Source organism: Erpetoichthys calabaricus, chromosome 3 (assembly GCF_900747795.2).
Source record: "Erpetoichthys calabaricus chromosome 3, fErpCal1.3, whole genome shotgun sequence".
In the NCBI taxonomy this organism is placed as follows: Eukaryota; Metazoa; Chordata; class Cladistia; order Polypteriformes; family Polypteridae; genus Erpetoichthys; species Erpetoichthys calabaricus.
The window spans coordinates 313251356-313539713 of NC_041396.2; the positions used below are offsets into that span (position 1 = coordinate 313251356).

The following is a 288358-nucleotide window of genomic DNA, read 5'->3' on the forward strand; positions in this document are numbered from 1 at the left end:
CAGCATCTGGCAAGAAGCACTATGGGCCACAATGAATTGTGAATATCATCAGGACTCTAAAATTAGGCCACAATTGCAGTGAAGATAAATGGGAGGCTAACTAAATATAAATATAAATGTGAAGTAATAATATTACGCTTTATATTTAGCAATCTCAAAGTGCTACAGAGTAAAAATACAATAATAAAACAGAAGAATCTATAAAATACTTTAATAAAATGTCTTTCTAAAAAGATGAGTTTTTAGGTTTCGTTAAAAAGCATCAGTCGACTGGGGGGCTCTCAGGTGTTCCACAGCCTCTGCGCCACAGATGAAAAAGTCCTGTCACCCATGCTGCTGAGCTTAGTTCTGGGGACTTGGGGAGTGTTAGTGTGTACAGAGCGGTGGGTGCATGAGGAGGTATGAGGGGTGAGGAGTTCCTGTAAGTAAAGGGGGGTATGACCATAAAAGCACTGATGGGTGAGGAGAACGACCTTGTACTCTATTCTGCGCTGGACAGGGAGCCAGTGAAGGGTTTTCAGGATGGGGGTGATGTGATCATGCTTTCGCACCCTCATCAGGATCCTGGCAGCGCTGTTCTGAATATACTGAATTGTCTGGATACTCTTGACAGGAATCCCAATGAGGAGCACATTACAGTAATCCAGCCTGGAGGAGACAAAGGCATGGACGAGCTTCTCTGCATCTGCCAGGGTGAGAGTTGGGCAGAGTTTGGCGATGTTCTTGAGGTGGTAGAAAGATGACTTACAGAGGTGTTTGATGTGGGTGTCAAAGGTGAGTTGAGAGTCCATTTTAACACTCAAATTGGTGACAGATCTGGAAAGGGGGATGTTTTGGCCAGAGAAAGTGATACTGGTGATGGTAGAAGAGCGGAGATGGTGTGGTGTGCCAACTAAGATGGCTTCTGTTTTGGATCTATTCAGCTGAAGGAAGTTGAGCCTCATCCATGCCTCTATCTCCTCCAGGCAGGTAGTCAGTGTGGATATTGGCAGAGGAGCAATAGAGGAGGTGGGGGTAGTCCTGAGGTAAAGCTGAGTGTCATCGGCATTCCAAGCAGGAGCATGTAAATGGTGAAAAGGATTGGGCCTAGCACAGAGCCCTGTGGGACTCCACAGGTGACATTGTGGGTGTGAGATTTTGCGCTGCCCAGGGTGACATGCTCAGTTCTGCCAATCAGGTATAATGTGAACCAGTTGTGAACATTTCCTGAGAGTCCAATGGTGTATTGCAGGCGGTGAAGGAGGATGTTGTGGTCTATTGTGTCAAAAGCAGCTGTCAGATCAAGGAGGATGAGTAGAGAAGGGGAACCAGTATCTGCTGTTATCAGAAGGTCATTGGTGACTCTGACCAAGGCTGTTTCGGTGCTATGGCCAGGGCGAAAACCAGACTGAAACTTTTCAAACAGCTTATTCAGTTGAGGTGATCATGAAGTTGTGCTGCAACTGTTTTTTCCAGAACTTTAGAAAGAAATGGAAGATTGGAGATGGGCCTATAATTAGGGAGAACTTCAGGATCCAGGGTGGGTTTTTTCAGTAGAGGTCTGATGACAGCAGTTTTTAGTGCAGAAGGAATATGGCCAGCCAGGAGGGAATGGTTTATGATCCTGGTGATAAGTGGCGAGACGGCAGAGATGTTGGCCCTCAGCAGGGCTGAGGGGAAAGGGTCCGGGGAACTGGTAGACAGTTTTATTTTCCTGATGACTTCCTCCACCTTTTCTCGTGTGGCAACAGAGAAGGAGCAAAGGGTCTGGACAGTCTCAGACAGTGGGTCGACAGTTGGGGGGGGTGGGCAGGATATCCATGGTAGAGAGGTGTAAGCAGATGTTATCAACTTTTTGTTTGAAAAAATTGATGTGCATGTTGCACATCTCATCAGTGGCCTCGGAGTGGAAAGGTGAAGGAGGTTTGAGAAGGTGATTTATAATTGAAAAAAGTTTTTTGGGGTTCCTTGAGCTGTTTCTGACGATGGTGGAATAGAACCTGGACCGTGCAACCTTCAGAGCTTTGACATACGCCCTCTTGTGTTCCCTGTAAGCCTGTTTGTAGACAGTCAGCCCAGAGGCCTTGAGCCACCGCACAATGACACACCCAGCCGCCTTAATTTTTCGCAGCTCACAGGTGTACCAAGGTGCTGAGCACGAGAATGAGATGGACCTGGATGTTAAAGGGGCGTGGAAGTCCAGGAGACTGCTCAGGGACTGGTTGTAGAAATCCACAAGGTCAGCAACAGAGAGAGAGCTGGTAGGCTCAAAGGAGAGAAGTTTAAGTTCCAGGGCCAAGGCATCCATATTGATGTTCTTCAGATTTCTGAAATGGATATGTCGTTTTGGTTTGGTACGGGGGAGAAAAAGGGCAGCTCCATTGAGACTACTTTGTGGTCTGAAATACCAAGATCATATACCTGTGGGTTACTGATTGGGGCAGAGTTTGAAATGACCAAGTCAAGTGTGCGACCCCTAGAATGTGTGGGGACATCAACATGTTGTTGTAGGTTGAGAGAATCTAGCAGCTCAAGGAAATCAACAGTGAGATAACCTGTGGGATTGTCAACATGAATATTTATATCTCCTAGGATTATGATGTTGGCAAAGGTAGCACAGAGTGTTGTGAGAAGATCAGTCATTTCTGGGATGAAAGCAGAGTTGGGTTTCGGAGGTCGATAGATAAGGAGAACAGTCATGGGAAAAGGGGGCTTACATTTAAATGCAAGGCACTCGCAGGAAGATGTTGCAGGTATCGAGATAGGGAACAACCCCAGGTCCTGACGGTGGATGATAGCTAGGCCACCACCACTCCCAGTGCTGCGAGCTGCCTCCAAGTAACAGTAGCCAGGTGGACAGGCTTCATTTAGGGCAGAGTAAACCTCTGACTGGTGCCAGGTTTCTGTCAGACACATGAAGTCAAGTCCTTTCTCCCTGATATGTTCTTCAATCAGTATGGATTTATTGAAGATGGATTGAGAGTTGAACAGTTCAAATTTGACCAATGACTGTGAAGTAAATCTCTGTACAGGTCGCAAAACATTAAAATCCACTCCATGCAGCTTAGAATCCACTCCACAAAATAAATCCAGCCGGTGATGTGAGGATTTTGTGGTGTTTCTCTCAATGGTTCAGGTGTTTCCCATGCTGGAGTGCAGAGATCTCGCGATACTTCCAGTGTTGGTAGTAGTTGAAGCAACGGTGCTCTGATGACGTATCAGACGTGCGACAGGTGACCAGAAAGATGGAATGTTGGTAGCAGAGCACTTTGGCTGGTTATGGAAGATGAACTTTCGACCGGAGCCTCTATGAGTGTAACGAGGACGGAGAAGGAGTCCAAGTTCTTTAATGATGGGGATGTTAATTTCAGGAGTGGTTGCGGGATTAAGTTGGCGAAGTTGTGAGCTGGAATAGCTGAACGCCATTCTGACTGAAGAGGAAGGGAGGAATGCTGTCCAGACAGCGCCATAAAATCCAAAGCAGACGGTAAAACAGTATATCCGGGCAACAGGTGAGAAGACAGCAAAAAACTTGATAAAATCCGTAAAATCCACAGCAGACGGTAAAACAGTACAAGAAAGCTTTCAGGAAATGTGCGAAACTTTCTAACTAAAACTAAACATAAAGTAGTAAATTAGAAATATTAGTAATATATAAGTAATATTAGTAATATTAGACTCAGAGGGAGAAGCGGCGAACATTCAACGCCAGCGTCCTCTCCCACCTCATGCATGTTGAAGGAGTAACACATTAAAAATAGCTTGTCTTAATGCTAGAAGTATCAAAAATAAGGCAAGTGAGCTGGAGTTGTATTTAGCAGAGTATAATTATGATATTATAGCAATAATGGAAACCTGGCTAAATAACAAAGATGGAGATGAGGGTAACAAAGAGGGATACACATTTATTAGGAAGGAGATGGGGTTGCTGTTTATGTAAAACAATTTAAATGCAAGTCCTCTTCAGTTGGACAATGAGCCCATCTTAGTGAGGACATCTGGACTCATCTGGATCATTAATCACCGAGCCAACTGTACTTGAACTGGCTGCAAGCAAGCACACAGAAGTTAGCGCTGATGCTTGCAGGCTAGTTTAGAGCAGTGGCTGAATCCCAAGGACAGTGATGCTGCAGTGGTCATGAGCTGGTTGATAAACGAATATACGGCGTGCTGGAAAATTGCTGTGGGAAGCGACTATAGCTGGCTGCGGTGTTCAATAAATGTATGTTGCCGGATATACTTGGCTCTGGCATGCTGGCAAATTGCACTGGAAACCAACTTTAGCCAGTTCTGGTGGTTTAAGGGTTAAAATGCCATAATAAGCTACAGAACAAAAAGGTGAAACGTTTCAAATAAGCAGACATCACAATGTTCCTCCGGATGCTCCTGTCGGTGAATATAATGCAGTGGTCACTTGATGGGTGGGCAGGGGACAGAAACGAAGAAGCTCAAAGGAGTCCTTTCCTCACATGTGGTGGATTATTAACCCCTGAGACAGCCATCTTCTGAGCTTCACTACTCTGAAGTCAGTTTTTGTTTTGGATTTTTCACTCATTTTGATTTGTTGCTGTTCTCTAAATTTCGTACATATGGCCCTCTGCCTGCGTTTTGAAAGTCTTTTTGGTATTTGTACTTGTAACAAAAATGTCTTCCATAAATCCCATTGCTGTGTTTAGGTGAGCTCGTTCAGATTTCTATTCTCCTTGAGCTTTACATAATTTGTGACATCTCACACCAATATGAGCTGACTGCTCAGTTTATTTGTCAGTTGAGCTCTGGGAGGCTGCGTTGCAGGCTTTGTCTTTACTTATTAAAAAGACTTTATTTCTGTTTCTGTTGTTGCGATACAGATGTCAAACAGTAATAAAGGTCTCTTGTGGGTGATATGCCATTGAGTGTGTCTGTTTGTTTAAGAGATCAATCTGGATATAACACCTACAATGAAATGACCCTGCATTGGAAGATCCTTAGGTCATCAAAATGATATCAGAGCTCCCAAGATGGAAGATGGCAGCAGGAAAACACAACAGCCTACTGTATGTTGGCCAAACTTCATGGATCATGTAGCTCTTATGGGATAATCCAATAAGCAGAGTAGTCAGGGGGCAGGAAAAAGACCCTGACACATTTCTGGACATCTGACTAACCCAGATGTGTTTTCTGATTACAAATCCATGGCGCCACGTGGTCTTCATGGTCCACCTTTGAATAATGGAGTCTTGGTGAGGGAAGGTAGGAATGGCAGCCTTTAAAGATATTTGTAGCTGGAGGCACATTTATTGGCAGACAGGGGTCTTGATCTGTACCAAGGGGAGTACTGGGGGCCAGTTCAAATAAACTGTAAGGTAGTGAGAAGTGGGTTATAAAATAAATCAGCCACTGACAAAGGATCTTTTATGTTTGTTTAAACCCAATGAAGCATAAACTGAGCCTTATATTTAATGTTACTCATCGTATAAACATTCTTTGGAGGGAATTTGATTTATTTTGTTAATAAAGCTCATTTATAAGGAAGCTGATAAGTTCTGGAGGTAATTCAGGATACAGATTTAGTCCAGAAGAGGCCCTATAAGGTCACAATTGCTATTATCACGCATGCTCATCAGAGGCTCACCCTCCAAGTTCTTCCCGGGTATGTGATACCACCCCGGGACAGGAGGGGGCACTGTGGCTAACTGTCTTGTCCTTTTCTTCCACCAAAGTACAGAGAAACGCCCAGTGAGGGCAACTGACTCTGCCCCTTTTGGTCCCTGGGCTCTAAGATCTTGACATCCAGAAGGAAGTGTCACGTCTATCCAGAGCAACAAGAGCTAAGGAGCTCCGTGACCTTCAGATGGCAGACAAGAAAGCTGATTAATGCCAGTCACTTTATTACTGTGGAAATAGTTTTGTTTCCTTTTGCCATCGAGAGTTTGTTTCTGTTTGGACTTAGAAGTTAACAGGGATGACCGGGTTAGCACCCCAGAAATTCATCTTCATTTGAGCCTGTTATTCCTTCAGAAGACCCCACTATGTGCACTGAATTACAGCTTCATGATTAGCTGTTTTGAGGTAATGAGCAAGTCCTCCTAATAAAGGGGCCAATGACTGCGTATATAAGAAATACACAAAGCATTCACATTTCATATCAGTACAGAGGATACTTACAGTAAACAGAAATGGTTATGAGGCTGGACAGTAGGAGAACAAAGAAGATCACCAGCATCTTCACAGGGTTGACTCTACTTTCTGCTTTAACATGAGGCACTGGAGCTGCAAGAAAAGCAAGGTGGAGTGAGATCAGAGACTGAACAGCACATGAACTACCTGATGACGGACCAAATGGGCATTGGCCAGTCTTCTAGGCTTTATTTGCCCACCAGGTAGCAGATTTAGGGGTTGTCCAGCTGTGCCTTCTCACACTTACAGTGCAAACTAAGAGACTGAACTCCAACAGAATCTACATGTAGTTCATCTTTCCTGAGGCCGCTCTGCAAACATCTTGAGTCACAAGGCATGAAATGGACTCAAAGAAGAACAAAGAGCTGTAATTGAAGGAATGAGCGCTGAGATACACAGAATAACTTGACTGTGTGCAGGTCCTGATTTTGTGACAGGAAGTGACTTTAAACCAATCATGAGGTGTTAGAATTCCTTTTTAAAAACGAGCTGCACCCTCGTATTCTGTCAGAGAGAGGAGCACACACTCACTGATCTCTAAGGAGTGTTCTGAGGGGACCCAGGACCCCCACACTCCAAAATGACTGAAAATCTCTACAATAGGGAACTGACAGCCACTTTCTCTTTGTGGATCTGAAACCACAGCACCTGCCCCTCAGAAGAGGTCACCCACCAGAAACTAAGGATCTTCAGGCCTGGCCAGGACTTGGATGGGAGACCATTTGGGAAGAACTTGGGTTACTAATGGAAAAGGCATTGGTGAAGGCAGCAGGGGGCACTTACCCAGTGGTCTGTGTGTGGAACCCAATGCCCTAGTGCAGTGACCGGGACACTGTGCAGTAAAAATGGTGCAAACTTCAGATGAGACGTAAAACTGAGGTCTAACTCTCTGTGGTCCTCAAAGACCCTGGGCATCCATCATGAAGAGTGGGGTCTATCCCGGTGTCCAGGTCAAACTGTGACCCATGGCCTAGTCACTCTGACCCCCTAATCATCCCCTGTCTCTGATTGGCTCACTGTCTCTCACCCCTTCACCACCTAACAGCTAATGTGTGGTAAGCGTAGTGACACAATAATGGGGGCCATTGAATCATCCAGGTGGATGCTGCATATTAGTGGGGGTGTAAGTGGCTCTCCATTCACTATGTAAAGTGCTTTGAGTAGTGAGAAAAGCACAATATGAATGTAAAGGATGAATTATTACTATTATCATTATTATTAATGTCACTGCCAAGCCAAACTGTGGGCCAGTGGGCTAAAAAGGTTAAGAAGTAGCCATTACTTCAAGAAGGGAATGTCAGCAGCTAACCTCTTGTGCCACAGACCAGTAACGCTCTTCTCCATGAAGCTGCACACGACACAACAAAGGGCTCTAACAGCACAAGAAGATGAGAAAGCAGCACCACAGAACACCACAAATGAAGGACCCTGCTAGTAAAAAGAAAGAGTGGACGCCAACGCAAGAGAATCCGCCACATGAACACGGGGGTTACAACAAAGCAACAACTCCACACAACATCAGACCATCATCCATAAAGACTTGCATTGTGAAACTATTTCTGTGTGCAAGATAAATTAAAACTCAAAGAGCAGTAAACAGCCAGCCTTGTCTGTCTCTATAATGCTCGTCTGTCTAGTCTTGGCAGGGTCCTGTCGTACAGATCACCATACTGTATATACGCAGTTATCATATTTCTATAACTCCTTGTGTTTATCAATACTTTGTCTTATTCTGTTTCTTTAATGAGGTGGCCTTCATTTAAACTGATGTGACAGTCAGAGACCTACGACAGAGGAAGGTAAGGTAAATAAAGAAGGAGCCTTCACAAATGATTTGATCAACAGCCGAGTTAAATCTCTCCTCCTTCCCACATTATTCTGATTGTCCCTGGGTGGTCAGTTAAAGTTCATTTTCCTTTCCTGCACTGGTGCCCCACCATCAACGGGGCCATTAACTGGTCTCCCCTTCACTCCCACTTGCTGTTGTCACATCGACATTCCTGTTCCGTGTCCTCATTACGTGTTTTCTTGTCTGTCACCACGTCCAGATCTCAGCACAGGCTCGCCTGATTATTATTTTCACAACATCAGGTGTTGTCAGCTTACTTGTCATGTGTTTGTATTTCGTTACGACTGAACTTACCTGTCACTTAAACTTATTACTACTTTGACAAAAGTGGCAACGGTATACAAACTGGTGAGAAAATGAAACCTGCTAATGTGTTTTTATTTTATTTAAACTAATCTTTAGGATTTTTAAAAATTTTCCCCTAATAGCTGAAGATGCCTGATAGTGTGAAGCTGGCAGAATAACATTTTGAAATATGTTTCCCTTCACGTCCCTTTCTCTCTGTGTTTTACGATCAGACATGGCATACTGTGCTCTGATGGCTCTCACGTATAATTCTAAGCGCTGACAATGCATACTTTGCCCCTCTTCTTGTGTCGCTCAGAGTCACAGATGCCGTTTTTATGCCTTTGCTGCTGTTTAAGCGCACAGCTAAAGACAGGAATTCAATCTAAATGGAGTCCAAGTCAAGTGCATGGCGGTCTCCCCAGCCTGGCCTGCTCACTTTCTGTGTGAGGTCTCCACATTGTCACCGTCTCTTTGACGCCTCAGAGACACACGGGCCCTGAGATGTAAGAGCCACTGTGGCTGTGTGAGGGGAGGCTGTTTATGAGAAGGCTGGCAATGGCCTTTAGTGCCGTGCTTCTGAAGAACCACACAATATGTGGCACCTCTGTAAATGCCTGATGTCACTCAAACTGTTTCTTCTCTGCCATGTTAAATTAGCACTCTGAGCAGACGACCAAAACTTGGCTTTCTCAGATTTAGTCACCAGTGTGTGACACGAACAGGGAGAGCTGTGACGAGTTCACTCTTAGCTTTTAAAAGTGTTTCCCTAAATTACAAACAAGAGCATAAGTGTGCCTTACAGCAAGAAAGAGTGAGCAACTGTTCAATACATGAAGGTTCAAAAATAAAAATCCTCATATCACAGAGAGAGGGGACCAATAAACTGGATCTCACTGAAATGGCTCATCGTCGAGAACATGAAGCAGACAATTCATTTCATTAAAGTCAGCCATCCATTCTACTATCCTTACATTTCAAAACACCACAATATATAAAAGTCCTACTTTGCCTGCCTTGACAGAATAATAATTGTATTTAATTTAAGTTATAAAGTAGGTGTACAGCGCCTACCTGTGTGGCCATCTGCTCCACTGCATGTGCTGATTCTTCATGGTACAGAAGTCGTCAGCGAGTTTCACTGATACTCCGGAACTTGTCAGCCATCTTTATGAACGCGTGTAGAGGGATTGAAAGAGAAAGAAGTTCCAGTTATTTCTAATCCATGATTCAGTTGTTCTTCTGATATCTTCTGACCTTCAGGCAGGTCAGCTAAGCCTGAGATCACCAAATACAAACAAGTAGGAGCTCAACAGTTATATTGTTAAAAGCCTTGTGCCTCTCCTAGAGAAGGTGGTGGGGGGGGGATGTTTGATTTTGTGTTTTAGCCAATCAGTGAAGTGTTACCAAGGTGCCAGATAGATGACCAGGCTGCCGATTCCTACCACACTCCTCTCTGCAGACTAACTGTCCAGTGTCAACATCTCTCACCACTTGGAAATGTTTCCCTGCTACTCTGAAATTTCCTCATACAGCTGTGTCTCTCTTGGAGTCCTGTCAAAACACTTTATCTAATATAATTAAATTGTTAATAAAGTAGTGCATCATCTATCCATGATCCTATCCATCCTTACTGTCCATCTACTACTGTGTGTATAGATGAATCCTGACTGAAAGTCTGGGAGTGAGCTTGAAGACTGCAGTCACCAGCGGTCACCATCCAGTCTGACTGAGCGTGGACAGTAAAACGAATATCTACACAGTCCAGATGGGCACAGTGGGTACACAACAGACTCAGGGCTGGCATCAAAAAGAAAAGGGGGTTTGGAAAAGTCCTGACACACTGGGGGGCACATGGTCCTTTAACCAGCTCAGGGATTCTGGGGTTTTTTTTTATGTAGTTTTTTCTGAACTGTTGCTATTTTATTTGTCACTTGGCTGTTATAAATTACATTGAGTTGTACCGCTCTTTAAACTGGTACGATTATAATATGTGCTGCCCTCCTAGAGTGGCAGCAAAGGAAAAAGAAACTAAATAATCCAGGGCGCAAGTGACCAACACTACTTTCCGACTACACCAAGAATAGAGAAACACCAGTGAAAGTAGGGTTAAGTAAAAAATGATAATTGAAAGACAATACACTCACTCAATGTAACACAAAAACCCTATATACATAATATGACGTGACAGCGCTTCCCACCCAACACAAATCATGGTACAAAACACAACACATAAGCTACTAATAAAGAAATTTGAGCAAGAGAAAAAAAAAGGATTTATAGTCCTTTAACTCTTATCTGTACAGAATTGTCGAGCTCAGTCTGCGGAAGGGAATGAGGCGCTGACCATACCTCCTATTCCAGGAAACATACAGATTAACAGTCCCTTGTGCTGGCCCGTCAGGTCCTCTCCCAAATAACTTTCACCAGAAAGTAAAAATAATTTGTCTGGAAATGGACCCGGGTTCACCTGACGTTTTCCATGCGGTGTCAATCCTTTCCCTCTTGCCTTTCCCTGTGATGGCGTTCACTTCTCTCTTTGGCTCTGCGCTTCTCCTCTCCTTTTTCCCGCCCCCCATTTACATACTGTTGGCTCCTCCCCTTACAGTCTGTTGGCCCGCCAAGCCAGGTGCTCCCCTCCCCCTGTACAATTGGTCGCCCTTACAAATTAAGCCATTCGACTAATAACAGGAATGGGAAAAGGTAGAAACTCACAGTGACGCACACATATTCCAGACGACCGTTACAGAGTAAATACTGCAGAAATATGTGTGTGTGTGTGTGTGTGTCATCATTTCATGCTGCAAAGCAACAAAATGTGAATATTTTGAATGGGGGGTCTTTATAAAACATACTGTATGTATAAACTGGGAGAGAACAGGAGAATAATGAAGGAGATGCAAGTGAAGGAGACAGTGTAGAGTATGTATGTACAGACACACACACACTGACACACACACAGGTGTCCTTTAGTTTAACTCTGAATCGACCAAAAGCTTCACCAGCAGGGAGTCTTTGCTGAGATGCGTCACTGCAGGTGGTCCCCTTGACATGGCAGCACAGGCCAGTTGTGTTCTCAGCAGAGCCGCGCTGTCATTTATTTTTGGAGTTTACTACAAAGCACAATGAAGTGGCACCTACAATTACGACTTTGTGAATCTAAGACTGTACTAGGACGGGCTGGGAGTTTCTACATTTGATTATATTTTTTAAAGTTGGTGTAAAAAGTACAACACTGCTGAGCCTTCTTAGTGAATGAAGTTGTGTGAAAATCCCAACTGAGAGTGGTTGTGAGTGCGAGTGAGGCAGGCAGGGAGAATTGTTGATCTCAGGCAGATTACTGGAACTGAGCACGGCCTCTCAATCCCCACTGACAAGTACTGACGACACCCCCAGTAAGTCAACAGCATCACTCCAACTGACTCACAACTATAGAAGATGGAAACAAACTGTCTGAACTGAATGAAGGTAATGATTACCACACTCGGAGTATATATAAATAATATAAAGAGTGAAATAGAGAAAGATAAGTGATATAAAGAAGATATGCATGAGAGACATGACAAGCTGCTTCAGGATATTAAAGACCAGGAGGTACAATTTATGTAATAACTCTGGTGGAACCTTCAAAGAAATTCTATCAAGAATGATGAAAAATACAATAAAATATGAGTAAGAGTGAGAATAAAATGAGTGTACTTAGTGCTTAGCTTAAAGAGGTTAAGCAAACGTTTATAGCTCGTATTGAAGATGTTGAACAATTGACATCAAAAAAGCAACTGCTGTAGAATGTGAATGCAAAACACTAACCTGAAGGTAGAAATAGAAGGAACAACATCAGAATCAAAGGTCTTCTTGAAAACTGTGAAAGTCCAAACTCAGTGAAATTCATAGCTGAACTATTCTCTAAAATAACTGGAGAGGACTTGAAATCAGACACTGAGATCTCAGCAGCTTCCAGATACGTGGCTTGAATTCTTCAAAGCTGAGAAGCCTGATTGTCCATTTTGACAAAGTATGGGTTAAAGAAAATTTGATATTGATTCTTAGACACAAACTGGAAGTTGCTGTATATCTGAAAATAACCGCATTCGTATTTTTCCAGATTTCTCCCCTTCGACATCTGCTAAAGAGCTGCATTCTACAGCATTCAACAGCACCAACGCAAAGCTGAAATCAGATATACAGCCTCTTGTTTCCTGCTAAATCGAAAGTGACTTTTGATGACCAATTCTACATTTTCAATTCTCCTAAAGAAGGCAGACAAAGAGCTACAAAGACTGATCCCAACATCATTTAAAACAAGATCATGTCCTGGTAACACAAAGAAGAATCTGCTTGTAACTTGTCTGTTTGTAATGCAGCATTTGTCCTAACTATACACTCTATTTCCCTTTAGGACACTTTTTGTTTTTAATCACAATATTTGAGCTTCTTCTATTACTATATGTATATTTAGGTAACCACTAAGTAACTAGTTGTTTACAATGTTATTTTTTTTGTCTTCTCTCCTAATGTGACTACTTAACATTATACCTGAGGTTTATTTCAACAGCACTGTATTATCATAAGAGATCTCAATTTTAATCTAAAACTTGACCCGTGCTGGGGATTTACTTTGTTCTGGATGTGCTCAGTCACTCAGCATGTCAGGACTTTGAGAAGTGTGGTCTCGCCTCACTTGGGGAGGTGAAGAGGGGGGATGGCTCAGGGGGGTATGAGAAAAGGGGGAGATACAGATTAAGTTACTTCTCATTTATTCTTTTACCCCAACAACTATCAGTGCCAACATAATAACAGGCGACAGTAATGAAATCAAGGTAAAGCTTGTAGTATGAAACAACGTACTACTTTACTGAAGTTTACAAAATGTCCTCAAATGTTCAGAAGCAGTGTCTCTATGAACAAACAGTGAACTTTGTGAGATGGAATGTCAAAGGTCTCAGTCACAATCTAAAGAGAAAAAAAAGTATTTCCTCACCTAACAGATGTCAATGCCAACATGGTATTTTTACAGGAGACTCACTAATAATTGAGGACCAGTTTCAGCTGCAAAGAAATTAGATTGGGCAAAGGCAATACATAGAAAACTAGAGAGGTGGGAAACTTAATACACAAAACAATCCCATTTGCAATATTAGATGTAATGTCTGATCCTGATGGCCGATATATCAAGGTGATGGGTGATTTATTTCAAACTAACGTAATTTTGATGAATATCTATGTACCTAATGTGGATGATAAGAGATTTCATCCAAAATGTTTTTGCATTTATTCCTAATGTGAACACTCATAAAATTATAATGGCTGGAGACTTTAATTGTGTTTTAAATCCAAACATGGATAGGTCTTCATCTACAGTGGCGATAACATCTAACACTGCAAAAATAATCACCCAGTTTGTAATGGATCATAACAGAACTTTAGAGATTTTAATGACCAAACTCCACAGCATGTTCCTTCAGTACATCACAGTTACTCAAAAACTGATTATTTCTTTATAGATGTAGGTAATAATTTTGCCCACGTATCAAATAAGGCAGCTCTTTTTATTCAGAATCACGGACATACTTCCGGTGCGTCCTGATTGTGCCTTGGCAGCACTTCTGGGTAAGGGAGAAAGACCTACACATGAAAGGCTGAGCAATTCCTGCAGCACCCCCTGGCAGCACCCCCCTGGCACTCAACACGGCTGAGCCAACAAATACCAATTCTTATATAGCCCTGTGGAAATCCCGAGGTGCTGTTGCAACCCAGGGGGGGCTGCCAAGAACAGTTTGGGGGAGATAATGCCCATCAAAAGCCATTTCCCCCCCTGCCCTTCCCTTAAGGGAGGTGTCCCTGGCTGTGTAGATGCACCGACGTCCCTCACATCTCATTATCTTGGATGCAGTAAAAGCATTTGACATCTTTGAATGAGACGACCTGTTCATCACATTGGACAAATCTGGGCTTGGCCCAAATATAAGTGCATGGATCAAACGACATTCTATTACTCCAGAAGACTCTGTTTGTATTACATTATTTCAAACTCCTTCAAGGGCGGAACAGTGGCAGTGCTGCTGCCTCGCAGTTACGAGACCTGGGTTCGCTTCCCGAGTCCTCCCTGCGTTGAGTTGCATGTTCTCTCCCCGTGTCTGCTTGGGTTTCCTCCGGGCGCTCTGCTTTCCCTCCCACAGTCCAAAGACATGCAGGTTAGGTGGATTGGCGATTCTAAAATTGGACCTAGTGTGTGCTGGGTGTGTTTGTGTGTGTCCTGCAGGGGTTGGCACCCTACCTGGGATTGTTCCTGCCTTGTGCCCTGTGTTGGCTGGGATTGGCTCCACAGACCCCCGTACCCTGTGTTCAGATTCAGCGGGTTGGAACATGGATGATGGATGGATCTCCTCAAACCGAATGCCATCTATCATCACCATTATGCTTTACAATCACCATGGAGCCATTGGCTGTTCACATTCAAAATGTATCAGAGATAAAGGGGATTATCAGAAAGGCCTTGAACAGAAAATAGCAGCATATATAGATGATATGGTACTGTATATATCTGACCAACAGCATTCTGGGCCAGCAGTCCTAGCAGCATTTTTGCATTGTTTCACAAGATATCCGACTCAGATTAATTTGAATAAAGTGTTGCTTTTTCCAGTGAGCTCTCTAGAACCCAATACTAGACTGGGCACCTTCTCATTTATTTTAGCAGATCAGTTTAAATATCTAGGAGTAAACATCACAAGTAAATATAAAGATCTCATTCATAAAATTCTGCTTTATCAAACTATAAGGATCTAACATGGACACCAATTGATGAATATACACAACCGGTCTGCAATAGAAATAAACTCTTGTTGTACTTCTTTATATGCCCTGCTATGTTGCCCCAGTAAATACAAATTATCATCATTATACTAATAATTCAAATGCTCAGAAAATGGAGCCAATGTAGAAAGCACTCTAAGACAGAGAAGCTCTAATCTGTTGCACTTTTCCATGATAGTCCTCTTTACTTCCCACTGAAACCTCCACAGTACTTGATGTTTGGAATTTAAACATTTGGAGGACTGTATATAGATAATATCTTTGCATCTTATTAACAATCATATTTCAAATTTAACTTCCCAGCCACACACTACTTTCTTATCAGAATCTTTGCCATAATGAACCTGCCTCCAGTTGTCTTCACCTCACACCCATTTCTACTCCAGAGTCAATACTGATCAGTCTAAAGAGTCCAACAACATCTCAATAATATATAAAAGCATCTTGAAGTCTCTTCCTCTCAAAGATCCTATGGTATGTTTGGTAAAGGATCATTCACTTACCATCTCTGAAATCAGAATCCACTCCAACTCCAAATGCACAAAGCACTCAATCATTCAACTTCAAATCTCTTATTGAGCTCATTAATCTCCTTTAAAATTGTCCAAAATGTATCCAGGCCATGACTCAACCTGTGTAGATTACAATTGAGCTCCAGTGTCACTGGGCCACATGATCCATCATTCTGGACCAAAACATCTGACTGGCTATCAGACATCCTTGGTGTCACAGTCACTTTTAACCCATTAACAGCTGTATGTGGTGGGCTCACAGAGGGGCTTCAAGTGGAGAAGATTTCCTCATGTTGTATTCTGTCCTCCCTTTCACTTGGGTGGGAGTTTAATTTTGATTTGGTAACTTTGAGATGATTGTATGAAATGTTGTTTTCTTCAAATACTATCAATAAAATTAAATAAGGAAAACAACAAGAGAACAGAGAGAGAAGAAAATAACAACCCACAAGTGAGATGAATGAAAGTGGGCCAGCACTTGTGTGAGACAGTGACACACACGGTCACACCAATGGGAGGACATGAAGTGTCAGAGATACTTGTCAGGACCACCAAATCAATAAGAACACAAACTCACCTGTAAAAACTTCTCACCACTCAAAGGTTCAGATGACTGCAGGAGGAGATGGAGCTTCAAGGTACCTGCACATGAAAAGAACAGGAATGGGGACTGTGAAGATGGCATTTGGTGACATCAGTTCCATTCACTGTGCACGTCATTACTAGAACAGTAGGTTCAAATGTAACACAAAATGACAAGCCGCTAAAACACTAAAACACTGAACCCACTAAAGTACCAGTCAGTGCCCAGCATACCAACTAGTGTGTAACCCACTGGGCTCACTGGTGTTTACAGACTTTCTGAAGACTTAGCAGCTCTCACTTTATGTCTTGGCTGTTCCTCTTCACCACAGATGGTCTTCAGGTCCTTGTAGTCAGGGAGGTCAGGTGAGGAGTTCAGTGAGTGTATTTAAAGGCTTAAGCCATCATGTGCCTGGGGGGCTACAATATTTCTATCTATGAATTTGTTTCCAAGCAGAACCTTTCACAGAGTTTGATTCTCCAGTTCTACATTAAGAGAAGAGCTGCAGGGTTACAGTGGTCAATGCTGGGGGTCTTTACACGGGGGATGTCTTATAAGATGCCATCAGCTGTTTGGTGAGGTGGCATGTTGGTCACTTTACATGTGGGTACATCAGGGGTGTCCAGCTCTGGTCTTGGAGGGCTACCCTGTTTGCAGGATTTCATTCTAATCACCAAAGTCTGCTGCTCATTGACTTCCTTTCACTTTATTTTAGTCACCTTGTTTTTTAAGAGTTGGTCCTCTGAATTGCTTATTTTTGCACAAACATCACCTGAACAGAAATGAAATGTGAAGTTAGAGAGCCAACAGATGACCAGCTAAGTGGGGGCCTCAAACTCCAACCAGTTTCTTATTTAGCAGTTGATTCTTATTGTTAATTAAATTCTTTAATTCCATGGCTTGTTGGTGGTCTCAGGCTGCCACAGAAGATGATTTCCAAACTGTTGATTTTCATTTTTCTATGACCACCATCAAAATGTTTTGTGGACCTGAGCAGATCAACATTACTGTGCCTTTTAACTTTCATTAAGTTCAGATATTGTATGGTGGGCACAGGTTAGCTGGTCTTCTGTTGTATCTCACTATTGTTTGGCTGCTAAATAAGGAAAAAAGAAACAACTGAGGGGTCCACATCTGAAAAAGGAAGTCATTTTAAAAGAATGCAAAATTAACGTGATGCTTGGAATGAAAACCTGCAGGACCCCCAGGAACAGAGTTTGACCCCCCGATATATGATGGAGATAGAAAAGCTGCTGAAAGTGCCAGTGCAGATAAAGAGCCGCCATGTGCCGTACCATGTACTGAGTTATGCAGTAGAACAACAATATGATCATCAAGACCAAGTCCACCTCTGAATAGTTGAGAGTAAAACACAAAATGAAGGTTGTGACCCCCATTGAGATGTTGTGGTGGGACACTGAATGGACATTTCATAGTCAAAGCCCCTCGAGTTTGGCTGAATTATAATAATTCTTTACAGCAGAGGGGGCCACAATTTCTCCACAGGGATGCCAGAGACTGACCTCCTGCTACTGGACCTGTTTGATTACAGTTGGTGCTGCTGAAGGTGGCACAGCCAAGTGTTTAATTTAGGGGCAATTAATTTTTCACACATTTTATGGAAGTGTAGTTTAAAATGGAGTGTTGTGTTCACTCAGGTTGTCTTTGTATTCTACTAAATTTATTTAGAGATCAGAAACAATGAAATGTTATAAAGAAGCAAAAATGGATAAAATCAGGAGGGGCAAATATTTTTTCACAGCTCTGTTCACTCACACATTTGAGAAGGTCAATGACATGAAACACTGAAAATGTGTGGACAAAAAAATGAAACCTAAATGTGCACAAAACTCCAACTCCATCAAAGTGACCCACTGATGAAGGGTCAGATGGGGCTGACTCTGATATTTGGGGGTTTCTTATTCATTAAATGGTGTCAGAAGATAAAGCTTCGTGTGATTTCCGTTATCTCAAACAGAAGCTTTCTAATTGTCGACTTTGTCATTTGACTTTATTTGGACTCCAGCTTGTAGTCTCAATGTGAAGAAGCTTTGTGTTGGATATCGACATGAAGAAAGTGCTGAACACAAGCTGAAAAATGAAGCAACACATTCTGAAGTATATAGCGCCTTTCATACACCAGTCCAGAATATATTTACATGCATCAGTGTACCATTAATCATATTTATATGTTCATTTATACTATTTAAAGCTGGATCACTGAGATCCTTAAGTGTGTTTGTGCCTGTTTATTTTACATTTGTTTCTAGTCATGTGATGTTGTTTTCATTTGGTTTATGGAGTCCCATTACTTATATATATTTATATTATAATTTTCCCTTCCACACCTTAATCAATAATTAATTAATTTAAATAACAGGATACTAAAGAATGCAGCAGCATCAGATAAACTCAAGAAATCCTGTCACTTGCAAGAATGGTGATAATTCATGACATCATTTAAATGTTGTTTATTATTAATCTTTATATATTCAATGGATAGATTAGTTTATAATTTTATAATAACCATGTAAGATTTATTAAAGAAGCCTTCAGTGACATTACATATCCTAAAATACATTTCTCCAGCCTTTCTCTGAGGTTGTGTTTCTCATCAAATCGGAGTTTCTTGAACTCTCAATACTCAGCATTCCACTAACCTTCATCGTCACGCTGGTAAGGAGAGGGTTAACAGGTGACAGTTGCCTTGGTTACCAAGCATGACTTGCCATAATCCTCTAAAAAATGACTAAAATCCAACAATCATAAACTAAAGGCAGGACCCAACCCTGGCATGACTTCAAATGACTCACTAAAACCAAAAACTCCGTCATTATGGCAGCCATCTGACTGAGAGGTGAGTCCTCGTCTTCAGACATTCACAGTCAATTCATTCAGAAGATGGACCACTTGAGTAACCAATGGAGGGGCACAACATATCCAGTGAGAGGCCAGCACTCTAGGCACATCTGTCACTCTGTGCTCCTACACATAGATAGAGAGAGAGAGAGAGAGAGAGAGAGAGAGAGAGAGAGAGAGAGAGAGAGAGAGAGAGAGAGAGAGAGAGAGAGAGAGAGAGAGAGAGAGAGAGAGAGAGAGAGAGAGAGAGAGAGAGACTTTATTAATCCCAAGGGGAAATTCACAGTTCACATAGTCATAATTCAAGAGCTCTTGATATTTAGTCTATATAGTGCCTTTCATTAGTGCTACTCCAGCAGGACCACCTGCCTGTTCTACTTAACAGGTGACATCCAGTGACACTCAGGGGCCACAGCAGTCATTGAGGTGACTGGGGAGACTGGTATTTGTACATCCGAGGTGTCACCGCTCATCACAAAGAGGACCTGCGCTTGAGAGGACATCAAGTGACCATTGGAAGGTACTGGTCAGTTGTCACCTACCTTTAGGTGGCAGATTGTTACACTGGAGTTAGAAATAAAGAAAGGCCCACAGCCTGGATAGAGCATTCAGTGAAGGAGGTGATGAACCAGGGCAGGAGGGTCATTGTGTGTGAAATGCCATAAAATGACAGAGAGCCAGCAGGCCAGCCCAGATACATGCCTACTGTGGGACTTCAGGGGGCGCTGATGACATGCAACATATTGGGAAATAAGACACTGCAAACCCCACTACTTGTCATTGTTCCCAAAGGACGCACTCGTCGCCCTCTCCTTTCCTGCCCGGTCCTTTATATTTAACTCCAATCTTCATCAAGCCTTGAGTCCACTCCACTTCCCAGTAACAGTGAGCTCCAGTCAGAGCCTCTCTGCGCAGAACTTGTGGCCAGCAGTCAGATCTGTCAGGATGATCATGATATTTGGTCACTGTCCTCTTATGTGTCACCTTCTCGTTCCCTTCAGACAGACAGAGCTCTCTGTGTGCCGTGTTGATGTCCAATGTGAGTGGACAGAAGTCTGAAAGGAGATAAAACAAAATGAATGAGGAAATCTGGGAGTATGTAATGGGACTGGAGTTGGGGCACAACACATAATTAACAACAGGAGACTTCTTCCTCATTCGGTTATTCACGTGAGGAGTTGCCACAGCGGATCATCTTCTTCCATTTCTTCTTGTCCTCATCATCTTGCTCTGTCACACCCATCACCTACATTTCCTCTCTCACCACATCCATTAACCTTGTCTTAGGCATTCCACTTTTCCTCTTGCCTGGCAGCTCCATCCTTAGGATCCTCTTCCCAGTATTCTCAGTATCTCTCCTCTGCACATGTCCAAACCAATGCAATCTCGCCTCTTTGACTTTGTCTCCCAACCGTCCAACCTGAGCTGACCCTCTAATGTCCACATTTGTAATCCTGTCCATCTTCCTCACACCCAATGCAAATCTTAGCATCTTTAACTCTGCCACCTCCAGCTCCTTCTCCTGCTTTCTGGTCAGTGCCATCGTCAACAACCCATATAACATAGCTGGTCTCACTACAGTCCTGTAGACCTTCCTTTTCAATCTTGCTGATACCCGTCTGTCACAAATCACTCCTGACACTCTTTTTCACTTCTCTTCCACAATCCCCATTACTCTGTACTATTGAACTCAAGTATTTAAACTCATCCACCTTCACCAACTCTACTCCCGTCATCCTCATCATTTCACTGACCTCCCTCTCATTCACACACATGTATTCTGTGTTGGTGACCCTACTGACCTTCATTCCTCTCCTCTCTAGAGCATATCTCCACCTCTCCAGGGTCTCCTCAACCTGCTCCCTACTATCGCTACAGATCACAATGTCATCAGCAAACATCATAGTCCACGGGGACTCCTGTCTAATCTCGTCTGTCAACTTGTCCATCACCATTGCAAATAAGAAAGAGCTCAGAGCCGATCCCTGATGTAATCCCACCTCCACGTTGAATGCATCCGTCACTCCGATCACAGACCTCACCACTGTCACATTTCCCTCGTTCATATCCTGTACAACTCTTACGTACTTCTCTGGTACTCACGACTTCCTCATACAATACCACAGCTCCTCTCGAGGCACCCTGTCATATGCTTTCTCCAGGTCCACAAAGTCGCAATGCAAATCCATCTGGCCTTCTCTAAACTTCTCCATCAACATCCTCAGAGCAAACATCTCATCTGTGGTGCTCTTTCTTGGCATGAAACCATCCTGCTGCTCACTAATCATCACCTCACTTCTTAACCGAGATTCCACTACTCTTTCCCGTAACTTCATGCTGTGGCTCATCACTTTTATCCCCCTGTAGTTACTACAGTCCAGCACATCCCCCTTATTCTTAAATATCGGCACCAGTACACCTCTTCTCCAATCCTCAGGTATCCTCTCACTTTCAAGATTCCATTAACCTGGTTAAAAACTCCACTGCCATCTCTCCTAGACACCTTCATGCTTCCACAAGTATGTCATCTGGACCAACGGCCTTTCCATTCTTCATGCTCTTCATAGCTGTCCTTACTTCCTCTTTGCTAATCCGATGCTCTTTCTGATTCGCTATCTCCATGTTGTCCATCCTTCTTTCTCTCATTCCCTTCATTCATCAGCCACTCAAAGTACTCTTTCCATCTTCTCAACACACTCCTCGCTTGTGAGTACATTTCAATCTTTATCCTTTATCACCCTAACCTGCTGCACATCTTTCCCAACTCAGTCTCTCTGTCTGCCCACTGGTCCTTTTCTCCCTCCTTAGTATCCAACCTCTCATACAACTCATCATATGCATTTTCTTTAGCCTTTAGCACCTCTCTCTTCACCTTGCGCCTTATCTCCTTGTACTCTTCTCTACTTTCTGCATCTCTCTGACTATCCCACCTCTTCTTTGTCATCCTCTTCCTCTGTATACTCTCCTGTATTTCCTCATTCCACCATCAGGTTTCCTTTTTCCTCCTTCCTCTGTCCAGATGTCACGCCAAGAACCCTTCTTGCTGTCACCCTTACTACATCTGCTGTAGTTGACCAGCTGTCTGGTAACTCTTCACTACCACCCTGTGCCTGTCTCACCTTCTCCCTAAACTCAACTTTGCAGTCTTCCTTTTTTAACTTCCACAATTTGATCCTTGGCTCTGTCCTCATTATCTTCCTCTTTTTGATCTCCGTCATCCTACAGACCACCATACTATGCTGCTTAACTACACTTTCCTCTGCCACCACTTTTCAGTCTTCAATCTCCTTCAGATTGACTCTTCTACATAGGATGTAGTCCACCTGTGTGCATCTTCCTCCACTCTTTACGTAACCCTATGTTCCTCCCTATTCTTAAAATACATATTCACCAAAGCCATGTCTATCCTTTTTTGTGAAATCCACTATCTTCTGACCTTCTTCATTCCTCTCCTTGACACCATACCTACCCATCACCTCCTCGTCTCCACTGTTCCCTTCCCCAACATGTGCACTGAAATCCGCTCCAATCACCACTTTCTGTTCCTTGGGTTCACTGTTCAAGAGAGGTGAAAATGAGAGTGCAGGCAGGGTAGAATGGGTGGAGAAGAGTGACAGCAGTGATTTCTGACAGATGGGTATCAGCAAGAGTGAAAGGGAAGGTCTACAGGATGGTAGTGAGACCAGCTATGTTATATGGGTTGGAGATGGTGGCACTGACCAGAATGCAGGAGACAGAGCTGGAGGTGGCAGAGTTAAAGATGTAAAGATTTGCACTGGGTGTGATGAGGATGGACAGGATTAAAAATGAGTACATTAGAGGGTCAGCTCAGGTTGGACAGTTGGAAGACAAAGTCAGAGAGGCGAGATTGCATTGGTTTGGACATGTGCAGAGGAGAGATGCTGAGTATATTGGGAGAAGAATGTTAAAGATAGAGCTGCCAGGCAAGAGGAAAAGAGGAAGGCCTAAGAGAAGGTTTATGGATGTGGTGATAGAGGACATGCAGGAGATGGGTGTAACAGAACAAGATGCAGAGGACAGGAAGATATGGAAGAAAATGATCTGCTATGGCAAACACTAACGGAAGCAGCCGATAGAAAAAGTAGAAGAAGTCTCCTGATTGGTTCTTAATTAATTATCTGTGTTGTCCCCTGACTCCAGTCCCATTACATATTCCCAAATTTCCTCATTCATTTTGTTTTCTCTCCTTTATGACTTCTGTCCACTCACACTGGACATCAACATGACACACAGAGAGCTCTGTCTGTCTGAAGGGAATGAGAAGGTGACACATAAGATGATGGTGATCAAATATCCTGATCATCCTGACAGATCTGACTGCTGGCCTCAAGTTCCTTGCCGAGAGCTCACTGTTACTGGGAAGTGGAGTGGACTCAAGGCTTGATGAAGACTGGAGTCGCATATAAAGGACCAGGCAGGAATGGAGAGGGCGATGAGTGCGGCCTTGGAAACAATAACAAGTGCTGGGGTTTGCAGTGTTTTAATTCCCAATATGTTGCGTGTCACAATGACAAGGAGACTGTCATCATGTCCCCTGCAGTCCAACAATAGGCATGTATCTGGGCTGGCCTGCTGGCTCTCTGTCATTTTATGGCATTTTACACACAATGACCCTCCTGCCCTGGTTCATCACTTCTTTCACTGACCCCCTCTATCCACGCTGTGGGCCTTTCTTTATTTCTAACTCCAGTGTAACAATCTGCCACCTAAAGGTTGGTGACAACTGACCAGTACCTTCCAATGGTCACTTGATGTCCTCTCAAGCGCAGGTCCTCTTTGTGTTTGTAGTTTGGGGCTAAAATGACCCTGCAGGCAAGTGTGACTGTCAGAGTCTCCATTATTATTGGGTTTGAGTAGCCAATCGGGTGTGTGTGTGTCATAGTGATGAGCGGTGGCACCTCAGATGTACAAATACCAGTCTCCCCAATCACCTCAATGACTGCTGTGGCCCAGTGTCACTGGATGTCACCTATCAAGTAGAACAGGCAGGTGGTCCTTCTGGACTAGCACTAATGAAAGACACTATATAGACTAAATATCAATAGCTCTTGAATAATGACTATGTGTAGCAGCACAGAGTGACAGATGTGACTATAATGCTGGCCTCTCACTGGACATGTTGTGCCCCTCCATTGGTTGCTCAAGTGGTCCATCTTCTGAATGAATTGACTGTGAATGTCTGAAGACGAGGACTCACCTCTCAGTCAGATGGCGGCCATAATGACGGAGTTTTTGGTTTTAGTGAGTCATTTGATGTCATGCCAGGGTTGGGTCCTGCCTTTAGTTTATTATTGTTGGATTTTAGTCACTTCAGGTTTTTCATTTTTTAGAGGATTATGGCAAGTCATGCTTGGTAACCAAGGCAACTGTCACCTGTTAACCCTCTCCTTACCAGCGTGATGATGAAGGTTAGTGGAATGCTGAGTATTGAGAGTTCATGAAACTCTGATTTGATGAGAAACACAACCTCAGAGCAGGTGGGGAGAAATGTATTTTTAGGATATGTAATGTCACTGAAGGCTTCTTTAATAAATCTTACATGGTTATTATAAAATTATAAACTAATCTATACATTGAATACACAAAGATTAATAATAAACAACATTTAAATGATGTCATGAATTATCACCATTCTTGTTAGTGACAGGATTTCTTGAGCTTATCTGATGCTGCTTCATTCTTTAGTATCCTGTTATTTAAATTAATCTTAAATGTTCAGTACAAAATAGTAAAACATTAAAAGCTATAGACAAATATAGAATATAGAAAACAAGAGTTAATAATATGTCACATTTAAGTTTTCATGACATTCATCCCCATTGATCTTTTTTAAGCGAGAGGCAAAAGGAAAACTTATTGTAATAAAAAATAAAAGCTATAAAAGTTGTGTTCCATAATGTTAAAGTTGTCTGTTACGAAAAGTCAGTGAACCTCAAACACTAACGTAGAACAGAGATGTTCATAGTCAAGTGATACTGCACTTCAGTAAGTCCATTAAAATCCATATTACTAACCGAGAATGCTAAACCGGATGGACGCAGGGACATCCGGCCATGGGCCGTAGCCGCAAAAAGACGTACTGCGCAGGCGCACCAAGAAATGAGGGGCCGCGAGAGGCGGATGAGGGGCCGTGAGAGGCGGACAAGACCACAGAAAAAAGGAGTGAGCACAGAAAAAAGGAGTCAAAGAAATGAGGCGCCGCGAGCACAGAAAAAAGGAAAAGGCACAGAAGATGCTCGCGCACAACAGCAAGGCTCCCCCAGCCCCCCCCCCCTACAGGCACCGGATGGGACACACACCAAGAGGGGGATTTAACAAGCCCCTGGAACACAAAAAAAAAGAACACAAAACCACCCCACACACCCTACAAGCAACGGACGGGACACACATAAAGAGGGGCATTCAACAAGCCCCTGGAACACAAAAAGAAAGAAGACGCTCACGCAACAACAACCCCCCCCCCCCCCCCCCCCACATCAATAAGAAGTGACACCCAAAGCCACATATCTAAAGGAAACGTCCATATTAAACATACGTCATCTCAACACCTTCACACTAGGCAGCATAGGTGGATCTCCTTACAATAAAGCACTATTAACCGTTCAACTGCAGAAAAGGCTCCATATTAACAGTGAGTGCGATCCTCCTTATTACTTATCCATATTTCGCATGCTGAGGAACAAACAAGTCATGAATACACAGTCACGGGTACAAAACGATTCGGATCGGATAACGGGACCAAACACACGAACACGAATAAAACAACAAAATAGACGGCGGCGCATACAACGCGCTTCGGAAACTCCGGGAGAAAAAATGTCTCGGATCAAAAAACGCTAAGGTCAAGTAACCCCGTTACAGAGACGTGCCCAAATAGACAGACACAATGAACGTAGACGCATACAGCGCGCGTCTCAAAGTGCTGCATCGAAACAGGCACGATTTCAAACCGAAAGAGCTCGCGTCTCAGACATACAAAAAAGGGAGCCAAGAGACAGAATAAATGAACGCAGACGTGTACAACGCGCATATGAACTTCCAGAAAACAAGCAAGCAAGACTCCAAAAGCAGAAAGCTCAACTGACCGACATACAAAAACGGACAAGGCTCGATACAAACAATGCACGACGTAGACTGAAACGGAATTTTCGCAAAGCGGAGGCGAATCAATTAAAACTCAAAAATAGCGCGTCACAAATAATGGACATGCAACAACGCGGCACTCAAACGCCACAAGCAAAACATGCCCGTCGCGGACATCAACGCCAGACACCTGCTAAACGCTTACGCCAGTTGGCTGACAACGCCTTCAATAATGAGTCCACTATTGAGGAAAATGCATTGGGATTAATGAATGTCATTTGCAATCATTGTCATTCACTTAACTTCCCAGAAGAAACAACTGGCAATACAAATAATGAATTTACACGTTGTTGTCAAAAGGGGCAGATTAGACTGCCTCCTTTACATTCATATCCTGAATATCTACAGAAGCTTCTAACTAACGATGTGCCTGAAAGTACAAACTTTATGAACTGCATTAGATCCTACAATAGTTCATTTGCTTTTGCATCTACCGGAGTACATATCAGGCCACCAAAAGGCAATGGCCCATACTGCTTTCACATATGTGGTTAACACAACGCACTATATTATGTCCAAAAAATATTAATGTTAATCACATTAATAACCAGGTCATTTCATTACTTCCTGGAGAGACACGGCTCTTTCTAAGCTCTGACAAAGTTGACTCTGATAACGACAATGAACATCTGAATTTCCCCTTAGAATATTTGAACACTATTAACCCGGATGGATGACCACAACACAACCTTACCCTTAAAAACGGAACAATAATCATGCTATTAGGAAACCTTAACACTAAACAGGGTTTATGCAATGGCACACGGTTAGTCGTCAACACCATAACACACAATGTTATTCAAGCAACAGTTCTTACAGGATCACATGCTAACAATACTGTTCTGATTCCTAGAATTGACCTTACGAGTTCTGACCTAGAATTACCTTTTACATTGAAATGCCGACAGTTCCCCATTAAACCTGCATTTGCCATGACCATCAACAAATCACAAGGACAAACCATGGACAAGGTTGGCATCTACCTCTCTGAACCCGTTTTTGGTCATGGACAACTTTATGTTGCCTTCTCACGTGTTCAACGTTCATCTGACGTTAAAGTTAAAGTTATAAATGATCCATGCCAAGGAAGACTCATTCAAGGACAAGACACCATCTTTACTACTAATGTTGTATACAGAGAAATATTCCAATAAAACATTACTCTATGCCAAACACTCTATTTTTTATTTCTATAGGCATCATCCAAACCTGCACACTATTCTATATCTAATTCATACATCTCACTCTTTGTCATGCCCCAACGCCAGGGGTTGGCGAGCGAAGCGAGCAGGGGGTGGAGCCACCTAGTTATAAACAGAATCGGTGACACAGGGCGGCCATGGTGGAGTCCCACACCCACCAGGAATGAGTCTGACTTGCTGCTGCCAATGTGAGCCAAGCTCTCACTAAGGTGGCACAGGGACTGAATAGACCACAACAGCAGGCACAGTACCTCCTACTCCTGAAGCACCCCCTGAAATACCCCCTTATAGGACACAGTCATGTGCCTTTTCCAAGTCCACAAATCACATGCAGACTGGCTGGGCCTACTCCCATGGACCTCCTTGTGAAGATAAAATGCTGGCCCAGCGTTCCATGACCAGCAGGAAATCAGCATTGTTCACCTGAATCTGAGGCTCGGCCAACAGTCAAACCCTCCTTTCTAGAACCCTGGCATAAAGTCCTGTGTGTCACTTCTGTGAAAGGACATTTTCACTAATTCAGGGTGACAATTTGTGCAAATCAAAATAATTACAAAACAAACACATCCATAAGCTGTTTGTGAAGAACGAGTACGAAAACGGGAATGTAAGAGGATCTAAATACCAACTAAAACTGACAGTATGGTAGGGCCAGTGAGGGGCCAAGGGGCTTTAGGACAGCAGTCTTTAAGGAATATCGATTAAGGTGTGGAAGGGAAAATTATAATATAAATATATATAAGTAATGGGACTCCATAAACCAAATGAAAATGACATCACATGACTAGAAATAAATATAAAATAAACAGGCACAAACACACTTAAGGATCTCAGTGATCCAGCTTTAAATAGTATAAATGAACATAAAATATGATTAATGGTACACTGATGCATGTAAATGTATTCTGGACTGGTGTATGAAAGGCGCTATATACTTCAGAATGCGTTCCTTCATTTTTCAGTTCGTGTTCAGCACTTTCTTCATGTCGATATCCAACACAAAGCTTCTTCATATTGAGACTACAAGCTGGAGTGCAAATAAAGTCAAATGACAACGTCGACAATTAGAAAGCTTCTGTTTGAGATAACGGAAATCACACAAAGCTTTATCTTCTACCACCATTTAATGATGGCGCAGGTGGCGCAGTGGTAGTGCTGCTGCTTTGCAGTAAGGAGACTGTGGAAGATTGTGGGTTCGCTTCCCGGTTCCTCCCTGTGTGGATAGCGCTTTGAGTACTGAGAAAAGCGCTATATAAATTGAATGAATGAATGAATGAATGAATTAATGAATAAGAAACCCCCAAATATCAGAGTCAGCCCCTTCTGACCCTTCATCAGTGGGTCACTTTGATGGAATTGGGGTTTTGTGCACATTTAGGTTCAATTTGTTGTCCACACATTTTCAGTGTTTCATGTCATTGACCTTCTCAAATGTGTGAGTGAACAGAGCTGTGAAAAAGTATTTGCCCCTCCTGATTTTCTCTATTTTTGCTTCTTTATAACATTTCATTGTTTCTGATGTCCAAACAAATTTATTAGAATACAAAGACAACCTGAGTGAACACAACACTCTATTTTTAAATGTTTTTTTGATTTATTGAATGTAAAAACTACACTAATTATAAAAACCTGGACAGAAATAAATGAACATACACAGGCTTGGTCCGCAATAGAAGTAAAATCCTGTAGTACTTCTTTATATTCCCTGCTCTGCGCTCCAATAAATGCAAGTCATCACAAATATACTAATAACCCAATTGTGCTTTACTCACTTAGAACATGGAACCAATTTAGAAAGCAATTTAAGATGGAAAATCTTCTATCTGTGGCACCCCTGCAAGAGAACCACCTCTTTCAACCCTCGCAAACATATCCAGTTTTATATTGTCATGTTTTTCCCTTGACATTCAATTTTTTCTAGCAGCCTTCATTATTCCATGGGTGTAGAGACAAAGGTTCAGAACTCTGTGACAGTTTAATATTAGCACAGGTTACGTTTACTGCCAGTTGCAACCTTAGACATAAATATTGCAATTCACTTTTTCATTAAATTATCTCCTGCTTAATCTGGCGGGCAGCACAGTGGTGTGCAGATAGCCTGCTGCATCTCAATAAGGAGATCAGTGTGTTTTTATTGTCACTAATCTCCTAATCATAAAGCTGTTTATTCTAACTTTATTAACAGGACTCCATCACTCACTTGGCCCGCTATCTGACTGTTTCTGCACTCCATCTCTGAATTTAGAATCAGTCAGTCATGAAACAGACAGGTCAGTTTTAGTAAAATTGGGACCATTTGGACCACACTGATGTGTTTCATCTGTACAAGACTTCTTTGGATTTTGCTTACTATTTATTTTTATTTTCTAAAGCATTTTATTTTGCAATGAATAGGTTTGGCTTTGAGTGACATTCATAGATAGATAGATAGATAGATAGATAGATAGATAGATAGATAGATAGATAGATAGATAGATAGATAGATAGATAGATAGATACTTTATTAATCCCAATGGGAAATCAATACTGAGCTTGCCAGAAGCACTTCTTTTTTTTTTTTAATTTTATCTATTAATTTTATTGTAATCATTCCATACAAATAGATCAATTAATGCAAAAACGAATTGAAGACAAATCAAACCCCACCCTTGGAGAGCATGGCCAAAGGAGAATTGCTAAGGGCTTTTTAATAGCGCAAAAATAAACAAAAAGAAAAAGAAAATATATATATATATTGTGGTGCCCGGATGGGGGTGGTACCCAGCCGGGATGCCCAGGAGGACTGGAGGAGAGCTTGTGGCTCCTCCAGACCACGAGGGGGCGACCACCCTGGTTGCTTTGGGGGCCACGGGTACAGAGCTTGGAAGCTCTACCCTGTAGGGGCCAGTGGTCACCGCCAGGGGGCGCCCCAATGCTGCCGTCCCAGATGGGACGATCCGCCTGTTTCAAGGTGGGGAATGCCTGAAACAAATAATTTTGTGGACGGCCCGACATAGCAGGTGCGCCCACATACGTGCTGCGGGAGCGGCGTGCCTACAACCCCTCCGCGAGAGAGACTCGCCCCACAGACCGCTAACGGGCTGCAGTCACAAGGTTCTCTCCTGGTGCGGAGGAAGATCGACGGGCCTTACCTGAGTGCAGCGGGCTTCAGGGAGTGTGCTGCCGCTGAAGGCGCCCAGGACGGCGCGATGTCAAAGGAGGCCATGCCAAGGCAGCTGCTTCAGACAGTCGGGACCCAACAGGTGAGCTCCCTGCTCGCCGGCAGCCAGCCCTGCGGGGCTGTGCTTGTTTTGTGTGATGCAGGCAGGGGCTGTCCAGGTCTACGTCGGTGGCAGACTCGCGCTGCTTTGCGGGGTTTTCTGGAAGCGGCAGCAGCAGTAGAGGCTGCAGAGAGGGAGACGCTGCAACGCAGAGGGTCGGCTCGTCACCGCATCAGGAGGAGAAAAGCCAAAATGGCCGTGGACCAGAAGTCCCTCCCCGTGACAGGAATGGGATTGGACGGTGTGTCTTGTGTGCCTGCCAATGACTGTATAGAGGCGGGACCAAGGAATGTCCGTCTCGGGCCAGGGAGAGACCCAATTGGGCCGGAGGAGAAGCCCCACAGGAAGCAGTTGGTGAATGTGACTGACAGCCATGTAAGTCAATCACCGACTGACTTTCTGTGCTTGTCAGTGGCGCTGCGTGAGCTGGAGCAGTTGCTTCAGTCCGTAGCATCGTTTCCACAGGTGCTGCGTGCCCTTCAGGCAGATGTCCTGAAGCTGGAGAGGAAGGCGGTCGCGTCAGTAAAGCTGCTGTAAGAGTGGACAGAACGGCGCAATGGCAATGTTGGATTCTTCAGCCAGAGAGGCACGGCGGGGATGGTGAGTAGAGCCAACCCCGTACAGCATACGGGAGATCCCACCGAAGGGGCCCGGGACATTCGTGAACAGAACCGAGTAGGTGGGTCTCTGACAGTGGATGCGGCAGTGAGTGCCCGGGGTCATAGCGCCCGATGCCCCGAGCCCGCAGCAATCTCCCGTTGTTCTGCATAGATGCAGACGGGGTTGGATCTGTGCATTTCCTATGCGCAGACCCAGACCGTCAGGGCTTCCAAGAATGACAGGAGGAATCGAGGGGAGAATGCTGGTTCCTCCGATAGGAAGGGGCATGCTGCTGGGTGTACACGTCTGGAGAATGGCTGTCCTCTGCGGAGGCAGAGGGAAGCCCTAAAGCCAGTGGAGGAGACGACAGTGCGAGCGGTTTCAATTAGATGGGCATGGAACTCGCGGAGGGGGTGCCGAACAGGCAAGTCGCGGGGTGCCGGTAGGAGGGGAGGGGAGCGCTTCTGCCCCTCTTTCTGTTTTGGTTGCAGGAATGAACCCCGGACGCACAGTAGGCCCTGCTTCGTTGGGGAGCTTCCCTCCTGGGACAGGCCGCTTCACTGGAGGATTCTTCGCTGGCGATGGGGCGGCCCCACAACTGGCGGAGGCTACGAAGGCGCGAGCGGCACAGAACAAAGGGGTGCAAAGGCCTCGGAGGGGGTGCCGAAGAAGTGAGTTCCAGGATGCCGGATCAGACCCTGGACCAGTAGTAGGACCCACTTCGGGGTTGAGCCGCCCTCACGGGATGTGGGGCACCGTGGTGTCCGGATGGGGGTGGTACCCAGCTGGGACGCCCAGGAGGACCGGAGGAGGGCTTGCGCCAAGGCTGTCTGAAAGGCACTTAAAAATTTTGGTCCAGAATGATGTTAATTTGGTGCAGGCCCAAAACATGTGACCCAGTGAGGCAGGAGCTTGGTTGCAGCGTTTGCAGGTTGGATCTTGCCCTGGAAACATTTTTGACAGTTTTAAGCGAGACAGATGAGCTCGATATATAATTTTTAGTTGAAAAATTCTCTGCTTTGCACATATGGAGCTCGAGTGAATTCTCTGCAATGCTACCTTACACTCCTTTACTGATATATTGATTAAGAGATCTTCTTCCCAATGTCCTCTTGGATCCTTGAAAGGAAGGGACTCTAATAAAATTTTATATAATGTGGAAATGGTGTCTAATTTTTCGAAATTGAGCAGTATTTTTTCCAGCATGATGGAGGGTACGAGATGAGGAAAATCGGGCAATTTCTGTTTAACAAAGTTTCTAATTTGAAGATAGTGAAAGAAATGTGTAGCTGGGAGGTTGAATTTGGAATGTAATTGTTCAAAAGATGCAAAGATATTGTCTATATAAAGATCTCTGAGCAATTTAATCCCAAATCTTATCCAGGTATTAAAAACTGGATATGTTTGCGAGGGTTGAAAGAGGTGGTTCTCTTGCAGTGGTGCCACAGATAAAAGATTTTCCATCTTAAAATGCTTTCTAAGTTGGTTCCATATTCTGAGTGAGTGAAGCACAATTGGGTTATTAGTATATTTGCGATAACTTGCATTTATTGGAATGCAGAGCATGGAGTATAAAGTAGTACTACAGGATTTTACTTCTATTGCGGACCAAGCCTGAGTATGTTCATTTATCCAATAATAAAAGTGAAAATTAGGTAGAGCCATGCCACCTTCTGCCTGAGGTCTTTGTAGGGTCGCTCTTCGGATACGTGAGTGTTTTGAGTTCCAAATGAATGAGGTTATTGTTGAACCTAACTGCTTAAAAAATGATTTATTGATATATATTGGAATGTTTTGAAATAAAAAAAGAAGTTTAGGAAGGATATTCATCTTAACAATGTTAATTCTTCCGGCTAGAGTGAGATGAAGGGTTGACCATCTATGCAAGTCTTGCTTAATTTTTCCATACAGACGGCAAAATTTTGCTGATAAAGACCTTTATGTTTACTTGTGATATTTACCCCTAGGTATTTAAACTGATCTGCTATGGTAAAAGGTAGGGTGTCCAATCGAATATTATATTCTTGTGAATTCACTGGAAAGAGTATATTTTTATTCAGATTGATTCTGAGACCAGATATCTTTTGAAATTCTGTGAGTGCTGTTAAAACTGCAGGCACAGTATTTTCTGGGTCTGATATATATAGCATTACAAACAGCAGTGGTGACAAGGGGCATCCTTGTCTGGTTCCACGTTCTAGCTTAAAGTAGTCTGAACAAATGTTATTAATACAAACTGAAGCTTCTGGATTTGTATACAGTAGTTTGATCCATGCACAAATATTCGGGCCAAACCCAAATTTCTCCAATGCAGTGAAAAGGAAGTTCCATTCAATCATATCAAATGCCTTTTCTTTATCTAGTGATAATAATATCTCTGGGGTGTTTGACTTTGCTGGTGAATATATTACATTAAACAGGAGTCGGAGATTGGAAGATAATTGTCTGCCTTTAATAAATCCAGTTTGATCCTGTGATATTACAGAGGGCAGCACTTTCTCCATCCTTCTAGCTAGATTTTTTGAGAGTATCTTAACATCATTATTCAGGAGTGAAATTGGTCTGTATGATGCACATTGTAACAAGTCTTTATTTTGTTTAGGAAAGACGGTGATTAATTCTTGACGAAAAGTTTGAGGCAGAATTTGATTGTCTCTAGCTTCTGTAAATGTTGCCAATAAGAGGGGAGCTAGCCGAGTGGAGAATTTCTTATAAAATTCTACAGGGTAGCCATCAGGGCCTGCTGATTTCCCGCTTTGAAGTGACTTTATAGTGTCTAGTAATTCTGTTAGCGTCAGAGGTTTATCCAGTTCCTCAGCACTTAAAGCATCTATTTGTGGTGTCTGTAATGTATCCAGAAATGCATTAGATTGTGTGTTGTCTTCTTTGAACTCAGTAGAATATAAGTATTTATAATAATCTCTAAATGTGTGCATTATATTTTTATGGTCAATGATTTCTACTCCATTCATGTTGGTGATTACTTGGATTGCATTGCGAACTTCTTGCTTGTGGATTTGCTGAGCTAACAGCTTATTGGCTTTCTCTCCGTGTTCATAGTAATGATGTCTTGACTTATAAAATAGTTGTTCAGTTTCTTTAGTTGTCAAGATGTTGAGTTCTGTATGCAGAGCCTGCCTTTTCCAATGAAGAGCCTCACTTGGACGCCTGGCTTGTTCTTCGTCTATTCTAGTAATTTCACTTCTTAGCTCTGACGCTTTCTTGGTTTCTAATTTATTTCTGTGGGAAAAATATGAAATAATCTGTCCTCTTAAGAAGGCCTTTAGAGTTTCCCAGAGTGTTCCTGCAGAAACCTCTGAGGGTGTGTTTGTGTCTATGAAAAAGCTGATTTGTTTGGATATAAATTCTGTGCAGTTCTCGTTTGCTAATAGAAGAGGGTTAAGACGCCATCTGCGAGATGAGTGTGAGGGGCTTAATGATTTTAGCTCCAAGACTAGAGGTGCATGGTCGGAGATAACAATTGTGTCGTATTTGCACGATTTAATCGTAGGCAAGAAATTATCTATAAAAAAAATAATCAATTCTTGAGTAGCTATGATGTACTGGTGAGTAGAACGAATATGTTCTTGAGTTTGGGTTAAGAAACCTCCAGGTGTCTAATAAGTTGTGGTCAGTTACAAACTGTGTAATTGTCTTTGCAGTGTTAGATATCGTCCCCCCTGTGACAGGAGTCCTATATAAGAGTGGATTTAAAACACAAAGTCCCCAGCCATTATAATTTTATTAGTGTTCACATTGGGAATGGATGCAAACAGATTTTGCATGAATTCCTTATCATCGACATTGGGTGCATAAACATTTATCAAAATCGTTTTACTGTTAAATAAGTTGCCCATGATCATCACATATCTCCCTTTAGGGTCCGATACTACATCTGATGCTACAAATGGAAGTGTTCTGTGTATGAGAATTCCCACCCCTCTAGTTTTCTTTATAAAGCTAGAATGGAACATTTGGCCAGTCCAGTCTTTTTGTAGTCTGAACTGATCCTTGCTTAGTAAGTGGGTCTCCTGTAAAAATACTATTTTAGCATTTAAGCCTGTTAGGTGAGAGCATACTTTCTTTCTCTTTAATTCGTGATTCAGGCCTTTAACATTCCAGCTGACAAAGTTAACTGTCCCATCATGAAGACATTGATTCTGAATTTTTAATGTCATTTTATAGTCTTAACTGGTAATGAGGCAGTTTTAATCTTAATTTCAAATTTCCCTATGAGTTATTGCCATCCATATTACTAAACGAGAATGGTAAACCGGATATGGACGCAGGGTCGTGCCCGTGGACGCAAAAGACATAGTGCGCAAGCGCCACACAAAGCCCCCCCCCCCATAGTGAAACGGCAGAGACTACGCACGTGCGCAGGCGCCACACAAAGCCCCCCACCGCAACAGAGTAAAACTGGAGAAACTACGAACCGTCAGAGTAGGAAACAAAGTAAAACCTCATAAAGAGGATAAAGAACAGGGACAAACACATGAAGAGCAGGTTACAGAACAAAGCCCCCCTCCCCAGAGTACAACGACAGAGACTACGAACCGTCTGACATGCCGCAAGCAGGATAAAGCGAGGTCAGAAATAAAACAGAGTAGGAAACTAAAGGGATTAAAGAAACAAAGCACCCCCCCCCCCCCCCCAGAGTGAAACGGGAGAGACTACGCACGTGCGCAGACACTACACAAAGCCATCCCCGCACCAGAGCAAAATGGGAGAGACTACGAACCGTCAGAGTAGGAAACAAAGTAAAACGTCATAAAGAGGTTAACCCTTTAACCGCCAACTCCCTAAATATTCCCCAAGCCAGGCGAAATCTGAACAATTTTTGTTTTTTTACTTTTTTACATTTTTTTTACATTTTTTACATTTATTCAAGCAGTATTGACCACTAAATGTTGTGCAAGTTGCCAGTGTATACACAAAATCTATAAATGTAACCTGAATTCTCAGCTAAGCAAAACATCTTGATACCAATCCGTGCCCTTTTCAATGGTAGATACTGTCGAAACTGTAAGCGGCCCTTCCACGACAATAAACTTTCATCAACTGCAACTGACGGTCCTGGCATGTAGGGCAACTGAAATGCTTCAAATAAATGATCAATCAAAGGACGTAGCTTGAACAAGTGGTCGCGGTTTGGATCTTTCTTATCTGGCTCGTTTCTGTTGTCATTCAAATGAAAGAATTTCAGCAGCAAAGAGAATCGGTTACGTGTCATGACAGCTGCAAAAATAGGTGTTGCATACATAGGATCTGTAGACCAGTACATCTCAATATCTGGTTTTCTGATTATTCCCATCAACATCAAAATCCCAATGAATTTTTTCATTTCGTTTTCATCAGTGTCAAACCAAGCACGAACACGGGAATGTGGAGGTAAATTGGGATTTTTCTCAATAAACTGTGCTGCATACAGATTTGTCTGATGAACAAAATGTCTAATCAAATCAGGTGACACAAACAGCTCATAAAACTGCTCAGCAGTGTAATTGTTTACATCAACAATAAAGCCACACGTTCCCTCAAACGAATGCAGAAAAGGTAGTTCACCTCGGGCAGCAGCCCAGCTGAGATGCTGGGGATACACCCACTCAGCGCCGTCATCCGATGCGTCTTCATTCACAATATCATGCAGCGCACGTTGCTGCTCATCACTGTCACTAAAATCTTCTTCAGAACTGCTACAATCATGATCAGAACTGTCCAAAATCGCCTGCAAAGCCTCACTTGAAGTCAGTTTACGTTTCGCCATATTCACAGCTGTTACATGCGAATCACGTCACATGACCGGCCAAAACAACCACAGACTTGTCGAAATACAACGTAGTAATAATACCCACGCCAAACCGTCAGTTATACTACTTGCCAGGCATTCATATAACCACAGGCAAATGTGCCGGATAATTCCGGCAGTATGGCGCTAGCATTAAAACAGCGGTGCCGGATATATCCGGCAGAGGGCGGTGAAGGGGTTAAAGAACAGAGACAAACACATAGAGAGCAGGTTACAAAACAAAGCCCCCCTCCCCACAGTAAAACGAGAGAGACTACGAACGGTCTGACATACCGCAAGCAGGATAAAGCGAGGTCAGAAATAAAACACAGAGTGGGAAACAAAGTACATGGAGAGCACATGGAGAGCGGGTTACAGATGATGAAACCTGGAATGCAACAGCTACAAAAAAACCTAGGCACTAAACACATGCACACCGAGATACAGAATATAAAGGCAGAACCAACGACAGTTAAACGTCCACACCACACAGTGGATACGGACCCTGAAGGTTCAGGCGCCTACATCGGGCGTCACAAAGCCCAGTAAAGTACAAAAGGTAAATGCACCTACACAGCATGGTAAGAACCGACATAATACGGAATGCGCAGGCGTGGCCGCCATATTGTGAGTGGCACTAATGCGTACATCTAATGAACGTGGACTCCTACAACGCGCGTCTCAAACTGCATAAGCAAAGCAGGCACGGGTTCAACACGACACAACTCGAGTGACCGAGATACAAACACGCGCCTGCCTGGATATAATTAATGAACGCAATTGCCTACAACGTGGTCTGAAATGACGCAAACCAGGCAGAGACTCCTCCAAAAAGAAACAGCTCGACTAAACGATATACGAAGTGAAACAGGAAACACTACAGAGTCCACAGTGCTCCACAATGCACCGCATAATAGTTCGGAAAGAGCTTCGTATTAACAGTGGAGAGACCCACAGTGACACGGGCGAACGCTCCGTATTAAACATACGTCATCCTCACACATCCAATCTATACGGCATAGGTGAATCACATTACAGTTATGCATTATTAACAGTACGATAAACATCACAGTATCTCAAACAAATGAAAATTATTACTCGAAAAAGGGAAAATATAATCAGGTACGTACAGGGCTCCGTGTTAACAGTGGAGAACCCCAGAGTGACACGGGCGAGCTCTCCGTATTAAATGTGCGTCATTCTCACACGTGGCTACCCAGCAGGCACGGGTTCAAAACGCCGGGGGTAGGAGAGCGAAGCGAACAGGGGGCGGAGCCCCCTTGTATAGCCTACTGTTACGTTGATATTTATAGTTATAAGGATTAGAAAAATAGATTTGAGATAGCCTGCTCTCCTTCTCTCCCCTTTTATCCCCCCACCCTCCTATTTTGCCTCCCCGCATGAGGCTAAATCCCACTTTGCAATGTCCCAGTCCTCTGACATACTAAGAGACAGAGCACGTCCAAAACAAAACAAGCCCCTCCCCCCCAGCGGCATTTGAGAATTAAAACGAAGTAGAGATATCTATTGCAGCTAAAGTCTAAATACTATCTGCCAAAAATATAATCCTTAACAGTCTTTAAGCTTAAAATATAATCTTCAGCAATTTTAAGATATTAAGATAATAAAATAATGTACCCTGGGAATGATTTTAACAAGTAGTCTAGGATATACTTAGTAGATCCTAATGCAATAGTAGCAATAGCATTTAACCAAGGGTATGATGTTAAACAGTCTACTTTAGAGTAGTAAAAAAAAAAAACCTACTTTAATTACTTCCACACTTCCACACACTCACGACTATAGCTGCAATTAAAACATAAAAATATAGTGTCCAAGTAAAGAAAAGAAAGTATAATTATAATACCTATCTCTTTAAAAGTGGATCAGACAGCAGATGATAAGTCCATCCCATGTCATAACAGAATACGGCTCATTATTGACTTTCAAAAGAGTGTCGGGAACAGCTTCTTTAATTCCTTTTCAGCTTCCTCCTTGCTTGAAAATACATAATATTTGTCTTGAACTTCCACTTTCAGTTTGGCGGGATACAAGAGGCTGTACTTGATATTGGCTTCCCGTAGCAGCTTTTTAATGTCGAAGTAGGCTGCGCGTTTTGCAGCTGTTAATGGTGAGAAGTCGGGGAAAATACGAAAGATTATTTTCAAATATAATCTCTTGCTTGTGTCTGAAAAGTGCCATCACATCAAGCTTACATCGTAATCGCTCAAAGCGAACAATAAAAGACCTAGGTTTAAATGTGTTTGATCTGAGTATGCGATAAGCTGCTGCTATCTCAGTATCTAATTTAAAGTCATCTCCAATTGTTTTAGAGAGTAATTCTACTGCAAATTTCACTGGGTTTGAGCTTTCTCGTTTCTCAGGTATACCCTCAATTCTTATAATATTCTTTCTGCACCCATCTTCCAGGGCCGCAAGTCTGTCTCCAAGTTTTTTGCATTCGGAATTCGCAGCTGTAGCTTTTTCATCGCCATTAGATGCCAATTCTTCCGCTGTTTCAATTCGAGCCGTGAATGCCTGCTTAACGTCCTCCAGCTGATCTGTAACATCATTCAACTGATCGGCAAGTTTTTTCAGTTTGGATCTATTTTCTTCAATGTGTTCCTCTAATTTCTCCACTAAGCCTTTAAAGGTCACGTCAAAACCTTTAAATAGACGCATTTCCCGGTCTTTGTTATCCTTCTTAAGCTCCTTCTTAAGCTCACTTATGGCCATAGCCGTGGCAGTGGCCAGTGTAGCGATCATCTCTTTCATCATCTCTTTCAGTTCAGACAGTTCGCTTCGGCTTTCGTGCTCCGCGAGTGGAATTGCAGCTCCTGTTATAGCAGATGCTGTGGGCTCGTGATGAGTAGATGAGAGCACGTACTGCAGGGCCTTTTCTAGTCTTGAATGATCCTCAGAAATCGGCGATCCATCGTGACCTGTATCACTTGCACCCTCGCTCCCATTTTCACTCTTGACTGGAGACGACGCAGTGGAGTGGGGTCCTAGGAAATCTGCGCATTCGTCTGCCTGTTCCAGGTCAGTATCCGAGAGGCCATACCTCGTACTCGGGCCAGATGTCTGTCCAGACTTTGATGCAGCTTTAAGTTTCTTTTCCGGTTCTTTCTGACTTCTCTTTTTGTTACTCATGTTTATGTATTGTAGCGAAAGTTCCTTGGGTCGGGTAAATACAGGATACCTCTAAATAATAAGAAATACGTGGGAAAAAAAAGCCACTGCTAACGTAGCTACGCTTCAGACGTCCATCTCCTGTAACAGTGTAAAATGCCAGAAGCACTTCTTATGTTTATATTTACTAGGGTGCTCTGCCCCCTGCTCGCTCTGCTCACCCAGCTCCAGGTTTGGTTTACCAGATATACAATTTAAAGAGATTGTTATTTTCATGGGAATTGTTACATATGCATTATTTTCACTTTAACTTTAAAACTTTAGTAAAAACAATATTTGGAATGAACTTTTCTTCAACATCGCATTGAATTTTGATTCTGTGTTTGGACTTACATCGTGACAATGCAACATATAACTGCCCGTGAGTGAATATCGTTTCTTTCTGTCTAATAAATAAAATGACTTTTTCGAATGTTTGTCCATGCTTTTTCTTCTTCGCTTTGTCGTTGACGTGTTATCTAGAACGTATGCAATTATTGTCGTGATAAAATTTATAAGAGCTGAGAGTGCAGGAAGTGTGTTGCAGGAAGTGTGTCTGCCAAACGCATTCACACAACTGAGGTTAGATGACCGTGGCCTTGTTTGAAAATATTTGTAATTATGGCGTGACTTCAAAATATTTCATGTTAAAAGTCTCCATCTCACGGGACTTCATACCGGCGCCAACATTTTTGGAATCTTTTAATTCTTGCTGGCAACACGAATTAGACGATCTACAAGTCTCTGACTTAAAGTTTAAATCCGAACAATATATTCAGTCTCATTTCGCTGTTCCGTTATTTCACCAAGTAATAATTTCCGTTTGTTTGCACTAATGCGATCTTTACTATCCTTTTTTTGAGACTTTTTATTTTTCTTACTACCATTATCTCTAACCTGCTTTGTATGTGAACCGCACCACCGTTATTTAAAGTTTAAATCCAAACAATACATTCAATCTCTTGTCGCCATTCTTGAGTGACACTTTCAAATCTTCATACTTCCATTATCTCTAACCTGCTCTGCATGTTTACCGCGCCAACATTTTTGAATTCTTAACGATGTTCTACTTTTTTATCTCCTCTTTGTCCTTTATTTCCGACCCCAGGAGTGGCTTAATCTCTTTCTCACGGGATGTATAAGTGTCTCTCTGAGAAAATCACGTCTCGTCTCCTTCCAAGATTTTTTTTTATAATAGAGAGATTTGTTTAGCAGACACTTTTATTCACAGCAACTTACAAAAGAGGTTAACATAATTAAATCTGTGGTCAATATTCACAAACTGGGCACCTCTGTACACCCTGCAGTTTTGTAAGAGCCTTTAGCATCTGCCCATGAGGATGTTATTGATCTCCTTCACCGCACCACCAGTTTCGAAGTACTAGGTCCAACGATACGCCTCAGGGTGCTGGAACCAGGATCCATCAATCCACAGCCCCTGACATTTTACAAAGTTAGGAAACAAGGAGCGACTTTCACCATGGTCACCACACCCATGGGGACCAAGACAATCCTTGTGGCCAGCCCTATCAATGCCAGCGATCACATTAAAGTCACCCATGGCCACCCATCATCGACAGAGTGAAGTTGTGAGTAGAATGTCTCCCTCACCACAGTCAAAGTATACACTGAGACAACCGAGAAGACACACATAGAGTGCCTTAATCTGAGTCTCATAATACGCTTGAAAGGAGTAACACTTTGGACACTATCAGAAGGAGCTGATCTGCCACAGCAATGGCTACTCCCTGAGTGTAACAGCAATCAAAGTGACCAGACCAATAAGTTCTTGAGGACCTGATCATCTACCTGGACAGCCCTCCTGCTGCTGACTTTCTTGCTGTTCTTTCCTATTTCAGTAACGCTCAGCTCCACACCCCACCTACTCACAAGGCAGGCGAGCTGCTGGACCTCATTCTCTCACTAAACTGCACTCCCACAAATACAACTGTCACTCCTCTACACATATCTGATCACTTTTTTGTTCATTTCCCTCTGCTGCTTCCCTCTGCTAACTTGTCTTCTCCCCCCGCTGTATCCTCTGCTCTTCCTCCACCTGACCACTTCTCCTCTCTCAACACCAGCACGGCCACAGAAGCCCTATGCTCGACTCTGTCCTCCTGTCGTGACAATACTCATTATCTTTCTTCGAGGCCTGAACGTAAAAGACCCTTTCTGAAGAATTCCGCAATCAACAGATGTGGCTCAGGACAACCAAAATGAAATGGAGAATTCAAAGGCTCGGGCACACCTGACTAAGTACCAGTCTTTTCTTGCATCATAATCATGACATCTGAAAGCCTTGTAGAAAATCATGAAAAAATGACACTGGTGCAAAACATGGAAAGGAGTGTGTTGGTAGAGAGCGCTTGCCTACAAACACTTTCTCCAAACTCCTTTTCTGTTGATGCCTTTGCCACCTTTTCTCATGATAGGGTGGCTCCACTCTCTGCCACTGATGTTTCCGATATCCTCTCCAGTCACCCCCACTACCTGTCACATCTCCTTCACACCATCTCTTCCTCATTCATTTCTGCAGTTACACACATCATTAACACCTCACTCAGCTCAGGCACATTTCCTACGTACCATCTTCAAATATGATCTGATAACCCCACTTCTTAATCTATCCCACATTAACAATTACAGACCTGTCTCTCTCCTTTCTTTCCAAAACACCTGAACGTACTGTTTCTAACCAGGTCATTTACTACCTTGTACAAAATGCATTGCTTGCTACCAACCAGTCCGGCTTCAAGAAGAACCGCTTGGATAGGAGAGGTGAGGAGAGTTGTCAAGGGCACATCAAACATGCACAGGGGCTGCCTCAAGGATTGCTGCTGGGTCCTTTCCTCACTGGGCTCCATCATCCAATCCTGTGGTTTCTCTTATCAGTGCTATGCTGTACAGCTGTACCTCTCATTCCTCCTGAGGACAACATGGTATCAGTAAGTGTCTCTGGCAAAAACCGAGCTCCTTGTGATCCCAGCCAGCCAATCTGTTCAACTTCCCATCTCTGCACACTATAGTTCACTGTCACTGACACCTGCCAGGTCAGTACACAAACTTGGGGTGGTGATTGATAAGCAGTTATTATCTGACCATATTTTTACTGTTTCTTGTTTATGTAGGTTCACACTGTACAACATCCACCAGATCAGACCTTATCTAACAGAGCAGGCAGCACAATGTTTGGTCCAAGTTCTGGTCTTGTCACGTATGGACTACTCCAAGTCACTTCTGGCAGGAGTACCCACATGTGCTATGAAGCCACTGCTGATGGTCAAGAATGCAGCAGCCAATCTTGTATTTATCCAGCCGAGCCGGGCACATGTTACTCCTCTCTTCAAGTTGTTCTTGGGCACCAGCAGTGCAGAGCTTGCACAAGAATTGCAGCAGGCAGGTGTGAGTGAGGTGAAGACTTTTGGAGGATGGCCTGGTGTCAAGAAGGTCAGCAAAGAAGCCAAGAAAAACATCAGGGACAGACTGATATTCTGGACTGCAGGGGACTGCTGGGGGAAAGTTATTTTCTCTAACGAATCCCCTTTCCAATTGTTTGGGGCATCCGGAAAAAAAGAAAAGGTGAGCGCTACCATCAGTCCTGTGTTATGCCAACTGTAAAGCCTTCTGAGACCATTCATGGGTGGGGTTGCTTCTCACTCCCAGTTTGGCCTAAGAAAACAGCCATGAATAAAGAATGGGATCAAAACATCCTCTGAGAGCAACTTCTCCCAACCATCCAACAACAGTTTGGTGACCAACATGATGGAGCACCGGGCCATAAAGTAAAAGTGAAAACTAAGTGGCTCGGGAAAAAAAACATGGGAATTTGGGGTCCATGGCCAGGAAACTGCCCAGACCTTTAATCTCATTGATAACTTATGGTCAATCCTCAAGAGCTGGGTGGGGGGTTGATGGGGGCTTATATTCCACAAATTGCCACAAATTCTGATTATGCAAGAATGGGCTGCCATCAGTCAGGATTGGGTCCAGAAGTTGATTGACAGCATACCAGGGTGAATTGCAGAGGTCTTGAAAAAGAAAGAAGGACCAACACTGCAGATATGGACTCTACATAAACTTCATGTCATTGTCAATAAAAGCCTTTGAAACTTCTGAACTGCTTGTAATTCTACTTCAGTACACCAGAGAAACATCTGACAAAAAGACCTAAAAACACTGAAGCAGCAGACTTTGTGAAATTAGGGTTAGGGTTACCAGAAGGCACATGAGAAACTCGGACATCACCTGGAAGAAGGTTCTATGGCTTGATGAGGTAACAACTGAGCTTTTTGGCCATCAGACTAAACGCCAGGTTTTTTATAAGCCAAGCACTGAAGCACACCATCGCCACCATGAAGCATGAGGGTGGGAGCATCAGGCTCTGGAGATGTTTCTCTGCAGCAGACTGTGGAAGGTTTATGATGACAGATGGGAAAATAAATACAGCAAAATACAGAGAAATCCAGCAGGAAAACCTAATGCAACATGCAAGGAACCTGTGACACAACAGAAGATTTGTTATTCCAGAAAGACAACTACTGGGAGCAATGAGCCAAAACTACACAGCAATGGCTTCAGAACAGCAATGTTCATACCCAGGGGTGGCCACGTCAGAGTCCAGATCTCAAGTCACTTGACTGTTCACTCCCAATCTCCATGACACCTGATAAAGCCTGAGCAGCTTAGTGATAAAGAATGGAGGGGAAATGTGCAAAAGTGATAGACACAGAGAGACCTGTGCACACAGACTCGAGGGTGTCATGGTGGCCAAGGGAGCATCCACTAAATACTGACCTAAAGGGCATGAGAACTGATGTCACCACTGATTCTGTGTTTTATAAAAGATATTGAAGTCTCCGAACAAACACCTGAAACACCACATCACTTCATCCAAGAGAGGGAGGACAGAATGGAACATTTGGTGGTGCAGGAGACAACGTGAAATGAAGAGGGAAGGTGGCTTGGATCATCAAACTAACGCTGAGTGGACAGAAAGTTCACAAATATAAAAATGACAGAGAGGAAAAGTTAATGCAGCAATTCAAATATGTAAAGTGTGACATACTGTATCTCCTAGCACAGAGAAGTTCATTCTCTCAAAGTCGGAATAAAAATAAGGGCTCTGGTAAAGGAAGACAAACAGACTTTATTAAGCAATTCAGATTTATTCTTAACGAGATTGGAGATTCTCACATTCTAGTAATATCTGTGTATAGACCTCCTAAATTTAACGCGTCTTTCTTTGAGGAATTCTCTGACCTGTAAAGACAGTTAAAAACATTGTTATACCATGAAAGACCCAAAGAGTTTCTGATTTAAAGAGAACATGCCGTAGAGCTGAGCGTAAATGGAGGAACACTAAACTAACTATCCACTATGAAATATCAAAAGTTAAAATAACAGAATACAATAACACAGTCCGTCTTGAGAGGCGCTGCTATTTCTCTAAGATTATAAATAACAATGCTAGTAATCCCAGAGTCTTATTCTCGACGATTGATCGTCTGCTAAACCAGGTAACTCAAAGGAATGCCTCCTAAGTACTTCCAGTAAAACCTGTGAGGCTATCGCTGTATTTTTCAATCAAAAAATTAATGATATTAGAAATAACATAGTATATCTTCCCAACACTAAGGATCCTCCTAAACCCCAGTACTTCGTTATAAACAAATTAAACTCTCACTAGGATAAATTTACCTGATTTACATAAAATAATTTCTCAAATGAAGCCCTCCACCTGCGTCCTTGACCCAATACCAACAAGTTTTTTTCAAAGAAGTATCGGGCGTGCTTAGTGATAATGTTCTTGACATAGTAAATTCGTCATTAGATACGGGGGTCTTCCCAGACTGTCTTAAGACTGCTGTAGTTAAACCCCTATTTAAGAAAAATAATCTCGACCCCTCTGCTCTTGAAAATTTTAGACCCATCTCTAACCTGCCTTTCTTAAATAAAATTCTAGAGACGGCAGTCATTATGCAGTTAATGACCACCTCAATAAACCTGCTATTCTTGATAAATTTCAGTCAGGTTTTAGAACAAATCACAGCACAGAAACTGCACTCGTTAAAGTAGTAAATGACTTGCAGGTAAATGCAGACAGAGGCCATTTATCTGTTCTCATCCTCATAGGCCTGAGTGCCGCATTTGACACCATTGATCATAATATTCTTAGAAATCGCCTTAGTCAATGGGTGGGCCTCTCTGGCAGTGTCTTAAATTGGTTTGAATCCTACCTGGCAGGGAAAAAATTCTTTGTTAGTTGTGGTAATTACAACTCAAAGACACATGATATCCTATATGGTGTTCCACAAGGCTCTATCCTGGGTCCGCTGCTCTTCTCAATCTATGCTTCCGTTAGGTCAGATTATCTCAGGGCACATCGTGAGTTACCACAGCTATGCTGATGACACACAGCTGTATTTATCAATAGCACCTGATGACCCCGATTCTCTTGGTTCACTAACACAATGTCTGACTTGTATTTCTGAATGGATGAATAGTAACTTTGTCAAGCTAAATAAAGAGAAAACTGAAATCTTAGTGATTGTCAATAATGGATACAATGAGGCTATTAGAAATAAACTGGATGCATTAGGATTAAAAGTCAAAACGGAGGTAAAAAGCTTAGGGGTTACTGTTGACTGTAATCTGAATTTTAAATCGCATATTAATCAGATCACTAGGACAGCATTTTTTCACTTAAGAAACATAGCAAAAGTTAGACCTCTTATATCATTGAAAGATGCTGAGAAATTAGTTCACGCGTTTGTTTTCAGTCGACTAGATTACTGTAACGCAGTCCTCTCAGGAATACCCAAAAAAGACATAAATCGTTTGCAACGAGTGCAGAATGCAGCTGCTAGAATCCTAACCAGGAAAAGAAAATCCGAGCACATTTCTCCAGTTTTGATGTCACTACACTGGTTACCTGTGTTATTCAGGATTGACTTTAAAATTCTGCTTATGGTTTATAAAGCCTTAAATAATCTCGCCCCATCTTATATATCGGAATGTCTGACATCTTATATTCCAAATCGTAACCTCAGATCCTCAAATGAGTGTCTGCTTAGAATTCCAAGAGCAAAACTTAAAAGAAGTGATGAATAGCCTGCCAATAGGAATGTGCCAGGCTAATACAGTGGAGCACTTCAAAAAACTGCTGAAAACACATTATTTTAATATGGCCTTCTCATAACTTCACTGTAATTTAATCCTGATACTCTGTATATCCAATTCATTATAATAATTATTCATGGTGGCTCTAAAATCTGTACTAACCCCTACTCTTTTCTGTTTCCTTTTCCGGTGTCCTTTCAGTGGACCATCTGCTCAAAGCACCGTGATGTTCCAACAGTGATGGATTAAAAGCCAGAAGTCTGCATGACCATCATTATCAAGTCCTTCTGTGAGAACCCTAAATACAAAGAGGACTATTTCATTTATGTTAGGTAGAATGCCCAGAGGGGACTGGGTGGTCTCATGGCCTGGAACCCCTGCAGATTTTATTTTTTACTAAAGCCGTGTGGAGTTTTTTTTTTTGTTCTTTCTGTCCCCCCTGGCCATCGGACCTTACTCTCTTTCTATGTTAACTAATGTTGTCTTATTTTAATTTCTTATTTTGTCTTTTATTTTTATTTTCCTCATTATGTAAAGCACTTTGAGCTACTTTTTTGTATGAAAATGTGCTATATAAATAAATGTTGTTGTTGTTGTTAACAAACAATCATAGAGCACAGCATCTCAAGTTAAGAGTACAATGGAAATCAACACAAGAAAACTTGGCAGTGCAAGATCATTTGTGAGACGGACGCCTAGAACAACAAGAACAATATTTATTTATATGACACATTCTCATACAAGTGATGTAGTTTTACAGGATGAAAAAAGAGATAAAATATAAAATATAAGAATAAAATTAGGTAATACTAATTAACATAGAATAAAAGTAAGGTCCGATGGCCAGGGAGGACAGAAAAAAGCAAAAAAAAGGGATTTCAGGCCACAAGACCACCCAGCCCCCTCTAGGCATTCTACCTCACATAAATGATGTCAATCAGTCCTCGTGGTTTTTAGGTTTCATGTGGAAGAACTTGATGACAATGGTCATGTGGACCTCTGGCTTTCAACCCATCAATGGAGGGACATCACGGTGCTTTGATCAGGTGGTGGTGGCGCAGATCGCCACCACAGAAAACCGGGAACAGAACAGCAGAGAAAATAGGGGTTAGTATGGGTTTCAGAGCCACGAAATAAAAAAATAATTAATTGCATATACAGAATATCAGGGTTAAACTAAAATGAAACTACGAGAAAGTCAAGTTAAAATAAGGAGTGTTTAGCAGTTTTATAAAGTGCTCTGCCGTATCAGCCTGGCAAATTTCTATCATTCAGCTATTCCAGATTTGAGCTGCATAACAGCAGAAGGCCACCTCACCACTTCTTTTAAGTTTAGCTCTTGGAATTCTAAGCAGACCCTCATTTGAAGATCTAAGGTTACAATTTGGAGTGTAAGGCGGCATTATTCCCATGATCCGCTGGGCAACCAATGTCTTTGGGTTCCGGGGGGAGTATGGTTGCAAAGCTGAAACTTAAAGGAATTGACGGAAGGGCACCACCAGGTGTGGAGCCTTTGGCTTAATTAGACTCAACACGGGAAACCTCACCCGGCCCCGGACAAACAGAACAATGAAAAGTCAATGTGACTCACAAGTGCATGTGAACTGTACACAGATGAAACCAATTCAGGTGAGGAGTTGGGGTTGGGCACATGAGCAGGCAGTGCGTACTGTACGATGACTAAAAGATGACTGTTCACCCATCAATACATCGTCCTCACTGGGCGTCCTTCCCCTCACACCCCGTTCCGCCCTCCGCGTGTGACTGCCATCCAGCCCCATCCCTCGCTCTGGGTGGTGGTCCTCTAGTTTTCAGTCATGGACAATTGCATGTTGCTCTCTCCAGAGTTCCCTTACAGTCGTATCCTCAAACCCACCCCATAAGAAGAAGCATGTTTGTCATGGATGTGAATCGCTGTATGCAGAGTGTAACACAGTTTGTTTGTCGTGGATGTGAATCGCTGTATGCGGCGTGTAAAACAGTTTGCGAGGGGTATCCCATGGTCTTACAGTTGGTGGGCGAGTCTCTGTTAGTTGCTCTTCTGAGTGGGCACATGACCAGGCAGTGTGTCTGCTTCGAGAGTGAGGGTGAACACGACAGAACCATCTAAGAAGAATCATATTTGTCGCGGATGTGAATCGCTGTATGCAGCGTGTAAAACAATTTGTTTGTCACGGATATGAATCGCTGTATACAGTGTGTAAACTGCTGTATTGTATGTTGCTCTCTCCAGAGTTCCATCTTTTCATTCACCTACAGTCGTATCCTCAAAACCAACCCCATTTGGACAACTGTGTTTTTCAGGAAGAGTTCACCCATCAATACATAATTATGCGGCGTATGCTATGCCACGGGTTGGCTAGTTGTTTTATAAAATCAGAACTGTGCGTTTTCATCTCGTATTTAAATGAAGCTTTATCATTTCATCAGTTATCTATAAGCACCTTGTGCAGTTCAGGGTCCGGGGGTCTATTCAGTCAGACCAACACTGAGATTACAATAAGATGGCAGCTTTCATTTCCTCCCAGTCCTGTATGTTGAGTATGTCGTCACTCACTACCTCTGTCACCTACATGACAAAGTGAGGTGACCGTCTGGACTCGGCTCAGACCAGCAGCTCTATGATTTTACAACATTAGAACGTTCTAGACGAGAACAGGCCATTCAGCCCAACAAAGCTTGCCAGTCCAGTCCAATTATTTCATTCAAAAAAACATCAAGTCGAGTTTTGAAAGTCCCTAAAGTGTTACTGTCCACCACACTACTTGGTGTCTTATTCCAAGAGTCTACCACCCTTTGTGTAAAGAAAAACTTCCTACTGTTTGTGACAATTTTACCCTTAACAAGTTTCCAACTGTATCCCTTTAGAAAAACTCATTTTAAAATACCAGTCTCAATTCACTGGACTAATTCCCTTCGTAATTTTAAACACTTCACTCAGGTCTCCTCTTAATCCTTTCCTGCTTAAACTGTAAAGGCTCAGCTCTTTTAATCTTTCCTCATAACTCATCGCCTGTAGCCCCCCATAATCACTCTAGTTGCTCTTCTCTGGACCTTTTCTAGTGCTGTTATATCCTTTTTGTACTGATGAAGTGATCCTTATGATTCCTTAAGATAGCGGCTCTGGCAGGTGGCTGGAACTCTTGATAGCAGTTTAAATACAAACTAGAAATGGAGCGGACTCACAGATCCGATGATAAGAAATTTCACAGTTGTTACTCAACACCTTGTTCAGCCCCAGCTGCATCCCCAAACTCTCTTCTTTGTCGTCATCACTGGCTCTGAAACACAAGAGGAGCTGTGAGAGTTTCTCCTGACCTGACTGACCTCATATCCTCACACACATCACCTGAGTTCAGACATTAAACAGATGAAAGGCCACCAGGCTGTGCAGCACAGAGGATTGTAAGTCAGCAGTGTGGCTAATAAACTGAAATTCAATCCTCACTGGACACGGGCAGGCTGGGCCTGACTTAGCCATGGTGGGTGAATTAAACTAAATTGTAAAGGACACTCATAATAGAAACCATACTGGACGATGACCCCCACATCCACCCCATCCTGAGTCAGGGTTGTCATTTTCGAAGATTGTATCTCCGCTGACAAACTCTTCATTCGTGTATTCTGATGCAAATGAAACAACTGAATTTTTAAATATATATATATAAGGTACTGTATATTAGCACAAGGTCTCTGAACATTAGCAGACACACTTTTGATGGTTTCTTAGATATTGCACTACATAAAATTATTAATGTTGGGTTCAAAAACCACTTAATCTTTGTAAAATGAATGAATACGTCAAAGCCTTCATTGTGATTTGTGTAACTTGACCGTTTTTCTGTGTTGATTGACGTGACTTTGAGGCTGACGTCTAGAAATGCTGCCATTGCTTCCTGCTTTCTGCCTGAATACACTTCTTCTAATCTGCAGTAGCCGTCCTCAGACACACGACTCACTAGTTCACTTTATCAGGCCTCTGATGACTCTGAAGACTTGGCCTTTTCTATTCTACTAAAGCCTCATGGCCTCGTTAGCCTTTATTACAGAGTGGTAACTGCTCTTCTCTGTGTGGCCATCAGTGCTGCGGTGTCTCTTGTGACCCTTAACCAAGCTGATGACCTCATTTAAGAGCTCATTAGACAGTACTGCTCAATATCTGAACTAAACTAATACATACAAATACCATTTAACAATTTAACATTTACTGACAATTCAGTTTATAAATGAAGACATTTGAACTCATCACCTAAAAGATCCATTGGTCCCTCCATTGTCTAAACCAGGGGTAGGCAACGTCGGTCCTGGAGTGCCACAGTATGTGCAGGTTTTTGTTCCAACCCAGTTCCTTAACGAGAACTCAATTATTGCTGATGAAGCACATATTGCTTAAGTGACATTTTGATGCTTCATTTTAGTGGTCTCGCTTGTTAAGGTTCTCCAACCTTAATTGCTTATTTCAATCTTAAACTGCTGCATTCAGTGTTTTAATTGCTCCTTATTAGCAATAAGATGTAAAACAGGGGTAGGCAACGTCGGTCCTGGTGAGCCGCAGTGGCTACAGGTTTTCATTCCAACCCAATTGCTTAATTAGAAACCAATCATTGCCAATCTCAGACCTTATTTAATTTTATGGCTTGTTAGTCTGTGCAATGTAAGGCTTTTATATCGTAGATTTTTTTCCTTTCCAAGGATATCATCCAAATGATTTGAAGCCTAAAACAGATCATTTTCAGTCTGTCACATTTTTCTATTAAGTGTTTTATTAAATCAAACCGTGCATGATGAACACACACAGATGTAATTGGAAAAAAGCTAGCTGGAGAACTGCTGGCTGCTTTGTCTTTTACATCTTATTGCTAATAAGGAGCAATTCAAACACTGAATGCAGCAGTTTAAGATTGAAATAAGCAATTAAGGTTGGAGAACCTTAACAAGCGAGACCACTAAAATGAAGCATTAAAATGTCACTTAAGCAATATGTGCTTCATCAGCAATAATTGAGTTCTCATTAAGGAATTGGGTTGGAACAAAAACCTGCACATACTGTGGCACTCCAGGACCGACGTTGCCTACCCCTGGTCTAAACCCACTTCATCTTGAACAGGCGCCCAAGGCAGGAACAATCCCTGAACAGGGAGCCAGTCCATCGCAGGCAGAGAGACACACACTGCAGGGCCAATTTAGCATCACCAATCCACTGAATGTGTGTGTTTGTGGAGCACCAGGAGGAAACCCAAATTGAGAGAACGTGTGAACTCAGAGCAGGGAGGACTGGGGAACTGTTATCTTCTTAGCAGTGCTACCAGTGTGCCACCCAGGAAAGTACCAAAAATGCGTAACTATATCTATGAGGAAAATGAGGGTGAAGCCTTCCCTTAATAGCAGATTAAACACCATCACTACACGTGACAGACACAAGCTGATGACAGCCCAAGGTTATTATAGTTAACGGAAACTAAATTCAAAACTGAAACTATTATTAAAAAAAAACATTTTTGTAAAATGAAATAAAATTATTAACAAAACTAAAATGAAAAACTAAAACTAAACAAAACTATTAAAGTAGCTGGAAAGAAAAACTGAAATAAAATAATAATTTACTAAAAGCCGTCTGGAGTTTTTTTTTGTTTTTTCGGTTCTCCCTGGCCACCGGACCTTACTTATATTCCATGTTAATTAGTGTTCTCTTATTTTAATTCTTATTTTGTCTTTTTTTCTCTTTCTTCATCATGTAAGGCAGGGGTGTCAAACTCCAGGCCTGGTGGGCCACAGTGGCTGCAGGTTTTTCATTCTCACCCTTTTCCTAATCAGTGACCAGTTTTCACTGCTAATTAACTCTTTTTCCCTTCATTTTAATAGCCCTGTTTTTAAGGAGTCAGTCCTCTGAATTGATTCTTTTCTTCATTAAATGGCAGCCAAATAGAAATGAGACGTGAAACGAGCCAACAGATGACCAGCTTAATTGGAACTTCAAACTCCAACCAATTTCACTCCAACCAGTTACTTAATGAGAAGCCCATTCTTGCTGTTAATTAAACTCGTTCTTTAATTCCATGGCCTGTTGCTGCTCTCATTCTGCCACAGCAGACATTTCCAAAACTGTTTATTTTCTGTTATTTCTGAACACCAACGAAATGTTTTAGTGACCTGATCAGATCAACCTTACTGAGACCTCCACCTTTCTTTAGTTTCAGATATAGTGCAATGAGCACAGGTAAGCTGGCCATGTGGTGACTTGTTTTGGGTCTCATTATTGTTTGGCTGCTAATTAAGGATAAAGAAACAAATAAGGGGCCTAAGTCGAGTGAATTAAAACAAAAGAAGTTAATTAGCAGCAAAAACTGGTCACTAATGAAGAAGATGGTTAGAATGAAAACCTGCGGCCACTGTGGCCCTCCAGGACCGGAGTTTGACACCACTGATGTAAAGCACTTTGAGCTACATTATGTGTATGAAAATATCCTATATAAATAAATGTTGTTGTTGTCTTTAACCCTTGTAACGTTTATCTCTAAAACAGAAAGTCTTCCACCACAAGCCACAGCAGATATTCATCCAGTGATCGACGGCTGGTGACGGAGGGCGGGTGTTCACACTGCATTTGTGGTGACAGAGCGAGCTGAACACAGGCGCATAAAGCTTCTGAAATAGAAAGCGAGTAACTGTGCTGCATTTCTTTGCGCTTGTTGTATATCAAGAAGTAATTCAAACGCCTGAAATCGGAATGTGAAGATCAACAAAACCTTCACCGTATGGACAGAAAAATCACGAGTGAGTAACGTTTCACTTTATTTCTCAGGTGACTGCATTTTGTTGACAGTAATTCACCTGCCACTTTGCAGAAGGAGAAATCATTTTTACTTTCTCGTATACGAAGTATGGAGGAAGTATAATAATCAGGAAAAAATTTAACCTTGAGATTTTGATGCATCTTGATGTTTTAGACCTCTAATGACTCCGAAAATACCGTTTTTTTGGAATTATGTGTGTGTGTGTAAACATAATAACTGAAAAACGCAACAGAGACAGAGGGAGACAGAGGGAAGACAGAGGGATGACATTCAGCATGGGGTTGTTACGCCAAAATTGTAGATCTGCATTAACTTTTGGGAAAAATCCATCAACCAGAAGTGGAACTTTACCTAAATACATTCTCAATTTTGTTTGTTTTTTAATTCATCAGCTGCAGACTCCGATTTATTCAAGTTTACTTTTATAATAATTGTTCAATATATTATTCGTTTAGATTTGATTTGTTGTTCATGGTTCTTTAATGTACATAATATAGAAATATAATCTTTGTCTTGCATTTTACTCCTCAGATATCCATCCTTCTGCGGCGGGCTGGTACCCTGCCTGGGGTTTGTTTCCTGCCTTGTGCCCTGTGTTGGCTGGGATTGGCTCCAGCAGACCCTTGTGACCCTGTAGTTATGATATAGCGGGTTGGATAATGGATGGATGGAAATCCATCCCCATATCTGAGTATACGAGAAAGTCTAGGGGAGATCATTCCCAAATTTTCAAAATACAATGGCACTGATAGAGAAACGGACGGTCATCATACAAGAGCAGCATATTGTTGCTGACCAATCACTTTTACTTTAAAAATGTCATTTAACAACCAAGAGATACAAACTTTGTAAAATTCCTGAGTTGGTAACGTCTCTACTGAACTACAGATACGTGGGAAGCAAAGAGAATCTGCCAAGTGATGAAAAGCTAAACATACTAAGATGTTTTTGTGTTTATTCTAAATTTAGTAATTAACCTTTTTAGTTCATATTTACAACTCAAAATACCTGATATTGTGAAAATAATCCAGTAGCAGAATTATATTTTAAAAAATGTGTACCCCTTTTTTCAATGTTTCTCTCTCTCTCAAAATAGATCAGCCATATCACACATATCACATACCAAGGATTTTCCCTGCCTTGCATCCAAACCTGCTGGGGTAGGTAGGCTCCAGGTTTCCTGCCATCCTGCTTTGGATAAACAGGTTTATATAATTTATATATTGTTCCTAATCTCAGACGCTGTCTCTGTCGTTTTATGCCTGTCCGTACTCCTATTACCTGCTCTTGCTCTGCTCATTAGGGGTTTACTCTCCTTATGATGGGCTGTTCAAGTCTCACTCCTAACCCCTAACCTTCACACTACATGCTTGTTTTTCTTTGTTTCCCTCAATACAGCTAGGTGGGGTCTGCACACTCATTCAAGTCTAAGACCCCATTTCTTCCTAAGCCCCCATGAGTTTCATGATCACAGTAGAATCTGTTTTCTGATATTTTATATCTTTTCAGGCCTGCAGGTGGCAAAATACTGTCTGTAAATTGTATGTTCCTGAGATCGAATCAGAGATCAATATGGCTGATAGAAAATAACAAAGCCAAATATGGGAGACTTTTGAATGTAATACTGAAGGAATTCATTATAAGCACATTATCATGGAGCAGGATATGTTGTGTGTTGTAGACATTTTGAGTAAAAAACCCTAAAACCTTAAAATTCACTTAAATTTCATTACAAATTGGCCCATTCTGGGCAATAAAAGGAAAAGAAAAAAATGCCAACAATCAGTGCAGATTTGTTCAGCAGAAATGACATATAAAATATTTAAAAAATTATAATATTGTGAAAAATTGTTCATATTCAGTGTCTGGTTTTGATTATGCTTGTTTTTATCAGACAAAAACAAAACCAGATATTAAACCATGTAGCGTTGTAAGCGTCCACTAACATGTTAAGTGTACAGTTCTGTTTGATTATGACACAAAGCTAAAATCTGTAGGAGCTCCATACCATAATTACTAAAACAAACTGAAACTAACAGATACATAAATAAAATAGAAATGTCTTTGTGATAGAAAAATTTTATTAAAACTAAAAATACACATTGAAGGAAAACTAAAACTTTCCAAGTAAGGTCAGAAAAAATGTAGAAATAAAAATGAATATAAAAAGGCAAAACTATAATAACCTTGTGACAGCCCACTTGTGTCTATTATCATTCATCTGCAGGCAGGAATAGAGTTGTATGGATGAGTGGACTCTTTATGACCAACAACATCCCATAATCTGCCTATTATATGTCAGCTATCACACCTGCAGTAATCCACTTTGTGTCCATTCACACTCCTACCTCAGCCGCTTCGGCTCATCACTGTCCCTGTGGCACCCTGTGGCCTCGTGGCACCTCAGCCGGGTGTTTAAGTTCAGAAATGACATTCTCACTTACAGTATTTACTTGAAGTTTGGTTTACTGCACTGCAAAGCGTTTGTCATTTGTAACATATTTCATTATTGTCTTCAGAGCTCTGAGAAACGACATTCATGACTACATGTGTAAGGTCAGCAGTACTGGCAGGATTAGAGAAAGGAGTCGCTAAATGTGAAGTCAGCAGTCACCGGCCATATTTATGAGATATTTATGTAAAAAAACCCTTCAGGCTTCTGCCAGTCTAACTCATTCAGTCAAAGTGAGACGACTCGGATTGAAAAGAGTTTTCTTACCTTTTGGATTTTACAGGTCCTGTGTCTATCACGGTAGTTGTGTTTTCTTTACTGACGTCATATCGCTCAATCCAATATCGCACGTTAACTCCAATGATAAGAGCTTTAGAAGAAAACATGAAATGAAGAAGCTGATGTAAAGTTGAACTTGCATGTGTCTTTATTGTATTGAATTGTCTTCTCTTAGTCAGAATCAATCAAACACATTTTCCCTCCTTTTTTTCTTTAATATATACTGGCCTGAGTCTCCACTTATAAATGAAACAAACAGACAAAACTCTCAGTGTGTCACCTGCTTTTATAATAATAGAGCTATTGTGTCACTTCTTGTGTCATTTGAGCAGATGACAGTGATGTCCAACACTAATAATGTGTCAGTGTGCTAACAGAGATATTGGATACTAAATACGACATCCCTGGGGGAAATCTCATAAAAACCCCAGCGCTCCAATGGATATCAACCAATGATAGAATTTGTAGACAATTGTACTGATTTGGGTCTTAACAGGGGCCTATCACCTCAGAAGGGCAGTTCAGTGGCATTCTGTGTTTTATTTGGAGCGATGCAATGGTCACCTGGTGATTTTCATGAAATATTAATGAGCAAATCTTAAATTGCTTTATATACTAATTGACTAACTCATCACCAGTGACCCTTTTGTCCATTACGTATCTCACAAATATCCAACCAAAAACCAGAAATGCATGTAAACGTAATGTAGAAATGGCAACTCTAAGAGCTCCTGTAGCCAGCAAAGAAGAAACAGCAATCTAGGATTCACAGCACGTCTGATGACGTCAGTTATAGCAAATGAAGAAAGACGGAAAGAGTCCTCTGAGAGAATCTTTACTTTAACACACAGTCAGCACTAAACAAAGGGTCATTGAATGGCAGTCACATTGGCATAAAAAGGCAGTCACCCTGAGCCTTTGAAATGTCTTGACAGACTCTCCAGATCCATTGGACGAATGTGCTAAAGAAAGACATTCCTGCTTTAATAACACACTGAGCTGACTCCACTTCAGGTTAGGTCAGCGTTTCTCAACCTTTAAGTATTTGCGACCCGAGTTTTCATAACAGTTTTAATTGCGCCCCCCGAACGTTTTTTTGAAAGGAGCCCACTAATACCTATTTTTAATTAATGATATATCACAGATGCATATTTTATTATACCTACTTAACTTTTATCGACATTTATCTAACTCTATATTTTTCTAGTATCAGAATATAGTTTAAGTTAATTTATTTTGGTTTCATTAGATGTATTTTTCATATTTTTGATTCTTGTTTTCTTTTTTTCACATCTTCGCGCCCCCCCAGGGGGACCCCCCCCCCCACCCCCACGCCCACAGATTGAGAACCACTGGGTTAGGTCTTCTGGGATTGTTCTTGTGGTGCACTTTCAAAGCTTTTCTTGTTTTAAATTCTTTCTCCTGAAAGTTTCACTTACGGTATACAGTTTATCAAGACAGTCATTTTAAATCCACCTTCGTAAATGACATAGCTGCTCCTCTAAGCCCTCTATATTCACTAGTCGCCCACCCCTTGTCTTGCACCAATCATGGCTCTCCTTCCAGCTCAGTTGACTACTTGAAATGAAGTAACACTTGGAATCGAAGAGGACCAGGTCCAGTTTACATACAGAGCAAGAGTTTTCTGTGGAAAATGAAACAAAAGAGCAAATGAGGGATTAGATGAGCAAGGAGCCCCCAGTCTGCTAACCCTGCAGCAGAGCACTCACAGTGAGACATGTTTGTAACATCACAGTAGTATTCCTTCAGATTACTGAACACTTTGGTTAGTTCATCAAGTTTCTCCTTCAGAGTTGTGTACTGAGACAGCAGGGTTTCTCGTCTTTTTTGAAGATCACTGAAGTTTCTTTTCCTTTTAGACTTTCCGTTATCGAGTGTTTTCTGCAGATCATTGTTGTTTCTTTCGCATTGGGACTGTGGGGTAGCTTGAGCCTCCAAAAGTTCAATGTTACTGGTCAAGATGGAATTTGCATTTCTTAACCTCTCCAAGTCTTCCTCTATGTGATTTAATGTTATGGAATCTGAGGAAAACAAATCATACCATACAATCAGTAATACAAAATAAAACATCTTTTAAGTTTGAGTTGAGAATTTTATCAGTTTTGCAGTGAAAAAGAATCACCTGCCATGTTTTCTGTTCCTTTTACTCCATCAGAATTTGTAATAACAGATGAAGATTGTGCCTTACTAGTTTTTAATTAACGTAAAAGCGGTATGAACAAGCTGAGATAGCCATTGTTCTTTTTTTGTTACTTGTGTCAAGGCTCAACACCCGGGACTCTCACCTGACCTCAAACAGTCCACACGACCCCCTAGTAGTTCATAACCCAGAATGGCGCATTGGCAAGTGAAAGACAACTGGTTTGGAAAGTCGTCCCTGGGGGTCCTTCCAGTAGGTAAGCCTATCGTTTTCATTTTTTTTTATTTCAAGTAAACAGGCTGCCCCAGTTGACACACCAACACTTAGGTTGAGTCCTGTCCTTCCGTACTCTGACGACAAGTGACATAGTCAGAAGGATTTTGTGTCTTATGATGACAGGAATTGGCTAACTTGGCAGATTCTGTCAAACAAATGGCAGACCAGTTAAACCATTTACAAATTCACCACAGGCAGACCTGGCAGATGCTGAAGCATGACTTGAGGCGGCAGTAGCCCATCACCTTGGATGAAGACAGGGACCCGCCCAACCAAAGTCACAATGTGTTCGCGGGATGACGTTGAGTTGTACCTGCTGATTTCTGAGTGCACTGCTGCCTGACATCGCTGCCCCCAACAGGAATGGGCACATATACTCAATCCCTTCCTATCAGGGGAAGCGCAACAGGCATATTATGATTTGGAGGAAAATAATGGGTACGTGAGAGCAAAAAGTTATTAAATGCTACAATATTAGCCATTGGCTTCACAGCGATAGGCTCTGGAGAGCGGTCTTATCACAGGATCAGAGCTCCATAAGGCGACGCCACATCTAGGGAGTGCCTCGATTTTACAGTTCAATGACTCAAACAGGCATGGCCAGTTACCCTCAATGGGCATCCTCTCTGAGCTCTGGGTGATAAGAGAGATAAAAGTGGTAGCAATGACGCCCCTGATGTCCCAGAATGGTAACGCTTACTTCAGATGAGCCCAGTGATTGATGAATGCAATGCAGTAAGAAATAAATAAGTCATTAAATAGTCCATAAAAAGGCAGATCAGTTTAAATACCGAGGGGTATACATCACAAGTAAACATAAAGCTCTTTATCAACAAAATTTCGCCATCTGTATGGATACAATTAAGCAAGACTTGCATAGATGGTCAACCCCTCATCTCACTCTAGCTGGAAGAATTAACATTGTTAAGATGAATATCCTTCCTAAGCTTCTCTTTTTATCTCAAAACATTCCAATATTCATCAGTAAATCATTTTTTAAGAAATTGGATTCAACCATATCCTCATTTATTTGGAATTCAAAACATTCACGTATCCAAAGAGCGACCCTACAAAGACCTCAGGCAGAAGGTGGCATGGCTCTACCTAACTTTCAGTTTTATTACTGGGCAGCAAACATACAAGCCATAAAAACCTGGACACAAATAGATGAACACACACAGGCTTGGTCAGCAATAGAAATAAAATCCTGCAGTACTTCTTTATATTCCTTGCTTTTCACATCAATAAATACAAGTTATCACCAATATGCTAATAACCCAATTGTGTTTCACTCACTCAGAATATGGAACCAATGTAGGAAGCATTTTAAGATAAAGAAGACTTATCTGTGGCTCCTCTGCATGAGAACCACCTTTTACAGCTCTCGCAAACATATGCAGTTTTTAATGAAAACAATTAGGTTTAAATCACTTAGAGATCTGCACATAGACAACGTCTTCACATCCTATGAACAATTACACTCCAAATTTAACTTTCCAGCAACACATTTCTTTCACTCTTTTCAAATTAGAAACTTTGTTAAACAGAACCTGCCCGATTTTCCTCACCTCCCACCTACCTCTATGCCGGAAAAAATATCAATCAGTCATGAGGACTCAGACAGAATTTCTGTAATATATAAAACAATTTTACAGTCCCTCCCTTTCAAAGATCCAAAAGGACAGTGGGATAAGGATCTCTCATTCAACATCTCAGAAAAGGAGTGGAAGGAAGTAATGCAGAGAATTCACTCAAGCTCCATATGTGCAAAGCATACAATTATTCAACTCAAAATTATATATCGAGCACATCTGTCTCGCTTAAAATTGTCCAAAATGTTCCCAGGGCAAGATCCAACCTGCGAATGCTGCAACCAAGCTCCAGCCTCACTGGGCCACATGTTTTGGGCCTGCACCAAATTAACATCATTCTGGACCAAAATCTTTAAGTGCCTATCAGACAGCCTTGGTGTCACAATCCCTCCTAATCCACTAACAGCTGTGTGTGGTGGGCTACCAGAGGGGCTTAAAGTGGAGAAGGACAAACAAACTGTGATGGCCTTCACTACACTATTGGCACGTAGACTTATCTTGCTAAACTGGAAGAATCCTAACTCTCCTCTTTTAAGTCAGTGGGTCACTGATGTTTTATATTATTTGAAATTGGAAAAAATCAAATTCACACTTAGAGGATCTGTGCAGAACTCTTTCAAGACCTGGCAGGATCTAATCAGTAATATGTTAGAATAAGCTCTTAAAGCACTGAGGAAGCAGATTCTCTTACAATCTCTTTTTCTTCTCCATTTATCGTTATTTACTGATTAATTAATCTATTTACTTATTTTTACTTGCTTTAAGTTTTACTCTGCTGGCCATGCTCTCTTTTGCAGGGTTGGGGGTTGATTTGTTTTCAATCTTATTTTTGTAAAAATTGATCTATTTGTTTGGAAAATTGTGTGATTACAAAAAAATCAATACAATTATAAAAATAAATACAGAGAAAAGCCAAGCAAAATGACACCTTTTATTGGCTAACTAGAAAGATTACAATATGCTTAAGTTTCATTTTATCCCGACATGAAACTTAAGCATATTGTAATCTTTCTAGTTAGCCAATAAAAGGTGTCATTTTGCTTGGCTTTTCTCTACATTCATAATGGCTAACACGGTACAGCACCCTAGTACTAAAAATAAATACATAAATAAATAGTCCATAACAAGGCAGTCCCATTGTGGAGATTAAAAACAATCAACACACACGTTAAAGTCCCTTTTAGAAATGATTCAAGGCATCAGGTTAGTCTCCTCGACAAGATAAGCACACCTCTCTCAGCCTCCAACAACTGACTCTTGTCCCACCTGCCTTCTCCAGCTTCGAGCGAGACACACCTAGCCGGCCCCCTGTCATCACATATGCTGTATTGTGCTACCTGGACCTCTGGAGGGACAATCCAAGTCCCCGCTCTTACACTAAAGTTAAGCAGTGAGACCCCTCAGAGTGCCAGTGCCTTGGCTCCATTGCAGTGGTCTGACCACCCTCCCTCCCCACCTCCTCTGTATGTTCTTGCACTGCCGATCCTGTCTTGAAGTTCACTCTCCTTATCCTCCAACCTACCCCAGTACTACTCAGCCTTTTCTTTTAAATGTCGGTGGGCACAGTGCGTAATTAAGTGCCCCAGAGTGCCAACAAGGCAAACAGGCAGACCAGGCGTGTCTGCACATGAATGCAGGATTCAGTGACCACCTCATTAACAGACACTCCACCACACTATGACACACCAAGCTAACCAGACTGTTTTTGTTTGTTTATTACTTTGCACCACCATGGTCCTCACCTCGTGACAATCTGGGTTACTTTTATCTTCAGGTTGTCACTCCGATGCTGAGAGTTGCTAAGACATTGTTAGTGCACACCACTAGCTGATTACATAAGTGCATCCAGCAGCTCTTACTCACTGGAGAGAAGCCGTAAGTGTTGAATGAGCTCAGGGCACGCCAAGGCTACAGGGCCGATGTAATATCCATCCATTATCCTACCCCCTATATCCTAACTACAGGGTCACGGGGGTCTGCTGGAGCCAATCCCAGCCAACACAGGGCACAAGGCAGGAAACAAACCCTGGGCAGGGTGCCAGCACACCGCAGGGCAAGCACACACACGCACCTACACACAGAGCTCACACTAGGGACAATTTAGAATCACCAATGCACCTAACCTGCATGTCTTTGGACTGTGGGAGGAAACCCACGCAGACATGGAGAGAACATTCCAGCTCCACACGGGGAGGACCCGGGATGCGAACCTGGGTCTCCTAACTGTAAGGCAGCAGCGCTACACTGCACCAGCGTGCTGCCCCGCCGATATAATATGAAGGGGGAAATGAAGAAGAACGACTGAATCCTTATGTTCCTTTAATTATTATGGAGATAATAAGGAGTCAGAGTGAGTAGAGAAGATGCCGTATGATGAGTTTTACTAAGTTTAATTAAGTTACTGAGCGAAGTCTCCATTATGAGAAGTATGAGGTCCTTCTAGTTTTGTGGGTGAAGAAGATAAGAGGAGACAGCTCAGGGTCCCTCAGGGGTCTGTCCTTGGAGCATCATTACTTTTTCTGATTGATTCTGGTATAAAAATGGAGGGACAGCAGACACTGAGGAGGCAGTAAAAATAAAAAGACCTGGACAACCATCAGAACTGGGCGAACACTTGGAATACGCAGTTTAATGTAGAAAAGTGCAAAGTGCGGCACGTGGGCCAAAGGAACAGCAGGTATGAACACAAGATGGGAGACAGTGAGCTACAGGAAGAGACCTCTGAATAGGATTTAGGGGTTCATGCTGACACAACATTTTCAGCGACTAACCAATGTGCAGCAGCAATTATAACAACAAATAACCGTTAAAGTCAATGGACAATATGCTAAACTTTATAATACACTAATAAGACCTCATCTGGAGTACTGTGTGCAGTTCTGGTCAGAACAAGAAAGACATAGCAGCACTTGAAGCTGTGCAGAGGAGAGCAGCCAGGTGCATCATGGGACTGAAGGACATGTCAGACTGTGACAGACTCAGAGAATTAAACCTGTTTAGTATGGACATCACGTGGGGACCTCATCTGGGTATGTAAAATCGTCAAAGGCATTAATAAAGTAGAGACAGCAGAATTCTTTCAGCTTAAGGGTGAATCACGAACTCGAGGACATCGGGGGAAATTAAGAGGAAGTGCCATTAAAAATGAAGCCAGAAAGTCCTTCATTACACAAAGAGTTGTGGGACTCGGAAACAAACTACTGAGACATGAAATTGGAGCAGAAACCTCAACAACTTTTTAATAAAAATCAGGAGGAGATGTTGGGACAGCTTAGTTATTAGCTAAACACACGGGCCTGATGGACTGAAGGGTCTCCTCTCGTTTGTCAGTTTTCGTTAGTTTCTTTTCATTGCTTTCATTTTTGACATTAGTGACGCCTATTGAGATGACAGTCGAGTATTTTTTGTAACGTTTATTTTTGTTGTTGGTTCTTTAAAACAGTAAACGATAATTTAGTGCACATTACATGATAAATACATAAAACGAGACAACAAATGCACTCGTCTCCTAAACTCCAACGGTCTTTAAAAGTAAAACATAACTTAGGCTGGAGGAGGCTGTGATGAGGACACTGGATGACAGCAGTTTAAAGAGAGGGAATGGAGTCAGGAGATGACACAGACAGATAACTGGGAGACAAATATTTAATGAAGCAAAAAAGGGGGCGGGTCGTTAATTGTTATTATTTTTTTATATATATATATTTTTGAGCTTGTATAAAATGATAATTTCCCCTTGTAAAACAAATAAAGTATCATCTAATCAATTCTAACAGAACGCTCATGTTAACTAATATTCAATATACTGTGATTACTGATACAATGTGATGACGCCACACTGTAACGCAGCACCACAGCATAGCGTCACAGAAGTAAACCCAGTAGATCTCATATAAGAGTACTTTCAGATATTAAACTGGGATTATCTCACAGACATAATACAGGCATTGTAACAGCTAGCTAAGTGCCCTGAAGATGGGAGGAGCTGGATGTTTGATTGACAAGTGACCTGTCACACAGAGATGCACTTTCAGGAGGGTCTGCAATTCATCCATCAAGCCTAAGAAGATTCAAGAAGGCAGAGGACCAAATAAACTTCAGTCTCATGAAGAAGGTGAGGATGTTTTGTGGTTGATCACTGAGAGAGAACATGTCGGTAGGAATGTCAGAGGGAAACGTTTTTTGTACATTGGGAGGTTTCTTTTTTCTCTTAGGCAAAGAAACTTGTAAATATTATATTTAAAATTCAGCAGTTGAAGGGTCAATAGGCACCCATTGTTGGGACTGGGGTGATAAATTGAAAGGCAAATTTCCTGAATAATCCTGTTACTGATTATTGTGACATCTGTCTGCAGGCCATAGATAATTGCTGTCTTACTTAAACAAACAAACAATTCAAAATTATTATAACAGGACTGCCTCCTTCCTTGTAAAATGTTTGTATTTAACTGACTTGAAAATGAACACGTCTGGGGACATTGGGTTCTAATCAGCATATGTGAACTCCTGGATAGTTGGCAACAATACTTTTTGTTTAACCGGTGTTTAAATTATTTGTTCAGTTCAGGAAATGGATATGTGCCATTGTTTAATCCATCATCATGGTGATCTAGACAGGGACTGAAGGAGATTTATACTTCTGGCCAGTAGAAGGCATGGGGTGAGGGACACCCCACTGAGAACGCTGCCAGGACCACTCGCATAGACCACAGGGGCCTGCAGGTAGATGAGCGTACCTGGGTGGCAAGACACGAGGCACACGGATGGCAACACCTTCCTCGAGGCAGGAAGAGACTGTTCTACCAGAGAGACACCAGTTGTGGGTCCAGCGAGAGACAGAAGACTCATGAAAGGACCGAGTGAAGCTGGTGGACGTGAAGTGATGTGTGCCGAAGTCAACACAGGAAGACCAGAGTGGAACAAAAGAGAACATTCACTCCATGAAGAAGAGATGCTGACAGATATCTGACAATTTGGCAAAACTTCTGTTAGGAAACAAGCATGCAGTGAACAGAGTGCATCTGTGGACAGTTGGACAATTCACTGTTGTGGTAACGCAGCACGCAAACTGGACTCTGCACCACTAAAGGTTGTCACCTCCTCCACTTTTAGAGTGTGGACTGTGTGTATTTCATTGAACTGTTTGTCGTTGGGACTTGGTGATAGTCATACAATATGCTAAATGAACGGGGGATTGCCTACACCATAATAGGAAGGGAATATCTTGTTTTAGGTTGTCAGTGTTATGGGATCCGTGTAATGTTTCCTGTTGTCTGGCAGTTTGCCGCTGCTCTTCAGAAAGTGTGTGTGTGTAATTTGTTTTTCATTCACTGTCTTGGTGCGAGACTTGCCGCCGCTGCTCTACAGATAATGTTGCTCTGTGGTTTGTCATGCGTTGTCTTTGTTGTTCTGAGGTATCCTGCCTGTGCTGATTGGTCTGGCGTGATGTCGATGCTTCTGCTTCTGTGCGTTGGTGTGAGTATGTAGGCCAGTGAGAGCATTTCTGTTGGTTGCCGCTACACTGTATGTGCCTTTTCATTTTATCGAGAGGGTTACATTGAAGTGAAGGAAAAAGGAGTGTAAAATGGGGGTGTCCTAATGCAGTTTAAGTGATTAACAAAGTATGCACCGAATAAACAGTCAAATACCACAGTCGATAATCAGTCACATTGAAGAACTGAAGACATGAAGATAAGCCTAAGACCAAAACTCTGCCAGGAACATGGATTCCTCGCTATTGTTGTGGGGGGATAGAGCAGTTGTGGCAACCGTTGTTTACATCGAGTACAGACGGACACAAGCGAAGTAATATAAGGATTTAACATGAGAGTGGTTTTAAATATTAGCTGGTCAAACGCACATCCTATATAACTAGTTTATGAAGGTTTATGCTGTGATTAAAATGTAGAAGTGATAAAATATCTTTTGCCATTAAAGTCATCCCCTGGTTATTTTATGATATTAGGTGTCATGCATGCGTGTCAGAGGATCACCTTGCAGGTTTATCAGAGGTAAGCGATACGACTGCAGGGTGAGAGGGGGCGCAGTCGCTAACATTATTGTCTGTTTGGTCACTCACTGCAGGAAGAAGAAGCCCTCTCAGGGCAATTTATACTGTCCTTAATGGCCAGAGGACGATAAAAGAGTGGATACCCCAGAGAATGGCGTCTCATATCGGATCCTTACTATAAGCAGCACGGAGCTCCCGAAGACGACCCACACTACCGAGTTGATTTTCATTATAGAAGTCAAGAAGACGCCTCTGTCTTTTGTTTACATTGCTTGTATATCTCATCAAACGTTCTTTTTGTTTAAGATTATTTACAATTAGATTAAAAGGGGTGACTTTGCTGGCACCCCAACACTTCTTGTACATTTGGAGTGCCCTTCCAATCATCCATTTATAGTGAAATGCAGCTGCACTTATTCATTTATTTATACTTTTATTTATATCGGCCTTTACATGAATGCACTCTTTCATCCACAACACCAGTGTTTTAGTCCTGTGGACCCACTGAATGGCACATTTTCAAAATGACCTGAGCAGTTAGAGAGAGACCTGCACTGGAGGTCTGCAGCCAGAACTTACTCCTTGAAACCCTAAGGTTATTGTGAGGAATTGTACGGAGCTTCAAGCCTTCCTTTAATTGACAAGGAACGGGATAGGAGACAACCCACCTACAGCCAGTCCCACCTTTTAGATGTCATTTATGTTCTGAATCAGTAGGCCATAAAGGCAAAAGAAAAAAGATCAAGATATCAAATATTAAAAATAAAGCAGTAAACCCCGAGACGGCCGTCCTCTGAGCTTCACTACTCTGAAGTCAGTTTAGGATTCTTTTTTGGTTTTTTTCTTCTTTCATTTACCTGAGTTTTGTAGTTGGTTTTGTTTTTCACTCATTTTGGTTTGTTGCTGTTCTCTAAATTTCCTACATATGACCCTCTGCCTGCATTTTGAAAGACTTTTTGGTATTTTGGACTTCTAACAATAAATGGCTTTATTAAATCTCATTGCTGTACTTAAGTAGTTCGTTCAGATTCTATTCACCTTGAACTTTGCATAAGGTCACAATTGCTATTGTCACACATGCTGGTCAGAGGCTCACCCTCCAAGTTCTACCACCCTGGGTCAGGAGGGGGCGCTGTGGCTGACTTTTCTTCCACCAAAGTACAGAGAAATGCCAAGTGATGGCAACTGACTGCGCCCCTTCTAGTCCCTTGGCTCTAAGAACTTGACATCCCAGGAGGAAGCGTCACGTCTATCCTGAGTGACCAGAGCTAAGGAGCTCCGTGACTTTCAGACGGCAGACAAGAAAGCTGATTAATGCCAGTCACTTTATTACTGTGACAATAGTTTTGTTTCCTTTTACGCCATCGAGAGTTTGTTTCTGTTTGGACTTAGAAGAAAACAGGAATGGCCGGGTTGGCACCCCAGAAATTCATCTTCATTTGAGCCTGTTATTCCTTCAGATGACCCCACTATGTGCACTGAATTACAGTCGCATGATTAGCTGTTTTGAGGTAATGAGCAAGTCCTCCTAATAAAAGGGCCAATGACTGCGTATATAAGAAATACACAAAGCATTCACATTTCATATCAGTACAGAGGATACTTACAGTAAACAGAAAATAATATGAGGCTGGACAGTAGGAGAACACAGACGATCACCAGCATCTTCACATCGTTGACTTCTGCTTTAACATGAGACACTGGAGCTGCAAGAAAAGCAAGGTGGAGTGAGATCAGAGACTGAAGAGCACATGAACTATCTGATGAAGGGCAAAGAGGGCATTGGCCATTCTTCTAGGCTTTAGCGGCCCACCAGGCCTGTTAAGGTAGCAGATTTAGGGGACGTCCAGCTGTGCCTTCTCTCACTTACAGTCCAAACTAACATACTGAACTCTCACAGAATCTGCCTGTAGTTCATCTTTCCTGAGGCTGCTCTGCAAACGTCTTCAGTCACAAGGCATGAAATGGACTCAAGGAAGAACAAAGAGCTGTAATTGAAGGAATGAGCGCTGAGATAAACAGAATAACTTGACTGTGAGCAGGTCCTGATTTTGTGACAGGAAGTGACTTTAAACCAATCATGAGGTGTTAGAATTCCTTTTTAAAAATGAGCTGCACCCTCGTATTCTGTCAGAGAGAGGCGCACACACTCACTGATCTCTAAGGAGTGTTCTGAGGGGACCCAGGACCCCCACTCTCCAAAATGACTGAAAATCTCTACAATAGCTCTCTTAAAGTTAATAGCTGGGAACTGACAGCCACTTTCTCTTTGTGGATCTGAAACCACAGCACCTGCCCTTCAGAAGAGGTCACCCACCTGAAACTAAGGATCTTCAGGCCCGGCCAGGACTTGGATGGGAGACCATCTGGGAAGAGCTTGGGATGCTGCTGAAACTGGTATTGGTGAAGCCAGCAGGGTGTGCTTACCCTGTGGTCTGTGTGTGGAACCCAATGCCCCAGTGTAGTGACAGGGACACTGTGCAGTAAAAATGGTGCCACCTTCAGATGAGACGTAAAACTGAGGTCCTAACTCTCTGTGGTCATCAAAGACCCTGACATCCTTCATGAAGAGCGGGGTCTATCCCGATGTCCAGGTCAAACTGTGATCCATGGCCTAGTCACTCTGACCCCCTAATCATCCCCTGTCTCTGATTGGCTCTCTGTCTCTCACCCCTTCACCACCTAACAGCCAATGTGTGGTAAGCGTAGTGACACAATAATGGGGGCCGTCGTATCATCCAGGTGGATGCTGCACAATAGTGGGGGTGTAAGTGGCTCTCCACTCACTATGTAAAGCGCTTTGAGTAGTGAGAAAAGCACAATGTAAATGCAAAAAATTAATTATTGTTATTATTATTATTATTATTATTAATGTCTCAGCCAAGCCAAACTGTGGGCCAGTGGCCTATAAAGGTTAAGAAGTAGCCATTACTTCAAGAAGGGAATTTCAACAGCTAACCTCTTGTGCCACAGACAGTAACGCTCTTCTCCATGAAGCTGCACACGACACAACAAAGGGCCTAACAGCACAAAGGAAGATGAGAAAGCAGCACCACAGAACACCACAAATGAAGGACCCTGCAGTAAAAAGAAAGAGTGGACGCCAACACAAGAAGAATCCTCCACATGAACCCGGGACAACAACAAGCAACAACTCCACACGACATCAGACATCATCCATAAAGACTTGGCATCATTAAACTATTTCTGTGTGCCAAGATAAATTAAAACTCTAAAGAGCAGTAAACAGCCAGCCTGTCTGTCTTATATGTCCGTCTGTCTAGTGTGGCAGGGTCCTGTCGTACAGATCACCATACTGTATGTATGCAGTTATCATATTTCTGTACTCCTTGTGTTTATCAATACTTTGTCTTATTCTGTTTCTTTAACGAGTGGCCTTCATTTAAATTGATGTAACAGTCAGAGACCTACGACAGAGGAAGGTAAGGTAAATAAAGAAGGAGCCTTCACAAATGATTTGATCAACAGCCGAGTTAAATCTCTCCTCCTTCCCACATTATTCTGATTGTCCCTGGTGGTCAGTTAAAGTTCATTGTCCTTTCCTGCACTGGTGCCCCACCATCAACGGGGCCATTAACTGGTCTCCCCTTCACTCCCACTTGCTGTTGTCACATCGACATTCCTGTTCCGTGTCCTCGTTACGTATTTTCTTGTCCGTCACCACGTCCAGATCTCAGCACAGGCTCACCTGATTATTATTTTCACAACATCAGGTGTTGTCAGCTTACTTGTCTTGTGTTTGTATTTCGTTACGACTGACTTACCTGTCACTTGGCACAGTAAACGGAAAACTTATTACTACCTTGACAAAAGTGGCAACAGTCTACAAACTGGTGAGAAAACGAAATCCAGTAATGTGTTTATTTTATTTAACTTTTACTTTTTTTATTAATTCAAGTTTATTTTTTTAATTAACAGCTGAAGATGCCTGATAGTGTGAAGCTGGCAGAATAACATTTTGAATTATGTTTCCCTTCACGTCCCTTTCTCACTCTCAGAACAGATAGCTGACAGATCAGAGTCTCTGTGTTTTACGATCAGACATGGCATACTGTGCTCTGATGGCTCTCACGTATAATTCTAAGTGCTGACAATGCATACTCTGTCCCTCTTCTTGTGTCGCTCAGAGTCACAGATGACGTTTTTGTGCCTTTGCTGCTGTTTAAGCGCACAGCTAAAGACAGGAATTCAATCTAAATGGAGTCCAAGTCAAGTGCATGGCCGTCTCCCAAGCCTGGCCTGCTCACTTTCTGTGTGAGGTCTCCACATTGTCACCATCTCTTTGACGCCTCAGAGACACACAGGCCCTGAGATGTAAGAGCCACTGTGGCTATGTGAGGGGAGGCTGTTTATGAGAAGGCTGGCAATGGCCTTTAGTGCTGTGCTTCTGAAGAACGGGCTTATCTCATACAGGAGTAGCTCATTCAGAAAATAAATGGATGAAGGGGAACCACATTAGTCTAAAAGTAGGCACCTGGCAATGAACCTCACACACCCATGGAGCAGAAGAAGACAAACAATTCACAGAGCACTTGGCTCTGCCTAGCCAGGAACTTCAGCACTGAGATGAAGCAGCAAAAGACTAAGTGTAATGGCCGCCATCGTTTGTATGATTGTAAGACTAACCAATGCATAACCTTACAGCTCACATAGCAAGCCAGTGACTAAGACAGAATGTTATTTTGAAAAGATTCAACTGCTCTGCACAGAAAGTGAGCTCGGTGAATTTTTACCCAATATGGACAAGACATTTCACATTTTAACAGGTGAAGTTCAGAATTCTCCATCTGACAAAATGCACCACAAGACTCAAACAGACTGCTGGAGTGAAGACGAGAAAGCACTAATGAACGCACTAATCAAAGATAAGGGGTCTTCCATCTTACTGCTGACAGACCAGACCAGTGCAGGACACCCTCAGCCATGTGGAGCCAATCTGGGGCCGCCAGTTAACCTCCACTCACACATTCAGAGGTAGGAGGTGAACTTGGAGCAACTGCTCTTTCATTCCACCCTGCAGCCCACATCTTCCTCCCTCAGAGTTTCATTTCAAAGGTGCCTATAAAGTTGGTCTACAGTGCCTACCTGTGTTGCCATCTGCCTTACTGGCATGTGATGATTCTTCTGTGGTACAGCTGCCATCAGCGAGTTTCCCCGATACTTGGTACTTGTCAGCCATTTTTCTGAATGCTGCAGAGGGATTGAAAGAGAAAGAAGTTCCAGTTATTTCTAATCCAGGATTCAGTTGTTTTTCTGATATCTTTCATCCACTCTGCCCCCTGGTTCACCACGGAACTTTACCAACTTCCACCTCAATTTTACTGCACTGATCAATGTAACTCTTTTATGACCTTTTTAATAGGAAAAAATGGGAATATCCACCAGCAGTTGACTAGGTTGGAAATTCCATACATGAAGCATTTTATGATCCCCCTTCTTCTTTTTTTACCAGTTTTAAACTTCCAACTGTAGAGGAAATATTTGGTATTATTAAAAAATCCAAGCCCTCTACCTGTCCGCTGGATCCAATTCCTATTTATTTGGCTAAATTCAGTTTGTCTTCTCTTTGCTCTCTAGTAACTAACATTGTACATTCTTCCCTTTTCTCTGGATTTGTTCCTTTATCTTTATAAATGGCTGTAATAACTCCACCCAGGGCCGGATTTTCCTATAGGCTAACTAGGCTTCAGCCTAGGGCCTCAAGATCAAGAGGGGCCTACATTCAAATTGTTAGCAAAATTTTATTATCTCTCATGTAATTTACAAACTTAAAAATGGAAGGTGAAAGGGCCTCATAAGTGGAATAGCCTAGGGCCTCTTTTCATATAAATCCGGCCCTGACTCCACCTACAACCTAAATAATTATCATCCAATCTCAAATTTACCTTTCGTTTCTAAAGCACTTAAACAAACTGCTGCTGAGCAGGTTCACTCTGACTTTACTGACAATCATTTCTTTGAACAATTTCATTGTGGCTTTCGTCCATTTCACAGTACAGAGAGAGCCCTGGTTAAAATCACCAATGACCTGCTGATGGCAGCTGACTCTGGGCTGTTAACCACACTTGGGCTCCTTGATCTGAGCTCTGCCTTCGATACAATCTCATGATATTCTCCTCGAGAGATTAAAATCGGAAATTCAACATTCAGCTCTATCTGTCTACTAAGCCTGATTCCACTCTTCCACCTTCTTCCCTCTCTGCAGGAAGTTATATCATGGCTGCCTGATAATTTTCTTAAATTAAATAGTGATAAAACAAGAGGTTCTTCTGGTAGGAACTAAATCTGTTTTAGATAAATGTGATAATATTTCATTGACTACTGATAATTCTCTAATCTCTTCTTCCTCCCAGGTTAAAAGCTTAAGTGTTATTCTTGATAGTACCTTAAAATTCGAGGCACATAATAATAGTGTTTTACTCGGTCTGCATATTTCCATCTACGTAATATGAGCCATTTACATCCATCTCTTTCAGCCACAACACTGCTGTTCTTGTTCATGCTCTGGTTACACCTCATAGTGATTACTGTAATTCTATCCTCTCTGGTCTTCCTCACAAACTCCTTTACAAACTCCAATTGGTTCAGAATGCTGACACTCGTGTTATTACCAGAACCCCTTCCACAGAACACATCACTCCTGTCCTTCAGCATCTTGACCAGCTCCCTATTAAATATTGAGTTTAAGATTCTGCTGATTACTTACAAGACCCTCCACAATCGGGTACCTCTTTATCATTCTGATCTTCTTCACATCTCCATTCCTTCTCCTATCCTTAGATCTTCTTCCTCTGTCAATCTTATTGTACTTCCTGCACGCTTGACTACTACGGGGTTTAGAGCTTTCAGTCGAGCTGCCCCTCACCACTCCCACAAGACATTTGTAAGATCGACTCTCTTCCTACCTTTTAATCTCATCTTAAAACACATCTTTTTAAATTGGCTTATTCTGTCTGATAATTTTAGCTGATACAATGATTCAGGTTTTATTGTAGTGTAATATTCTATTAATTTTATGTTGTGACTTGTTATTAATGTGCTCTGTAAGGTGTCCTTGTGTGTCTTGACAGCCACCGATAAATAAAATAAATTATTATTATTATTATTATTATTATCTTTTTACTTCAGGCAGGTCAGCTTAGCAGAGATCACAAAATACAAACAAGTAGGAGATAAAAAATTAAATTGTTAAAAGCCTTCTGCCTCTCCCAGAAAATGGGAGCGTATGATTTTGTGTTTTAGCAAATCAGTGAAGTGTAACCAAGGTGGCAATAAGGTGAAACAGGCTGTCATTCTTACTACACTCCTCACTGCAGACTAACTGTCCATGTAGACATCTCTCACCATGTTGAAATGCTTTTGTGCTACGCAGAGAGCTCCTTAGAGATCAGTGAGTGTGTGTGTCTCTCTCTGATGGAATACGAGGGTGCAGCTCACCTCAACTAAAGTTTCACTGAGCTCACAAGTTTGGACAAAGCCATCCAACACTAATCAACCTCTCTATGGCCTTCTGTCTGTTGTCTCTCTTACTACTCGTAGTCTCCTTAACAGCGCCACCTACTATCTGATATGAATAACTCAGCACTACACCGTCAAAGCCTCAAAGATGTTTTGAGGTGCTGCATAGTAAACGACAGTTCAGGATGACAGGAATTCAGCGACCATCCCAGAATCAGTGAGTGTAAGGCTGGGAGCACATCGCACACAAACCGAAACAAAAGAGAGACTCAGCAAGGGTGCTGCAGACATTCTGGAAACAGAGATGTGTCATTAAAGTCTTAGCTTTAACCCTGTCATTGACTGCAGATGATCTGGTGGTGCAGTGACTAGTGTTTCTCACACTTTTCAGTTCTTAATACCAGGCCCTTGTCTCAGACTGGCTGACTGTGTGGCTTGATGGCTGTGCATCAAAGTAACTTAAACAAGTTCACTAAATTACTGGACAACTTGTCTGGTCGATTTCGTTCTAAGACCCAATGCTACAGTCATAAGTTCTGCATATTTTCTAAAAAACTTTTGGAGGACAAACTTTCTTGCATGCGTGCAAACTGCTTGAGAAAACATACAATAATAATTTCAGGACCACACTGCAGGGTCTGAAGCTTAAGCTGCTTATGGAATAAACAATATGATGCCAGCCTGTTTATAGAAATGCACCATGTACAGTAGATAGAAAGACATTAAATGTATTTCTGTTATAAACATGTTTCAGATGCCGAAGTTTTAAAAAATGACATAACCGAGGAAAGCATTTCCTAAAAAATTTAATTTTCCGGATTTGGAAAATCAAAGCATAGATGACATAAATCAGCATCACCAAAATAATAATAAGAAATATCTATATATACTGTATATAAAATCCAATGTCTGTCTGTACGTCCTTCCGTTTTCACAAGAAAACTACTTGAAAAATTTAGATCATGTTTTTTTTTCTATAATTTGCTTGAACATTACAGTTGATTTTGCGACTTCTCTCATCACGCTAACTATCATAGTTTGCTTGTGGTATTGATTTATTTGTGCGAATCAGAGAGAGATGCAGCTGGCTGAATGGGGGGACGAGAGCACTTCTCACTCACACGCCAACCTTCATTCGAGTAGGTCTACCTCTAACCACGTGTTGGAGTGTACCTCGGTACCTTGCCTCTGCTTAAACCTGTTCCACTGCTCCTCAACTCTCTCCACACTCAAAAGCTTATCCCAGTCTATCCTCCTTGGACTTTCCGCAGCTGCTCAAAATTTTCCCTACCAAAGTTAAACTTTACAACTTTAGTCTTTGCATCTGCACTCTTACAAAACACTGAGAATTGTATTATATTATGGTCACTAGACCCTAGTGGTTCAATCACCTCTACATCCTCAATTCCATCCTGGTTATTACAAAATACTAAATCCAGACAGGCTTCACCTCATGTTGGTTCTTTAACATGCTGTGTTAACAGTCACTGATTACTTCTAAAAACTCCTGCTCTTGTTCTCCATTAATTACAAGGTTATCCCTGTTAATATTCCAGTAATTAAAGTCCTCCATCACTATATTGTCCTGTAAACTTGCCTTTTTAATATTACCAAAAAGATGTGTGTTGAAATTACTGTCTGCATTAGGTGGTCTATAACATACTCCTAAAAATAAGACCTCTTTCCCTAATGGTTTCCAGATGAGTCCAGATGTCCTCACTAAGATGGGGCTCATCGTCCAACTGAAGAGGACTTACATTTAAATTCTGTTTGACATAAAGGGCAACCCCACCTCCTTTTCTGTTCTGTCTATCCTTCCTAATAAATGTGTGCCCCTCTTTGTTACCCTCATCCCCATCTTTGTTATTTAGCCAGGTTTTCGTTATTGCTACATTATCATAATTATGCTCTGCTACATACCTTATTTTTGGTACTTCTAGCATTAAGGCAAGCTATTTTTAATGTGTTACTCCTTCAACATTTAAATGTTGGGTTAGAGTTTACATTACTTCACAATTATATTTATATTTAGTTAGCCCCTTCATTTAGCTTCTTTGCATTTGCGGCCTAATTTTAGAGTCCTGATGATATTCACAATTCATTGTGGCCCATAGTGCCTCTTGCCAGATTCTGTCAATTGAAATATACAGATGTGATCAATTTTCTTGTTCTGTTCAATTACTTTATCAGGCTGAAATATCACATTATTTTTATAATATTCTCGCAATGTTAAACAAATGAAAATATCTTTCCAATTTAATAGATTTTTTGGTTGGGAACACATTATCCCAGCATAGGGACACAACGACAAGAGCAACAATTTATTTCTTGTATGGCTCAAAATCACGCTTTTACAGGCGCTGTTTACTGACAGCCATCCGGCCTTGATTCACTAAGAACACAAAACTATCAGAAAGAAAACAAAAAATGGAAAAAATCATGGGAATTACGGAAGGGACCCCATTCCAGGTAGATTGGGTGTGCAGCGGGTGTCAAAAAACGGGCTACATGCAACACACTAATGAGAACACAAGTAAACATTTCAAATCCATCATGGCCTCCTCAGAAATACAACTGTAGAAATGACTTTGTTCTTGCACACCGCTCCTCACCAAGTGACCAAGAGACAACTCTCAAGGCAAACTGGAAGAATAGATGACACCACTCACTTTATACAGAACTATCACATATGACGATATAGATTTGTTCAAATACACCAAGGAAAGAGAAGAAACAAATGATCATAAATGACAAACAACATCTGTTCATCAGCTCATTGTAGAACCACAGCCAAATTGTTGAAGGGGAGTCAGACACAGTCAGAGTCTGGAGATCTCTGCCAAAAGCCATCTCCCCTTATTGGCCATTTCAAAGCTGAGTCAGCGCGAAGCCAGCCAATCAGATGACAGGACCTTTTACCTGATGATTTCCAGCGCTCCATTATCTGAGATAAGAGTTCCATGGCAGGCAAACAACTTGGCAGTAGAGCAGTGGCACCAAGAGACTCGTGAGAATACTGAGAAGAGCAAGAGAATAGGCGAGGGTTAGTAACAGTTGATAAATGTCATGTTACTTAGGTTGTAGTACTGATGACTAACAACAGAGTTGCAGCATGCAGAGCCAATCAGCGACTCTAGTCAGGGTGTGCTAAACTGAAGTTGTGAGTCTTCAGCCTGATTTAAAGGCTGAGACTGAAGGGTCACCTCTTATAGTAGCAGTTTCAGTCTTATGGCCTTGATGGGAACTCCTGCTTCGTTCTCTGAGCGTCTCATTATATAATCTCCCTAACAGGCTTCTGGTCATTTTTGAGGCATTGCAGAATGGACAGACAACTGGCTGACTAAGGTCTTTACTGTGCTATGATCCAAGTGGTGGTCTGGTCTAACATTGTTCCACCAGCACCTCATTTAATAAACCAAGCTGCCGAGTATTTGCCATGTTGCAATACGTCACTGCACATAAGGGCTGACTATTATTCATAGGCACTATGTATACGCTATATGGCCACAAGTAAGCGGACCCCCCTCCAAATGATTGAGTTCAGGTGTTTCATTTTTCACAGGTGCATCAAATCAAGAACATAGCCATGAAATCTCCATAGGCAGTAGGAGTCGTACTGAAGAGCCAAGTGACTTTAAACATGGCACTATCACAGGATGCCACCTTTCCCACATGGCCAATCCTCTGTGGCATCACTCAGAACAGAGTACCAAACTGCCTCTGGAAACAACATCAGCACAAGGACTATTCATCAGGAACTTAGAAAATGGACTTCTGTAGCTGAGTCTGAGCTCATTATGGACAATGCCAAGCATTGGCTGTAGTGGTGCCACTGGACTCTGGAGCAGTGGAGCCATGGAGTGATGAATCATACTTCACTACCTTGGCAGTCTGATGGACCAGCCTGAGTTTGGTGGATGCCAGGAGAACACTGCCTTCTGGACTGCATTGTATGTGGAAAAATAATTTTAGGGTAACATAGCATTCATCTTAAAGAAATAGCATAAAGGGATAATAAATGTCAGAAACCTGATCAGGCACACCAGGAAACAAGATAAAGGTCTAGTGAACAACAAAATGTACACTGAAATAGAAGAAAAATACTGAGATGGTCAAGTAAATAAAGAATGTACCAGAAAAAATGTTGGTGTAATATACAAAATGAAGTGAAGAATGACTAAGAGATGACTAAGAAATCAGCAGGTGTCCTATAAATGAGAATGGACAATTGTTATATGCACAGAAATTCAAGGGTGGTGCAACATCTTAAAAGGTATAAGACAGACTTTAATTTTATGTAAATTATTTAGGTGTAAACCAATGAACCAACCAGAGTAAAATGTATGCATTGATTGACACTGTATGTAAATTCAACAGTTTATATAATGAACGTCTATTCGTTGTTTCTCTGACCAGGCTGTGACAGATTGCTTTTGATGAATGCTCCCTCCAAGACATTTGGCCGAGGAGTAATTAAAAGATACCATGAACAGCTTCTCTCCTGCCTGATTCATCAATTGTCCTGTTAGAGGACATCTTTAATAAGATGTTCAATTTCCACCACATTAAGACAAATCGTACACCAGAGAGGAATCCCCGCAGAATCTGAAAAGATGTGAAGCTGATGTGAAATTGGAACGGACTTGTGTGGGACTCCCTTCCGGAGGACACGATTGTCGGACCTCAAACGGTAGGAGGAGGCCAGTTCATTTGTTCTTTTGGGGATAAGGAGCTGGGTTAGATGTCATGTCGTTAGAATAGGAGTGTTTTGTGTTTAGAGTCAGGGTTAGTTTCTAGTGTTGTTATGTTAAGAATAAATAAAAAGAATTTTGTGAGTGCCATTTGGAGGAAGTGACCCACTATTGTCTGTGGGAGTTGCCCAGATCTCTCTCTGGGTTTGTCAAAAGGTCTTAGTAGACAGTAATGCTGTGAAATGGATAGAGAAGTCCTGGGTTCAAGTCGCAGGCATGTAGTAAGGGGGATAGTGTCCCCCACCTCAGAAAAAAGGAAGGAGGTTAAAGTCCTCCCTGAGGTAATAAGGTTGTAACCAGTGGGAGGGAAAATCCTACAGGACGATAAAGAATTGGGCTTAGATTACAGGTAAGCTTTTGTTTTGATTTGTAAGGTTCATGTTCTGTGAAGTGACTGTGTGTTCTCTCGGTGGCTGAGAAGACACTGCGGCTTGTGTTAGAATGTTCTGTCACAGCAGCATTTGGAGGTTGTGTCATCAGAGGCAGTCGGTCGTTTGATTGTCTAGATGGTAACGGCAGTTAACGCATTCATTCTTCTCCAGAGTCTCTGGTTTATTTTTCCGTCTTAACGTGCAGCATTGGGTAGTGTTTGTATGTCCTCGAATAGTCACTTAAAATGCTAAGACACAAATGTGCAGCGGAGCTGAATGTGAGATGAGTGTACAATGCAGCGAGTCAGAGAGATCGAGAGGACGTGTGGAAGGAATGAGAGGTGTGTTTGGAAATGCTCTTCTGTGACTGGGAAATGACGTGGCAACGGGACATCTTTGTCTGAAATGTACTTGTATTAAAAGTATATATATATATATATATATTTCTCTGCGGTGAGTTGGCACCCTGCCCAGGATTGGTTCCTGCCTTGTGCCCTGTGTTGCCTGGGATTGGCTCCAGCAGACCCCCGTGACCCTGTGTTCGGATTCAACGGGTTGGAAAATGGATGGATGGATATATATTTATCCTTTAGGTCATTTGAGCACTTAAGAGATTGTACCTAAGTGCACTGTGCCGTTGTCACATTCTATTGAGTTAATAATTAAGTTAATAAAGCTATTGAGTTAATGAAGCTATTGCACTTTAATAATTTTAATCCTGTAACTGAGCAGGAAGTCTTAAGTTTAATTTCTAAAATGAAGCCCATTACTTGTTCCCTAGATCCAGTGCCAACAAAACTAGTAAAAAGTGCAATGGATGTTCTTGCAGCGCCTATCCTAAACATTATCAATAGTTCATTATTGTATGGCATAGTACCTGAAGCACTAAAAGTGTCAGTCATTAAACCATTACTTAAAAAGTCAGACCTAGACCCACACATACTAAATAATTATAGGCCTATTTCAAATTTACCGTTTCTCTCTAAAATACTAGAAAAAGTAGTCGCCAGTCAGCTTCAGACACACCTTACGCATTACAATTTATTTGAGAAATTCCAGTCTGGTTTTCTCACTGGTCATAGTACAGAAACGGCACTAACACGGGTTGTAAACGACATTCTGATATTCTCTGATGAAGGAAACTCCACTGTAATTATGTTGTTGGACTTAAGTGTAGCATCTGACACCATTGGCCATTCTATTTTACTACATAGGCTAGAAAATGATGTTGGGCTTACAGGCAGTGACTGTGCTCGCTTAGTTTAGTTCTTATTTATCAAATTGATTCCAATATGTACAGAAATGTGCTGACAGTACTCCATCATTATACACAGAAGTTCAATATGGTGTCCCGCAGGGCTCAGTACTGGGACCTTTACTGTTTTCACTTTACATGCTTCCACTGGGATCTCTCATTAGGAAACATAATGTTAATTTTCACTCGTATGCAGATGACACCCAGTTATACCTTTCATTTAAATCAAATGAAGTTTCTCCGATGTTGTCTTTAATTAGTTGTGTTAGTGAATTAAAGGGGTGGATGAATGAGAACTACTTGTCTTTAAATACAGATAAAACAGAGATTTTAATTATTGGAGGGAATGACGCTGATCACAACAATATTCTGTCATCATTTAACTCAGTTGGAATCCCAATTAATTTTACTAAATCAGCCCACAATCTAGGAGTTATCTTTGACTCTAGCATGTCATTTAAAGCGCATATTACAAAGTTGTCCAAAACATATTTTTTCTTCCATCTTAAAAATGTTAGGAAATTAAGGCGCTTTCTAAATAAACAAGATTCTGAGAAATTAATTCTTGAATTTATTTCTAGTAGGATTGACTACTGCAATGCGGTGTTCACTGGATGTTCAAACTGTTCTTTATACAGCCTCCGGTTAATACAAAATGCGGCTGCAAGAATTATTACAAGAACAAGAAAATACGAACACATAACTCCAGTTCTTAAATCCTTACACTGGCTCCCGGTTAAGTTTAGGGCAGATTTCAAAATCCTTCTTTTAACATATAAAGCATTAAATGGTCGAGGTCCGGCTTACTTGTCTGAACTTATCATGACTTACAAACCTGAGCGCACATTAAGATCTCAAGATGCCGGTCTGCTTATGGTTCCAAGGATTAATAAAATAACAGTGGGAGGTCGAGCTTTTAGTTATCGTGAGAAAGACAGGTCCTTTCATTGGATTGGCTGGCCCAACGCTGTTTCAGCTGTGGAATGACCAAATGGGGGAGGCAGCTTGATGAATGAAGTTTCCAAGACTCTAAACATATCCAAATCATTTTATGTGATATCATCTACTGTTAAATTCTACTCCATACTTCTAAAATTTTTATTTTTATAGTGTATTGAGGATTTGTTCTGTTCTGTGTATTGTATTGTGTTGTATTGCCCCCCTTCTTTTTGACACCCAGCCTACCTGCACAGGGGACTCTCTTTGAACTGCCTTTCCCAGGTTTCTTCCATTTTTTCCCTACAAGGTTTTTTTGGGAGTTTTTCCTTGTCTTCTTACAGAGTCAAGGCTGGGGGGCTGTCAAGAGGCAGGGCCTGTTAAAGCCCATTGCGGCACTTCTTGCGTGATTTTGGGCTATACAAAAATAAATTGTATTGTATTGTCATAATCATAACCTGCATCTCTTTTTCCACACAATCAACTGTAAACCTACTTTTGCCCACCCCTGTAAATTGTGCACACAAACGTAGGAATATCTGATAAAGTTCCAGAGCTCTGAGTTAATTTGGGTTAAAATGTGTAATATTGGATAAAATGAAAATGTCTCCACTTTGCTTATAGAAATGTTTATATGTATAAAACATCTTTACTTCAGACCCAGATCAAGTCTTATGGAAAAATGTTCTTTGATAATTATAAAATATAAAGGAGACAATTTCTTTCAATAATTAAATGCTGCTGGTTATGCGTGTGTGCGTCAGCTGACTTATTAAATGGATTCTAAATGTGAAGGGGCCTATTTGTTACTGACGTTGTTTTAAATGCTTTCTATGAGCTGTTCGGTGATTGAAGCGGGGTGATATGGTGGCACAGTGGTTGGCACTGCTGCCTAGCAACAGGAAATGAAAGGTCAAACTTGCATATTCTCTGTGTGGAGTAAAATAAATGTAAGCAATGTGAGGAAAAGAGAGTGTAAATGATTGAAATAGTAGACTCTAAATAATAATAATAAAATTTGAGTAATAATAATGTGTTAAAGGCAGTTTAAGTCAGTTTGAGTATGTTGTGTAATGTGGCTGAAGTGCATTTGAAGGAATTTAAGTGAGTGTTTGGTTTAAGACAACGTGTCAGAATATGTGGTGATGTTTGAAATGTTGAGGGAATTAATAAAGGTTTTGAATTTAAATTTAAAAGTGAATAAGATTAGGTCCAATGAAGCGTTTCCTGATTTCGTATAAATGTGTCTGCCTTCTTCCATTGAGTTCTCACCTTACTCAAATGGAGGAAAGTTCTTTTAGTAATTTATAAATTAAAGTAAACCAAAAAGGAGAGACATTCTGTAGGATAGGATGAAAGCTTGTGACAAGCACAGGCTTCCAGTCCAGGTAGTGTTTTCTACTAAGATATACTGTAACTGACACAAAGGGTAGACTGTGCTTTATCTACAGATCAACACTCTGGAGAAGCTGCTAGAAGAAACTCGGGATGACATCAGCAAAAAACACCTGCATGAACATCTGGCCTTAACAAGAAATGACGGGGAAAAAGAAATCAATATTATTAAGTAGAGCTAATTTGAGATATCAGGATATTGTCTTTAAAGCACAGCATGCAGTGGTGCGATGGACTAACTACGATGAGAACATTCTTAATAAAAGTAAGATTTTAAATTATTGATTATAAGAGATTGCACACAGAGTGAGATACAATACAATACAATTTATTTTTATATAGCCCAAAATCACACAAGAAGTGCTGCAATTGGCTTTAACAGGCCCTCCCTCTTTACAGCCCCACAGCCTTGACTCTCTAAGAAGACAAGAAAAAACTCCCAAAAAAACCTTGTAGGGAAAAAATGGAAGAAACCTTTTGAAAGGCAGTTCAAAGAGAGACCCCTTTCCAGGTAGGTTGGGCGTGCAGTGGGTGTCAAAAGAAGAGGGTCAATACAATACAATACAACACAATACAATACAATACAAATACAAGGGGAGATGCTGATTTTTTTACCCATCACCCCTTGTTCACAAGTCCTTTGCATATCTTAAGTGTGAAGTAGAATGTCGTTGTTTGAATGACTACATAGCTGATAATTGGGTTTAGTTTTATTTTCTATAATCTGAAGGTCTAATGAAACATTCTGGACAGTTGTTAAATTCTAAAGCCAGAGGTAGAAATGTGTGTGTCAATCCATCCATCCATTTTCCAACCCGCTGCATCTGAACACAGGGTCACGGGGGTCTGCTGGAGCCAATCCCAGCCAACACAGGGCACAAGGCAGGAAACAATCCTGGGCAGGGTGCCAACCCATGGCAGGACACACACAAACACACCCACACACCAAGCACACACTAGGGCCAATTTAGAATTGCCAATCCACCTAACCTGCATGTCTTTGGACAGTGGGAGGAAACCGGAGCGCCCGGAGGAAACCCACGCAGACACGGGGAGAACATGCAAACTCCACGCAGGGAGGACCCGGGAAGCGAACCCAGGTCCCCAGATCTCACAACTGCGAGGCAGCAGCGCTACCCACTGAGCCACCGTGCCGCCCTGTGTGTCAATTTAATTAGTAAAATATTAGGTTAAAGAAAAATAGCTGGGATATGAATATAGAAACTGTTTAGCTTAAAAATAAGACTCGAGAGGTAATAATAGACTTAGTTTAAGATAACTTTTGAAAATCAGCTGTTAGCCTTAGATGAAGTGAAATACAAATTTCTTTTCTAAATAACTTAAATCCCAAGACTGCACATAATTGAACAATATTCTGTAATTAGAGCAATTGGGAAAAGGAAATGTGGAGCTGAACTGTTTTAGTTTATTTTGTTTTTATTTCTAGAAATAATCAGGAATTCACCAGTCCAGAGTGTGGATTTCTTGTTTGAGTTTCACTTGCTATGCTGACTGAAGGAGAAGGACAAGAAGAGGGGGAGACGCGTCTGGAGGAAGAGGAGAGGAGGAAGAGAAAGAGAGTGGAAATGAGGGTAGGAGCTTTGAATGTTGGCATTAGGACTGGTAAGGGGAGAGAGTTAGCAGATATGATGGAGAGAAGGAAGACTGATTTATTGTGTGTGAAAGAGATGAAATGGAAGGGAGTAAGGCCAGGGAGATCGGAGGGGGATTCAAATTGTTCTGTCATGGTGTGGATGTGAGGAGAAATGGAGTAGGGGTTATTCTGAAGGAACAGCATGTCATATACATTACCAAATCATTTTTAAGGGATGAGATTCAATTGTAACCTAATTAATTTGGAATTTGAAACATCCACACATCCAAAGGGCAACTCTACAACGACATAAAGCAGAAGGGAGTGTGGCACTGCCATTCAATTTTATTACTGAGATGTAAAAATACAAACTAATGAGCTGAACATGGACACAAATTGATGAATATACACAAGTCTGGTGTGTAACAGAAATAAACTCTTGTTGTACTTCATTATATGCCCTGCTCTGTGCCCCAGTAAATACAAATTATCCTCAATATACTAATAATACAATTGTCTATCAATCACTCAGAATATGGAGACAATGTAGACAGCACTCTAAGACAGAGAAGCTCTAATCTGTTGCACTTTTCCATGATAATCCTCATTTTCTGCCCTCTCAAACTTACACAGTACTTGATGTTTGGAATTTTAAAATTTGGAGGACTGTATATAGATAATATCATTGCATCTTATGAACAATCACATTTCAGATTTAACTTCCCAGCAACACACTACTTTCTTATAAGAAACTTTGTTTAAACGAATGAATCATTCACTTACCATCTCTGAAATCAGAATCCACTCCAACTCCAAATGCACAAAGCACTCAATCATTCAACTTCAAATCTTTTATTGAGCTCATTTATCTCCTTTAAATTTGTCCAAAATGTATCCAGGCCAAGACTCAACCTGTGAACATTACAATTGAGCTCCAGTGTCACTGGGCCACATGATCCATCATTCTGGACCAAAACCTCTGACTGCCTCTCAGACATCCTCGGTGTCACAGTCACTCCTAACCCATTAACAGCTGTGTGTGGTGGGCTCACAGAGGGGCTTCAAGTGGAGAAGGACAAAGCAACTGTAATCGCCTTTACTTCACTGCTAGCCTGTGTGTAGACTTATCTTACTCAGCTGAAAGAATCAGAGCCCACCTCTGTTAAGTCAGCGGGTAACTGATGTTCTGTAGTACTTGAAATTGGAAAAAATCAAATTCTCACTTAGAGGATCCATTCAAATCTTTCTAAAATATGGCAGGATCGAATTAATTAATCAAATCTTAGAATCACCATTTATATTGGGAATAGGACATTCTCCTGTCTTTCTTTTGTTTAAAGATTTGCTCATGTTGCATTCTGTCCTCTCTTTCTCTTGGGTGAGGGTTGAATTTTGGTTTGTTAACTTTGAGATGATGGTATGGAATGTTGTTTACTTCAAATAATATTAATAAAATTCAATAATAAAACAAAAAAAGAAAAGAACAGAGAAAGGAGAAAATAACAACAAGTGAAATGAATCAAAGAGGGCCAGCACTTGGGTGAGACAGTGACACACACGGTCACACCAGCAGAGGACATCAAGTGTCAGAGATACTCGTCAGGACCACCAAATCAATCAGAACACAAACTCACCTGTAAAAACTCCTCACCACTCAGAGTTCAGACGACTGCAGGAGGAGATGGAGCTTCAGTACCTGCACATGAAAAGAGCAGAGTGAGGACTATAAAGAAGGAGTTTGGTGACATCAGACCCATTCACTGTCAGTCATTACTATTCAAATGTATCACACTGGGCTTTAAAGACTTTTTGAAGACTTAGCAGCTCTCACTTTATGTCTTGGCTGTTCCTTTTCACCACAGATGGTCTTCAGGTCCTCTTCAGTTAGAGAAGTCAGGAGTGAGGTGTTCATCTGGAGAGCTCAACAAGAATGGGCAGATCAATATGTGCTGAGTGACTAAAAAAGGCTTTAGTTATCCCGTTGCTATGGTAATACATGTCTTTCTGTCTGTGACTTTGTGTCCAAGCACAACTTTTCACAGAGTTTGACCCTCCAGTTCTACATGGAGAGAGGGGCTGAAGGGTTAAAGAGGTCAATGCTGGGGGTCTTTACACAGGGGATGCCTTATAAGAAGCCTTCAGTCAACTGTTTCTTTTCCCAATTCTGTTTTGGTAACAATATATTAATTTGAAAACTAAGTTTGGTAAAAAAAAAAATATATATATATATATTAAAATATTATATGGGGAAAATGTATTTTTCTTTCTTTTTACCATTTTCATCTTGATTTTCATTCTACTCTTGCAGGTGTTCTAATTGTTTAATTAATTCATAATTTACTGATTAGTGGGTCTGACACTAAAGTGGTTGCAGCCTTTCATGATTCTGTGTTGTTTGCCTGAGGGTCTGCTCTGCTCGTGTTTAATTTTCATTACTAACACTATAATTACCAAAGCCTATGAAAAAATTCGTAAATCTGGCCAGACTGCTATTCCGAACTTGCAATTCTGGGTAGCTCACTCCCAGATAATCAATCAAGGCAGGAAATGGGAGAACATCTTGTCCGTTCTGAGGTGTTGGGGGTGATGGTATAGCAGGCTGCTTGCTGCTTGGGCTTATCGACACATTTAGAAGACAAAAGACGCTGACAGACAGGTGCGAAGGGATTTAAGGTGAGCTGGAATTATGACTTTTTTCGTTGGCTCTGGTAATTCTAGTGTTAAGAGACAATGAAGGGAGCAAATTGCACAGAGAGGGTGAAATAGAATGTAATCAACAAAAGAGAGTTAAGCATTTAAATCTAGAGCATAGACATAAATATTTCTAAATGTCTCATAAATGTAAAAATCATACTGAGGTGCTTTTCTGAATGTATAATAAGAGACGAGGTGATAAAAACGGCAGCTAATTTAATTTGATGAGCGTTACCAGTTATTGTCACTGATTACAAAGCTGGTTGGAACAAAAACCTGCAGCCACAGGGGGTCCCCAGGACCGAGTTTGGGAATCCCTGTGTTAGACTGTTGCTAAATAAGATTTCTCTTGGCTCTTCTAAACAATTGTCACGTTTGAGTTTCTCCTAGTTATGCTACTTCAGTAGTTCCCATACTCTGTGGCTGCAGGTTTTTATTCTAGACAAATTCACAATCCATATTACTAACCGAGAATGCTAAACCGGATGATGGACGCAGGCACATCCAGCCATGGGCCGTAGCTGCAAAAAGACGTACTGCGCAGGCGCAAGAAAGGGCGGACGGGATACACACCAAGAGGGGGATTTAACAAGCCCCTGGAACACAAAAAAAAAGAACACAAAACCACCCCACACACCCTACAAGCAACGGACGGGACACACACAAAGAGGGGGATTCAACAAGCCCCTGGAACACAAAACGAAAGAAGACGCTCGCTCAACAACAATCCTCACCCACACACCCCCCCCCAATCAATAAGAAGTGACACCCAAAGCCACATATCTAAAGGAAACGTCCATATTAAACATACGTCATCTCAAAATCTTCACACTAGGCAGCATAGGTGGATCTCATTAAAATAAAGCACTATTAACCGTTCAACTGGAGAAAAGGCTCCATATTAACAGTGAGTGCGAACCTCCTTAATACTTATCCATATTTCGCACGCTGAGGAACAAACAAGTCATGCATACACGGTCACGGGTACAAAACTATTCGGATTGGATAACGGAACCAAACACACGAACACGAATGAAACAAAAAGAATACACGGCGGCGCATACAATGCGCTTCGGAAAATACGTGAGAAAAAATGTCTCGGATCAAAAAACGCAAAGCTCAAGTAACCCCGTTACAGAGACGTGCCCAAATGAACCGACACATTGAACGTAGACGCATACAGCACGCGTCTCAAAGTGCTGCATCAAAACAAGCACGATTTCAAAAGAAAGAGCTTGCGTCTCAGACATACAAAAAAGGGAGCAAAGCAACGCGCATATGACCGGACAGAAAACAAGCAAGCAGGACTCAAAAAGCAGAAAGCTCAACTGACCGACATACAAAAACGGACAAGGCACGATACAAACAATGCACGACGTAGAGTGAAACGGACTTTGCGCAAAGCGGAGGCGGATCAATTAAAACTCAAAAATAGCGCGTCACAAATAATGGACATGCAACAACGCGGCACTCAAACACCACAAGCAAAACATGCCCGTCGCAGACATCAACACCAGACGTCTGCTAAACTCTTACTCCAGTTGGCTGACAACGCTTTCAATAATGAGTCCACTATTGAGGAAAATTCATTGGGATTAATGAATGTCATTTGCAATCATTGTCATTCACTTAACTTCACAGAAGAAACAACTGGCAATACAAATAATGAATTTACACGTTGTTGTCAAAAGGGGCAGATTAGACTGCCTCCTTTACATTCATATCCGGAATATCTACAGAAGCTTCTAAGGATGTGCCTGAAAGTAAAAACTTTATGAACTACATTAGATCCTACAATAGTTCATTTGCTTTTGCATCTACCAGAGAACATAACAGGACACCAAAAGGCAATGGCCCATACTGCTTTCGCATATGTGGTTAACACAACGCACTATATTATGTCCAAAAAATATTAATGTTAATCACATTATTAACCGGGTCATTTCATTACTTCCTGGAGAGACACGGCTCTTTCTAAGCTCTGACAAAGTTGACTCTGATGACGACAATGAACATCTGAATTTCCCATTAGAATATTTGAACACTATTAACCCGGATTGATGACCACAACACAACCTTACCCTTAAAAACGGAACAATAATCATGCTATTAAGAAACCTTAACACTAAACAGGGTTTATGCAATGGCACACGGTTAGTCGTCAACACCATAACACACGATGTTATTCAAGCAACAGTTCTTTCAGATTCACATGCTAACAATACTGTTCTAATTCTTGGAATTGACCTTACGAGTTCTGACCTAGAATTACCTTTTACATTGAAACACCGACAGTTCCCCATTAAACCTGCATTTGCCATGACCAGCAACAAATCACAAGGACAAACCATGGACAAGGTTGGCATCTACCTCTCTGAACCCGTTTTTGGACATGCACAACTTTATTTTGCCTTCTCATGTGTTCGACGTTCATCTCACATTAAAGTTAAAATTAAAAATGATCCATGCCAAGGAAGACTCATTCAAAGACAAGACACCATCTTTACTACTGATGTTGTATACAGAGAAATATTCCAATAAAACATTACTCTATGCCAAACACTCTATTTTGTATTTATATAGGCATCATCCAAACCTGCACACTATTCTATATCTAATTCATACATCTCACTCTTTGTCATGCCCCAACGCCAGGGGTTGGCGAGCGAAGCGAGCAGGGGGCGGAGCCCCCTAGTTAGTGATAATTGTTGATCTCTATTATTTAGAGGTTTTTTCCCCTTCTCTTATTCTGCCTTTAGAAAAGCACAGCAGTAGGATTTTAACATTTATAAGACATTTAGAAATATTTCTACTTTTGCTTATATGCTTATCTCTCTTTTGTTATTGTCCCATTGTTTTATTTTTTTGTGCAGTTTGTGCCCTCCACTGTATCCTAATAATGATAATTAAAAGAAACAGAACTGACAGGTGAACAACACTGAATGATGAAAGGCTGCAATAACTTTAGTATCAAACCCACTAATTAGTAGATAATAAATTAAACAATTATGACACCTGGAAGAGCAGAATGGAAATCAGGATGAAATTGTTAAAAGTTAATAAAAATAAAATAAAAAAAACTATCCCCTTATAATATGTTATATACAATATTTTAATAAAAAATTTCCAAACTTAGTTGTATTTCTCCATTGACTCCAAAGCATAGAAACTGGGAAATGACACCTCACTTAATTGTGCTAGGAGTCCAATTAAAAATAGAAGTTGGTTGAAACAAAAACCTGCAGCCGCAGTGGGTCCTCTGGACTGAGTTTGGGAAGCACCACTCCAGGGGCCTCATGGATAACGCCGTGTGTAGAATTCACACTAAAACATGCCGTACAGACAAAAGCATAAATGTATGTACACACTAAAAAATCCAGATACGTAAACCTCTGTGTTCGCCAACTTCCACGTTCTTCCGCTCCATAAATCCCACTCATTGTGAAAAGTAACGCATGTGCATGCACCTGCTGCCACTCACTAACTCCTCCCAGAATTACGCCTCTTTGAATATGCAAATCAATATAAATAGCCCTTAAGCTCAGTGTTCTGTGAAAAGGCAATGGCAAAAGCACAGGGGAAATAGAAGAATTTCAGTGAATACCAAGTGGAGTCAAAGAAAAATGTACTATTTGTTAGTTTAAACAGCGATATAAACAATAAAAGGAAGCTGATCAAGTGACATAGAGTGTCGGAGAAGCTTGAAAGCTCAAGTTCAGAAAGTCACACAATGCCTGAAATAAAAAAGAAATTGTCAGATATCAAAGTCACTGTGAAAAGGCGAGTCATAGCCCACCATCTGAGTGTCATATGAAAGTTTATTAGGGTACAGAGAAAAAAAAAATACGGACACAGTGAGAAAAAAGTTTGAAATGTCAACTTTAATCTTGAAATTTCCACTTTAATCACGTAGTTTATTTTGTCATTAAAGTAGAACATCATAAACTTCATCTAAAAATCGTTTAATTTACTACTTTCTCAAATCCCATTGTAACTAAAGTAGCACGTTAAATGCTTTGTTTTGTATTTGTTCTTCTATGTGCTCTTATGTGTGTGAATCACTACCTGCTTCTTAAACGGGCTTTCTCTTCCTCCAACAGGACACAGAATCCATTACATTTGTGATATTACAACTCTCTGAATAATTAAAACACTGAGATGTATACTTGATATCATTTTCATGATGACAGGAGTTATAGCATGTTATTAAACATGAGAACACAGTGGCGCAGTGATAGCGATGAGCTGGTGCCTCATCCACAGATTGTTCCTGCTTCACACAACATGCTTGCTGCTCGGCCTTCAATGAAATAATTTACTGCAGCAGTATTGTCTCTGTCAAATGTACTAATCTCCAATTCCTGTCCTTCCTTTTTTTTCTCCAAGTAACCAATCACCACACAATCAAAGGTTGAGCAGAACCTCCTTGGACTTGTACTCCACACATCAACCTGACATTCTGTTAGCCTTCTTAATGGCTTCTGAACACTGTCAGGAAGTCAATAGCTTAGAGTTCACTACGACTCCTAAATCCTTCTCATAAAGTGTACTCTCGATTTTCCGACCGCCCATTGTGTATTCAAACCTAACATTTTTACTTCCTATGTGTAATTCTATACATTTACTGACATTAAATTTCATCTGCCACAAATCTGCCCAAGCCTGTCTGCTATTCAAGTCCTTCTGTAATGAAATAATGGATTCCAAAATATCTGCTAATCCACCTATCTTGGTATCATCTGCAAACTTAACCAGCTTGTTACTTATATTTTTATCTAAATTATTTCTATATTTTAAAAATATCAGCAGCCCTAGCACTGCCCCCTGCTGGTCACCACTCTTAACATTGGTCAGTTCTGATGAGGTTCCTCGCACCATCGTCCTTTACTTCCTGTGTCTGAGCCAATTCTGCACCCATCTAAAAACACCCTGAACTCCCACTTCTTTTAATTTGATGCCCAACCTCTCATGTGGCACCTTATCAAATGCTTTCTAAAAGTCCCGATAAATCATATCATCTGCTCCACTCTGATCGTATCCTTTTGTTACCTCCTCATAGAATTCCAGCATGTTAGTAAAACACGACCTCCCTCATTCTGACTGTTCCTAATAACTCCTGTCCTTGCCAGGTGTTGCTCGATCTTATCCTTAATAATTCCTTCCATTAATTTTCCTGTGATTCATGTTAAGCTTACTGGCCTATAGTTGCTTGGATCTGCCCTGTCACCCCTTTTATATAATGGGATGATGTTTGCCATTTTCCAGTCCTTCAGAATCTCTCCAGTGCGCAGTGACTTCCTAAAAATATGTGTCAAGGGTTTATATCTGTACTCACTAGCCTCGTTAAGAACTCGAGAGTAAATATTATCTGGTCCTGGTGATTTGTTTAATTTCATTTTACTTAATCTGAGCAGTACTTCTCCCTCTACAATTTCCAAATCCCTCAGTACCTCCTTAGTAGTCCCTGTTACTGCTCTGAGGTTATCCACTTTCTCACTTGTGAACACCTCAGAAAAATGTAAGTTTAGGGCATCCGCTATTTCACTGTCTGTATCTTTTAATTCCCTTTTACTATTTCTGATGCACTTGACCTCCTCCTTGACTGTTCTTTTATTACTAAAATACTGAAAGAATCTCTTAGGGTCGTCTCTCGCCTTATCTGTTATTTTCCTCTCCAACTGTCTTTTAGCCTTCCCGATATCCTTCTTAATGGTTACCCTCATGTTCTCATACGATCTACGATTCACTTTGCAGTCATTAGTCTTATATGTCTCATAAAGCAGTTTTTTCCTTTGCAACTTCTTTTTTAAATTATTAATCCACCGTGGAGTTTTTTTTTAAATTTCCTATTAATTCCAATTTTAGGTCTGTATCTGTCCTGAATTACATGTCAAATATTTTTAAACCTGTTCCACTGCTCCTCAATTGTCTCCATACTTAAAAGCTTATCCCAGTGTATCCTACTTGGACTTTGTCGCATCTGCTCAAAATTATTCTACCAAAGTTCAATTCAACAATTTTAATCTTTACAGCTGTACTCTTACAAAATACTGAGAATTGTATTACATTATGGTCATGTGACCCTAGTGGTCCAATCACCTGTAGACCCTCAATTCTATCCTGATTATTACAAAATACTAAATCCAGACAGGCTTCACCCCGTGTTGGTGCTTTAACATGCTGTGTTAACAGTCATTGATTACTTCTAAAAACTCCTGCTGTTGTACTCTGCCATCTGTAAGGTTATCCCAGTTAATATTCAGATAATTAAAGTCTCCCATGACTATAATATCTCCCTGTAAACTTGCCTTTTTGATATTACTAAAAAGATGTGTGTTGAGGTTACTGTCTGAATTGGGTGGTTTTTAACACACTCCTAAAATAAGACCTCTTTCCCTAATATTTTCCAGGCAAAGCCACATGTCCTCACTAAGATGGGGCTCATCATCCAACTGAAGAGGACATTCATTTAAATCCTGTTTGGCATAAACAGCAAGCCCACCTCATTTTCTGTTCTGTCTTTCCTTCCTAATAAATGTGTATCCCTCTATGTTACCCTCATCCCCATCTTTGTTATTTAGCCAGGTTTCCATTATTGCTATAATATCATAAATATGCTCTGCTACATACAACTCCAACTCACTTCCCGTTTTTTTGACACTTCTAGCATTAAGACAAACTATTTTTAATGTATTACTCCTTCTACATTTAAATGTTGGCTTAGAATTTACATTACTATGCATTTTTATTTCTACACCGTTGTTTGTTCCTCCATGTATAGATCTAAACCTGGCCTGTCCTAAACTCCCTGCCCCCCATTCCCTAGTTTAAACAATCCTCGACTAGCCTACACATACGCCTCCCCAATATATTGGTGCCCCTCAAGTTCCGATGTAACCCGTCATGGCAGAACAGGTCCCATCTGTTCCAAAAGGAGTCCCAATGCCCCCTAAACCTATACCCTTCTACCCTGCACCAAGATTTGAGCCACGCATTAAGCCTTCTAATCTCCTCAGTCTTACCTGGACTGGCGTGAGGCACAGGCAGAACTTTGGAGAAGACTACCTTGTCAGTTCTGCTCCTCAGCTTGGCACCTAACTCTTTGAATTTGGATCACAGAACTGACAGACTACCCTTATGTTATGTCATTTGTTCCAACATAGACAATGACAACTGGATCCACCCCCGCTCTGGCCAAGAACCTATCCACCCTACGAGGGAGGTCCCCCACCTGTGCACCCAGAAGGCAACACACCATGCGAGACTCTCTGTCTCTGGAGCACACCTGCGCTTCAATCTCCCTAATGATTGAGTCCTCAACTATTACTGCGTCTCTCTTTTTGGGAACTGGTTTTGAGGTGGCCTGTTGGGGCTCCTCATCCTTGCGTACCACCTCAGAATCATCAGAGACACCGTCCAGCTCCTCAAGGACATGATTACTGGGAGCAATGAGCCAAAACTACACAGCAATGGCTTCAGAACAGCAATGTTCATACCCAGGAGTGGCCACGTCAGAGTCCAGATCTCAAGTCTCTTGACTGTTCATTCACAATCTCCATGACACCTGATAAAGCCTGAGTAGCTTAGTGATAAAGAATGGAGGGGAAATGTGGAAAGTAATAGAGACAGAGAGACCTGTGCACACAGACTCAAGGGGTTCATGGTGGCCAAGGGGGCATCCATTAAATACTGACTTGAAGGGCATGAGAACTGACGTCACCACTGATTGTGTTTTATATTGGTCATGAATTTAGATGACCTTGCAGAGATCTGTTTTCACTTGGACATGAAAGAGTCTTTCTGTTCATCAGTGTCTATAAAGCCAAATATAATTGTATATTCTTTAAACCTGAAAAATTTCTAAGATATTGAAATCTCCGAACAAACACCTGAAACACCACATCCCTTCATCCAAGAGAGGGTGGACAGAATGGAACATTTGGCAGTGCAGGAGACAACGTGAAAGGAACAGGGAGGGTGGCTTGGATCATCAAACTAACTCAGAGTGGACAGAAAGATCACACATTTAAAAATGTCAGTGAGCAAAAGTTAATGCAGCAATTCAAATATGTAAAGTGTGACATTTCTCCGAGCACAGAGAAGTTCATTCTCTCAAAGTCAGATTAAAGATAAGGATTCTGGTAAAGAAAGACAAACATACTTTATTAAGCAATTCAAATTTATTCTGCACAAACATTCATATAGCACAGCATCACAAGTTAAGAATAAGGGAAATCAACCCAACAAAACACGGCAATGCAAGATCATTTGTGAGACGGACCCCTAGAACAACAAGGACAGTATTTATTTATATGGCACATTTTCATACAAGTGATGTAGCCTTACCGGATGAAAAAAGAGATAAAAATGCAAAATATAAGAATAAAATTAGGCAATACTAATTAACATAGAATAAAAGTAAGGTCTGATGGCCAAGGAGGACAGAAAAAATAAAACAAAAAAAAAACCTCCAGACAGTGGGAGAAAAAAAAAAACAAAATCTGCAGGGGTTTCAGGCCACGAGACCACCCAGCACCCTCTAGGCATTCTACCTCACATAAATGACCTCATGGTTTTCAGGCTTCACGTGGAAGAACTTGATGACGATGGTCATGTGGACCTCTGGCCTTTGACGCATCAATGGAGGGACATCACGGTGCTTTGATCAGGTGGTTGGAGCAGGATGGAGCAGATTATTGAAGGCTTTGTAAACCATAAGCAGAATTTTAAAGTCAATTCTAAATGACATAGGTAACCAATGTAGTGACATTAGGACTGGGGTGATGTGCTCGGATTTTCTTTTCCTAGTTAAGATTCTAGCAGCTCCATTCTGCACTCGTTGTAATCGATTGATGTGTTTTTAGGTGGTCCTGAGAGGAGTGCGATACAGTAATCTAGCCAACTGAAAACTAATTTCTCAGTATCTTGCAATGTTATAAGAGGTCTAACTTTTGCTATATTCCCTAAGTGAAAAAATTCTGTCCTAGTAATCTGATTAATATGTGATTTAAAACTTATTTTAAATGTATTTTTAATTAATTTTATTCTAGAAAACATCCTCAAAAGAATATATATATATTGGATGATAAAATAAAAACTACTGAAGATCAAAGTATAATGAGTATAAAATTACAGAGCCAGATACAGAAGCAAAATAAAGAAAATCATCAATATGAATAGAATTTAAAAAATCAACTCAAGTGACCGAGTGGAAAGAAAAACATCACTCTTAAAAAGTCAAATTAAATGTAGCTGACCTAAGAGAGTCCAAAAGTGATCAAAGTTGTGTTAAGACTCGGACATTATTATTAATAATACAGAATAGACGTCATGTCATGTGGTAGTTGCTTTCTGTCCTCCCTGGCCATCAGACCTTACTCTTATTCTATGTTAATTAGTGTTGTCTTATTTACTTCTTACTTTGTCTTTTTTTTCTCTTTTCTTTATCATGTAAAGCACTTTGAGCTACATTATGTGTATGAAAATGTGCTATATAAATAAATGTTGTTGTTGTTGTAGTAAATGTTAAGACTCAGACATTAATAATTCAGAATAGACGTCATGTCATGTGGTAGTAAATGCTCATCACGATGGCAGCTCTGATTCAGATAAATGCTCAGTGATGCTCAGCTTTTGCTCCCTTCCAGATGTTCTCCATTTTTATATGTTTGTCATAATGAATGGCTTCAGATCTTTAGACCAAATGTAACATTAGATGACAGGGATCAGAGTAAACGTATCACACCATTTATAAGTTCCTGCCTGACTAAGATATTGAAGTAATAAAGTAAGCCCACAGCTGTATCTCCATGTGTAAGAGAATTGTCTCTTTAGTGAGTCACACAAACAGCTGAGCAAAGATAACTGATAACAAGACACAGCCAGCCTTACTGAATCTAAACCTCACCATATGTTGTCACTTACCATGACAGTGAAGTTGTCACCCTAAGGTTTCTAGAAGATCACTGAGTCCTGAGAACGAAGGAAATCTCAGAAGAGATGAAGAAAAACGCAAGTGAAATCAGGAAAGTGTTAGCCATAGCTAAGGCTCTGTGACTCCACTGTACCACAGTGACGCCATCATCTCAAAAACATTAAGAAAAGATCAACATCTTCATAGGAAAAGCTGGCCGGCCAATAGGGTGCAGCAATGCCCGAGCCAAGAAGTCACAGAGGATTCCAGAAGAAACATCCAAAGACCCTCAGGCCTGTCTACACTCCTCTAAGGTCAGAGTTCATGACTCTGTGCTGTAAGAGATGAAGAGTAAAAGCAGGACTCATGGGAGAGCAGTAACACAAACTCTGCTATCCAAAGACAGCTTTGGTGCTCGTCTCATAACTGCACACAGTCACCTCGATCATCTTCACGCCTCTTGTAATAAAGGCAGATGAGAACTTTGTGGATGGCGCAGGTCCACTACGTCTGCTGTAAAGTAACAGCATTCAACAATAAGAACTTCATATCTACAATAAAACATGGGGGCAGCAGTGTGATGAAGAGGGGGCTTTGCTGTTGCCTCAGTGTGTGAATACTTGCCATTTTGAAAGAACCAGAATATTCTGAAGGAGAACGGCCAGTCCTCTGTCCATGATCTGAAGCCAAGGTGTAGTTGGATGATGCAGCAGGTCAATGGTCCACCACAAAAAAGAAAACCTACAGCTGAATGGCTCAGAGGACACCGAGAGTTTCAGAGCCTCGTCAAACTGCTAACTTGTACTAACAGAAGTGCTGAAGTGAACAGTTTAGGTTCGTAAACTCTGAATGTATCTGAATGAAAGCAAAGACCAGTGGGCTATCACTCCTCAACAGTAACGTGAATGTCTGATCTCAAATTATAAATTACAGAGTGTTTAGTTCTTATTACTGCTGCTAAAGTTGTATCAACCAAGTACTGAAAATCTGGGGTCAATGACACCTTCACATCGGTCACTGAGGTGTTGGATAAGAACTTTGTTCACTGAATTAAGAAAGCAGAGATTTAAAAACTGTATTGTGTCTTTCCTCGGGTTTCCTTTCTGTAAGATTGCATTTTTATAAAGGTCAGAGGCCATGCATTGTGTAAAATGTACAAAAACAGAAAATACTAGGAAGAGAGTGTAATAATAATATAAGTTTAATATGTTATTATGCTCTGTACAAAAAATATTTTATAATTGCACTCCCATGTACAGCTAACACAAGGCCAGATTTAGCACACAGGGGCTCATCATTTAGAACTGCTAGGCAAGCATTAGAAGACAAGATAAGGACAACTGTGAAATTGGCATTGTACAATTTCTGTGTGTCAGAGTCGGCATGACATTGGATCTTCTTTTCCTTGTTCGGAGTGGCATGATTTACCTAAGTGGGGCCTGCACATGGACAAAGATTATAAAGCTTTGGAACATTGCCCGGCACACCTTTAATGCTGACAGACGGACAGGAGATACCGTCATCTGATCCGGAAAATCCTTCCAACGCAGTGACGAAAATGGCAGAGTCTACACAATGTCTTGTCATGGCTTCCTCATCTGTTATGCTGCATAAACCATCATTAAAGAAAGCCAAGTAATTTCTCCTATGTGATTTCTTACCGCCGTATCACTAAGGGAGGGGTATCAACTTTTAATATTATATCTATATAGTGTCGGGTTATGTAACATGCCGCAATTACAAAAATAACTTATTCCAACCATGGAGCTAGCACCCCCTGCTGGATACATAGTGGCCACAAGGGTGGAATTGTGGCTAAATTAATAACTGTATCATATTTATAATGTATTTATAATGATAATGACGGAATGGAAGGTCTCGATCAAATACTGACCACAGTCATGGACTCCCATGGCCGAGTTATCCTGCTCCAAATGCCTGGCCCTAACTGGAAGGGGATATTAATTAATCCTGTGAAAGTGCAAGAGGTGGTCTTGGGCTACAGTGCAGGGGCAACAAAAGAAAAAAACAATAGCTGCTGGTAAATTGTGGTAGCTTCTACTAATCACATTAAGTGGGTCCAAAGTATGATTATAAAATGTGGGGAAAGAAAAAAGACAAAACTGAGCCGGACGCAATAAACTGTAAAAATAAAAGTTTTGAAATTATAGACGATACTGGTTGTCCGGAATAAAGTGAAACGGCACCCGGGTGGACTACACAGATTAATCAGCTGCCGTACAGATGTCCAAAGCCTGCCGGAGGAATAAGTGCCGTGTTGGGGAACACCGTTATTAAATAAGTTACATCGTTAGTCAAGACAGACGGAGGAGCAGCTTCAGCCACAGACTGCTGTCACCGTCCTGCTCCACTGACAGACTGAGGACATCGTTCCTCCCCCAAACTATGCGACTCTTCAACTCCACCCGGGGGGAGTACACGTTAACATTATTCAAAGTTATTGTCTGTTTTTACCGGCATATTTATTACTCTTTAATTTAATATTGTTTTTTTTGTATCAGTATGCTGCTGCTGGAGTATGTGAATTTCCCCTTAGATAGTATCTATCTATCTATCTATCTATCTATCTATCTATCTATCTATCTATCTATCTATCTATCTATCTATCTATCTATCTATCTATCTATCTATCTATCTAGTCATTAGAAATAATATTTTTAAAGTTATGAAGAGTTGATGCAGGTAGGAATGCATTTACCTTGTCGTCAGACGTGTCACCCATGCAGCGGGGCTGGCAGTCAGTTACTTAAAGATGAACAATGTCAAGGCAGACAAAATCCATAAAGTCTCACAAAAATAATTGTACAAATCTTTAATGGCATAATAGCAGCCCGATATAATCCAAAATACACGATTCGTCCACCTATTAAAAACGCCGTCTATGAGCTGTGCAGCTGTTGTTGTGCCCAAAAGGTTAAAGTAGCAACCCCAAAAACTGATAATTGCAGGACATCGAAAAACACAGAAACTATGAAATTATTGAACTTATCTTATAAGTATTGCTTAAATTACAAACCTACACTATCAGCTAATGTTAAAAAGGGAATTACAGACTGTGTACACAAATAGCACTAAAATATAAAGAGCTCTAACAAATACATTTGGTTTTAACTTTGCAATGAGAAGCATGCCTCTGTTACCTTCTTGTGAGTACTGGCCGTACTTTAGGAAGATATTAATTGGATAAGTGTGGATTTAAAATGAGACAGCTTCTCACATGACAAAGAAATATGATTATATATATAATTGAGTTAAAGTAAATAAAATGTTTCCATTTTGTTTAAAACTAGTCATACACATGCAAAACATTTTTCCTTTCAAACCCTGATCAAGTTTAAAAGAAAAATGCTTTTTTATAATAATAAAAGAGAAGGGAGACAAGATCTTGCAAGAAGCGGAATGTGCCTGATGTGCGTGAATGGAGGTTGTGTATGGTAAAGTGTGTGGTGGCGCAGTGGTTAGCACACTTGCCTGGTAATAGAAAGTAAAGGTTCAAGCTTGTATGTTTTCTTTGTCGAGTCAGGATATGCTCTGTGACTGCGTAGCTTTTTCTGGGAATGCTTTCTTGTTGTGGAATTGTGCCGCGTGATTTCCCATTGGTTGGATTCACCTTGTTGTCGCTGAATCGGATCGTCACGGAGTTTCCATGATTTGGAGACCAGCGCTGTATGAAGCTGAGCTAGCTCCTAATTTGATAAAAGTAATACCAGCTTGCGTCCTGAGAAGTTGTTTGATTATCGTGATAAGTAAATAAGTAGGGAAAGACGCGTTTAAGTGTGTTGAATGGTGAAAACTTATATATACAGTATATATATATAAAAAAAGGCACAACAACAAGTGAGTTTATAGCACGTGTGATAGAGGTCTCTGTGAATGAAATACAATTGTAAAAGAGAATGTGAGTATGAGAATATGTGATGATATTTGAAAGAATGAAGCCGTTGCTAAGTGTGTTGAAATGACTGCAAAGAGTGCAGGCTGTTTGTTCGTGAACAGTTGCTTTCTCCGGTGTGCTGAATGTGTCTAAAGAACTTCTGCCTTAGCCAAGTAAACTACTTGGGCATGAAGTGGCATAAAATCTAGGAAAGAAGACTAATAAAAGAAGATGAAATACTCTTGTTCAGAGTCTGGGGTAGCAGAACCTCTCATATTATTCATTATTTGTAAGTCTGTGTCTGTTAACAGTCTGTGCTTCTGTGTCTGTCAGCTGACTAATCAATAATGTGAAGGAGATCCTGAAGATGGGGGACGCGCCACATAATAATAGGGGATCAAATCCAAATTAAATATACATAGTAATACGTGTAAATATCTCAAAAATGCTGTAGCAAGTAAATGAGATGTTCTTTTTCTGCAGATTCAGCCAACACCCTGTGACCATTGGATGAAACACACCGCATATTCCTATACAAGCTGCAAGAAATAGTTTAACAGCAAGTCTGGGCAGAGGACTTGGATATAATCTGACCAAGGGGTGGTGAATGTTTGCTTATCAATCATAGATTAATGAACAGCAATTATTAGAATTATTTCCTTGCATGCTGATGAGTTGTGCAAGTGTAAGGGTATAACATCCTGTATAATAAAATGTTTAAATGATAAAAATAAAAAGTGTGAACAGGCTAAATATTGCCATATTAAACTAGACTCATTTCTTTCTGTAGTTTTCATATAAAATACAGTAAAGAGGGTTTACATATTTTGATATATGGCAAATGATTATTATCATTATCACTTCAGTAATAATGAAATGTATTAGAACTGAATACATGTATTCATTTGTATCAGTTAGTGATTAATTTTATGAAGATTTGTTGTTACATCAATGTATTAAGGTTAGTGCTCAGTGATAATGCACATAGCTGAATGGATTGTTAAGTCAGTTAGGGTTAGGGTTTAGTTAGGGTTTTGTGAATTTCCCCTTGGGATTAATAAAGTATCTATCTATCTATCTATCTATCTATCTATCTATCTATCTATCTATCTATCTATCTATCTATCTATCTATCTATCTATCTATATACATCAGGAAATTTATATTATATGGGAATAATTCAAATGTTTACCATTAATCTATATAAACTGTGCCGTTGTAATATCTTAAAGACATTTAAGAGATCTGTCTCTTGATAAGATAAGCTACAGTTTGTTATAAGGTATAGATGTTATAAGATTTTATTTTAGACAAAAATGAAAACACTCATAAGTCATAATATGTAACATCTTGTTATAATTTAAGACACTTGTGATGGATAACTGATGCAATGTGTTTATTTTGTTTAGTGTATTATTCTACTGAAGAAACATTTTCACTAGCCTGGTTTAAATTTATCTGTTATTTATGATGTATGATATGAGACTGAGAACTGAGGGTCTAGGATTTCCATTAATAGTGCTCTGTATTGTATTATACATATATGTTTGATAAAGCATTGTTTTATGTGATGTATTTTTTCTACCCTTCACCCTTCTTTATTTAGCATAGTAAGTATTTTAGTTTGGCCCCTCAATTTAGTGGTTGTTCAGACCTCTCCAACTCAGTGCTGGTGCTTTATCAATAAAGAAAAGGTGGTGTTCTACGAATGAAGATTTAAAGTGACTGCGCTAATGATTCTCGGTCTGCTGCACATATCTGATAACAGCTGCTGAATAAACGACTCACGTATCCAGAGTGGAAGGAGTGCAGAATCAAACAAAGATTGTAAGTCCAGCTAAGTAAATCTGATGCCATGATATGGTTGTACAGACATTTGTTGCAGAAACAAAGTTTTTTATGGACTTTAACACAAACAGACAGTGAAAATGCCACTGAAGTAAAGAGATGAGATGACAGCTGTTGAATACAAGGACTCTCTCACGATTGACTGCTGTATTCAGTGCACAACGTAAAGTGAAGTGTTCCTCTGCTAAATGGAAAGTCACTATGTGTGCATCTCATAGCTCTGTAATGGCAATCAGACTGTTTAGTTTCTATTCCAGTAATGGCGCAGACTATTTAGTTCCTGTACCAGCCACACATTTGTTCAGAGAGATCTATAAAGCCACCAAGCAAAAGACTTTATCTACAGACCACTGGGTTGGACAAGGCATGTACTGTATATAGTAAGTTTAGGAATATACTTGAAAGTGTTATAAGAGGGGCTCAAGGGTATGAGGATATGCAAAATTTTCCACCAATAATGTTAAAATTATAATCTGAAAGGGAATACAACATCCGATAGTGATGTTGGAGAGGGTAAAAGATAGTGTACAAATTATGCAATAATACTGGTAAAGAACAATTATTAATAATCATAGCAATAGATCTGGAATAGCATCTGATTTGTGTTACAACTATTGTAACTCATTTAAAGTGATCAGACACCGAAGGGTGGGCACATATATCAACATACTGTAGTTAGAAAAAGTTATACGTGCCAAAGGATATTAAAGTCCACCAAGGTGCTCTATAGATTCATAATGTAATCTGAGGCTATGGTGCCCACTGCACGGGCCCAGTGATATTCAGTTACAACACTGACTATGTAAGTAATGAAAGACATCACAGGGGATCTCCGCCTACACCACTAGTGGAATTTAGTGATCACTACATAGTAACACCATTTTAAATGTTATTGTTCATCCAATTGTATTATGACTTATCATTGTTATCAATATTTATTTACGCTTGTATATTAGATGATTGAAACAGGAGCATTATTGGTACTAAACTCCACATTTCCACATTAGTTCTTAAGGAACTGTTTACACTGGTATGGGGGATCAAGTACCTTTTGGTTTGTGGACAAGACCTTCAGGGATTTTTTTGTCACAGACACAGTGATAAAGGGTGGCTTGTAATAAGTATATAAGTTTAATATGTCACTGTACTCTGTACAAAAAATATTTTTTAAATCCACTCCCATGTACAGCTAACACAAGGCCAGATTTAGCACACAGGGGCTCATCATTTAGAACTGCTAGGCAAGCATTAGAAGACAAGAAAGGGACAACTGTGAAACTGGCATTGTACAATTTCTGTGTGCCAGAGTCAGCATGACATTGGATCTTTTTTTCCTTGTTTGGAATGGCATGATTTACCTAATGGGGGCCTGCACATGGAGAAAGAGTATAAAGCCATGGAACATTGCCCGGCACACCTTTGAAGCAGACAGACGGATGGGAGATACCGTCATCCTATCTGGAAAATCCTTCCAGTGCAGTGATGAAAATAGCAAACTCTACACAAGGTTTTGTCATGGATTTCTCGTCTGTTATGCCGCGTAAACTGTCATTAAAGAAAGCTAAGATATTTCTTCTATGTGATTTCTTACCTCCGTATCACTAAGGGAGGGGTATCGCCTTTTTATATTATATCTATATAGTTTTGGGTTATGTAACATGCCGCAATTACAAAAAGAACTTATTCCAACCAGGGAGCCCCCTGCTGGATACAGGAGGTAAATACTTTATCACATCACTCGAGACAATTACAGGTTGGTGATGTATCTTCATTTCACTAAATACAGAAATGACTTGAATGTGTTGCTTGTTAAACAAATATAAAATTCTTCTATAAAAATCTGGAACTGTGCATTTTCATCTCATATTTAAATGAAGCTTTATCATTTCATCAGTTATCTATAACCAGCTGGTGCAGTTCAGTGTCCGGGGGTCTATTCAGTCAGACCAACACTGAGATTACAATAAGATGGCAGCTTTCATTTCCCCCAAGTCCTGTATGTAGAATATGTTGTCACTCACTACCCCTGTCACCTACATGACAAAGTGAGGTGACCGTCTGGACTCGGCTCAGACCAGCAGCTCTATGATTTTAAATTAGAACACTCTAGACGAGAAAAGGCCTTTCAGCCCAACAAACCTCACCAGTCCTGTCCACTTATTTCTTCCAAAAAACATCAAGTCGAGTTTTGAAAGTCCCTAAAGTCTTACTGTCCACCACATTACTTGGTGTCTTATTCCAAGTGTCTACCATTCTTTGTGTAAAGAAAAACTTCCTACTGTTTGTGACAATTTTACCCTTAACAAGTTTCCCACTGTATCCCCGTAGATCAACTCATTTTAAAATAACAGTCTCGATTCACTGTACTAATTCCCTTCGTAATTTTAAACACTTCACTCAGGTCTCCTCTTAATCCTTATTTGCTTAAACTATAAAGGCTCAGCTCTTTTAATCTTTCCTCATAACTCTTCGCCTGTAGTCTCCCGTAATCACTCTAGTTGCTCTTCTCTGGACCTTTTCTAGTGCTGTTATGTCCTTTTTGTACTGATGAAGTGATCCTGAAGACAGCGGCTCTGGCAGGTCCTGGAACTCTTGATAGCAGTTTAAATAGGAACTAGAAATGGAGCGGACTCACAGATCCAGTGATAAGGAACTTCACAGTTGTTACTCAACACCTTGTTCAGCCCCAGCTGCATTCCGAAACACTCTTCTTTGTCGTCATCACTGGCTCTGAAACACAAGAGGAGCTGTGTGAGTTTCTCCTGACCTGACTGACCTCGTAGGCTCACACACATCACCTGACTTCAGACATTAAACAGATGAAAGGCCACCAGGCTGTGCAGCACAGAGGATTGTAAGTCAGCAGTGTGGCTAATAAACTGAAATTCAATCCTCACTGGACACGGGCAGGCTGGGCCTGACTTAGCCATGGTGGGTGAATTAAACTAAATTATAAAGGACACTCATAATAGAAACCATACTGGACGATGACCCCCACACCCACCCCACCCTGAGTCAGGGTTGTCATTGTTGAAGATTGTATCTCAGCTGACAATCTCTTCATTCGTGTATTCTGATGCAAATGAAACAACTGAACTTTTAAAAATAATTATAAGGTACTGTATATTAGCATAAGGTCTCTGAACATTAGCAGACACACTTTTGATGGTTTCTTAGATATTCAACTACATACAGTTAGTAATACTGAGTTCAAAAACCACTTAATCTTTGTAAAATGAATGAATACGTCAAAGCCTTCATTGTGATTTGTGTAACTTGACCGTTTTTTCCGTGTTGATTGACTTGACTTTGAGGCTGACGTCTAGAAATGCTGCCATTGCTTCCTGCTTTCTGCCTGAATACACTTCTGCTAATGGGATAGAGACACACTCCATGGCCAATTTAGCATTTCCAATCCACTGAATGTATGTGTTTGTGGAGCACCAGGAGGAAAGCCACGCAGACATGGAGAGAACATGTGAACTCAAACAGCAGGGAGGACCGGGGTACCCTTGTCATCTTACAGCAGTGTGGCAGTGCTACCATTGTGCCACCCAAAAAGAAGAACCAAACCTGCATAACTATATGAGGAAAATGAGGGTGAAGCCTTCCCTTAATAGCAGACGAAACACCATCACTACATGTGACAGACACATGCTGATGACAGCCCAAGGTTATTATAGTTAACAGAAACTAAAATCAAAACTGAAACTATTAAAAAAACATTTTCACAAAATGAAATAAAATAAATGGTGGCACAGTGGTAGTGCTGCTGCCTCACAGTAAGGAGACCTGGGTTCACTTCCCGGGTCCTCCCTTTGTGGAGTTTGCATGTTCTCCCCGTGTCTGCTTGGGTTTCCTCCCACAGTCCAAAGACATGCAGGTTGGGTGGATTGGTGATTCTAAATTGGCCCTAGTGTGAGCTTGGTGTGTGTGTGTGTGTGTCCTGCAGTGGGTTGAAGCCCTGCCTGGCATTGATTCCTGCCTGACGCACTGTGTTGGCTGGGATTGGCTCCAGCAGACCCCCGTGACCCTGTGTTCAGATTCAGCGAGTTGGAAAATAGATGGATGGATGGATAGAAATAAAATAATTAACAAAACCAAAATGAAAAACTAAAACTAAATGAAAATTATAAAGTAGCTGGAAAGAATAACTGAATTAAAATAATAACTTACTAAAATTATTTTTAGTTTTCATTTTGAATAAATATTCTTGCCGTTAGTCTTTAACCCTTGTAACGTTTAAATCTAAAACAGAAAGTCTTCCACCACAAGCCACCGCAGATATTCATCCAGTGCTCGATGGCTGGTGACGGAGGGCAGGTGTTCACACTGCATTTGCGGTGACAGAGCGAGCTGAACACGGGCGCATGAAGCTTATGAAATAGAAAGTGAGTTACTGTGCTGCCTTTCTTTTCACTTGTTGTATATTAAAAAGTAATTCAAATGCATGAAATAGGAATGTGCAGGTCAACAAAACCTTCACCGTATGGACAGAAAAATCACGAGTGAGTAACAATTAATTTTTTCTCAGGTGACTGCTTTTTGTTGATAGTAATTCACCTGCCACTTTGCACAAGGAGAAAACATTTTTACTTCTCGTATACGAAGTATAGAGAAAGTACAATAATCAAGAAAATATTCAACCGTGAGATTTTGATGCATCTTGACGTTTTAGACCTCCAATGACTCTGAAAATACCGTTGTTTGGAATTATCTGTGTGTGTGTAAACATAATAACTCAAAAACACAACAAGATAGATGGATGAAATTCAGCATGGGGTCGTTACATCAAAATTGTAGATCTGCATTAACTTTTGGGAAAAATCTATCAACCAGAAGTGGAACTTTACCTGAACACATACTCGATTTAGTTTTTTTTTTTAATTCATGCAGCTACAGAGTCCGATTTATTCAAGTTTACCTTTATAATAATTGTTCAATATATTATTAATTTAGATTTTATTTGTTGTTGTTCTTTAATGTACATAATATAAAAATATAATCCTTGTCTTACATTTTACTCCTCGGATATACATCCCCATATCTGAGTATATGAGAAAGTCTAAGGGAGATCACTCCCGATTTTTCAAAATACAACGGCACTGATCGAGAGACGTTCATCATACAAGAGCAGCATATTGTTGCTGTCCAATCACTTTTGCTTTAAAAATGTCGTTTAATAACCAAGCGATGCAAACTTTTTAAAATTCCTGAGTTGGCAATGTCTCTACTGAACTACAGGTAGGAAACAAAGAGAGTCTGCCAAGTGATGAAAAGCTAAACATACTAATGTGTTTTTGTGTTCATTCTATATTTATTAATTTATCTTTTTAGTTCATATTTACAGCTCAAAATACCTGATATTGTGAAAATAATCCAATAGCAGAATTATATTTTTAAATATGTGTCCCCCTTTTTTCAATGTTTCCCTCTCTCTAAAAACAGATAGTTGAAATATCACATTCTTTTTGTTCTTAACATCAGCCATATCACACATATTGCATACCAGGGATTTTTATGTTTATATAATATATATATTGTTCCTAATCTCAGATGCTGTCTCTGTCATTTTGTGCCCATTCATGCACTTATTACCCACTCTTGCTCTGCTCATTATGGGTATTACTCTCCTTATGATGGGCTGTTCAAGTCTCACTGCCCCATACCTGCTCACTACATGCTTGTTTTTCTTTGTTTCCCTCAATATAGCTAGGTGGAGTCTGCACACTCATTCCAGTCTAAGACCCCTGTTCTTCCTAAGCCCCCATGATTTTCATGATCACACCTGTCAGCACACAGTAAATTCTGTTTTCTTATTTTTTGATCTTTTAAGGCCTGTAGGTGTCAAAATACTGTCTATAAATTGTATGTGCCAGAGACCAATATGGCTGGTAGAAAATAACAAAGCCAAGTATGGGAGACGTTTGAATGTAATACTGAAGGACTTCATTATAAGCACATTATCTTGGAGCAGGATATGTTGTGTGTTGTAGACATTTTGAGTAAAAAACCCTTAAACCTTAAAATTCACCTAAATTTCATTACAAATTAGCCCATTCTGGTTAATATAAGGAAAAGAAAAAAAAGTGCTAACAATCAGCACAGATTTGTTCAGCACAAATGACATAGAAAATATTTTAAAAATGATAAAATTTTGCAAAATTGTTCATATTCAGTTTTCTGGTTTTGATTATGCTTGTTTTTATCAGACAAAAACAAAACCAGATAGCAATTCATGTAGCATTGTAAGCTTCCACTAACATTAAATTTGTATCCAAACCTGTTACGTGCACAGTTGTTTGATTATGACACAAAACTAAAATCTGTAGGAGCTCCATGCCATAATTACTAAAACAAACTGAAACTAACAGATACAAAAATAAATTAGAAATTTCTTTGTGATATAAAAATTAAATTAAAACTTAAAATACACATTGAAGGAAAACTAAAACTAAACTGAATTTCCAAGTAAGGTCAGAAAAAATATAGAAATCTTAGAAATCTTACATTTAAGATTTCAATGCGTTTGCCTCCTATAATAACAGCAAAGTGTCATCTGTAGGTAACCCCCTTTCTGCTCCTGCCTAATACAGTTTTGGAGCTCATTCAATCAAAGTGAGACATCTTGACTGAAACGAGTCTTCTTACCTGTCGGATTTTACAGGTCCTGCGTCCATCATGGTAGTTGTGTTTTCTTTACTCACGTCATATCGCTCAGTCCAAAAAAATCTCTCTTTATTTCTGAAGATACCAGCTTTACTTTTTAAAAAGTCCTGATAAGAAAACATGAAATGAAGACGTTGATGTACAGTTGGACTTGCATGTGTCTGTATTGTATTGAATTGTCTTCTCTTAGTCACAATCAATAAAACACATTTTACCTCCTTTTTTTCTTTAATATATACTGGCCTGAGTCTCCCCTTATAAATGCTGCAAACAGACAAAACTCTCAGTGTGTCACCTGCTTTTATAATAAATAGTTCTATCATGTCACTTCTTGTTTCACTTGAGCAGATGGCAGTGATGTCCAACACTAATAATGTGTCAGTGTGCTAACAGAGATACTGGATACTAAATACGACATCCCTGGTGGAAATCTGACAAAAACCCCAGCAAAGGAAATCGACCAATGATAGAATTTGCAAACATTTCCACTTATTTGGGTCTTAACAGGGGCCTATCACCTCAGAAGGGCAGTTCAGTGGCATTCTGTTTTTAATTTGGAGCAATGCAATGGTCACCTGGGGCCTCATGCATAATGTCATGCATAGAATTCATACTAAAACATGGTGTACGGACAAAAGTGGAAATGTGTGTACACACAAAAAAATCCAGATGCATAAATCTGTGCGTTCGCCAACTTCCACATTCTTCCACACCATAAATCCCTGTCAGGGTGAAAAGTACTGCACGTGCACACACCTGATGCTACTGCCTAATTCCTTCCATAATTACGAATCTTTGAATATGCAAATAAATATACTGTAAATATCCCTTAAGCTCAGTTTTCTATGAAAAGGCAATGTCAAAAGCACAGGGGAAAATAAAAGAATTTCGGCGAATACAAAATGGAGGCAAAGAAAAACGTACTATTTGTTGGTTTAAATAGTGGAATAAACAACAAAAGGAAGTTGATCGAGTGACATAGAGTGTCAGAGAAACTCAAAAGCTCAAGTTCACAAATTCGCATAGTTCCTGAAATTATATTGAAGTTGTCAGATATCAAAGTCGCCGTGAAAATGTGAGTTGTAGCCCACCATAATTTCCACTTTAATCACGTAGTTTATTCTGTCATTAAAGTAGAACATCATAAACTTCATCTTAAAATCGTTTAATTTACTAATTTCTCAAATCTCATCGTAACTAAAGTAGCATGTTAAATGCTTTGTTTTGTTTGTGTTCTTCTATGTGCTCTAAGTGTGCTTCTTAAACGGGCTTTCTCTTCCTCCGACAGGACACAGAATCAATTACATCCGTGATATTACAGCTCTCTGAACAATTTAAATACTGAGATGTATACTTGATATAATTTTCATGATGATAGGAGTTAAAGCATTTTATTAATCATGGGAACACAGTGGCGCAATGATAGTGACGAGCTGGCGTCTCATCCAGAGATTGTTCCTGTCTCACGCAAGATGCTTGCTGTGCTGTGCGTGACCGTTGATGAAATAATTTATTGCAGCAGTACTGTCTCTCTCAAACGTACTAACCACCAATTCCTGTCCTTCCTTTTCTTTCTCCAAATACCCAATTGCCACAAAATCAGCTCTGTAGTAGACGTTAAGCCATCTGTAAGCTTAGAACGCCGATTCTTCCAAACTTTTAAGGAACATTGAAATATCTTTGTATTACATGTTTAATTATTCTATCCATCCAGTGTTGCGCCAGCCACAGCAAGAATACAGTGTGAGGCAGGAACAATCCCTGAACTAGCTAGCGCTGCAACACAGTGTCCTCACATGTTTAATTATTAACAGTATAGATTATTTAAATGAAGTTAAAGTTTTATCTGTATAATATCATAAACATATTTTGCTGCATTTCATCTTAAAAATGATATCGTCATCATGTGTAAATATGCACTTTATAAAGTGGCTCAGGTTGTGCAATATTATAATTTTATTGCAAGTTTACAGTGAGCTGATTGTACTTATAAGTCCAAACAGTTCTACAAGGAGCACTTGATGGACTGATTGAGTGCGTTTATAGTTCTTGGGATGAAACTGTTTCTGAACCACGAGGACTCTACAGGAAAGGCTCTGAAGCGTTTGCCGTACGAGAACAGTTCAATAGACAGCATGGCTGAGACATAGTGTGCTTGATGCTGTATACCGATAAATCTCTTTCCAATCAGCTGCTGTAGAGCTGTGATTCCACACTCAGATAGAGTGATATAAATACTCCGAGTGGTGCAGTGAAAGTAATACGGAAAAAGATGATCCGCTGTGGCAACCCCTAACGAGAGCAGCTGAAAGAAGAAGGTGCATTGAGAGGAACAACGCTAAAGCAGCTATGGTATTTGGAATAGTTTGGCCATTCCGTGGACCATTATATTGTTACAGGTTAAATACAATCAATAGCCTTAAAATAATAAACAATATGCGGTTTATTTCAGTGTATATGATAAAGCCGCCTCAGGGATGTGGATCTAAAAAAGAAACGGAAACCACACTGGAACAAAAGCACTGCTTTGACGCTGGGTGCCGCCAGTTTGCAAAACTGAGCGGAGAACTTGCATACGCCAAGGATTGAACTAGTGTGAAAATGTGCGTAGCTTTACACCAAGTTTAGGTTTCATACATCGTGATTTGAGCGTGGAAACTGGCATATGCAAAATTTTTGTGCATACACCATTATGCATGGTGATTTTCATGAAAAATTGATGAGCAAATCTTAAATTGCTTTATATACTAAATGACTAACTCATCACCAGTGACCCTTTTGTCCATTACGTATCTCACAGATATCCAACCAAAAACCAGAAATGCATGTAAACGTAATGTACAAATGGCAACTCTAAGAGCTGCTGCAGCCAAGAAAGAAGAAACAGGAATCTAGGATTCACAGCAAGTCTGATGATGTCAGTTATAGCGAATGAAGAAAGAGAACCGTCCCCTGACAGAGTCTTTACTTGCTCACACAGTCAGCACTAAGCAAAGGGTCACTGAGACTTTGATTAAAATGGCAGTCGCCCTGAGCCTTTGAAATGTGTCGACAGACTCTCCAGATCCATTGGAGGAAACTGCTAAAGAAAGACATTCCTGCTTTAATAACATACTGAGCTGACTCAACTTCAGCTTAGGTCTTCTGGGATTGTTCTTGTGATGCACCTTCAAAGCTTTTTTTAAATGCTCTTGCCATGACAGTTTAACTTACAGTGTACAGTTTATCAAGACAGTCATCTTAAATCCACCGGCATAAATGACATACCCGTTCCTCTAAGCTTTCTATATTCACTAGTCGTCCATCCTTTGTCTTGCACCAATCCTGGCTCTCCTTCCAGCTCAGTTGATTACTTGAAATGAAGTAACACTTGGAATCGAAGAGGACCCAGTTCAGTTTACAGAAAGAGCAAATGTTTTCTGTGGAAAATGAAACAAAAGAGCAAATGTAAAATGAGGGATTAGATGAACAAGGAGCCCACAGTCTACTAGCCCTGCAGCAGAGCACTCACCGGGTGACGTGTTTGTAGCATCACAGTAGAATTCTATCAGATCATTGAACTCTTTGCTCAGTTTATCATATTCCTCCTTCAGAATTGTGTACTTAGACTGCAGGGTATCATAGCTTTTTTGAAGAGCAATGTAGTATTTTTTGCATTCAGACTTTACGTTATTGAGTTTTTCTTGCAGATCACTGACGTCTGTGCCACATCGAGACTTTAAGTTATCGATCATTTCTTGAAGATAACTGTGTTTTGCGTCACATTCAGAGTTTATGTCATCGAGTATTTCTTGTAGATCACTGTTATTTCTTTCACATTCGGACTGCTGGATAGCTTGAGTCTCCAAAAGATCTCTGTTATTGGTCAAGATGTAATATGTATTCTTTAAAACCTCCAACTCTTCCTCCTTGTGATTTAATTTTAAGGAATCTGAGAAAAACAAATCGTATCATAAAATCAGTAATACAAAATACAAAATGAGTTAAGAATGTTATTAGTTTTGAAGTGAAAAAGAATCACTTTCTGTGTTTTCTGCTCATTTGATTCCATCAGAGTTTGTATCAACAGATGAAGATTGTGCCTTACTAGTTTTTAGTGTGTAACAGCAGCTCTGTTTTTCAACTTTTTTTTTTTAATTAACGTAAAAGCGGTATGAACAAGCCGAGATAGACATTGTTCTTTTTTTGTTACTTGTGTAAAGGTTCAACGTCCTTGGGGGTCCTTCCAGTAGGTAAGCCTGTCATTTTCATTTTTCTTTTATTTCAAGTAAACGGGCTGACCCAGTTGGCACACCAACATTTAGGTTGAGTCCTGTCCTTCCATAGTCCGATGACTAGTGGCGTAATCAGAAGGATTTTGTGCCTTATGATGACAGAAACCGGCCAACCTGGCAGACTCTGTCCAACAAATGGCAGACCAGTTAAACCAGTTACAAATTCACCACAGGCAGACCTGGCAGAAGCTGAAGCACGACTTGAGGTGGCAGTAGCCCAACACCTTGGATAAGGACAATGTGTTCGCGGGGTGACGTTGAGTTGTACCTGATTTCTGAGTGCACTGCTGTCTAACACCGCTGGCCCCAACAGGAATGGGCACATCTACTCAATCCCTTCCTAACAGTGGAAGCACAACAGGCGTATAATGATTTGGAAGAAAATGATGGGTACGTGACAGCAAAAAGTTAACAAATGCCACATTTTTATCCATGGGCTTCACAGCAATAGGCTCTGGAGAGCGGTCTTCTCACAGGATCAGAGCTCTATAAGGCAGTGTACTTATCTCCTTTAAGGAGACACCACCTCTTGGGAGTGCCTCGCTTTTACAGTTCAATGACTCAAACAGGCATGGCCAGTTAACCTCAATGGGCATCCTTTCTGATCTCTGGGTGATAAGAGAGATACAAGTGTTAGCAATCGCACCCCCTGGTGTACCAGAGTGGTAACGCTTACTTCAGATGAGCCCAGAGGTTGACGAGTGCAATGCAGTAAGAAATAAATATTCCATAAAAAGGCTGTGTCTTTGTGGATGTTAAAAACAGTCAATCAATATGTTAAAATCGCTTATTGAAAAGATTCAAGGCACCAGGTTAGTCTCCTCGACAAGATAAGCACACCTCTCTCAGCTGTCATCAACTGACTCTCGTCCCACCTGCCCTCTCCAGCTTCGGCTGAGACACATCTAGCCGGCCTCCTGTCATCACATATGCTGTATTGTGCTACCTGGACCACAGGAGGGACAATCCAAGTCCCCTCTCTTACACTAAAGTTCAGCTGGGAGAACCCACGAGCGTACATGGCTGGCAAGACGTGAGGCACATGGATGGCAACACCTTCCTCGAGGCAGGAAGAGACTGTTCCACCAGAGAGACACCAGTTGTGGGTGTAGCGAGAGACAGAAGACTCATGAAAGGACCGAGTGAAGCTGGAGGACGTGAAGTGATGTGTGCAGAGGTCAACACAGGGAGACCAGAGTGGAACAAAAGAGAACGTTCACTCCACGAGGAAGAGACGCTGACAGATATCTGACAATTTGGCAAAACTTCTGTTGGGAAACAAGCATGCGGTGAACAGAGTGCATCTGTGGACAGTTGGACAATTCACTGTTGTGGTAACGCAGCACGCAAACTGGACTCTGCACCACTAAAGGTTGTATCCTCCTCCACTTTTAGAGTGTGGACTGTGTGTTTTTCATTTTAAAAGAAGGGTTTTCATTTCTGATATTGTTAGATTCTTATGTTCTTGTATCGTTTTTGTGTAGTACAAGTTACTGTTGTTTTCCTGAAATTGCTGCCCTGTCTTTCATTGTGTGCTCAGTCACCGCCCAACTTAAAGTAACCTGTGTGCTAATTTCTGTAAATCTCAAGAGTTCCAGTCTCTTAAAAAAAACTGAGTGGCGTAGTCGGATATTTTAACGGTGTCTAAGGTTAGATTACCTGTAAGTGCGACCAGACTCTTGTCACGGGAAGTACTATCAGCAATCCTAGCTGTGCTACCCGTTGTTGGGTTTAACTGCTATTTATTATGTGCGTTAGCCTCTCCATCTTAGTATTTATAACTCATTACTAGCAAATCGTGCTTGCGAAAATTTAGCAAGAATAAAAGCGTTAATGTCATGATGGTGAGGGAGAGAAGAACATTACATGTTACAGTAAGAAAGGAGGTTATTTTAATAAGTAGAGGACTCAATATTACAACAGTCACATGATAAGTATGGGATGTTATTATAGTTAGTTACAACAGCATGAAAATTTACAATACAAAGCGTAACACGAACAGGTTAACAGAACATATTGGATAAGAAGGGAAACGCAGAGCACACGTAAATCAGTATGTGTAAAGTGTGGCCGTCAGGTAATGTTGTATACTGACATCTATAAACATTATTGTCAGCAAAAATATTCCCTGTGTGTAACTAGCAAGTACTTTTAAATTTTTTGCCGGGTTTCGATGTGATTCTGGAAAATATGGCCATGGGAAAAAAACAGGGCCTGGTAAATAAACTCTGACGTTATTAAACATTTTTCGTTGGGTGATAGTCATAAAATATGCTAAACGAACGGGGAATTGCCTACGCCGTAATAGTAAGGGAATATCTTGTTTTGGGTTTTCAGTGTTATGGAATCCGTGTAGTTTTTCATTCGTAATGTTTCTTGTTGTCTGGCAGTTTGCCGCTGCTCTTCAGTAAGTTTGTGTGTGTAATTTGTTTTTTATTCACTGTCAAGGTGCAAGACTTGCCGCCGCTGCTCTACAGATAATGTCGCTCTGTGGTTTGTCAAGCGCTGTCTTTGTTGTTCCAAGATATCTTGCCTTTGCTGGTTGATCTGGCGTGATGTCGATGTTTCTGCTTTTGTGCGGTGATGTGAGTATCAGAGGTGTGACCAGAACATTATGTGTGGGTGGGCATTTGGCTTGTCTGGGACGGGGCAAAAAATATCCATCCATCCATCCCCATTTTTGTAGGGGGGTCAAATAATAATAACCACAAACGCAATCCAAGTGTATGTGTGTACTGTATAATATTAACAAAAAGAGCAGCTTACTACTGAAAACGGCAAATATAGTAGTGAGTGGGGATCGAACCGGGACTCTTGATTACACTTGGTTTGCGTCTGTAATTGCGCTGTTACTTAGACTCAGATCATCATGGGTGATGTTAGAGAGCGTGAACTTATTCAGTGCAGCAGGATTAACGCACATGTTGATCTTTTTTTCTTTCAGTACTTGTGCCTTCCCTGTTTATTTATATATCTAGTGACTTCTCTGCCTGTCTGTCTCTCTATTACGCAGTGCTCTGTCTGTCTGTGTGTTATGGATCTTAAAAATAACAGTTAAAAGGACACTTGTTCATGTTAATTGCAGTCTCAATTTTTAAAAAAAATATTTTAAAAGGAGCATCCCACATGAAAATATAACGATCTCATTAACTGACAGTGCATACCAAGTTATAAATTTTATGTCCGTTTGAGGTTAAAAAGAAAAAAAAAGTAACTTTATCCCCAGCGGGGAATCGAACTCAGGTCTGTGAGGCACAGCAAAGTTGCTGCAATCTGAAAAAAGCAAACCTTAGCACGCTACACCACAGAAACTGCTGTATCACAGTTGAACATTTTGTGAAAGTGTTTATTTGATCTTTGGACTTCAGGATTCACACATTCTATAGTTTATGCCTACATTTTGTAACATTACTAAAATATGAAAACGTTTCTGTTTTAACAATGTGTTTACACAGATTACTATAGAAACAGAACACACATGAAATGCGTGTGTTCCAAATAACGATCTATTATTTCCACTCTAAAACTCCACTTCACTCCCAGATAATCAATCAAGGCATGAGCTGGGAGAAGTTCGTCGGTGGGGGGATGGAATAGCCAGCTGCTGGCAGATTGTCTTTATTGGCACATTTAGAAGACAAAAGACTCTGGCGGAGAGGTTTTTTGGTTCGTTTTGGTTTTTTGGTTCTTTATTTCACCGTATACAATTTCTTGTATTAGGAATTTGGTAGTTTTCGCATACCCCTTGGGGTCAGAGCGCAGGGTCAGCCATTGTGCAGCGCCTCTGGAGCAATTACAGGTTAAGGGCCTTGCTCAAGGGCCCAGCAGAGCAGTAGCCTTTTTGGCAGTGACGGGGATTCAAACCGGCAACCTTCGGGATACCAGCGCAGCTCCTTAGCCTCAGAGCCACCACTCCGTCCAGAGGTGCAAACGGATTTAAGAAGCGATTTAAGGTGGGCTGGATCTATGAATTTTTTCGTAGACTGTGGTAATTCTAGTGTTAATTGGCAAGGAATGGGCTAGAAGACAACCCACCTACAGCCAGTCCCACCTTTTAGATGTCATTTATGTTCCCAATCAGGACGGCAAATCAGTAGGCCATAAAGGCAAAAGAAAACAAGATCAAGATATCAAATATTAAAAATAAAGCACTAAACCCCTGAGACTTCTGAGCTTCACTACTCTGAAATTAGTTTTTGGCTCTTTGCTGCTTTTTTTGGTTTTTCTTCTTTCATTAACCTGAGTTTTGTAGTTGGGTTTGGTTTGTCACTCATTTTAATTTGTTGCTGTTCTCTAAACTGCCTACATATGACCCTCTGCCAGCATTTTTAAAAGACTTTTTGGTATTTTGGACTTGTAACAAAAAATGGCTTTAGCAAATCTCATTGCTGTGTTTAAGTAGCTCGTTCAGATTTCTATTCCTCTTGAGCTTTACATAAGGTCACAATTGCTATTGTCACACATGCTCGTCAGAGGCCCACCCTCCAAGTTCTTCCCAGGTATGTGATACCACCCCACGCCAGGAGGGGGCGCTGTGGTTAACTGTCTTGTCCTTTTCTTCCACCAAAGTACAGAGAAACACCCAGTGAGGGCAACTGACTCCGCCCTTTTGGTCCCTGACCTCTAAGAACTTGACATCCCAGAAGGAAGGAGCTCCATGACTTTCAGATGGCAGACAAGAATGCTGATTAACACTAGAATTACCAGAGCCTACGAAAAAACTTGTATATCCGGCCCAACTTAAATCGCTTCTTAAAACCTTTCTCACCTCTCCGCCAGCGTCTTTTGTCATCTAAATGTACTGATAGAGACAAGCTGCCAGCAGCCGGCTATTCCATCCCCCCAACGACTTAGAACGTAAACAAGCTTTTCCCAGCTCTTGCCTTGATTGATTACCTGGGAGTGAAGTGGAGTTTTAGAGTAGAAATAATAAGATTGTTATTTGAAACACATGCATTTCATATGTGTTGCATATCTACAGTAATCTGTGTAAACACATTGTTAAAACAGAAACGCGTTATATATTCTAGTAGCAATTGACAAAATGTAGGCATAAACTATATAATGTATGAAGCCTGAAGTCCAAATATCAAATGAACACTTTCACAAAAGGTACAAAAAAAAGCCACCGTCAAAAAAACCCGCCTTAGTGTGAGACATTGACATGACTTAACTATAGCTGCTTCTGTGGCGCAACAGTATCAGTCGCTGACTGGAAATCTGAAGGTCATGAGTTCGATCCTGCACAACTCCCATTTGAGAAGTGTTCTTATTTTCACTATTTTAGAATAAAAAGATACATTTGATTTCAGTCTGTAACAGCTGGAGTAATTTATGATATTTGTAAAGGTTAGCTTTAGTTTTTTAAAATTCACTTTTCATTGTCTCAGTCGCGTTCAGGATCCATCCCTACCGCCCCCCACCTGACACTGCTGTTTTCACATAAAGACGCGCTATAGCTCTGCTGTGTATCACGATACATACGACCGCGTGTTTTTTTCCCCCAATATTGCCAGTCCCCACATGTTGCTGTATGCTGTTTCTTTTGTACTCCGGGACATGCAGAGGAAAGCATAGTAAAGAGCAGTAACTTCAGCGTTATATGTAATCATCAGACACTCCCCATCTGACACTGCTGTTTTCACATAAAGACGCGCTAAAGCTCTGCAGTGTACTTGTGACTGCATTGTCGTACCAATGCTTTTTTACTTAGAGTCAGAACAGGAGCTTGTTCAGCTTATTCAGCTTCTGATCTGACTCAAACAGCGCCAGTATAACTTCACACCCGACCTGACACTGTTCGTTTTCAAATAATATTGCATTACTTCGACGATGTTTTCTGATTGGTACTATTCGCGTCATAAAATGATTTCTTCAAAACGTCACATATATTTGTCTCTTTCTTTTTTTAAAATGTGCGTTGTAGCACTCAGCAACTGGCCACCTGCATGTTCTTGCACACACTAAACAAGACAGCGCTATATGCAATCATCAGATTCAAATGTTAACAGTTATATAGCACAGAATGGAAATCAGCAGTTCTTAGCATTCCACCACGCAAGCTGTCATATCAACCGCCTACTGTAACTTGCTTTCTTTTTTCTTCGGTTATAGTCTTGAATAAAAGTGCACTTGTTTTGTTATACTTTTACATCAACATATGTTCCTGTGTTTGAGCTACATGGGCATGCTCAAAAAATACACGTATAATGCCACGAAAAGTGCATGCAGACACTTCAGTTCGCAAGCATTGGTACGACAATGCAGCCACAAGTACACTGCAGAGCTTTAGCGCGTCTTTATGTGAAAACAGCAGTATCAGATGGGGAGTGTCTGATGATTGCATATAACGCTGAAGTTACTGCTCTTTACTATGCTTTCCTCTGCATGTCCCGGAGTACAAAAGAAACAGCACACAGCAACACGTGGGGACTGGCAATATTGGGGGAAAAAAACACGCGGTCGTATGTATCGTGATACACAGCAGAGCTATAGCGCGTCTTTATGTGAAAACAGCAGTGTCAGGTGGGGGGCGGTAGGGATGGATCCTGAACACGACTGAGACAATGAAAAGTGAATTTTAAAAAAATAAAGCTAACCTTTACAAATATCATAAATTACACCAGCTGTTACAGACTGAAATCAAATGTATCTTTTTATTCTAAAATAGTGAAAATAAGAACACTTTTCAAATGGGAGTTGTGCAGGATTGAACTCATGACCTTCTGATTCCCAGTCAGTGACTGATACTGTTGCGCCACGGAAACAGTGATAGCTAATGAGTGTCAATATTACACACTAAGGCGGCTTTTTTTGGCGGTGGCTTTTTTTTGTTCCTTTTGTGAAAGTGTTTCTTTGATATTTGGACTTCAGGCTTCATACATTATATAGTTTATGCCTACATTTTGTCAATTACTACTAGAATATATAACACGTTTTTGTTTTAACAATGTGTTTACACAGATTACTGTAGATATGCAACACATATGAAATGCGTGTGTTCCAAATAACAATCTTATTATTTCTACTCTAAAACTCCACTTCACTCCCAGGTAATCAATCAAGGCAAGAGCTGGGAAAAGCCTGTTTACGTTCTAAGTCGTTGGGGGGATGGAATAGCCGGCTGCTGGCAGCTTGTCTTTATCAGTACATTTAGATGACAAAAGACACTGGCGGAGAGGTGAGAAAGGTTTTAAGAAGCGATTTAAGGTGGTCCGGATATACGAGTTTTTTCGTAGGCTCTGGTAATTCTAGTGTTAAACCAGTCACTTTATTACTATGACAATAGTTTTGTTTCCTTTTATGCCATCGAGAGTTTGTTTCTGTTTGGACTTTGAAGTTAACAGGGATGGCCGGGTTGGCACCCCAGAAATTCATCTTCATTTGAGCCTGTTATTCCTTCAGATGACCCCACTATGTGCACTGAATTACAGTCGCATGATTAGCTGTTTTGAGGTAATGAGCAAGTCCTCCTAATAAAGGGGCCAATGACTGCGTATATAAGAAATACACAAAGCATTCACATTTCATATCAGTACAGAGGATACTTACGGTAAACAGAAAAGAATATGAGACTGGACAGTAGGACAACACAGAAGATCAACAGACTCTTCACAAGGTTGTCTGTCCTTTCTGCCTTAACATGAGGCACTGGAACTGCAAGAAAAGCAAGGTGGAGTGAGATCAGAGACTGAACAGCACATGAACTACCTGATGAAGGACAAAATGGGCATTGGCCAGTCTTCTAAGCTTTAGCGGCCCACCAGGCCTGTTTAGGTAGCAGATTTAGCAGACGTCCAACTGTGGCTTCTCGCACTTACAGTACAAACTAAGAGACTGAACTCTCACAGAATCTGCCTGTAGTTCATCTTTCCTGAGGCCGCTCTGCAAACGTCTTGAATCACAAGGCATGAAATGGAAAGAAGGAAGAACAAAGAGCTATAATTGAAGGAATGAGCGCTGAGATAGACAGAATAACTTGACTGTGAGCAGGTCCTGATTTTGTGACAGGAAGTGACTTTAAACCAATCATGAGGTGTTAGAATTCCTTTTTAAAAATAAGCTGCACCCTCGTATTCTGTCAGAGAGAGGCGCACACACTCACTGATCTCTAAGGAGCGTTCTGAGGGGACCTGAGACCCCCACTTTCTAAAATGACTGAAAATCTCTACAATGGCTCTCTTAAAGTTAAAAGCTGGGAACTGACAGCCACTTTACTTTTTTTTTCTGGATCTGAAACCACAGCACCTGCCCTTCAGAAGAGGTCACCCACCTGAAACTAAGCATCTTCAGGCCTGGCCAGGACTTGGATGGGAGACCATCTGGGAAGAGCTTGGGTTACTGCTGATGGAAGAGGCATTGGCGAAGCCAGCAGGGGGTGCTTACCCTGTGGTCTGTGTGTGGAACTCAATGCCCCAGTGTAGTGACAGGGACACTGTGCAGTAAAAATGGTGCCACCTTTAGATGAGATGTAAAACTGAGGTCCTAACTCTCTGAGGTCATCAAAGACCCTGAGCATCCTTCATGAAGAGCGGGGTCTATCCCGATGTCCAGGTCAAATTGTGATCCATGGCCTAGTCACTCTGACCCCCTAATCATCCCCTGTCTCTGATTGGCTCAATGTCTCTCACCCCTTCACCACCTAACAGCTAATGTGTGGTAAGCGTAGTGACACAATAATGGGGGCCATCGAATCAACCAGGTGCACATTAGTGGGGGTGTAAGTGGCTCTCCACTCACTATGTAAAGCGCTTTGAGTAGTGAGAAAAGTACAATATGAATGTAAAGGATTAATCATTATTATTATTATTAATGTCTCAGCTAAACCAAACTGTGGGCCAGTGGGCTAAAAAGGTTAAGAAGTAGCCATTACTTCAAGAAGGGAATTTCAGCAGCCAACCTCTTGTGCCACAGACAGTAACGCTCTTCTCCATGAAGCTGCACACGACACAACAAAGGGCCTAACAGCACAAAGGAAGATGAGAAAGCAGCACCACAGAACACCACAATGAAGGACCCTGCAGTAAAAAGGAAGAGTGGACGCCAACGCAAGGAGAATCCTCCACATGAACCCAGGACAACAACAAAGCAACAACTCCACACGACATCAGACATCATCCATAAAGACTTAGCATCATTAAACTAGTTCTGTATGCCAAGATAAATTAAAACTCTAAAGAGCAGTAAACAGCCAGCCTGTCTGTCTTATATGTCCGTCTGTCTAGTCTGGCAGGGTCCTGTCGTACAGATCACCATACTGTATGTATGCAGTTATCATATTTCTGTACTCCTGGTGTTTATCAATACTTTGTCTTATTCTGTTTCTTTAACGAGTGGCCTTCATTTAAACTGAAGTGACAGTCAGAGACCTACGACAGAGGAAGGTAAGGTAAATAAAGAAGGAGCCTTCACAAATGATTTGATCAATAGCCGAGTTAAATCTCTCCTCCTTCCCACACTATTCTGATTGTCCCTGGGTGGTCAGTTAAAGTTCATTTTCCTTTCCTGCACTGGTGCCCCACCATCAACGGGGCCATTAACTGGTCTCCCCTTCACTCCCACTTGCTGTTGTCACATCGACATTCCTGTTCTATGTCCTCATTACGTGTTTTCTTGTCCGTCACCACGTCCAGATCTCAGCACAGGCTCACCTGATTATTATTTTCACAACATCAGGTGTTGTCAGCTTACTTGTCTTGTGTTTGTATTTCGTTACGACTGACTTACCTGTCACTTGGCACAGTAAACGGAAAACTTGACAAAAGTGACAACAGTCTACAAACTGGTGAGAAACTAAATCCAATAATGTGTTTTTATTTTATTTAACTTTTACTTTTTTATTAAGATTTTCTTTTTCAGTTTTCCCTTAGCAGCTGAAGATGCCTGATAGTGTGAAGCTGGCAGAATAACATTTTGAATTATGTTTCCCTTCACGTCCCTTTCTCTCTCTCAGAACAGATAGCTGACAGATCAGAGTCTCTGTGTTTTACGATCAGACATGGCATACTGTGCTCTGATGGCTCTCACGTATAATTCTCAGCACTGACAATGCATACTCTGTCCCTCTTCTTGTGTCGCTCAGAGTCACAGATGACGTTTTTGTGCCTTTGCTGCTGTTTAAGCGCTCAGCTAAAGACAGGAATTCAATCTAAATGGAGTCCAAGTCAAGTGCATGGCGGTCTCCCAAGCCTGGCCTGCTCACTTTCTGTGTGAGGTCTCCACATTGTCACCGTCTCTTTGACGCCTCAGAGACACACAGGCCCTAAGATGTAAGAGCCACTGTGGCTGTGTGAGGGGAGGCTGTTTATGAGAAGGCTGGCAATGGCCTTTAGTGCTGTGCTTCTGAAGAACGGGCTTATCTCATACAGGAGTAGCTCATTCAGAAAATAAATGGATGAAGGGGACCACATCTGTCTAAAAGTAGGCACCTGGCACTGAACCTCACACACCCATGGAGCAGAAGAAGACAAACAATTCAAAAAGCACTCGGCTCTGCCTGGCCAGGAACTTCAGCACTGAGATGAAGCAGCAAAAGACTAAGTGTAATGGCCGCCATTGTTTGAATGATTGTAAGACTAACCAATGCATAACCTTACAGCTCACATGGCAAGCCAGTGACTGAGACAGAATGTTATTTTGAAAAGATTCAACTGCTCTGCACAGAAAGTGAGCTCGGTAAATTTTTCCAATATGGACGAGACATTTCACATTTTAACAGGTGAAGTTCAGAATTCTCCATCTGACAAAATACACCACAAGACTCAAACAGACTGCTGGAGTGAAGTCGAGAAAGCACTAATGAACGCACTAATCAAAGATAAGGGGTCTTCCATCTTACTGCTGACAGACCAGACCACTGCAGGACACCCTCAGCCATGTGGAGCCAATCTGGGGCCGCCAGTTAACCTCCACTCACACATTCAGAGGTAGGACGTGAACTTGGAGCAACTGCTCTTTCATTCCACCCTGCAAGCCCACATCTTCCTCCCTCAGAGTTTCATTTCAAAGGTGCCTATAAAGTTGGTCTACAGTGCCTACCTGTGTCGCCATCTGCCTTACTGGCATGTGATGATTCTTCTATGGTACAGTTGTCGTCAGCGAGTTTCCCCGATACTCCGGATTTGTCAGACATGTTTATGAATGCTGTAGAGGGAGTGAAAGAGAAAGAATTTCCAGTTATTTCTAATCCAGGATTCAGTTGTTTTTCTGATATCTTTCTTCCACTCTGCCCCCTGGTTCACCACAGAACTTCACCAACTTAAAGCTAAGGGCTGATGTTTGGAATGCCTTTATAAAAAGACAGACTTTGAAGTCCATAAGAGTATGTATGATGAACACATGCGTGTCTATAAGGATGCTTTATCTGCAGCAAACACTACATATTGTGCAACACTAAGTGGGTCAGCTGAAGGGAATACTCAGCTTTATTCTCAACTGGAAACAAAATCCTCCATCCACCTGACAGACTTCCACCTCTATTTTATTGCACTGATCAATGTAACTCTTTTATGACCTTTTTTAATAGGAAAATGGAAATATCCACCAGTAGTTGACTAGGTTTGGAAATTCCATAAAAACTAACAACATGAGATGCAGCACGCAGAACCAATCAGCGACTCTAGTCAGGGTGTGCTAAACTGAAGTTGTGAGTCTTCAGCCTGCATTAAAGGCCAAGACTGAAGGGGCACCTCTTATAGTAGCAGTTTCATTCTTATGGCCTTGATGGGAACTCCTCCTTCATTCTCTGAGCGTCTCATTATATAATCTCCCTAATTGGTTTCTGGTCATTTTTGAGGCATTGCAGAATGGACAGACAACTGGCTGACTAAGGTCTTTGCCGTGCTGTGATCAAAGCGGTGGTCTGGTCTGACATCCTTCCATCAGCACCTCATTTAATAAACCAAGCTGTCTAGTGTTTGCCATATTGCAATACCTCACTGCACATAAGGGCAGACTAATTTTCATGGGCACCATGTATACGCTATATGAAGACAACTAAGTGGACCCTCCTCCAAATGACTGAGTTCAGGTGTTTCATTGTTCACAGGAGCATCAAATCAAGAACATAGCCATTCAATCTCCATAGGCCCAGTGACTTTAAACATGGCACTATCATAGGATGCTACCTTTCCCACAAATCAGCACATGATTATTAGTGTTATTAGGGTGAGGTTGTAGAACTGAGGAGCAACAACAGCTCATCCACAAAGTGGTGGGCCACGTATACTTACAGAGAAGGGTTCACTGAGTGCTGAAGCACACAAAATGGCCAATCCTCTGTGCCATCACTCAGAACAGAGTTCCAAACTGCCTCTGAAAACAAAATCAGCACAAGGAATATTCATTGGGACCTTAAATAATGGATTTCCGTAGCTGACTCATTATGGACAATGCCAAGCGTTGGCTGTAGTGGTGCGAAGCACGCTGCCTGCCACTGGACTCTGGAGCAGTGGAGCTGTGGAGTCATGAATCACACTTCACTACCTGGCAATCTGATGGACATAGCGGGTTGGATAATGACTGACTGACTGTAAAAACTATTGAATTTACATACAGTGTCAATCAATGGATACATTTTTTACCGTTGTTGGTTCATTGGTTAACACCTTTTTATACCTACCGCCCACTTTTGTATCTCTGTTAGTAGTAAAATTTTCTAACCGCCCACCGGTTCCACAGTAATGTTGATTTATAAAGTAGGGAAGTAACTTTACTTTATAAAATTTATAAAACAGAGTTACAGCAAGTTAAAGCATATAATAATAATTACTTACCAAGTACTTTATGTCAGATTTTCGCTAAGTTTGGCAGAATAAATCTTTATAAAACAATTTACTATAGTTAAATTAGTTGATTAGAATGTAATCACAGCGCCGTTTGGTTGCTCCGCTACCGCCCACCATGAAAGCTGGAACACCCACTAGTGGGCGGTAGGGACCAGGTTGACTACCACTGGTCTAGATGGTAACGGCAGTTAACGCATTCCTTCTTCTCTCGAGTCCGTGGTTTATTTTTCCGTCTTAACGTGCAGCATTGGGTAGTGTTTGTATGTCCTCGAATAGTCACTTAAAATGCTAAGATACAAATGTGCAGCGGAGCTGAATGCGATATGAGTGTACAATGCAGCGAGTCAGAGAGATCAAGAGGACGTGTGGAAGGAATGAGAGGTGTGTTTAGAAATGCTCTTCTGTGACTGAGAAATGACGTGGCAACGGAACATCTTTGTCTGAAATGTACTTGTATTAAAATGAATGTTTAAAGTCGAATACAAAGGAGGGCTAACGTGGGTTTACAGTTATGAGTTAGCAAGATATATATATATATATATATATATATATATATATATATATACTGTATATTGTGGTACCCGGATGGGGTTGGTACCCAGTTGGGACGCCCGAGAAGACCGGAGGAGGGCTTGTGCCTCCTCCAGACCTCGAGGGGGCGACCGCCCTGGGGGCCATGGGTACAGAGCTGTGAAGCTCGACCCTGTAGGGGCCCATGGTCACCGCCGGGGGACCCCAATACCTGGAGGACCCTGGACCACAGCACTTCTGCCACACCAGGAAGTGCTGGGGGGAAGAGGAACAGGGACACCCGGAGTGCTTCCGGGAGACAGCCAGCACTTCTGCCACACTGGGGCGTGTCGGTGGGAGATTGCCGGGAACACACCTGCAGCACATCCGGGTGCTTATTTAAAGGGGCCGCCTCCCTTCAGAGATGGATTTGAGTCGGGTGGAAGAGTGGACAAGGTTTCTGGAGGAGAGAGGAGGCAATCTGAAGAGACAGAGAGAGAGAAGGCGTTGTCTTGGCCTGGACTGGAATGAGGGGTATTGGGGCTTGTGTGAGTAACGTGTTGTAATGGAGACCCTAAATAAACGTGTGTGGGGTAATTTAAACGTGTCTGCCTGTCTGTGTCCGGGTCATATTCCACAATATATATATAAATATATCCTTTAGGTCATTTGAGCACTGATGAGATTGTACCTAAGTGCACTGTGCCGTTGTCACATTCATTTGAGTTAATAATTAAGTTAATAAAGCTATTGAGTTAATGAAGCTATTGTCATAATCATAACCTGCATCTCTTTGTCCACACAATCAACTGTAAACCTACTTTTGCCCACCCCTGTAAATTGTGCACACGAATTTAGAAATATCTGATAAAGTTCCAGAGCTCTGAGTTAATTTGAGTTAAAATGTGTAATATTGGATAAAATGAAAACGTCTCCACTTTGCTTATAGAAATGTTTATATGTATAAAACATCTTTACTTCAAACCCTGATTAAGTCTTAGGGAAAAATGTTCTTTGATAATTATAAAATATAAAGGAGACAATTTCTTTCAATGATAAAATGCTGCTGGTTATGTGTGTGTGTGCGTCAGCTGATTTATTAAATAGATTCTAAATGTGAAGGGGCCTATTTGTTACTGACGTTGTTTTAAATGCTTTCTATGAGCTGTTTGGTGATTGAAGCGGGGTGATACGGTGGCACAGTGGTTGGCACTGTTGCCTAGCAACAGGAAATGAAACTTGAAACTTGCATATTCTCTGTGTGGAGTAAAATAAATAAATGTAAGCAATGAGAGGAAAAGAAAATGTAAATGCTTTAAATAGTAGACGCTAAATAATGTGTCAAAGGCAGTTTAAGTCAGTTTGAGTATGTTGTGTAATGTGAAGGAGATCTCTGTGGCTGAAGTGCATTGGAAGGAATTTAAGTGAGTGTTTGGTTAAAGACACTGTGTGAGAATATTTGGTGATGTTTGAAATGATGAGGGAATCAATAAAGGTGTACATAAATCTATAAGTTTTGAATTTAAACTTAAAAGTGAATATGATTAGGTCCAATAAAACATTTCCTGATTTCGTATAAATGTGTCTGCCTTCTTCCATTGAGTTCTGGCCTTAATTAAATGGAGGAAAGTTCTGTTAGTAATTTTTAAATCATAGAAAACCAAAAAGGAGAGACATTCTGTAGGACAGGAAGAAAGCTGGTGATGAGCACAGACTTCCAGTCCAGGTAGTGTTCTCTACTAAGATATACTGTAACTAACACAAAGGGTAGACTGTGCTTTATCTACAGATCAACACTCTGGAGAAGCTGCTAGAAGAAACTCGGGATGATATCAACGGAAAACACCTGCATGAACATCTGGCCTTAACAAGAAATGACGGGGAAAAAGAAATCAATATTATTAAGTAGAGCTAAGTTTGAGATATCAGGATATTGTCTTTAAAGCCCAGCATGCAGTGGTGCGATGGACTAACTATGATGAGAACATTCTTAATAAAAGCAAGATTTTAGATTATTGATTATAAGACATTGCATACAGAGTTAGAGGTTGATTTCTTTACCCATCACCCCTTGTTCACAAGTCATTTGCATATCTTAAGTGTGAAGTAGAATGTCGTTGTTTGAATGACTACATAGCTGATTATTGGGTTTAGTTTTATTTTCTATAATTTGAAGGTCTAATGAAACATTCTGGACACTTGTTAAATTCTAAAGCCAGAGGCAGAAATGTGTGTGTCAATTTAATTAGTAAAATATTAGGTTAAAGAAAAATAGCTGGGATATGAATATAGAAACTGTTTAGCTTAAGAATAAAACTGGAGAGGTAATAATAGATGTATTTTAAGATAACTTTAGAAAATAAGCTGTTAGCCTTAGATGGAGTGAAATACAAATTTCTTTTCTAAATAATTTAAATCCCAAGACTGCACATAATTGAACAATATTATGTAATTAGAGCAACTGGGAAAAGGGAATGTGGAGCTGAACTGTTTGAGTTTATTTTGTTCTTATTTCTAGAAATAATCAGGAATTCACCATTCACCAGAGAAAATAACAACAAGTGAGATGAATCAAAGTGGGCCAGCACTTGTGTGAGACAGTGACAGACACGGTCACACCAATGGAGGACATGAAGTGTCGGAGATACACATCAGGACCACCAAATCAATAAGAACACAAACTCAGCTGTAAAAACTGCTCACCACTCAGAGGTTCAGACAACTGCACATGAGAAGAGCAGAGTGAGGACTATAAAGAAGGAGTTTGGTGACATCAGGCCCATTCACTGTCAGTCATTACTATTCAAATGGAACACACTGGGCTCACTGGGGTTTAAAGACTTTTTGAAGACTTAGTAGCTCTCACTTTATGTCTTGGCTGTTCCTCTTCACCACAGATAGTCTTCAGGTCCTCTTACTGAGAGAAGTCAGGAGTGAGGTGTACATCTGGAGAGCTCAACAAGAATGGGCAGACCAGTATGTGCTGACTGATTTAAAAGCCTTTAGTTATCCCGTTTCTATGGTACCACATGTCATTATCTCTGTGACTTTGTGTCCAAGCACAACCTTTCACAGAGTTTGACACTCCAGATCTACATGGAAAGAGGAGCTGCAGGGTAATAGTGGTGAATATGGGGGTCTTTACATAGGGTATGCTTGTAAGAAGCCACAAGGTTTTGGTGAGTTGGCCTGTTGGTGTCTTTAAATGTGTGTACATCAGGGGTGTCCATCTCTGGTCCTGGTGGGCAACCCTGTCTGCAGGATTTCATTCTAATCGTCTTCAGCAGTCACCAAAGCCTGCTGTTCTTTGGCTTCTTTTCACTTTATTTTAGTCAGTTTGTTTTTTAAGACTCAGTCCTCTGAATTGCTTATTTTTGCACAAACATCACCGAACAGAAATGAGATATGAAGTTGTGAGCCAACAGATGACCAGCTAAGCGGGAGTCTCAAACTCCAACCAGTTTCTTATTTGGCAGTTGATTTTTATTGTTAACTAAATTATTTATTTAATTCCATGGCCTGTTGGTGGTCTCAGGCTGCCACAGAAGATGTTTTCTATGACCACTGTTAAAATGTTTTGTGAACCAGCTGCTTCATGGTGGGCACAGATTAGATGCCCGGGAAGCTCCGCAACTGTGGTTCACAGCACTTCCACCACACCCAGAAGTGCTGCCAGAAGAGGAGCTGAACGACTTAACGAGCCTATCTGGGCTGTGATGCAGCCACACCCGGAAGAGCAGCCTTAGGCTAATTACCACGTGAAGCACTTCCGGGTGGGCTATAGGAGGAGCCTGCAGCCACCACTCAAGGAGTCGGAGTCGGGTGGAAGTGGACAGAGCTTGGAGAGAGGAGGACAGACAGACAGACAGACAGACAGACAGACAGACAGACAGACAGACAGACAGACAGACAGACAGTGATTGCTGCACTGTTTGGGGTGTTATTGTGTGTTAAGGACATTCTGTATTTGCCTGTTTGTGTCCGGGTCCAAATATTTCACACTCTTGATCTGATGATTTCAAGCAGGCTGTCCGTGCTCCGCAGCCATCAAATTGAACTGAACTGGAGAGATTTTGTATGAAGAATGGTCAACAATACCTCCCATCCAGAATCTAGACACTCATCAAAGGCTATAGGAGATCAGTGTCTAGAGGCTTTGAGATTTGCAAAAGGAGGCTCAACTAAGTATTGATGTCATATCTCTGTTGGGGTGCCCACATTTATGCACCTGTCTAATTTTGTTATGATGCATATTGCATATTTTCTGTTAATCCAATAAACTTAATGTCAGTGCTGAAATACGACTGTTTCCATTAGGCATGTCATAAATTAAAAGGAAGTTGCTACTTTGAAAGCTCATCCAATGAGAAACAAAAATCCAAAGAATTAAGAGGGGTTCCCAAATGTTTTCATATGATGGTAGTATACATCTATATATAATTGTTTTCGTCATCATTACATACATACATACATAAAAAACATACATTATATACATCCACTCTGCTAAAAACAGTAGTGGTGCAGCAGTAGCATTGCCTCCCCATAATAAGGCATGCGTGGGTTCGGGTCCCACGTCCATCGAGTGTGAATTGTTACCCAAAATAGTCTGTTTTTCTTTTTTATTTCATTCAACAGCAAATTCCACCGTGGACCGATAGTGAGCAAGGCGAGCTATCAAAGTGGTGTTGGATTGGTATAGGCGGTTGCTCACACCCCTATTAAAGATATATCAATGTGCATCTTGTTTCATGTCTCTCTATTATAGAAAAAAAATCCTGGAGAGAAACACTAGGGCGTCGAGACGTGATCTTCACGTAAAGATCTCATCTCATGATCAATTTCAGTGACGTCTGTTAAAACTCTTATTGCTTTTACTTTTTCGCTGCTACAGACTGGCAACGAAGAGAAGGGTTTGTCAGTGGCTTCTAGTGTTTGATGTCTAAAATATATATAAACTGTATATATAAAACTATACAGACAGGCAGAATGTACTATACGATAGCAAGAGTTAAACAAAATAAGACGTCTCACTCTTGGATCCCCAGCTCTTTCAATGAGTATTCACTTTTACACTGTATCATTATTATTGCTCCTGTTAGTAGTATTATTATTATTAACCCTAATCTTTTCTTGAGATCACATTTAATAGCCTGACATTTGGGGTTCCACGGCCCTAATGCCCTAATGTTGTAGTTTAAAAAAAAAACAAAACATAAATTGAAAACGAGCCTTGTTATTTATCCTTAAATGTTTTCTTTGTTCCGACTTAATTAAAACAGAATAGACGGAAAATAAAGGTTTATCCCTGTACTTTGCCAGGATATAAGTAAGCACATTTGAGAAAGAAAAGGTGAAATCCTTAAATCACAGATGTTATTATTCGATCAAGTATTGAGATATTTAATTTATTAATACTTTACAATAGCTTGTGGAGAAAAGATGCCACCACAGTTGATTGTGGCTCAACTGACTAAGGTGGTTGCTTCTCAAATTCTGAGCATAGTGCAAGCCCGAGTTCGATCAGAATTAAACATTCGTCAAAATGAATAACAAAAATGATCAGGAGTGAAATCTTTATAACCAATTTGAACTAAATAATTTTGAGAGATACTGTGGAAGGATCGCATAAGAGATCTGTTCGGGAATCATCCCCACTTAGAATCGCCATTGCGATGACTAATTGCGTAAGGCAGCTCACGTATTTACATTAATCCATCTTCTATTCAATGCCATTTCATGTCCATGAACCCCTCCATTGAATAAGGTGATCACAAACCAACTGTGACAGATCAGGTTGAATTCACTCTGCTGCACCAAACATTCAAAGGTGTTCGACATCAGAGTGGCTGAGAGACACGGCGCAGATCAGTCACCGGCACACCGACACACAGACACACACGGGACACTCCAAGGTGAGCATTGCATGTATCAAGGTCGGCATTAAAGATCTTCTTGAGTGCTGAAGCAACAAAAAGCAGCGGGATAAACACATCTGGGCCTGCTGTCAAAAGAGCCTCTGCCTTTACAAACAACATCCCTCCCTCGTGATCACATTGTTCAAGGTCTGGATAGGCGATCAGTAAAATGTTCTCTTAATCACAGCACAGTGCAATAATACAACATTTCCTTAACTCTTTTAGGGCGAATGTCGACTTTTGTTGACAGGAGGGGTTGAGGGCGAATGTCGACAAAAGTCGACATCCAGGGATAGAGGGCGACAATCAGCTGTTAATGGCGACAAAACTCACTGTCACGTCGCAGGCATTCCCTCTGTGCTTGGAGGAATGCTAGACTCGTTGACTCGGCAACTAATCCTTGCGTGTGTGTGAGTTGCGAAATGTAAACAATGGCAAGATGGCATCGACATGTCACAAGGGAGCGAAGCAAGTGCAGAAAAGAAAACACTCGGCAGACAATGTTTTGCGCATTATCGTGGAGTCGGACTCTTGATTTTTCAGAATCAGATTTTATTGACAGTGATCAGGAGATCGAGCAAGAGAGTGCGAAGCCGGCATCAGCTGATCGGACACCAGCCAATGCCGCGCCAGCTGATCCGCTGCCAGCTGAGCGCATTCGCGCAGCCGATGCATCTACGGCAAGGTTCGCATGGGAGGAATACACAGACATTGATCCGTGGTAGCCGAACTGGCTACCGGAGTTTACAAGACGGCATGGCTTGCTGTTGGACACGACAGAACACCAGCTGCTGTACTTCAGGCTGCTCTCTCCTGATGCTGCTTTTCAGCTACTGTCAGACGAGACAAACAGGTAGGCAGAGAAATTTTTTGAATCGCGGGCTGCGCTTGCATCGCATTCTCGTTTTTCAAAGTGGAAACCCACAACGAAAGACGAGATGAAGCGCGCTGTGGCATTACAAATAGAGATGGGACAGAACTGGTGATATAACTTTCAGGGAGCATTGGTCCAAACGTGTTTTGTCCATTGGTGGCTTTGGACAGGTTATGCAGCGTGATGTTAGGTACGTGATGCTGCAAAGTTTTATTCACTTCTGTGATAACCAGAAGCAAACCCCATGGGGTGAGCCAGGCTATAACGTCATGTATAAAGTTCAGCCCCTGCTTGACATTGTGGAACCAACATAGAAACAATTTTATCAGCCTGGCTGTGATTTGTCTGTGCATGAATCTATGATAAAATTCAAGGGACACCTTTTTTTTCTGCAAATATATGCCAGACAAGCCCACAAAGTATGGCATAAAGGATTTTGTACTGGCAGAAGCAAACACTGGTTTCTGTATGAAAGTAATCACATATACAGGAAAATATTCTTTTCAAAGAGAGAACTGTCCCTTGACAAGTCAGGTTGTGCTGGAGCTGCTTCAGGGCTATGAACATCTGGGTCATGTTGTGTACATTTGGACAATTTTTATACATCAGCAGAATTGTTCATGGAGCTACAGAGCAGAGGAATTGGAGCTTGTGGCACAGTGAGGATGAACAGGAGACACAGGCCTTCACAGGCTGAAGAGGAAAAGAGGTGACAATACGGTTTTCATGCGGGCAGAAAACTTGGTGGCAGTGGCATGGCACGATGTCAAACGGGTGACTTGTCTCTCTACAGTACATACTAACAATATATGTGAGAAAGTGCAGCAACAGACAATCAAAAAGTAGGCACCAAAGCAACACGTATTGTAAGGAGTGCAATGTGGCAATGACTGAAATTGGCTGCTTTGAGCGAGATCAGACTTGGCAGGACTTTGCTGTGTAACCTGTTTGTGATATGTGTGTGAAATCATAGAGTATGCAGGCTCATACAACATGCAAGACAGTAGCATTTGTCAAAAGGAAATATTTTTTGTTGATTTCAATTGCTTTGTGTTCTTTTTTTATAAAAAGTTAGTTTTCGGAAAAATATTCAGTCCTGGGAGAAAAGAAACAAAAAAAAAAATTAGCCCTGAAAGAGTTAAACACATATGATAGTTCTCCAGTCTGTATCATTCCTAAGCAATCTTCCAGTTACAGAGGTGCAATCCCTGTCACTAACACATTTGCCATGTAGCCCCCCCAACACTCAAAGTAAGAACACATTCCACCTGACTAATATTTAAAAATTTAAACCGCTAAACCCACCATCAACAACCACAATAACAGCTGAAATCCTCACTGATATAATTTGTTTTGTTAAAAACTAGGGAGCTTAGCCCCCTGCTCGCTTCGCTCGCCAAACCCCTTTTTAGTTTTTCCAAATGCACTCTTTTAAGATTTCTTTTTCTTTGAATTGTTGCTATTTCATTAGTTTCACTTTTATTTCAGAACTTCTGTAAAAACAATATTTACAATCTTTCGAGTCCCAATATGCTGACTCTTTTTAATGAGGTCAGTGAGACGTGTGTTTAATGACTTTGTACCATAATTCAGGATAGATTTCTCTGTTTGGAATTTCAGCACCGACAAACCAATCTTCATCATCAGCAGTTAATCATTTTTTTTTGCAAAGTAACCAGTAAATGCATGTGAGGTAAACCCCGTTTTTGAAATTCTCTTGACTTAAACTTCAAAGCCTTACAATATTTACATACTTCTAACATATCACCTGTGTCCATATATTCGATCTCTATTCACCTTTTTGTTATTTCTCCGAGTAATAATTTCTCTTTCTTTGCGCTAACGTTAATGAAAATGGCCAGGAGGTGTCACTAGAGAGGTGAGTGTCAAATGCTTCGAAGCTTCGTTACAATTTCCAGCACAATTCCTTCAAACGTTTTGATGCTTCGTGAGGTTTCACTCCGCCAATCACTATGTAATTGTTTACATTTACTGACATTAAATTTCATCTGCCACAAATCTGCCCAGGCCTGTATGCTGTTCAAGTCCTTCTGTAATGACATAACGCAGTGTTTCTCAAACTCAGTCCTAGGGACCCACTGTGGCTGCAGGTTTTCATTCCAACCAGATTCCTAATCAGTGATAACACTGAGCTCATTTAATTAGCTGGTATTTTTTTCTTTTATTCTACATTCAGAAAAGCACCGCAGTATGATTTCAACATTTATAAGACATTTAGAAATATTTCTGCTTTTGCTAGAAATTTAAATGCTTAACTCTCTTTTGTTGAGTTCATTCTATTTTGCGCTTTCTCTGTGCAGTTTTGCCCCTTTTTTATATTCTAATAATAAAAACGAGCAGAGCAGACATGCAGGCAAACACTGAATAATCAAAGACTGCAACGACTTCAACGTCGAACCCACTAATTAGTAAATAATGGATTCATTAAGCAATTACAACACCTGGAAAAGTAGAATGAAAATCAAGAACAAAAATATTGTTAAAAAGAAAAAAAATACATTGCTCCCATATAACTGCTGACTACATTTTAATAATAATACATTTTATTTATATAGCACCTTTTCCATGCTCAAGGCACTTACAGAATATAATAAAGAACGGCAGCGTAAACAGTATATAGCATTGTACAAACCAGATAAATAAATAAAGAAGATTAAGACAGTAAATTCTGAAAAGAAACAGACACCATAATTGATGGTCTCGCACACACACAGGTTACAGGAGCATCTTGACAGAGAAGTAAACTGAGAGAAGGGTAATAAAGTCAAGTAGAGCTAAAAGACAAACTGAACAGATGAGTTTTGAGTTGTTTTTTAAAAGAATTCATGGAGTCAGCTGACCTGATTAATTTCGGCAGGTCATTCCAGAGTCTGGGCGCTATACAGCTGAAGGCCCTGCTGTCACCCATGGAGTGTAGATTAGTGAGGGGCACAACAAGATTACCAGAATCAGAGGACCTTAGTGGGCGGACAGGCACATAGTGATGGAGAAGGTCACTGATGTAGTTTGGCGCGAGGTTATTTAAGACTTTGTAAGTTATTAGTAGGATTTTATATTCGATTCTGTAAGACACAGGGAGCCAGTGAAGACGGAGCAGGATGGTGTGATGTGCTCGCTGCTGCTGGTTCGAGTAAGGACTCTTACAGCTGAGTTTTGAATAAGCTGGAGCTGTGATATAAGATTAGAAGGGGAACCTGCCAGTAGGGAATTACAATAATCGATGTGGGATGTGATAAAAGCATGGGCGAGTTTCTCAGCATTAGAAAAGGAGAGGAAGGAGCGAACACGGGATATGTGACGGAGGTGAAAGTAAGAAAGTTTCTTAATGTGATTTATGTGGGCGGAATAAGTGAGGGAGGAATCAAAAATGACACCAAGATTCTTTACAGTAGAGGCAGGTCTGATGAGATCACCGCCAAGATGGACTGGGAAGGAGCTCATTTTATTAAGTTGCATTTTAGTCCTAATTTGCAGGAGTTCAGTTTTATTGCAATTTAATTTTAAAGAGTTCTGCTCCATCCAAGTTTTAATTTCAATAAGGCGGGTTGTGAGCGGAGAAAGCTCTGATGAAGTTCCACTTTTAACATTGAAGTAGAGTTGAGTTTCGTTGGCATACAAATGATAACCCAGTCCATAGCTACGGATAATATGGCCAAGGGGAAGCATGTAGATACAGAAAAGCAGAGGACCGAGGACAGAGCCTTGAGGGACTCCTTGTGTGACTGGCGCTGAGCTGGAGCTGCTGTTGCCAAGACTAACAAACTCTCATCAGTCAGATAGGACTTGAACCACTGGAGGGCAGTGCCAGAGATACCCAGCATGTTCTCCATCATTCTGGACAGTAGAATGTCATGTCTGACCTGAGTGTCAAATGCTGCACTGAGGTCTAACAGAATTAATATGCTGGTTTGTCCAGAGTCTGCTGCCGTAAGCAAATCATTGGTTACCCGTAGCAGAGCAGTTTCACAGCTGTGCTGCGCCCTTAAACCAGACTGAAAGGGTAACATCAAATTATTAGAGGTTAGGTAATTGGTGAGTTGGGAAGCTACAACACGCTCAAGAACTTTTGACAAGAAAGGTAAGTGGGAAATAGGCCGGAAATTGTTAAGATTGTCAGCATCAAGGCCAGACTTTATTAACATTGGGGTTACAGAAGCAATTTTAAAAGTGAGCGGCACAGAGCCAGTGTCAAGGGACGAGTTTATTATTGTTGTAACAGTCGGGGTTATGGCATGAAGGAAGGATTTAAGTAGTGTGGTGGGGATGGGGTCCAGTACACAAGTAGTCGGCCTCATCTTACAAAGCAGGTTATTAACAAACGCAGATGTGACTGGTGAGAACTTAGAGAAGGAGCTGGATGGAGTGGGAAAACAGGGAGAGATATAAACAGGTGATGTATTTATGTTAGTTGAATTATTTAGGGGTGGCGCAGTGGTAGCGCTGCTGCCTCACAGTTAGGAGACCCGGGTTCGCTTCCCGGGTCCTCCGTGCGTGGAGTTTGCATGTTCTCCCCGTGTCTGCGTGGGTTTCCTCCCACAGTCCAAAGACATACAGGTTAGGTGGATTGGCGATTCTAAATTGTCCCTAGTGTGTGCTTGGTGTTTGTGTGTGTCCTGCGGTGGGTTGGCACCCTGCCCGGGATTGATTCCTGCCCTGTGTTGGCTGGGATTGGCTCCAGCAGACCCCCGTGACCCTGTGTTTGGATTCAGCAGGTTAGGAAAATGGATGGATGAATTATTTAGATCTTTAATTTTGTTACAGAAAAAGTGGAGGAATTCCTCACAGACTTCAGTAGAAGAGGTAGTTGGGCCAGATGCGGGTTTGAGTAGTTTATTAACTACAGAGAACAAAACCCTTGGGTTATCATGGCCACTTTCTATTATTCTGCCGTAATGGGTGTTCTTGGCAGAAGTTAATGCTTCTCTGTAAGCTCTTTGGTGGTCAGAGAAAGCCTGGATGTGCACGGTGAGGCCAGTCTACGTGACATTCTCTCAAGGCATCGGCTCAAGATTTGAGCAACGCATTAAGCCTTCTAATCTCCTCAGTCTTTCCTTGACTGGCGCGTGGCACAGGCAGAACTTCAGAGAAGACTACCTTGTCAGTTCTGTTCCTCAGCTTGGCACCTAACTCTTTGACTTTGGATCGCAGAACTGACAGACTACCCTTATGTATGTCATTTGTTCCAACATTGACAATAACAACTAGATCTATCCCCCCGCTCTGCCCAAGAGCCTATCCACCATTCCAGTGAGGTCCCCCACCTTTGCACCCAGAAGACAACACACCGTGCGAGACTCTCTGTCTCTGGAGCACACCTGCGCCTCAATCCCCCTAATGATTGAGTCCCCAACTATATTACTACCTCTCTCTGTCTGGGAACTCATTTTGAGGTAGACCCGTTGGGGCTCCTGATCCCTGCCTATCACCTCTGAAGGAATAGTATGTCAAGATTGTTTTGGAAGTGGAAAGAGTGTCAGACAGAGTAATGATTATGAAGCTGGAAATTGGAGGTGTGATGATGAATGTTATTAGAGCATATGCCCAAAAAGTGGGTGTGTGATGGATAAGAAAGAAGATTTTTGGAGAGAGTTGGATGAAGTGATGGACAGTGTACCCAAGGAACAGAAAGTGGTGATTGGAGCGGATTTCAATGGACATGTTGGTGAAGGGAACAGAGGAGACGAGGAGGTGATGGGTAGGTATGGTGTCAAGGAGAGGAATGAAGAAGGTCAGATGATGGTGGATTTTGCCAAAAGGATGGACATGGCTGTGGTGAATATGTATTTTAAGAACAGGTAGGAACACAGGGTGACGTACAAAAGTGGAGGAAGATGAACGCAGGTAGATTACATCCTATGCAGAAGAGTTAATCTGAAGGAGATTAAAGGCTGCAGAGTGGTGGCAGGGCAAAGTGTAGTTAAGCAGCATAGGATGGTGGTCTGTAGGATGACATTTGAGGTCAAGAAGAGGAAGAGAGTGAGGGCAGAGCCAAGGATCAAATGGTGGAAGTTGAAAAAGGAAAACTGCAAGTTTAGGGAGGAGGCGAGACAGGCACTGGGTGGCAGTGAAGAGTTACCAGACAGATGGGCAACTGCAGCAGATGTAGGAAGGGTGACATCAAGAAGGGTGCTTGGCGGGACATCTGGAAAGAGGAATGAGGAAAAGGAGACCTGGTGGTGGAATGACGAAATACAGGACAGTATACAGAGGAAGAGGATGGCAAAGAAGAAGTGGGATAGTCAGAGAGATGTAGATAATAGACAAGAAAACAAGGAGATAAGGTGCAAGGTGAAGAGAGAGGTGGTGAAGGCTAAAGAAAAGGAGTATGATGAGTTCTATGAGAGGTTGGACACTAAGGAGGGAGAAAAGGACCTGTGGGCTATACAGAGGGACACAGCTGGGAAAGATGTGCAGCAGGTTAGGGTGATAAAGGATAAAGATGGAAACATACTCAAAAGTGAGGAGGGTGTGTTGAGAAGATGGAAAGAGTACTTTGAGAGACTGATGAATGAAGAGAATGAGAGAGAGAAGAGGTTGGATGATGTGGAGATCATGAATCACAAAGTGCAACGGATTAGCAAGGAGGAAGTAAGGACAGCTATGAAGAGGATGAACAATGGAAAGGCAGTTGGTTCAGATGACATACCTATGGAAGCATGGAGGTGTTTAGGAGAGATGGCAGTGGAGTTCTTAACCAGATTGTTTAATGGAATCCTAGAAAGTGAGAGGATGCCTGAGGAGTGGAGAAGAAGTGTACTGGTACCAATATTTAAGAATAAGGGGGATGTGCAGAGCTGTAATAACTGCAGGGGGATAAAATTGATGAGCCGCACCATGAAGTTATGGGAAAGAATAGTGGAAGCTCAGTTAAGAAGGGAGGTGATTTGTGAGCAGCAGTGTGGTTTCATGCCAGGAAAGAGCATCACAGATGTGATGTTTGCTCTCAGAGCATTGACGGATGCATTCAATGTGGAACTGGGATTACATCAGGGATCGGCTCTGAGACCTTTCTTATTTGCAATGGTGATGGACAGGTAGACAGACGAGATTAGACAGGAGTCCCTGTGGATTATGATGTTTGCTGATGACATTGTGACCTGTAGCGAGAGTAGGGAGCAGGTTGAGGAGTTCCTGGAGAGGTGGAGATATGCTCTAAAGAATAGAGGAATGAAGGTCAATAGGAACAAGAGAGAATACATGTATGTAAATGAGAGGGAGGTCAGTGGAATGGCGAGGATGCAAAGAGTAGAGTTGGCGAAGGTGGATGAGTTTAAATACTTGGGATCAACAGTACAGAGTAATGGAGAGTGTGGAAGAGAAGTGAAGAAGAGAGTGCAGGCAGGGTGGAATGGGTGGAGAAAAGTGTCAGGAGTGATTTGTGACAGATGGGTATCAGCAAGCGTGAAAGGGAAGGTCTACAGGACGGTAGAGAGACCAGCTATGTTATATGGGTTGGAGACGGTGGCACTGACCAGAATGCAGGAGACAGAGGTGGCAGAGTTAAAGATTTTAAGATTTACATTGGGTGTGATGAGGATGGACAGGATTAGAAATGAGGACATTGGAGGGTAAGCTCAGGTTGGATGGTTGGGTGACAAAGTCAGAGAGGCGAGACTGTGTTGGTTTGGACATGTGCAGAGGAGAGAAGCTGGGTATATTGGGAGAAGAATGTTAAGTATAGAGCTGCCAGGCAAGAGGAAGGCCTAAGAGGAGGTTTATGGATGTGGTGAGAGAGGACATGCAGGTGATGGGTGTAACAGATGACAAGGACAGGAAGATATGGAAGATGATGATGATCTGCTGTGGCAACTCCAAACGGGAGCAGATGAAAGAAGAAGAAGAAGAGGAAGAAGACTGAGATGTAAAAATACAAGCTATAAGGATCTGGACATTGACACCAATTGATGAATATACACAAGCCTGGTCTGCAATAGAAATAAACTCTTGCTGTACTTCTTTATATGCCCTGCTCAGTGCCCAGTAAATACAAATTATCATCAATATACTAATAATACAATTGTCTATCCCCCTCTTCGAACCGCCACCTTATCGTGGTGGAGGGGTTTGCGTGTCCCAATGATCCTAGGAGCTCTGTTGTCCGGGGCTTTATGCCCCTGGTAGGGCCACCCAAGGCAAACTGGTCCTAGGTGAGGGATGAGACAAAGTGCGGTTCAACAGACCTCCTATGACGAATAAAAAATTTGGACGCAGTTTTCCCTCGCCCGGACACGGGTCACCGGGGCCCCCCTCTGGAGCCAGGCCTGGAGGTGGGGCTCAATGGCGAGCGCCTGGTGGCCGGGCTTGTACCCATGGGGCTTGGCCGGGCAAACCCCTTAGAGGCAACGTGGGTCCCCCTTCCCATGGGCTCACCACCTATGGGAGGGGCCAAGGAGGTCGGGTGCAGTGTGAGTTGGGTGGTGGCTGAAGGCGGGGACCTTGGCGGTCCGATCCTCGGCTACAGAAGCTGGCTCTTGGGACGTGGAATGTCACCTCTCTGAAGGGGAAGGAGCCTGAGCTTGTGCGTGAGGTTGAGAGGTTCCGGCTAGATATAGTCGGGCTCACCTCGACACACAGCTTGGACTCTGGAACCAATCTCCTTGAGAGGGGCTGGACTCTCTACCACTCTGGAGTTGCCCCCGGTGAGAGGCGTTGAGCGGGTGTGGGTATACTTATTGCCCCCCGACTTGGAGCCTGTACATTGGGGTTTACCCCGGTGGACGAGAGGGTAGCCTCCCTTGGCCTTCGGGTGGGGGGACGGGTCCTAACTGTTGTTAGTGCGTATGCGCCGAACAGCAGTTTGGAGTACCCATCCTTATTGGAGTCCCTGGAGGGGGTGCTAGAGGGCATACCATCTGGGGACTCCCTCCTTCTGCTGGGAGACTTCAATGCTCACGTGGGCAATGACAGTGAGACCTGGAAGGGTGTGATTGGGAGGAATGGCCCCCCCCGATCTGAACCAGAGTGATGCTTTTATTGGACTTCTGTGCTCGTCACGGATTGTCCATAATGAACACCATGTTCAAGCATAGGGGTGTTCATATGTGCACTTGGCACCAGGACACCCTAGGCCTCAGTTCGATGATTGACTTTGCGGTCATGTCATCGGACTTGCGGCCTCATGTCTTGGACACTCGGGTGAAGAGAGGGGCGGATCTATAAACTGATCACCACCTGGTGGTGAGTTGGCTTCGATGGTGGGGGAGGATGCCGGTCAGGCCTGGTAGGCCAAACGTGTTGTGAGGGTCTGCTGGGAACGTCTGGCAGAGCCCCCTGTCAGAAGTAGCTTCAACTCCCACCTCCGGCAGAACTTCGACCACATCCCGAGGGAGGTGGGGGACATTGAGTCCGAATGGGCCATGTTCCGTGCCTCTATTGTTGAGGCGGCTGACCGGAGCTGTGGCCGTAAGGTGGTCGGTGCCTGTCGTGGCGGCAATCCCCGAACCCATTGGTAGACACCGGCGGTGAGGGATGCCGTCAAGCTGAAGAAGGAGTCCTACCGGTCCCTTTTGTCCTGTGGGACTCTGGAGGCAGCTGATAGGTACCAGCAGGCCAAGCGGAATGCAGCTTCGGTGGTTGCTGAGGCAAAAACTCGGGCATGGGAGGAGTTTGGGGAGGCCATGGAGAACGACTTTCGGACGGCTTCGAGGAGATTCTGGTCCACCGTCCTGCGTCTCAGGAGGGGGAAGCAGTGCAGTGTCAACACTGTATATGGTAGGGATGGTGCGCTGCTGACCTCGACTCGGGACGTTGTGGGTCAGTGGGGGGAGTACTTCGAAGACCTCCTCAATCCCATTAACATGCCTTCCAATGAGGAAGCAGAGCCTGGGGACTCAGAGGTGGGCTCCCTTGGTGGCAGGGCCCCGGGGGTGGATGAGATACGCCCGGAGTTCCTCAAGGCTCTGGATGTTGTAGGGTTGTCTTGGTTGACACGTCTCTACAACATCGCCTGGACATCAGGGACAGTGCCTCTGGATTGGTAGATCGGGGTGGTGGTCCCCCTCTTTAAGAAGGGGGACCGGAGGGTGTGTTCCAACTACAGAGGGATCACACTCCTCAGCCTCCCTGGAAAAGTCTATTCGGGGGTTCTGGAGAGGAGGCTCTGTCGGATAGTCGAACCTCGGATTCAGGAGGAACAGTGTGGTTTTCGTCCTGGTCGTGGAACAGTGGACCAGCTCTACACCCTTAGCAGGGTCCTGGAGGGTGCATGGGAGTTCGCCCAACCAGTCTACATGTGTTTTGTAGGGGGGTACCGGACCCCCTGATAAGGGCTGTTTGGTCCCTGTACGATCGGTGCCAGAGCTTGGTCCGCATTGCCGGCAGTAAGTCGAACCCGTTTCCAGTGAGAGTTGGACTCCGCCAGGGCTGCCCTTTGTCACCGATTCTGTTCATAACTTTTATGGACAGAATTTCTAGCCACAGCCAGGGTGTTGAGGGGGTCCGGTTTGGTGGACTCAGGATTGGGTCACTGCTTTTTGCAAATGATGTTGTCCTGTTTGCTTCATCAGGCCATGATCTTCAGCTCTCTCTGGATCGGTTCGCAGCTGAGTGTGAAGCGGCTGGGAATCAGCACCTCCAAATCCGAGACCATGGTCCTCATGGTCGTGGTGAAAAAGGAGCTGAGCCATAAGGCAAAGCTCTCAATTTACCAGTCGATCTATGTTCCTACCCTCACCTATAGTCATGAGCTACAGATAGAGACCGAAAGAACGAGATCGCAAATACAAGCGGCTGAAATGAGTTTCCTCCGCAAGGTGTCTGGGCTTTCCCTTAAAGATAGGGTGAGAAGCTCAGTCATCCGGGAGGGGATCAGAGTAGAGCCGCTGCTCCTCCGCATCGAGAGGAGTCAGATGAGGTGGCTCGGGCATCTGATCAGGATGCCCCCTGTACGCCTCCCTGGTGAGATGTTCCGGGCACGTCCAACTGGGAGGAGGCCCCGGGGAAGACCCAGGACATGCTGGAGGGACTATGTCTCCCGGCTGGCCTGGGAACGCCTCGGGATTCTCCCGAAAGAGCTAGAAGAAGTGGCCGGGGAGAGGGAAGTCTGGGCATCTCTGCTCAAGCTGCTGCCCCCGCGACCCGATCTCGGATAAGCGGAAGACAATGGATAGATGGATGGATGACAATTGTCTATCAATCACTTAGAATATGGAGCCAATGTAGAAAGCACTCTAAGAGAGAGAAGCTCTAATCTGTTGCACTTTTACATGATAGTCCTCTTTTTCTACCCTCTGAAACCTACACAGTACTTGATGTTTGGAATTTAAACATTTGCAGGACTGAATATAGATAATATCTTTGCATCTTCAGATTTAACTTCCCAGCAACACACTACTTTCTTATCAAAAACTTTGCTTAAATGAACGGATCATTCACTTACCATCTCTGAAATCAGAATCCACTCCAACTCCAAATGCACAAAGCACTCAATCATTCAACTTCAAATCTTTTATTGAGCTCATTTATCTCCTTTAAGATTGTCCAAAATGTATCCAGGCCAAGACTCAACCTGTGAACATTACAATTGAGCTCCAGTGTCACTGGGCCACATGATCCATCATTCTGCACCAAAACCTCTGACTGCCTCTCAGACATCCTCGGTGTCACAGTCGCTCCTAACCCATTAACAGCTGTGTGTGGTGGGCTCACAGAGGGGCTTCAAGTGGAGAAGGACAAACCAACGGTAATTGCCTTTACTTCACTACTAGCCGGTGTGTAGACTTATCTTACTCAATTGAAAGAATCCCAGCCCACCTCTGTTCAGTCAGAGGGTAACTGATGTTCTGCAGTATTTGAAATTGGAAAAAATCAAATTCTCACTGATCCATTCATATCTTTTAAAAATATGGCAGGATCTAATTAATTAATCAAATCTTAGAATAACCATTTATATTAGGAATAGGACATTCTCCTTTCTTTCTTTTTTTTTTAAAGATTTGCTCATGTTGTATTCTCTCCTCTATTTCTCTCGGTGAGGGTTGAATTTTGATTTGTTAACTTTGAGATGATTGTATGGAATGGTGTTTTCTTCAAATAATGTCAAAATTAAATAAAAAAAGAAAACAACAAGAGCACAGAGAAAGGAGAAAATAACAAGAAGTGAGATGAATGAAAGTGGGCCAGCACTTGTGAGAGACAGTGTGACACACACGGTGACACCAGAGGAGGACATGAAGTGTCAGAGATACTCGTCAGGACCACCAAATCAATCAGAACACAAACTCACCTGTAAAAACTGCTCACCACTCAGACGTTCAGACGACTGCAGGAGGAGATGAAGCTTCAGTACCTGCACATGAAAAGAGCAGAATGGGGACTATAAAGAAGGAGTTTGGTGACATCGGTTCCAATCACTGTCAGTCATTATTATTCAAATGTAACACACTGGGCTCACTGGGGTTTAAAGACTTTTTGAAGACTTAGCAGCTCTCACTTTAAGTCTTGGCTGTTCCTTTTCACCACAGATGGTCTTCAGGTCCTATTACTGAGAGAAGTCAGGAGTGAGGTGTTCATCTGGAGAGCTCAACAAGAATAGGCAGACCAGTATGTGCTGACTGATTTAAAAGGCTTTCGTTATCCCGTTGCTATGGTTCTACATGTCTTTTTGTCTGTGACTTTGTGTCCAAGCACAACCTTTCACAGAGTTTGTCACTCCAGATGTACATGGAGAGAGGAGCTGCAGGGTTAAAGAGGTCAATGTGGGGATGACTTATAAGATGCCATCAGCTGTTTGCTGAGGTGAAATGTTGGTGTCTTTACATGTGTGTACATCAGCGGTGTCCATCTCTGGTCCTGGTGGGCTACCGTGGCTGCAGGATTTCATTCTAATCATTGTCTTCATCAGTCACCAAAGTCTGTTGTTCATTGGCTTCTCTTCAATTAATTTTAGTCACCTTGTTTTAAAGACTCATTTTTGCACAAACATCACCCAAACAGAAATGAGATGTGAAGTTAGTGAGCCAACAAATGACCAGCTAAGTGGGGGCCTCAAACTCCAACCAGTTTCTTATTTAAATTCTTTAATTCCATGGCTTGTTGGTGGTGTCAGGCTGCCACAGAAGATGTTTTCCAAAGTGGTGATTTTCATTTTTCTATGACCACCATCAAAATGTTTTGTGGACCTGAGCAGATCAACATTACTGAGCCTTTTAACTTTCCTTTTGTTCAGCTACTTTATGGTGGGCACAGCTTGACACGCCTGACAATGTGAGCGATAAGAAGATTTCAGCTTTGCTACAGATTTGTAGTGTGATGTGACAGTCATCTCACTGTCACTTGAATGACAGCCCGTCTCCTGATTAGTAATAGCGAGAAGGTCACATGACACTGTTAGTCATGAGCTTGTCACTCAGTGACAGTTCAACATGACAAAGCAGGTCTGACTGTCTCAGCTCAGTTCTTGTCAGTGTTCATGATTCCACCATTAGAAGGACGCTGCACTAAAATGGTATTTGGGGAGAGTTATAAGACAAACACTACTGCTGAACAAGAGAAACACAAAGGCTCATCTAACGTTTGTCAAAAGACACTTAGATTACCCCCAAAATATGTGGGATAATGTTCTGTGGGCTTATGGGTCCAAAGTGGGACTTTATGGAAGACACGAGTCCTGTTCCATCTGGAGTAAAGCTGTCACAGCTTCCCACAATAAGAACATCACACCCACAGTCAATCATGGTGGTGGTAGTGTGATGGTGTGGGGCTGCTTTGCTTTTTCAAGGCTTGTGTGATGTGAGGGAACCTTGAAACCAGCTCTCTGCTGGAAGTGAAATGTCTGGTCATGAGTCTGTGATCTTAAACTGAGTCGTGCAGTAGAACAACAATGTGAATAACAAGACCAAGTCCCCCTCTGAATAGCTGACAGAAAAAACACAAAATGAAGATTGTGACCCCATTGAGATGTTGTGGTGGGACCTTGAATGGGCATTTCATAGTCAAAAACCCTTGAGATTGGCGGACAGTTTTTTATAGAAGAAGGGACACAATTTCTTCACAGGGATGCCAGAGACTGATCTACTATTACTGGACATGTTTGATTGCAGTTGATGCTACTGAGGGTAGCACACCCAAGTATTTAATTTAGGGCAAATTACTTTTTTACACGGGTGATATAGATGTTAGTGAACATTTTACGTTCAATAAATCAAAAAATCATTTAAAAATGAGGTGTTGTGCTTACTCAAATTTTCTTTGTATTCTACTAAATTTGTTTGGAGATCAGAAACAAGGATGTATTATGAAGAGGCAAAAATAAAGGAAATCAGAAGGGGCAAATACTTTTTTACAGCACTGTTCACGCACATATTTGAGAAGGACAATGACATGCATCTTCTTCTTTTGGTTGCTCCCATTAGGATCATCTTGTTCCATGTCTTCCTGTCCTCGTCATCTTGCTCTGTCACACCCATCACCTGCATATCCTCTCTCACCACATCCATAAACCATCGCTCCCAATACAAATCTCAGCATCTTTAACTCTGCCACCTCCAGCTCTGTCTCCTGCTTTCTGCTCAGTGCCATCATCTCTAACCCATATAACACAGCTAGTCTCACTACTGTTCTGTAGACCTTCCTTTCACACTTGCTGATACCCGTCTGTCACAGATCACTCCTGACACTTTTCTCCACCCATTCTACCCTGCCTGCACTCTCTTCTTCACTTCTCTTCCACAATCCCAGTTACTCTGTACTGTTGATCCCAGATATTTAAACTCATCCAACTTCGCCAACTCTACTCCTTGCATCCTCACCATTCCACTGACCTCCCTCTCATTTCCACACATGTATTCCTTCTCGGTGGTCCTACTGACCTCCATTACTCTCCTCTAGAGCATATCTCCACCTCTCCATCATACACCTTTTCTTTAGCCTTTGCCACCTCTCTCTTCACCTTGTGCCTTATCTCCTTGTACTTTTGTCTACTTTCTGAATCTCTCTGACTATCCCACTTCTTCTTTGCCATCCTCTTCCCCTGTATACTCTCCTGTACTTCCCCATTCCACCACCAGGTTTCCTTTTCCTCCTTCTTCTGTCCAAATGTCATGCCAAGCACTCTTCTTGCTGTCACCCTTACTACATCTGCTGTAGTTGCCCAACTGGCTGATAACTCTTCACTGCCACCCAGTGCCTGTCAAACCTCCTCCCTAAACTCAACCTTGCAGTCTTCCTTTTTCAACTTCCACCATTTGATCCTTGGCTCTGCCCTCACTCTCCTCCTCTTCTTGATCTCCAAGGTCATCCTACAGACCACCATCCTATGCTATCTAACTACACTTTCCCCAGCCACCACTTTACAGTCTTTAATCTCCTTCAGATTGACTCTTCTGCATAGGATGTAATCTACCTGTGTGCATCTTCCTCCACTCTTGTACATCACCCTATGTTCCTCCCTCTTGTTAAAATACGTATTCACCACAGTCATGTCCATCCTTTTGGCAAAATCATCTGACCTTCTTCATTCCTCGCCTTGACACCATACCTACCCATCACCTCCTCATCTCCTCTTTTCCCTTCACCGACATGTCCATTGAAATCCACTCTAATCACCACTTTCTGCCCCTTGGGTACACTGTTCATCACTTCATCCAACTCACTCCAAAAATCTTCTTTCTCATCCATTGCACACCCAACTTGCGGTGCATATGCAGTAACAACATCATCATCACACCACCAATTTCCAGGTTCATAATCATTACTCTGCCTGACATTCTTTTCACCTCCAAAACACTCTTGACATACTGTTCCTTCAGAATAACTCCTACCCCATTTGTTCTCCTATCCACACCATGATAGAACAATTTGAATCCCCCTCCGATCCACCTGGCCTTACTCCCCCTCCATTTACTCTCTTGCACGCACAATATATCAACCTTCCTTCTCTCCATCATATCTGCTAACTCTCTCCCCTTACCAGTCATACTGCCAACATTCAAAGTTCCTACCCTCAGGTCCTCTCTCTTTACCTTCCTCCTGTGTCCGGACATGCTTTTCTCCTCTTCTTCTCCTTCTTCGACCTTCATATATTGATCTTTACACCGGATGCCCTTCCTGACATAACCCTCCCCATTTATCTGGGCTTGGGACCGGCATGAAGAAACACACTGGTTTGTGCATCCCCTGTGACTGGGTTTGCATCAGGAGCTGCAATGACGAGAGTTGAATGTGTGCTGTCGACAGTAAAGAGCTTATCTGAATGGATTACAATAAATACCAGAAGATCACCGTCGAGGTCAGAATTCTAATGGATTGTCCACACCGAACTCTCACTTTATTAAATGGCACTTGTCACCATCCACCAACGCCACTACATGGAATATGACAATTAAAAATGAGCAGAGCAGATCCCCAGGCAAACAACACGGAATCATGAAAGGCTGTAACTACTTTAGTGTCAGCCCCACTAATCAGTAAATAATGGGTTAATTAAACAATTAGTACACCTGGAAAAGTAGAATGAAAATCAAGATGAAAATGCTAAAAAGAAAGAAAGATATTTTTTTCTTATATAACTGCTTAGTATATTTTAATAAAATGTTTATACCAAACTTAGTTTTCTAATTTCTATATTGTTTTCAAAATACAGAATCTGGGAAATAACAGTTCACTTAACATTAGAATTTCCAGAGTCTACGAAAAAACTTGTAGATCCGGCCCACCTTAAATCAGTTTGCACCTCTCTGCCAGCATCTTTTGTCCTGTAAATGTGCCGATAAAGACAAGCAGCAAGCAGCCGGCTATTCCATCCCTCCACCGACTTAGAACGTGCACGAACTTCTCCCAGCTCATGCCTTGATTGATTATCTGAGAGTGAAGTGCAGTTTTAGAGTGGAAATAATAGATCGTTATTTGGAACACATGCATTTCATGTGTGTTTCGTTTCTACAGTAATCTGAGTAAACACATTTTTAAAACAGAAACGTTTTTCATATTTTAGTAGTAAATGACAAAATGTTGGCATAAACTATACAGTAATCCCTCCTCCATTGCGGGGGTTGCGTTCCAGAGCCACCCGCGAAATAAGAAAATCCGCGAAGTAGAAACCATATGTTTATATGGTTATTTTTATATAGGCATGCTTGGGTCACAGATTTGCGCAGAAACACAGGAGGTTATAGAGAGACAGGAACGTTATTCAAACACTGCAAACAAACATTTGTCTCTTTTTCAAAAGTTTAAACTGTGCTCCATGACAAGACAGAGATGACAGTTCCGTCTCACAATTAAAAGAATGCAAACATATCTTCCTCTTCAAAGGAGTGCGCGTCAGGAGCAGAGCATGTCAGAGAGATAGAGAAAAGCAAACAAATCAATAGGGCTGTTTGGTTTTTAAGTATGCGAAGCACCGCCGGCACAAAGCTGTTGAAGGCGGCAGCTCACACTCCCTCCGTCAGGAGCAGAGAAAGAGAGAGAGAGAGACAGAGAAAAACAAACAATCGAAAATCAATACGTGCCCTTCGAGCTTTTAAGTATGCGAAGCACCGTGCAGCATGTCACTTCAGGAAGCAGCTGCACAGAAGGTAGCAACATGAAGATAATCTTTCAGCATTTTTAGACGAGCGTCCTTATCGTCTAGGTGTGCAAACAGCCCCCCTGCTCAATCCCCCTACGTCAGGATCAGAGAAAGTCAGCGCAAGAGAGAGAGAGAGAAAAGTAAGTTGGGTAGCTTCTTAGCCATCTGCCAATAGCGTCCCTTGTATGAAATCAACTGGGCAAACCAACTGAGGAAGCATTTACAAGAAATTAAAAGACCCATTGTCCGCAGAAATCCGCGAACCAGCAAAAAATCCGCGATATATATTTAAATATGCTTACATATAAAATCCGCGATGGATTGAAGCCGCGATGGATTGAAGCCGCGAAAGGCGAAGCGCGATATAGCGAGGGATTACTGTATAATGTATGAAGCCTGAAGTCCAAAGATCAAGTAAACACTTTCACAAAAGGTTCAAGACAAGACAACAGCTTCCATGGCGCAGCGGTAAGATTTTGCTGACTTGTAATCAAGAGTCCCCGGTTCGATCCCCACTCACTCCTATATTTGCCGTTTTCAGTAGTGAGCTGCTCTTATTATTAATATTATACAGTACACACATACACTTGGTTTGCGTCTGTAACAGACGATGTACATTTATAGTACTTGTAAAAGTTATCTTTTTTTTTTCACTTTCATTCTCTCCAAATCATGATCACGATACATACTACCGCCCCCCACCCAGGGATCTGACGCTGTTAGTTTTTATTTGAAACTGGGAATAACTGGAGATGTGAGTGGTGTTTTGAGACAATGGAACTGGACATTCTCTGATCTGGAGGGATAAAAGCTGACACACAAACGCTGGTGAATCTGCCTTCTTTGTATTTCACAATCACTTGATATTTTTTTTATTCAGTTTTATTGAGTGTTCCTGCTCATGCTGAATTAGTGTGCACTTTATGGTGTATGATGTCAAAAAAAAAAAACAGAGACATAGGTATATATGATGTTTGGAATTATTTGTTTTATGACCTGTATAGTACAAAACTTTGTGGCACGGATGCAACATTATACATCCATGCATCCATCCATTTTCCAACCCGCTGAATCCAAACACAGGGTCACGCGGGTCTGCTGGAGCCAATCCCAGCCAACATAGGGCACAAGGCAGGAACCAATCCCGGGCAGGGTGCCCACCCACCGCAGGGCACACACAACACATCCACACACCAAGCACACACTAGGGCCAATTTAGAATCACCAGTCCACCTAACCTGCATGTCTTTGGACTGTGGGAGGAAATTATTCATATTCATTCACATACCATCTTGCGGTTTGTAATCAGTGGCTGCATGTTTTTTTTCCAGATCTTGCCAGTCCCCACATGTTGCTGTTTCTTTTGTACTCCAGGACATGCAGAGGAAAGCATAGTACAGAGCAGTAACTTCAGCGCTATATGCAATCATCACATTCAAATTTTAACAGTTCACACACACATACATTTACAACGTGTGTACCTGTTACAATGTATACGCTTCTCTCTATGCTGTGATTTCTATTACACACTTGAAAGAAAGAGACGATATATGTGAAAACATCATAGCAATAATGCAATATTATTTGAAATCGAACAGCGTCAGATCGGGTTTTTTATGCTATGCTTATGCTTAATCTGTTATCTATTCATGGCTTATTATGGGATTTATGCTAGCAATATTACTTAAAATGGTTTTGCTTATGGATTCCACTCTAAAAACATGGAGATGCTGGTTTGGAGGAAAGAGAGTTGTCCTTCTTAGTCTTTACTGATCATAACATTGCAACATATTTAAAAAGAGCCAAATGCCTTGCTTCTACAAAAGCCCATGGTACATTGCTTTTCAGTAATTGTTTATTGACCTGGTCACAATAATCCAAAAATGGATGTTCTGTCCTGTCAGTAATTTTAGTTAAAGTGAAACAGAGTCACACGGAAACAGAGTGACAATCTTGATCTTGCTGTTTTTAAAGGTCTGGCAATGAAGGCTTGCTGATGCTGAGTATGCTACGAGGTATTGTTTTCTGGAATCTAAAAATGTATTCTTTAAACTAAACACTATTGTTGGGTACCTTCTTAAAACTACTGGTCCAGTAATGGCTCTTTACTGGGTGGTGTGGTTCTTCATAGGCTGAACGCTGGACAAAGAGCCATTTAATTCTGGGAAGAGTTCTTTGGGCATAGAAAAAGTTCCTAATGTGTTGCTAAAAGAGAAATGTTTAATGTCTGTTAGGCTATCAGCAGGATACAACAGTTCAGGAAAACCCGAACGTAACCTGTGTGTTTGTGTGCAGTGAGAGCCAGTTAGAAAGAAGAACTCCTCGAGATATCTCAAATCTGTTATCTATTCATGGCTTATTATGGGATCTGTTACAGATACAAATAAAACTTCTTGCTGGAACCTTCATATGGATGGTTCCCCTATGGCATCGCTCTGAAGAAGCCCACTGGCACCTTTACTTTTAAAGACCTCCTGGTGGGCAGTTGCTCAGAAGGGGAGAAGACGCACTTTAAATCACAGGATTTGTTTAATTTTAATCCGGAATGCAAAGTAGTGCCCCCCTTTTATTTCTGTATTTTCAGTTTCATGGGACATTTAGATGCTATGTTCTCTCTTGTCTTTTAAGCCAAGTTAAGAAGTTTGTTTCTATTCTTAGATAGACCTTGAACATTTCTGAGTTAGGACTTAACATTCTTGGCATTAACCCCAAGCATTTTATGTAAAAATGGTTAACCCCGAGTACTTCTTGGGGAAACCTGTTCTGATGGCTTATACAGTGCTAAGCCCAAATTACACTCAGGACGGTATTCTGCTGCCATCTTGTTGATGAAATAACATCATGCTGCAAAAAAAAAATCAGACATTGTGTGTTCTGCTGTTCTAGGATACATCATCAATATTCATGAGAGGAAGGGAGTCTTCATCTGAAAAACACAATGGCATGTAAATGAAAAGCTGCAAAGCCAATTTTAGAACAAACTGAATCATTTGTTGAATCCAGCGATAGTGATGACCATGTGAATTAGTCGTCAGACGTTGACGCGGATGGTGACGCTCCCGCATCCAGCACTCTGCGCTCAAACTGCCATGATATGCTTGTATTGTCCTGGTTGGGATGCAGGGCTGGGCACTGCTGACTGTCTCAAAACACGTCACATACAGGAGGTGTACTACATTTGTATCAGGGCACCAGGCAGACACTTCCTACTGCTTTTATGGTGATGTTTTGGTATTTACGTGTTTCTGTTACACATACTTACATATAATTACATTTTTTCTTGTTGAAACAATTTTACATTCTTCAGTTGTTCTTTTGGATGTAACAGAAAACAAAAATTGAGTTTGACTTGCTTATTGAGACAATCTGTGTAGCAGTGATTTTCAGTAATTGAAACCACAAGTTAGCATCATGTTCTTTGAGTATACTGTGACCACAAGGGGGCACCACTGAGCCCCAAACCACAGACACAATGGCACCTAACACAGTTTTATGTTTAATAATTATGATACTGCGGTGGGCTGGCACCCTGCCCGGGGTTTGTTTCCTGCCTTGTGCCCTGTGTTGGCTGGGATTGGTTCCAGCAGACCCCCATGACCCTGTAGTTAGGATATAGTGGGTTGGATAATGGATGGATAATTATGATAAGATCTTACGCAATATAATGAATTGTTACATTTTTAACTCTGAAATGTCAAGTTATTCTTAAATCATAGATTTTTTTGTTCTTTTCTAATGATATTATCCAAATGATTTGAAGCCTAAAATGGAGGAGTAATTTTTAGTACTTCATTTTCTCTTCAGAATGTAATTAAACTAAATGGTGCACGATGAATACATGCAGGTGTAACAGACAACTAACATGAAGAAAACAAATGTCACTTGAGCAATAAGTGCTTTATCAGCAGTAATTGACTTCTCATTGAGAAACTGGGTTGGAACACAAACCTTCTGCCATTGCGGCCTTCCAGGACCGACGCTGATCAGCCCTGATTTAAAGTGTCCGAGTGTTAAGTAGCAAATCAGTTCATCAGCAACAAAAACAGGTCACCAATTAAAAAAGGGTCAGAATGATAACCTGCTGCCAATGCAGCCCTCCATGATTGGAGTTGGGCACCCTTGCTATAAACCTACAGTATAGTGGAGGTTTGTAGTAGAATTCTGCATTCCTGTGGAAATGTTGTGGGACCCAACTCCATTTTTTTATAGCACAGGACTAACATGGATGAGTAGTGAGCAGATCAGGGTTGCCAGGTCCTAAAAATGTATAGCTTAAAAATAGCAAATTTGCCCAAAAAAATAGCCCAATACCTAAAGTAGACAAAATGACACCCCAGAAGGTGGGAGGCAGGTGTTGTTAGAGCATTAGGTACGTATCATCAAAGCCGAGGAGGAACCATTGTAAAGTGCTAACAGCAACGGAAGGGATGCCATAAAGAAGAAAAACTTCAGTGGAGTGGAGTTAAAAAGTAGCCCAAAATACAGCGTTGTTTTAAAAAAATGTTAACCAAAAAAGCCACTTCCCGCGAAAGCCCATTTCTTTTACCTACGGACAATGACTAAAAATAGCCCAATTGGGTGAGAAAAACACCGACCTGGCGACACTGGTCAGCAAATGTACCATTTTGAAAATTATTGAAAATAAACGGTGGATAATTTTACCATCACAGATAGATAGCTGAAAAGCACTCTCTAAGAGAGAGCGATAGAACTTTATTTGTCAATGTATCATTGATCATGGTGTGAAAATCAATCCTGTTTCCCTGTAGAAGTGCATACGGTCAGAAAAGAAGAAAGTTAGTGCACTCGTGTCTGTGATGCAGTGGTGTATTCTTCAATGAGTAATTGTTGGCATTGTGATGTAAATGCAATGTAGCTTGTAAGGCAAAGGCACAGTATGGTTACTGACTGGAGTACTGGTGTCTTTTCCACTACTTCTTATCTGCACCAGTTTACTTCTGTGCATTCAAAGTGTTGCAGTCCGCAGACCTCTTGTGTGTGAATAACAAATGTTTTAAATGATTGTCTTAGATGACCAGCAATTTTCAGCTGTAGCCTTTTCCATAATCTTAGTCAGTCAGTCAGTTGGTGGCGCACTCCTGTAAAGACAGTCGTCTACTGTGACATACCTAACAACGGAGACCAACTAGTTTGAGAATGGCTACAATAAGAGCGGACAGGTTTGATTTTCCCATTGGTGTTGTGTACACAGGAGGGCTGAAATGCAATGAATGCTCAACTGGAAGTACAAAGCATAGAATGGACCTGTAAAAAGCTGAATCTATCTATCTATCTATCTATCTATCTATCTATCTATCTATCTATCTATCTATCTATCTATCTATCTATCTATCTATCTATCTCACGGCCTGGATTGTACATTTTCTGCTAAGAAAGCCAAAACAATACGCTGTGTAAAAGTAAATAAAACAGAATGTGACTTTTAGCAAACCATTTAAGCCCCGTATTTAACTGAAAATATTACCAAGGCAGTACATCAGATATTGAAAGTGAGAAATGTTATTGGTTTTTCAAAAATCTGTGCTCATGTTGAGTTTAATCCTTTCAAATTTCTTGGCATGGGGGCCAGTCTTCCACTGTGTTGCAGCCCCTTTACTTTTTACAACTCTCTGTAGATGTTTGGGAACTGAGGAGAGCAACTGCTATAGTTTGGAAAGTGAACTGCTGTCCCATTCTTGCCTGGTCTCGGACAGTGCAGGGTCTCCTTTGTTATATTCTTCATTTCGTAATGTGCCAGATGTTTTCAGTGGATGCAGGAGGGCCAGTTTAGCACCACAGGCTCCTCTGGTACAGAGCCATGCCGGTGTGATACATGCTGAAATTAGCAAAGCCTTTCCTGACAAAGAGATCATCTGGATGGCCGCACATGTAGCTCTAAATCCTCAATGTAATGCTCAGGATTAATGCTGCATACCCATGCCATGTGTACTAAAGCTCCGCAACACCATCAGAGATGCTGGAGTGTGAACTGTGTGTTCCCAACAAGCCGGATGGTCTTTCTTCTCTTTAGCCTGAAGGACGCGGTGTCCATGATTTCCAACCAGAGTTTCACATTTTGATTTGTCAGACCACAGGACAGTTTTCGACCGTCCTCAATGAACTGGGGAGCCCAGAGTGTTTCTAGATCATGTTTATATATATATGGTTTCTTCTTTGCATGGTAAAGATTTAACTTACATTTGTGGATTTCAGAGACGATGGTTTTCATGGGGGGTTCCTGAGCCCTTGCCGAGATTTAAACTACAGAATCGTGTCTGTGTTTAATGAAGTGCCCCTGCAGACACGAAGATCACGGCCATCTAGTAGTTGTTTTCAGCCTTGTGTGCAGAGATTTCTCCTGATTCCCTGAATCTTTTAATAATATTACATACTGTAATTCTTTGCAATTTTATATTGAGGAATGTTATTCTTCAACTGATGCACTATTTGCCTTTCACAGATCTTCACTTCTGACAGACCCCATCTTTCTGGGATGCTCTTTTTATGCCCAACTATGTGAGTAATACTCCGGCCAATTCACCAAATTACTTGTGAGATGTTCCACCAGCTGTGGGCTTTTATTTAGCACCACACAATGTGCTCCATCTTCAGTTGCCCTGTCACAACTTTTCTGAAATGCGTCAAATTCAAAATGATGTATATATTTCATAAAACAATATTTCCCATTTTCAACATGTTTTTTTGGGGGGATTTTATTGATTTTATTAAAATCGCACAACATTCCATACAAATAGATCAAACATAAGATCAAAAACAAATCAACCCCCACCCACCCCTGAGAAAGAGAGCCAAGCCAGCAGAGTAAAACTTAAAGCGTGTAAAAATAAGTAAACAGATGAATAAAGATAAATGGAGAAATCCTCAGTGCTTTAAGAGCTTATTCTAAAATGTTATTGACGAGATCCTGCCAGCTTTTGAAAACGTTCGGCACAGATCCTCTAAGTGAGAATTTGATATTTTCCAATTTCAAATAGTAAATAACATCAGTTACCCACTGACTTAGAATAGGAGAGTTAGGATTCTTCAAGGTTAGCAAAATAAGTCTACGTGCCAATAGTGTAGTGAAGGCCATCACAGTTTGTTTGTCCTTCTCCACTTTAAGCCCCACTGTGAGACCACCAGACACAGGGATTGGGACACCAAGGCTGTCTGAAAGACATTTAATGATTTTGATCCAGAACGATGTTAATTTGGTGCAGGTCCAGAATATGTGACCCAGTGAGGCTGGAACTTGATTGCAATGTTCACAGGTTGGATCTTGCCCTGGAAAAATTTTGGACAATTTTATGCGAGACAGGTGCGCTTGATATATCATTTTTGAGTTGAATAATTGTATGCTTTGCACATATGGAGCTCAAGTGAATTCTCTGCATTTCTACCTTCCACTCCTTTTCTGAGATGTTAAGTAAGAGATCCTTATCCCATTGTCCTCTTGGATCTTTGAAAGGGAGGGACTGTAAAATGGTTTTATATATTGCAGAAATGCTGTCTGAGTCCTCAAGACTGATCAATATTTTTTCCGGAGTAGAAGTAGGTGGGAGGTGAGGGAAATCGGGCAGGTTCTGTTTAACAACATTTCTAATTTGAAGATAATGAAAGAAATGTGTTGCTTAGGAAGTTAAATTTGGAGTGTAATTGTTCATAGAATGCAAAGACGTTGTCTATGTACAGATCTCTAAGTGATTTAATCCCAAATGTTTTCCAGACAAATGTTTGAGAGGGTGGAAAAAGGTGGTTCTCGTGCAGAGGTGCCACAGATAAAAGCTTCATCTTAAAATGCTTCCTACATTGGTTCCATATTCTGAGTGAATGAAACACAATTGCGTTGTATTTATTGTGGTACAAAGCAAGGAATATAAAGAAGTACTGCAGAATTTTATTTCTGTTGTGGACCAGGCCTGTGTATGTTCATCTATTTGTGTCCAGGTTTTTATAGCTTGTATGTTTGCTGCCCAGTAATAAAATTGAAAGTTAGGTAGAGCCATGCCACCTTCTGCCTTAGGTCTTTGAAGGGTCGCTCTTTGGATACGTGGATGTTTTGAATTCCAAATAAATGAGGTTATGGTTGAATCTAATTTCTTAAAAAACTTTTTATTGATGAATATTGGAATGTTTTGAAATAAAAAGTGGAGCTTAGGAAGGAAATTCATCTAAACGTTAATTCTGTGGGAGGCAGAATTCTGGCTTGGTTGTAGGGAATCAAATACTTTATTTCACTCAATGACATGCAAATCATTTGATAACGTTTATGTGATGTATTTTTTCTGGATTGTTGGTTGATATTCTGTCTGCCTCCATTAAAATGAAGCTACCATAAAAATGAGAGACTGTTCATTTCTTACATACAAATTCAGCAGGGGATCAAATACTCATTTCCACCGCTGTATTATGAATGGCACAGCACACAGTCATCCTTCTTTCTTCCTCTCTCTCCGTCTCTTGGTCTTTCCCTCCTTCGCTCCTCCCAGCAAACTTCATTCACCTTCCACCCAACTCTGGCTCGTCTCTGTGAGGCCAGCAAGTCCTCATATATTGGTCAACCCAGAAGTACTTCTGCTCTTAAGCACCTCCAAGTAAGGCGGAAACCCCAAGCTATTTCGCTCCCCAGTCCTTGCAGCGCCCCCTGGCAGCACCCATGGTACCCAAAAGGGCTGAGGTAAAGAACTCCAAGTCCCAAGATGCCCAGTGGAGCTGCCATCTAGCGTTTTGGGGGCTGCCGGCCATCCCTTACACTACATTTGTCCCAAATTACCAAAGTTCCACAGCACTTATTGTGCTTCATAGGATGGTCCTAGCAAAAGTGTGACACGTGTTCAAATAATTCCACAGACCAAATATCTTCATTTTAAAAGGTTTAGAAGACCTTAACGTTTAGTAAAATTCAAAGCAGATCAATTCACACAAAAAAAATAGAGATAAAACTGCTATTAAAGAAAAGCTCTTGTTTAAGATAAGTTCTGTTTAACTCGCCGCGCTTCTGAAAATTTGGCCATACAGTCACATGTTAGGCACTTTAAGCAAAGCCAGAAAACTGTACGCCATCTCCTGTTTGCAAACACATCTAATAGTCTGAGCTAGGAGAGAGACTGCGTCCACACTGCCTTAATTTACGCTGTTGTAGAGATCTAGTGGAGAAAACTGAAAGGGGGTTAAAGACTACAAACTATATAATATATATAAAGAAAAGTGTATTCTATCGAAATTCAGCCAACACTTAGATAGTGAATTAAACTCTATCTATCATATAGTGCTATCAAGTAACCAATGGAAGGTACTGGTCAGTGGTCACACTACTTTGGACGGCAGATTGTTATACTGGTGTCCGTTCCGAGCCAAAACCCTGGATAGAGGGGCCCAGTGAAGGAGGTGCTGAACCTGTGCAGGAGGGTCATTGTGTGTGAGACGCTATAAAATGACAGAGAGCCAGCAGGCCAGTCCAGATACACACCTATTCTGGGGTTATAGGGGACGTCGACTTCAGTCCCCATGTCATTGTGTTTCACAGAGACATAGGAATTATTAGAATACAGCAAACACCAGGATTCTTCATTGTCTCCAAGGCCACACCCATCACACTCTCCTTTCCTACCCAGTCCTTTATATGTGACTCCAATCCTCATGTAGTCTCCAGTGCACTCCACTTCCCAGTAATAGCGAGTCCCAATCAACGCCTCTCTGCACAGAACTTGAGGACACCAGTGAAATCTTTCAGGATGATAAGGATATTCATTTTCTGTCTCCTCACATGTCACCTTCTTGTTACCCTCAGAGAGATGGAGGTCCCTGCCTGCTGTGTTGATGTCCAGTGTGAGTGGACAGAAGTCTGAAAAGAGACAAAAGAATCTGTGAGTGTGTAAAGGGACAGGGGGCAGAGCACAACACAGACAATTAACAAGAACCAATCAGGAGCTGAACTGGCAAAACTTGGAATTCGGCAACCACTCGTCATCTTTGTCAGGTCAGAACGTTCTCTTTGTGTCACTCCTGGTTTTCTTCACATGTCCCCCAGATTTGCATGTTGGGTTAACTGGCCACTCTGAATTGGCCTTGTGTGGTTGTGGCTGTGTGAGCACCTGGCTTTAGTACAATGCAGCCTGAACTGGATTAACACTAGAATTACCAGAGTTTACGAGAAAACTCGTAAATCCAGCCCACCTTAAATCCACTCACACGTCTCCAAGCAGCAGCCTGCTATACCATCACCCCTACCGCCAGAGAAACTGCAAAGACCTCTCCCAACTGAACTCTTGTTTGTCAGGGAGTCAGGTACTTAGGCTAAAAAAAATATCGTTATTTGGAACACAAGCATTTCACGTGTGTTCCGTGTCTACAAAGATCTGTGTAAGTGTAGGATGACAGAAATGTTGAACACATACCTAAAAGACAAACTTTTTTTCAATGTTTTAGTACTAATGACAAAATGTAGACATGAAGTGTACTGTATAATGTGTGAAGACTGAAGTCCAAAAATCAAATAAGCGTTTTCACAAAAGATACAAGTATAACAGAACAAATGCGCTCCCCCCCAAGACTATAACCAAAGAAAAATCACGTTAGTGTTGCATATTATCCTGACTTCTTGGGTAGTACAGTGGTTAGAGCTGCTGACTCCTACTCAGAAGGTCCCGGGTTTGAGTCTTAACGTGTCCCAAAGTAAACGTTTTGAGAAGTGAGCTGCTCTTATTGTTACTATTATACAATAAAAACATACATTTCATTTGAGTCTGTAACAGCCGCTGTAAATGTACGGTACTTGTAAAGGTTAGCATTTTTTTTAAGTTCAGTTTTATTCTCTCAGTCGCATTCACGCTCGCCACGATCTGCCACTGCTGTTTTCAAATAAAGACGAGCTATAACAGAGGTGAACTCAGATTGGAGAAAGAGAACAGAAGCCCTCCCCGCAAGAAATGTCCACTTACATATAAGAACAACGCAGCTGCACCAGGCGTAAAGACGAAAGATGGCACTATTTCGATACAGGACGAGGTCTGGCGTCATCCTGCCAATCAGTCTGCTCTACACCTGTCCTCCAACAAAACAGCGCGGCTTACAGAGCTCGCCAACGTATCGTGCAAACTCCTGCTTGTGATTGTTTTGTGATGGTCTTTACATATCTGTTACTTATATAAAAGTCAGATCAAATGTTATTTACCTTGATTTATTTACTCATCTTCCTACAGCATAAAGTCACTCATTCAAGTAGACTGAAGAGCTTCCTCTGTTTCATCAACTATCAGTTATATAGTGCCTTTCATATGTCCCTACCTTGCAAAATCTTTCACATTTGTCTGCTGTCTCTCTTTTATAGCACATGTCCTATTTGTCATTCTCTGTTATAGTCCTTTCCTGTCATCTATTATAATGCATTTCTTATCTTTGTAATAAAGTGCCTTTCATATTTATGTATTATAGTCAGTCTTTCACATTGCTCTGGCTGGCTGTTGTCCTGTTTCTTTCACATCTCTTACAGTACATAGTGACTTTAACATCAATATATTATATAGTGCCTTTCACATCACTCTATCACCAATATACCCCCAATAGTCTTTGTCCCCTTCCAATTTTTACCAAGAACCCAAATTTTCTGACAAATGAGTTTAAACTGACCACATTTATTGTCATCCGCCATTTTTATTTGTTTTAATGTTTAAAATATGTGAAGTTGAGAATCCAAAGCAAAGCGTCTGCTCTGTGGAATAAAGAATGGTTTATGCGGAGTATTTTTGTAACTATAGACAGCATTAAATGATGGTATGAAGGAAGAATTTCTAAGTGAGAAAGAGGACGAAAGTGAGAATGGAACCAAAGATCATGTGGTGGAAGTGGAAAGAGGAATGACTATTGTGTGAAATTAAGAGAGGAAGTGAGACAGGTGCTGGGTAGTGATAAATGACAGGATAAATGATTGGAACACCACAGCTGAAGTGGTAAGGCAGAGAGCTAGGTATGTGCTTGGTCTGAGATCTGGACAAAGGAAGGAATACAAAGAGACATGGTGGTGGAATAAGGAAGTACAGGAAAGCATAAAGAGGAAGAGATTAGCAAAAAGGAAATGGGATACGAAAACCAGACACGTGCCAAAGAGATGCAGAACAAGGCAAAGAGCGACGTGCCAAAAGCTAAGGAAAAGGCATATGTCAAGCTATATGAGAAGGTGTACATAAATGAAGGAGGAAAGCACTTGTACCAATTGGCCAGGTGGAGGCAATAAACAGGGGAGGACCTGCTGCAGAAAAGGTGATCAAAGATACAGATATAAATTTGCTGACAAGCGGGGAGAGTGTGTTGAAAGGGTGGAAGGAGAACTTCTGAATATAGAAAATGAGAGAGTGTATGTTGGATGAACTGGACATAGTAAACCAGGCAGTACAGGGTATCAGCAAGGCTGAAGTCAGGGAAGCTATGGAGGAGATGAAGAGTGGAAAAGCAGTTGGCCCAGACGATATACCAGTGAAGGAGTGGAGACCTTTAGGAGATGGCAGTGGAGTGTCTGACTAGATTGTTTAACAAAATCTTGAAAAGCGAGAAGATGTCTGAGGAGTGGAAAAGACGTGCATCAGTACCAATTTTCAGGTACAAGGGAGATGTGCAGAGCTGCAGTAACTACAAGAGGATATGAAGTTGATCAGCCACATCATGAAGACATGGGAAAGAGTGATGGATGCTCGGTTGAGAGGAGAGGGGGAGATCTGTGAGCAGCAATATGTTTTAATGCCACGAAAGAGTAGTACAGTAGTGATGTTTGCTTTTAGAGTGTTGGCGAAATGCAGAGAAGGTCAGAAGATTTAGCATCTTTAGATAAAGGTGATCAAACATAACAAATATTAGGCCACAATTACAGTGCATTCTGTAATCCACTGTGTGAATTATCAGTATGCTTCTGCTGGAGTATGTGAATTTCCCCTTGGGATTAATAAAGTATCTATCTATCTATTAATAAACATAAATGCAAATTTGATATGTGGAAAAAGTAAGTCCATCCCTCCATTGAATACTAACCTCACTCAAGTATCTCAAATTAGAATCAGATGCAGATGATGAGAACAACACAGGAGAGGACCTCATCTGAATGCGTCCTCTATGAAAAATCTCACACATTTAGTTTTGTTTGTGTTTAATTGTGTGTGATCACCACGCTTAGATCAAAAAGAGCTCTCTGAGACCTTCAGAAAGAAGGAGTTTAAATAGATTTTTAAACAAAGTCTTTAAGAAGCCTACATTTTCTCACAGGACCTTCAGCTATTGATGCCAAAGTGCACGAGTCCACCATTAGAAAGAGACTGCACACATGAGGTCTACGTGGGAGGAGTGCCAGGAGGAGACCAGAAAGAACATCCGGCAAAGACCAGGGGCCATATATATAATGCCATGCATAGAATTCACAGTAAGACATGGCGTACAAAAACAGAAATGTGCGTACGAACAAAAAAATCCAGATGCATAAAACTGTGCGTAAACCAAGTTCCACACTCTTCCTCTTTATAAATCCCAATCACGTGCGTAGCCACACCACAACCGCTCCCAGAATTTTGCACATCTGAAAATGCAAATCAATATAAATAGTCCCTTTCATTAGGTGTTTTCTTAAGACAATGACAAAAACATGTATAAAAAAGTGGAGGTCCTACTCAGTGACAACAAAAGGAGACTGATGAGATGATACTTTCTAAAGTTCAAGTTCAGCCTGAAATAAAAAAGTGCTCAGATGTCCAAGTTGACATGGAAATGCAACTCATAGGCCACTGTCTGAGAGTTATATGGAAGTGTATTAAGGCACAGGAAAGAGAAGAAAAAAAATAGGGTCACAGTGAAGAATAAAAATGTTGAAATGTCATCTTTAATCTCGAAATGTCCACTTTAATTAAAGTAGAATGTTGTAAAATTCATCTTAAAATCAATGTTTAATTTAGTAGAATTTCTCAGATCCCATTGTAACTAAAGTACCCTAAGTTCTTGTCTATAAGCCACGGCTTATCTAAGGAAAAAAGTTGTGAAAATGAAAAAATAGAATATCGGCTTATACATAAATCCAGTTTATACAGTAATCCCTCCTCCATCGCGGGGGTTGCGTTCCAGAGCCACCCGCGAAATAAGAAAATCCGCGAAGTAGAAACCATATGTTTATATCGTTATTTTTATATTGTCATGCTTGGGTCACAGATTTGCGCAGAAACACAGGAGGTTGTAGAGAGACAGGAACGTTATTCAAACACTGCAAACAAACATTTGTCTCTTTTTCAAAAGTTTAAACTGTGCTCCATGACAAGACAGAGATGACAGTTCTGTCTCACAATTAAAAGAGTGCAAACATATCTTCCTCTTCAAAGGTGTGTGTGTCAGGAGCACAGAATGTCACATAGATAGAGAAAACAATCTCTAGCAAATAAATCAGTGGTGCTGTTTGGCTGTTAAGTATGCGAAGCACCGCGGCACAAAGCTGTTGAAGGCGGCAGCTCACACCCCCTCCGTCAGGAGCAGGAAGAGACAGAGACATAAAAAAATCAATACGTGCCCTTCGAGCTTTTAAGTATGCGAAGCACTGTGCAGCATGTCTTTTCAGGAATCAGCTTTACAAAAGATAGCAACGTGAAGATAATCTTTCAGCATTTTTAGACAAGCGTTCGTATCGTCTAGGTGTGCAAACAGCCCCCCTGCTCAATCCCCATACGTCAGGATCAGAGAAAGTCAGTGCAAGAGAGACAGAGAAAAGTAAGCTGGGTAGCTTCTCAGCCATCTGCCAATAGCGTCCCTTGTATGAAATCAACTGGGCAAACCAACTGAGGAAGCATGTACCAGAAATTAAAAGACCCATTGTCCGCAGAAATCCGCGATATATATTTAAATATGCTTACACATCACAATTTAAATGACCGCTACGCGCGCGTGTTGACTCGGCGACGCCCAGAGCTGAAAGAACGCGCTCCAGCCGCTCCAACCGCGCCATGCGGGGAGTGAGAGAGACGCCAATATCTCACACTCTCTCCCCCTTAAAGAAATTAAATGGGAGCGAGTGAGACCACTGACCTCCCTCCCTTCTATTAGTTATAGGTTATAGTACGTTCGGCTTATCCATGAGTCCGGCTTATCTATGATACGATTTTATTTTAAAAATTCGTATGATTTTTGCTCTCCGGCTTATACATGAGTCCGGCTTATAGACAAGAACCTAGGGTAGTATGCTAAATGCTTCATATTCTCTGTGTTCAATGTGTGTGAATCACTGCAGGCAGTGATTACATTCATGATATTACAGCTGTCTCAACAATTTAAAATACTAAGTGGTGGCATAGCAGTAGTGACAAGCTGGCTCCCCATCCTGGAATTGTTCCTGCCTCCCAAAAGATGCAGGCAGTGATATGCGCGACCCTCAATGAAATAATTTATAGCAGCAGTACCGTGTCTGTTAAAAAAAAGGCTGTCTGATAGGAGTGCAAAAATGTTGGTCCAAAATGCTGTTAATTTGGTGCACGGCCAGAACATGTGGACCAATGAGGCTGAAGCTCAACTGCAATATTCACATATTGAATCCTGCCCTAGAAACATTTTGGATAATTTTAAAACGAGATAAATGTGCTTGATAAAAGATTTCATGTTGAATGATTGAATGCTTTGCACATAAGGAGCTCGAGTGTACTCTGTGAATGGCTGCCTTCCACTCCTTTTCTGGAATATTAAGTGACAGATCTTTTTCCCAATGTCCTCTGGGGTCATTGAAAGGAAGGGACTTTAAAATATTTTTATAAATTGTAGAGATGCTATCTGAGTCTTCAAGACTGATCAATAATTCTTCTGGAGTAGAACAAGGTGGAAGGTGAGGAAAATCGGGCAGGTTCTGTTTAGCAAACTTTCTAGTTTGAAAGTGGTGAAAGAATTGTGTTGATGAGAAGTTAAAGTTGAAGCATAAATGTTTGTAGGATGCAAAGACATTATCTATGTAGAAATCTCAAAATGTTTTGATCCTGGATATTTTCCAGACATTAAATATTGTGTATGTTTGAGAGGGTGGAAAAAGGTGGCTGTATTGTAGAGGTGTAACTATAGAAGCTTCTCTGTCTTAAAGTGCTTCATACACTGGTTCCATATTCTGAGTCAATGGAGGGCAATTAGATTATTAGTGTAATGATAATAATAATAATAATAATAATACATTTTATTTATATAGCGCCTTTCCCATGCTCAAGGCACTTACAGAATAAATAAAGAACGGCAGAATATACAGTATATAGCATTGTACAAACCAGATAAATAAACAAAGAAGATTAAGACAGTAAATTCTGAAAAAAAAAAACAGACAACATAATTGATGGTCTCGCACACACATACAGGTTACATGAGCATCTTGACAGATAAGTAAACTGAGAGAAAGGTAATAAAGTCAAGTAGAGCTAAAAGCCTTCCTGAACAGATGAGTTTTGAGTTGTTTTTTAAAAGAATTCATGGAGTCAGCTGACCTGATTAATTTTGGTAGGTCATTCCAGAGTCTGGGCGCTATACAGCTGAAGGCCCTGTCACCCATGGAGTGTAGATTAGTGACGGGCACAACAAGATTACCAGAATCAGAGGACCTTAGTGGGCGGGCAGGCACATAGTGATGGAGAAGGTCACTGATGTAGTTTGGCGCGAGGTTATTTAAAGCTTTGTAGGTTATTAGTAGGATTTTATATTCGATTCTGTAGGACACAGGGAGCCAGTGAAGGCGGAGCAGGATGGGTGTGATGTGCTCGCTGCTGCTGGCTCGAGTAAGGACTCTTACAGCTGAGTTTTGAATAAGCTGGAGCTGTGATATAAGATTAGAAGGGGCACCTGCCAGTAGGGAATTACAATAATTGATGCGGGATGTGATAAAAGCATGGACAAGTTTCTCAGCATTAGAGAAGGAGAGGAAGGAGCGAACACGGGATATGTTACGGAGGTGAAAGTAAGAAAGTTTCTTGATGATGATAGTTTGTACTCACTGGGTCACAGAGCAGGGGGTATAAAGAAGTACAGCAAGATTTTATTTTTATTATAGACCAGGCTTGCGGATATTTGTTGATTTGTGTTGATGTCCAGTCCTTTATAGTGTTGTATATTTGCTGCCCAGTAATAAAACTGAAAGTTAGGTAGTGCCATGCCCCCTTCTGCTTTAGGTCATTGTAGAGTCACCCTTTGGATGTGTGGACGCTTCAAATTCCAAATAAATGAAGTTATGATTGAGCCTAATTTCTTAAAAAATTATTTGTTAATGTATATGGGGATGCTTTGAAATAGGAAGACCAGCTTAACAATGTTGACTCTTCCAGCTAATGTAAGGTGGAAGGCAGACCACCTATTCACATCTTGTTTAATTCTTTTTCATGAAGACAGTACAATTTTGTGTAAAAAGATCTTAATATTTACTTATGATGTTTACCTCTAGGTATTTAAACTGATCAACTAATATAAATGGGAAGGTGTCTAGTCCGATTTTATGTGCTGGAGAATTCACTGGAAAAAGCATGCTTTTATTCAAATTTATTTTAAGTCCAGATATTTTTTGAAAATCTGCTAGTGCTTTTAAGATTGCTGGCACAGAATTTTGTGGATCAGATATGTACAGTACCATATCAGCTGTATATAGTGATACTTTCTATTCAAGTCCTTCTCTGAGAATCCCCTTTATCACTGATGCATCTCAAAAGTTTAAAGCCAATGGTTCAAAGGCGATTGCAAAGAGTAAAGGTGATAAGGGGCATCCTTGTTGACTACCACGTTCTAGTTTGAAGTTGTCTGGTCTGACATAATGTTAATACAAACTGAGGTTTCTGGACTGGTATAAAGTAGTTTTTATTCATGCACATATGTTTGGGCTGAACCCCATTCGACCATATCAAATGCTTTTCAACCATCTATAGATAATCTCTGAGGTGTTAGATATAATGGGTGAATATATTATATCAAACAAATGTTGAAGTTAAATGTCTGCCTTTTAAAAAAATACAGTTGGGTCTTATGATATTAGAGAAGGAAGCACTTTCTCAGTTCTTCTGGCTAGAACTTTGGAGAGTATCTTAACATTGTTATTCGGAAGAAAGATTGGTCAGTATGATGCACATTGTAGTAGGTCCTTGTTCTACTTAGGAAAGATGGTAATCAATGCTTGTCAAAGTTAGCTTGAATTTTTAGAGGTAGATTTTTTTTTTGTCTTTAGCTTCTATAAACGTTGCTAATAATAGTGGAGCTAACTTATTTTGAGAATTTTTTATAAAATTCCACTGGGAAGCCATCAGAGCCAGGTGTTTTTCCACTCTGAAGTGAATTTATAGCATCTAGTAATTCTGAAAGGGTCAGAGGTTTATCCAGTTCTACAGCATTAAGGGTATCTAGCTGTGATATCTAATGAATAAAATAACTAATTTGATTGTGTCTTATCGTCTTTAAACTGAGCAGAATATAGTAATTTATAGTAGTCTCTAAATGTGTCAGTTATATTTTTCTATTTTAATTTATTGCATTATGGACTTCCTGCTTGTGGAATTGTTGGGCTAAGATCTTATTGGCATTCTGTCAGTGTTCATAACAATTATATTGTGATTTAAAGATAAGCTGTTTCATTTCTTTAATAGTCAAGAGGTTAAATTCTGATTGCAAAGTCTATTTTATCCTATAAAGTGCCTCATTTGGAGACCTTGTGTATTCTAGATCTATTCTGGTAATTTCGCTCATTAACTCAGATGGCATCTGATTTATTTTTGTGAGAACGATATGAAATGATCTGTCCTCTTAAAAATGCCTTCAGTGTTTACAAAAGCATACCTGAGACTTCTGAGGATGCATTTGTCTCAAGAAAATAATCAATTTGCTTGGATATGTATTCTGCACAGTTCTCATCAGCTAATGACAGGGGGTTAAGATGCCAGCTATAAGGTGAGTGTGTAGGACGCAGTAATTTAAGTGCCATGATCAGAGGGGGGCATGGTCAGAGGTAACAATAGCATCGTACTTACACGATTTGATAGTGAGCAAAAAATTATTGTCTGTGGAAATAATCAATTCTTGAGTAACAATGATGTAAAGGATGAGAAGAAGGAGTATGCTCTTAGGTTAGGATTTGAGAACTTCCATGAGTCTGGTAAGTTATGATCCGTTACAAAGTGTGTAATTATTCTTGCAGTATTAGATGTTATCGCTATTGTTTCTGAGGATCTATACACATCCGGGTTTAAAACACATTTGTGAGTGTTTGCATTAGGGATGGAATCACATACATTTTGGAAGAAAGATATGTAGTCCATGTTAGGCACATTGTCAAAATCATTTTAGTGTTAGATAAATTGCCTGTCACCATGACATATCACGCTACAAATGGAATACTTCTGTGTATTAAGATTCCCACACCCCTGATATTCTTTGTATAGCTAGAGTGAAAAATTTGGGCAGACCACGCTCTTTGCAACCAAAACTGGTCCTTACTTGTTAAGGGAGTCTCTGTTAACATACTGTCTTGGCATTTAGACTTGTTAAATGTGAGAGTACTTTCTTTTTAATTCATGATTGACTGACACCTTTAACTATCCAGCTCACAAAATTTACTATTTGGCCATAGAAATAATGCTTCTGAATTTTTTTGACATTTTGTAGTCTTGGGTTAAGTTAGTACAATGTTACATATGACAACTTTGACGTAGACTTCATATTGTTGCCAAGTGATACAGCTATGGAGCGTATTGTTTTGTTGGCACTAACAGTTGTTATTGGGTTATAAGGGGTAAACTAGAAATAACATTGCTCTGTTTCTCTTCACCCCCAAGCACCCGTGCAATGTGCCTCTGCATTTCCAGTCTTTCATTTGTTCATTTCCAGTGGCCTGCTAAACGTTTAGGGGCTGCGCCACTGATCAGGGCTACATGGAATATGAATATAATATATATTATATTTATGAATATAAAATAAGAACTGCTTGAGAAAGAAATGTTTGTGAAAAATTGTCATAAAACTCCTGACTGACAATTCATTGATTTACTGCCAGCACACAAGACGGCCATCGAGTGCTGAGAGATGTGCAGTTCATTACAGAAATCTTAATAGAGTGAGCTGAAGCTGCTTGATCATCAAGAGAGATAATTCAGTTAAAAATCAAAAGACATGGCTTCAGAATAATAAGAGATGCAAAGATGGAACTGAACTTTGAAAAACTCGATTCAGAACAACATGATGGGCGAGTGGTTGGAGCTGCAGCCGCACAGATTCAGCATTTCAACTTGGGATTTGGCACCCACTTGTTACCCTTGTCAGTTCTGCATGTTCTCCACATGCCACTCTGGTTTTCGTCTGACATCCCATAGATGTGCAAGTCTAAATTGGCCATGTCTGATTGTGGCTGTGTGAGCCCTGCCTTAAGGACAATGAAGAATATATAGGTCATGTGACCACGATGGACTGCTTTTCTGAATGAATCAGTCAATGAAGGCAATCAGTCGTTGTTCACAAAGTAATTGGAGAAGCTGATTGATTTTGATTGAATGTTGTAAATCAGTAAACTTGTAAAGTGACCTGAGGTCAAGTCAGTGAGGAAGATGACTTTCTGGAAATGTGACATGGACTCAGTGTGTTCTGGAAATGAGCACTCAGCTTACTGGAATGTTTGTCATTTTCAGTAACAGTATCATGTTGAATATTTTAACATCAATTATCTGTATGTATTATTTATACATTAATAGCGGGTGAAACTAAGTTTTTTCGTTTAAAGCATATTTAGTTGCATGTATTTAGTGTATGTAATGTGCTATACAGAAATTATTATTATTCTCAATACAATTATAATTATATGAGAATTGCACACAGGAAGGAGACCATGGAAAACAGAAAAGGAAAAAAGCAGTAAGGGTGAAAAAATTGGAGGGGACAAGAAGACTACTAGAGGTTTCACTTTTGTGACCGGTGGATGTGGTGTAGTTGGAAGGATTTCAGTTTGTGTTTTTACTTTTTGTTATTTCACTTGAAGGGATTTACACCTCACAGACTGCTTTGGGGCTTCTCTGTCCTGAAACTCTCTATCCCATAATGCACCAGTCACAGGACCCCATCACCCTCATCGCATCAGTCACTCAACACTCACACGGCTGTTTCTGATGGCTACACTTTCTTATCACAAGCCTCCATCCATCCATCCTCTTCCGCTTATCTGAGGACGGGTCGTGGGGGCAGCAGCTTGAGCAGAGATGCCCAGACTTCCCTCTCCCCGGCCACTTCTTCTAGCTCTTCCGGGAGAATCCCAAGGCGTTCCCAGGCCAGCCGAGAGACATAGTCCCTCCAGCATGTCCTGGGTCTTCCCCGGGGCCTCCTCCCGGTTAGACGTGCCCAGAACACCTCACCAGGGAGGCGTCCAGGAGGCATCCTGATCAGATGCCCGAGCCAACTCATCTGACTCCTCTCGATGCGGAGGAGCAGCGGCTCTACTCTGAACTTCTCACCCTATCTTTAAGGGAGAGCCCAGACACCCTGCGGAGGAAACTCATTTCAGCCGCTTGTATTCGTGATCTCGTTCTTTCGGTCACTACCCATAGCTCATGACCATAGGTGAGGGTAGGAACATAGATTGACTGGTAAATTGAGAGCTTTGCCTTACGGCTCAGCTCCTTTTATCACAAGCCAGTCCTGGGATATTAAAAGATAAATGATTTCCGTTGTGATGATCCACTTAATCAAAGCACAAACTCACATTTTAAAAACTCCGCTCTTCTCCGAGGCTCAGGAGTCTGGAAGGAGAAAATTGGAATTTCATGACCTGGGAATAAAAAGAAAAGAAAAAACAATGGAAGCTGTGAAAATGGCACTGTGTAATATTAGCTCAATTATAAACACACTTTTCTTTTGTGATTGTAATTAAAAGAAGGTTTTTTTAAGGAATGTATAAATATAATAACTGTAAGTGTGATCAACCTACAGAAAAACAGCTGATATGACATTTGAAAGTGACATCTGCAAACGGCCAATCAAGAAGTGAAATGGTTTGCTAGGAGAGTGTGATATCACTCAGCTAGTCACTGTAAAAGGCGCTATATATAATAAAACATTTTTTAACAGCAAAAGCCAATAGACACGTGTTACATGTGACTCGTCTCTCAGTGTCCCCTTAACATCGGTCTGGTCCTTTTAATAGACTCTAACAACAGACACAACATGAACAGATGCTGTACCTGACGTCAATGTCGTGATGTCCCACTGGCTGATCTTTTCCAGACTCTTTTCCAGGCTCTTCTTCATACATGACAGCTCCTTTCTCAGGTGCTCAGAAGACAAGTTCACAGTGACATTGAAGCTGAGCGAGTCTCCTTCAGCAGGAAGGAAACGGCGAGATGAGAAGGTCTGCATCAGGAGAGAATATCGGATATGGAGAAATGAAAGAAATGCTTGTTAGAAGAAGCTCTTCTGGTTTAAGGGATCTGTGTGGTGGACACTGGTTAACTGGGCAATAATGTTTCGTTACTGTATTGCATTTTTATGAGAGTGTACTTTGGTGTAGTTTCACACAAGTTCTTATCGTCCCTGACTTTCAATAATCTCTTAATGCCCGAGAGGTGAGCCATCAGACTGTAAATGAGGGGACTGAGGGTGCAGAATTGACTAAGCACACAAGACATTATGATGTGAAGAGCTTAAGAAGAATTAGGGCCCATTCACACTTCCAGATTTATTTAGCATTTCTCAAGCTCTTTAATGATACAATGGTGAAGCATTTTTCAAGGTGTTTTGGGTGCTTTTCAAGGGTTTTTCAAACATTTTTCAGGCATTTTTTCCAGGGCTTTCAAAGAAGAATTTTCACAAGTATGATTGACATCATTTGTAGATTGTCTTTCAAGAATGTCTTCTCAGACTTTTGTGCTTTTAATCCTGGTGACCACAGCCCTGCAGAGCAGGTGTCATTAGTGTTGTGATTGCACATATCGGGTTTGCCCTGTTCTGCAGCAAAAGGTTTCCATGAGAATAATTCTGGACTCTGTGTGAAGCAACCTGAAACATTTCAGAATTACACATCGGTGTCAATAAAGCATGTAAGCATGTGATATGTGGGAAAACAATAAAACATTGTGTTATTTCACAAAAAAGTAAAAAAACTGCTAGTGAGGAAGCACAGCAGTAACCAAGTCTAAAGAACTGAACAGACACTATCCTCGTATATGTGTCATCACACATGGGCTGAGGGGTAAATTTAAGATGCCCAGTTTTGGGTCACTTCTTATTTTTTCTTCTCCCATTTAGGGGTCACCACAGTGGATCATCCGTCTCTGCCTCTCTCCCTGTCTTTCACATCATTTCCTGCCACAGCGACTGTCTTCATGTCCTCCCTCACCATATCAATAAACCTCCTCTTTGGTCTTCCCCTTTTCCTCTTGCCTGGCGGTTCCATCCTCAACATTCTTGTGCCAATGTAGCCCTCATTTCTCCACTGCTTGGGCCCAAACCATCTCAATCTCATCTCTCACTTTGTCACCGAACTGTCGTTATCTGTATTGTCCCTCTCATTCCTAATCCTGCCTGCCCTTGTTACTCCAAGCTAAAATTGTACCATCTTCACCTCTGCCACTTCCACCTCTGCCTCCTGTCTTTTCATCCCTGCCGCCATTTCTAAACCATCCAACATGGCTGCTGACACTACCGTTTTACAGATCTTCCCTTTCGCTCTTGCAGATACTCTTCCATCTCAAACCACTCCTACCACTCTTCTTCACCCATTCCACTCTGCATGCACTTGCTTCTACTCCTCTCTTCCACTCTATCCATTGCTTTGGATGGTTGAACCCAATTCTTTAAATTTGACTACATTCATCACCTCTTCTCTTTGCAGTAGCCGCACCCTTCCACCACCTTTGCTCTCATTCAGGTGCATGTACTCTGTCTCTTGACTTTCATTTCCCTTCTCTCCAGTGCATACCTCCACCTCTCCAGATTTGCCTCAGGCTGCTGTCTACTCTCACTACAGATTACAATGTCAGCCGTGAACGCCAACAGTCCACAGAGACTCCTGTCTGAGCTCATTTGTCAACCTCTCCATTACCACTGCAAACAGAAAAGGGCTCATAGCCGATCCTTGATGTAATCCCACTCTAACCCTGAACCACCGCACACCTCACTGTAGTCACACTATCCTCATATGTATCCTGCACCACCCTCAGATAATTTTTCTGCTACTCCTGACTTCCTCACATGGTACTACAACTCCTCTGTTGGCACCCTGTCATATGGTTTCTTTATGTTCACGATTCCTTCTGACCTTCTCTGCGCTTCTCCATCAACACTCTTAAAGGAAGCATTTCATCATCTCTACATTTTCCTGGCACAAAACCATATTGTTGCTCACAGATTGCCACCTTTCCTCTCAGCCCAGCATCCATCATATCTTCATGATGTGGCTTCAACTTTATTACCCCTGTAGTTGCTGCACATCTCCATTATTCTTGAAAATTGGCACTAACATTCTTCTTTTCCATTCCTCAGACATCCTAGAAATTTGATTCTGTTCATCTGGACAAAGTTTTTAAGTGGGAGAAATATTTCGAGACTTATCCAAGTCTCTTCCTCAGTCTCAATTGACAGCAGGTTTCCCCAACCTTATAAACAGTACCTTTGCTTAATCACAGAGACTAGCACCATTGACAAAGGGCCAGTTGATCAGTGATATGCAAATTGTCCACTGATTAGTAGACGTGTGAACCATTCATAGAGGGCTGAGGAATGGCTGCAATCACAGCATTGTAAGATGGCGACAGATGTACCCTTAGGCCCCCTCCTCTGTTCAGAGATGGTCGTTCCTTTTTCACATAAATGGCCTCCTTGATTCCTCTCTCAAACCAGCGCTCCTCCCTGTCCAGGATGTGCACCTCTTCATCTTTAAAGGAGTGACCACTATCCTGTAGATGTAAATAGACTGCGGAGTCCTGGCCTGACGAGGAAGCTCTTCTGTGTTGTGACATGCGCTTAGCCACTGGCTGCTTGGTTTCCCCGATGTACAATTCACGGCACTCCTCCTGGCACTTAACTGCGTAAACTATGTTACTCTGTTTGTGCCGTGGGACCCAATCCTTGGGATGGACCAATCTTTGGCGTAGCGTGTTTTGGGGTTTGAAAGCCACTGAGACCTGGTGTTTCGAGAAAATGCGCCTCAGCTGTTCCGATACTCCTGACACATACGGGACATAATTTCTAGGATTTCCTTACCTGGATTATTGAGCATGCATCGAGACATTCCTCAGACATCTTCTCGCTTTTCAGGATTTTGTTAGACTCACAGTTTGCCACCTTTCCTCTCAGCCCAGCATCCATCATATCTTCATAATGTGGCTGATCAACTTTATTACCCCTGTAGTTGCTGCACATCTCCCTTATTCTTGAAAATTGGCACTAACATACTTCTTTTTCATTCCTCAGACATCTTCTCGCTTTTCAGGATTTTGTTAGACTATCTAGTTAGAAACTCCACTGCCGTCTCACTTAAAGATCTCCATGCCTCCACTGGTATAATGTTTGGGCCAACTGCTTTTCCACTTTTCATCCTTTTCATAGCTTCCCTCACTTCCGCCTTGCTGATCCCCTGTACTTACTGATTTACTGTCTCCACTTCACCCAACTACACTCTCATTTCCTGTATTCATAAGTTCTTCAAATTACTCTTTCCATCTTTTTAACACACTCTACCCACTTTCAGCAGATTGCCATCTGTGTCTTTTATCACCCTGACCTGCATCATGTCCTTCCTCACTCATGTTGCTCTGCCTGGCCAATCAGTACAAGTGTTTATCTCCTTCCTTTGTGTCCAGCTTCTCATATAACTTGACATACGCCTTTTCCTTAGCCCTTGGCACCTCTCTTCTCACCTTACACCACATCTGTTTGTACAACTGTCTGCTTTTGTTATCTCTCTGGTTATCCCAATTCTTTTTTGTTAACCTCTTCTTCCTTATGCTTTCCTGTACTTCATCAGTCCACCACCAAGGGTCTTTGGTCTTACACCTGGATAGAGGAAAGAAGATAAACACATTCCTAGCATCACCTCAGCTGTGGTGTTACAATCATCTATCCTGTCTTCACCACCACCAAGTACCTGTCTCACTTCTTCTCTGAATATTACATAATACTCTGCCTTTTTCAACTTCCACCATCTGTTATAATATGTTTTATTATTAAGTTTTATGTCACTGTTCTCTGTGCCCACTGTTATGGACTCATTCATACAGGCAGACCAAGTATGGTACAGAGGGGCTCAGCATCAGCATTTAGAATTGCCGAGCCAAGCACAGGACTAGAGAGCCAAAGACAACTGGAGAATTGAATAGTCAGCCTAAAGACAGACGAGTATATTTTTGTCTTCTGTCAGCACACTATCCTCTTTACTTGTTGGGAGAATGAGAATTGTATGTAGGCATTGTGCTATTCCTGTATTTTTGAAGGTGGGGTTTGAGTCCTTTCCTGTCCTTGTTTGGATCTGGAGCCAAGAGCCTGCACATGGAGTGACCAGAATATAAGGATGGACCTATGGCCAACACTTTGAAGCTTCCGGGCGGAACTTCAAATTGGCGAAGTCCGGCAGGATTGTGGCTATATTAATAACCGTATATAATTTATATATATATATAATATGCTTCTGATAATGACGGCAATGAAGGGTTCGGTCAAAATATTGAATATATTTGATGGTTTAGTCGCGCGCTCAGACATGGATGCCCTGTGACCGAGTTAAAATGCCAGACCCTAATTGGAATGGGGATATTACGAAGTAATAATGATTGTAATTAATCCTGGCAAAAGACAAGAGGCGGTCTTGTTGCGGGTCATGGGCAAGAAAAGACAGCGGCCAATGACTTGTGGTAGCGTCTGTTAACTACACCATGCAGGTTGGAATTTTAAGTCCAAACCATGGTTATAAAAATGTGGGATTAAACTGGAATAAACAGAAACAACAGTTTTAAATTTATAGCACGAGACTGGTTGTCCTGAATAAAATGAAACGGCACCCGTATGGACAACACAGATTATTTAACTGCCGTACAAAGTCCAAAACCTGCTTGAAAAGTAAATGCCGTGTTGGGGAACACTTATTTAAATAAGTTGCATCGTTTAGCCATTAGAAACAATATTTTGAAAAAGCAATAAAGAGCTGTGCGTTAAGATACGATGTAGATAGGCATGCCGACACTTACTTTGTATGATGAATCAATCCCGCATATAGAAGGTCTGGAAGTCGATTACTTACAGGTGAACGGTAAAAATGCTGATAAAATCCATAACAGCTCGATCGCGCTCGCTAAAATAAATTGTAGAAATCTTTAATGGCATAATAGAAATCCAATGCACACGGTTCGTCCATGTGTTAAAATGCAGTGAGTGAACTGGGCAGCTGTTGTAATCTCTCTGCCTTAAAGGTTAAAGGTTAAAGTTTTTGGCAACCCCCACCTATAATGGTACTGCTAAAGAATCATGCCGTGTGTTTAAACACACAGAAAATATTGAAATCGCCTTTTAAATATAGCTTAAATTATGAACCTACGTTATAAGCTAATGTTTAAAAAGAAACTGTAATGCAAAGAGCTCTAACTAATAATTGGATAATTGTAAATTTAAAAATGAGCCAGTTTCTCACATAACAAGGAAAGATAATTATCGATTTGTGTAATTGGTTTAACGCAAATGAATGTCTTCACTTTTGTTTAAGACTTGTAAACATGCAAAGCATTTTTTTCTTTTGAATCCTGATCCAGTTTAAAGGAAAAATGCTCTTTTAATAATACTAGATGAGAAGGGAGACAAGTTCTTGAGATAAGCAGCATGTGCCCGATTGTGCATGAATGGAGGTTGTGTATTTTAAGTGCTATAAAGGAAGAACATGGTGGCGCAGTGGTCAGCACACTTGATACGAATAAAGGTTCAAGCACGTATGTTTTCCTTGTCAGAATGTTCTTTGTGACCGCGTAACTTTTGATGGGAATGCTTTCTTGTTGTGGAATTGTGCTGCATGATTTCCCGAGTGGATTGTCCTCGTTGCCGCTGGAATTGTGGCCCGCCACGGAAATTAGTGTTTCCTCCCTGACCCTGGGCGTGATTTCGCCACGGACTTTTTCATGATCTGGAAACTAGCGCATATAAAACTAAGGTAAGATGAATTCCTAATTTAATGCTTGCGGCCTTGAGAAGTTGTTTTAATAAGCATGAAGGAAGAGACGCATTTAAGTGTGTTGCATGGTGAAACCTTATAGAAAAGGAAGCACAACCTCGAGTGAGCTTATAGTACATGTGATAGAGATTTCTGTGAATGAAATACAATTGAAAGAAAACTTTATTCTATGAATGAAATGCAATTGTAAAAGAGAATATGAGTATGTGAATATGTGAAAATATTTGAAAGAATGAAGCAATTGCCAAATACTGTATGTTGAAATGACTGAAACGAGTGAAGGCTGATTGTTTGTGAACAGTTGCTTTCCCCAGTGTGCTGAATGTTGTTTAAAGAACTTCTGTTTAGCCAAGTAATTTTGCTTGGGCATGAAGTGGGATTTAGAATCTAGCAAAGAAAATAAAAGAATAAATTATTCTTATTCAGAGTCTGGGCTAGCAAATGCTTGTTCATGTTATTTGTAAGACGGTGTGTGTCAGCTGACCATTTAATAATGTGAAGAGAAACCCTAAAAGATGAGAGACGTCCCATGTAATAATATCCGTATTATTAACCGAGAATGGTAAACCGGATATGGAAGCAGGTACATGCCCGTGGACACAGTAGACATAGTGCGCAGGCGCCACACAAAGCCCCCCTCCCCAGAGTGAAACGGGAGAGAAGTAATATGGAAGCAGGTACATGCCAAGAGGAGTCAACGCGAAGGTTCACAAATCAAACCCGAGATAGTACGTATGTGCGTCTGAAACAACTGATGCAAAACTGTCTCGGCTCCAAAACCAAACAGCTCAACAACTAACGCGCGTCTCAAACTGCGGAGGCAAAGCAGGCACGGGCAGATACAAAGTGAAACGGGAAACACTACGGAGTCCACAGTGGTCCACAATGCACTGCATAATACTACGGAAGGAGCTCCGTATTAACAGTGGGGGGCCCCAGAGTGACACGGGCGAACGCTCCGTATTAAATGTACGTCACCCTCACATTACAGTGATGCATTATTGACAGTACAACCACAGAAATCGCTCCGTATTAACAGTAAGTGCAATTATTCATTTTACTAACGGTACACAACGGAGAACTACTGGAGTCACGATCACGTCTCCAAAACTATACAGCTCCACAAACGAAGCTACAAAAACAAGCCCGCATGGATAACAACAATACACGTGGGCACCTACAACGCAGAGCTACAGAAACGAGCCCACATAGACAAATACAATGAACGTGGACGCCTACAACGCGCGTCTCAAACCACAGAAGCAAGGCAAGCACAGATTCAAAACAATGCAGGTGCCTACAACGCGTGTCGGAAACTACGGAGGCACAGCAGGCACGGGTCCAAAACTCCAGGGGTAGGCGAAAGACAGAGTAGAAAACAAAGTAAAACGTCATAATGAGGTTATAAAGCAAGGATACCAAACACATGCAGAGCAGGTTGGAGATAATGTAAACTGGAATTCAAAAGACTCAAACAAGAACGTAAGCACGAAACACATTCAGAGCAAGATACAGAATATGAAAGCAGAAACAAACGACAGGGTCAAAAAACGAAAGTAAACATTGCATTAGCGCAAACAACGAGAAATTATTACTCTGAGAAATAACTAAAAGGCGAATAGGAATCAAATATATGGACACAGGTGATATGTCAGAAGTATGTAAATATTATAAGGCTTTGAAGTTTAAGTCAGAAAATTTCAAAAATGTGTTTTACCGCATTCCAAAAAAATTATTAACTGCTGATGATGTGGATCGCTTTGTCTGTGCTGAAATTGCAAAACCTATCCTGAATTATGGTACAAAGTCGTTAAACACATCTCTCACAGACCTCATTTAAAAGATTCACCACATTGAGACTCGAAGGATTTCACATATTGTTTTTACGTAACTTCTGAAATAAAAGTGAAATTAATGAAATAGCAACAATCTTAAAAGTGTGTATCCGGAAAACCATACATGGGGGGTTGGCGAGCGAAGCGAGCAGGGGGCAAAGCCCCCTAGTAATAACATAATCGGGAATCATATTCAAATTTAATTGTTTTAGTAATACATGTACTGTCTAAAAATGTTAACAATTAAAGTTGAGAAAAGTGATCATAAGAATATTGATAATGCGGGCTGTGTTTAAGGTTAAGTGAAGCCTGGAATGTTTTTGAAGCCTACAAACAGATGCAGGTTTAAATAGATGACCCATGCCCTTGCGAGGCAAAAAGACAGCCAGTCACACAGTCAGTTAAAGAGTAAGAATTTAAAATCTGAATTTCAAAAAAAGTATTATAAGCATAAAATATAACTCAGGCCTATAGATGTTGTTTTTTTGCTACAGATTCATCAAAACCATATGAAACACAAATTATTTTATTCCTATACAAAGCTGCAAGACATAGCTTAATAACAAGTTTGGGCAGAGAAATTAAATAATCTGACCAAAGGGTGGTGAATGTTTATCAATCATAGATTAATGAACAGCAGTGATTGGAATTATTTTCCTTGCATGCTGATTAGTGCAAGTGTAAGAAAGGTTAAAATGTTCCTATTTTTAAACTTGACTGATTTATTTCTCTAGTCTTCATATAAAAACAGTATAGAGGGTTTATATAATTTGATGTATAACAAATGATTATTATTATCACTTCAGTAATTACAAAATGTATTAGAATTGAATGCATGTATTGATTTGTCTCTGTAAGTGATTAATTTTATGAAGATTTGTTATTATATCAATATATTAAGGTCAATGCTCAGTGATAATGCACTTAGCTAAATAGAATGTTCAGTTATACATTAGAACCATTAGTCTATATGAACTGTGCTGTTGTAATATTTTAAAGATATTTAAAAGATTTCTCTTGATTAAGATAAGCTACAGTTTGTTCTATGGTATTAGACATTGTAAGATTTTTGTTTAGACAAAAATGAAAACACTCAAAGTTCAACTATGTAACATCCTGTAATGTATAACTGATGTAATCTTTTAATTTTGATTAGTGTATTATTCTACTGAAGAAACATTTTCATTAGCCTAGTTTAAATGTAATAATTTGTCATATTTAATTTATCTCTAACTGTTATTTATGATATGAAACTGAGAACTACGGGTCTAGAATTGCCATTAATAGTGCTGCATTATATTATACATATGATTGATAAAGAATTGTTTTATGTTATGTATTTGCTCTACTTTTCACCCTTCTTTTATTTTAGCCTAGCAAGTATTTTAGTTTTGGCCACTCAATTTAATGGTGCCAAAGTCTCTCCAAGCCAGTGGTAAAAAGTTTTATCAATGACGAGAAGGTGGTGTTATACGAAATGAAGATTTAAAAAAGACTGTACTAATGATTTTTGAACTGCTGCACATACCTGATAATAGCTGGTGAAGAAATGATTTGCTTTTCCAGAGTGGAAGAAGTGCAGAAGCAAAGAAAGATTGTCCAGCTGAGTAGGTTTGAAGCCATGCTGTGTGCAGACATTTTTGCTGCAAAACTAAGTTATATGGAAGCTAACAGAAACAGGCTGTAAAATGCCACTGAAGTGAGATGACAGCTGTTGAAGGCTCCCATGAATGACTACTGAATGCAGGGCAAGCCTAGAGGGAAGTGTTCCTCTGCAAAAAATGGACAGTCACCATGTGTGCATCTCATGAGCTCTCTAATGGCAACAGGACTGTTTACATTTTCTTATTTCCAACAATAGTGAAAGATTTTAGTTTCCTGAAACAGTCATACATTTGTACAGAAGAATCTGCAAAGCCACCAAGCAAAAGACTTTATCTACAAACCATTGGGATGGACAAGGCATGAATATAGAAAGCTTAGAGATAGACTTGAAAATGTTATAAGAGGGGCTCAAAGGTATGAGGATATGCATAATTAACCACCAGTAATGTTTAAATTGTAAAATTGAATGGGAATAAAACATCCAATAGTGAAGTTGGGAAGGATATAAATAATGTACAATTATGCAATAATACTAGTTCAAGAACAAGTAATAATCATAGCAATCGATCCAGAATAGCATATGAGTTATGTTACAACTATTATAACTTATAACAAGGGATCAGACACCAAAGGGTGGGGTACATACAGTGGTGTGAAAAACTATTTGCCCCCTTCCTGATTTCTTATTCTTTTGCATGTTTGTCACACAAAATGTTTCTGATCATCAAACACATTTAACCATTAGTCAAATATAACACAAGTAAACACAAAATGCAGTTTTTAAATGATGGTGTTTATTATTTAGGGAGAAAAAAAATCCAAACCTACATGGCCCTGTGTGAAAAAGTAATTGCCCCCTTGTTAAAAAATAACCTAACTGTGGTGTATCACACCTGAGTTCAATTTCCGTAGCCACCCCCAGGCCTGATTACTGCCACACCTGTTTCAATCAAGAAATCACTTAAATAGGAGCTGCCTGACACAGAGAAGTAGACCAAAAGCACCTCAAAAGCTAGACATCATGCCAAGATCCAAAGAAATTCAGGAACAAATGAGAACAGAAGTAATTGAGATCTATCAGTCTGGTAAAGGTTATAAAGCCATTTCTAAAGCTTTGGGACTCCAGCGAACCACAGTGAGAGCCATTATCCACAAATGGCAAAAACATGGAACAGTGGTGAACCTTCCCAGGAGTGGAAGGCCGACCAAAATTACCCCAAGAGCGCAGAGACGACTCATCCGAGAGGTCACAAAAGACCCCAGGACAACGTCTAAAGAACTGCAGGCCTCACTTGCCTCAATTAAGGTCAGTGTTCACGACTCCACCATAAGAAAGAGACTGGGCAAAAACGGCCTGCATGGCAGATTTCCAAGACGCAAACCACTGTTAAGCAAAAAGAACATTAGGGCTCGTCTCAATTTTGCTAAGAAACATCTCAATGATTGCCAAGACTTTTGGGAAAATACCTTGTGGACTGATGAACTTTTTGGAAGGCAAATGTCCCGTTACATCTGGCGTAAAAGGAACACAGCATTTCAGAAAAAGAACATCATACCAACAGTAAAATATGGTGGTGGTAGTGTGATGGTCTGGGGTTGTTTTGCTGCTTCAGGACCTGGAAGGCTTGATGTGATAGATGGAACCATGAATTCTACTGTCTACCAAAAAATCCTGAAGGAGAATGTCCGGCCATCTGTTCGTCAACTCAAGCTGAAGCGATCTTGGGTGCTGCAACAGGACAATGACCCAAAACACACCAGCAAATCCACCTCTGAATGGCTGAAGAAAAACAAAATGAAGACTTTGGAGTGGCCTAGTCAAAGTCCTGACCTGAATCCAATTGAGATGCTATGGCATGACCTTAAAAAGGCGGTTCATGCTAGAAAACCCTCAAATAAAGCTGAATTACAACAATTTTGCAAAGATGAGTGGGCTAAAATTCCTCCAGAGCGCTGTAAAAGACTCATTGCAAGTTATCGCAAACGCTTGATTGCAGTTATTGCTGCTAAGGGTGGCCCAACCAGTTATTAGGTTCAGGGGGCAATTACTTTTTCACACAGGGCCATGTAGGTTTGGAATTTTTTTTCTCCCTAAATAATAAAAACCACCATTAACAAACTGCATTTTGTGTTTACTTGTGTTATATTTGACTAATGGTTAAATGTGTTTGATGATCAGAAACATTTTGTGTGACAAACATGCAAAAGAATAAGAAATCAGGAAGGGGGCAAATAGTTTTTCACACCACTGTATAGCAACATACTGAATTTAGAAATATTATGAGTACCAAAGAATAGTGGAATCCATTAAGATGCTATATAGAATTATAATGCTATGATACAACTGATGAGATATAATGATCACTATGTAGTAACACCATGTTGAATGTAACTGTTTGTACAAATGTACTGTAACTTGTCATTGTTAATATTTACGCTGATATTAGATGAACAAAGCTATAGTGGTATTACACCTCACATTTCCACAAATGATTTTGAAATGTCTACAATGTAAAGAGGGATCTAGTACCTTTTGATTTGTGGATATGACTTTCAAGTATTGTTTTTTTTTGTCATAGATCCAGTGACAAAGGGTGGCTTGTTATAATATGTTTTATTGTTAAGTTTTATGTCACTGTTCTCTGTGCCCACTGTTATAGACTCATTCATACAGGCAAACCAAATATGATACACAGGGGCACAGCACCAGCATTTAGAATTGTTGAATTATTATTATTATAATTATACAATGGTAGATCTGCAGCTAGAAAGTGAAACTGAGAAGAGATCACCATTCACCAGACAAAGTTGGGTGATATGGTGTCCATGATGCATGTACTATATGCACTGCATGGCCAAAAGAATGTGGACACCCACACATCATACCCATATGTGTTTGCTGAAGATCTCATTCTAAACCTATGGGCATTAACATGGAGTTGCTTGCCCAACTTTGTTGTTTTAGCATCCACTCTTTTCCACTGAATTTCCACTGGATTTTGGGACATGGCTGCCACGATTTGCTTCGATTCACTCACAAAAGCATTAAAAATGTCAGCCTAGATGCTTGGTGACAATGCTGGGCTTAAGGTCACCATTCCATTCAATCCCAAAACTGTTCAATAGAGTTAAGGTCAGAGCCCTTTGAAGGCCAGTGAAGTTCTTCCAAAACATTTCTTTTTTGACCTTCTCCAGACTGTTACCAGGTGGCGTACTCCTGGCACCCACCAAACCAGATTCACCAAGCAGACTGCCAGATTGTGAACCATAATCTATCACTCCAGAGTATGTGTTTCCACTGCCCCAGACACCGCTCCAGTTGGTACTTGGTAGTGCTCATGGTTTAGTGGAGCTCCAGAGAAACAGTTTCTGTGCTGATGTTGATTCCTGAGCCAGTTTGGAGTTCAATAGTGAGTGCTGCACCCAAAGACCGATGATATGTTATGTGCCTTACATTTGGCCTTACATCACAGATTTTTTGTATTCTCCTACTTTACACCTGAGCTGTTGTTTTTAACTCTTGTACATGTCCACTTTACACTTACAGCACTTGCACTTGACCAAGGATGCAATTTAGCAAACCAACTTGTTCTAAATGTGGCATCCTATGCCGGTGCCATGCTGAAAGTCACACGCTCTTCAGTGCACCCCATTCTCCAGCCTGTGTTAGTCTATGGGGAGGCTGAAATAGCTGAACTCACTAATTAGAAGGGCAGTCCACACACCTCAGACCATGTAGTGTTTCAGGAGCTGGGAGTCCAAATATATTGAATATTGTGTGCCGGTTTGGTATCCCTGTTTGATAAATGACTTAATGGCAGAACATAAAGTCGAGAGAAGAGTGATGAGACTGGACTGTGGGGTCTGAACTGGGACGAAATGCTGAAGGACTTGAATGTCTCATCAGTTTAAGAACAGAGATGTGAGGAAGTGACCTGACAGTAGTGTTCAAAGATATGAAGAAAGTTGGTGTGATCTTTTATTAGATGTTATATTTTAAAATGGAGTTAGTTAGGCGTAAATTTCCGGCAAACTAACAAATTATCCTGAGGTGCAGATGGAAGCAGCAACTCAAAGACTTTTGTAAACAGACCTATTAGAAATTTTAGGTGAGTATAAAAAGACAATCTGCATTGGGCTGAATGGTCCGTTCTTGTCATGTTGTACAAACTCCTCAGATGTTTTCAATTTCTCTCTAAATGTTCTCAGGTGCCACACACCCCTGTCTGATCAGATTCCCAATGATGTGTCACCTCACCTGCAGGAAGCGGATGTGGTCTTTGGTCTGCGAAAGCTCCTTCAGCTCAGCACCTTTACACTCCAGCTCCTTGATCTCCCCCTCGAGTTTCTCCATGACTTCTTCAGCCTTCTCCATTTCTATCTTTTTTTGTTCTCTGAACTTCTCAATCAGTTTCTCTTGGGTTTCTTCAAGACCGCAAATCAGATCAGTAAAGCTTTTCTTATGTTCCACCACTTCATTGTCCAGAGAGATCTAGTTGGATGGAGAAAAGACACTGAATTAAGTTATCTAACATGAATTACCAGTCACAGGGCACTTCTGTTGGCAGTTAGATGTTGTAAAGGATCATTTGGATGGGCTGGCATCACATCTGAGGTGGATCATGGTTCTTTGCCTTAATAGAAAAGTGGAATAATAGAAGGGCAGTAGGAGATTTTCTCCTGGGGAAACATGTTCTCTGAATTTGCCAGGTGGGGGCATCCCACTGCCAGTGCTCCCATTTGGGCATTCCTAGGGCTGTGTGGGATAAGTAGTCTGAACAGGTAGCCATTGTGAGGTTTGTTTGAGCTGCTAGAGTGAGGTATTGGGGGACAACTCCACTGTGCTTTGAGGAATTTTGTCTGATACCCAGAGGTGCGTCTGGAGTAGACCTGTCACCTTCTGGAAATACTAGAGAGTTCAGCTTTAAAATGAGCCTCTCCTGCGGCGCAGGGTAAGCTGGAGCTGAAAGTGGAGTAGGACAACAATGACCTAGAGCAGAGCAGGAGAGGATGAGGAGAAGGAGAAAATCTTGCATGTTGGAAGGTAGTTGTGCAAAATAAGGGGAGAGTTGTGTGTAGTAGTTGTGTTCTGGTTTAGGGTTTAAATTGGATTTTTAACTCCAGACCTCCGTTTTCACACTTCTGTTAGGTTTTCCCCAGTCCTTGCAACCTGAACATTATTTGTTGCTTCTGTTATCCATCACAGACCAAACTGCAGTACCGAAAGGGTGTTCTGCTTACTATTATGCCCCTGTCCATTACTTTAGGTGGGACACTCAGACACCACATTCCTGAGAACTCTACAGAACATTGCAGGCATTTTATAAAAGTGTAACACCATTACAGCTTTGAAATGTATGGCGCTAGAGATCACCAGGCCACTTCACAATGTGGTGACATCGATAGTCTCCTGTAACGTACGTAAAGAGGCCGACTGGATCACTAAGATCAACATGGCTCAGCCAGCGAGTTTAAATGAACTGGATGACCTTTCACGTTTCCTTAAGTAGACACTCTGATTATAATCAACAATAATTATTGTTCACTTCGGATGACTTTGATCTACCGCATTTTCAATATCTATCTCTAGATTTGTATTCTAATGGCTATTTAGCATATTTATTAAATCTCTGTTTGCTGTACTTTTTTCCATTCTAATTTATTGATGACATTTGTTGCTGTCATATTTTAGTTCCTATCTTTTCTTCTTTCATTTGTCACCTGAGGGTGGCTCCAGGATGACTGTCCATTTCAGGTGTTGGAGTGTAACTGAAATACTGAAGATTATTGTAGGCGGACAGCACCAGTACCCATGCTTGTTCCTCATATTATAGAGGCTGAGGGATTGATTTGTACAGTTCTTGACGTGAGAAGCTTACACAGTTGACAACAGAACACCTCAATGAGGACATTTGAAGAAGCAGGAAGAAGGCGTTCAAGTATGGAAACAGTTTGCTATTTAATTCAGTTACATCACACTCAGTCAAGCAGGGGAGGGTTTGTTCTAGCAGGGTAGTGAATGGGTAAGAGATCATTTAAGGAGGGAGGACATGAAATCAGGCCATGTGTGAGCAGCGGTGTTAGGGAGCAGGCGGTTGGTAAGAATGAGACGTCCCAACTGACACATCCAAAGCAGCACACAAAGAGAGAAAAGAAGTGAAGGCCAGGACTGAATCACCGGGTGAAACTGAGGTGCAGGTTTCATCCTGGGGCTGAAGGTTTAGATTTACTGGTGCACAGGTACGAGTCCTATGTGGATGGGTCTTTGGTGGCTCACTTGTCATTGTCCAGGATGCAACAAATGACATACATAAGGTCAGACTTATCAGTTGTGTGATGCAAATTCAAAGAGTTTAGTGTTAAACTGGAGAGGAGAACTGACAAAGTGGTCACCTCAGAAGCTCTACCTGTGATACACACCAGTCCAGGTAAGGCTGAAGACATTAGGAGATTTAACGCGTGTCTGAAATTTTGCTGCAGAACAAAGGGGTCTGAATGAGTTACATTTGAACCCTATGCTAGTTTAACATTCATTACATGTAAATCAATGGAATCAATTCTTAAAGAAATGTCTCAGAAATATGTGTAAGAAAGGCGCTATATACAGACTTGACATGGGAGGCACGTATAAAATAAAGAGTTTTATTTTTCTTCACCTGTGGGGCCTGTCTTCCCCGTGAATACCACAGGTACAACACAGTCCCAAGCCTAAACACTAAAGTCAAAAACACTCCTCTCTCTTTCACCACCACTCCTCCACAACTTTGTCCTCCTTCCACCCGACTCTGGTCATTGAGTGGTGGTTGCTGGCTCATTTTATGGCCCACCAGAAAGTGCTCCAGGTGCTTGATCACCTGTTTCCGGTTGCACTCCCGGGTGGGGCTGAAGATTAGTCCAGCTGGGCTCAGGGACCCATGCCATGCCCCCTGGCGGCCACCCCAGATCCCAACAGGGCTGAGGAGAACTCCATCTCCCATAAAGCCCTGAAAGAAACTGAAGCACTGTTCCAACCCAGGGGGGCAGCCATCCAGCATCCAGAGGGAGGTACTGCACCATCCAGGGCTGCTCCCCCTGAATACACATCAAAAGGGCATCCCGGCCGGGCATGGGACCCGGCCATCCGCCACAAGTGTTAGTGAGCTGTCGGCTTGGGCTTAGATGGGGAATTTCATATTTTACTACGATGCAGCAATTTTATAAAGAATCCGCAAGAGCAGACGAGCATAAAGGCCTAAACCACTCTGGTGGTCTGTCTGTCTGTCAGGATGGCTGTCCTCCTCCGCTCATTTGCTGTTCCTCGACTGTCACCTCCACTCAGTTCATCCGTCTCTTAATTGGCCTGTTGAATGACATTTTTTCTGAACTGATGATACGCCCCTGTGGTCTGAACCTTCCATATTTAGTACTTTAAACAAACACAATGGCACTGAACTCTTTAATGTTGAGTCTGTGCTGAATAAATTAGTTTGTTAAAGTTTAAGTGAAAAGTTCCGGATGAACACCTTCTCAAAAATTCAACTTGTCAAGAAGCAACCCTGGATAGTGTGCCAGTCAAACCCAGGGCCACACAGACCCCTCATCACAATCATAATGGACTGATATAGAGTTGCTGTCAATTAACAAAGGAAGAAAACCCACAAATAACAGAAAGAAAACACAAACTGCACAAGGACCACCGATGGAGGACACCAGATATGTGAGGCAGCAGAACTGAGCTGGGACATGGAACTGGCAAGCGGTTTACTGAGGAAACTGATATTTTAGAGTCTTTGTGATTCATATGTAAGGACGTTTTTAAGACGTCTCAAATGTCTGAAGAACAATCAACAATCGAAACTGCACTCACTCTACCACTGGAACACCTTAAGTTATGGAGTCAAACAAAATTGTGAAAAATGAACTAGAAACGGCCAAAAAGGAAGGTTGTGCCCACTGATCTCCTTCAGAACACCTGTGCCAACCTGCAGTTTGAGTTCATGTTAGGGGGTGAAAATGAAAGTGTGGATGAAAATCCAAAGGACGTTGGGGTCACACTGTCTGAACTGAACCACAAATGAATAGAAGATCATGGAGGACAGTGACATGCTATGAAGGACACAACACAAATTCTTCTCTCCATCTCCCTCCCTACATGTTATTACTCTCTTCTATGTTTCATTTATTTCTCTTTTATTCAAATGAAATGTCATTTTAATTCCACTCACCTTCATCTGCTTCACCGCCCCCCTTATCTTCTTTTGTTTCTTCTTGCTCTTCTTGACTCTCCTCCTGATGTCTCTATGTATCGCCCCCAGCTCTTTCTGTTTGGACACACATGAAGACACGCGGTGGTCTTGTGAGAATGAACTTTCAGATTCACGTTCTGTCTGAAGATCAATGTACTGAGCTCAGATAAACCAGACAACAAATCATGAGCAGCATCAAAAAAAAGAAAAACACATCAGAAATAAAACGTAGAGAAAACGAACACCTCTTAAAAATGAATTCAAGAAATAAGACAGCTGAAAGTTAACAAACTCAAATTTCAATGATAAAGATAAGGAAACCAATTACTGTATGGTGGGCTGCTTTTGGTCGTGAAAGAGGACCACCTTCAGCATCAATTACTAGCGATGGCCAAATTGACGGCTATGAAAGTACTGAAGACTTGAACTGGCAACTGAGACAACAACAACAACAACAACAACATTTATTTATATAGCACATTTTCATACAAAAAGTAGCTCAAAGTGCTTTACATAATGAAAACGGTCAATAAAGATGAGCAAGGCCTTCAAGACAAGCCGGGGGGTTACAAAGGTGCAAATCAGTCAGTGGTATACAAGGAGGTCATGAAGAATACACAAGGACAAGAGAGCCTGCTAGAGATGTGGAGGAGAGCTCAGAGCAGCAGAAGGACATTTCATGAATCACAAATGCCATTCTACATCCATGGACCCCATGTGCCAATGGGCTACACCGGGGTACACAGGTGTTCTCCAGTGACAGATATGGTGTGTTGTTTTCTTGTTTCGGAGGTGTTCGTCCACTTTGGACACGTGGATAGGCTGTTAGAGTTTTCATGAATTCAGTTTTCATTATCCATGTCTGAACAAAGGCAACAGTATGGGTAGGCTGACAGGGGTGCTAAGATTAGGGGCAGAACAGACAAGGTGGTCTTGTCAGAAGGGCTGTCTGTGACACATGCTAGTCCAGGTAAGGCTGAGGAGTTTTAGAAAGTTTAACATGAAACACCAAATGACATGATGAATGAAACGTGTTGGAGAAATAAACTCAGTTAAAAAAGACAATAAAGATGGAGTCAATGCCAAAATATCAAAAATATAGTTACATATTATATCAAAATATCCGAAATATCGTTACATACTAAACAGGACATAAAAATACGCAAATCAAAAGGCTAAATTTTTTTTTAACCTTAATATCTTAACTTAAAAGCGCTGAAGATTATTTCAAGATTAAATATTGTTAATGAGAACATTTTCGGCAGATAGTATTAAGGATTTAACTGTAAAAGATATCTCTGTTTTAATTCTGTAACGCCGCTGCAGGGTGGGGTTTGTTTTGTTTTGGACGTGCTCTGTCTCTTCGTATGTCAGAGGACTGGAACATCGCGAAGTGGGGTCTAGCCTCATGTGGGGAGGCAAAATGGGGGGGTGGGGGGATAAAGGGGGGAGAGAAGGAGAGCAGGTTATATCTAATCTATTCTTATAATCCTTATAATTATAAATATCAATGCAGCAACAGGCTAACATGCAACAACTCCTGGGGAATCTTGAAACTAAGATTAAAACTGCCATATTACCAATTAAAACTATAAAATGACATTAAAAACTCAGAATCAATGTCTCCATGATGGGACAGTTAACTTTGTGAGCTGGAATGTTAAAGGCCTGAATCACGAATTAAAGAGAAAGAAAGTATGCTCTCACCTAACAGGCTTAAACGCTAAAATAGTATTTTTACAGGAGACCCACTTACTAACCAAGGATCAGTTCAGATTACAAAAAGACTGGACTGGCCAAATGTTCCATTCTAGCTTTATAAAGAAAACTAGAGGGGTGGGAATTCTCATACATAGAACAGTTCCTTTTGTAGCATCAGAGGTAGTGTCGGACCCTGAAGGGAGATATGTGATGGTCATGGGCAACTTATATAACAGTAAAATGATTTTGATAAATGTTTATGCACCCAATGTTGATGATAAGGAATTCATGCAAAATCTATTTGCATCCATTCCCAGTGTGAACACTCATAAAATTATAATGGCTGGGGACTTTAATTGTGTTTTAAATCCACTCTTAGATAGGACTCCTGTGACAGGGGGGACGACATCTAATACTGCAAAGATAATTACACAGTTTTTAAAGGATCACAACTTATCAGACCCCTGGAGGTTTCTTAACCCAAACTCAAGAACATATTCGTTCTACTCACCAGTGCATTATAGCTACTCAAGAATTGATTATTTTTTTATAGATAATAATTTCCTGCCTACAATTAAATTATGCAAATATGACACAATTGTTATCTCTGACCATGCCCCTCTAGTCTTGGAGCTAAAATCAATAAGCCCCTCGTACTCACCTCGCAGATGGCGTCTTAACCCTCTTTTATTGGCAGACGAGAACTGCACAGAATTTATATCCAAACAAATCAGCTTCTTCCTAGAGACAAACATGTCTACAGAGGTTTCTGCAGGAACACTCTGGGAAACTCTAAAGGCCTTCCTAAGAGGCCAGATTATTTCATATCTTTCCCATAGAAATAAATTAGAAACCAAGAAAGTGTCAGAGCTAAGAAATGAAATTACTAGAATAGATGAAGAACAAGCCAGGCGTCCAAGTGAAGCTCTTCACAGGAAAAGGCAGGCCTTGCATACAGAACTTAACATCTTAACAACTAAAGAAACTGAACAACTTATTTATAAGTCTAGACAGCATTACTATGAACACGGAGAAAAAGCTAATAAGCTTTTAGCTCAACAAATTCATAAACAAGAAGTTCACAATGCAATACCAGTAATCACCAACAAGAATGGAGAAGAAATCATCGACCATAATAAAATAATGCACACATTTAGAGATTACTATAAGTCTTTATATTCCACTGAGCCCAAAGAAGACAACACGCAATCTAATGCATTTCTGGATAATTCACAAATACCACAAATAGATGCTTTAAGTGCTGAGGAACTAGATAAACCTCTAACGCTAACAGAATTACTAGACGCTATAAAGTCACTACAAAGCGGGAAATCATCAGGCCCTGATGGTTACCCCGTAGAGTTTTATAAGAAATTCTCCACTCAGCTAGCTCCACTCTTATTGGTAACATTTACAGAAGCTAAAGACCACCAAATACTACCTCAAACATTTCGACAAGCATTAATCACCGTCTTTCCTAAACAAAATAAGGACTTGTTACAATGTGCATCATATAGACCAATTTCACTCCTGAATAATGATGTTAAGATACTCTCAAAAATCCTAGCTAGAAGGATGGAGAAAGTGCTGCCCTCGGTAATATCACAAGATCAAACTGGATTTATTAAAGGCCGACATCTATCTTCAAATCTCCGACGCTTGTTTAATGTTATATATTCACCAGCAAAATCAAACACCCCAGAGATATTACTATCATTAGACGCAGAAAAGGCATTTGACATGATCGAATGGAATTACCTTTTCACTGCATTGGAGAAATTTGGGTTTGGCCCGAATATTTGTGCTTGGATTAAACTACTGTATACCAGTCCAGAAGCTTCAGTTTGTATTAATAAAATTTGCTCAGACTACTTTAAACTAGAACGTGGTACCAGACAAGGATGTCCCTTGTCGCCACTGTTGTTTGCAATCGCTATTGAACCACTGGCGGTTCACTGCCGAAATTCTCATCAGATAAAGGGGATTGTCAGAGAAGGACTGGAACAGAAAATTTCTCTATATGCAGATGATATGGTCTTATATATATCGGACCCAGAAAACACTGTCCCTGCTGTTTTAACAGCACTAACAGAATTTCAAAAGATATCTGGTCTTAGAATTAATCTGAATAAAAGTATACTCTTTCCAGTGAACTCACAAGCATATAATATTAAATTAGACACCCTACCTTTTACCATAGCAGATCAGTTTAAATACCTAGGGGTAAATATCACAAGTAAACATAAAGCTCTTTATCAACAAAATTTTGGCGTCTGTATGGAAAAAATTAAGCAAGACTTGCATAGATGGTCAACCCTTCATCTCACTCTAGCCGGAAGAATTAACATTGTTAAGATGAATATCCTTCCTAAACTTCTCTTTTTATTTCAAAACATTTCAATATATATCAATAAATCGTTTTTTAAACAGTTAGATTCAATAATAACCTCATTCATTTGGAACTCAAAACACCCACGTATCCGAAGAGCGACCCTACAAAGACCTCAGGCAGAAGGTGGCATGGCTTTACCTAATTTTCAGTTTTATTACTGGGCAGCAAACATACAAGCCATAAAAACCTGGACACAAATAAATGCACATACACAGGCTTGGTCTGCAATAGAAGTAAAATCCTGTAGTACTTCTTTATATTCCCTGCTTTGCTCTCCAATAAATGAAAGTTATCGCAAATATACTAATAACCCAATTGTGCTTTACTCACTCAGAATATGGAACCAAATTAGAAAGCATTTTAAGATGGAAAATCTTTTATCAGTGGCACCTCTGCAAGAAAACCACCTCTTTCAACCCTCGCAAACATATCCAGTTTTTAATACCTGGGAAAGTTTTGGGATTAAAATGCTCAAAGATTTTTATATAGACAACATATTTGCATCTTTTGAACAATTACGTTCAAAATTCAACCTCCCAGCTACACATTTCTTTCACTATCTTCAAATTAGAAATTTTGTTAAACAGAAATTGCCCGAGTTTCCCCACCTCACACACTCCACAATACTGGAAAAAATACTGCTCGATGCCGAGGAATTAAACACCATTTCCACATTATATAAAATCCTATTAGAGTCCCTACCTTTCAAAGACCCAAGAGGACATTGGGAAGAAGATCTCTTAATCAATATATCAGAAAAGGAGTGGAAGGTAGCAAAGCAGAGAATTCACTCGAGTTCTATATGCGCAAAGCATAGAATTATTCAACTAAAAATTATATATCGAGCTCATCTGTCTCGCTTAAAACTGTCCAAAATGTTTCCAGGCCAGGATCCGACCTGCGAGCGCTGCAACCAAGCTCCTGCCTCACTGGGTCACATGTTCTGGGCCTGCACCAAACTAACATCATTTTGGACAAAGATTTTTAAGTGCCTCTCAGACAGCCTTAGTATCACAATCCCTCCTAACCCACTAACAGCTGTGTTTGGTGTCCTTCCAGATGGACTTGAATTGGAGAAGGACAAACAAACGGTGATTGCATTCACTACACTCTTGGCACGCAGACTTATTTTGTTAAATTGGAAGAATCCTAATTCTCCTCTTATAAGTCAGTGGGAAACTGATGTTTTATATTATTTGAAATTGGAAAAAATCAAATTTTCAGTTAGAGGATCTGTACAAAACTTTTTCAAAACTTGGCAGGATTTAATCAATATTATTTTAGAATAAGAGAATTAACTATTATTGTATTTAACTCCCTTCTCCATCTCTTATTTATATAGATATTTACTTCTCCCCTTCTTTTGTCTAATGTTGCCTTATTAAAAAGCTTAAAGAAATTTTCCTTTAGCTAAGCTCTCCTTCTCAGGGATGGGGTTTGATTTGTTTTCAAATTTGTTGGGTTATAAATGGATCTGTTTGTATGGAATGATTACAATGAAAATTAATAAAATAAAAATATAAAAAAAATTAAATTAAAAGGCTAAATACCAAACAAAACCCTAAATGCAAAACATTCAAGCAAATATTTTATTTCATAAGTAGCCATCGTACTGATGTGTATTAATAAATGTCCTTTGGAAATTCAACATGGCTGGACAGTACACAGCCCACAATAAGACACAAACATGGACTCCTAGACCTGTTCAGTTTATCCCTAAGGGTCCAGAAAGTGCCACTGCTGTGGGACACCTGCATCGTTCCTGTTCCAAAGAAGGCAAACGCCTCTTCATCGACAAACTACACACCAGTGGTCCTTATGTCTGACATCACGATGACCTTTGAGAGGCTGGTCCCGGACTATGCAAGACTTCTTGTTTTAGACCACCTGGACCCACTGCAGTTGACCTAACAACGGTTGGAGTGGAGGACGCAGTTATCTGTCTGCTCCACAAGGCTTATTCTCACCTGGCAGCGCTGTGAGGATTATGTGTTTTGATTTCTCCAGCACCTTAAATATGATTCTGCCATCCATGTTAAGGGGTCAGCTCAGAGATATGCAGGTGGGTGAGTCTGTGGGGTCCTGGATGATGGACTGTCTGTCAGGCAGACCACCATGTGAACAGGCCTGTCTCCATTACTAGTCACTGTACACCTCTGACTAGAAACATAACAGCAGATCAAGTCACCTGCTCAAATTCTCAGCTGATTCTGCACTTATGGAGTGTATTGATAAGGGGGATGAATCACAGGAATGGAGTCAGGGGAAGAATTGTCAGCATCTAAACACCAGTAAAATCAAGGAACTGGTTATTGACCTTCACTGCACCAGAGAGCCTCTATGTCACCATTCAAGTGGATGTAGAGGCGGTCCACTCCTACAAGTACTTGGGGGTCCACATCAATTACAGGTTGGACTGGTCTTGGAACACGGAGTAACTAGAGAAGAAAGGGCAGAGCAGTTTTCTTTAGGAGACCTTGTTCCTTCAATGTAGAAGGTGACATCCTTCACATCTTCTACAACTCTGTGATGGCCAGTGTGGTAGGCTGTTTGGCAACATCACTTCAAGGACATCACTTCTACAAACTGATCAAGAAGGCAGGCACAGTTATGGGAGAAACTCAGGACCCTTGGAGGTCGTAGAGGAGGCGAGAATGAAGACAAAGCTGAGCGCCATTATGAACAACGCTGCACCAACATGAGGACATTCAGCCAACCAAATATTCAGCACAAGTGTGTCAAGGGGCTCCTTTACACCAACCGTAATACACAGTTTTTGTCTTTTTTTGTAATTTTTGTGTCTGTTTGTGAGGTTTATTTCTGTTCTATTTCTATATTTTTTGATTTTCTCTAAAAACTAAATTTCCCATTACAACAAACAAAGTGCTATCTATCTACCTACCTACTCATCTATTATAGAGTACCTTTCATATCTATCTATCTATCTATCTATCTATCTATCTATCTATCTATCTATCTATCTATCTATCTATCTGTCTGTCTGTCTGTCTGTCTGTCTGTCTGTCTGTCTGTCTGTCTGTCTGTCTGTCTCTTCCACATCTGTTAATTACGTGGTGTCATTCCATCTTTCTCTCGATGAACCACAGTTATAATATGTAAAGCTCCAAACTGTACATCATGCACACATTTCTCTGAACTCTGATTTCCAAAGTGTTCCTGCACTCTAATAAATTCCGCCATCAGACACATTATGTCTCCTGCACAGTCTCACCAGAATAGACTCCAGGTCCCTACCATCATAGACAAGAACAATTATTCTCCTCAAATGGATGCCTAGATGTCTCTGTCAAACTACTGCTAGAAGTCCCTTAACGTCTTTGGTTTCATTTTTTTTATTAAACACTAGACCCCACTCACCTGTTGTTCCTCTCTCTCTCTCTCCAGTTCCGCCATTCTATGCCCATTGTGTTCATTCACCACACACATCACACAGATGCACGTCTCATCAGTTTTACAGAATATCTCCAGACTCTTCTGATGTTTCGCACAGATCTCCTCCTTCAGATTTCTAACTGGATCAGTCAGCTTGTGGTGCTTCAAGGCCGCTATTTCAAAGTGGGGCTGCAGGTGAAACTGACAGTAGGAGACCATGCAGGTCAGACAGGACTTCACTGCTCTGGACGTCTTCCTAGTACAGATGTCACACTCCAAGTCTCCAGGGCCGTCATCACTCGGATACAGAAGAGGACTGAGTGTCTGCTTCTTTATTTTCTTCACCACGTCATTCAGCACTGTGTTTATGTGCAGCTCAGGCCTCGTAGTGAAGGTCCTTCTGCACTGAGGACATCTGCACTCTTGTCTTAGATCCCAGTAGTCAGTGAGGCACTGCATACAAAAACTGTCACCACACGGGATGGCAATGGGGTCAGTCAGGGTCTCCACACAGATTGAGCAGGTGAAGTCATCCTGTGTTACAAACAGCAGGGCTTCGGCCATCGTCTCTGTCAGAGGGGAGGCAGGAAGAGAGAATCAGTTAGACAAACGAACCCGAGAGCAGAGAGAGGGGACATCTGAAGAGACAAACATTAGGATCAGTGCTGGGGAGTCTGTTCATGTAACAGTTTTATCAGATGTGTACTCGGACGCTGTTTGTAGTGGGAGGGGGTTTGTGATGCTGTGTGTGTGGGAGTGGGAGCTTCACGGTGAGGCGGCGTTGCTGCGGGATGTTGGTGGTCAGGTGAGTGGATTGTTGGCTCAGCTGTTTTCCATCGACATTCTGCAGGTCATCGGTCAGTGGATCAAAGGAGCCTGGGCAGAGAGCTGAGAGGGGTCTCCGCCAGCTGAGAAAGGCCGATGTGGTGAACTGGGGAGACGGCTGGAGAAAGATGTGCTGGGCTGGAAGAAATGGAACAGGAGTCGATATCTGCATGGATTTAGACTGGGCTTTTTAACTTCTGCTGAAGTGTTTGTATTGTCCACAAGCACTGCATTTTAGAGTGGATTATTTATGTGGATTAGTTATTTATTGGGGTGCACTTTGGAGTCAGAGAACCGAGACAGAGAAACAGCAGCATGCTGGGTGAGATGGTGGGGTGATGGTGAGCACGCTTGCCTTCTACGTTTTGTTTGATTCTTGTCCATATATATTTTTTTCTTAATGAAGATGTTAAGAACATTTATGTTCTAAATGAAACAGAGTTAAGGATAATAAAGTTTTAAATTCCTTTTTACTGTTGTCACACACGTGTGCATGGGAGGCAGCTAAAGGGCTTGAATCAGACCGGGAGGTGGCAGAGTGCACTGACTCTCTTTCTCCCTTTCCTGAAGACCATTCATGGGAGATTCCACCTGGCCCTCTTGACATCACTTCCGGGTCCGAGCCAATGGAAGAAGACCTTGCTGGCTCTGGCCCCTGTGATGTCACGTCCGGGCTCGAGCCAATGGTTGAAGACCCTTATGAGCCGGACCCCTGCGATCTAACGTCCCGTCTTCCCCTTTAAAAGTCTCCACCTTTTCCCTGTTCCCTCAGTTCTGTTTTGGACTCGGTTTTGTGCACAGCAGTGCTGTATAAGATTTTTGCAACTTTGCAGCCAGGATACAAAATATACGGGTGGCTGCCCCAAACCTTTTTACGACTCTTGTGTCTGGTCTTTGTGACACTGTTAAACCTTTCAAGTTTTCTCTAGTGGGTAACACTTGGAAGTCCAGCAAATAAACTTCTAAAGCTGACTAGGAACTCGTCAGTTACTGAGGTGTAAACGTGTCTGCTCAGTCCGATTCTTGATGAAATCTTCTCTGTGGGGATATTCTACTCTACACACTCCACATCGCTTACCCCACCAGAGACTTGACATCGGTTCTGCCATCACTGAATACCCCGATTTCCCAGCCATCATTCCAGTGTCCATATCGATATTTATAGGTTGGACCTCTACAGCTGTTTGGGGGGTCAATGCCCACCAGTTTCTCTTTTTACAATCAGGACTTGCTTTGTGGCACAGTGTATTTCTAATTCATCTTAAACCTTTTGTTTGTTTTTTTTTTACACTCTTTTGTTCTCTCAGTATTTCTCTTTCTTCTTTGATGTATTTTGTTCTCATTTTTGCCCATCATGCCTCACTCCAGAACTCCCATTCTTCTCTTTCACTCTCCTATTTACAGCAAAATGTGTTGTCTTAGGACCAGAGGAAAGTGAATTAGAAAAACAAATAAGATACTTAGAGAAACAGAGAAATAAAAGAATGGACAACAACAAGTGCACAGGAAAAAGGAGAAAGAAGAATGAAAGTGAGCCAGCACTTGTGTAACACCCGCACACACACACACGGTCACACCAGCAGGGGACATGAGGTATCAAATATACTCATCATGATAATAAAATCACAAACCACTCACAGCTCAGACGTTCACAAGACTGAAATTTCAGTACCTGAATGTAGTACTTGGGTGTTGTACCGTGTTAGCCATTATGAATGCAGTGAAAAGTCAAGCAAAATGACCCCTTTTATTGGCTAACTAAAAAGATTACAATATGCAAGCTTTCAAGGGGACTCAGGCCCCTTCTTCAGGCAAGATGTAATACAGAAACTGGAGTTTATATACACACTAGGACAAGAAACAACATTGGGAAATCTTTAAGTGGGAAATCATTCCTTCAGGCTAGGGTTAATTTAACAAGAGACAAGCACAATGTATGGTCAAGATCTTTGGATATGATGACTGTCCAACAAAGTCTTTAGATGTTTCTGAAGAGTTTTTCCATACAATGTGGGCCTGTAGTCAAGCTGTCTGTGTCAGTCTGAGAGATGCCAACAATCCTCATATCTGGCCATAAAACTCTTGTCTCTATTCAAACCATGTTGCAACTAGGGGGCTTTGCCCCCTGCTCGCTTCGCTTGCCAACCCCTGTTTTTGTTTTTCCAGTTACACACTTTTAAGATTTTTTTTTTCTTTGAATTGTTGCTATTTCATTAGTTTCACTTTTATTTCTGAACTTCTGTAAAAACAATATTTGGAGTCTTTCGAGTCCCAATGTGCTGAATCTTTTAAACGAGGTCCGTGAGATGAGTTTAATGACTTTGTACCAATCATTCAGGATAGGTTTCTCTGTTTAGAATTTCAGCACAGACAAAACAATCCACATCATCAGCAGTTAATCATTTTTTTTGCAAAGTAACCAATAAATGCATGTGAGGTAAACTCCGTTTTTGAAATTCTCTTGACTTAAACTTCAAAGCCTTACAATATATATATACTTCTAACATATCACCTGTGTCCATATATTTGATCTCTATTCAATGTTTCCTTATTTCTCCGAGTAATAAGTTCTCTTTCTTTGCGCTAATGCAATGTTTACTTTCTTTTTTTGACCCTGTTGTTTTTTTCTGCTTTCGTATTCTGTATCTTGCTCTGCATGTGTTTCGTGCCTACGTTTTTTTTGAAGCTTTTGAACTGCAGTTTTCATTATCTCTAACCTGCTCTCCATGTGTTTGGCCCCCTTTTTTAACCTCTTTATGACGTTTTACTTTGTTTTCTACTCTGTCTTTTATTTCTGACCTCGCTTTATCCTGCTTTTGTTTCAATGACACCTGGTCCGTGATGATTATATTTTCCCTTTTTCGAGTAATAATTTCCATTTGTTTGCGATACTGTGATCTTTACTGTACTGTCAATAATGCATCACTGTAATGTGATTTACCTATGCTGTATAGTTTGGACGTGTGAGGATGACATACGTTTAATACGGAGCGTTCGCCCGTATCACTCTGGGGCCCCCCACTGTTAATACGGAGCTCCTTCCGTACTGTTATGCGGTGCATTGTGGACCACTGCGGACTCCGTAGTGTTTCCCGTTTCACTTTGTATCTCAGTTAGTCAAGCTCTTTCTTTTTGGAGCCATGCCTGCCTGGTTTGCGGCATTTCAGACGCATGTTGTAGGCGCCTGCGTTCATTAATTATATCCAGGCAGGCTCGTTTTTGTATCTCGATCACTCAAGCTCTTTCGTTTTGAACCCGTGCCTGCTTTGCCTCCGCAGTTTGAGACGCGCGTTGTAGGCGTCTACGTTCATTATATCTGTCCATGCGGGCTCATTGCTGTAGCTGTGTTAGTTGTTGAGCTGTTTGGTTTTGGAGCCAAGACAGTTTTGCTTCCGCGGTTTCAGACGCGTGCCCGTACTATCTCAGGTTTGATGTGTGAACCTTTGTGGACTCCATAGTGTGTCCCGTTTCACTCTGGGGCGGGGTGTTGACTCTTGTTTTACTATGTCTCCTGCATCCATGGGTATGTACCTGCTTCCATATTACTTCTCTCCCGTTTCACTCTGGGGCGGGGGGGCTTTGTGTGGCACCTGCGCACTATGTCTCCTGCGTCCACGGGCATGTACCTGCTTCCATATCCGGTTTACCACTCTCGGTTAGTAATATGGATGTGTTAAATTTTAGCCTGACTTTAACTTCCCATTCTTTTCTCTCTTGCTGTGTTCTGAAGTTGCCCATAAGCCCTGTGACTTTAAAGTCCCTCTCACAGTGTCCGTGGCTGTTGAAGTGGGCCGCTACAGGAACATCTGTGTTGTTCTATTACTGACTTTACTCTACATTCCTAATGGCTAACACGGTACAACACCCCAGTACTACAGATATACAAGACACTGAAATGTACTGCTACTACATGGAATTGAAGACCCGGTGGAAGAAACTGGCACACATGGACAGCAACATCTTCTTCTTAACGAAATACAAAAAGAAAAATCTTATCCCAAAAGGCATCATGATAAGGAATCCAACCAGACAAACTTATAATACTCGGTTTGCAGAGCAACTTTATTTTAGGACATCTGCAAGGATAAGAAACTACTTAATCCAAATTTTCTACAACATCAAGAAGAACACGCAAAGAGAGATCCAAGACCTCATCCTGCTCCTTGGAAATGATGGGCAGGAGATGGTAAAGGAGCTCCATCCATCTTACAAAAGACTCCAGAAACTCCTTATTGTCAACAAAAAGAAAAAGCTGCATAGACTACAAGAGAAAGCTGGACACTTAATAGCAAAAAACAAAGAGCAACAGACCTGCATTGTTAATCTCTCCTCATACACACCAAATGAATCAGAGATTTCAGTTCTTACAAAGGGACTCTCATATTGTCCTGCAAAGCCCATTGACAACATCAGACTCTGCAGTGACTAGGGGGCTCCACCCCCTGCTCGCTTCGCTCGCCAACCCCTGGTGTTGGGAATGACAAAGAGCGTGATGTATGAATGAGATATAGAATAGTGTGAAGGTGTAGATGATACAAATAGAAAGCAAACAATAAAGTGTGTGGCACAGTGTAAAGGTTTATTGGAAACTTTCTTTGTACACGCCGTTTAAGTGTAAAAGGTAATTCCAGCTCAGAACTTGTAATGTCAATGAAGATGGTTATTGTTGTGATCAGAGTCAAGTTTGTCAGAGCTTAGAAAGAGTTGTGTCTCTCCAGGAAGTAATGGAATGACTTGGGTATTTATGTTTTCCACATTAATATTTTTTGGACATAATATAGTGCGTTGTGTTAAAAGGGGCATTTGGTCTAATGAGATTGCTGTTCCAAATCTGTCTGTAACTAAGTCGTCGCAGATAAAGGCTTGAGGAATTGTAATAATATGTGGGTGAAGTCCATCTGTATTGGTGAGTGTACCATCTCCCAGTTGTAATAAGCAATTGTTATGATCTGGTTCTGGACATCGTATCTTTTTTACTAACTGTATCTTTTGAAAGCAATGCCAATTGTCTGCGTATTTTAAGGTGCACTGAACAATAGCTGAGCGCATGTCATGTGGAAGAATAGCTAAGCACTGTCTAAAATCTCCTCCTAATAAAAGTACCTTTCCTCCAAAGCGAATATTATTATTCATAAACGTTGGTAGAAGTTTATGAATGGTGTTGAGTAAGTGACTGGATGCCATTGTACATTCATCAATAATTAACATTTTCGCAAGATGGATGTCACGTGCAGTGCCACCGTTAATGTTCATAGTGGATACCGATTTGTAGGATCTAATGCAGTTGATAAAGATTTCACTTTCAGGTACATCGTTAGTTAGAAGCTTCTGTAGATATTCAGGATATGAATGTAAAGGAGGCAGTCTAATTTGACCCTTTTGACAACAACGTGTAAATGTATTACTTGTATTGCCAGTTGTTTCTTCAGGGAAGTGAACTGAATGACAATGATTGCAAATGACATTCATTAATCCCAATGAATTTTCCTGGTGTATGTTTTGCTTGTGCCATTTGAGAGGCACGTTGTTGCATGTGTAGTATTTGGGACGTGTTGTTTTGGATCTGTAATCGATTTGCCTGTGCTGTGTGAGAAGCCCGTTGTAGCCTTCCTTGCCGTTAACGTATGTCTGAGACGGGAGGTGTTTCGTTTTGAATCCGTGCCTGTTGCGATGCAGCGCTTTGATTGATAGATTGCGTCATGTGGATCTAGGATGTAGATTTGTGCATATTTGCGTTGTTGATTTGTTTCAGGGTTCACTGTTCCAATGCGATGCAGTATTTGTGCACATATGGGAAAGCAGTATGGGCCATTGCCTTTTGGTGGCCTGATATTTACTCCGGTAGATGCAAAAGCAAATGAACTATTGTAGGATCTAATGCAGTTCATAAAGTTTTTACTTTTAGGTACATCGTTAGTTAGAAGCTTTAGTTGAGCTTTGCGTTTTTGGAGCCGAGACATTTTTTCTTCTAGAAATATGGATAAGTAATAAGGAGTATTGCACTCACTGTTAATATGGAGCCTTTTCTGCGGTTGAACAGTTAATAGTGCCTTATTGTAATGAGATCCACCTATGCTGCATAGTGTGAATTGTGTTTGGTCCCGTTATCCGAGCGGTATCGTTTTGTACCTGTGATCGTGAATTCATGACTTGTTTGTTCTTGAGCGTGAGAAATATGGATAAGTACTAAGGAGGATCGCACTCACTGTTAATATGGAGCCTTTTCTGCGGTTGAACGGTTAATAGTGCCTCATTGTAATGAGATCTACCTATGCTGCATATTGTGAACGTGTTGAGATGACGTATGTTTAATACGGACGGTTCATTTAGAAATGGGGCTTTGTGTGTCATTTGTTATTTATGTTACTGTGGTCGTGGGTCTGAATCGTCGTTTTTGTGTACGTTTCGTGTGCTATGTCCGTAGTCTGTCCTGTTTCGTGTCCAATGGGCTTTGTGTGTTGCTCGCGGCTTCTTTTTTTTTGTGTGCTTGTGGCTTGTTGAATCGTCCTCTTTGTGTGCGTCCCGTTTCGTGTGCAATGGGATTAAATCCTCCTCTTTGTGTGTGTCCCGTCCGTTGCTTGTGTGTGTGGGTGGGGGCTGGAGGATTTGCGGGCTCTTTTTTTTTGTGTGCCAGGGGCTTGTTGAATCGTCCTCTTTTTGTGTGTTCCGTCCGTTGCTTGTGTGTGTGGGGGGGGGGTGTTTTGCTCGTGCGGCGCTGTGTGCGTCGCCTGCGTTTGACTCCTTTTTTCTGTGCTCACTCCTTTTTTCTATGGTCGTGTCCGCCTCTTGCGGCGCCTCATTTCTTGGGGCGCCTGCGCAGTACGTCTTTTTGCGGCTACGGCCCATGGCCGGATGTCCCTGCGTCCATCCGGTTTAGCATTCTCGGTTAGTAATATGGATAGGGAAGAATTCTTCAGAAAACTCAGACTAAAAGAATTTTTCCACAAGAAAGAAAATGGTGACACACAGAACCCAACAACAAAAAGTTGCAACAACCCCACCAATAAATCTACATGGACATCAGAGGCTAGCAGAAATTCCACCCTGGATAATTCTACAGATAGAGTGAAAACAGGAATCTTAAACAGGCAGCAAAATCAGATAGAAAACATTACTGGAGGTGAGCGGAGAGCCATACAGTCACTAAGGGAAAATACAGAAATCATTATCAAACCAGCAGACAAGGGGGGTGCTTTAGTCATCATGAACACATCAGATTATATACAGGAGGCACAAAGACAATTGTCCAATACTATACATTATTACAAACTCCAAAAAGACCCAACAGATCTCTACAAAAAGGAACTAAAAAAGATAGTAAGTAGCTTTCCTCTTGACATCAGGGATCATGTAAACAGTTTAATTCCTGAGAACCCCAAAATGGGTTACTTCTACATGCTTCCTAAAATTCACAAAGATGGGAACCCAGGAAGGCCTCTATTCTCAGGAATTGTCTCCCTTACAGAAAAGGTTTCATGTTGGGTGGAGCACATCCTTAAACCCCTCGCCTGCAACACAACCAGCTACATCCAGGACACCACTGACTTCTGCTATAGGCCACTTACCTGAGGAAACCTTACTGGCCACAATGGATGTTGAGGCACTGTACACAAACATCCTCCATGATGATGGCATATTGGCATGTGAAATGTACCTCAAACAACATGACTTACCCACAAAGTCAGTTATACAAATGATAAAATTCACTCTGACACATAATCTATTCTCTTTTGGACAAGACACTTCTACTTGCAACAAATGGGGACTGCAATGGGCTGTCAGTTTGCACCTCACTATGCAAACCTATTTATGGCAAAATTGGAGGAAGATTTCAAGTCAATGTAAATTGTAAAATCAATGTTGTATCTCCGTTACATAGATGACATCTTCATAATCTGGACTGCCAGTGAGGAGGTCCTCCTCCATTTTCATAATGAAATAGAATTCCTTTCACCCCAACATAAAGCTGAAGCTGAATAACTCAAAAACAGAAGTCAGCTTCCTTGACACCACCGTTCAACTGAAAGACAACACCCTTGTAACTTCTGTTTTTCACAAACCGACAGACAGACGGACCGACCTAAGAAGTGATAGCTTCCACCCCAAGCATATAAGGCGCTCCATTATTTTCAGCCAAGCAATACGGTACAATCGTATCTGCTCAGACCTGACAGACCGGGATAAACCACTGCAGGAGCTCAGACAAGATTTCATCAGACAAGGTTACACCCCCAAAACAACAGACACTCAAATAAGAAGAGCTACTGCCATACCCAGAGACCACCTTCTGGAATATAAACACAAAGACAATAAGAACCACATCTCCCTTGTTGTCACCTCTGTGAAGCACTTCGAAAAATTATAAAAGAACTTCAGCCAATACTAAACAATGACCAAACACTGAAAAATGGATTTCCTGAACCTCCCCTCCTGGCATACAGACAACCACCAAACCTTCAGCAACTAATTGTCCGAAGCTCCCTAAGTGAACCAACAGAAAATGGCACATCTCCATGCCTACAGAAAGGATGTAAAACATGTGCCCATATTTATGATACAGACCGTATAGTTATACCACAGTGCCGACTAGAACATCACATCAAGGGCTCATTTTTCTGCAGATCATCTAATGTGGTCTACCTAATTCTCTGCATGAAATGTCCTGACACTGCACTCTATGTGGGAGAAACTGGACAAACACTCCGCCAGAGAATGAATTTACACAAGTGACACATCAAGCATGGCAGCACTGTAAGAGGGACTTTAAAGTCACAGTGCTTATGGGCAACTTCAAAACACAGCAAGAGAGAAAAGAATGGGAAGTTAAACTCAGGCTAAAATTTAATACATTACAACATGGTTTGAATAGAGACGAGAGTTTTATGGCCAGATATGAGGTTTGTTGGCATCTCTCAGACTGACACAGAAAGCTTGACTAAAGATCCACATTGTTTTGAAAAACTCATCAGAAACTTCCAAAGACTTTGGTGGACAGTCATCTTATCCAGAGATCTTGACCATACATTGTTCTTCTATCTCTTGTTAAATTAACCCTAGCCTGAATGAATCTATTAATTTTTTACATTTAAGATTTCTCACTTAAAGATTTACCCATGTTGTTTCTTGTCCTAGTGTGTATATAAACACAGGGAACTCCAGGAACTCCAGTTTCTGTATTACATCATGCCTGAAGAAGGGGCCTGAGTTGTCTCAAAAGCTTGCATATTGTAATCCTTTTAACTAGCCAATCAAAGGGGTCATTTTGCTTGACTTTTCAGTACCTGAATGGAAAGAGAAAAATGGTCGTCGTTAAGAAGGCCTTTACCACCTCAGACCCATTCACTGTCCACTAAGACTGTGTGGTCCAAATGTGGCCACAAGTGACAAGTAGCTCATAAGATACAAAGCAGACTGCTGATCCACCATTCAATGTCCACTTTACACACTGAAGACATATTGGGTTTACAGACTTTTTCAGTCAACTTACCAGCTCTCACTTTGTCTTCTTAGCTGTTCCTCTTCACCACAGTCAGTCTTCAGGTCCTCTTAGATACCAGCCATGAAAAGCTTAGCTGGAGAGCCCAACGTGAATGAGCAGATCACAATGTGTTTGAGTGTCTTTAAAAGCTTTAGTCATTGTGTGCCTGAGGGTTTCTTTGTTTTTTAGTGTCCAAGTAAAACTTATAACAGAGTTTGACATTCTAGAGGCTTCAGTCCAATGTGAAATGAAGAGCTAAAGGGTTACTGTGGCGGACATTTGTCACTTCTGTCACAGGGCCTGATTCACAATGGGAGCTCTGGAAATTGAAAGCACGCCTTATGAGAAGGATTTAGGAGTCCTAGTGGACTTGACACTATGAACTGCAAGACAGTGTTCAGAAGCCATTAAGAAGGCTAACAGAATGTCAGGTTATATAGCGTCTTGATGTGTGGAGTACAAGTCACAGGAGGTTCTGCTCAAGCTTTATAATACACTGGTGAGGCCTCATTTGGTCTCCACGCTACATATAGGACATAGCAGTGCTAGAAAAAGTCCAGAGAAGAGTGGCAAGGCTGATTCCAGGGTTACAGGGGATGAGTTATGAGGAAAGATTCAAAGAGCTGAGCCTTTACAGGAGATGAAGAGGAGACCTGACTGAAGTGTTTAAAATGATGAAGGGAATTAGTTCAGTGGATTGAGACGGCGACTTTAAAATGAGTTCATCAAGAACACGGGGACACAGTTGGAAACTTGTGAAGGTTAAATTTCGCACAAACATTAGGAAGTTTTTCTTCACACAAAGAATGATAGACACTTGGAATAAGTGACCGAGTAGCGTGGTAGACAGTTGGACTTTTGGGACTTTCAAAACTCGACTTGATGTTTTTTTAGCAGAATTCAGTGCATAGGACCGGCACTGCTTTGTTAGGCTGAATGGCCTGTTTTCATCTAGATTGATTTTTCACATCTAGTAATTTTTCTGGGTGCTCTTAACACATTCATTGACATTTTTACAGTGTTTGTTAGCTTATTCCAACACCTATGGAAATTGGAAAAACATTCCAGATTGCTTTTTTTGGAAAAAATGTTACTGTAACAGATATTTACAACTGAAAGAGAAATGACTGCCCTTTATTTTGTGAATAATCAGTGAAGTACTGCAAAGTCATATCCAGTTAAATCAAAGTAGCAAAAAATGGGTGTAAAGTGTTAATAGGAATTGATGACACCCTACCCTACCTTCCTTTCTGCCTTCAAGCTACAGACCACCATCAATGACATCTTCAACGTGTAAAATAATGGAGTGTACGGGTAATGGAGAAGACGAAGAAGAAGAGAGTTGGATCAAATTATCAAAGAAGTTTTGGAAAGGTAGATGGACTACGGACTCTGGACTAACATGACATTAGATAGATAGATAGATAGATAGATAGATAGATAGATAGATAGATAGATAGATAGATAGATAGATAGATAGATAGATAGATAGATAGATAGATAGATAGATAGATAGATAGATAGATAGATAGATAGATAATCCCAAGGGGAAATTTACAATATTATGTAACTTTAATGACTGAAGTCCTTCCTTCTACAATGCATTATAGGCTTTTTTATGTCAAACAACACAGCACTTTAAAAGTTCTCGATCCTCCTGTGCTATAATAATTAACTCTTCAATCCACCTGGGGGGGTAAACATTAACATTATACAAAGTTATTGTCTCCCCTTGTCTCCCCTATAATCCCCTGCTACTGACATTACGATACCTAAATGGACACATTAGCAATCATCAGTCATTGCTAAATTATTTGTTAAATAAACTTTAACAAAGCAACACTCATTAAACCATTTCAGTCATTGATTATGTTTTTTTGAACGGGAAACCAGGTGTCAATGTTAGAGATGAAAACATACAAGATGAACTCCAGACACCTCACTCCCAGATAAACAGACTTGAGCTGAGAGAACTTCAGCTGCCTCGGTGGGCGTTGAGTGAGCGGGCTGCTGGCTGCCAGTGCTGATCGACACATCTGCAACACGGTGATGAGGAGGTACGAGTAAAATGAAGGTGCCTGGCATTACAAATATTTTCATAGGCTTCAGGGATTCTACTGTTAAATCAGGCGTGATGCTTGGGAGAGAAGGGGCCGTCTGTAGTTGGCAAAATCTGACTGAGTGGTCCTCTCTTTGGCAGTTGTTTCTCTTCCTCTCTCATCCTAGGCCTGGCAGTTATGATGTCTCCCTGGCAGTGACTTTTAAAATCCTTTGAATTTATGGGGTCAATAAAACCCTACCTTATGTAACATCATCAGGTGCATCAGGTAAAGTTTGGGACAATCGATAAGTTCCAATTGACTGGTTGATTGTTGATTTAAGTTACTTTGAAGATGAAACATCTTAAAGTGCCTAGCCTCCATTTTACATATTATTAAGCACACATGCACACTCACACACACACAGTGATCACTTTAGTAAGCTTAAACATATCTCTCCATTATAATAAAAAAATCCTGGGATGAGATGAGACTTTTTAGCGTGGGACAAGACATAACTTTTTCAGTGAGATACTTTCACATCCCGTGAGATTAAACTTTATGCCAAGAGATTTAACCACACCCAGGGCTGGAAATAAAAGACAAAGAGTAGATGACAAAGTAGAATGTCATAAAGAATTAAAAAACGATGGCGCAATTCACATGCAGAGCAGATTACAGATAACGGAAGTATGAAAATTAAAAAGTCTCAAAAAATTGATAGTAAAGATCGCATTAGCGCAAACAAATGGAAATTATTACTCAGTGAAATAACAGAACAGTGAAAAGAGATCGAATATATTGTTCGGATTTAAACTTTTAAGTCAGAAACTGTAGGTCGTCTAATTTGTGTTGCCATCAGGCAAAAGTAATGTTTCTTCCCAATGAAGAGGCGTATCCGCGAGAATTAAAAGATTTGTTGTTTGGTGAAAGTGAAATCCACATACGCAAGCTGTAGAAATGCGAAGTGGCTGGCATGTAGCGCAGGCTGGGGGATTTGATCAGGGGGCAAAGCCCCCTAGTACATTCTAATTAACAATAACACTTTAACGATTTATACTTATTTTTTCCAGAATGCCTGTCTGTGTCAGTTTTGCATACACCCCAAAATTTGACAGTCTTGGAGAAGTCTTGGGGGTGGAGTGGTGGCTCTGAGGCTAAGGATCTGCGCTGGTATCCAGAAGGTTGCCGGTTCGAATCCCCGTCACTGCCAAAAGAGATCCTACTCTGCTGGGCCCTTGAGCAAGACCCTTAACCTGTAATTGCTCCAGGGGCGCTGTACAATGGCTGACCCTGCGCTCTGACCCCAAGGGATATGTGAAAACTAACAAATTTCTAATACGAGAAATCGTATAAGACGAAATAAAGAACAAAAAAAAAAAAAAAAAAAAGTACCTCATGAATATTAATGAGGTCAGTTCTACCTGCCTGCCCTTTCAGTTACCGAACATGAGCTCTGAAATAACAACCTAAGAGTCATCATCTAAATAATTCTAAAATCAGAACAGACCAAAGTTAAACACACAGATGTAATATTAATAACACTCTGAGTCAAGCTCAAAGTTGGGCTCAAGTTGGGAGTGTCAGCCTGTAGGACATGTGGCTGTGAATCAACAGTGACCCCTGCTGGTTGGCCTGATATTTGTAGGTCTGTGCTATCTCCTAAATACTAAATACATCAAATGCTACAGATACAGGCCAGGAGCTTCAATTCATGTTCACATCAAACACCACAATGGGATGTCAACTATGGCATAATGGTTGATGCCAGATGGGCTGGTTTGAGTATTTTTGTCACTGCTGATCTCTCGGGATTTCAAAACACAAGGGTATTAAGAGTTTACAGTGAGTGGCAGAGAGAGGGGTCCGAGGAGACCAAGCTAGCAGTTACTAGAAAAATATCTCAGAATGCACATTGAGTCGGATGGGCCATCACAGCAGAAGACCGCATCAGGTTCCACCCCACTGAGCCAAGAACAGAAAGCTGAGGCTGCAGGGGGCACAGACTCACCACATCTCGACAGGTGAAGTTTGAAAAAGCATTGCCAGGTCTGAGGAATCTCGATTTTTACTGAGGTACACAGATGGTAGGGTCAGAACAGCATGAATCCATGCACCCAACCTGCCTTGTGTCAACTGTCCAGGTTTTCTTGGCCCACTTAGTCATTGCTTGAATGTCACAGCCTATTTGAGTGTTGTCATTGTCCTTGTCCATCCCTCCATGACAGCAACCATGTTCTAATGGCTACTTCCAGCATGATAATTGATGAAGTCACAAAGCAAAAGTCATCTCAAATCGGCTTCATTCAGAACATGACAATGAGTTTAGTGATCTTCAGTGGCTGTCCCAATCATCCAATAGAGCAAAATGTGGAAATGGAAATTTCACAGCTTACAAATCTGCAGAAACTGCGAGGTGCAATCATCACAACATGGACCGGCCTATGTGAAATCCAGGCAGGAAGAACTTAGGCTGTTTTGAGAGCAAAAGGAGTCCCTGCCCAGTGTTAGTGCAGTGGTACTTTTGCTCTTTGAATGTAGAAGAAACCTCAAGAACAAACATCCATTAACTGACTGAGCACAGTACTCTGGGTCATGCAATGCTGCGCAACATTTTCATGCAGGTTTTAGAGGTTGATGTTGCCATGATGTGTGTGTTTCTGTGTGGTCACACGGTCTTAACCAAAGCTCAGGTTTATGGGTTTCGGGGGTTCCCATTGAGTGTGCCCCCTCCAAGGCCCAGTGCTGACGAGCCACTTTTGGTTTTGTGTACCTCATTTTACACATTTTCGCAATATCTCTACAAGATTTTTTTTCATCCATCCATCCATCCATCCATTTTGTATCCAGTACAAGGTTGCTAGGGACAAAAGCCTATCCCATAATGGCCAGAGCACAACTAATTCACATACTGCAGCAATCTTCACAAAGGCTTTCCACTTTCTGATCATCTTCTATAAAGAAGAAAGACCTCATTATTAAAAACTAGGATACAACAATGGCAGCTCGGGCTGCCATCCAGAAGACCCTCCACAAAATGACAATCCATAAAGGATAAGGTGGTCCAGACAGATGAGGATTTACCTCCGTTTCAGTGCATTGAAACCTCCTACCACAGCAACCAGGATGGAAATCCTAATGAAAAGTCCACAAAATGGCATCCTGTAACAAACAAAGGAAGACATGAGAAAGCATAAACTGGCGGCAAAAACAAAGAGAAATGCAATCCACATCTAGACGTCACTACACTGACTTATTGAACTGATGTTCTTGATCCAACTTTTCAGGTGTTTTTCAGTTCTATTTCTTTTGTTTTTCCAATTGGAGCACAGGAAGGAGAAGTGACAGTAGCAGGACTGGAACCGACACCCTTGAGGTTTGAAGCCCACGGCCTTAACCACTACGCCCCACGGCGTTCCTTTTAGAAAAGCGCAACAGAGTCAGATTTACACTTATAGGAAATACACACATTTTGTATCTTTAGATGCTTGATTTTTTTCACTTTCTCTATGAAGTCTGCTTTCTTAATTGTATCTGAATACAGATAATTCGTGTTGAGCTGAGTAGACACCAGCACAAATGATTCTGACAGGAGCAGCTACTTCACTGGCATTTGATGATATTTGAATTTCTACCCTCCTCTCGTCCAACTAAACCAGTGAGAAGCTCCTGACATTACCAACAGGTCCTTATTGAGTGGCACTCTCCTTTAAAGAGCCAGGTGTCAAGTCAGGGAAAGACCTGAGCAAACTTTAATTCTTTTAGGTGGAATGTTGCCTTTTGTCGACGCCAGGGGTTGAGGGCGGATGTTGACCACGGCTCGAGGGAGATGATCAGCTGTAAACATTGACAAGAGTCACCATTACACTACAGGTAGACCCTCTTTGCTTGGAGGACTGTGAGACTCGTTGACTTGACGTCAAATCCCTGCGTGTGCATGAGTAGCAGAGAGTAAACAATATCCAGAATGGCATTGACATCTGGTGAGAGAGTGAAGCGAAGGCACAAAGAAAAATTCTAGTTGACGACGTTTTGCGTATATTTTTTTTTTTTTTTGACTTGGACGCTGACTCTTTGGTGCAAGTGATCTGGAGATTGAGACCTACCAGCATCAGCTGATCCGCCACCATTGCTCCCGCTCCTGTCCTGGCAGCCAGAGACCCCTAGCTTGTTGCAACAGGGTACTGCACGCAGCAACAGATATTTTAAGTTGATTTATGCAAGAAACCATTGCTTTGTGTGCGTTTCAAAAAACTGCCTGATAGCAGCTGATGCTTTCTCTTTTCAAACACGTCTGAAATAAGCAGATACGGCATGTTGGAATGGAACATCGAGCTTTGGAGGTGAAGTCAGATGTTAAGAATCTATGCATTATTATGGATTTACTCATAAAGCACATTACTAAGGTTGTGTTTTTATTATCATTTAAAAAATACAGCACTAATTCAGATTCTTATACATTACTGCAAGATGCTGAAAAATTAACACAGACTTTTGCTTTAGCCAGCTTAATTGTTGTAATGCAGACCTAACAGGACTACCAAGGAAGGCAGAAATTGGCTGCAGCCATAATGGAGTTTTTAGAAACCATCAATAAGGGAAAGTTAGAGCTCCAAAGAGTGGATTTAATATCTAACATTTCATTGTAGTTTCATTAATATTATATAACAGTGTTTCAGAGTGCGATGTTTGGTAGCCTTCATCCTTCCTTTAAAAATAAACACAACTCATCTGGATTCAAATGTAACTGTATAATGTTTCTAAATGACAATGGTTAGGCCTCTCTGGTAGTCTCTTAAATTTGTCCATGTCTATATTTAACAGTTAGTTAGTTTTGGTGACTATAGTTTGGAGGTCCATGATAGCGTATATGGTGTATGACAAGGATCTATTCTGGGCCTGCTGCTGTTTTCAGTCTCCACACTCCCATTAGGTCAGATTATCTCAAAGCACCAGGGTCCTCACGTATAAACGGAGCATATGCACAAAAATGTCGCGTACACCCATTTCCACACTCACTACAAGATTAATAAAAACTAAACATGCCCTAAGGCCACGTACATTTTCATGGCAGCCTCACACTGTGCGTACAGAAGTTTCTGGTCAGTTTTGCAAACGGTCGTCAAAGCAGTGCTACTGTTTCTGTGTGGTCACCCTTTTTCGGATTGACATCAATGACGTGGGATTTATCAAATACACCAAAATTAATTGCATATCATTTACAAATTTAATTCACTTGATTGTAATCATTCTGTAACAATATTATGGTGCATGGAATGGCTAAACTCTTCCAACTACCATAGCTGCTTTAGGGTTGTCAGAAGACATCGCAAATAGAAGAATTAGAGATGACAACTGGCTTCTAAGTCGATTTCAGTTTCCCAGAGCTATCCTATTGGAGCTGATTGCTGAACTGGTCCCGACATTACAAAGGCAAACTTGGAGGAATTGTGCTCTACCTGGTCCTTTGCAAGTTCTGTACACTCTTGGGTTTTTAGCCACAGTTTCTGTTCATCGTGAAGTTGATGACCAACTGGGTATTTCAAAATCATCACTGAGTCATGCCATGCCAGCTGTATAGTTTGGTATTATTCACTTGTTGTCCAGATATATAAGATTTCCATACACTGTGGACAAACTGTGAAACATAGATGCGCAATTGGCATTTGGTTTTCTACATGTAATCTGGTCAGCTGCACACTGCTTGCTACTGCAGTGACGCCGAACAAGTTACATCAGCCAGGAATGAATCACCAAAAGAAAGAGCTGACATCGCATCATCTATACCAGGACAGCGAATAAAAATGGTAACTCAGCACAGTCACAGGTGCTTTTTCCAGCTAGTATGGCAAAAGCCAAGAAGTCCTTTTAAGGATAGCGAGTCACCTCAAAGTAAAGAGCAGAGAATCGATCCGTTGTGGCGCTCGGTGCTGATGCTACACTGTAAAGGCGCCTTCAGCGAATAAATTTGCTTATGTAAATAGAAAGCATCCACTTTATTAATGTGCTGTTCTGTAGTCCACAGATAGTGTTATGCATTGTGTAAGAATGTAGTGTACTGCATAATGTGGCACACAATCGTGGCTTTCCTGTACCTGAAGGGATGCGGTATGATGAACTTGAACCGGACCTACCAAATAATCAGCCAAATCAGACAGTGTTACAGTGTAATTAACAGATTGTAAAATTAGGTAATCAGATGTGTATTTATTTTTTAATCAATTTGTTTAATTTGTGGTCAGCATCTCATAGTACAGCACTTATATTCCTTAGTTCATTAGCCACATCTCTTACAGTAGCCACTATTGCATTTTGTGACTCCAAAACAGCGCCCATCAGCACACAGCCAAATGGTCGCCCAGCAGTTTCCAAAGCAGAGGTGTGTGCATGTGGGTACAGCCACATCCTTGGCATGGGGGCCAGCTTTTGTAATATTGTCTGAAACAGAGTAAACAGATGGTGGGCTGTGACTCATCTTTTCATGTCGACTTTGATATCTGACCATTTCTTTTTAAATTTCGGGCACTGTGTGACTTTCTGAACTTGAACTTTTGAGTGTCTCCGCCACACTATATCCCTCCATCAACTTCCTTTTGTTGGTTATACCACTGCTTAAGCCAACAAATAGTAAGTTTATCCTTGCCTCCGCTTCGCAGTCATTGAAATTCTTCTTTTTGTCCACATGCTTTTGCCATTGTCTTTTAATAAAACGCTGAATGGAAGGGGCTATTTATATTGATTTGCATATTCAAATATGCAAAATTCTGGGAAGAGTCAGGGTGGGGCTGTAGGCACATGCATATGTGTTAAATTTCACATTCATTGGGATTTATAAAGGGAACATGCATGAAACTTGGCGTACACAGTTTTATGCATCTGGATTTTTTTGTGCATACGCACATTTACAGTTTTGTCTGTACGCCGTGTTTTAGTGTGTATTCTAAGCACGGCGTTATAACCTGAGCCCCAGGTGAGCTACCACAGCTATAGAGATGACACACAGCTTTGCTTATCAACTGTGCCTGACGACCCTGACCCTCTGGGCTCTCTGACCCATTGTCTGTCTTGCATTTCTTAATGGATGAGTAGCAATCTTCTCAAACTAAATAAGGAAAAAACTAAAATCATAGCATTTAGTAAAAATGGAAATAATGAGGGTATTAGAAATAAAGTTGACCTCTTAGCATTAAAAAATCAAGGTGGAACTAAAGAATTTAGGTGTAGTCATGGATTCTGACCTAAACTTTAACTCTTTTAGGGCAATTTTTTTTTTTGTTTTTTTTCTCCCAGGACTGAATATTATCCCAAAACTCGCTTTTTTTAAAAAAAAAAGAACACAAAGCAATGGTTTAACATATCAAATCAACAAACAATATTTCTTTTTGACAAATGTTCCTGTCTTGCATCTTGTATGAGCCTGCATACCTTATGATTTCACATACATATCACATTCATGTTACACAGCAAAGTCCTGTAAAGTCTGATCTCGCTCAAAGCAGCCAATTTCATGCATTGCCACGTTGCACTCCTTACACTACGTGTTGCACTGATGCCTCTTTTTGAGTTGTCTATTGCTGCACACAACACAGTCAGGCTTGTACTTTTTGTCCTCATATGTGGCAGGAAAGTGGCGCTCAGTCAGCCTGTCTGGCATTGCTCTTTGTGATGGCCCTCCTCGCTTTGTCAAAGGCACTGCAACACACTCTGCCACCAAGCTGTCGACCACCTTCTTGTGGAAATCTGCCGCAGTCATAGTGCTGTCACTGTTTGCCTGCTTGAACAATATATAGCCATTTGTAAGTGCCATCTCACGCATGCGATGTTACACAGTGTGGTACCACTTGGTGGACTTATGGCCGTAAACGTATGACCCTAACATCTGATCCAGTCGATCAACTCCAGCCATTTGACAGTAATACTCCTCAAGTGCAACTGGCTTGTCCAGCTTCCTACCTTCTGGGTTTCCCTTTTGATGAATAACTTTCTCATATATATTGTTAGTGTGTACTGTAGAGAGACAAGTTACCCGTCTGACATCATGCCATGCCAATGCCACCAAGTTTTCCGTCCGCCTGAAAACCGGATTGTCACCTCTTTTCATCTTCAGCCTGCCTGGCTTCAACTGTGAAGGCCTGTGTCTCCTGTTCACCCTCACTGTGCCACAAACTCCAATTCCCCTGCTCTGTAGCTCCATGAACAGTTCTGGGCATGTATAAAAATTGTCCAAATGTACACAACATGACCCAAATGTTTATAGCCCTGAAGCAGCTCCAGCACAACCTGACTTGTCAAGGGACAGTTCTCTCTTTGAAACAAATACTTTCCTGTATATATGATTACTTTCAGTCAGAAACCAGTGTTTGCTTCTGCCAGTACAAAATCCTTTATACCATACTTTGTGGGCTTGTCTGGCATATATTGGCAAAAAAAAAAAGGCGTCCCTTGCATTTTATCATAGATTCATCTACAGACAAATCACGGCCAGGCTGATCAAATTGTTTCTATGTTAGTTCCACAATGTCAAGCAGGGGCTGAACTTTATACATGGCGTTATAGCCTGGCTCACCCCTTGGGATTTGCTTCTGGTTATCATAGAAGTGAATAAAACTTTGCAGCATCACGTACCTATCATCACGCGGCATAACCTGTCCAAAGCCACCATGGGACAAAACACATTTGAACCAATGCTCCCTGAAGTTATATCACCAGTCTAGTCCCATCTCTATTTGTAATGCCACAAAGACCTTCATCTCGTCTTTTGTTGTGGGTTTCCACTTTGACAAACAAGAATGCGGTGCAAGCGCAGCCCGCGATTCAAATAATTGCTCCGCATACCTGTTTGTCTCGTCTAACAGTAGCTGAAAAGCAGCATCAGGAGAGAGCAGCCTGAAGTAGTCCAGCGGCTGGTGATCTGTCGTGTCCAACAGCAAGCCATGCCGTCTTGTGAAGTCCGGTAGCCAGTTTGGCTCCCACGGATCAATATTTGGGTATTCCTCCCATGCGAACCTTGCCATAGGTGCGTCAGTTGCGCGAATGCGCTCAGCTGGCAGCCGATCAGCTGGGGCGGCATCGGCTGGTGTCCGATCAGCTGATGCCGGCTCCTCACTCTCTTGCTCGATCTCCTGATCACTGTCAATAAAATCAGATTCTGAAAATCAGAGTCCGACTCAGCGATAATGCGCAAAACATCATCTGCTGAGTATTTTGTTTTCTGCACTCGATTTGCTCCCTCGTGAGATGTCGATGCCAACTTGCTTTTGTTTACATTTGTTTACATTTCATAACTCACGCACACGCAAGGATTAGTCACCGAGTCAATGAGTCTAACATTCCTCCAAGCAGAGAGGGAATGCCTGTGACGTGACAGTGAGTTTTGTCGCCATTAACAGCTGATTGTTGCCCTCTAACCCTGGATGTCGACTTTTGTGGACATGCGCCCTGAACTCCTCCTGTCGACAAAAGAGTTAAATCACACATTAAGCAGATTATTAGGACTGCATTTTCCCATTTAAAGAACATTGCAGAAGTTAGACCTCTTGTAACATTGCAAGATGCTAAGGAACTATTTACGGTTTTGTTTTCAGTCAGTTAGACTCCTAACTAGACCACCTAAAAAAAATCAGTCTGTTGCAGTGAGTTCAGAATGTAGCAGTGAGAATCTTAACCAGAAAAAGAACATCTCAGCACATTACACCAGTTTTAGTGTTGTTGCACTGGTTACCCATGTCTTTTAAAACTGACTTTAAAATACTACTAATGATATATAAAGCCTTAAATAATCTGCTCCTTCCTATATTTTGTAGTGCATGTCCCTGCACATTTCAAGTGGTATCCTTAGATATTCTAATGGTTGTCTACTTATTATTCCAAGAGCCAATTATAAACTAAGTGGTGAGGCGGCCTTCTGATGTTATATGCCTAAAATCCAGAATGCTTTACCAATACAGATGCATCACGCTAACACCGTGGATAGTTGTATAAAACTACTTAAACCTACTCTTAATGAACAAGATATGCATAGAAATGTCATAGCTTTCAGTGAATTTACAATAATCATTCATCTTTAATTTTCTCTCCTTCTTCTTCTGGTCCGTCTGTGGTGGCGTTCTGTGCCACCACCACATGACCAAAGTCCTGTGCAGATGCCTGTGATGTCTGATCGAAAGTGGACACTCCAACAGTTGATGACACCCACCGCATCGAATCTTCTAAGACGAAATGTAAAACAAAAACAAAAAAATTAAGCAAGACTTGCATAGATGGTCAACCCTTCATCTCACTCTAGCTGGAAGAATAAAAGTTGTTAAGATGAATATTCTTCCTAAGCTTCTTTTTTATTTCAAAACATTCCAATATACATCAATAAATCATTTTTAGAACAATTAGATTCAACAATAACCTCATTTATTTGGAACTCAAAACACTCACTTATCCGATGAGAGCCCCTACAGGCAGAAGGTGGCATGGCTCTACCTAATTTTCAGCTTTATTACTCGGCAGCAAACATACAAGCTATAAAAACCTGGACACAAATAGATGAACATACACAGGCCTGGTCCGCAATAGAAGTAAAATCCTGCAGCACTTCTTTATATTCCCTGCTTTGCGCCCCAATAAATGTAAGTTATCGGCAATATACTAATAACCCAATTGTTCTTCACTCACTCAGAATATGGAACCAATGTAGAAAGCATTTTAAGATGGAGAAACTTTTATCTGTGGCACCTCTGCAAGAGAACCACTTATTTCAGCCCCCGCAAACATATGCAGTTTTTAATATCTGGAAAACATTTTGGATTAAATTACTGAGAGATCTTTATATAGACAACATCTTTGCATCCTACGAACAATTACATTCCAAATTTAACTTTCCAGCTACACATTTCTTTCACTATCTTCAAATTTGGAACTTTGTTACACAGAACCTGCCCGATTTTCCTCATCTTGCACCCTCGTCCATGCTGGAAAAAATATTGCTCAATTTCAAGGACTTAGACACCATCTCTGCAACATATAAAATTATTTTACAGTCCCTCCCTTTCAAAGATCCAATAGGACAATGGGAAAAAGATCTCTTAATCAATATATCAGAAAAGGAGTGGAAGGTAGCAATGCAGAGACTTCACTCGAGCTCCATAAGCACAAAGCATACAATTATTCAACTCAAAATTATATATCGAGCAAATCTGTCCAGGGCTAGATCCAACCTGCGAATGCTGCAGTCAAGTCCCAGCCTCACCGGGTCACATGTTTTGGGTCTGCACCAAATTAACAACATTTTGGACCAAAATGTTTAAGTGCCTCTCAGACAGCCTTGGGGTCACAATCCCTCCTAACCCATTAACAGCTGTGTTCGGTGTTCTTCCAGATGGACTTGAAGTGGAGAAGGACAAGCAAACGGTGATTGCATTCACTACACTTTTGGCACGCAGACTTATTTTGCTGAACCGGAAGAATCCTAACTCTCCTCTTTTAAGTCAGTGGGTAACCGATGTTTTATACTATTTGAAACTGGAAAAAATCAAATATACAGTTAGAGGATCTGTGTAGAACTTTATTAAAACCTGGCAGGATATAATCAATAAACTATTATAATAAGCTCTTAAGACACCGAGGAAGCAATTATCTCCACATTTCTTTTTCTTCTCCATTCATCTCTATTGCCCTATTAAACTCATCAATTTAGGTAGGTCTACAAGCCTTAATTACTCCGTTGGCCATGCTCTCTATCTCAGGGGTGGGGGTCGACTTGTTTTTCAATCCTATTTTTTGTAAAAATTGATCGATTTGTATGAATGATTACAATAAAATGAATAAAATTATGAAAAAAAAGAAAAAAAAAACAAAAACAACAAGAAACAGCTCAAATATGTTACAAATAGAGATACACTGTGGATCATTATATAAAAAAAAAAAACACTTTTTTAACTTGGCTTTTTCATAGCTACATTTTAGTTCTACTCTTACTAAACTAGATATGCATTGAATGATCATACTCTTCAGTGAATTTGCATTCATTACTGATCTTTACTTTTTGCTGCGTTCTTTTCCAGTTCTTCTGTGGTGGCATTCTGGACCACCAACACCTGACCAATGTCCTGTGTTGTTTCCATGAAAGCAGACACACACACACTGCCCAGTAATTTGTCTCTCCTTTGAACCCCTGGAGATTTTATGGTAGTTTTATTTTTTATTATTTTTTCTGTCCCCCCAATCATGTGACCTTTTCATCAGACTGCCATTTAGAGACTTAATAAAGAATTCTGTATAAAAGAACTGTACTTCTCTGTTAATTATATATCTGTCTTAAGTAAGTGTGTATTATTTAAGCTTGTATGTTATATATTCATTATTATTTTTATCTTTTTTTTTGCAACTATTCCTATGACATTTTGTAAAGCACTTTGAGCTCCAACCTGTGTATGAAAATGTATGATAGAAATAAATGTTGTAAATACAATCAGTCAGTCATTTTCTAACCCGCTTAGTGCTGAACAGGATCACGGGTGTCTGCTGAAGCCTATCACAGCTAGCGTACGTTGCAAACTATTGCAAATGAAATATTTAAAAATTTAGGCTGATATTACATTTAAAAAATCATTTAATGTGCATAACAAAAACTAAAAGACATACAACAACTACACAACACCCTCTGCGTAACCAAATGGAATACTAAGGGAAGTGAGAGTTAAGAAAGGTCACTTTTAGTTGGGCCTGGAAAGAGTTCAGAACTTGACAATTTAAGACTGAAACAAAATGGGGGTACTATGAAAGACATCTGTTCCAGGAGGTGCTAAGCCAAGAAAAAAGGCTGAAAACCCCTGGCCTGGAGACGCCACGTGACACAGAGTCACACACATGTGTCAATAGTCTGCTGTAGTTGAGCATGCGCTTTAATGAACATGTCCACTCTTATACCAAATCAAACAGTGTGACTGATGATAGCAGTAACCGAGATCAACTCTGCTTCATAGCATTGGCTTTGTGTTAAGGAGAGTCCTGATCAGGTGGTAAAACATTTTGATGGGCCTTGACTTACATTTGGCTATTCAGTTAACACTAGATTTACCAAAGCCTAACGAAAAAACTTGTAAACCCGGCCCATCTTAAATGCCTTCACACCTCTGCATCAGCGTCTTTTGTCTTGTAAATGTGTTGATAAGCACAAGCAGCAAGCAGCCTGCTATCCCATCCCCCCACCGCCTCAGAATGGCCAAGAAGTTCTCCCAATTTGAGCCTTGATTATCTTGGAGTCAAGTGCTGGAGTTTTACAGGGGAAATAATAGATAGTTACTTGCAATACTAGGGGGCTTTGCCCTCTGCTTGCTTTACTCGCCAACCCCCAAGCGGGGGTTGTGCTAGCCACTTTGTGACTCTGCCGCTCACGTATGGTGAAGCAGATGTTCAAGTTAAGCAGATTGTTATTTTCATGGGAATTGTTACATATGCATAATAGAACTAACTATTTTACATTACAGCGAGTAATTAACCATAGTACAAAATAGTAAAACATAATAAATTGAAAGAAAATTATGTTTCATGTTGTGTTAGAGGTATTCATTGTGTTTTCATTCTGTTTCACTTTGAAGTTAACACACAAATCTCTCTATTATAATAAAAAATCCTGGGATGAGATGAGACTTTTTAGCCTGGGATGAGACGTGACTTTTTAGCCTGGGATAAGACGTGACTTTTTCAGAAAGATACTTTCATGTCCTGTGAGACAAGATTTAACCATGTCCGGGGCCGGAAATAAAAGACAAAGAGTAGATGACAAAGTAGAACGTCGTAAAGAATTCAGAAACGCTGGCACGATACACATGCAGAGCAGATTAGAGATAATGAAAGTACTAAAATTCAAAAGTCTCAAAAAAAAGATAGTAAAGATCGCATTAGCACAAACAAATAGAAATTATTACTTGGTGAAATAACAGAACAGTGAAAAGTGATTGAATATATTGTTCGGATTTAAACTTTAAGTCAGAGACTTGTAGATCATCTAATTCGTGTTGCCATCAGGAAAAGTAGTGTTTCTTCTCAATGAAGAGGAGTATCCATGAGAATTAAATGATTAGGTGTTTGGTGAACGTGAGTGGCAGAGACGCGAAGTGCGTAGTACTTTTTAAACTTACACTTTTACTGTAAAACTTCAGTAAAAGCAATATTTGGAATTAACTTTTCCTCAATATTGCATTGAATTTTGATTCCGTGTTTGGAGTTACATTGTGATAATGCAACATATAACTGCCCGTGAGTGAATATCATTTCTTTCTCTCTAATAAATAAACCGACTTTTTCGAATGTTTGTCCCTGTGATTTGTTAATTGTCATAGCAAAAACTATACTAACAGGAAACTGTAAACGTTTTAATACGAATGGCATATCAAGATCTCCTTTGGTGTCTAATGTTATCTGCGGAAGATGTACTAAATTGCCTTTCTTGTCACCTGTTAAAATTTCACATGTCAGAATTGTTTGACCAATTTTGAATACAACTTATCTTGTCCTATTGCATAGCCCATCACTAAGACATAAATTACGCAATAACATTACGATACATCCCTCTTTCAAAAGTAATTTGGCCGAATTTGATGATTGCATATAGCACGGAACTGACCTCTCTGTGCAGTTCTTTCCTCTGCATGTCCTGAAGTACAAAAGAAACACCACCATGAACCAAAATGTGGAGACTGGGCAAGATCAAAAAAAAAAACACATGGTCACTGATTACAATTATAAGAAGTTATATGAATGAATATGAATAATATGAATAAAGTTGCATCAGTGCCACAATGTTTTTCGAAATGTACTGTACAGGTCATAAAATGAATCATTCCAAATATCATACATACTTATGTCTCTGTTTTTTGTCAGTGCAGCTTTGACATCATGGACCATAAGGTGCATACTAATTCAGCGTGAGCAGGAACACTCAATAAAACTGAATAGAAAAAAATCAAGTGATGGTGAGATACGAAGAAGGCAGATTCACCAGTGTTTGTGTGTCAGCTTTTATCTCTCCAGATCAGAGAATGTCCAGTTCCATTGTCTCAAAGCACCACTCACATCTGCAGTTATTCCCAGTTTCAAATAAAAACTAATAGCGTCAGATCTGTGGTGGTGGTGGTGGGGGGTGGGTGTTGTATCGTGATTGTGACTGAGAGAATTAATGTGAAGAAAAAAACGCTATCTTTTACAAGTACTTTAAATTTACACTGATTGTTACAGACAAAAAGCAAATGTATGTTTTTATTGTATAATATTAACAATAAGAGCAGCTCACTACTGAAAACGATAAATTTGCAAGACACTCAGGATCGATCTCGCGACCTCTTGATTACAACTCAGCAGTTCTTACCGCTGCACTACAGAAGCTGTCGTATTGCACTTGCACCTTTTGTGAAAGTGATTATTTGATATTTGAACTTCAGCCTTCACATATTATACAGGTCATGTCGACATGTGGTCATTTATTACTAAAACATGATAAACGTTTCTGTTTTCACGATCTGTTTACATAGATTGTCGTAGACACGGAACACACATGAAATGCACTTGTTCCAAATAATGATCTATTATTTCCCCTCTAAAATGCCAGCACTTCATTCCAAGATAATCAAGGCTTGAACTGGGCCCTTTCTGCATTGGTAGAGAGGATAGTATAGCAGGCTGCCTGCTGCTTGGGCTTATCAACACATTTACAAGACAAAAGATGGTGACGGAGAGGTGCGAAGGGATTAAGGTGGGCCAGATTCACAGTTTTTTTCGTAGTCTTTGGTAATTCTACTGCTAAGTGTTTCATTTATTTTCTCTTTTAAAATATTTGGACATTGACATTGAATTTTCATCTGTCTTCCACAGCTCAGGATCGGTACGTTGTCTCCACCTTACTGACTATAAAGGAGGAGATTGCCATGATGAAAAAGATGATCATGAATGTATCCAAAACCAGCCATATTGGAATGCCTGTTCCAGAGGGCATCAACCTCCCCCTGAGATCCGTGGAAGATACTGACAACCTGGAATCCCAGCTTGAAGACGATAGCTAGATGCAGGTGTAACAGGTGTCTCAAATAATAAGTTTAGTTAATTGGAGTGTTTTTGACCCAGAGGATGGGGTGGAAGGAAGGGGGACCAAGTGAAGTATCAAATGACACGACTCAGCCCCCTCTACCATTTGAACCCTGATTGTCTGAAGCAGGTTTCAACCTGAACCCAACCCACCCCTCACCTGGGTGCTACCCTTTCCCTTCTCCCACTAGCCCTACACTGGGGGGGTCAAACTCCCCTACCCCCGTACTGCAAATCCCTAGGCCCTGTGTTTGAGAGGAGGGGTCTTGAAAGCTAAAAAATGCCTTTACAAAGGCCCTAGCCATATGCACAAAGATGTCCAAAATGTCAAAGCCCCCTTCCCCAGGAGTCTCCTGGCATGTTAACAAAAGGTCAAAAAAATGACAATGTACCTGAAAAACCGCTGAAGATCCAGCTGTATGACCTTTTTCCCTAGGCAGGGGGGCACTAGAAATCCTCACAGGTCAATGATGGCCCCTCTCAAGCAGAATAGCCAATGGCAGTCACATATTCCAGCTGTATGAGTCTCAGTCTAAGGGGCTCTGCATCCTGTTCCTCTAAGGGAAATAAATTAGGCCTTTTCAGCCAAGCCTCCCCACACCTTTCTCTGCTGAGTCTTTCAGATCTACTGGTACTCTTCATGGAAGTCAGGTCCAAGTTAGAAGGTTCCTGCACAACAGTGTTGATGGACATTTTCGACACATTGTAAATAATTAGGTCCTAAGGGGTTGAGTGGTGACTCATTATGCTAGAGGAAGAACCGAGAAGCCTGGGCAAATCCCAGGCCACTCCAGAGACCCTCCTGAAACTTGGCTAACTTCTCTAACAGAAAATGGAACTTTTACAGGCCCTTTATGTCCTAAGGGGCTAGCAGAGCACTTTTCATGATGGGTGGTGAACTGAGGTCCTTGGACTAATTTAAGGATGCCACAGTATCACTCCCGAATGCATTTTTGAATGCTGGTCTGGTCATACAGTGGTTCTCTGGAAGTGCTAAGTGACTAAATTGGACCCCTTTATGCCTGGTGGAGCACTGAGGAGGTCAGCTGCTTCACTCCTCAAGCCAGGTGACAAAATTAACATCCTCATGTCTAAAATGAGACTTTTTGGAAGCGCTAAGGGACTGATATCACCCATCCTTTGTTGGAAGAAGAACTGCCGAGGTCAGCTGTTTTCTGGATTGGCACAGTGCCTATCAAATGTGACCCAGTAAATCAGAATTTTTAGTGGAAGTTTTAAGGGGCAGAATCACACTCCTGGAATCTTCCTGGCTCTTTGTTGGCCATTGACAAAATTTGCCTGCAGCTGGTAGACTTCAAATGTGACTTGCCGGATGACACCCAGACTTTGCCAAAAGACTACTTATATTCCTATCCAAATCATTTATATATATTAAAAATAGCAGTGGCCCTAGCACTGCCCCCTGCTGGACACCAATTCTGATGAGGTTCCTCGCACCATCACCCTCTGCTTCAGGTGTCTGAGCAAATTCTGCACCCCTCTAAAAACATCACCCTGAACTCGCACTTCTTTTAGTGTGATGCCCACCCTCTCATGTGGCACCTTATCAAATGCTTTCTGAAAGTCCAGATAAATAATCTCATCTGCTCCACTTTGATCATATCCTTTTGTTGCCTCCTCATAGAATTCCAGCATGTTAGTAAAACACGACCTTCCTCTTCTGAACACATGTTGACTGTTCCTAATAACTTCTGTTCTTGCCAGGTGTTGCTCGATCTTTTTCTTAATAATTCCTTCCATTAATTTTCCTGTGATGCATGTTAAGCTTACTGGCCTTTAGTTGCTTGGATCTGCCCTATCATCCTTTTTATATAATGGGGTGATATTTGCCATTTTCCAGTTCTTCAGAATTTCCCCAGTGTGCAGTGACTTCTTAAAAATATGTGTCAATGGTTTATATCTGCACTCTGAAGCCTCCTTATGAACTCGAAGTTAAATATTATCTGGTCCTGGTGATTTGTTTGATTTCAGCCTATTTAATCATCACATCTCTTCTCCCTCTACAATTTCCAAATCCCTCAGTACCTCCTAAGTAGTCCCTGTTACCTCTGGGAGGTTATCCACTTGCTCACTTGTAAACACCTCAGAAAAATGTAAGTTTAGGGCATCCGCTATTTCACTGTCTGTATCTTTTAATTCCCCTTTACTATTCCTGATGCAGTTCACCTCCTCTTTGACTGTTCTTTTACTACTAAAATACTGAAAGAATCTCTTAGGGTCGTCTTTCTGCTCTGTTCCTCTCTAACTACTTTTTAGCCTCCCTAATAACCTTCTTAATGTCCCCATGTTCTCATACGCCCTACGATTCGCTTTGAAGTTATTAGTTTTGTACGTTTCATTCGTCTGTTTTTTCCTTTGCAGCTTGTCTTTTAACTCTTTATTAGCCCACTCCAGATTTTTTTTTTCCAAATTTAGGTATGCACCTGTCTTGAATTATATGCAAAATATTTCTAAACCTATTTCATTGTTCCTCAGCTGTCTCCACACTTAAAAGCTTATCCCAGTCTATCCTCCTTAGACTTTTCCATCTAAGTTAAAATTAACAGTTTTAGCCTTTGCATCCACACTCTTACAAAACCCTGAGATTTGTATTATATTTGGGTCACTTGACTCTAGTGGTTCAGTCACCTCTGCACCTTCAGTTCTGTTCTGATTATTAGAAAATACTTAATGCAGACAGGCTTCACCCCGCGCAGCTGCTTTAACATACTGTGTTAAAAAAGTCACTGGTTACTACTAAAAACTCTTGTGCTCCATTATCCAACTGATGAAGACTGATGAACACACTCCTAAAATAAGACCTCTTTCCCTAAGTTTTTCCAGGTGAAGCCACACGTCCTCACTAAGATGGGGCTCATCATCCAACTGAAGAGGACTTCCATTTAAATTCTGTCTGACATTAACAGCAACCCCACCTCCTTTTCTGTTGTGTCCCTCCTATGTGCATTCCTCTGTTTAATTCCTCATCCTCATCTTTCTTATTTAGCAAGGTTTTATAGAATTTTAATTAATACATGAGATCATTTTACAATTTAATACAAGTATATACTTATATGAAGTTATAATAATGAATTATTATATGTAAGGATAAGAATTGAATGTAAATAAAGGGTTACGTACATGTTGGTTTAAGCCTAGGCATGTGAGCCACCAAGATAGCTGCTAAGGTTAAAATGAAGTCGATGTGTAATGAACACCCCCTTAAGAAGTGAGGATGAACTAGTGAGAAAGCCCAAACACTCCTAATTTGAAGCAGTGATAAGATCAATGGGAAAACCTGTAGGCTGAACCATTAACAAAGTTGTGTTTAGAGTAATGGAAGAACTGACATGTATATAAAGTTACTGGTGGCTATAAATGATTGCTTAAGATAATAGAATTCTGCATATTAAGAGTTAGCTGACATGATATATTAGATAAGTTAATGGTAACAGAAAAGTATAAAAGGGAATGAATTGTTTAATGAAGTACACACTCCATGGACTGAGACATTTGTGCATATCTGTGTGCAAATAAAGAATTGTTCTGCATTCTCATCTGACTCCAAGACTGGAAGTTGTTCCTCTACAGAATTTGGCAAGCCAGCCATGAGAAGGAAGATGCTGAGTGCTCCCAAAAGCAGGACAGGAATCCAGGAAACTGCACATTCTGTGGCATCCAAAACAAAGGTAAGTAATTTTTTGCTATTAAAGCGTATCAGCTTCACAGGCACTCGCCCTGCCAAAGGAGACACGGTAAGATGCCTCTCTTTTAGAGCTAAAGATTACGGACAGGACGGTGAGAGTGCAGAACAGAGGGATCAGACCGAGGGATAACTTCTCAACTTGCAAATGCCTCTGAACACAAGCCGAGCACTAGCGAGCAGACGGATTTTGTGCACTTTCAACATGCCGATAGCTCATTAGAATATGCTTTTAAACAGGCGTGCTCCGCTAGTGACTCTTATTACCAAGAGCATGCAACTGGGGGCTTAAAGACCCCACACTTTCTTGAGAAAGACAGCTGCCTTTTTAGAGTGATATCAGGTCATTTAGTGGGGGAATTTATTAAACAGTTATTTGTACCTGAAGTACATAGGGACATTCTTTTGCATTTAGCCCACTCTTACATCTTGAGTGGCCACCTGGGAACTGATAAGACTAGAGATCATTTATCAAAACGATTTTATTGGCTGAATATGAGAAAAGATGTTGAACGATTCTGTACTTCATGTCCTGATTGCCAGATCATCTCTGCTTATAAACTTCCTCGGGCTCCCCTTTCTCCTATACCCATTTTGAAAGTCCCTTTTCAACGGGTGGGATTAGATATTGTAGGCTCTCTACCTAAGACTAAAAATGGGTATCAATATATGCTTGTGTTGGTTGACTATGCAATGCGATATCCTGAAGTGGCTGTTCTGAGAAAAGTCAATTCCTCCACTGTAGCCAAAGCTCTGTGTGAGATTTTTACTTGTATTGACATCCCTAGAGAAATTTTAACTGATCAGGGCACACCTTTTACTTCTCGGTGATGAAACAATTGTGTGACAGCCTTGCTATTCAGAAATTAAGTACCACTGTTTACCATCCACAGACGAATGTTTTGACTGAATGATTTAACAAGACTTTAAAACAGATGATCAGGCGAGTTGCTCATGATGATCAGTCATCTTGGGACTCTGTCCTGCCCTTTATTATGATTGCGGTGCAGGACTCCACTGGCTTGAGTCTTTTTGAGTTGTTGTTTGGTAGGTGCCCGTAAGGCATCTTGGATGTTGTAAGTGAGGAATGGACAGGAATCCAGACAAAAGCTCACGGGCCGAGCTTTGCAGATCGAGTAATTTCATTGCAAGATAGGATTTCTAAACTTTCTTCTGTCACTGTGGAGCATCAGTGACATGAACAAGAAACCCAGAAACGCCTATATGATAGGCGCTGTATGATCCATGAATTTAAACCCGGTGATCGTGTTTTAGTTCTGATTCCATCTGACCCGCACAAATTCCTAGCGAAATGGCAGGGCTCTGCCATTATTGAGGAGTGTATGGATCCGGTGAATTTCAAGGTTAGAGTACCGGGCCGGCGCAAACCTTTCCAGGTTTTACATGTTAATCTCTTGAAGGAGTAGCATGACCTGCGGGGGGTTTACGCTTCCTTGGCTGCTGTCTCACAGACCGATGTTGCCATTGGTGACGATTTGACTAGCTCGCAAAAGACAAAGTTATTATCTTTGATTGAACAGAACACTGATGTTTTTTCCACCCTGCCTGGCATAACTGACCTTGCAAAACATAAAATCACTACTGAATCCGATGTTAGGATACAGATGTGCCCGTTTCGGATCCTGAAAGCGTGAAGGAATATTGAACACAAAGAAGTTAAACAGATGCTGGCATTGGGTGTAATTTGTTAAAGTAAAAGTGACTGGTGCAGTCCAGTCGTATTAGTCCCAAAACAAGATGGTTTGGTTCGCTTCTGTATCGATTTCAGGTGCTTGAATAAGTTCTCTAAATTTGATGCTTATCCAGTGCCCCGTGTTGATGAGCTGTTGGAAAAACTGGGTCAGGCAACCTATATCTCCACTCTGGATCTCACAAAAGGTTATTGGCAGGTGCCTCTTGAGGCTGGCAGTTGTGAGAAAACAGCATTTGCAACTCCTGACAGACTTTATGAATTTACTAGACTCCTGCTTGGTCTTCATGGCGCACTTCTAATTTTCCAGCGTATGAGGGATCGGATCTTGCGTCCTCATTCAGAATAATCCGGGGCATACCTCGATGATGTCATGATTTTCAGCAGTGATTGGCAAACACATTTAGAACGTCTTCAGGCTGTCCTTGATAGCTTCAGACAGGCTGGAGTGACAGTTAACCCTAAGAAGTGTAAGTTGGTTATGTCTGAGACTCATTATCTGGGTTATTCAATGGGCAGGGGTTTACATTGGACACAGTTTAGAAAAGTGGAAGAGATGCTTGCTTAACCATGTCCAGAAATGCAGAAACAAGTTAATGCTTTTCTGGGGCTTGCCGGTTATTATAGAAGATTCATCCCTGACTTTGCAAATAGGGCTGCTCCTCTTTCCAAACTTACTACAGGCAGAAAGAACCACCCTGTTTTATGGACAGAAGTTTGTGAACGTTCCTTTTGTGATTTGAAAACTGCTTTGTCTTCTTATTCGGTTTTGCGGAATCCCGATTTCTCTAAGGATTTTGTTCTACAGACGGATGCAAGTGCATTTGGTGTAGGCACCGTCCAGTCTCAGGTTTTTGATGAAGAGCACCCTATCACATTTTTGAGTAGAAAATTGCTTCCTAGGGAACGCAATTATTCGACTATTGAGAAAGAATGTTTGGTGATTAAATGGGCTGTGGAAGTGCTTTGTTATTATTTACACTAGTGACTAATCACACTTCACTTCAATGGTTATACCATCAGAAAGATACAAACTCTTGTCTCATGAGATGGTTTTTGAGCTTGCACCCTTATAGTGTTATTGTCAGGCATCGATCCGGCTCTGAGCACATTAATGGTGATGTCCTGTCACACCTGTTTGAACCTGGTTTGGAGAGTCGCTTAATTCATGAAAATGTGAATAAAACTGACAGAGGGGGTGTGAGCAGTGGGGCTGAACGCACCCCTAGAAGACAGAGACGCTGCTCATAAACCACCTCTTTAAACGCTGATAGACTACCTTCACATTGCTCCCTTACTTGCTGGACTGGTGCGGCTTCTCTGTCAAGTGATATGCTTCTTGCGCTGCTCTTCGCATACTTAAAAGCCTGTAAAAGCACCTTTTTGGCTGATTGCTTGTCTATCTCTCTCTCTTTCTCTATCTCTCTCTCTCTCTCTCTCTCTTTCTCTCTCTCTCTCCCCCCTGCTCCTATTGGGGGTGACGCTCCTGATGCAAACCCCTTTTGAAAGAGGAAAATGTTTGTTTGAAATGTTTGAATAAAGTTCCTGTCTCTACAATCGCCTGTGTTTTTGTTCAAAATCTGTGACCCAAGCGTGACAATATATATATTGTGACAGTTGATTGGGGACCTTGCCCCAGCGGGATGCCATGAGAGCAGAAGGACTGGGAGAGAGGTAATACCTTCCCTTGGAAACAACAGGACAGCCCTTCTGGTTTACATCAGGGCCATGGAACTGGAGCTTGGAAGTGCTGAGGAAGTGCTGAAGGAAAATCATTAGGGTGCACCTGGAGCATATCCGGGTGTAACATAAAAAGGGGCCACCCCACTCCATTCGGAACAGTCGGGTGGCAGAGGACAGAGCTTTCGGGAGAGAAGTGGAGGCTCAAAGGAAAAGAAAGGAGTTGTTTGTTGGTGATTTGTGCATTGTATGCAATAAAAGGAGAGAACTGTAAATAAAATCGTGTGTTTTTGGGACCTCTGAGTCTGCATGTCTGCTTGTTTTCCGGGCGTCTTCCACAATATTTATATATACACTCATAGATGCACGCACACATACATATTATGAGGTTTTTGAGCTCTTTTAGGACTCCACCCCATGAGAAGTGTGACTGCCACATCTGTGGAGAACTGCTTGTCCGTTGCAGAGGCAACCAAAGTTATACACTGCAGCAGCACGGCACTGCAGAAACAACTACGAGCCGATGAAGATCACGGTATATGCACCTATCATCAATGGGTAATGCAATGGACATTATAAATGCAGGGTACAGTATAACTTGGCCACTGACCGGGCCCTGACTAGGCCTGTTTGCTGTGTCTGTGCATAGGAGAGGGGTAGATCCCACTACAATAAATAATAGTGCTGTTCCTGTTTTAAGTCGAATAACGCTGGTTGTGCTAAAGTACTGAGACTCAGACTCATGTTTTTGGGTGCAAGACAGGGACTCACACATCACAATATTTGTAAAAACATTGTGTGTAAGACATGCAATATACTGTGTGTTCAGTTTTGTCTCTGAAAGATTATGTGTGGCTTTTGTATTTTGCTACAAGAAATGAAACACCGGCTTTCCAAAGAGTCAAATTTGTTGGTGTCAGGACATGCAGGATGTGATGTACTCCATGCTAAAATGTGACATGCATTGTCCAACTTGTTATATTTTGTGTGGCCCTTGTAGCATACTTTATTTAGCGTATTTTATTGTAAAAGGGGGTGACCCTTCTCAACCACATGAGATATTTTTATTCCCACAGCCAGATTCTTTGTTACGTAGATCTTCACGTATGTCCTCCACCTCTGCTTTGTACGATGAGCTGAATCAAATTTAGGATCTGAGTGGACAGTCACAGCATTGTCTGGGATTAGTGACACGACTTGACACAAAGAACTTTCACGTGTTTGAACGGATATCAACCATCAGGTCTTTATTAATGATCACTTTTAAAGAAACTTGTGTTCAAATAAAGAAATAAAATATCAAAACGCAGGAATGAGCACACACAACTGTATTATGCTGTTGTATTTTAAAATGTCTTACCAAGATAACTGAACTCTTTCTGTGTGTTAAGTAGCAGGAGCCATTGTGCTCTACAACACTCATACAGCTATTTGACAAATGAAAGAGGAAGAAATGTGTGATGTGTTTATGTGTTGATGAAATTCAGGATTTAATTTCCAAGGAGGAAGTGCAATAGTACAATTTTATTTTTAATTATTTCTGTAATTTCCTTTCCTCTTTTAATATTACTCATGTTATTATTATTATTATTTGTTTAAGTAGGTTAGCCTCACAGTAGATCATTTCCAGGAGTAGAAACGCAGGATCTCATGGTGCCAGTATCCATCTCATTCCTTCTCAGTGTAGTCCAGCCAGAAACTGAAACCTGAAGAGTTCTGAGTGTCTGGGATGAGCTGAGGTGGCGGCCTATCAGGAAATTCAATAAAGTCTCTGCAGCCACGCCAACAAAAGTGGGTCGCCCCTGGGGCGGGGCATATATGATATGGAATTAGCATAAGCCAAAACATTCAGGGGGGGTCTCTGTGCTCTTTACTCAGGACATTTTCAGATAGAGAGGCTCAATGCTACACTGGGCATTGTCTGCTTCTTCTCCCCACTGCTCCTCATGGGGTCTTATTGTTACAAGATTCAGCTACCTCAGGAGTGTACCTTGTTCTTCCAAGAGGTCTGAGCCCTTGACTGGCCTGACAAAGAAGTTATTTCTGAAGGGGGCAGTGAGAGGGTCTGCTTCTGAGACCACTCAGTCCACTTCTCAACCTTCAATAGCAGAAGACATTTTAGTGAATTCTGCTGAAGAAAAGTGTGTGTCCTGCATGGTGAGCTGTGAACACGGGGGCTTTGAAACCTCGTCAGCTGAGGGGACGGCAATGAAAGTGTGCAGACAGAAATTGAGACCTGAAAGTGGCAGTCAGGCCTGCTACAAGACACATCTGGTCAGTTCAGGGGTCCGTGAGTGCGTGAGTGTGTGTGTGTGTGTGTGTGTGTGTGTGTGTGTGTGTGTGTGTGTGTGTGTGTGTGTGTATGTGTGTGTTCACCCTGTGATGGAGTGGCGTCCTCTCCAGTGATTGTTCCTGCCTTGTGCCCCAGTGCTTGCTGGGATTGGTTCCAGCTACCCAGTGACCTGCTCTGGATAAGCAAGTAAAGAAGATGTTTGGATAGATAATGTTTAGTGATCTTAGTAAAAAGAACATAAAATGAGCAGTGAAAGTGAGGGTCTTGCAGCCACCTTCTCTCACGGACCACCATCACAAGGAAGTGGTAAAGAAGGCCAAAGTATCACTTGTGGCCATGAACCTGCTGATTTAGGGTCTCAAGGGTGAAGACCCCCACACTGAAGTCCTCTTTTATCTCAGAGCTATCAGCCTTCTGTGGAGTTCTGAATTATTATTGTGTGCTCTTCGTTATTATTGTTCATGAATCTTTATTCTGATTTGTAGAAGTCTTGTGATGTGTGTGCTGATTACAATAATGGCTGTCATGTGTGGTCTCTTTTATTATTTTCTTGTCCTTATTTAACAATGTCCTACGTGTCACACATTCCTGCTGCTCACAAATTTCCCTCTGGGATAATAAAAGTCTTCTGCTGTCCTGAAGAGTAAAAGCCACACATGCAAAGAGAGAACATGGAGATTCAACACCGGCAGTGACCCGTGAAGGACTGGAACAAGAACACTAAATCAAAAGGGCAGAAGTGCGGACCACCACATCATAATACCTCCTGAATCAACACACAAGGGGGTCTGAAATGAGGGGGCAACTCTTAAAGTGGAACAAGTAAAGCATCAGCTGAGCAGAGCAGAAATAAAGGAGCTGAGAGTCCACCAGGAATCGTCTTATACAGTGCAGACCATAATACTTTCAAACACAATTTATGGGTCACGTTTACTGGTGTACTCATACCTCACATGAACAAATAAAGAAATAAACTCATGTTTTATGAAATAATTGTTTTATTTTACAAAACATATTTTGTTATTTCACAAATACTTCACTTGTTTTCTGTTCACATCACCGCAGAGGACCATTTTGTACAATACAATACAATACAATTTATTTTTGTACAAGTGCAGCAATGGGCTTTCACAGACCCTGCCCCTTTACAGCCCCCAGCCCCAAGAAGACAAGAAAAACTCCCAAAAACAAACCTTGTAGGGAAAAAATGGAAGAAACCTCTAGAAAGGCAGTTCAGAGAGAGACTCCTTACCAGGTAGGTTTGGTGTGCAGTGGGTGTCAAAAAGAAAAGGGTCAATACAACACAATACACAGAACAGAACAAATCCTCAATACAGTATAAAACAAAAAATTACAAGTACGTCTCCTCAGGTCCAACATAAGAGGATGAAGCAGACATGGAGTGGACAATCCAGAGCCCCAAACCTCCACCAAAGCACTGGGTGCTCGTCCATCACAGGCCATGGGGAGAACACGAGAACTGCAGACATTTATCAGGCTGCAATGTGACAAACACTGAATCTTACATCCAGCCACAGTACAAACCTCAAAAGTGTGTTTTTACAAGAAGTTCTCGTTAATAATCTGCTAAAGGGACAACTTGAACCATGTTAATGTAATCAACAAATCAATGTCTCCATTTTATTTGAGTAATAAATTTGTACAAAAATACTTTACTGCAGCAGCTCTACTAGATATGGAAATCATAAAGATTATAAAATTATTCAAGGATGGTTATAAAAACAAGTTAAAAGTGTTAACAATCATAAAAAAATATTTTTAAAGAGCAATGATAGACAGGCAGAGAGTTCTTCAGATCCAAATGCAATTCCTTTATTAGGTTTAAGTTTCTCTGTTTTTCTAGAATTGAGCACAATGCTGTTCTCTGAAATATTAATTGTGTTCTCTATGAGGTGAGCAGCTGCGGCTAATGAGACTTCACAAATATTAACAAACGTCAGTCTAAAGGAGCAAATCCCACGTTTAATTGTGGACATCAAACCTCATTTGACCTTCTCAGTCGTCCATTTCAGTTCCTCACAGTCACCTCAGTGTCATTTAGTGAGCCAGCAGTGTGAGGAGTGAAGGCCGACTGCTCCGTCTGCACTCGTCTTTCATCTGCTGCCTTATTGAGGAGGAGTGCGGATTAAAGTGCAGGAATAGGAAACATTAACTTCACAATAAAATGAAGAGTTTAGTTTGATACAAAATTAAAATAATAAAAGGAACGAGTATTCTTTAGGATTTGATTCTTAAATAAATCCTCACCTACCTGACCAAAGTTGTGTTACTGCTGTGGAGTTTTGAGCTGTGATGTCTGAAATTCTAAGTCCAGATATAAAAGATCTTTAAGTTTCCTAATTTTAGGGAAAATTCTGACACATTGTTTGAAAATGTCTGTTCAGATAATTAATTGTGTCTCAAAATAATTCAAATCACAGCAATCATTTTACTGTATAAAAGTAATAAAATGACCAATCGTGACATATTTAGAATGGCCAGGACTCTCTTACATTGACAGTGCTATATGACATTTATCTACAGTGCTTATTATTAGAGATTCTAGTAATGAGAAGTTTTATAAAGTAATTGTTTTAAATAAGCAATACTCATAAACAGTCCTCACTCTACAGAGAACAACTGTGACACAAACAACCAGCTGTAACAGTCGAGTGAGCAGAAAAAGATGAAATTATTAATACATGAGGTGAAGAATTGTACTGCTAATCTGAAAAAGGAGTCGAGGCACAAAATATTCAAAATACCTAAACACTGGAAATGTCTTTACTTAATGTTCTTTAGGTTTTAACATTTACATTAAATTGACAAATGAAGAATCTGGGCTGGACATTTTAAACGTCAGGATTATTTTAAGTGCTTTTCTGAACCAGGGATAAAGAAAGGCATAAAGAATCGGATTAACTCCAAAGCTCAGTTCAGTTACCAAAAAGAAGACATTTGTTAAGATATATGTAACTTGATCATTAATGACAACACCCAGACTGAAAATATGAAAAGGCAGCCAGCAGATAATAAAAGCCCCCACGACTACTCCTAATGTTTTTGCGGCTTTTCTTTCAGACGGTTTTGATATTTTTCTGTCACTCAACTCCACAGTTTGCCTCTTTTCTATCATACAGTTGATGGCTCTTGAATGGCTTCTTGCAACTACAAATATTTTGATATAAAAAACAATCATTAGGGAATAAGGAATAATAAAACTTATGAATAAAAGAAAAACAACCATTTCATAAGACATAAATGATACACAAGTTGGTTCATAGAACTCTGTTACAATACCACCGTCATTTAATAGGATGATTGTAATTAAAACTGCAAACAGCCACACTACAGCAATGCTGATGGTTGCAGCAGTTAAAGTTATTTTTGAGCTGTAAAAGAAAGGATGGCAGACAGCAATGTAGCGATCAATGGATATTAAAACCACATTATATATGACAAATATAGTAAGAAAATGTGAAAGTACAGCATACACATAACAATAAATAACTCCATAGTACCAGCAAGCTTCAATCATTGTATTTAAAGAAATGGGCATCACAAAGACACCTGCTAAGAAATCGGCCACTGCGAGTGAGAGGATCAGAAGATTAGTCGGCGTGTGCAGCTGAACAAAATGAGAAATAGAAATGATGACAAGAAGATTTCCAAAGACTGTCGACAAAAGCAAAAGACACAAGAAAGTGTAATAAACTGGATAAACTTCTGCTGCATAAATCACTTTCTTGTAGTGCTGAGATGCATTACTGTCAGGAAAGCAAAGCCCAAGTGTCAGTCCATTTGAGTCCATGACTCTCACTGCAGTGATGCCATCTTGAGAAGAGCCGTCCTGCCTGCACACTGAGATCTTTATACCCTGAGACCCTGCGGCTGACAGATTCTCTCTGCTGATGTAATTCACAGGAGGCGTCTCTCTGCTGTGTTTGTTTCACAAATCTTCTAATTACTAAATGTGATAATGATATGAATAACTGATGATGAAAGTAAATGACTGCTTCTGTGAGATTTGAGCCACAGAGGAGCACAGCACTTCATTAGTCTGTTAGCCATTATCACTGTAAGGACAATAAAACTTCTTAATAAAGAGAAAATGTCATTTTTAAAACAATCTCCGATTATATTTTAGTGCTTAGATACAATATTTAATATTACTATCAACTTCAAGGTGTATTAAATCAGCCGTTTTTGTGCAATAACAACAAATGGTGTTCTTCATGTTTAAGGTCAATTCAGATTAAACAGTTAGTGAGGCCACTCATGGCTGTCATACATCTGACTTTCTAAGAGTGTTTCATTCCTTATAATTCTCTTATATATTAAGTATTTAGCCAGTCGATGAAGACTGAAGACTTATTCTTGACCACAAATGCTCTGCGTCTCCACAGCAGTGGGTCACCACAGACATGCCAGTGTCTGGTCCACACGCTAGATAAACCTGCGTAGGCCTTCCACAACTTCCCCCTCGTATCTGTTCACCCGCGTCTCGCAGCACAGTCCCATCAAAGCAGACTTCAAATGCTGGCGGATGCTCTTCCTCACACTTGAAATGTTTAAAAGGGTAAGTGCCTTTGCTTTCCTTGTCCTTCATACAAACTTAAACTTTTCCTCAAGTTATTTTTCTTTATTTGCCCAGGTCAGGCCTGGCTATGCACATTACCCACAGGCTCGTCAATTTCGAACAAACTGTTACCTTGGCCAGTCCTTTGATATTTTACAGCAGAGTGTCTTCTGTGGATGTTCTAGAAGTTTCAGTGGTGGGAGTGTTGGTAACAAACCCATTTCCAAAAGTTAGCAGCAGTGGAGATTTCACTTGGCATTGGGTCATCACTAAAATTTGGATTTCCGGTATCACATTCTGGAATGTTCTTCAGTAGCGTCCATTTTCTTTTGCTGATGAATCTCGAATGGTTGTTTGTCGAGATGTTGTTTAAGCTTATTTTGTGGCCTTGTTCACGTTCCTCTCCAGAAAGTCAAACATACACAGTGATGACATTCAGTACGTTACTAGTTGAGAGCCTCCAGTTCTTCTCAGATGTGCTGAGAGATCGTGATTGGTCAAATTTAATGTCAATCTTATTATTTTACATTTGTTAAGCAGACATAAGCAGTAAAACTCCTATCAGTATCATGCATCTCATATGCTTTTTTAAGAGACAGTTTATCATTCTAAGAATTCATTCAACACTGGCAGTTTTTATTGTTTGTATGTGTAGACTCATTTTCATTTGTGAATAATAATAATAATAATAATAATAATAATAATAATAAGCCACAAAACAAGGTAGCCCAATGAAGAAAGTGGGCAGGCTGGGCCCATGTAGCTGGTGAAAACGACATTCAGTAGTGAAGACTACTTAAGAATATTGGAGGTGACTGGGACGTACGTTTCTGAACTCACAGATTCCATCACTGTCAGATTATTGATTGGGCGCGAGAGTAAAGCTGGCTCAGCGGGGCATGAGTGGCACGTCACAGAGTTGAGGTTGCAGATTCTCTGCCAGCTATGGAGGATGTTTCCTCCAGCAGGTGAGATTTCTGTTCCCTGATATACAATTGTCCAGCTAGGAGGGGCTGATTCTGTCTCTCAAGGGTCCCGAGTTCAAGCACAACATGCTGCAGTTCACAGGACACCATATTTGGAGTCAAGTTGAAATCAAGGACATCAAAGTGCAGTAGTCATGTAGCCTCGTCCTCCTACACACAATTTCATCGATGAGAATTTACACGTCTTTGGCATCAGCACAAGCAAAGACAAAATGAAACATAATGCCATCTTTAGCACCACTATCAAAAATGTCTTCCAAGGACTTGAGTGTCCTAATACAAATTCTGCTTTCTCGTGGTCCATGGACAGGAAGCGCGGTGGACAGACAGTCAAGTGAAATAATGCCATATTCTCTCGAACACGCTGGTTGACTGGTGTTGTGCCAGTGAGAATTTCGTTCTTCTGCGTGAAACAAAAGGAAATGCGTCTTATGGAAGCTCTGAGCTGACTACAACATTGAAACTTGTTTAATGGTGCACTTAATTTTTGAAACTTACGGAGGTATAATAAATATTTTTAATGCTGTCTTCACTCAGTGCCATAATGAGGAGGTCACAACAAATGTACAAACCTTCCTAAAGTCCTCCATTTAAGGTGCCTCACTCTGAGAACTGATAATGGAGATACAGTAAAGGGTCTTTCCATCTGTGGTCTCAGAAGAACTAATTATTTATTAATTGATTCATTTCATGGCTCTCCCTCTTCCATGGTGTTGTCAGGTTCTATCTACAACATTTTTAAAAGCAGGGTCAGCGTGCCAGAGTTCATTACTGTGATCACTGTTCACCCTTTCCAAAAACTTAAGAGTTTAATTTACTTTGGTCCGATAAAATGGGTAAAACAGCTGATATCATTGTGTCCTGGGCATGACATTAAACTGCAGCCGACCCTGCGAACGGTCATCCAACTTGTAGGGAAACCATGGGGGTTGGGGGCAGGATTGGAACTCCAGCCACCGTAAAAAAACTTCATGGAGCTCTGAGATGACAGACAAGACACCTTTATGCTTTCGGCAGGAGTAGCTCTGCTGCAGCCACCCATAAGAAGGCTGCTCGCAATATGAAGGGGATGGGGAAAACCCTCGGGAGCCTCATCCATGGAAGAGTTAAAACCGTCGGAGAGCCAATGGGGTGAGACCTGTTGGGGATCATAACTGGTGTGGTGCTGAGGTATCACCAACTGAGGCAGCACACCCAGGTAGGCATGTACAACATGGATATCATTGAGATGAGTCAAAGCACACAGCTTGATGGCAACTCTGGTCTGTACCGAGAACTGAGAAGGACAGCTGCAAGGACTCTGAGAGCAGATAAAGAGAAGTTTGTTAGAGGAATCTGTGAGCAAGTGACACACCATCTGTGGTGTACCAATCCTCGTCCTGCTTACAGAGGAATCAAAGCATTACGCACATCTGAATCTGTTCCTCGGAGAGTTGCAGTCAGGGCAGCTGATGGAACGGTCCTCACGGGAGACACTGCAGTTGTGACCTGCTGGGCTGGTTACTTTGACCAGTTGTTCAAAGCTGATCCTCCGGCTAGGATGTTGGACATCTCTGGTCCACAGTTCTTGGACCGAGATTGCACAGATGGTGACCCAGTTGAGGGTAGGTAAGGCTGCAGGGATCTGTGGTATCCGGGGTGAACTTCTCCAGGCTGGTGGTGAGACTGTCCTCCTGGCATTGCAGGCAATCTTTGCTTTCATTTGGGAGACTGGCATCATCCCAACTGACTGAAAAATGGGACTTGTTGTCCCTATCTGGAAAGGGAAGGGTGATTGCCTGGATTTCAGCAACTACAGGGGATAACACTGCTCTCTGTGCCGGGTAAGGTCCTTGCTAGAGTTGTCCTCAATAGGATCCGTGATCACTTGCTCACCTACCAGTGACCAGAACAGTCTGGTTTTACGCCTAAGAACTCTAACATCGACTGCATCCTGGCACTGAGGGTTCTCATTTGAGCGCAAATGAGAATATTCGCAGAGTTTCTTTGCAGACTTTGTTAATTTTTATAAAGCGTTCGACTCAGTTGATCAAGTTACCCTGTGGGACATCCTGAGATTTGGCGGGTCACCTTCAAGGTTGCTGGATATCATGGCCAGCCTGTTCACTGGTGCTGTGAGTGTTGGACAGAGTGGAGGCAGAAATTCTGCATCTTTTCCAGTTGATTCTGGGGTTCGTCAAGAGTGTGTTCTGCTCCTACTCTGTTCAATGCTTGTATGGACCGGGTGTTGGGCAAGGCCATGGGTTCCAGTGGCTGTGGGGTATCTGTTAGTGAAGAAAGATTCACTGATTTTGACTTTGCTGATGATGCTGTGATCTTCACGGAGTCAATGGAACCTCTGATCGGGGCTCTCGAGAGACTGAGCAAGGAGTCTGAGTGTCTGAGCTTGCAAGTGTCTTGAAAAAAACCAAAGGGCCTTTAATGACCTCTTGGGCACGGCCATCAGCAGTGTGTCTGTTTTCAGAGAGAGTGTTGACCTTGTCGAGAGGTTTCCATACCTTGGCAGTGACATTCATGTGACTTTGGTGACTCTTCCTATGAAGTCAGTAGACGGATTGGGAGAGCATGGGGGGGTCATGAGGTAACTGGAAAGGGGTGTTTGGCGTTCCTGATATCTCAGCAAAAGGACGAAGGTCCAAGTTTTTAGAGTCCTGGTGCTTCTTGTCTTGCTATATGGTTGGAAGACATGGACGCTATCCAGTGACCAGAGTCCAAGACTGGACTCCTTCGGTACTGTGTCTCTCTGGAAAATCTTTGGGTACTGTTGGTTTGACTTTGTGTCGAGGAGTCCCAAATGAGACACAGTATCTGCATTGTGAGGCAGCGTCAGTTACGGCACTACGGCCATGTGGCATGATTCCTTGAGGGTGATCAGTTCATACGATCCTCATTGTTGGGGACCCGAGCGGCTGGACCAGGCCAAGGAGTCGCTCACGTAACACCTGGCTGTGGTAGATAGAAGGTCATTTCCAGAGGGTGGTATCCCGAGCTGTTTCGTTGTGTGGTGGGTGCGGCAACTCCTTACCAATGTGTACTCCCCAACCTGACCTGACCTGACCTTAATTTACTTTGGTAACATAAAATGAGTAAAACAACTGATATCATCATTTTTTCATTCTCTTTCTCTTGTTTGGCTATTGAACATTGTGGTGGTTACACTTTGAAAGCACAACACAACATTCCTTTCTTCATACCACACATATCCTATGTGTCATATCACATTTATGAAAAGAAAATAAGAGAAAAAACCACACAGCTGTTTATATCGATATATACAGTATATAGATATATATATATTGTGGAACAAGCCCCGGACACAGACAGACGAACATCATGTTTGCACCCAACACATGTTTATTATACACTATTTACAAATATTAAATTGCACAAACCCCAGTGCCACAGCACCAATCACCCCAAAGTCCAGGCCACAACCACAGTATGTCTTTCTTCAGACCGCTCCTTCTCTCTCCTCTCAGACCTTGTCCTCTTCCACCCGACTCTAGCCACTCTGTGAAGGGAGGCGGCCCCTTTTAAATGCACCTGGATGTGCTCCAGGTGCTTCCTGGCAATCTTCCACCGGCACTCCCCAGTGTGGCGGGACTGTATTGTGCAGAGAAGAACTGTAATAAACGTGTGTATTTGTATAAAGATGTGGTGTCTGTCTGACGGTGTCTGGGCATCTAAGATGGACTGAAATCTAAATAGACCTCAGCATTAACATCTACACCATTAAGGTTGAGACATATGCTGTATACATACTTTATATACTGTATATATATATTTTATAAGGCACGGTATTAAATACTGTATGTATATATATACAGTGGTGTGAAAAACTATTTGCCCCCTTCCTGATTTCTTATTCTTTTGCATGTTTGTCACACAAAATGTTTCTGATCATCAAACACATTTAACCATTAGTCAAATATAACACAAGTAAACACAAAATGCAGTTTTTAAATGGTGGTTTTTATTATTTAGGGAGAAAAAAAATCCAAACCTACATGGCCCTGTGTGAAAAAGTAATTGCCCCCTTGTTAAAAAATAACCTAACTGTGGTGTATCACACCTGAGTTCAATTTCCGTAGCCACCCCCAGGCCTGATTACTGCCACACCTGTTTCAATCAAGAAATCACTTAAATAGGAGCTGCCTGACACAGAGAAGTAGACCAAAAGCACCTCAAAAGCTAGACATCATGCCAAGATCCAAAGAAATTCAGGAACAAATGAGAACAGAAGTAATTGAGATCTATCAGTCTGGTAAAGGTTATAAAGCCAATTCTAAAGCTTTGGGACTCCAGCGAACCACAGTGAGAGCCATTATCCACAAATGGCAAAAACATGGAACAGTGGTGAACCTTCCCAGGAGTGGCCGGCCGACCAAAATTACCCCAAGAGCGCAGAGACAACTCATCCGAGAGGTCACAAAAGACCCCAGGACAACGTCTAAAGAACTGCAGGCCTCACTTGCCTCAATTAAGGTCAGTGTTCACGACTCCACCATAAGAAAGAGACTGGGCAAAAACGGCCTGCATGGCAGATTTCCAAGACGCAAACCACTGTTAAGCAAAAAGAACATTAGGGCTCGTCTCAATTTTGCTAAGAAACATCTCAATGATTGCCAAGACTTTTGGGAAAATACCTTGTGGACTGATGAGTCAAAAGCTGAACTTTTTGGAAGGCAAATGTCCCGTTACATCTGGCGTAAAAGGAACACAGCATTTCAGAAAAAGAACATCATACCAACAGTAAAATATGGTGGTGGTAGTGTGATGGTCTGGGGTTGTTTTGCTGCTTCAGGACCTGGAAGGCTTGCTGTGATAGATGGAACCATGAATTCTACTGTCTACCAAAAAATCCTGAAGGAGAATGTCCGGCCATCTGTTCGTCAACTCAAGCTGAAGCGATCTTGGGTGCTGCAACAGGACAATGACCCAAAACACACCAGCAAATCCACCTATGAATGGCTGAAGAAAAACAAAATGAAGACTTTGGAGTGGCCCAGTCAAAGTCCTGACCTGAATCCAATTGAGATGCTATGGCATGACCTTAAAAAGGCGGTTCATGCTAGAAAACCCTCAAATAAAGCTGAATTACAACAATTTTGCAAAGATGAGTGGGCCAAAATTCCTCCAGAGCGCTGTAAAAGACTCATTGCAAGTTATCACAAACGCTTGATTGCAGTTATTGCTGCTAAGGGTGGCCCAACCAGTTATTAGGTTCAGGGGGCAATTACTTTTTCACACAGGGCCATGTAGGTTTGGATTTTTTTTTCTCCCTAAATAATAAAAACCACCATTTACAAACTGCATTTTGTGTTTACTTGTGTTATATTTGACTAATGGTTAAATGTGTTTGATGATCAGAAACATTTTGTGTGACAAACATGCAAAAGAATAAGAAATCAGGAAGGGGGCAAATAGTTTTTCACACCACTGTATATATATGTGTGTGTGTGTGTGTGTGTGCATGTGTGTGTATATGTGTGTGTTTTGGAGGACAGAGTGGTCCAGCACACTCCATGCAGGTTCAGCTCTCAGGTGTCAGAGGGGCTCTGAGCAGCACAGGACAGGACAGGACGGAGTGTCAGCCCACCACTGGGCACAACCTCAGCTCATGTTCACCCATTGATTTCATGTGCTGCGCCTTGTTATGTTGTAAGAATGTCAAAGTACACAACTCGGAAAAATCAGCAGCGAGAGAAAGAGGAAACAAACTGGAGACAGCCAGCAGCTGGACCAGGGTTCAAATCCAAATGTCTGGAGCTGTGAGGAGTGACCACTGCAGCCCTGACATACACAATAACATGAAGCCATCTGTGATTTGATGAACTCATTAGAGAACAGGAGCTGAAATCAACAAATAAAAATAATGAGAGAATTTGTGAAACAAAACAAGGAGACGCCTCATGTGAATTACATCAGCAGAGAGAATATGGCAGTCCCAGGGCTTTAGGGTGTCAACATCTCGCTCTTCTTGTGCAGGCAGGACGGCATCACTCAAGTGACAGACATGCAACTAAAACAAGTGACGTTGCTTTCCACACAGTAATGCATCTTAGTTCTAAATGATTTCAAAGAAATATAAAATGTTTAAATGATTAGAATGGTTTTGAATCCATTTTATAATCCTCTATGCTGTTCCATCTTAGTAGGGTTGCTGGAGAAAAGTATTTTTGATCCTGCCCCAAGTGGAGGAGTTCAAGTATCTCGGGGTCTTGTTCACGAGTGAGGGAAGAATGGAGCGTGAGATCGACAGGCGGATCGGTGCGGCATCCGCAGTAATGCGGGCGCTGCATCGGTCTGTCGTGGTGAAAAAGGAGCTGAGCCGCAAGGCGAAGCTCTCAATTTACCAGTCGAGCTATGTTCCTACCCTCACCTATGGTCATGAGCTATGGGTAGTGACCGAAAGAACGAGATCGCGAATACAAGCGGCTGAAATGAGTTTCCTCCGCAGGGTGTCTGGGCTTTCCCTTAAAGATAGGGTGAAAAGCTCAGTCATCCGGGAGGGGCTCAGAGTAGAGCCGCTGCTCCTCCGCATCGAGAGGAGTCAGATGAGGTGGCTCGGGCATCTGATCAGGATGCCTCCTGGACGCCTCCCTGGTGAGGTGTTCCGGGCACGTCTAACCGGGAGGAGGCCCAGGGGAAGACCCAGGACACGCTGGAGGGACTATGTCTCTCGACTGGCCTGGGAACGCCTTGGGATTCTCCCGGAAGAGCTAGAAGAAGTGGCCGGGGAGAGGGAAGTCTGGGCATCTCTGCTCAAGCTGCTGCCCCCGCGACCCGACCTCGGATAAGCGGGAGACAATGGATGGATGGATGGATTACACATACAGAAATGTATTTCTGTATTTCATTAAAGCAGTTTAAGTTGTCTCTTTAGCAGTTTTTGAGGATTGTACAATGGTGGATAGAAGATTCAATTATCAGTAAATAGTAAAACTACTGTGATATTTAACAATCCACGGCACACCATAAAACACATCAATAATCCATGAAGACGTAAAGCCAGTGCTGAGAATCCAAAGGCTGCTGAGCGACTGCCCAATCAATGTGTCCATGCAGAGCCTTCACGGCGGCCTCTCTGTTCCAAAGCAGCCTGATAAATGTCTGCAGTTCTCGTGTTCTCCCCGTGGCCTGTGATGGACGAGCACCCAGTGCTTTGGTGGAGGTTTGGGGCTCTGGATTGTCCACTCCATGTCTGCTAAATCACTTTATGGTGGACCTGAGGAGACAAAATGGTCCTCTGTGGTGATGTGAACAGAAAGAAACTGAAATGTTTGTGAAATAACACATTTCTGTACAATAAAAGAATCATTTTATGCAAAAATTAGTTTATTTATTTATTTTTGCATTTGAGTTATGAGTGCTCCAGTAAACGTGACCCATAAATTGTGTTTTAAGGTATTATGGTCTGCACTGTATAAGACGATTCCTGACGGACTCTCAGCTCCTTTATTTCTGCTCTGCTCAGCTGATGCTTTACTTGTTCCACTTTAAGAGTTGCCCCCTCATTTCAGACCCCCTTAAGTGTTTATTCAGGAGGTATTATGATGTGGTGGTCCGCACTTCTGCCCTTTTGATTTAGTGTTCTTGTTCCTGTCCTTCGCCCGGTCACTGCCGGTGTTGAATCTCCATGTTCTCTCTTTGCATGTGTGGCTTTTACTCTTCAGGACGGCAGAAGACTTTTATTATCCCAGAGGGAAATTTGTGAGCAACAGGAATGTGTGACATGTAGGACATTGTTAAATAGGGACAAGAAAATAAGACCCCAGCCCTGGAACTCACCCTCCCATTCTTTGCCAGGCCCCTCCACTTTGACTTTTCTGGCTTAACCCCTGGTCACAGGGCACCTGGAGCCAATTCCAGCATGCATTACATTCAGCACAGAATACACACACACACACACACACACACACACTCACACTATGGGCAGTTTAGCATCACTAACTCACCTAACCTGCAGGTCTTTGGGAGTAAACTGGGACAGACTGAGCAAATCCACAAGGACACGGAGAGAACACACAAACTCCATGTGACCTCTGACCTCCTTGTGCTGAGGTAGTAGTGTCACCACTGCACCGCTGTGCCACCTGTTGAGACAACCTATAAAAGTACATTTGACAGCTCATTCAATAGAAGTTTTTTCTAACATCAGTCCCCTTAGAAAGAACATCCACTTTTGTTTCCTCTAACAGATTTTTTGCCATTCTAACCCCAGGTAAGCTTGTTCTGGATGATTCCTCCTAAGTATCGGCAGTGTTTCTTGAGAGAGGTGGGCCAAGGGAACATTTCAGAGGTCTCCTCCGTGTCCTTCAGACGTGCGTGTGACATTAATTGTCAGCTCTCTGTTGGCCGCTCTCGGTGTTTGCGTCAGTTGTCTTCATGGTGAAGTTCCAGCCCATCCAAATGCATTTCATGTCTTGTGCCCAGTGCTGCTGGGATCGGCTCCACACCCCTATAGTACACAAAGTGTACACTGACAGCTCAGTTGAAAAGACAAAAAAACGGTTCTTTCTAGCACAATGGTTTTCGTTATCGATGTTTTACATCAAAGGGTTCAACTGCACTAAGATGGCACCACCGAGTTTGGCTGACGTGCTGGTCGCTCCGTTAAGATTTTTAGTTATTTCTCATCTCATTGATTGAACAAACTACCACTGCTTTATTTATAACAGGGCATCACTTTAATTTCGAGGCAATCTACTTATCGACCCATTGTGTCCAGGTGAGATTCTCAGGGAGATTGATGATGGGAACAATAGCAAAGGTGCTACATGACTCAAACCACGGCGAAGGAGAAAGAAACACCACAGCAAAAGAGCCAGCGTGCGGAAGATTCTGAGGAATAAACCACGTCATCCGCCTCTGCCCAGTATCCTGCTGGCAAATGTCCAGTCATTCAAAAGCAAGATGGATGATCTCCAAGCCAGGATTAAATTCCAACAGGACAACGGGGACTGTAATGTTCTTTGTTTGACTGAAATGTGGCTTTCACCTGCAGTACCGTACTGAGCAGAAATCGGAGTATGTCTGTCTTTACGACGGGCAAAACGGCTGAATCCAGTAAAGTTAAAGATGGAGGTGTCTGTTTTATGATAAACGATGAATGGTGCGATCCCAGGAATGTCTCGACTCTTTCACACCTCTGCTCTGCTGATCTAGAACATCGACGTCATTACCTGCTGCGTGAGATTTCTGCTGTATTCATCATCTCTGTTCTATATTAACTCTCAAGCTAACATAGATAAGGGTTTGTCTAAACTACACCATCTAGTTAAGTACCAGGCACAGCATTTAACGCTAAATCTCAGAAGTATCAGGTTGAAATTTCACCAGTGCGGCACATGACCAACAAGAAGGGGAAGCACACTGGACCATTGTGGCACCAAGTTTAAGTCAGACTACAAAGGCCTTTCACAACCTGATTGGATCACACCACCAGGACGGAGTGGTGGCTCTGAGGCTAGGGATATGCCCTGGCAATCGGAAGGTTGCCGTTTCGAATCCCGTAAATGCCAAAAGGTACTCTGCTCTGTTGGGCCCTTCAGCAAGGCCCTTAACCTGCAATTGCTGAGCGCTTTGAGTAATGAGAAAAGCGCTATATAAATGCAAAGAATTATTATTATTATTATTTTCCTTCTTCCAGGGTATCAACAGTGCATAATGTGAGGGGTCTGGTGACGAGAGAAATCAAACACTGGTCTGACCAATCAGAAGTCCTGCTACAGGACAGGCTTGATGACGTGGACTGGGATGTGTTCTGCTCAAGCTCAAAGTTTGCAGAGGCTAATAGAGTCTATCATCCCAATCAGAGGCAATCTGCTGTTTCCCCAGTCAGAAGCTGTCGGTAGATAAACTCATCGAGGACGCAGTGAACGTACGCACTTGTGGATAACAGTACGGGACTGCAGACTGGAGACATTAGCGAGTTCAAGGCAGCCTGCTGCTCTCTGAGGAACATCGTGAAGAAGGCAAAGAAGCAGTACAAGGAGAAAGTGGTGTCTGACTTTCACCTGGCGCACAGCAGATGAATGTGGCATGGACTACAGACCATTACATATTTGTGTGTTCACTCTTCTCTAGCTGATGATCTGAAGGCTTTATATGCGTGGTTTGACATTAATAGAGCAAGCATTAATTTGCCGGTTATCGAGGATAATAGGACTACCACTAGGACCACTCAAAACAGAGGAGTTATAATCTCTGTTTCAGAGTGCGACGTGCTTCGTGCTCTGAAATGTGTGAACTACACGAAAGCACCAGGTCGGGATGGAATCTCCAGCACATTCTTAAATCATGTGTTGATCAGCCAGCTGGAGTGTTCACATCCATCCTTCTTGAGGAGTCAGACAGCATCTCTGCAATATATAAAACCATTTTACAGTCCCTTCTTTTCAAAGATCCAAGAGTACAGTGGGAAAAGGATCTCTCATTCAATATCTCAGAAAAGGAGTGGAAGGTAGCAATGCAGAGAATTCACTCACGCTCCATATGTGCAAAGCATACAATTATTAAACTAATAATTATATATTCCAGCTTCACTAGGCCACATGTTTTGGGCCTGCACCAAATTAACATAATTTTGGACCAAAATCTTTAAATGCCTATCAGACAGCCTTGAGGTCCCAGTCCCTCCTAATCCACTAACAGCTGTGTTTGAGTCATCTAGTGCGACGTTTATGTTTGGAAATGTATCAGCCAAGATTGATTCATGGGTTATTAGAGGATGATCCAGATCGCTGTTTACAATTCTGCAAAGTAGTTATGAAAGAAGAAAGACAAGGCAATGGCATCATTGTTAAAATTACATAGTCAGAAGAAGCTCAGTTTAAACCTCCAGGTGCTGTAAATCACCACAACTGTGTCTACTACTACACAGAAAATCGCCATGTAATGACAGAAGAACAGTTGAATCAGCCGGGGGTTACAGTTTGGGCAGGTCTTTCGTGTAAAGGGGTACTTGGATTACAAGATACAATTACTTAACAGGTGAACAGATCGATGAGGACCTGTCAAATGGCCAGCACGATCACCAGACCTCACTCCAATGGACTTCTTTTTTTGGGGTGTTGTCAAAGATAACGTCTTTTCCCGACAACCACGTATGGTGTATGAAATGACTAGCAATTAAAGAGAAGAATGTCAAGAAATTGATGACAATAAAGAACTCTGTGCCAAAGTGTGTTTGAGTGTAGCGAGTAGACTACAGAATGTGTAAATAATAAAGGACAACAATTTGAGCACGTACGAGATTGTACCTTTTGAGTTAACAAAGTTGATAAATCTAATGTGTTAATTAAGCTATTGGAATAATCATAACCTGCATGTCTTTTTCCATACGAACAACTGAAAACCTACTTTTGCCCAAGCACCCCTAGAAGACACGGCCACTCCTCAAAAACCCCTCTTAAATGCTGACAGTGTACTTCCTCTTTGCTCCCTTACTTGCTAGACTTTCCTGCTGCTGCTCTGTCACGTGATATGCTTCTCGTGCAGCACTTTGCGTAATTAAAAGCCTGAACAGCACCTGTCCTTTTTGTCTGATTGCTTGTCTCTCTCTCTCCTCCTCCAGACATCCACTGCTCCTGTTGGGAGTCCTGCTCCTGACGTGCACCCCTTTTGAAAGAGAGATATGTTCATCTGAAGTGTTTGAATAAAGTTCCTGTCTCTACAATCTCCTGTGTTTCTGTGCAAATCTGTGACCCAAGTGTGACAAATGGTACCAGGAGTGGTTGTACAGATTAATGCCGAGGAGTTGTTTCGATTCGCTCAAAATGTTCCGCTTCCTCTAGACCCAGAGGATGATCCACCTCCTGGTCTTCCTGCTAATTCATTCTGCTGATGAAGATGGGTCTTTCAGATTACCCAGAGATGTTCCTTTTAGCTTTTGAGCACTTGGCGACTTTGATGCACTGGGACAAACGAAACTGGGCTGTTATCATCACGCCCTTTTTGTCTGGGGATGCCTTGCTTGCATTACGAAATGTGCCTCGCGGTAAGCTTGGCAATTATAATTTCTTGAAGCAGCAAGTTGTTTTGCGTAAAACTACAAGCTTTTTGGCTAAAGGTTTTGCACTTCATGATTGGAGACTGGACACGAATGGTCTCATTCATGTGCAGATACAAGATTTGATTCATAAAGTTCACTGCTGGTGTGAAGTAGACCGGATTGAACATGTTGTGGAAAAGGTTGCCATGAATATAGTGCTGACAGGGATACCTGCGGCTCTCCGAGATGAATATCTTCATCATGATGTTGAGTCATTGACAATCTTGTCCAAACATTTGGAAGGTTCACAGGCTGCCTCAGAGAAAAGGCCCTGGATTTGCTGCTCCTTATGCTGATTATCAGCCTTCATGAGATCGCCCAGGGAATGCAGGTCGCCCTGAACGACGGTTAGAGGATCAACGGGCTTTAAGACCTGAAAATCGAGTTTCCTCAGGAAGGCCACCGGGAAGGCCAACATCTGTGCGCTGTGGATATTTCAGCAGTGCAGCTGAACGAAGATGTTTCCAGTGTGATCAACCCGGCCACTTGGCGAGAGAATGTCGCCTATCCCCTGCTCAATCGATGGAAGTTGGGTTGGCCGAGGTTTGTTGCTCCCATGTTCCTTATTCTTAAGTAAAAAGGGACGGCTTAATGATTACAGTGAAGTTGGGGGACCGCAAGATCTCGGCATTATTGAACTCAGGGAGTGACCTTTGTGTTGTCAGACGTGACTGTTTTAACAACGAGTACCTTTATAACACTGAAACTGTAAACATACATTGTGTACATGGAGATGTTAAGGACTATCAGACATTGCTCCTTCCTTTAGCATATAAGGGTTGGCACTTTAAAGTTTGGACTGCCGTTTTGGACTCCTGCCTGTGGCCCTTGCTGATCAGCAGAAGGAATGCCCTTTTTCCTAGACTAATGACCAAATGTCGGGTGCCAGTCATCGAGCCCCCTGTCAAGCTAAACGAGGGTGAAGAATTGGTGTCTGTCAGGGATGATCTTGAGCCTCGATTAGACACTGAACCCGATCTCTCCAGCGAGACCGGGGGTGACTCCCCCAATTTCCCAGAGCGGCTGGCTGGCCCATCTATAACTTCTCAACTTGTAAATGCCTCTGAACACAAACCGAGTACTAGCGAGCAGACGGATTTTGTGCGCTTTCAGCATGCCGATAGCTCATTAGAATATGCATTTAAACAGACTTGCTCTGCTAGTGACTCTTATTACCAAGAGCATTCATCCAGGGGCTTAAAGACCCCACACGTTCTTGAGAAAGACAGCTGCCTTTTTAGAGTATCAGATCATTTAGTGGGGGAATTTATTGAACAGTTAGTTGTACCTGAAGTACATAGGCACATTCTTTTGCAATTAGCCCACTCTCACATCTTGGGTGGGCACCTGCGGGCTGATAAGACTAGAGATCATTTATCAAAATGATTTTATTGGCTGAATATGGGAAAAGATGTTGAACGATTCTATACTTCATGTCCTGATTGCCAGATCGTGCTTATAAACCTCCTCGGGCTCCCCTTTGTCCTATGCCTATTTTGAAAGTCCCTTTTCAATGGGTGGGATTGGATATTGTTGGCCCTCTTCCTAAGAGTAAAAATGGGTATCAATATATGCTTGTGTTGGTTGACTATGATATCCTGAAGTGGCTGCTCTGAGAAAAGCCAATTCTTCAAATGTTGCCAAAGCTCTGTGTGAGATTTTTACTCATATTGGCATCCCTAGAGAAATTTGAACTGATCAGGGCACACCTTTTACTTCTCACGTGATGAAACAATTGTGTGACAGCCTTGCTATTAAGAAATTAAGTACGACTGTTTACCATCCGCAGGCGAATGGTTTGACTGAATGATTTAACAAGACTTTAAAACCGATGATCAGACGAGTTGCTCATGATGACTTGGGACTCTGTCCTGCCTTTTATTATGTTTGCGGTGCGGGACTCCACTGCCTTGAGTCTTTTTGAGTTGTTGTTTGGTAGGCGCCCGCAATGCATCTCGGATGTTGTACGTGAGGAATGGCCAGGAATCTGAACAAAAGCTCACAGACCGAGCTTTGCGGATCAGGTAATTTCATTGCAAGATAGGATTTCTAAACTTTCTTCTATCGCTGTGGAGCATCAGTGACGTGAACAAGAAACGCAGAAATGTCTTTACGATAGATGCTGTAAGCTTTGTGAATTCAAATTTGGTGAACATGTTTTAGTTCTGATTCCATCTGACTCGTACAAATTCCTAGCGAATTGGCAGGGCTCTACCATTATTGAGGAGCGTATGGATCTGGTGAATTACAAGGTTAGAATACTGGGCCGGCGCAAACCATTCCAGGTTTTACATGTTAATCTCTTGAAGGAGTGGCCGCAGGGGGTTTACGCTTCCTTGGCTGCTGTCTCTCAGACCAATGTTGCCATTGGTAACGATTTGACTGGCTTGCAAAAGACAGAGTCGTTATCTTTGATTGAACGGAACTAACCTTGCAGAACATAAAATCACAACTGAACCCAGTGTTAGGGTACAGATGTGCCTGTTTTGGATCCCAAAATCGTGAAGGAAAATTGAACGTGAAGAAGTTAAACAGATGCTGGCATCGGGTGTATTTCGTGAAAGTAAAAGTGACTGGTGCAGACCGGTCGTATTAGTCCCAAAGCAAAATGGTTCGGTTCGCTTCTATATCGATTTCAGGTGCTTGAATAAGGTCGCTGAATCTGATGCTTATCCAATGCCCTGTGTTGATGAGCTGTTGGAAAAACTGGGTCAGGCAACCTATATCTCCAAGCTGGATCTCACAAAAGGTTATTGGCAGGTGCCTCTTCAGGCTGGCAGTTGTGAGAAAACAGCATTTGCGACTCCTGATGGACTTTATGAATTTACTAGACTCCCGTTTGGTCTTCATGGTGCACCACCTAACTTTCCAGCGTATGATGGATCGGATCTTGCATCCTCATTCTGAATATTCCGGGGCATACCTCGATGATGTTGTGATTTTCAGTAATAATTGGCAAACGCATTTAGAACGTCTTTAGGCTGTCCTTGAAAGCTTGAGACAGGCTGGCTTGACAGCTAACCCTAAGAAGTGTAAGTTGGGTATGTCTGAGACTCATTATCTGGGTTATTCCATGGGCAGGGGTTTACTTCGACCACAGTTTAGAAAACTGGAAGAGATGCTTGCTTACCCACGTCCAGAAATGTAGAAACAAGTTTGTGCTTTTCTGGAGCTTGCTGGTTATTATAGAAGATTCATCCCTTGCAACCTTACAGTATTACAGTCAGGCATCGACATGGCTCTGAGTGCACTAATGCTGATGTCCTGTCACTCCTGTTTGAACCTGGTTTGGAGAGTCGCTTGATTCACGAAAATGTGAACAAAGCTGACAGAGGGGGTGTGAGCAGGGGGGCTGAACGCACCCCTAGAAGACAGGGATGCTCCTCAAAAACCCCCTCTTTAAACGCTGATAGACTACCTTCATATTGCTCCCTTACTTAAAAGCCTGAACAGCACCTTTTTGGCTGATTGCTTGTCTATCTCTTTCTCTCTCTATCTCTCCCCTGCTCCTGTTGGGGGTCCCGCTCCTGACGCAAACCCCTTTTGAAAGAGGGAAATGTTTGTTTGAAATGTTTGAATAAAGTTCCTCTCTCTACATTCTCCTGTGTTTTTGTGCAAATCTGTGACCCAAGCGTGACAATATATATATTGTGACAGTTGACTGGTGACCTCGCCCCAGTGGGATGCCATGAGAGCATCAGGACCGGGAGAGAGGTAATACCTTCCCTGGGAAACTACAGGACAGCCCTTCTGGTTTACATTGGGGTCATGGAACTGGAGCTTTGAAGTGCTGTGAAAGTGCTGCAGGAAAATCATTAGGGTGCACCTGGAACACATCCGGGTGTAACATAAAAAGGGGCCACCCCACTCCATTCGGAACAGCCGGAGTCGGGTGGCAGAAGACAGAGCTTTCTGGAGAGAAGTGGAGGCTCAAAGGAAAAGAGAGGAAAAGGAAAACAAAGGAGTTGTTTGTTGGTGATGTTTTGTGCAATAGAAGTAGGGGAACTGTAAATAAAATCGTGTGTTTTTGGAACCTCTGAGTCTGCATGTCTGCTTGTGTTCTGGGCGTCTTCCACAATATTTATACAGTATATACACTCATTGATGCACGCACACATAAATATTATGAGGTTTCTGAGCTCTTTAAGGACTCCTCTCAATAGAAATACACACTAAAGCGTGACTGCCGCATCTGTGGAGAACTGCTTGTCCATTGCCAAGGCAACCAAAGGTATACACTGCAGCAGCACAGCACTGCGGAAACAACTACGAGCCGATGGAGATCACGGTATACGCGCCTATCAGCAATGGGTGATGCAAGGGACATTATAACTGCAGGGAACAGTATAACTTGGCCACTGACTGGACCCCGACTAGGCCTGTTTGCTGTGTCTGTGTACAGGAGAGGGGTAGATCCCGCTACAATAAATAACAGTGCTGCTCCTGTTTTAAGTCGAATAACGCTGGTTGTGCTAAAGTACTGAGACTCAGCCTCATGTTTTTGAGTGCAAGACAGGGACTCACGCATCACAATATTTCTAAATACATTGTGTGTAAGACATGCAATATACTGTGTGTTCAGGTTTGTCTTTCTGAAAGACTATGTGTGGCTTTTGTTTTATGCTACAAGAAAATGAAACAGGCTTCCCAAAGAGTCAAATTTGTTGGTGTCAGTACATGCAGGATGTGATGTACTTCATGATAAAATATGACAAGCATTGTCCAACTTGTTATATTTTGTGTGGCCCTTGTAGCATACTTTATTTAGCGTATTTTATCATGAAAGGGGGTGACCCTTCTCAACCACATGAGATATTTTTATTCTCACAGCTAGAACCTTTTGTTACGTAAATCTTTACGTATGTCCTCCACCTCTGCTCTGGTTCTCTCATTCCTCTGCTCATCTGGCCTGGAAGAAGACTCAGCCTGCAGACACAATACAATTGACCGGGGACTATGAATTGTGACTTCACCGAGGACATGACTGCTACTGTGCTACACTTCACGAATAGAAGTCATCTCCTCTATTCTCTGTAACCCCAGACCACAAGATAGAGCAAAATATACTAATGTAAGTAAGGGAAGCTGGCAATGAACTTTATTCAGTTACAGTGATCCCTTGCTATACCGCGCTTCGTCTTTCACAGCTTCACTCCATCGCGGATTTTAAATGTAAGCATATGTGAATATATATCGCGGATTTTTCACTGCTTTGCGGATGTCTGCGGTCTACAGTACGTGTGCTTCCTCAGTTGATTTGCCCATTTGAATTCAAACAAAGGACGCATTTGAATTCAAACAAGGGACGCTATTGGCGGATGGCTGAGAAGCTACCCAATTAGAGCCTTCTGTTAAGTTCCTGTGTGCTGCTGATTGGCTCAGCGACGGAGTGCTGCATTAACCAGGAAGTCTAATCTCACTCATTCAGCATTAATGCACGTTACTGCTACTGCTGCAGGAGCCGTGTCCAAGCGGCAACAGAAGATGTAAATGATTGCAGAAAAGGTAAAAGTTTTGGATATGTTGAAGGAAGTAAACAGCTACACCGCTGCAGGACACAATTACAGCAACAATGAGTCCACGATTCTTTTTATTTAAAAAGGAGGAAAAGCATATAAGATCTACGGCCGCAGTGTCCTTTAACCAGGGTGCAAAACGAGTTGCAAGTGGACGTGATAAGGCGGTAGTCTCGATGGAATCTGCTTTAGGGATTTGGATTGAAGAGTGATGGAAGAAGAACAACGGTGGTGCTACACAGTCGCCTGAAGAGGCTCCTTTAGAAGAGCTGTAACGCTATCCTTTGTAGTGCAGTAAAATTAAACTCATCGTTATCGGACAAGTCGCCGTGTCATTGTTGGTGAGTAACCATAATTAATTATTTACGTACAGTACTTATTACATGTACATAGTTTAGTGTCACTGTACACACATTTTACTGTATACAATTTTTCTTGCATTGTACGTATTTATTGCTGGTGGCCTGTCTGTCGTAATGGCTGTAACATATGTGATATCGGAGACGCTCGATATCTTTAAAATAATATTTAGGTTTTACTGTATGTAAACTGTGTTTACATACATAATTTCAACGAATCTTACCTAATATCTAAGAGAATACAAAGGGTTTATGCTGTATAATTGTGCGGGAAATGTTTATAATAGTGTGGGAGAGTTTATAAGGGCTTAAAATATATAAAAATAACCATATGAACATATGGTTTCTACTTCGCGGATTTTCTTATTTCGCGGGTGGCTCTGGAACGCAACCCCCGCGATGGAGGAGGGATTACTGTATTATGGATTTTAACATTCTTAAATGTTCTTAAATAAAATGGTAATTAGATGAGTAAATCAAAGACACAAGCTGACCATTTGAGGAGCTGTCACAGATGATGCTGGTCATGACATTTGAATGTGTGAGGCTTTTCAGTCTCTTAATTAATGGCTCTGTGGTTGTGTTCATTTGGCTTCTCTTCCTTCCTGGTTCTGCTCTTCAGTTCAGCAGATGGCACAATGAATACTTTCATTTTAAACTGATGACTTTTTAAAGCTTGTCACGACCAAGGTGAGCACCCCCAGCCCCTCTCTGTCTAATGTCTAAGGTGAACAAGAAGAAACACTAGTCGCGGTTAGGGGAAAAGGAAGAGACGTCAAGGGAATAAATAAAATAAAGCTCAGTGCAAAGTGGAGAAACCTGAGACGAGAAGTGACACCAGAGAGCAAAGTCAAGGAATTTAACCACAAAATGACTTCAGCTGTGTGTGTTTATATAACGGCATTTCACCTGAACAGACATCACAATCAGGAAATACGATGAGCTGAATCAAATTTAGGATCTGAGTGGACAGTCACAGCATTGTCTGGGATTAGTGACACGACTTGACACAAAGAACTTTCATGTGTTTGAAATCAAAACCCTGAGGTTTATCTAAACACACAGATATCAAGCGTCAGGTCTTTGTTAATGATCACTTAAAGACACTTGTGTTCAAATAAAGAAATCAAATATCAAAACACAGGAATGAGCACACACCTCTGTATTATGCTGTTGTATTTTTAAATGTCTTACCAAGATAACTGAACAGTTTCTGTGTGTTAAGTAGCAGGAGCCATTGTGCTCTACAACAACCAGCAGCCGTTTGACAAATGAAAGACAAAGAAAGCCTCAACAACGTGTGATGTGTTTATGTGTTGATGAAATTCAGTGTTTAATTTCCAAGGAGGAAGTGCAATAGTACAATTTTATATTTAATCATTTCTATAATTTCCTTTCCTCTTTTAATATTCCTCATGTTATTATTATTATTATTATTGTTATTATTATTATTATTATTATTATTATTTTAAGTAGGTTAGCCTCACACTGGATCATTTCCAGGAGTCTATCATCCTAACCACAGGGTCACGGGGGTCTGCTGGAGCCAATCCCAGCCAACACTGGGTGCGCACACACACACACACACACACACACACACACACACACCAAGTGCACATATTAGGGACAATTTAGGATCACCAATGCACCTCACCTGCATGTCTTTGGACTGTGGGAGGAAACCCACGCAGACACGGGGACAACATGCAAACTCCACTTAGGGAGGACCTGGGAAGCAAACCCGGGTCTCCTAACTGCGAGGCAGCAGTGCTACCCACTGCGCCATTGTGCCGGGTGGGGCATAAATGATATGGAATTAGTATAAGCCAAAGCATTCGGGGGGGGGGGGGGGGGGGGGGTGTCTCTGTGCTCTTTACTCAGGACATTTTCAGATATAAAAATACAGTATAAAAATAAAAAATTACAAGTACGTCTCCTCAGGTCCAACATAAGAGGATGAAGCAGACATGGAGTGGACAATCCAGAGTCCCAAACCTCCACCAAAGCACTGGGTGCTCGTCCATCACAGGCCACGGGGAGAACACGAGAACTGCAGACATTTATCAGGCTGCAATGTGACAAACACTGAATCTTACATCCAGCCACAGTACAAACCTCAAAAGTGTGTTTTTATAAGAAGTTCTTGTTAATAATCTGCTAAAAGGACAACTTGAACCATGTTAATGTAATCAACAAATCAATGTCTCTACTTTAACTGAGTGCTACATTTGTACAAACATACTTTACTGCAGCAGCTGTCATAAAGATTATAAAATTATTCAAGGGTGGTTGTAAAAAATATTTTAAAGAGCAATGATAGGCAGTTCTTCATACACAAATGTGATTCCTTTATTAGAGATTTAAGTTTCTCTGTTTTTATAGAATTGAGCACAATGCTGTTCTCTGAAGTATTAATCGTGTTCTCTATCAGGTGAGCAGCTGCGGCTAATGAGACTTCACAAATATTAACAAATGTCAGTCTAAAGAGCAAATCCTACATTTAATTGTGGACATCAAACCTCATTGGAGTGAAGGCCGACTGCTCCGTCTGCACTCGTCTGTCATCTGCGGCCTTAGTGAGGAGGAGTGCGGATTAAAGTGCAGGAATAGGAAACATTAACTTCACAATAAAATGAAGAGTTTAGTTTGACACAACCCTAAAATAATAAAGTTACAAGTGTTTTCTAGGGTTTGATTCTTAAATAAATCCTCACCTGCCTGACCAAAGTTGTGTCACTGCTGTGGAGTTTTGAGCTGTGATGTCTGAAACTCTGCACAAATTCCAAGTCCGGATATGAAAAGATCTTTAAGTTTACAGAGTTTGGGGAAAATTCTGACACATTGTTTGAAAATGTCTGATCAGATAGTTAATTCTGTCTAAATAATTCAAATCACAACAATCAATTTGTGAATTTCCCCTTGGGATTAATAAAGTATCTATCTATCTATCTATCTATCTATCTATCTATCTATCTATCTATCTATCTATCTATCTATCTATCTATCTATCTATCTATCTATCTATCTATCATTTAATAAAGTGACCAATCATGACATATTTAGAATGGGTTACAATGACAGTACTATATGACATATCTACAGTGCTTATTATTAGAGATTCTAGTAATGAGAAGTTTTATTAAAGTAATTGTTTTAAATAAGCAATACTCATAAACAGTCCAAACTCTACAGAGAACAACTGTGACACAGACAACCAGCTGTAGCAGTCGAGTGAGCAGAAAAAGATGAAATTATTAATACATGAGGTGAAGAATTGTACTGCTAATCTGAAAAAGCAGTCGAGGCACAAAATATTCAAAATATCTAAACACTGGAAATGTCCTTTACTTAATGTACTTTAGGCTTTAACATTTACATTAAATTGACAAATGAAGAATCTGAGCTAAATATTTTAAATGTCAGGATTATTTTAAGTGCTTTTCTGAACCAGGAATAAAGAAAGGCATAAAGAATCGGATTAACTCCAAAGCTGACTTTAGTTACCAAAAAGAAGACATTTGTTAAGATTACCATGACGGAGTCATTAATATCAACACTCAGAGTGAAAATATTAAAAGGCAGCCAGCAGATAATAAAAGCCCCCACGACTACTCCTAATGTTTTTGCAGCTTTTCTTTCAGACGGTTTTGATATTTTTCTGTCACTCAACTCCTCAGTTTGCCTCTTTTCTATCATACAGTTGATGGCTCTTGAATGGCTTCTTGCAACTACAAATATTCTGATATAAAAAACAATCATCAGTGAATAAGGAATAATAACAGTTATGAGTAAGACAAAAATGTTCATTTCATAAGAATTACATAACATACAAGTTGGTTCATAAGACCATGTTACAATACGACCGTCATTTAATACTACGACTGTCATTAAACTGCAGACAGCCACACTACAGCAATGCTGATGGTTGCAGCAGTTAAAGTTATTTTTGAGCTGTAAAAGAAAGGATGGCAGACAGCAATGTAGCGATCAATGGATATTAAAACCACATTATATATCATAGATATGCTAAGAAAATTTGAAAGTACAATACACACATAACAATAAATAACTCCAAAGTACCAGCAATTCTCAAACATTACAAACAAAGAAAAGGGCATCACAAAGACACCCACTAAGAAATCGGCCGCTGCGAGTGAGAGGATCAGAAGATTAGTCGGCGTGTGCAGCTGAACAAAATGAGAAACAGAAATGAGGACAAGAAGATTTCCAAAGACTGTCGACAAAAGCAAAAGACACGAGAAAGTGTAATAAACTGGATAAACTTCTGCTGCATAAATCACTTTGTAGTGGTGATAAGATGCATTAATGTCAGGAAAGCAACGCCCAAGTTTCAGTCCATTCAAGTCCAAGACTCTCACTTGTGATGCCATCTTGAGAAGAGCCGTCCTGCCTGCACACTGAGATCTTTATACCCTGAGACCCTGCGGCTGACAGATTCTCTCTGCTGATGTAATTCACAGGAGGCGTCTCTCTGCTGTGTTTGTTTCACAAATCTTCTAATTACTAAATGTGATAATGATATGAATAACTGATGATGAAAGTAAATGACTGCTTCTGTGAGATTTGAGCCACAGAGGAGCACAGCACTGCATTAGTCTGTTAGCCATTATCACTGTAAGGACAATAAAACTTCTTAATAAAGAGAAAATGACATTTTTCAAACACTCTCCTATTATATTTTAGTGTTTAGATACAATATTTAATGTTACTATCAACTTCAAGGTGTATTAAATCAGCACTTTTTCACAATAACAACAAATTGTGTTCTTCATGTTTAAGGACAATTCAGATTAAACAGTTAGTGAGGCCACTCATGGCTCTCATACGTCTGACTTTCTAAGAGAAGAGTTTGTGTGCTTTGTGTTGTTCCTGTTGCTCTCCTAACTGACACAAAGTGTTCCATTCCTGTTGTGTCCTGTTACTTCAGACTTCACGTGACATCCCCTCGTCTCTCCTTGTTTCAGTGAAGCTCCTTGTGAAGTCTTTAGTCACTCGTTTATGTTATTTGTCAGCACATTGTAGTTGATTTTGGGGACAGCAGGTCAGCAGGCTGTACAAGGAGCCCACCAATCGTAAGTCGCCTTCTCAAGACGCCCGTTAAAAAGTCTCCAGTCAGGTTTGCCGTCAAATTTTCAGTATGGAGGTAGAAATCACACAGAGAGAACATACAAACTCATCAAAGAGAGTGTCGAACATGAGCGTGAAGTTGGTTACTTATGCAGGTTTTCTGTTTTAGTTTAAATTCTGTTATACTTTAAGTATTTAGCCAGTCGATGAAGACTGAAGACTTTTTCTTGACCACAAATGCTCTGCATCTTCACAGCAGCGGGTCACCACAGACATACCAGTGTCTGGTCCGCACACTAGATGAACCTGCGTAGGCCTTCCACAACTTTCCCCTCGTGTCTGTTCACCCGCGTCTTACAGCACAGTCCCATCAAAGCAGACTTCAAATGCTGGCAGATGCTCTTCCTCACACTTGAAATGTTTCAAAGGGTAAGTGCCTTTGCTTTCCTTGTCCTTCATACAAACTTAAACTGCTCCTGAAGTTATTTTTCTTTATTTGCCCAGGTCAGGCCTGGCTATGCACATTACCCACAGGCTCGTCAATTTCAAACAAAACTGTGACCTCAGCCAGTCCTTTGATATTTTACAGCAGAGTGTCTTCTGTGGATGTTCTAGAAGTTTCAGTGGTGGGAGTGTTGGTAACAAACCCATTTCCAAAGTTAGCAGCAGTGGAGATTTCACTTGGCATTGGGTCATCACTAAAATTTGGATTTCCGGTATCACATTCTGGAATGTTCTTCAGTAGCATCCATTTTCTTTTGCTGATGAATCTCGAATGGTTGTTTGTCGAGATGTTGTTTAAGCTTATTTTGTGGCCTTGTTCACGTTCCTCTCCAGAAAGTCAAACATACACAGTGATGACATTCAGTACGTTACTAGTTGAGAGCTCTCCAGTTCTTCTCAGATGTGCTGAGAGATCGTGATTGGTCAAATTTCATGTCAATCTTATTATGTTACATTTGTTAAGCAGACATAAGCAGTAAAACTGCTATCAGTATCATGCATCTCATATGCTTTTTTAAGAGACAGTTTATCATTCTAAGAGTTCATTCAACACTGGCAGTTTTTATTGTTTGTATGTGTAGGCTCATTTTCATTTGTGAATAATAATAATAATAATAATAATAATAAGCCACAAAACAAGGTAGGCCAATAAAGAAAGTGGGCAGGCTGGGTTCATGTAGCTGGTGAAAACGACATTCAGTAGTGAAGACTACTTAAGAATATTGGAGGTGCCTGGGACGTACGTTTCTGAACTCCCAGATTCCATCACTGTCAGATTATTGAGTGGGCGCGAGAGTAAAGCTGGCTCAGCAGGGCATGAGTGGCACGACACAGAGTTGAGGTTGCAGATTCTCTGCCAGCTATGGAGGATGTTTCTTCCAGCAGGTGAGCTTTCTGTTCCCTGATATACAATTGTCCAGCTAGGAGGGGCTGATTCTGTCTCTCAAGGGTCCCGAGTTCAAGCACAACATGCTGCAGTTCACAGGACACCATATTTGAATCAAGTTGAAATCAAGGACATCAAAGTGCAGTAGTCACGCAGCCTCGTCCTGCTACACACAATTTCATCGATGAGAATTTACACGTCTTTGGCATCAGCACAAGCAAAGACAAAATGAAACATAATGCCATCTTTAGCACCACTATCAAAAATGTCTTCCAAGGACTTGAGTGTCCAAATACAGATTCTGCTTTCTCGTGGTCCATGGACAGGAAGCGCGGTGGACAGACAGTTGAGTGAAATAATGCCATATTCTCTCGAACCCGCTGGTTGACTGGTGCTGTGTCAGGAGAATTTTGTTCTTCTGCGTGAAACAAAAGGAAATGCGTCTTATGGAAGCTCTGAACTGGCTACAACACTGAAACTTGTTTAATGGTGCACTTTATTTTTGAAACTTATGGAGGAATCTATACTAATAAAAGGCAAAGCCCTCACTGACTGACTGACTGACTGACTGACTGACTGACTGACTGACTCACTCACTCACTCACTCACTCACTCACTCACTCACTCACTCACTCACTCACTCACTCACTCACTCACTCACTCACTCACTCACTCACTCACTCACTCACTCACTCACTCACTCACTCACTCACTAATTCTCCAACTTCCCGTGTAGGTGGAAGGCCTAAATTTGGCAGGCTCATTCCTTACAGCTAACTTACAAAAGTTAGGCAGGTTTCATTTTGAAATTCAAAGCGTAACAGTCACTCCAACCTGCGAGCGCTGCAACCAAGCTCCTGCCTCACTGGGTCACATGTTCTGGGCCTGCACCAAACTAACATCATTTTGGATAAAAATTTTTAAGTGCCTCTCAGACAGCCTTGGTATCACAATCCCTCCTAACCCATTAACAGCTGTGTTCGGTGTTCTTCCAGATGGACTTGAATTGGAGAAGGACAAGCAAATTGTTATTGCATTCACTACACTTTTGGCACGCAGACTTATTTTGTTAAATTGGAAGAATCCTAATTCTCCCCTTATAAGTCAGTGGGAAACCGATGTCTTATATTATATGAAATTGGAAAAAATCTAATTTTCAGTTAGAGGATCTGTACAAAATTTTTTCAAAACATGGCAGGATTTAATCAATATTATTTTAGAATAAGAGAAAAAACTATTATCGCATTTAACTCCCTTCTCCATCTCTTATTTACATAGATATTTACTTCTCCCTTTCTTTTGTTTAATGTTGCCTTATTAAAAAGCCTTAAGCAATTTTCCTTTAGCTAAGCTCTCCTTCTCAGGGGTGGGGTTTGATTAGTTTTCAAATTTGTTGGGTTATAAATTGATCTGTTTGTATGGAATGATTACAATGAAAATTAATAAAATAAAAATATAATGAAAAATCAAAAAAAAAAAAAAAAAAAAAAAAAGCGTAACAGTCATAACTGGAACCTATTTTTTGTCCATATACTGTAATGGACGGGGGCGGAGTCGCGTATCGCGTCATCACGCCTCCTACGTAATCACGTGAAATGCCTTGGGGCCGATCTGGAAGAAGGTAGCACAGCGCCTTGATTTAAACGATTCCATGTCTTGGTGGGTTTAATACTGTGTAAGCATACATATTAACACATGTGCAATTAAACGTGTGCATTTACGGGGTGATTTCTCAGGCTTAAAAGCTCGCCTTTTATTAAAAAGGTAAATGCAAACTGTTTTCATTCTGAAGGGCACAAACCACGTTGGATTTTGTAATGATAGTTGATTAGTAAGGTCTATTAAGGGATACTTACAGAATGATTAGTAATGCCTGTGAATGCCGATGCAAGTAGGAGAATAGGCGTGAACTAAAGAACGATTAGTAACTTGTACAGTAAATGTCTCTAAAGTCTGTCTGTTAAAAAGTTATTATATCTTTCAATCCTGTGTACTGATTAAACTACGAACCTAACAAGATCACTACATGGTGTCAGAAGTGGCGGATTGGAAGAGGAATGTGAAGAACAGGTTCAGCTTTTGAACGAGTCTCGTGTCTGTGAGTAACCCGAAAACGTGGTCAGAAAGCGCTAAGACGTTCTAGCAAAAGAGAAAAAAAATATGGAAGGATTACAGCCCCCACCAAATCTCCAGTTAAAGGGAAATGTAGCTGAAAATTGGAAAAGATTTAAACAGAGATTTGAGTTGTATCTTGCTGCGATTGAAGCAGATAGGAAAAGTGAAAAAATGAAAGCGTTTATGCTTCTACATGTAATTGGCGAAGAGGCGCTAGAGGTGTATAACAATTTTCAGTTTGAAGAAGATGGAGACAATATGAAATTGAACAAAATAGTTGAAAAATTCGAAGTGTATTGCAACACAAAGCGCAAAGTGACGCTTGAGCGTCACAAGTTTTTTACATATTTCCAGAAAAGCGGCGAAACAATAGACCAGTATGTGACGGAATTGCGTAATAGGAGCTGTTCTAAGAAGAAACCATCGAGACATCAAAGGACTAATAACCTCTAATCAGAACACTAACACCAGTGAAACAAAAATTAACAAGAAAACAAGTATAAATCAGGAAAGAACATCTCAACTGCAAACACAATTAACCAGAAGATCAAAACGTCAAGTAAAAGTGATCGCCCGCCTATCACGGAAGTTAGTTCTAGACCCATTAGTGATAGGTGAAAATCCGCGATATAGAAAGACCATATAAATAAACATTTTTATAGTTTAAGCCTTAAAATACCCATCCCACACGCTTTAAACACATGTAAACTTATAAAACACACTTTGTTAACACATATAATACGTGGATGTCAGACTAAAGATATGAGTAACATCTCTATTATAAAACATTTTAAGTTCATGCAAGACAAGGCAGTGAGACAGGAAAACAGCTGCAGCACAAAGTCCACTTCTCCTTAGCGTGCATTCAGCAAGCCCGCTCCCCCCCCCCCCCCTTCACAACGTGAAGTGGCAGGAGCGTACCGCGCCTCGGAGAGGGTGGTTTGAGCGAATGTACGTTCAGCCGTCACACCCCCACACACACACTCCTCCTCCTCCTTCAGAACGCGCAAAGCCACAAGCAGGCTTTTTAGCAGAAGCAGCACAAACTCCACCTCTGCTTAATGTGCGTTCACCTGCCCCCCTCTTCACAAAGCGAGTGGCAGACACATCAACATCTGATCGCTGCGTGTAGTGTTGTTTATAAGAGTGTGGGAAAGGTTAAAAAGAGAGACAGAAAGGTTTATAAGAGTGTGGGAAGGGTTTATAAAGCCTTAAAATATATATAAATAATAAAATAAATATAGGTCGCTACTTCGCGGATTTTCACTTATCGCGGGGGGCTCTGGAACGTAACCCCCGCGATAGGTGAGGGATGACTGTATTTCTGTTTTATTTAAACCTTTTAAGTTCGTATGCATAGCCCCATTTGGCTGTTTTAGTTTTTTTTTTCTTTCTTCAGTAGTATTTAATCTCCTTAAAGAAAAACAACATATGCATTTTACTTTTTTTGTATCTATTTAGTAATATTTTAGTGTAAAAGGATAACCAGTATTTAAACCTTTTATGTTACTTTATAAATTTATTTTACACAATGTTGAAAAATTAATAAGAAAGCTACATATTTTGGCAGCTGCTGCTTTAATTTTCAATGAAATGAAAAAAGCTCTCCAAGAGAAAACCTCAATGAAGAACTCTGGTCTGTACCGAGAACTGAGAAGGACAGTTGTGAGGGCTCAGAGAGCAGATAAAGAGGAGTTTGTTAGAGGAATCTGTGAGCAAGTGACACACCATCTGTGGTCTACCAACCCACGTCCTGCTTACAGAGGAATCGAAGCATTACGCACATCTGAATCTGTTCCTCGGAGAGTCGCAGTCAGGGCAGCTGATGGAACGGTCCTCACGGATGACACTGCAGTTGTGACCTGCTGGGCTGGTTACTTTGACCAGTTGTTCAAAGCTGATCCTCCGGCTAGGATGTTGGACGTCTCTGGTCCACGGTTCTTGAGGCTGATCCTCCAATTAGCTGTAAACCCCCCAGTCTCACTGAGATTGCACAGGTGGTGAACCAGCTGAGGGGAGGCAAGGCTGCAAGGATCTGTGGTATCCAGGGTGAACTTCTCCTGGCTGGTGGTGAGACTGTCCTCCTGGCATTGCAGGCAATCTTTGCTTCCATTTGGAAGACTGACATCATCCCAACTGACTGCAAAACGGGACTTGTCATCCCTATCTGGAAAGGGAAGAGTGATTGCCTGGATTTCAGCAACTACAGGGGATAACACTGCTCTCTGTGCCGGGTAAGGTCCTTGTTGGGTTGTCCTCAATAGGATCTGTGATCACTTGCTCACCTACCAGCGACCGGAACAGTCTGGTTTTACGCCTAAGAAGTCTACCATCGACTGCATCCTGGCACTGAGGGTTCTCATTTGAGCGCAAATGTGAATATCTGCAGAGTTTCTTTGCAGCCATTGTCGATTTTTGCAACGCGTTCGACTCAGTTGATCAAGTTACCCTGTGGAACATTCTGAGGATTCGCGGGATCCCCTCGAGGTTGCTGGATATCAAGGCCGTCCTGTACACTGGTACTGTGAGTGCTGTGCAGAGTGGAGGCAGGACCTCTGCGTTTTTCCCAGATGATTCTGGGGTTCGTCAGGGTGGTGTGTTCTTGCTCCTACTCTTTTCAATGCTTGTATGGACTGGGTGTTGGGCAAGGTCGTGTAGTTCAGCGGCTGTGGGACATCTGTTGGTGAAGAAAGGTTCATGGGTCTTGAATTTGCTAATAATGCTGTGATCTTTGCAGAGTCAATGGAGGCTCGCGAGAGACTGAGCGAGGAGTCTGAGTTTCTGGGCTTGCGAGTGTCCTGGATAAAAACCAAGATCCAGGCCTTTAATGACCTCTTGGACACGGCCATCAGCAGTGTGTCTGTTTGTGGAGAGAGTGTTGACCATGTCAAGAGGTTTACTTACCTTGCCAGTGACATTCATGTTTCCGGTGACTCTTCCTATAAATTCAGTAGACAGATTGGGTGAGCATGGGGGGGTAATGAGGTAACTAGAAAGGGGTATGTGGCGCTCCTGATATCTCCAAAAGGATGAAGGTCCAAGTCTTTAGAGTCCTGGTGCTTCCTGTCCTGCTATATGGTTGGGAGACATGGACGCTATCCAGTGACCTGAGATGAAGACTGGACTCCTTTGGTACTGTGTCTCTCCGGAAAATCCTTGGGTACCATTGGTTGACTTTGTGTTGACTGAGCAGTTGCTCATGGAGTCCCGAATGAGGAACATGACCTGCATTGTGAGGGAGCACACAGTACTATGGCCATGTGGCGCGTTTCCCCGAGGGTGATCCAGCTCATAAGATCCTCATTGTTGGGGACCCGAGTGGCTGGACCAGGCCAAGGGGTCGCCCACATAACACCTGGATTTCGGCAGATAGAGGATCATTCCCAGATGGTAGGACTGGACCGCCTGTCTGCCTGGGGTGTTGCCAACTGGGATCCCGAGCTGTTTCGACGTGTAGTGGGTGAGGCAACTTGACTTGGTCCACACTTCTGCCCTTTTGATTTAGTGTTCTTGTTCCAGTCCTTCTTCCGGTCACTGCTGGTGTGGAATCTCCATGTTCTCTCAATGCATGTGTTCTTTTACTCAGCAGGACGGCAGAAGACTTTTATTATCCCAGAGGGAAATTCGTCAGCAGCAGAAATGTGTGACATGTAGGACATTGTTAAATAGGGACAAGGAAATAATAAAGAGACCACATATGACAGTCATTGTTGTAATCAGCACACTCACCATAAGACTTCTACAAATCAGAGTAATGATTCTTGATCAATAGTAACTAAGAGCTCACAATAATAATTCAGAATTCTGCAGGACTCCTGCAGCCACTAGAATTCAGAAAGCTGAGAGCTCTGAGATAAAAGAGGACTTCAGTCTGGAGGTCTTCACCCTTGAGACCCTAAATCAGCAGCTTAATGGCCACAAGTGACACTTTGGTGACAGAGGATGGCTGCTGTGTGACAGAATCGAATTGTCCTTCTTTACCACTTGTTTGTGATGGCGGTCAGTGACAGAAGGCTGCTGCGGACCCCCACTTCCACTGCTCATTTTAATGTTGTTAGTCACACAGTTTTGTTCTTTTCACTGCGATGCACTAAACAACATTCATCAGTCTGTCAGGGGGTCACATGCAAGGACCATGCTATGGGGGCTCCATTGAGAAAACAGCCCCCCCAAAACACTTCAATTTGATTTCTGTTAATTGCTCACCTCTAAGGGGTCCGTGTCCCTTGAAGCTTACACTGATTGTCAGTGAATCGAGCCTCTGCAATCTCCAAGGGTGACACCAGCCCTGAAATTCATCCACCCATTCTTTTCCAGGTCTCTCCACTTTGATATTTCAGGCTTAACCCACTGGTCAAAGGGCACCTGGAGCCAATCCCAGCATGCATTTCATCCATCCATCCATTTTCAAACCCGCTGAATCCGAACACAGGGTCACGGGGGTCTGCTGGAGCCAATCCCAGCCAACACAGGGCACAAGGCAGGGAACCAATCCCGGGCATGGTGCCAACCCACCGCAGGCATGCATTTCATGCAGCACAGAATACACACACAAACACACACTATGGGCAGTTTAGCATCACTAACCCACCTAACCTGCAGCTCTTTGGGAGTAAACTGGGACAGACTGAGCAAATCCACAAGGACACGGAGAGAACACGAGAACTGCAGACATTTATCAGGCTGCTTTGGAACAGAGAGGCCGCCGTGAAGGCTCTGCATGGACACACTGAATGGGCAGTCGCTCAGCAGCCTTTTGATTCTTAGCGCTGGCTTTACGTCTTCATGGATTATTGATGTGTTTTATTGTGTGGTGGGGATACTTAAATATCAGAATAGTTTTATTATTTACTGATAACGTGATAACATTGACTCTTCTATCCATCATTGTACAATCCTCAAAAACTGCTAAAGAGACAACTTAAACTGCTTTAACGAAATACAGAACTACATTTCTGCATGTGTATTGTGTACTAAATTTGTACAAAAATACTTTTCTTCAGCAGCCCTACTAGATGGAATAGAACAGAGGATTATAAAATGGATTCAAAACCATTCTAATTATTTAAACATTTTATATTTCTTTGAAATCATTTAGAACTAAGATGCATTACTGTGTGGAAACCAATGCCAAGGTGTCACTTGTTTTAGTTGCATGTCTGTCACTTGAGTGATGCCGTCCTGCCTGCACAAGAACAGCGAGATGCTGACACCCTAAAGCCCTGCGACTGCCATATTCTCTCTGCTGATGTAATTCACATGAGGCGTCTCCTCGTTTTGTTTCACAAGTTCTCTCATTATTTTTATTTGTTGATTTCAGCTCCTGTTCTCTAATGAGTTCATCAAATCAAAGATGGCTTCATGTAATTGTGTATGTCAGGGCTGCAGTAGTCACTCCTCACAGCTCCAGACATTTGGATTTGAACCCTGGTCCAGCTGCTGGCTGTCTCCAGTTTGTTTCCTCTCCCTCTCCCTGATGATTTTTCTCCATTGTGTACTTTGACATTCTCAGAACATAACAACGAGCAGCACATGAAATCAATGGGTGAATGTGAGTTGAGGTTGTGCCCAGTGGTGGGCTGACACTCCGTCCTGTCCTGTGCTGTGCTGCTCAGAGCCCTTCTGATAACTGAGAGCTGAACCTGCATGGTGTGTGCCGGACCACCCTTTCCTCCAAAACACACACACACACACACATATATATATTGTAAGAGAAGCAGAAAAGACAAATTGAAAGAGTTGAGGAGTCCGTCCCTTTATACTGTAAACCGGTTTGTCACAGTCATTTGGTCAGTCATGAGAAACACAGTACAGACAGCTTTCACATTGCAATGGCGGACATTAAATGCTGTGGGGACGGGAAATGGAACGTGAATGCTGATAAAGGAACCGCTGAGGTAGATGGAATGTGGTGACGTCATCATTGGGGGACCAGAGGGATGGAAGGAACCCGGAAGTGACTTGTTCAGCTGGCTAAGGTATTCAGGGGATTCATGGCTGCATTTTTTTGTCTTTCCTGCCGAAATAAAGAAAGAAAAGTTAGCACACTGTTGTCGTCCCCTGCTGTGCGATTTCGTGCTGCTCTTTAAGTCCTTAAGCTGCCCCCTAAGCGCTCGTGCATGATAATATACTGTCACAAAAGCCACAAAGAGGCATAGCAAGGTTTGGGGCAGTCACCCGTATATTTGGTTTCCTGGCTACAAATCGCTGTTTAAACGATAACACTGCTGTGCACAAAACCGAGTCCAAAACAGAACTGAGAGAATAGGGAAAAGGTGGAGGCTTTTAAAGGGGAAGACAGGAAGTGAGGTCAAAGGGGTCGGGCTCGTGAAGGTCTTCAGCCATAAGTTCGAGCCTGGACATGACATCACAGAGGCCAGAGCCGGCAAGGTCTCCTTCCATAGGCTAAGTCCCGGAAGTGACGTCAAGAGGGCCAGGTGTAATCTCCCATTAATAGTCTACAGGAAAGGCAGAATAAGAGTCAGTGCACTTTGCCACATCCCCGGTATGACTCGTAACTGCCCGTACTCAAGCCGTTTAGCTGCCTCCCATACGCACGTGTGTGACAAGGCCTCCCCCCACCTCAGCACACACCCATCGGGTCAGGCGACCTTGACCGAGAGGTCGTAAACCCGAGAAAGGGCATCAGCGTTGGCGTGAAGAGTGCCCCGATGATGAACAAGCAAAAGCTTGTATGGCTGGAGGTCAAGAAACCACCTGGTGACCCACGTATTCAACTATTGTGCAGGGCCATCCACTGTAGAGGTGCATGGTCTGTGACAAGGGTGAATTCCCGGCCCAACAGGTAGTACCTCAGCTGAGTAATTGACCACTCTCTCCACCGCCGCATACCTGGTCTCCCGGTCCAACAGTTTCCAGCTCAGGAACATGATGGGGTGTTCCACACCGTTGACACTTTGGCTCTCATGGTCTGGAGAACGAAAGGTAAAGTAAAGTTATGTGCTTTCAAAATAGGTGCGGACGTAAGGGCCTGCTTCAAGTCACTAAATGCAGCGCCTGTCTTTTCAGTCCATACCACATTGTTTGGGGCCCTCTTCTTTGTCAAATCAGTCAAGGGCGCCTCTCTCTCCGAGAACAGGGGCACAAACCGGCAGTAGTACCCCGCTAACCCGAGAAAGGCTTGGACCTGCCGCTTGGTTCGCGAACGGGGCCATTCCAAAATGGCATCTACTTTGGAGCACTGCGGCTTCACGGTACCCAGACCCACCAGGTAGCCTAAATACTTGGCTTCGCTCATTCCAAAGAAACTTTTCTTGGGTTTAATCCAAAGCCCAGCCTCACCCAGTGTCTGCAATACAGTTTTTACCTACTGTAGGTGTTTCATCCATGTGTTGGAATAGATGACCACGTCATCTAGGTAGGCAGCACCCTATTAGTTATGAGGCCTGAGCACTTTGTCCACCAGACGCTGGAAGGTTGCTGGAGCCCTGTGTAACCCAAATGGAAGGACACGATACTGCCATTGTCCACTAGGGGCACTAAACACGGTCTTAACCTTTGTGGAATCCGTTAAAGGAACCTGCCAGTACTCCTTTGTCATGTCCAGTGTGGTCAAATATTGAGCCTGTCAAAAACTCTTGAGGAGGTCGTAAACCCGTGGCATTGGATAAGTATCGAATTGGGAGACTTGATTAAGCCGACGGAAGTCATTGGAAAACCTCCAACTCCCGTCAGGCTTAGCGACCAATACAATGGGACTGGATCAGGGACTATGACTTTCCTCAATTACACCTAGGTTCAGCATGTGTTTGATCTCAAGCTCCACTTCAGCCCTTTTTGCCTCGGGAAGACGATACGGACGTTCTCGGACTATAACCCCGGGCTCTGTCACAATGTCATGCTCAACCAGAGAGGTCCTTCCGGGGTTTTCACTCACTACCTCCAGGGCAGACAGGATAAGTGTTTCCAGCTCCCGTCGTTGTCTCGGACTTAAATCTGCACCGAAATTAAGGCTAGCCCTGTGAGCAAAGAGTGAGCGGGGCTGACCGGAGGAGGGATCGGGATCCCTGTCCTTCCACGGTTTCAGCAGGTTTACATGATAAACCTGCTCCCTCAGCCGACGACTGGGTTGACTCACTAAATAGTCGACGAGTCCTTTCCTCTCCTTAACTTCGTACAATACAATACAGTTTATTTTTGTATAGCCCAAAATCACACAGAAGTGCCGCAATGGCTTTTAACAGACCCTGCCTCTTGACAGCCCCCCCAGCCTTGACTCCCTAAGAAGATGAGGAAAAACTCCCAAAAAAACCTAGTAGGGAAAAATGGAAGAAACCTTGGGAAAGGCCGTTCAAAGAGAGACCCCTTTCCAGGTAGGTTGGACATGCAGTGGGTGTCAAAAAGAAGGGGGTCAATACAATACAATACACAGAATAGAACAAATCCTCAATACAGTACAAAAATAAAAATTTTAGAAGTATGTAGCAGAATTTAACAGTAGATGATATCCCATAATATGATTTGGATATGTTTAGAGTCCTGGAGATCTCATCCATCAAGTTGCCTCCCCCATTTGGCCATTCCATGGCTGAAACAGTGCTGGGCCAGCCAATCTGATGAAAGGACCCTTCTTTCCCACGATTCCTGCGATCTTCCATCAGGGATGACTTTACCTTAGGCAGGCAAAACAACTTGGCAGGTCGGCCGTGGCACCAAGTGCCACATTTGAGTACCGAGAAGAAAAACAGAATAGGTGAAGGTTAGTATCCAATTCTAACTGTCATGTTAGTTATGTTTTAGTGCTAATGACTAACAACAGAGATGCAGTCTGTACAGTTAATCAGCAGCTCTAGTCAGGGTGTGCTAAACTGAAGTAGTGAGTCTTCAGCCGGGATTTAAAAGCTGAGACCGAAGGGGCATCTCTTATAGTAGCAGGCAGACCATTCCACAGTTTAGGGGCCCTGTAACTAAACGCTTGACCTCCCATTGTTATTTTATTAATCCTTGGAATCATAAGCAGACCGGCATCTTGAGATCTTAACCCCTTAACCGCCCTCTGCCGGATATATCCGGCACCGTTGTTTTATTGCTAACGCCATACTGCCGGAATTATCCGGCACATTTGCCTGTGGTTATATGAATGCCTGGCAAGTAGTATAACTGACGGTTTGGCGTGGGTATTATTACTACGTTGTATTTCGACAAGTCTGTGGTTGTTTTGGCCGGTCATGTGACGTGATTCGCATGTAACAGCTGTGAATATGGCGAAACGTAAACTGACTTCAAGTGAGGCTTTGCAGGCGATTTTGGACAGTTCTGGTCATGATTGTAGCAGTTCTGAAGAAGATTTTAGCGACAGTGATGAGCAGCAACGTGCGCTGCATGATACTGTGAATGAAGACGCATCGGATGACGGCGCTGAGTGGGTGTATCCCCAGCATCTCAGCTGGGCTGCTGCCCGTGGTGAACTACCTTTTCTGCATTCGTTTGAGGGAACGTGTGGCTTTATTGTTGATGTAAACAATTACACTGCTGAGCAGTTTTATGAGCTGTTTGTGTCACCTGATTTGATCAGACATTTTGTTCATCAGACAAATCTGTATGCAGCACAGTTTATTGAGAAAAATCCCAATTTACCTCCACATTCCCGTGTTCGTGCTTGGTTTGACACTGATGAAAACGAAATGAAAAAATTCATTGGGATTTTGATGTTAATGGGAATAATCAGAAAACCAGATATTGAGATGTACTGGTCTACAGATCCTATGTATGCAACACCTATTTTTGCAGCTGTCATGACACGTAACCGATTCTCTTTGCTGCTGAAATTCTTTCATTTGAATGACAACAGAAACGAGCCAGATAAGAAAGATCCAAACTGCGACCACTTGTTCAAGCTACGTCCTTTGATTGATCATTTATTTGAAGCATTTCAGTTGCCCTACATGCCAGGACCGTCAGTTGCAGTTGATGAAAGTTTATTGTCGTGGAAGGGCCGCTTACAGTTTCGACAGTATCTACCATTGAAAAGGGCACGGTTTGGTATCAAGATGTTTTGCTTAGCTGAGAATTCAGGTTACATTTATAGATTTTGTGTATACACTGGCAACTTGCACAACATTTAGTGGTCAAAACTGCTTGAATAAATGTAAAAAATGTAAAAAAAATGTAAAAAAGTAAAAAAACGAAAATTGTTCAGATTTCGCCTGGCTTGGGGAATATTTAGGGAGTTGGCGGTTAAAGGGTTAATGTGCGCTCTGGTTTGTAAGTCATATTAAGTTCAGACAAGTAAGCCAGACCTTGGCCGTTTAAGGCTTTATATGTTAAAAGGAAGATTTTGAAATCTGCCCTAAACTTAACCGGGAGCCAGTGTAAGGATTTAAGAACTGGAGTTATGTGTTCGTATTTTCTTGTTCTTGTAATAATTCTTGTAGCCGCATTTTGGATTAACTGGAGGCTGTATAAAGAACAGTTTGAACATCCAGTGAACACCGCATTGCAGTAGTCAATCCTACTAGAAATAAATGCATGAATTAATTTCTCAGAATCCTGTTTATTTAGAAAACACCTTAATTTCCTAACATTTTTAAGATGGAAGAAACATGATTTGGACAACTTTGTAATATGTGCTTTAACTGACATGCTAGAGTCAAAGAGAACTCCGAGATTGCAGGCTGAGTTGGTGAAATTAATTGGGATTCCAACTGAGTTACATGACAAAATATTGTTGTGATCAGCATCATTCCCTCCAATAATTAACATCTCTGTTTTATCTGTATTTAAAGACAAGTAGTTCTCATTCATCCACTCCTTTAAATCACTAACACAACTAATTAAAGACAACATCGGAGAAACTTCATCTGATTTAAATGAAAGGTATAACTGGGTGTCATCTGCATATGAGTGAAAATTAACATTATGTTTCCTAATGAGAGATCCCAGTGGAAGCATGTAAAGTGAAAACAGTAAAGGTCCCAGTACTGAGCCCTGCGGGACACCATGAACTTCTGTGTATAATGATGGAGTCCTGTCAGCACATTTCTGTACATATTGGAATCGATTTGATAAATAAGAACTAAACCAAGCGAGCACGGTGCCTGTAAGCCCACCATCATTTGCAGTAAAATAGAATGGTCGATGGTGTCAAATGCTGCACTTAAGTCCAACAACATACAGTGGAGTTTCCTTCATCAGAGGATATCAGAATGTCGTTTACAACCCGCGTTAGTGCCGTTTCTGTACTATGACCCGGAAACCAGACTGGAAGTTCTGAAATAAATTGTAATGCGTAAGGTGTGTCTGAAGCTGACTGGCGACTACTTTTTCTAGTATTTTAGAGAGAAACGGTAGATTTGAAATAGGCCTATAATTATTTAGTATGTGTGGGTCTAGGTCTGACTTTTTAAGTAATGGTTTAATGACTGGCACTTTTAGTGTATCAGGTACTGTGCCATGCAATAATGAACTACTGATAATGTTTAGGATAGGCGCTGCAAGAACATCCATTGCACTTTTTACTAGTTTTGTTGGCTCTGGATCTAGGGAACAAGTAGTGAGCTTCATTTTAGAAAATTAAGTTAAGACTTCCTGTTCAGTTACAGGATTAAAATGACTAAAGTGCTGAATGCAATGTGAGACAGGGTCTGCTAAGCTAATATTTTGTTTGTACTGTGATGCTGAGATCTGAGATCTTATATTTTTAATTTTCTCATTGAAGAAGTTCATTAAGTCTGTACTGCTAATATCTGTTGGTATTTTGCACTGTAGATCTGAATTTCCATTTGTTAATTTAGCCACTGTTCTAAACAGTATCTGAGGATTTTTCATAGGGACCTTGCCAATGAGCAAGCAACTTAGAGTGGGAGGTATGTACTAGAACCTTGACCCGATCTCCCGGACCACGGTCGTAATATCGGACACGTGCTGCTTGAGCCTCTTCCATGTGACCTTTAAGGATGGCCGAATTTTATCAAATCTATCGCGTAATTGCGCGATATATTCCAAAATATTTGTAGAGGGAAGAGCCTCTTCTTCCCATCCATCTTTTAAGATAACTAATATACCCCGGGGTTGTTGCCCATACAATAATATAAAAGGGGAGAACCTCGTAGAGGCTTATGGGACTTCCCAATAGGCAAAAAGGACTAGGGGGAGGAGCTGATCCCAGTTCCTTCCATCCTCGCTGACCACCTTACGAAGCCTTTGTTTGAGAGATTGATTGAACCTCTCTACCAAACCGTCGGTTTGAGGATGATATATCGCTGTCTTTAGATGCTTTACTTTGAGTAACTTGGCATTCTCCTTGAACATCTCCGAGGTAAAAGGCATCCCTTGATCTGTCAGGATTTCTTTAGGGATGCCAAGGCGTGCAAAGACCCCTACTAATTCCCATGCGATGGCTTTAGAAGTGGATGAGCACAACGGAACAGCTTCGGGGTATTTGGTAGCATAATCCACAAGGACTAAAATGTACTTGTGTCCTCGGGCTAAAAGGCTCTAGGGGTCCTACTAAATTGACCCCAATTCTGTGAAAGGGAATATCAATCAGGGGAATAGGAACAAGAGGAGCACGGTCCTTCTTAGGAATCTGTCACAACTGGGCAGGAAGTGCAAAAGTCACGAACATCCTTATTGATTCCTGGCCAATAAAAGCGGAGCTTGATCCGCTCCAGGGTTTTCTCAGTGCCCAAATGGCCACCTAGGAGGTGGGCATGTGCTAACTCACAGACCTGCCGTCAGAAGGTCTGCGGGATTAGCAGTAGCCATCTCTCCTGCTCCTCATGCTCTGCTAATCGATACAGAAGGTCATTTTCCAACACAAAGTGAGGACCCTGTGGCACTGACTGGTGAGTGCGCTGGCCGTTGACCAGGACCACTGCATTTTTGGCAAACTTAAGGGAGTCGTAATTCCACTGTTTCCTTTTAAAAGAAGCCGGTGTTTCTCTAAATTGAAAGTGCAAAAGGCGAGGGTCTGGGCCGACCTCAAGGGGCGTGGTTTCCTCCCGTTCCGTCTCAGCACTCGTGGATGACGTATCGGGACACAACGGTCCAGGAGTTGCCACGTCACTCAGCTTGAGACGGCTCATCCCTGTCTATAACTAGGCCTAAGTTAAACCCAGGAGTGGTATATGTCTTATTGCTTTTAATTTTAGACCAGTCCCGCCTCAGTATCATCGGGCATGGTGGATTTGGGAGGACACAGATGGTGGACCTATACCAGCGAATTTCTCCGTGGACACAGGTTATACTGGTCTTAATTTTCAACCATTGTCGCGGCAGCACAAACCGGTGGGCAACAATTGTAATGTTGCTGCCAGAATCGAATAAAGCTTTGGTCTTATTCCCATTTATGATCACCACGCCTGTGTGTGGGTCCAACAATGGGTTAGTCAGAGCACACCAACCCCTCCTCCCCCTCCACCTGCATCCGCTACTGTGTGGACGGTGGCACAAGCTCCGGGTTGTACGGGGGGAGGGGTCGGGGGGGCTAGATTTTCAGACATACTCTGGCTGAGTTCGACAAAGATACGGTTCTGCTCCCTCAGATTGTGAGGCCGTCCTTTGTGTCTTCAGAAGCTCTATGAGCTCGGCCATGTTCTTAAACTGCTTACACCAGACCGGCTGAGTGAAGCCATGGGGAGGCGCTTTCAGAAGCAGACAGCAGGCTACCTGTGCTATTATTTGGTAGGGCTTGTTCTCAGATGGCCGTAACCACTGCCCTAGCATTGGCCAGAAGGACCAGGCTTGTCTGTGGGTCGGCCACTCTGGGTCCAACCTCCAGTTTTTTATTTTTCTCACCTGCCAGTCTGGGGCACCCCTAGGTGGTAATTGGGGCTCTGGTTTCACAGGGAGGCAGGCACTCTCCTCCGAGAGAGCATAATAAGCCCCCTTTACCTCCCACTTCTGAACCACCCCAATTCTGTGAGCCCCTCGCCGCTACACTCCCACCTGGGTACATTGCAGGTCCTGTCCCCTTCTCCATCCCACCGCCTACGCCACTGTCACAAAAGCCACAAGGAGCCATAGCAAAGTTTGGAGCAGCCACCCATATAATTGGTTTTCTGGCTACAAATCGCTGTTTAAATGACAGCACTGCTGTGCACAAAACCGAGTCCAAAACAGAACTGAGGGAATAGGGAAAAGGTGGAGGCTTTTAATGGGGAAGACAGGAAGTGAGATCAAAGGGGTCGGATTCATGAGGGTCTTCAGCCATAAGTTCGAGCCCGGACGTGACATCACAGAGGCCAGAGCTGGCAAGGTCTCCTTCCATAGACTCAGTCCATAAGTGACATCAAGAGGGCCAGGTGGAATCTCCCGTGAATGATCTACAGGAAAGGGAGAAAAACAGTCAGTGCACTCTGCCACATCACGGTATGACTCGGAACTGCCTTTACTCAAGCACCATTGGGTGTCTCCCATGTGCACGTGTGTGACAATACATATATATACATCGACTGGCTAAATACTTAAAATATAACAGAATTTAAACTAAAACAGAAAACCTGCATAAATAACCAACTTTAGGCTCATCTTCAACACTCTCTTTGATGAGTTTGTATGTTCTCTCTGTGTGATTTCTACCTCCATACTTAAAATGTGACGGCTAACCTGACTGGAGACTTTTTAATGGGCGTCTTGTGAAGGCATCTTACGATGGGTGAGCTCCTTGTACAGCCTGCTGACCTGCTGTCCCCAAAATCAACTGCATTGTGAAGACAAATAACATAAACGAGTGACTAAAGACTTCACAAGGTGCTTCACTGAAACAAGGAGAGACGAGGGGACGTCACGTGAAGTCTGAAGTAACAGGACACAACAGGAATGGAACACTTTGTGTCAGTTAGGAGAGCAACAGGAACAACACAAAGCACAGAAACTCTTAGAAAGTCAGATGTATGACAGCCATGAGTGGCCTCACTCACTGTTTAATCTGAATTGACCTTAAACATGAAGAACACCATTTGTTGTTATTGTGAAAAAGGGCTGATTTAATACACCTTGAAGTTGACAGTAATATTAAATATTGTATCTAAGCACAAATATAGTCCTTATAGTGATAATGGCTAACAGACTAATGCAGTGCTGTGCTCCTCTGTGGCTCAAATCTCACAGAAGCAGACATTTACTTTCATCATCAGTTATTCATATCATTATCACATTTAGTAATTAGAAGATTAGTGAAACAAACACAGCAGAGAGACGCCTCATGTGAATTACATCAGCAGAGAGAATCTGTCAGTCAGGGTATAAACATCTCAGTGTGCAGGCAGGACGGCTCTTCTCATGATGGCATCACAAGTGAAAGACGTGGACTCGAATGGAGTGAAACTTGAGCCTTGCTATCCTGACAGTAATGCATCGCGTCACTACTATAAAGTGATTTTTGAAACTGAAGTTTATGGACTTTATTACACTTTCTCGTGTCTTTTGCTTTTATTGACAGTCTTTGGAAATCTTCTTGTCATCATTTCTATTTCTCATTTTGTTCAGCTGCACACGCCGACTAATCTTCTGATCCTTTCACTCGCAGCGGCCGCTTTCTTAGCAGGTGTCTTTGTGATGCCCTTTTCTTTCAATTTAAAGATTGATACTTGCTGGTACTTTGGAGTTATTTATTGTTATGTGTATGAGGTGCTGGCAAATATTCTCAGTATAGCTGTGATATATAACGTGGTTTTAATATCCATTGATCGCTACATTGCTGTCTGCCATCCTTTCTTTTACAGCTCAAGAAATACTTTGACTGTTACAGGGATCAGCATTGGTGGAGTGTGGCTGCTTGCACTTTTAATGACAGTCATAATATTACATGATGGTGGCATTCAAGCAGAGTTATATGAACCAGCTTGTACATCATTTATTTCTTATGAAATGGCTGTTTTTCTTTTTTTGATAAGTTTTATTATCCCTTATTCACTAATGATTGGTTTTTATATCAGAATATTTGTAGTTGCAAGAAGCCATTCAAGAGCCATCAACTGTATGATAGAAAAGAGACAAACTGAGGAGGTGAGTGACAGAAAAATATCAAAACCGTCTGAAAGAAAAGCCGCAAAAACATTAGGAGTAGTCGTGGGGGCTTTTATGATCTGCTGGCTGCCTTTTCATATTTGCAATGTAGGTGTTGATATTAATAACTCCGTCATGTATATCTTATTGAATGTCCTCTTGTTGGTAACTGAATTCAGCTTTGGAGTTAATCCAATTCTTTACGCTTTTCTTTATTCCTGGTTCAGAAAAGCACTGAAAATAATCCTGACGTTTAAAATATTTAGCTCAGATTCTTCATTAGTCCATTTAATGTAAATCCATCCATCCATCCATCAATTATCCATCCCGCTATATCCTAGCTACAGGGTCACGGGAGTCTGCTGGAGCCAATCCCAGCCAACACAGGGCACAAGGCAGGAAACAAACCCCGGGCAGGGTGCCAACCCACCATAGTTTCATGTAAATGTTAAAACTTAAAAAAATTAAGTAAAAGACATTTTCAGTGTTTCGATATTTTGAATATTTTGTGGCTCGACTCCTTTGTCAGATTAGCAGTACAATTCTTCACCTCATGTATTAATAATTTCATCTTTTTCTGCTCACTCGACTGCTACAGCTGGTTGTTTGTGTCACAGTTGCACTCTGTAGAGTTTGGACTGTTTATGAGTATTGCTTATTTAAAACAATTACTTTATAAAACTTCTCATTACTAGAATCTCTAATAATAAGTACTGTAGATATATGTCATAAAGTACTGTCAATGTAAGAGAGTCCTGGCCATTCTAAATATGTCATGATTGGACACTTTATTACTTTTTATACAGTAAAATGATTGTTGTGATTTGAATTACATGGGACAGAATTAATTATCTGTTTATTTTCAAGTAATGTCTCAGAATTTTTCCCAAAATCAGGAAACTTAAAGATCTTTTTATATCTGGATTTATTTAAGAATCAAAGCCTACAAAATACTTGTTCCTTTATTATTTTACTTTTATATCAAACTAAACTCTTCATTTTATTGTGAAGTTAATGTTTCCTATTCCTGCACTTTAATCCACACTCCTCCTCACTAAGGCAGCAGATGACAGACGAGTGCAGACGGAGCAGTCGGCCTTCACTCCTCACACTGCTGGCTCACTAAATGACACTGAGGTGACTGTGAGGAACTGAAATGGGCGACTGAGAAGGTCAAATGAGGTTTGATGTCCACAGTTAAACGTAGGATTTGCTGCTTTAGACTGACGTTTGTTAATATTTGTGAAGTCTCATTAGCCGCAGCTCCTCACCTCATAGAGAACACAATTAATACTTCAGAGAACAGCATTGTGCTCAATTCTAGAAAACAGAGAAACTTAAACCTAATAAAAGAATCAAATTTGGATCTGAAGAACTCTCTGCCTGTTTTTCATGGCTCTTTAAAATATTTTTTTACAATTGTTAACACTTTTAACTTGTTTTTACAACCACCCTTGAATATTTAAAAATCTTTATGATGTCCATATCTTGTAGAGCTGCTGCAGTAAAGTATTTTTCTATGGAGACATTAATTTGTTGATTACATTAACACGGTTCAAGTTGTCCCTTTAGCAGTTCATTAATGAGAACTTCTTGTAAAAACACACTTTTGAGGTTTGTACTGTGGCTGGATGTAAGATTCAGTGTTTGTCACATTGCAGCCTGATAAATGTCTGCAGTTCTCGTGTTCTCCCCGTGGCCTGTGATGGACAAGCACCCAGTGCTTTGGTGGAGGTTTGGAGCTCTGGATTGTCCACTCCATGTCTGCTTCATCCCTTTATGTTGGACCTGAGAAGGCAAAATGAGTCCTCTGTGGTGATATGAACAGCAAGCAGCTGAAATGTTTGTGAAATAACACAATATCCACCCATCCATCCATTTTCCAACCTACTGAATCCGAACACAGGGTCACGGGGGTCTGCTGGAGCCAATCCCAGCCAACACAGGGCACAAGGCAGGAACCAATCCCGGGCAGGGTGCCAACCCACTGCAAATAATACAATATGCTTTGTAAAATAAAAACAACTATTTTATTAAAACATGACTTTTCATTTATTTCTACATTTGTGGTATGAGTACACCAGTAAACATGACCCATAAATTGTGTTTTATGGTATTATGGTCTGCACTGTATAAGACGATTCCTGATGGACTCTCAGCTCCTTTATTTCTGCTCTGCTCAGCTGATGCTTTACTTGTTCCACTTTAAGAGTTGCCCCCTCATTTCAGACCCCCTTGTGTGTTTATTCAGGAGGTATTATGATGTGGTGGTCCGCACTTCTGCCCTTTTGATTTAGTGTTCTTGTTCCAGTCCTTCGCCCAGTCACTGCCGGTGTTGAATCTCCATGTTCTCTCTTTGCATGTGTGGCTTTTACTCTTCAGGACGGCAGAAGACTTTTATTATCACAGAGGGAAATTTGTGAGCAACAGGAATGTGTGACACGTAGGACATTGTTAAATAGGGACAAGAAAATAATAAAAGAGACCACACATGACAGCCATTGTGGTAATCAGCACTCACGCCATAAGACTTCTACAAATCAGAATAACAATTCATGAACAATAATAACGAAGAGCACACAATAATAATTCAGAACTCCACAGGACTCCTGCAGCTACTAGAATTCAGAAGGCTGATAGCTCTGAGATAAAAGAGGATTTCAGTCTGGGGGTCTTCACCCTTAAGACCCTAAATCAGCAGCTTGATGGCCACAAGTGACACTTTGGAGACAAAAGATGGCTGCTGTGTGACAGAATGAAATTGTCCTTCTTCACCACTTGTTTGTGATGGCGGTCAGTGACAGAAGGCTGCTGCAGACCCCCACTTTCACTGCTCATTTTAATGATGTTAGTCACTCAGATCTTTTTAGGAAGTATAGTCGGCTCTGTCCTTTCCTACACTGGCAGTCCAGTCCAGTTTATCATCCAGCTGCACTCCCAGGTATTTATAGGTCTGCACCCTCTGCACATAGTCACCTCTGATGATCACGGGGTCCATGAGGGGCCTGGTCCTCCTAAAATCCACCACCAGCTCCTTGGTTTTGCTGGTGTTCAGGTGTAGGTGGTTTGAGTCGCACCATTTAACAATTTAACAAGTCCTTGATTAGGTTCCTATACTCCTCCCCCTGCCCACTCCTGATGCAGCCCACGATAGCAGTGTCATCAGTGAACTTTTGCACGTGGCAGGACTCCGAGTTGTATTGGAAGTCCGATGGCTGAACAGGACCAGAAAAAGTACAGTCCCCTGTGGCGCTCCTATGTTGCTGACCACAATGTCAGACCTGTAGTTCCCGAGACGCACATACTGAGGTCTGTCTGTAAGATAGTCCACGACCAATGCCACCAGGTATGAATCTACGCCCATCTCTGTCAGCTTGTCCCTAAGGAGCAGAAGTTGGATTGTGTTGAAGGCGCTAGAGAAGTCCAGAAACATAATTCTTACAGCACCACTGCCTCTGTCCAAGTGGGAGAGTGATCAGTGTAACATGTAGATGATGGCATCCTCCGCTCCAACCTTCTCCTGGTATGCTAACTGCAGAGGGTCGAGGCCGTGGTGGACCTGTGGCCTCAGGTGTTGAAGCAGCAGCTGCTCCATGGTCTTCATC

At 41.5% G+C, this 288358-nt stretch overlaps 1 protein-coding gene across 1 annotated transcript; it reads right to left on the reverse strand.

The window, feature by feature from the left end:
• Positions 1 to 56858: 56858 nt before the first annotated feature.
• On the reverse strand, positions 56859 to 199460 carry LOC127527135 (E3 ubiquitin/ISG15 ligase TRIM25-like). The gene is made up of 9 exons (XM_051924797.1): positions 198882 to 199460; positions 191390 to 191485; positions 187444 to 187677; positions 173777 to 173945; positions 173299 to 173364; positions 72020 to 72124; positions 68521 to 68619; positions 58605 to 58916; positions 56859 to 56965 (listed from the first exon to the last, which is right to left on the reverse strand). The coding sequence occupies exons 1-9, from the start codon at positions 199458 to 199460 to the stop codon at positions 56859 to 56861; spliced, it is 1767 nt and encodes a 588-aa protein (XP_051780757.1).
• Between the last annotated feature and the right edge of the window lie 88898 nt (positions 199461 to 288358).

What these genes read in the sequence shown, in the direction of transcription:
- LOC127527135 (XM_051924797.1), bottom strand. Translation starts at nt 199,460, where the DNA reads ATGGCCGAAGCCCTGCTGTTTGTAACACAGGATGACTTCACCTGCTCA. An exon ending in GGGCGGTGAAGCAGATGAAG is followed by an intron (nt 187,678 to 191,389) that starts GTGAGTGGAATT and finishes CCATCCAACTAG; the next exon opens with ATCTCTCTGGACAATGAAGT. An exon ending in AAGAGCGGAGTTTTTAAAAT is followed by an intron (nt 72,125 to 173,298) that starts GTGAGTTTGTGC and finishes ATCCCTCTGCAG; the next exon opens with CATTCAGAAAAATGGCTGAC.